Below are 288,358 nucleotides of genomic sequence, written 5' to 3'. Positions count from 1 at the left end.
AAGAATGATGACAGTTTCACTGAATTAAGGCAACAAAAACTGGAGTTCAGGGCCTGCTAAGGATGGTGAGCCTGATTAATCCCCCTCATTTGGGGTTAGGACCCCAATGGGTAACACCTTACCATTAAAAGTGAACCAGAGTTATGATGTGGTAGAAATAAACCCAGTTATATCAGTAACTAAATACAGAACAACCAAATTTTCCTATTTAAGGACAAAGACCAGGGGTGCCTAGGTGGCTTAGCCAGTTAAGCCTCCAACTCTTGGTTTCAGGTCAGGTCACAATCTCAGGGTCATGATCTCAGGGTCTTGAGATTTGAGCCCCATGTTGGGCTCTGTGCTCAGCAGGGAATCTGTTTGGGGTTCTCTTTTTCCCTCTCCCTCTGCCCCTCCTCCCACCTCCCCCACCCCCCCGCCATCTCTCTCTAAAATAAATAAATAAATCTTTTCCAAAAAAGACAAAGACCATCAAACTACATTAAAAAAAAAAAAGCCCTGGGGTGCCTCGGTGACTCAGTCGGCTAAGCGTCTACCTTCGGCTCAGGTCATGATCCCAGAGTCCTGGGATCGAGCCCCACATTGGGCTCCTTGCTCAGTGGGGAGTCTGCTTCTTCCTCTGCCCCCACCCTGCTCGTGCTCTCGCTCCCTCTCTCTCTCCCTCTCTCTCTCAAATAAATAAATAAAATTCTTAAAAAATAAATAAAAATAAAAAATAAATTTAAAAAAATGCCCAACTATATGCTACTTACAAGATACCCACATTAAATGTAAGAATACAGAAAGACAGCAAGTAAAACTATTTTTAAAAAGATATATTATGCAAACATTAAAAAATGAAGAAGTTAAGCATTCATTCCTAGAAATTAAAAAAAAAAAATACACATCAATTAAACCCAAGGAAAATTGAAAAAATAAAAAGTAAAGATAACAGAAATTAATAAAACAGGTAAAAAAGAGAGAGAACTAATAAAATCTTGACAAAACTAATAAAATTAATAAACTGGCAAGACTATGAAAAATGAGAAAGCACAGATAACAAATAGCAACAACAGAAATGGAGCCATCACTACAGATCCAACAGATCCTTTAAAAATCACAGGAGGAGATTGTGAATAATTTATGTCAATAAATTTGAAAAATGTAGGTGATTTGGATAAATTACTAGAAAAATCCATCAATTTGATATTTATGTAGGCTTTATCTTAACTGATTTCAGGAATCAATAGGCACTTCAGTTGTTTCTAACTTTTGGCTATTATGAATAATGCTGCTATGAACATGGGTGTCCTTTTATCTGTTCCAGTTCCTTGCTTTTACTTCTTTGGGGTATATACTCAGAAGTAGAATTGCTGCATTACATAGTAATTTTCTGTTTAATTTTCTGTTTAATTGCCATATCATTACCAGATACACCATTTTACATTCCTACCAGCAAAGTACAAGGGCTATAATTTCTCTGACACCTGCTATTTTGGATTTCTTATAACAAAATGTGAATTGGGATCTCACTGTGGTTTTGATTTGCATTTTTCCTAATGACTAGTGATGTTGAGCACCTTTTCATGTGCTTATTAGCCATTTGGATATCTTCTTTGGAGAAATGTCTATTTAAATCCTTTGCCCATTTTTTCATTTGGTTGTTTGCTTTTTTGTTGTGTTTTAGGAGTTCTTTACATATTCTGAATATCAGTCTCTTTTCAGATATATGATCTACAAATATTTCTCCTATTCCATGGGTTACCTTTTCACTTTGTTAATAGTATCCTTTGATGCACAAAGTTTTTAATTTTGATGAAGTCCAATTTACCTATTTTTTTCTTTTGTTTTCTATGCTTTTGGTGTCACATTTAAGAAATCACTGCCAAATCCAATGTCATGGAATTTTTCTTCTATGTTTTCTTCCAAGAATTTTATAGGCTTAGCTCTTACATTTATGTCTTTGATTCAGTTTGAGTTAATTTTTCTGTATGGTGTAAGGTAAGGGTCCAACTTCATTTTTTTTTTTTTTACAAATGGATATTTAGTTTGTCCAACACCATTCATTAAATCAATGTACTTTTGAACTAATTCCTAGTGTCAATTTGTCCTGGGCTCAAAACATGAAATATATTAAAGATCAGTGCCATAGTGGGAGTTCCAGTGGACTAGCTTTATAAAGAATATAAGCATGCCTACATTCTGCATGGAGCACTGGGTGTTATGCATAAACAATGAATCATGGAACACTACATCAAAAACTAATGATGTAATGTATGGTGATTAACATAACAATAAAAAATTTTTAAAAAAAAAAGAAGAATATAAGCATGCCTAGTCAGTCTGATGGGCTTCCCCATATGCTAAATCTCACAAAATAACTGAAAGCTGGGTAGTGGTAATCCTGCAAGTCTCCCAGTATACACACACACACACACACACACATAATTATTTTTATTTGAACACAAAAGGGTCAAAATCTAAGCTAGTTAAGAGACTGTGGCTGGCACCAAAGCAAAAGAAAAACTACAGCATGCTGGAGAAGAGCACAGATTGGGTTTATAGCCCAGCTTCTCCACTTACTGTGTGACTTTGGGCAAGTTACTTAACCTTTCTGTACTTCATTTTCATCTTCTGTAAAATTGGAGTAAGGTATGGAGATGATGTCAATAATAACAGTACTTACTTTCTTTGTGTGGTTAAAAAAGGTAACAGAAATTAGTATACATAAAGTGCTTAGAAAACTGCCTGGCACACTCTAAATATTAGCTATATTACTGTAATAATTTTAAGATTACTATGCACATCTAGCAGACTGATTTCTCTTTCTTTAAAAAGTCAGCTTCTGGATTCTCTATAGTAACTTAAGACTGTCAAAGCATGGGTCAAATTCCTCATTTTCTTGTAATAAACTTTTTTATTTTAAATAGTTTCATGTTTACAGAAAAGTTGTAAAAATACTACAGAGGGTTCCCATATACTCTACACCTTGTTTCCCTTATTAACATCTTACATTAGTATGGTACATTTGTCACAATTAATGAACGAATTTGACACATTATTATTGACTAAAGTCCATTCTTTATTCAAATTTCTTTGGTTTTTTCCTAATGTCCTTTTTCTGTTACAAGATCCCATATTACATGCAGCTATCACGGTTTCTCAGGTTCTTCTCGGCTTTGACAGTTTGTTTCTCAGGGTTTCCTTGTTTTTAATGACTCTGACAGTTTTGAGGAGAACTGGTCAGGAATTTTGTAGACTGTCCCTCAATTAGAATTTGTCTGCTGTCCTTCTCATAATTATATGGGTTATGAGTTTGAGGAAGGAAAACCACAGGAGCAAAGTGCCAGTTTCCTCAGATCATGTCAAGGGTACATACTATTAATATGATTTATCCTTGTTGATGTTAACCCTGATCCACTGGTTAAAGTAGTATTTATCTGGTTTCGTTACTGTAAGCTTGTCTTTTATTCTCCCTTTGCACACTGTATTCTTTGGGAGGATATCACCATGCACACTCCACAGTTAAGGAGTGGGAGTTAGGCTTCCCTCCTTGAAGAAAAAGTATATCCACAAATTACTTGGGATTCTTCTACACAGGTGAATTGTCTATTCTCCCCCATTGTTAATTGATTGGTTGATTTGAAGTCTTCATTTCTAGTCAGCCGTGTGACTTCCTCTCCCACAAAACAACCTCTCCATCCTAAAAAGTGGCCAAGCCAGAACCTTGGTCATCTGATTCTAAGTCTCATGTCTCCTACTATATCAATCACTGAACAGATTCCAATCCCTGGAATAGTCACCTTCACTTTAGAGAATGTTAACTGATGAGGGAACTTCAGCTGATTATCACCTGTGATCCTTTTATCAATTTATATGTCTGTAAAATCAAGATGAAAATGCATATCAGATAAACAATTCTGAACAACAGCTGAATGCCAGATATTAAGACACATATACATTTTCTAAAACGGTGCCATTGTGTGTACATGTGTGTGAAAGACAGAGACAAAGAAAGAGAGAAACAGATTATTTAGAGTCCTCCTAAAATGTATACTGGAATATTTTGCAACTACCTTAACCTGATATGCTTGCCAATATAAAATATCACCAATGAAAATGAGAAAAATAGATATCACTATAGGCAATGAAATTTATACACAGCCACCATAAGAAGTGCCCCACCAAGAAGTTCCAGTGAGATAGATCAATGGCTGCAAAGATGCAGACAGAGGAATTCATTTTTGGTGAAATTCCATTCAAATATGAATAGCCACTAAGAAAAAGGCAGTAGGGTATAATGGGAAATGGTTGACTTCATTCCCAATAGCGATTTTCCCTCATTTTAAGAATAGTATCCCAATTTCCTTAAGAAAAGACCTCCTTCCAATCTTGGTCCATGTGATTAACTGGGGCACATGACCCAGGCTTTTTGGCCAATCAGCAGAATCTAACCCCTTAGCCACAGTGATAGGTTTAGAGAGGAACACATGACCCAAGTCAGTCCAAAGAGAGCTAATCTCGGGACTTTTCAGAACAACTAAAGAATAGAGGCTTTCTGTTCCCTTAACATTGCTGATATTATGGATGGTGTGCACCTAGAGCTGCCAGGGGTCACTATCTGGAACTTCAGAATAAAGCCAATACAGAGGGAAGAGTACTAATTAATACAGACAGTGTGGAAAAACCTTGATCTGGCCTGGTCTTCAAACCTCTCTGGTCCTCATTTTTCTCATCCATAAGATGGGAAAATTAGACACCACTTAATCCCTCAAGTCTTTATAGGAGTGCTTAATGTATTTACATTTAAATAACTATATTTCTACTTAAAAACCAAAACAATTCATTGTATGTCTGGTCTGGGTTACAAACTTAGAAGTTTCTCGAGTGAAATCTGACACTGTCCTCCATGCTCAGAGGGCAGGGAGAGACTGAAGAAAGAGGCAGGCTACTCCAGATGGTTGGTAGCAGGATTGATTTGTAAGGGAACTTACATACAAGTCTTGTCTTGGGTTACAAGCAACAGAAAACTCAATTCAAATAGCTTATGCAAGAAGGAAGTTTGTACATTCATATGACTGAAAAGTAGAGGCACTGCAGTGTCAACTGATGTCACCTGGGCCATGAGTCCCTCCTCTTCTCAGTCCCACTTTCCTCTGTGTTGAGGGGATTGGACAGCCACAAGACAAGCGGATCACTGCACCCACCCACCAAATCTTACAAGTTTATACAGAGGCTTTACTTGGGTTCAGTCACTGTCCAGGTGGTCTCAACAACACCTTACTCTCTCAAGGCTGCATCCTTGAAAATGGTTCCCACTGTGGGAACGGTGGGCATGATGTAGATCCCCAGGATGGGGAGGGAATGAGGAGCCTCTGATTGCCGAGATTCAGCTTATCAGTCAACTCTCAGTCACATCCTCTTGATTATCTCCTCCAAAACTATTTTATTGGTTGCTCGGAAATTGCCAGTGGAATAGTGAGTTCCCTAGATTGTTAGCCTTGCATTGATAAGCAAAAAAGGCCAACTCCTCCCCGCTCCCAGTTTTCTACAAAAAAAGTACTTTTGTGTCAGGCTGTGAGTAGGACAGGCCTGGAAGACATGGGAACAGAGGGACTGGTGGTAAGGGACTAGATCTTAGGATTCAATTGTTTTATGAGCTTTTCTGGGTCACAAACTCTCCAGAGTTGCCAGAACTGCCAGCTCCCTGAAGGTGGCTTGTTTTTATTTGTTTTGTATTGGGGTAAGGGGGGTCCTGAGCCTACAAAACATCCCCTTCCCACTCCTTTCTCAATTGCACTGCCCAAATCCCAATCCCTGAGTACCTAAACCAGGTTCAGGTTGTAGGAATCCAGTTGCCTGGTGATGGCTGCTAAGCAACAAGGGATTGCCAGGCCAGCTGCCCTGCCTTGGCTCATCATTGAATGTAGCGGATCCCTCCCCACAGCCCACTTGAACTCATTTACACTGAATTCATTCAAACTAGCAATGTAAGTGGCTCTATATAAACCCACATGAACTAGTTCCTTAACAAACACGTTAGCTCAGATGGTATTATAACCCACAATGACTATTGGTGAGGCTCTGTTTCTCCTTGTGACATCCTGAATGTGCCCGATGGGTGCCAGGGCCTAGGAGAGGGTATCTGAAGGTCACCCAACCAGATGTTAAAGCTCTTTCTCAAGTTCCAACCAGCCATGAATGACCTGAATGGCCCTACACAATATATTCCAACTTTCTGGCCTCAGTTTCCTTCTCAGTGAAATGAGGCAATTGGACCAATGACATCTAGGGCCACTTACTCATTGTGGCTCAAGTGACCTGGCAAGCTATTTCTCCCAAAGGAGCTCAGCAGACAACAGGAACGAGAATGAGGCGTGAATCACTGGAATGGAGGGGCAGTGCTCAGGCTGAGCCAGAGAACAGAGCTCTCCACTGACAGGCCCTCCTGAGAGGGAGCCACAGGAGGCTGGGCTCTTCCACGGAATCACCACGGAGTTGGGCAAGCAGAGGCTCACAGGGAATTAGGGCCACAAACCAGGCCAGGAATGAATATCCTGGCTGCTGTGTGCCCAGGCAGGGACAGTAACAAGAAGACATGAGTCTGGCCTGTGAGTAGAGGCTGCAAGTAACCATCTCAGGGAGGAACCTGGGGCTCAGGTAGTCTAAGAAGATAACACAAATGGAAATCCATTTGGAAGTTCCTCAAAAAGTTAAAGAGAGAATTGCCATATGACCCAGCAATTCTATCCCTTATAATATACCCCAAAGATTTGAAAACAGGTACTCAAACAATTACTCACATAGGCATCTTCATAGCAGCATCAGTCACACTAGCCAAAAGTCTAACCCAAATATCTATCAACTGATGAATGGGTAAATAAATGTCATTTGTATGGGGTGCCTGGGTGGCTCAGTCAATTAAGCATCTGCCTTCAGCTCAGGTCATGATCTCAGAGTCCTGGGATTGAGCCCCACGTTAGGCTCCCTGCTCAGCGGGGAGTCTGCTTCTCCCTCTGCCCCTCCCCACCCCGCTCCGCCCATGCTCTGCTCTCTCTCTTTCTAATAAATGAATAAAATCTTAAAAAAAAAAAAAAAGGAAAAAAGAAATATCAAGAATAGGTAAATTCATAGAGATGGAATGCAGATTGGTGGTTGCCAGCCACTGGGGGGAGGGAAGAATGGGGAACAACCATTTAATAAGTATAGCATTTCCTTTTGGGATGATAAAAATATTTTCAAATTAGACAGAGATGTTGATTGCACAACATTGTGGATGTACTAAATGCCACTGAATTGTGTACCTTAAAATGATTACTTTTATATTATGTGAATTTACCTCAATAAAAAATTTTTCAAGATAACACAGATCCCATGGATATACCTGGGATGGTATATAATTCAGGCCATCTGGGATTATGAGAAACTATGGCATATTTCAAGACTTTCTGTCTCTCTACTGTAATACACACAACATCCATTGTTGTTCCTCTCTATGCATTAAGTTCCTTCCCAATGCACTGTGGTCAGAGCCCTAAGAACAGAATGCTAGAACCCTCCAGTAAGATGAGCTTTCCAGGTTTCTGATTTGGAGTTTATGTCAAGAGACAAGCACCCTTCATTTGGAGGACCCATGAAGGAAGGGGTCTGTTGGTGAGCTCTAACAAGAATAAAGACTCTCCATTTTGGGAAAGAAGACCCATCTTTACTGAGGAGGCTGTTTTTAAGGGAATCACAAACACACTAGTAGGAAAGTGGGCTCCCAACTTTCCCTAAATTCCCACAGGCTCTGCTTGAAAAAAACACTTCTAAGCATACAAAACATATTTAAGGACACTTGCAGGTAAGGGAAGCAAGGGAAACCTCACATAAAATCCAATTGTGATGTTTAAAAAGGGTCAGCATCATTTTTAGCACCATTTTTAACACTATTAAGGTCAAACATAATAATAACAATTGTTTTCCTTAGGAAACAACAAAAAAAGAGTGCTTCCGTTTCAGTCAGTATAGCCCCCAAGCCCCACCTCACCCCCTGTCCTACCCTCCCTTTGTAAAAGACAAAAATAACAACATTAAATGTACTTCTCTCCAGCTGAGAGTTTATTTTAGGCCTCACAGAAATGCTAATATTAGTTCTCATTTCTCTGTATCTCTTATTATTTTCTCATTATGAGGCTTTCTATAGAAACAAAATAATTCCCTTTTGCACAACCAAAAACACCAATGGCCAATTTTAAAGAGTGAAAATGAAGGTAAAGGACCATGAACATCCCTGGTCAGGAGAAATGAAGTTGTTCTCAGGGGGGAAATGTGAAAAACATGATATGGAGATTAAAGCAGAAGGGAAATTTGCATTTTGCTGAATATTAAGATGAGCCTTTTTCAGCCCAAGCATAGATGAACAACACTTTTTGAAATCAGACCATTACACCATCAAGAACTTTTAAGAAATACTCTATTATCCAATAATGCCATTAAAATTAACTTGGTAATTTTAACAAAATACTAAGGAACCCATGCCAATTATTAAAGGAAAAATGTGCTGAGTAGTTATTTAAAAAAAAAAAAAAAAGAGGGCACCTGTGTGGCTCAGTTGGTTAAGCGACTGCCTTCAGCTCAGGTCATGATCCTGGAGTCCCAGGATCAAGTCCCGCATCGGGCTCCCTGCTCAGCAGGGAGTCTGCGTCTCCCTCTGATCCTCCCCCCTCTCATGCTCTCTCTCTATCTCATTCTCTCTCAAATAAATAAATAAAATCTTTTAAAAAAATAAAAAAGAAATTAAAAAGAAGGAGAAGAAGGATCTTAATAAAATTGTTGCAGTGTTTCAGACTCAAAAAAAAAGTCAAGATAAATTACAAGTGTTTAAATATGATTTAGAAAATCCATGCCAACCCTTCTTAAAATAAGCATAAACTGGGGCTATATTTAATTGTAGATCCTAAAAAGACAATAGGATCAGTCCTATCAATATAAATCTAGGCCAAAATGGAATTCTTCAAAAGCAAACTCCTGGCTCAAATCAAGTAACTCTCAAAATATTGCATTATGTAATACTATGTAAAGCATAGTATTGGTATCAAACATTAGAGCTCTAATTAAAATTAATCAGCCACCCCATTGATGAGTTTGGCTAAATAAGAACCAAAAATTATAAGCTTCTAAAGAGCAAAACACTGAGCGTCAGCAGAACCAAAAGAAAAATAATAAACAGGGAAAAAAATATTTAAACAGAAAGGACAAAAGGCTAATTTCCTTTAATAACAAAGAGCTATTGCAAATCAGTAGGGGGAAAAAAAGACAACCCAAAAGAAAATTAGGCAAAAATAAGAACAGGCAATTCATAAGAAATGTTATCTCTCATTTGTAATTTTCATTTGTAATTTTTAAAATGCAAAGAGAACCAATGAGATGCCATATTTTATCAGTTAACACACAAAAATAAAAGAAAAATAGGAAAACCAGTAATGACAAAAATGTAGGTAAACAGGCATTCTCATACGCTGTTAGTAAATATACAAAACTGTCCAACCTTTTTGGATGGCAATTTAGCAATATTAGAATATTTAATATATGTATATATATATACACATATACGTCATTGTGTGTATAGCTACTGCAACATTTAACTGAAAAAATGGAAACAATGTACATCAGTAAAGACTAAAACAGTCATACAACCACACAAAGGAGTACGATTCAGCCATCAAAAAGGATGAGTTTGCTTTCTGTTTTAAGACATAGTAAGATGTTCAAAAGAGATGAAGAAAATGTTACAGAACAGTATGCATGGGATGCTTTTATTTTTATCTAAAATAGCTGCATGTATATTATGAGTATTTAGATTCATATATGCTTATATGTACAGAGAGGAAAATGTAAAACCACACACCAAAATGTAAACAATGATTAGTGCAGAAGTATGAGATTAGTAGAAGGGTTGGAAAGAGGGTAAGAAAAGTTTACCAATGGGCTCTTTTCACTACAGGTTCACAGATTTTTTTAATGCCCTAACATAGTTTGACAGTTGTTCTTAAAAGGGCCCATGAAGATGTAAAACTATGAGCTAAATTAATATTTTAAATGCAAGTTAATAAAAATTTGCCTTATTTAATTGTTTTGCAAGAATTTAAAGTGCCATTGATGTACTCTTCAGAAAATATCTGGGAACTGGAGTAAGGATTAGTAAAGCCTTTGAGGTGAGGTTGCCAGATTTAGCAAATTAAAAATACAGACTCCCAGTTAAATTTGATACCAGAAAAACAATGTGTAATATTTAAAAGAGTCCCACAACCTGATTTCAAGACTTACTATAAATTTAAAAGACTCCCACAACCTGATTTCAAGACTTACTATAAAACTACAGTAATCAAGACAATGTGGAATTGGCAAAAGGATAGATATATAAAGTCAATGGGATAGAATAGAGTCTAGAAGTAGACCCACATACTATGGTCAAATGACTTTTAACAAAGCTGCCAAGATAATTCAGTGGAGATAGTCTTGTCAACAAATGTTTCGGGGAACTAACCGGATATCCATATGCCAAAAGTGAATAAAAATTACCTATACATTGCACCACATACAAATATTACCTCAAAGTCTATCAGAGACTCAAATGTAAACTTCAAACGATACAATTCTGGAAGTAAACCGGAGGAAATTTTCATGACCTTAGATCAAAGATTTCTTAGGACACAAAAAAGCACAAACCACCAAAAGAAAAAAAAATAATAAATGAGACTTCAGCAATACTTAAAAACTGCCCTTTGAAAGACACTGTTAAGAAAATGAAAAGACGGGCGCCTGGGTGGCTCAGTTGGTTAAGCGACTGCCTTCGGCTCAGGTCATGATCCTGGAGTCCCTGGATCGAGTCCTGCATCGGGCTCCCTGCTCGGCAGGGAGTCTGCTTCTCCCTCTCCCGCTCCCCCCTCTTGTGCTCTCTCTCTCACTCTCTCTCTCAAATAAATAAATAAATAAATAAAAATCTTTAAAAAAAAAAAAAGAAAAGAAAATGAAAAGACAAGGGGCCCCTGGTGACTCAGTCAGTTGAGCATCTGACTCTTGGTTTCAGCTCAGGTCATGATGTCATGGGTCATGATCTCATGGGTTGGGAGATGGCCTCAGGCTCAGTGCCCAGCAGGAAGTCTCCTGGGGGGGGGGGATTCCCTCCCTCTGCCCTCCCCCTCATTCGCACTCGCTCTCTCACTAAAATAAATAAATCTTAAAAAAAAAAAAAAGTAAATGAAAAGACAAGCCACAGATTAGGAGAAAATATTTGCCAGTCATATATCAAATCAAGGATTTGCACCCAAAATATAGAAAGAACTCTCACAATTCATTTGAACAGACACTTCATCAAAGAAGACATATGCATAGCAACTAGTATATTTTAAAAAATATTATTTTTTAGTCATTAGGAAAATGCAAATTAAAACCACAATGTAATAACACTGCACGCCTATTAAAGCAGCTAAAATCTAAATCACCCACAAAACCACGAACTGATAAGGATGCAAGCGACTGAAACTCTCATTTGCTGCTGATGGGAATGCACAATGATATCGCCATCCTGGAAAGCAGTTTGCCAGCTTCTGATAAAGTTGAACTTGCACTTACATGACCCAGCAATCCCACTCCTGAGTATTTATTCAAGGAAATGAAAATCGTATGTCCACTTAAAGACCTCCACATGAACGTTTCTGGCAGCTTTATGCACAATCACCAAAAACTGGGAACAATCCAAATGCCATCCATTGGTGAGAGAAAAACCTGCAGTATATCCATACAATGGAATACTAGTCGGGAAGAGAAAAGAGACAAACTCTGGATACACACAACCACACGGATCAATCTCAAAAGCATGTTAGGTAGAAGCAGCAGACAGGTTGTGTGATTTTATCGATATGATATTATGGAAAAGGCAAAAGTATAAGGACAGAAATCAAACCAACAGTGGCCAAGGGCAGAGGCCAGAGATAGAGTTTACTACAAAGTGGGGCGAGGAAATGTATGGGGGGTGATGAGCCGTTCCTTTTCTTGATTATGGTGGTAGTTACAACTGTACAGCAAAAGTCATAGAACCGAATGCTTAAAAAGGTGAATTTCACTGTATGTAAGTTATAAGTCAATGAAAAAAAATGTCTGGAAATCCTCTGTATAAGGAACAATGGGGAGGTCGGTTTGCAGTTAGAGGTTTTGGTTTTCTTTGCATGGTTCCTATATAAAGTCTTCCCTTTCTAAGGTAATATATTGAGGACATATTTAACACTTCGCTTCTTCTAATACATTCCATGTTGCCTAAAAATTAAGCATGTGATTTTTCCTTAAATAACGTATTCCAGAATTCTGACCTTGAATGTGGGAGACTGGCCGTCCCCCTCCCTGGGCTGTCCTTCCACTGGCAGGTATCAGCCCATTTACTATAGACTCTGGTTCTGATTTCCTGTGAAAAACAGAACTAGGTCTTTTTCATCTCTTGTGATTGCTTCCACCACAGAATGCCTTCCATAAAGGAGTTTTAATTTGCCTCTGAAACCCAGGAGTCATTACGAATGTTTCTTTAAATTAACTACAAGCAGCAGATAAGTGCCAACCTTGAAATTCTGAAGGATGTGCTGGCTTTCAGGAACTGCTAGCAAAGAGAGCAGACATGTTTCTCTTCTCAAGAGCCTTTTCTTTCAAATACACTGATTTCATTTCTCCAATCCTTGCTCTTTTTCAAAAGCCTTCTGCCTTTTTTCTCTCTTTAAGAAAGAAAGACCTTAACATTGTACAAACCCAAAGCATCCTTACAGAAACTAAAACTGCCTGACCTGGAAGCTCTAGCCCTTCTTCCTCTCCCGGTCCCCTCGGGCACTCACGTTCAGAGTCATAAACATGGAACGGTGTGGGACAAGTACAGTACGGTAATAATAAAACACTGTACTCGAAGCCACAGTGCCAGGGCCCAGATCCCCCACTGTCACTGTGCCGTAGGACACCCACTCCACCCCCAGGTAGGTTTCCTTAGCCATGAACTGGACAATTGTGTCCACTTTTATAAAAATAATTTGTATGGTCAGAGGGCCCACTCTGTGCTGGGACTTCCCAAGCTACTCCCCTTAACCCTTACAACCACCCTCTTTATGAGTGAGGAATCAGGGTTAAGAAACCTAATAAGCTTGGCACTGGGCAGGGATTCTAAACCTCGAAATTCCCACTCCAAGCCCTGACAGCTAGTATTTCCTTTCCCTACTGCCTCCCTGGAAACAGACTGTAACCACCGTGTCCAAACACATTCAACCAAGGCCTGATGGGCAATGAAAAGTTAAATTCTGTCTAGAACGACTTCTGAGATGAAAGCAGTTCCAAGACAAGGGCTCTGTTTATCTGTCCGTGTGTCTCCCACGGCTCCCAGCCCTGGAACCTGGCTCTGGACACCCCTCAAGGAGAAGGGACCAGGAGGAAGAGAAAAGGGGGAGCAAGGGGGACCAGGCTTTAGCTAAGTCAAATAAAGGAAAACAGAAAGGTAAACTCTTTCCACCAACATTTACGGAAACATTCAGCGAGCTTCTTCCTTTGTCAAGGGCCAGATCAGTATCTTCAGCCTTGGGGGCCATACTGATCGGTCACAATGACTCAGCTTTGTCCCTGGAGCTCCGAAGCAGTCACAGACAATACTTAAATGCATGGGTGTGGCTGTGGTCAATAAAACCTTATTGATGGGCACTGAAATTTCAATTTCCTATAATTTCACACATCACAAAATATTATTCTCTTTTTGATTTTTGCCTCAAACCATTTAAAAATGTTAAAACTGGGGGGCGCCTGGGTGGCTCCGTTGGTTAAGCGACTGCCTTCGGCTCAGGTCATGATCCGGGAGTCCTGGGATCGAGTCCCGCATGGGGCTCCCTGCTTAGCGGGGAGTCTGCCTCTCCCTCTGACCCTCTTCCCTCTCGTGCTCTCTGTCTCTCATTCTCTCTCTCAAATAAATAAATAAAATCTTTAAAAAAAATTTAAAAAATTAAAAAAAATAAAAATGTTAAAACTGGACACCTGGGTGGCTGAGTTGGTTGTGCTTGACTCTTGATTTTGGCTCCGGTCACGATCTCAGGGTTGTGGGATTCTCTCTCTCCCTCTGCCCCTCTCCCACCTCTCACGCTCTCTCTAAATAAATAAATAATAACACTAAAAATGCTAAAACCGTTCTTAGCTCTTGGCATGGAGGGGAGGGAGAGACACGACGCAGGCTGTCCTTTGCCCTCCAAGGTATTATGAAAATAAAGCTTTATTAGAAGGATTAAAAGCCAATGCTACTGCAAAGAATTTACTGAAAACCATGGTGCGCTGCCCAGAACAGACCCAGCACCAGGGAAGCTATTAAACGGGTTAAATCTGTCTTCCTGTACCTTCCCTCTCCTAAACAGTACCCCTCCCCACGTGCCTAGATCCCCCCATGGTACCCAGTGCCCTCGTGGTGCCCAAAGCTACACCCCACTGAAGCCAGTTGTGTATTCAAGGATATTTATGGGGCACCTACTATGTGGGGCCCCTGCACTGGGGGTCTGTCTGCTGTCTGGGTGCCCGTCCCAGTCCTGGGTTCTGCTCTGCCCTCACTCACCCTGGAGAGCAGAGAGGAGCGATTCAGAGACACCACTCCCCTTGAAGACAACTATCTAAGACTCACATCATGAATGTTGACTGAAGATGGGTTAGTGTTCAAATAAAACAATGAATGATTCCATGAAAGCCTAGGCCATGAGCGCATGCTCCGTTCACATTGTTCTCTGTTCTTGGCTGCCACTTGGTAAGTGGGGTACAGAGGAGGATCCAACAGAAGCGAATGCTGTGGGGAGTCAGCCCCAGGATCCAAGTCTTCTAGCATCTGATCTGTCACAACCAAAGAAATGAATCTCTACTGGTGGAATTTGGGTCTCATTGGAAGTCAGGTAAGAAAGGATTTTTTTTTTTTTTTTTTTTTGGTCCAAGAGAAAGGGCTTTCTAGGCCCCCCACTTTTGTAAAGAAAGGTATAAAATAAATAAGATTCCTATTATAGGTATGCACAGCAGCTACCTTTTTATTGGGTGTCTCCCAGGCTAGTCACTGAGCTAGATACGTTTCCAAGCTACAATAGCCTGCAAGGCTGGCCTCAGGATCCCATTTTCACAGATGAGAAAACCAAACCACAGGACAACGAGTTCCTTATCCAACGCACTCAGAGCCGGATTCCAATGCACACTGGACTCTTTCCACCCATCCGGCTCCTTCGTGGAGACTTCAGGTCCACTTTGAGATGCAAACTCTGCCATTTGAGGAGGCTGTGGGCCAGGAATGTCAGGCCCTTCGAAACTAGACACTCTTCTGGTGAGAATGACCAAGAGCAGGTGTGACTGATTTGTTTTCTCTGCCACATGCTAGCTCCGTGCTGGGCAGGCGGTGGGGGCTGCAGGGCCACGACAGGGGTCTAGCGGGGGCTTCTCAATCCTGGTCATACAGTAGAATTACCTGGACAGCATTGAAAGAAATCACCAGCGCCCAGGCCCCACCCCAGACCAGTTCAGTCAGAATCTGGGGACAAGGGGACAGCAGGACAGAGGCACTCATCTTTGTAAAAGCTCCCAGGTGATTCTTCCCAGCCGTCAGGGCTGGGCAGCAGTTGTAGGTGAGGGGAGTGTCAGGAACGGAGGAAGGGATAAATCTAAAGAAATTCTGTCCACAAAACTTTGCTCTGTTATTGGATTTTCTCCTTGGGGGACAAGATTCTGTAGTCCCTGCGGCTGGGTTAAGCAGCTCGGACCACAGCTGCCTACTTGAATCTCTAAGGAGATCTAAAAATACAACTCGGGCATTCTGCTTTCTGACTCAAATACCCTTCAGCTGCAGATAGGTTTTCTTTCTTGTTTGATGTTTGTGAAATGTGGACACAAACAAAACCATTTTGGATGGTACCCTGTCACACGAGACGCTTAAGCAAAGAAGCTAACGACAGAATGCGTTTTTGTCAGGTGGCCAAGCTGAGAAAAGTGATGTTTCCTAAGAATGCACTAGATAAACAAAATAAGAAAATCACTTCAATTTAACAACACCAAGAAAAGCAACTGTTTCTTTCTTTTACTAAAATTGTTATAGGATTTTAACAAGCTTTTCTCATTCATTTCAAAGGAAAATGAAGTCACTGGGAATTTTCTGAGAAATTATTCATTTATTTCAGAATAAAAAAGAACTACACATTTATCAAAATTTTAATACAACAAATTGTTCCTTTTTTATACTTCTGTTGTAGCATAACTCATCCTAGTGGAGAGAAAAAGCTGAGTCTGTTCGTTGAAGAAAGACCATCTCAGACAGGAATAAAATGGCATAATCATATTCTATACGGAAATTTTATAGTCCTTTTCTTGGTATACCTTGTATTTGTGCAACTTTTACTTTTTTAAAAAATGTTTTAAAACTCCCATGCTTCTTTCTACTTACTGATAAAACTTTACTGTATTCCCATTTGTGAATTTCATCTTTTCTATGAAGAAAATAAGGCAAATCTATTTGTCCATTTTAGAGATATGAACACTGAGGTTCAAGGATGTTTAATCACTCTCCCAAGGTCACAAAAAGTTGACAGAAGAACCAGAGAAAGAAGCAGTCTCTTGATACTTCAGGTAATACTGGACGTTTTGCACAAGTCACCATGTGAGTTTGTGAGTGAGTAAATGTGTGCGTGAGTTTGTGTGTGTGTGTGTGTGTGAGCTTCTGTGTGCATATGTGTGCAAAAAGTCCACTGGACTGATGCTGTGCAAAGAACTAGAATTCTTTTTTGTTGTTTGTTAGCTACCTTCCATCAAAAATGGATTCAATCAGGGGTGCCTGGGCGGCACAGTCGGTTAAGCATCTGACTCTTGATTTCAGCTCAGGTCGTGATCTCAGGGTGGTGAGATGTGAGCCCTGCTTTGGGCTCCAGCACTCAGCGCAGAGTCTGCTTGAGATTCTCTCCCCCTCTCCCTCTGCCCCTCCCCACCACTCTCTAAATAAATAAATAAATAAAATCTTTTTTAAAAATGGATTCATCAGAAGCAGAACCATTGTTTCAAGTTAGCATGTTTAATCAGAAGAGAGGATTATAGAATCAGCTTAGCGAGTAAAATTAACTTACATAAAAAGTAGCCACACAAGCAACCCCTTCTTGCTCCAAGTGCAGAAATTGACACTTTGTCATTATAATCCCAAAGGATAAGATTCCTAGGGAACATGAGATGAAAAAAACAGGTATCTGACGGCTTGAATATCTGGCAAAGGATTATTTCATTACCACAAGAAAGTTTTACAAGTAAAATAACACAAATTAAAATAATTTAAATAATCGATACTTTGGCCCAAGAGAAGAGAGGAAAAGAAAAAGTGGCTCAGCAGCTGCCGCCTCTGATACCTGCCTAATTTCCCAAATGAACCCGAAAGGCAAGAAGAGCAGCCTCGATATTTCTGAAGTTGGGAGTTTTTTTTCAAACCCACCAGAAATATTTGTATTTCTTTTATTTAGTGCCCATTTGCTTGTCATCATGGGAAAAAGAACTTCAGCTAGGACCCAGAATTCTAACCCTGAGGTGAAAGCCCTGCTTGGGGGATGGCATAAGGAGAATTTGCTGTGTCTTTGTCATTCCTGCGGCCCTTTGCCCCAGCTAAGCAGAGCTGTTCAAGCTCCTTGTTTTAGAGCAAAACCAGACTCAGAAATCATTTCATCTCCTTTTTACTGATAACACTCAAAGAGATTATAGCCCTTGCTTAAGGTCACGCAGTGAATAAAGACAGGGCCAGGGCTGGACTTTAAACTCTACAGCTCTGCATCAAACCAGCTACTGGGTTCAAATGCCAGTTCTACCACCGATTGGTCGTGTGACCCTGGGCCAGTCATTTAACTTTTCTGCACTTCATCTATATAACAAGGACGGTTGCTGCACCCAGCAGCAACACTATGAAGCTCATCAGACACTATGAAGACTGGTGAATTATTTTGGTAAAGCCCCCAAAACAGTGCTGGTGCATGACAAGTGCTTGATCATCACCACCACCATCATCATCCTCACCACCATTAACACCACCGCCACCACCACCATCATCATTTCTCTGTAGGGTGGTTTCCATATACATTTTAGAATCCATTGAACCCTCGTGATTTATTCCTGTTTAAGTATGATAGAGGACTAAAAAAAAATGTATTTTAAGTGTTGTATGGTTTTCAGGGCAATCAAAATGTTAGATCTGAGATTAGTCATTCAGTCAAAATGAGTTTCAATTTCTACATTTGACAAAAGATGACACTTGTTCTAGCTACCTCATACAATTAGGTAATGAGCATATGAAATGTGTACAAAGGTGAAAAAAGAAAGAAAAGAGGTGGAATTTATGGAGGAACCACGGGTGCTCAGTGATTTACAACAATTAATTTAATCCTCCCAAAAACCCTGTTGTGGATATCCCACAGACAGGATGGTCAGCCACTCAAAATTTGGTTTGAATGTCAAGACTGAAAATGCCACACACACACCAGCAGGGGATGAACAGGTTTCTTGCTCACATAATGGGGCTCTCTGGGGAGATCAGGCAGCTCCCAAATAGATCCCCGGTGGCTTAAAACAGAAGGGAAAGGAACCGGCCTGGGGGCGTGAACAGGGAGCTGCAGGCGGGGGCGGAGCCAGTAGCGCATGGGCGGGGCTTACGGGGTTGGCGCCCCTCCCCAACACCCAGGCTTTCGGATCAGTTTGCCCGGATGTGGAGCAGAAGGCAAGAGGGAGAGGTGAGACTGAAAAGCTGTCAATGGTCACACATCAAAAACCCAATTCAGACCCTTTATTACAAACCCTAAGAGGTAGATCTCGTTCTCAAAGATGAGGAAACTGAGGCTCGGTCAGTTTAGATCACCTGTCAGAGCAGGTTTTAACTGTGGCAGCTCAACCTCAAAATCGCACATCCTGCCTCCACACCAGTTAGTTCCCAGAGCCTGTGAGTGCCTGTCACCGGGCGCCACCAGAAGTCAGTCAGCCGACCACAGAAAAGCTGAAAACAGCCTAAATCCATTTTAATCCTAACGAGTGGCTTATGAGTTTTTAATTTTCTCGAAAAAAAAAAAGACAAGGAAAGAGAAGAGAAGACAAGAGAAGAGAGGAAAGAGAAGAAATAGAAGAAAGAAAAGAAACAAAACTTCCGAGTTCGGTTCTATTGTTTCCATTGCTAACATTATTGTCTTTGCGATGGGGGGAGGGGTGACACTCTGTTTAAAGGCTTCTCTTCACATACAGGTAAAATTCCATTTCCAGTGTATCCAGTGAGCATTAGGTTCTATTTCAGTAAGCACCCGTCTGCAAAGGCCAACATCCATTCCCCTTATCTGTAACTGAGTGTGTGTAAGGGGTTTTTTTTCCCCCTCTGTTTATCTTCTCTATAGAGATTGCCTTCTTCCCCCCTCCCCCCCAGAAAACGAGAGTCTCGAGTACAACTGCAAGATCATACAAGATTAAACTGAAATTACCAGGATTCAATTTTTTAGGGGTTATAAGGCTCTGAATCATCTCAGTTCTTCTGGGTAACCAAGCCAGATCGGGTTCCAAATTTGCTAAGCTTTCCTGTTAGAATTAGACTTATTTCAGCTCTCTCTCCAACGGGGAGCTCAGAACACCCGGTATTGCTTCTCCTCAGGTGGGCAGCACTCCACAGCTAACACTGCTGGAACGGGAGCTAGACAAGAAACCTAAATCTGTTTTGAACCAGTTGGTTCTGCAATATTTAGGTTTTAGTTTGTGAGTCTTTTCTGGATGAATTTCATTACATATCAAGCCTACTACTTAGGACAAAAAAATATTTATGTTTCTCTGTTAGTCATCTAGGAAACACTACTGAGGTATTTCCATTTCTTGAAGATTCCTTATAATTTTTGAGTCACACACACACACACACACAAATCTCAGAGTTGGTTTAAATTCCCAATGTCCTGCTTTTCTTTCCCTTTACTTAAACTGAAGTACACACTAACCTACCTTCTCCTGTCCATCCCTACTATACTCTGAATCTGAACCAATTATTTCTTTCCAGGATGGAATTCAGACATGTAAATATAACAGCAGTTCGACAGAAGCCTTCAGGCAACTCATTTCTTCAGGAAAAGTCATATACATCATCAATCAATGGGGGAAATTAGTAAGCAAGATTTTGTCCTAATGGTTAGAGAGCCTCCAACAGCAAATTCCCCAAACAGTCATCATGCCCCAAATCCACCCGGATGGTCATATCACACACACTCATCATCATCATCATCATCATCATCATCATCCCTTTTGGAGGAAATTACAGCTTACTGGAACCAGTTAACAAAGAAGGGCACAATATTGAAAAGACAGATTCAGGTTGGTAATTTACTACTAAAGAAAACAAAATTCTAGGAAATAGCAAACATTCTGGCTGTCAAGGTCAAGCTTCTCAATCCCTTTTAGCTCTATTAAAAAAAAAAAATATTAAAGCTTAGCTCATCTCATGTCATATGTGGCCTTTCTTCCCCTACAGAAAGAAGAGTCCATTTGGGCATTCTCTAAGTAACTCTTGGGGCATTTTATAAAATGTTTATGAAACAAACTCCTCCACTCCAAATGCATGAAAGAAAGCATCTGATCCCAGATATGTTTCACATTCACCTGGTTTAACTGAATAATTCCAGAGAAGTTCATTATTTGCCCCTGCCCTGGAACAGAGACTTGGGGATTTTCTACCCGCACACACGCCGCTACCGACTCGCCTCTTTGAAAATGTTGATGTTACTAGGTTAATACGTTTCACTGAGCTTTAGCATACTTGTAATCCAGCCTCTTTTATTATGTTCTGCCAAATTCTCTTGTAAATCCCAAATCCACGCGCGGCCGCTGGCCATCTCCCATCCCTCGCGCCGCCCCACGCTTCCTCGAAGCTTCCCAGTGCCCTGCTCACGCCCTGAATGCCCGTCCCAAGCGTGCGCCTCGAGGAGCGGCCAGCCCGGAGCGAGACACACCGAGCCCCACGCACAATGTCCCCTCGAACATCTCTGACTGTTGCAACACCCCCTCCTAAGCCCAGAAAGGGCCGGTCGCAGGGCGCGGAAAGGCAGCTGCCCTCCCGGCCTCCAGCTGCCAGATCAGAGCCTTCAAGGCTGGAGGAAAGGAAAGAAAGTGTCCGACCACCTGGCACGGAGCCCGCCATCACCCGACTCCCATACCGCGCACCCTCGACACACGCAGGGGCCCGCGGGACTGGGAGCAGGGGCTGCTTGGACACTGAACACCTCGCCCGGGACGCTCGGAGCTGGCTCCCCTGAGCTGCCCCGGCGAGCACCGAGACCCCGCTCTAGCGCAGCGTGGCTTGGCCCGGGCCAGGAGGGGCGCGCCACTTGGGGGCCCATGGTCGCGCCAGGAGTAACGGGGTTACGGTGGCTGCCAGGCCCTGGAGCGGCGCGCCCCGAGAGCCCCGGGCTGGCACGGCAGGAGAACTGGGGTGGGTAGGGAAGAGGCACTTGCTAGGTCGGCCAGGGGTTCGCACCCACGCGGGCCAGGAGGCCAGATTCATCCCCTCCGCGAAGAAGGAGAAGCCGGTATCAAGCGTGCTGGAGCCCCGCGCCGGGCAGCGCGCAGCGTCGGGCGGAGAGAAGCTGCTGGTCCTGGGCCGGCGCCCCGCCCCACGCCCGCCGGCTCCACTCACCTGGCAGTTGGCGCCGGAGACCCCGGCGGGGCAGGTGCAGCTGTAGTCGGGCTCGCCGGCAGGGGCCGGGGACTGCGGGCCGGGCGCGGGGCGCGGGGTGCACACGCCCCCGTTCCGGCAGGGCTGCGCGGCGCACGGCCCGGGCGCGGGCAGGGGCGCGGCGGGCACCGGGCTGGCCAGGCAGCCGCCGCGGAACCCCGCGCCGAGCAGCAGGAGCAGCAGGGCCGACGTGGGCAGCAGTTGCGCACCGGGCGCCGGGGCGCGGCGGGGCGGCATGGCCGACCGAGTGGGCGCGGGAGCCGGAGCTGGGGTGCGGCGGCGGCGGCGGCGGCGGCGGCGGCGGGAGCGGCGGCGGTGGCGGCGAGGGCTGCTCCGCGGGGCCGGGCGCCTCCTGCAGCAGCTGGGATCCGCGGTTCCCGGGGCAACGGAGGGCGGGGCCTGAGGGGCGGGGCAAACGGGGGCGGGGCGCCGGGCGGGCGCGGGCGGCGGAGGAAAGGGGCGTGGGGACCCTTCCCCCGCGGAGAGTTGGGACGGGAGGAGCTCAAAGGTCGCCCCGGGCCCACCGGCCTGAGGGGTGCGGTAAGAGTCGCGGGTGTGTCCAAAAGAACCCCGAGGGGCAGCGGCGGCGGCGCGGGCCCGGCGGGGAGCTAGGCGGTGCTCGGGAAGGAGAGGGGGGTGAAGGGGTCAACGCCGGCGAGGGGAGGAGGGCGGGGCGGCTCCGGCTCGCAGCAGTGGCCGCGGCCTCTTGGCGCAGAATCGGTGGGACCGCGGCGGGGCCGGCCTTACCTCATTCCCCCGGCTACTCCCCCCCCCACGGCCCTCCACTGGCACACACAGCCCGCCCCGCGCCGCCACCGAACCCCGGAGTCCCGACACCCGTTCCTCCACGGGGCTTGCTGGGAAAGTCCCTGGCGTGGGCCCAGCCAGCCCCGGACCCTTGTCCTTGGTGCTGACCGAGAAGTCTCCTTTCTCTCGGGCTCTTTCCCGAGGGCGGAGTCAGAAACGGCTGACTGTGGCGTGTGAGAGCTGGAAGAGACCTCAGGATCAGTGTCCAACCCTGTCGTTGAGCCGACGAGGAAACTGAGGCCCAGACCGGCTGGACTGGAACCCAGTGGGTCACTTGACTCCCAGCCCAGAAGGCTGTCAGTCTTCTGCAAGAGCAGTTCAGAAGCACAGGTTCGCAAAGGCCCTGGCAGGATGTACTGTGGTGCTCTGTGTAAAAGGAACATCCACCGTGACCTGCTTGGGGAAAGGGAACTTTTCTAAACGTCCCGGTTAGGCTGGCTCGTGCTTTGACAGCCAAGGAGGTCAATTTCCGTTGCATAAACGCAACCGGCTTTGTGTCCACCACCCGACCTTTCACAACCTCTAGGTATAGACTCCCAGGTACTTGTTACCTTCTTTTTAAGGTGGCCTTGTGAGAAAAGAAAATGTGACTCTTGTGGTTTAACAGTTGGGCAATTTTTTTTTTTTTTTTTTTTTTTTTTTTTTTAGGGCTCACAAAAATAGTTTTGTAAAAGCTGGGCAAATAAGAAAGTAGAGAATCCACATGAACCCATGCAGGGAGGTGCCCCAGATGAGCAACCAGAAGCTGCTAAAAGTGTCCAGTGAACATAGGCAAACTGAAGAGCCTCTCCCAGTCCTGCACAGGGAGGAGCAAATGTCAGGCTTTTGTGCTTAGGAAGATGCCTAAAATTCATGTGGTCATTGCAGGAAATGGTTGAAACCCAGATGCAGCTGCATGCAGCAGGGGGAATTCAGACCTCCAAGTGGATCAAACAGTTACTACATATTCCCTCACACCCGCAGTCTTTTATCTGAGTCTTCTTTAAAAAAAAAAAAAAAAAAAAAAAAAAAAAAAAATCTTAATTTTATGCCACGCCAGCACCCTCTGCTGGTACTAGTCTCACCATTCAGGTGTTTATTCCACTTTCTGTGCCCCCGGATTATGTATTCTTTCCTGAAACTAACTTCTCTTACCTTAAATCCTGAAAAAAATGCACTGGTGCTGCTCACTCCCTTCCATCAACACACACACTCAAATGAAGTGTAAGGAAGTTTGTAAGCTAATTAAAAATCACACCTTGGTTTCCTACACTTTTACCTAAGCAACCTCTTTGTGTGTGAATTTGTATCACTTTGAAATATGGAAGAAAAAAAAAACTAACACTGGTTTTATTTTCTGGATGCTGATTCCTGAATTTTCTAGATAATGCTTAGGCTTTGTAAAAGTATTCTGTCTTTAAAAAGGTTATTACGGCAGAGACAATATAAGACCATTTCATTTTTCTCCAAACTGAAAAGAAAGACTAAATCTCCCAGCCCCCTTGGCTGATAGGTGGAGCCATGTGATTGGTTTTGGACAATAGAACATAATGCTTTGTGCTCTGGCCCCAAAACATCCACACACTAAATACCATATAAGTGTTTAATATTATTATTGCTGTTATCATTCTTGAAAAAGTGGGTCTTTTCTTTGGCTTTGAAGGCTGATTTGGTACTTGTTTGACAGTTTCCAACCATCTACAAGACCCCAAATACCAAACTACAAAGTCCAACTAATATATTACCTTGCCTTATTAACAGAAGTCATTGAAATACTGTTGGTTCTACATTTAAATACGAGCTAAAAAACCAAGCATCATTGGGTTCATATTATTCCAAACTTACAGAACATCAAGTCTTCACCCTAATCCATCTCATTTCCTTTCTTGATAGAGACCCTACATTAATAAGTTGAGGGCAAAATATAAAAATAATGTGTCTTGATTTCATAAGGAATGTGATAGAATTCTCATGATCACCTTAGGGAGAAAGTAGACTTGAAACCATTGAACAAGTATAGTCTGAACATTCTAGTCAGTAGATCTCTACCAGGCGAGAGGAGGTTTTTAGGGAAATGCCATAGAATCTCAAAATTCAACAGTTAATACAATTCATTCCAGAATCAGGATGTCAAATTATCTCAACCAGTAAAAATGCTGAGCTAAAATAAGTGAAATAGAGTATTAAGTCAATGATGGTGCATTTGACCTTACTGCCATTTGCCAATATTTCTGTCTCTCCTTCTTTTAAGAACTTCTCTTTAGGACTATATTTTCCTGTCCCCTTGAAGTTAGGTGTGGTCCTACGACTTGCCTTGATCAATGAAACATGAGGGGAAGTAGCATGTACCACTTACAGGTGGAAACCTTTAAAATCCAGGGCATGACTCATGTGACCAGGCTGACCAGCAAGACTCCAAGAGATGCAGGATCCTCCAGCCCATGTCCCTGAGGGAGGACAATGTGGTGAAGCAATGGAAACTTGCAATAGGCATATGGTGTAAGACATAAATCGTTGTAGTTTTAAGCCACTAGAATCAGCGATGTTAAATAACTCCAGGTCACACACTAGTAAGTGGCAAGGCAAGACTAATTATCCCCAATGAGCCATGTAGCAGGACCAGCTAGCTCAGATGGACTATTCCTGTGAGATAGAAGACTGGATATGTAATTGGGGATTCCAAGGTCTCTGGATTTAATGGAACAGAAAAATTTCAAGAAACAATGTGGTCCATTTTTTTCGTGGATCTACTCCAGAGTTATAACTCAACTGCATTATACTGTAGGATGTTATAAAAATGTTACAAACCAATGCAAATATAATTGTCTTTGTTTTTTGCATTTTGTCACAGGAGAAAAAATGCTCCCACACTAACACAAATTCTTGGGCATTTGGGGAACTGCTGGCCTCAGTGAGAGCAACACTCCTCTTCATGGGGAGGTTCTCATACCCTATGACCTCCAGAGCATCCTGTGGGAATGCTGGTATCAATGCCTAGTGTGATGCTCATACACTTAGAATCTCATAGAACAAATTGCAGAGGTTACCTGGTATGATCTCCCAGGGTCAGAACTAAGATCCAAACTGGAACATGTACATGGTGTGATAAATCACCTTCAGCTTACCTGGAGCTGCACAGGTACTAACATATGCATCTATCAAAGATTTAACACTCACTTTCTCCCCTAAAGCATTTAAGTTTTCTGCAGCCCTTGGCAGATGGACCCCTACCCCTCTCTCTGCACCAGAGTTGCCTGTAGACCGCAATGTCATTATTGTTGCCTCTTCTCACTTTCAGTTACTCTTTAAAGATAAAGGGGGACATTCCTGCCCCCCTGCAGAGGGTGGGCCTTGATGCTGGATTGAAGCTGGAGTCAGCTTGGAAAAAAGTCAGCCACACAACCTAGAGAGAAGGGACATTGTTACACTGCCTGACAATTTCCTGCCATGAGATCAGCACCAAATAGCCTACCATGACCAGTTGCATCAGGAGCCATGATGATGTTGGGCAAATTACTCAGTCTTTTTCACCTTCAGATGCCACATAATATAGAGATAGAAATCCCTAAGTTGGAGAAGGTCATCAAAGGAATGTGATGGCCGATCGACCTGCAAATTGGTTATCTGTGCAATTAGAGGCTCCTCACCCCTATCCTCACCCCACGTCCCGGGAATGTACATTCCATCCACCCTTCTTATAGCCAGAGCTATTCAAAGACATAGCCTTGAGAGAACAAGGTGCTGTTGAGACCATCTGGACTAAATATGTGACTGAACCCAGTTAAGGTCTAAGATTCTGGTGGGCAGGTGTAGAGATCTACTCATATTGCTGTCCCCCAAGACAAACCTCACATGTAAGTTCTCTTGCTTATTAAAATTGCCTCACCAATCTGGAGTGACCTGCCTCTCTCTTCAGTTTCTCCTTGTCTTCCATGTATGGGATCCAATTTCAGATTTCACCTGGTAAGCTCCCAAAGTTGTAAAACAAAACCCTACTTGATAGAGATCTTGGGAAAACTAAATGGGCTGATACCATGTGATAATGTGTGGAATATGTGCAAAGTTCCAGGCACTAATATACGTATATTTTTTTACATATTATCTCATTTAATCCTAACCCCGGACCATAAGGCAGAAACCCAATTAAAAGAAGACAAAATTGAGGTGCAATGAGGTTAAGTCAATGGTCTAAAGTCACCCAGTACACAAGTAGAGTGGCCAGAACTCGAGCATAGAGAGGAGTCTGGCTGATGAGTCTGTACTTTGAACCTCTTCTCTTCATCTGCTATGTGAATCTCCTATGGTGCGGAGTCTGATATTTAGTAGATAGTGCACATTATATATATGTAATACATGTATGGTATATGCATCATATCTAATGGATAGGTGCTGTATGTTTCATATCTGTGAAGTGTATCATCTATGTGATGTCTCGTGTGTATGCTGAATATGTTGTATGTGTATAACGTATGTTATCGTGTACACGCATGAATGAATACATGGTATGATGCCCAGTGCCTAGTGGATTTTGGTTTATTATCAGGGGAGGCACTAGAAGGTTTTATTTATTGTTTTATTTATTTATTTATTTATTTATTTATTTTATTTACTGCTCACTTGCTTACTTTGTAAGGTGCACCACTATGACTTGCAGAATTACAGGATGTGAAAATGGGATGGGACTCTGAGGATCTTTTCTTAGGGAAGAAGAGACATTGGAGAAGTTAATCACAACTCTCGGCTGGGCAGCAGTAGAACCAGAAGGAGACCCCCATCCTCCAAAGTCCACAGTTTATCTCCTTCCACTTTCCCACAATGCCCTTTCTCCACTCTCAGTATTTCCTACCTAAAGGGCAATCAAATCAAAATGCAACGTAAAAACACAAATTCTAAGTCATGGGAGTTTTATGTGTCTTTGAAGAGTCTTCACAAAAATAAATATGATTTGCATATGTTCTAGCCACAAGCACCAGAACTATTATCTTATTTCTTTAATTAGTAGCATCCTTTTTAAATTACTTATGTAAGTGTGTTAACATTTTTATCCAGGTTATTTGACTCTGGATCATCATTGAACAGTTCCTAAATGCTGTGTTTAAGGTAGGTTCACATTTACTTACTTCCCCCTAGACTTGCTCTGATTTGAATTAAACTACTGTCCTAGCAGCTGTTTAAAACAGTTCTAAATTCTTTTACAGCACCACTTAATATTGGTTTTATCTAGGACAAGTTTAAATGAGAAGTCTTGAATAAAAAGACAGAAAGGAAGAATACCTTCCCCACATAAATATTTCATAAAGCACTTGAACTACCACCAAATGGAAATCAGATATTTTCACAGAGACTCCTGAGAACATGAGAATTATGTTAAACTTAATAGTTGCTTTTATTTCCAACATTTTGTTATTATGAAGAATGTAGCATACTGGAATAGAGGAGTGTTTTCAAATATGAATCCACATCAACTGACTTAAAAATAAGGAGGTTCAATCCCATGCGTCTCTTTTGCTCTTGAATTCACACTGGGACCTTGAAAAAGAATAGCACAAAATAACTCTAGTCCTTGGATTTTCCAGTGGCAATGGAAATACTTGCATTGGCTTTTGCCAACATGAAAAATATGTCTAGTTTTTATTTCCGTTTGGAAGATTTTTCCATTAATGGCTTAAACAAATTAGGATTTTATTCTCCCACGTAAAAGAAGTCTGGAAGTTTTTGGTCCAGAGCTGATAAAAGTTCTCCCGATGACTCACACAATTACCAGCAGAGAAACTTCCTGTCTGCAGTTTGGAATATCCAAGCTGAATTATCATCAATTCTGCCTATGATGGGACATCTGTTGCTTTCTCCACTAGTATCTGTCCTTTCTTTAGGTAATGGGATCCAGATTTTGTTTGGAGGAACCAACTCTTAGCTCAACTTCCAGTGAAACTGACCCCGAGAAAACATAGGCAGAAAGTTTTTGATATCGATCTTGGCCATCACTTCTTGACATGACACCAAAAGCACAGGAAAAAATAATAAATAAACAGATGGAACGACATCAAACTGAAGAGCTTCTGCCCAGCAAAGGAAGCAATCAACAATGAAAGAGGAACTTAAGGAATGGGAGAAAATATTTGCAGGCCATATTATATCTGATAAATAGTTAATATCCAAAATACAACTAGGTAACAAAAAAATAAAATAACCCAATTAAAAAATGGGTGAAGGAACTGACTAGACAGTTCTCCAAAGAAGATATACGTATAGTCAACAGATACATGAAAAGGTGATCAACGTCACTAATCATCAGGAAAATGCAACTCAAAATACAATGAGATTAAGAAATAAAATGAATGAATGTGGGGGGTGGGGCGTGGGGGGAAGCAAACCATAAAACAGACTCCTAACTACAGAGAACAAACTGAGGGTTGCTGGAGGGGAGGTGCATGGGGAGAATGGGATAAATGGGTGATGGGGATTCAGGAGGCACTTGTGATGAGCACGGGGTGTTGTATGTAAGTGATGAAGCGCTAAATTCTACACCTGAAATTAATATTACACTGTATGTTAATTAACCGGAATTTAAATAAAACCTTGAACCTAAAAAAAAAAAAAAAAAACTACAATGGGATATCACACCATACCTGTTAGGATGTTTTGTTTTGTTTTGTTTTGTTTTTTATTTTAAAAACACCCAAGAAACCAAACAAACAAACAAAAAATAAAAGATAACAAGTGTTAGCAAGGATGTGGAGAAAAGGGAATCCTTGTGTACTATTGATGGGAATGCGAACTGGTGAACTGGTGCAGTCAGTTTGGAAAACGGTATGGAGTTTCCTCCAAAAATGAAAGTAGAACCACCATAGGATGCCGCAATCCCTTTTCTGGGTGTATATGCAAATTAATTGAAATCAAGATATTGAAGAGAGATTAGTGCTCCACTGTTCATTACAGCACCAGTCACAACAGCCAAGGTGGGGAAACAGACTACATGTCATCACTGAATGATGGATCAAGAAACTGTGGCATATACATACAATGGAGTATTATTCATTCTTTAAATGGAAGGAAATTTTGCCATTTGCAACAGTGTAGATGAAGCTGAAGGACGTTATACTCAGTGAAATAAGCCAGACACAGCAGGATAAATACCAGATGATATCATTTATATGAAGAATCTAAAACAGTCAAACTCATAGAAGCAGACAGTGGAATGGTGGTTGCCAGAGGCTGGGGGAAGGAGTATTTATCAAAGAGTACGAAGTATCGTTACAAAAAACGAACAAGTCCTAGAGATTAACTGTTCAGCATAGGGCCTATATTTAATAATACTGTATTGTATACTTAAAATTTGGCTAAGAAAGTAGATCTTATGTTAAGTGTTCTTATCACATGTATACACACACACAAATATAATAATAATAATAATAATAATAATAATAATAATAATAAAAACAGGGAGGGAGAAAACATTTGAAGATGATAGATATGTTTATGGTATAGATTGTGGGAATGGTTTCAGAGATGTATACTTATCTCCAAACTCATCACGTGGTATATATTAAATATGTCTGACTTTCTGGATGTCAATCATTTAAGTGGTTTAATAAGTAAATAAGAAACTAAGCCCACCCTCCAGGAGTGGTCATGTGACCTAAGCCTAATTGTTCCCCTGGTGACAGAGATCAGTTCAGAGATGGGCATATGACCCTAGTCACATTCTTGTTGTTGTTATAAAGCAGATAAACCACTGACACCAAAACTCAACAAAGCTAGCAGACACATACAAAAAAAAAAAAAAATTGATGTAAAGACCCTTTAAAAGTTAGCAAAATAATCCAGCAAATAATTTAAAAATTAATATATAATGACATGTAGGGTTTATTCCCAGAATAAGAACATGATTATCAGAAAATCTACTCACCTCTATTAACAAATTTAAGGAGGAAAAACCCTATGATCTTCTTCACAAATGTGAAAAAACATCTGATAAAATCCAACATACATCACATTTTTGGTGGCTGTAACTCCATGAATTGATGTTGGTAGGTTAAGGTTAAATAGAAGTCTTAAGTCTTTTTTTTTTTTTTTAAGATTTTATTTATTTATTTTAGAGAGAATGAGATAGAGAGAGAGAGCATGAGAAGGGGGAGGGTCAGAGGGAGAAGCAGACTCCCTGCTGAGCAAGGAGCCCGATGCAGGACTCGATCCCGGGACTCCAGGATCATGACCTGAGCCGAAGGCAGTCGCTTAACCAACTGAGCCACCCAGGCGCCCCTAGAAGTCTTAAGTCTTAATGGCAGTTGTTGGGTCAGTATTCCGGTAGGAGGCACACAGTGTCCCTTCAGACCCACTTGAGACGGGTGCTTTTGTGTGGGGGGGGCGGGTAGCAATTCTCACAACTTGGATGCTTCGTGGAAGCCCCAACATTTTTTTCTCGTCCTCAGCCACGATAGTAACCTCCCTGCCATCTGGTCTGTGTTCCCTCCACCCCCACGTCCTGGGCAGAGGACAAAAGACAGGGCTGGAGCCCGGAAAGGTTGCCTCTGCCGGGCACTGCAGGGGTGGGGGCAGGCCCCCGGTCCCCCAAATGTGTATTTGGTCCCCAGGAATGTGCCTTGGGACCCCAGATGACCTTGATAGACACGGAGGTGTTGGTATCTCAAACCTGTTAAGGCTTCAAGACCCAGGCTCACCTGGATGGTGACTCCCTCCCTGGGAGTGAGAAAAGATGGGTGCTTCCTTACCATGAAACACCATATCTATCTCACCCCAAAAGTTAGCATCGTGCTTAATGAAGGAACACTAGAAGCAATCTCATTAAAGTTGAAAATAAGACAATACTCCCCATCATCATTATCATTTAATACTGTGCTTGAAGTATTAGCCCAAGCAAGTAGTCAAAAGGAAATTTATATATAAAATTGGAAAGAAGGTGAAGTTATCATTATATGCAGACAATATGATTGCACACCTAGGGAACACCACTAAAATTATATTACAAACAGTAAGAGAATTCCAAACGATGTCTGGGTACAAAATAAATATACAGACTCAAAATGCTTCGCATCTACAAACAACAAGCAGTTAATAGATATGGACATAAGGAATTCCCATTTACATTAGGAACAAAGAAGAAGAAACTTAGTGATAAACATAACAAGCATGTGAAATAGCTATTGAAGAAAACATTACAGGGACACCTGGGTGGCTCAGCCGGTTAAGCGTCTGCCTTCGGCTCAGGTCATGATCCCAGGGTCCTGGGATCGAGTCCCGCATCAGGCTCCCTGCTCCGCGGGGAGCCTTTTTCTCCCTCTGCCCCTGTCTCTCTCTCTGTCTCTCATGAATAAATAAAAAAATAAAATCTTTAAAAAAAAAAAAAAGAAAACATTACAATATTATTGAAGGACACAAGACAAAATTGAACAAATATAAAGGCACACTATGAACTTGGATATGAAGACTTAACACCATAAAATATAAATGCCCCTAAGCTCATCCATAAATGTAACACAATGAATACATTCACCAATGAGATTTTAAATAATGGAATTAGGCAAGCTGGTTCTAAAGTTCACATGGGTTGGAGTGTCTGGGTGGCTCAGTTGGCATTGGACTCTTGGTTTTGGCTCAGGTCATGATCTCAGGGTTGTGGGATCCAGTCCTGCATTGGGATCCATGCTCAGTGGGGAGTCTGAGATTCTCTCTCTCCCTCTTCCTCTGCCCTTCCCCCACCCTTACACGCTCACACATGCACACAATCTCTCTCCTTAAAATAAATTAAGTAAATTTAATTAAATTAAAAAGTTCACATGGAAAATGAACAATCTAGGAGCAAGGAAACTTCTGAACAAGAAGGTAAAGAGGTACAATTAACTCTACTAGTATTCAAACCTAATACAAAACTTCAATAATTCAAAGAATGTGGTACATTAGATGGACAAAGTTATGGAACAGACTAGGGAGTCCAGAACAAAATATTTGTGAGAACTTAGTCTATGCTAAGAGCTGGACTCAATAAATTGTATTGAAACAACTGAGTCATCACAGGGAAAAAACAATAGCATTGAGTTATTATATGGATTATTGAAGCTGTACTCACAACTCACACCTAAATAAACTGGACCAGAAACTTAAATGTAACCCCAAAAATGAAGCCAAAAAACAAAAAAGAGAGAAACCAGGGCAGAATATTTTTATAATCTTGGAATATGACTCACATCCAGAAGCCATTAAAAAAAGATCAAAACATTTGTCAACATAAAATTACAAAATTTCACAGGGCAAAAATCACCATATGCAAAGTAAAACCTGAGAAAAACATTTGCAACTTTTATCAAAATCAAAGGGCTGATTTCTATCCCTTAAAGCAGCACCTCGCAAAATGTATCTTGGGACCAAAAAATAAAAAAAAATAAAGGATATTGGCTCTTTTGGATATTAGCAGAATGGTTGGATAAATATGTACAAGTGATCATTTTTATTCTGCACAGCAGGTATGTGCATTTATAATTTTAATAGATATTGTCAGACTGCCCTCCTTATAGATTCTACCAATTCACATTCCAACCAGGAATGTGTAAGATTCCCTGATTTCCTCTTTTTTTAAAAAAATATTTTATTTATTTATTTGAGAAAGAGAGCACAGGGTGGGGGGGAGGGGGGCAGAGGGAGAGGGAGAAGCGGACTCCCTGCTCAGGGCTAAGCAGGGAGCTGGAGGGGGTTGGGGGGGAGGGGCTCCATCCCAGGACCCCCGGATCATGACCTGAGCCCATGGCAGACGCTTCACCGACTGTGCCACCCAGGTGCCCCCCCATTTCCTCTTTATCATAAGGTTTTATCAAACTTTTGTTTTTAAGAAAGGCAGACTGCCACATGCAGGGCCTCATTTGGATGTGTCTGGAGTCTTGGAAGCTTGATTACCCTACGTTCTCCTTGTTTGGAGGTTCTAGCCGAGAAGCACAGCTACTCCTATCCCTTGACCTAAGAACGGTCCTCCTCTATCAGGGAAGGTCGTCCTCTTCTACCCGGTGCTCAGCTTCCACAGGGAAGCACCTGGAGCCCCGAGAGGACACCGGGTCGCCAGCCAGATCAGCCCAATCAACCCTGGCAATGGATGGGGTGACAGATGTCACCGCCAGATCGCCCTCACATCCTCAAACTTTTTGATCTCTGAAAATCTACTAGGTGAAAAAGTATCTCAGTATAGTTTTCAAGTATATTTCTCATCATGAGTCAAATTGAGCATTTTTCCATATACTCCAGAGACATTTGAATTTTCTTTTCTGTGAACTGATTGTTCTGAGAACCCAAGCCATCCACCTTCAGATGACAGCCCAGATCTGAGACAGAAACTATCCCCGCATGCACATGCATGCGTAGCCTACCCTCTACGGCATAGACTCTGTATTAACCGGACATCACTATTCCAGTGTCTTCACTCCCATCACTTTACTATTCCAGGACACTCTTGCTCAGGCACATAACTTGATTATTCATGAGAGAAACATTTTTTTAAAAAAATCTTATTTATTCATTTGAGAGAGAGATGAGAGAGCACACGCAGAGGGAGAAGCAGGCTGCGCACTGAGCAGGGAGCCCAACTTGGGGCTCGATCCCATGACCCCCGGATCAGGACTGAGCCGAAGGCAGATGCCTAACCGACTGAGCCCTGAGAGAAACCTTTTGTAAGACCCAACAACTCTTTTACACAAACTACCAACTGTGTAAGCCCTAAGCCCCTTTGCCTCAAAATACTCGTCTGGCTGTTTCCACCAGTCCAAATCCTTGCACCCAATCCACATCAAGCCCCTGCATTGGAAGACCTGCCTGAAACCAGACTTCAAATTCCCCTGGGGACCCAGGTCTGCCTTTCCCCCTCGGACACATTGCCAAGGCTCTGAGGAGCAATCAATTCAGTCTGGAAGCTACTGTCCTTTGTTCTATTGTGTTACTAGTTTCTTATTGATTTGTAGGAGCTCAGTCAGGAAACTGAAATAAAACTAACCCCAGGTGCAGCAACATACACAGGAGGAAGCTTTCCAGAAAGGAGCAGGGTTGCGGGTCACAGTGTGGAGCCTGAGGTTTTTTTCCTCCAGTGAGGAAGCTACGGAATGATAGGATTGAATTAACATTATTACATCACTGTGGCTCACTGGAAGGGATGGACTGATAAGGAGCATAGAGGAGAGAAGTGATGATGGGCAGCTTGAACTGGAGTGGCAGGGGGGTCGGCGTCTGGGTGGTTCAGTCGATTAAGCCACCGACTCTTGGTTTTGGCTCAGGTCGTGATTTCGGCGTCCTGAAATCAGGGCTCCCGTTGGGCTCAGCTCTCAGTGCAGAGTCTGCTTGTCCCTCTCCCTCTGCTCCTCCACTTGCTCACTCACTCTCCCTCTCTCATAAATAAATAAAAAGCTTCTAAAAATGGGAGGGGGTGATGCTGGAGGTGGAGAGAAGCAGTCACATTTGGGGTGTATTGAGGGATAGAAGCAACAATGGATGCACTGGCCATAGGCTATGATGGAGAGAGGGGAGGGCAGTCAAAGCTGACCCCTAAATGTGGATCCTGAACAACTGGATAAATGGAATTGCAGTTTCCTGAGAAGGTGAGGAATGGGGGAGCGGTGAATAGGGGGAAGATGCATTTGTGGTGGAGGTAGATGAGTTGCTCTGGTAGGCGGTAGGCAGATGGTGGGACCACCCTCACAGGCAGGGGTGAGTGACAGGTGAGAGCGGTGAGCAAAATAGCGGGGTGAGGGGGGAGAGCAATTTGAGAGAGATGAAGTGATGCTAAAGACTGATTTATATTTCAAATTCTAGACACACAAAGTGATTGTTAGCTACTTTGAATGATTTTATCAGTAAAGATAAGTTTGACACCCAAACTGTTATTTTAAACCCACAAAATCATTTGATTTGGTACATGTAGTACATTCCCATGAAACATTTCCAGAAATAGTGTCATGTTTGGGCTTGTGTCCTTGCATAGCCAGCCTTGTGCTCCTGCTGAAAAGACAGTGTGTCCCTTCACATACTTGCTATACATCTTTCCGGAGACACTAATGAAATAAGAGGATGCTGATTCCAAAGAGAAATCTAGAAAATGTTAGGCTTAACGGCTCTCCGCATGAAATCAGCCACCAGAAGAAGCATCAGTGCACAGTCTATTTTTGCTGACAACGCACAAAAGCAGCAGCTTGATTTTATGGAAAATGACTAAAACAAGGGGAAGCTAAGGAGTGGGTAACAGGAGGGAGTTCTCCCCGTGTCTCGAGCGTTGCAGCTCTCCTGGTCGGCCATGTCACCCTGCCTCGTGATCCACTGAAGCATTGGGTCCACGTCACCATCACATGTCATCACAGCCTCATGTGACCTTTTGTGCATCAGGGGGTCATGTGTAGTCCGAGCATCCCTCAAAGAATGGGCTGTGAATAGGAAAGGGCATCCGTGTATCTGAGCCATTCCTACTGCAATCGTTTATGTCAACATTAAGCCAATCCATTTAGATGCAGATGTCACAGGCTGATGAAAACTACTCAGTGGCAAATGCTGCATCTGCTGCTGAGATGAGAGTTAATAGACCCAAGGCAGACAACATTCCTGTACGCATGACAGCTCATTAGGGGAGCACAGCACGTGCTCGGTCATTTTTCTGAATGTACAAATTAGCCCAAGGTGAGCCTGCCCCTCTTCTACTGGAAAATGCTTAACTGAACGCGCAGACTCTGCCCCCTTTTCCTCCCCGGCATGATAAAGCTATCAGGGCTTTGTATCATTGTCCTGGTTATCAACTGTGATGAATTGTAGAAATAAAATATTTAGGAATGCTCACCACACAATCCAGGGACCACAGGATATTTTTTTAATTCCAGAAAGAATAATAGATTTTTTTGGATGCTGACTCATGCTTACATTCTGGGAAGAAATCTCAAAGGACCATGGATGGAACCAAATGCTTTGGAACTTCGGGGTCTGAGCGGGGCTTGGAAGTAGGGGAGGGGATACAGAGCCAGAAGCTAAAGGTGAACCAACAGGCAGCATCCAGGGACAAACAGTCCCACCAAGGGTCAGCTCAAAGGGAATGGGCAGGAGGCAGAGTCCAGGTGCAGGGAGTGGATGGGAACCAGGGATGCCAGATGGGACAAGACAAAGCACTTCTAAGCAGGCTGTTCATTGCCCAGGTCTAGCTCACTTCTGAATGTTCAAAAATCTGCACAGTATTTTGATTCTGTCTAGCAGAGTAATGCATAGAAAGGACAAATGGGAGCCCTGCTCTAGACTTGGGCCTTTGCTGGGCAGTAAAATGTAATTTTAATAAATAATAAATAATATTATACATCTGCTAGAATGACTAAAGTTAAAAAGACTGACAATGACCAGTGTTGATAAGGACACAGACCAGTGGGGACTTGCAGACAGGCTGGTGGGAATATAAATTGGTACAGCACTTTGGACAACTCTTTGATGGAATCTACTCATGTCAAACATAAACATACCCTCTAACTTGGCCATGTCACTCCAAGGTTTTACTCACATCCTGCAGAAAAGTGGGTCAAAAGCACCAAAAGACATGTACTAAGATGTTCATGACAATCTTATTAGTAATAGCCCAAAACTGGAAACAACCCAATGTCCATCAACAGGTGAATAGATGAACAAATTATGGTATATTCATATACTGGAATATGATACCTAATAAAAATGAACAAAATACAACTCCGTGCAGTGACACTGTGGAATCTCACAAAATATTGAAAAAAATTAATGTATAATGTTAGAAATCAGGATAAGGGGGATTCCTGGGAGGAGGAAGTAGCTGACAACAGGACAAGCCAATGACAGCATTGTAGCATGATTATAGCCTGCTGGTGTGGTCCCAACTTTTATGCGGGTCCTGGTTACACGGGTGTATGAAAATCCATGGAGCTGTATCCCCTTATGATTTGTGCACTTCTCTGTGTGTTTGTTTTACTTTAAAAAAGAAGGGTTTAGGGTGCCTGGGTGGCTCAGTTGGTTAAGCGACTGCCTTCAGCTCAGGTCATGATCCTGGAGTCCCAGGATCGAGTCCCGCATCGGGCTCCCTGCTTGGCAGGGAGTCTGCTTCTCCCTCTGACCCTCCCCCCTCTCATGCTCTCTCTCTCTATCTCATTCTCTCTCTCAAATAAATAAATAAAATCTTTAAAAAAAAAAAAAGAAGGGTTTATTTATTTATTTGAGAGAGAGAAGAAAGCATGGGGAGGAGGGGCAGAGGGAGAGAGAGTCTTAAGCAGACTCTGAGCTGAGCACCGAGTCCAGTATGGAGCTTGATCTCATGACCCTGAGATCACGACCTGAGTCAAAACCAAGAGCCGGGTGCTCAACCAGCTGCACCACCCAGGTGCAGCCATTTGTTTTACTTTAATAATAATTTTTAAGTTTAAAGAAGTAGGAGGAAATCCATAAAGGGTGATTTCAGGAGCCTGTAGGAAAGCCCCAGTGACCCGCACCCCCCCTCCCACCCAATTCTGCCCTCTTTGTCAAACTGAGTCCTCAAATCCAACCACTAGATTTATTCCTCTAACCTGTTTTTATAGGCAGCATATGTGCTTGAAAAAATACTTGTGAGGGCCTATTATGGACCAGGCACTGTCCTGGAATAGAAAGATGAATAAGACAGGTTGGTGAATTTGCACAGAATTTACAGCCTAGGGAAGCAGAACAGCTTTCTAATCCCACACTCTACTGAACACTCCACACACATCTTATTGAATTCACATATTCTCATTTAATTCCCCTAATAACTCAGTCCATGAGTCAGTGGCTGAGCTCATAATCAAACCCCGTTTAGATGAACTCAGAGCGAAGTCTTCCCTGTACACCAGGTTTGGCCATGTGTCATGTTTACCATGGTAACACCTGCTGACCCACAGCAGACATCACTAATCAGTCAGAAAACTCTTCTCTCCCTGATTTCGTAGGAGCCTCACAGTTCTTCCCTCACAGCACCTTTGGCAACCATGTTAGCACAGAAAGGATCAACCCGTGGGGTACCATATCACTGGGCCTCTTGAATCAGAGCTGCTCCCTTTGGCAACCTTTGTCCATTTGAAAACAACCTTGGGAAGAGTTGTAAGCTGTTATCAGTCATCTGCCTCTGGCTGTGAATGGGAATTAAAGAGTAAATTTGGAGTCGGGGCAGGTCAGGAAGTACACGATCAATGCAGGTCTAGAGCTTTAACGTAAAAACAGTTAAGGCACTGCAGGAAACTTGCTTATACCACTCTTTTGCCTCTAATAAACCCAGCTTTGGTGATAAAAGGTAAGCTGATAGGGACGCCTGGGTGGCTCAGTTGGTTGAGTGTCCAACTCTTGGTTTCAGCTCAGTTCATGATCTTAGGGTCCTGGGATCAAGACCCACATTGGGCTTGGTGCTCATCAGGGAGTCTGCTTCTCCCTCTCCCTCTGCCCCTCCACATGCAATCTAAATGCAAAGCAAGTAGAAGGAAGGAAACAGTAAAGCTTGGGATGGAAATAATAGTCTCTGTGTGTTATCTCTGAGAAAGCAAGCCCATGAGAGGAGACAACCGTCTTCATAGGCCATGTGTCAGGGCATTGATAGCTGATCTCTGAGCCAAGACTGTGGGGTGTTAATTTTCCACAGGGTATCATTGTGAAAGCACTTGGACAAGTGATGGGACAGACAGGTAATGTGAGATAAAGACCTACACTGTGCATTTCGTGTTCCCAGAGGCCAGGTCCAGAGCGCATGCTTTGATAGCTCTGTGAGGGTCACACCTCAGATTGCCCTGCCTGTCTTCTCCCCAACTCTGACTCTCAGCCACTTTCCCTTTGGGCCATTGTGAGAGATGCTTCCCATGCTCTGCAAGACTGTCGAGCAAACGGCTGAGTCAGCAGAGACAAGGAGACGAGACCCTTGAACAAGGAAAACTCTGGTTCTGGAGGGGGGACAGCAAAAGTTGGCAAGGAATCCACAGAGCAGCACATGTTGCAGATAAGAGGGAGGACTCTGGATGAGAAGAAGGGAGAGGCGAGTGGCTTAGAGCTTTTCTACCTAAAACCTCCTCCTCCTAAGAAAGCAATGTTTGCTATTCCCTTGGGTAATAGCTTAAGAGATTTCTGTGAAATTACTGATAATAAACTCAGGCAAAAACGGGAGAGGGAGGGGCACCTGGGTGGCTCAGTCAGTTAAGCATCTGCCTTCAGCTCAGGTAGTGATCCTGAAGTCCCAGGATTGAGTCCAGCATTGGGATCCCCGCTCAGTGGGGAGTCTGCCTCTCCCTCTCCATCTGCCCCTCCCCTAGCTCATGCTCTCTCTCGATCTCTCTCAAATAAATAAAATATTTTTTTAAAAAATGGGAGAAAGACTCATTTTCTATAAACCATCCATTTTTTCCAATGATAAAAAAAAATAAAAGCAAAGACTTCTATTAAATGTTTTTGCCACTGCATTCAAAAAATCAGCGATGGAAAATAAATACAAAATGCTTTTCCAGCAAAAGTTATTATGAGAATGGGAAAAATCTTTTAATAATTAGAGCTTTTAAAGAATGGACTGAAAAGCAGGAGGGGTCAATGGGTGGAGAGCAGGGTCTTGGTTGAGGACACAGGGAAATAGATTTCCCGTTGGGTGGGAGAGGTGGGGGTTAGCTCTAGCGTCCCCCAAACCTGAGCTTTCCAGGCACCCAGGTGTAGGAAAATCCAGCTTGAAGTCTTGGCTTGTCTTCAGCTCTACCACTGACCAGCTACGTGATCAAGTCTCCGGACCTTTCTTGACCTCTTTCTTCATCTGAAACACGAGAAATCTGGACCAGATGATCGTTAAATTTGCTGGCTGCAACTGGTAGAATTCAGACAGAGCTACCAACAGATGTCCACTCCATACACTTCAGCATCCATTTAACAATTAAGGTGGGCCAACGCTGAGACACGGGCCATCCCCTCGGTCATAGAAGTATTTGGAAAGAGCAGATAAACCAGGATAAAACAAAAGTCTATGTGGAAACGCTCATGCATATGTTCAAAATTGACGTCACCCTGGAAGGGAATAAGACGGAGCCAGCCAGTCCGTGACACCAACTGGAACCTGGAAAGGTCACCAAACCCTTTAACAGAATAACTTTTTTTTTTTTTTTGAGCTATGAGTGATTCACTGTATATCTTGGCAGCTGCACCTGGAGAAAAGAAATGCTTCTAAAATATTAAGCAGCTCCCACAGACAGTGCAATTGATCTATTTATCCGGTGTCATTGTCTCTCGCCCCGTCTACTCAGCTCCCGAGAACACGAGGTCAGTGTCCCTTCCACAGAAGGAGGGTCACAGGCCACAGCCCCCTCTCCCTTGCCCACAGTGCACAGTGGCTGGTGAGGCCCCCAGGCCACGAGGCCGGAGGCCCATGGCTTCCGGTTCCACGCAGCCACGGACGGAGGGACTGGGCCAGTGGCCCTGCCCTCTGCTGTCTCTCTTTAAGCTCCAAACATTAACTTCCTTTACCTCAATTTTCGATAAATCCCTAATGAATCTATCCCACCCCCTTCTGTTTGGTAGGAAAAAGTGTTCATTTGCAAACTTTGATGATGCCAAGCGTTTTGATTTGGGGTCTTTTTAAGTCAACAGAAGAGCCTCGGTGGCCCCGATGGCGCACTTGGCTTGGGTGGAGGCATCTGTCGCTTTGTCTTCCGCGGCTGTGAATGGATTTAGTTTCCCTTTTTGTTCTCTTACACACGTGTGCACAGGCATGCACACAGTAGAGGGCTGCCTGGGTGGCTCAGTCAGTTAAGCGTCCGACTCTTGACTTCGGCTCAGGTCCTGGGATCGAGCCCCGCATCAGGCTCTACGCTCGGTGGGGAATCTGCTTGAGAGTCTCTCTCTCCCTTTCCTCCTGCCCCTCCGTCTCTCGCTCTCTCTCAAATAAATAAATCTTAAAAAAAAAAAAAGAAAAAAGGACAGAGTACAGACAACTGCTTTTCACCTCAGGCTGTCCGATGCCACTTACTGGCTTGGGGACCTGGACAAATTAAGTCTTCAAACCTCAGTCTTCTTATCTATGAAATAGGAACAAAAAAGTCAGCCTTGCAGGTGTGTGTTGTAACCAAATGCCACCAGACAAGTTAAGGGCTCTGCCAAGGCTGACTCGGGGCCGTCCACGTTCCCCGACCTCATCACTGACTGGCGCTGGTGGCCGTGTGGTGTAGTGACTCCAACTCTCCTCCCTGGATCAGGCCTGGGTTTAGTTCCTGGGCAGCCCCTGAGTTTAGGACAGAACCAGGTATGTGGAAGGCGCTCAGGTGATCTAACCGTTAACTACGGTCACTACCAACAGCAAGATGAGACGCAATCCTTTATTGTAGGTGATTTAATGTTTATAAAATGAAAGGAAATTGAGACGTGGGCAGACAACCCACCTACATCAGCTATTTTTAGTTCTAAGTACAAGTTGCCCCAATAAATGAAGAGCATCCTCTCTTTACCGGTGAACTCTCCTCTTCATTGAGAAATGCTGTCAACTGCATGGAAACAAGGAGCTTAGTCAGAATCTCTTCCCACTGTTAAAATGCAAGAGGATGTAATTGTATTTGCCATATTATTTCTCACACTCATAAAGGTGGGTGTACATATCACTAGCTAGCCATGACCTTGGATGAAAACAGGCATTAAAATGAAAGCTCGGGATGCAGAGAGACGATTTATGCAAATAATATTTGAAAAGACCAGCAGGATTTGCTGAGTACTTGTAAGAGGCCACATGCTTCAAAGTGTTATCTTGTTTAATCCTTGCGACCTTAGGAGAGGGGCTCTATTACTAACTTATTTTACAGAGGAGACAGCTGAGGCTCCGTAAGGTTAACTAATATGCGTTAAGTCCATCCTTAGAAGGAATTGGGACCCACTATCCACTCAGACCTCTCCTACTCTAAGGTCGGCTCTCTCCTGTTGCTGTGTCCCTTCTGTGAAAGTACAAGGCACGAGCCCAAGGCCAAGTGCTCCTTCATCTTCAGTTAGAGGCTGTAAGTCTTTGTAAGTTTGGAGAGACTTGGGTTTTGTTTTTCCAGGTAATCGATAGGGCAATACTTCCCCTCATTTAATTATATAACTTCTCTCTCTTCTTTTCCCTAATTTCATTTATAGCGAATTTCATACATTTTTGAGACTCTTGACTCTTTTCTTAATAGAAATCATTTTGCTCCCTTTTCCCAGTAGGAGACAGTCATAAAACTAAGTGGTTGCCAGTCCTTTTAATTTTGCTCCTAAAATTTAATCTAAGGATTACAGTGGAAACATCATATGATGTCTTGGGGCCTTTGCAATAGACACAGACAGAAACTTTCATTCAGAATTTACTTTCCTGATGAATAGAAAAATGAAAGAAGGCAAAAGAAACAATATAAACAGCCCACAAACATTTGAAAAAAATACTCCGTCTTCTGCAATGCTAACAAAGACACAAATGGGAAAGTTTTTGTTTTCATTTTTGTTTTGTTGTTGATGATGTCAGCCGGTCTTGGAGAGAATGCGTGTAAAAGGCGCTCACACACCCACCAGGATGTCCATCACATAATTTTATGGGGTTTTGGGGGTTTTTTTTAAACATTTATTTATTTGAAAGAGAGAGAGAGAGACAGAGAGCAAGAGCTGAGGGGGAGGCAGGTGCAGAGGGAGAAGAAGACTCACTGCTGAGTGCAGAGCCCAACTCAGGGCTCAATCCCAGGACCCTGACATCATGACCTGAGCCGAAGGCAGACACTTCACTGACTTGAGCCACCCAGGTGTCCCCATCGCACAACCTCATGTGTAAGACAATGTGGCAAACCCTAGCAAAAACCTGACAGTGTCACACCCTCTTCTCAGTCTGAACTCTTCAGGCTGCAAGTAACAAATCCAAGTCCAAACAGCTTAGTAAAAACAAGAAATAGAAATCATAGGTCCTCTGAATGGAAAGCCCTCTAGACTTTGGGCACAGCAGGATCCCAGCAAACAATTTCACCAGGATCTGTTCTCTTTCCATTTCTCAGTCCTGCTTTCTTCTGTCTGGTTTGAGTCTCAGCACTTCCCAAGTGGTGGCAAGACAGCCCCTGCAACTCAAAGTTTGTGTCCTACTGGCCACAGGTCCGGCGGGAAGAGAGCTTCTCTTGCCTAGCAGTTGTAATAAAAGTAAGGTATTGAGTTCCTCGACCTCTGATGGTCTGTCCTCGGTCACATGCACACTCTAGAGCTAATCCTGGTGACACAGGAAATGCAATATTCTGATTTGCTTGGCTAGAACCAGATGCTCACACTTGGAGCTGGACTGGAAAACCGCTTGGACTGAGAGTGAGGGTAGATTGTTCTTGAAAGAAAATTGGGACAATACAACAGATAAACACAAACAAAATCATCCTAAAGCAAGGAAAACCAAGGTCTACCATATCCATTCACCCAACAATTCCTCTTGTAAGGAGATGGTTAAGGAAATGTGCAGCGTTAATTACAAAGTAATAAACCTGTGGGCTTACAATACTACAATACAGAAAAACCTGATTAAACTAAATGACCAGTAATAGTGTGTTAAATAAATCAGGATACAGTATGAAAATGCAATATTAAAAGAGTTTAGGAGACTATTTAATGCCATGGGTCAGTGGTGTTAACCTGTAAGTACTGCACCTTATATATCTGATTTTAAACTTTAAAAAGTCTAAAATAAGATATATGAGGTACTTCTGGTACTTCCAGCAACCACCCTCCCATGGATGGGGCTGAGTCACTCCTGTGCATCAAACTGTTCCAGCCTGGACCCCGGACCGACTTCAGAATCTCCAGCTCTCCATTTCCATTTTGCCACTGGGTGATTTGGAAATACAATTACCATGTTCAAGGCTGCCTAGCCAGGAATGCAGTAGCCCCTGGGATTCCGGTCCATTTGTGTCCAGATGTCAGGGCCTGCCTGCCCTCTTACACGTTACTACAGTTCATATTTTTTAGAAATTTGTAAAACAGGGGTGCCTGGGTGGCTCAGTCGGTTAAGTCAGGCTCCCTGCTCAGCGGGGAGTCTGCTTCTCCCTCTCCTCCTACCCCTCTCCCACTTGTGCTCTCTCTCTCAAAGTATGAATAAAATCTTAAAAAAAGAGAAATTCATAAAACAGTACATCTGTACGTCTACATTTTTATTTTTATTTATTTATTTTTTTAAGATTTTATTTATTTGACAGAGAGAGACACAGCGAGAGAGGGAACACAAGCAGGGGGAGTGGGAGAGGGAGAAGCAGGCTTCTTGCGGAGCAGGGAGCCCAATGCAGGGCTTGATCCCAGGACCCAGGCAACCCCCAATTAGGAGAGAGAAGAGAAGGAACCGGGATTGTTCTGTTGTTGTTGAGAAATAGGGAGAAATTTGACTGGAAGCCCATGGAGCAGGAAGGAGTAGAAAAATACAGAACGAAAGTTTTTTGGCAAACTCGGTCTACAAAACAAGCAGCTGTGCTCAAGGCGAGGCGTGTGATACCTGGAAGCGAAAACTCACCTCTGCAGCCGCCATCCTACTCATCCCATCCTTGCTGTGTGCACCCAAGAAAAGCAACTCTTCCCCCAAGTAGAATACCAAATTAAGTTGAATTCATTAAATTGCTTCCTTGTCCTGGCAAAGTGAAAAAACACACAATTAGAGGACTTTTCTGTGGTTTCCATGGAAAGCTGACAACCAGGCGCTAGAGGAGGGTGATTCTGTTACCAAATCCAGCAAAACAGACCATCATCTCCTCCACTGTTGGGGACTTAGTCTGGGCTGTGTGTCCTGGTGGCTTTGTGGGGACCCATTAGCATTTAATCCTCATCATTTCCTGCTCTTTCTCCCAGTTTGTCATCTGGTCAAGTTTTTACTTCCTTTTGCTGTAGCATACAACCGTTCTTATATAAGAACTCATACTTATATAAGGGGTTTGCTCTAAATCACTGAGGCTTGGGCCACTGATGTACAAAAGCCAAGCTCTTGGTATTCAAAAACCAAAATAAAAAACAGACGTAAGTGCACACACACACACACATTGCCAAAAAGCCTGGTGTTTTATTTTTGTTTTGTTTGAGAGGTGATGGGTGGCAATGAGAAGCTATTATTAGAAGACTGCTACCTGTGATAAATGCTCTACTCAGAAATCTGAAAGCCAACAATTCTCTTTACTTTCTGCACTGCCTTCCTACTCAAGACTAAGTGCACGTGGGAAGCTCTTACTAGGGCTGAATGGCAGGGAAAGAATGGGAGCCAGAAAGCAGGAATGGACGGAGTGGGAGGGCAAACCCTACTTTAATATTTCTGCATTATATCCTGGGAGAGCCCTGGCACCCCTTTCTTTGGGATGGGGGTCTTAATCACCAGGGCACTGCCCATATCCCTTCCCACAACCTCTGTGAACTATAATCTTCTCAGCTGGGAATGAAGAGGGTTGAGAAAGGGTACCTGGAGGATCTGTTGTGTAGACTATAAATCTCACTCTATTGCGTAAGTATGTGATCTTAGGTGAGATGTATCAACTCAATCATTTTTTAAATAGAAGTTGGTTTGCTGTTCCAATGACCCACTCAGCTGCAAGAATCTGCACCAATGGTAATAATTATTAACATCCCAGTCCTACCTCATCTCACTCCCTAACTTGACTAATAGTAACTGAGCAAACCAACAGAAACATCTAAGGTGGGCTTAAGTACGGAACAACAAGATGGACTTAGAAATCCAAGGCATAGAATCAAACAAATATCTATTCCCTGAGTCATTTTAATACCTGGTTACATGACCGAAAGCAGGTCAGAGTATTTCCAAAATAGACCTCCACTTCTCCTTTGGCAAATTAAAGTTACATAGCAAATAGTCACGTAATTTTGCTCAACCCAATTAGAAGAGGACCTATGTACACTCTTAAATCAACTGAGTTGATCTGAAAAAGACAGTCCATGGACTGTGATAGATGTTAGAAGTTTAGAGCAGGAAAGGGATTTAGAGCTCATTTCATCTGCTCCCATAATTGATAAGAAAATACTCAGTGAAAGTTATAGGACCTATCCGAAGTCAAATTCAAAAAAGAACCTAGCTCTCAAAATTCAGAACCCAGCCATCATTCTAAAATACCATGGCAGTTAAACAGAAATGTTCATAACAAGTTTTATAAAGTGGGAAGGGATTAAAAGTTGAAATTCCACAGCATTTTTTGAATATTTACAAAATTCTGAATTGAAGCAAACAGCAACTTTTAGTTTAAAAAAACTTTATCATCATGAAACAATATTACAGAAGTTAGAACCAGCCCCTATAAATGTATTGGCAACTATGAGAAGTCACTGTGTGTTGACTTTCCCTCTCTCCTGGGCTGTCTGTACTAAGAAATACATTACAGTTCTCTACTTGTCATCTTCAAATTGATTTTTAAAAATGAATTTTGCTTTCAAAATGGAGTTTTTGTCTTCCCTTAGCATATCTATTCTGGTGAGAGAAACATTAAGATCTTTTTTCATTCATTAGTTTTAACAATGCTTTTTTAATTGACCAACACTGATGTTCCTAATCCTTCCTACCTAGCTCATCCTCCTTGGTCATGAATCTAAGTTCCCTTCCTGAACAATCTCTGATTTTGTTTGTTTAGTCTATACTGGCCCAAGTGAACTATTTACCATAAAAATACAACTGGACTGTGCCAACAGCACATTTAGCGGAGAATACAGTATTGCCTGTGGTGGTGGACCTGGTCATTACTGCTCTTGGTGGTAGCGAGTGGTGACGTGAAGAGGTAGTTCTTCTGAGTAGGTGTAATTCTGACTGTTGATGACCCTAACTCTTCTTTGGATTGATTGGTTGGTTGATTGATTGATTTGAGAGAAAGATAGAGAGACAGAGATAGTAAGAGAGCACACGAGTCGGGAGGAGAGGGAGAAGCAGGCTTCCCATGGAGCAGGGAGCCCGATGAGGGGCTCGATCCCAGGACCCTGGGATCATGACCTGAGCCAAAGGCAAATGCTCAACCGACTGAGCCACCCAGGCACCCCTCTTCTTTGGCTTCTTACAAACGCACATAGTTCAGCAACTTAACTGTATAATAATTGTTTTGGTTCCATTTTACTTTCTACTTGGCCTTAAAGTCCTTGAAGTCAAAGAGCAAACACAGAGTAGGCAAACTAACTGGCAAAGAGGAAACAATGCAAATGTAGAACTCCTCTTTCCTTCAGTGACTACTTGCATGCCAGCCACCGAGCCAGCCACCGGAGATGGGAAGACTGGAGGTATGGCATCTCCTGCAGATGGTAAATTGCGAGCGCTGCACACATCACACGACAGTGTTTGTAGTACACTTCAGGGACCACGAGAGCCTACTGGAATCTCCCTGTGAAGAGAAAACAATGGTTTAAAACCTATCCACCTAGCTACCTATCATCTATCTATCCATCTATCTATCATTTATCTATCTATCCCTTTAAATTCATTTGCTTTGTGGGGAATGTCAAACTGATCAGTGATTGAAGAGTTTCCCCATCCCACTCCCGCCCATCTCCATGGCTATGGTGAGATGGGTAAGAAAAATGGTATGCTGGAAAGACCATCAAAGTCAGAAGTTTTACTTCTGTTTGCCAAAACACCATTTAATGTTTGGGGAGGAAATGGATTTCATCTTGTCTCCATCCACCTGGAATGTTATGCATCGGGACAATGGGAGCAAACGAATCAGTTACAGCACCAAATTGTCCACGGAGGAAAGCAAGCTTGTTTTGCCCATCCCATTAGCCCATAACACAGAGACCAACTTGTTCTGAGTAAGTAGTTCTAGTTGAAAACACTGGCATGGATATTTACTTATCATCCTCCAACATCAGTTGGAACTACTGAACTTTTCTCAACGGATTTAGTGAAGGCCGTTTTTAATTTGGAAAAGGGACAATTGTAATGACATTTCCAGAATTCTCTTAAGGTTAGTTGTTTTTTAAAGAAAAAAGAGGAAATCTTCTTTCCAGGAATGTGAAAATTCTCATTTAAGCTGAATGTCAGAACAGTAAGGAAGGTGATGTCCTCCCAAGAACGCAAGGTGGGGAAGAGATATGTAGTGTGTGTGCAGAAAGGGGGAGGACACAATTGTGGCTTTTTCTGACTAAATAATTTTTTTCCTCTTCGGATCCCTGTCTTATGCCTGCTTGGAAGTTCCACAAAGTTTTGATTTGTTAGTTACTACAATTAACCACTGAACATAAAATCTGAATGCTTCCCCAAAGCTGCCACACATGGTCACCGTTTCTCAGCTGGGAGAACCAGACCCCATTATTTGGGATCTCTGAAAGCGTGAGAGGGCATTCTGACTTGTGACAATGACTGGACAGCTACTGACATCTGGAGCCAGGGGCCAGGCTGAGCGCTCTGCAGTGGCCCCTCCCCTAGGGAGAGTCTTGCCAACCCAAATGCCTACAATGTCTTTGTCTTTGTCCAGAAGCTCTGGAAGACAATTCAAAGAATCCTACCCAAGACTGTGAGCATATTAACATTAAAACCGGCCTTGGATGACTCAACTGAGTGGAGCCCTGCTGAGACTAGGGTGTGGTTCTGGGTCCTGACTCTCCCCTGGAGGAGGGTTAGGGCTCTTTCTGGGCCGCAGCATCATTCTCACCAAGCCCTTTACACAGCCCTGGGCAGGGTATCGTGACGCCGGCAGCTGTGCGTGGATTCTAAGAGCTGTATGTTCTGTTCCACAGTGGTGTCAGGACTTGCTTTGGGAGTGAGAACTGGCTGGAAGAACTAGTCTCAACAAAAGGCCCCAATTCCTTCATATTAGGAAGTGAACACCCACCGGAGTGCGTTGAGCCTTCATCACGGTTCATCTCAGACAATCGTTTCAAAGCACCGCGTCCTTGTGGCGACTACCCATGGAACATTAAACTCCGTAAACGCTGAGCTCTCCCTTTAGCAACCTCGACTGTTTTCAGCCCACATAGTCCTTGGTATGAATTTTTTGGATAAAATAAAAATTCTTAATATAGTGTCCTAATGAAGGTTTCGATGTAGGATAGCATCTATTCCGGAAACGGAATTGCCAGGGAGGGAGCCACCATCCAGGTGAGCCTGGGTCTTGAAGCCTTAACAGGTTTGAGATACCAACACCTCCGTGTCTATCAAGGTCATCTGGGGCCCCAAGGCACATTCCTGGGGACCAAATACACATTTGGGGGGCCGGGGGCCTGCCCCCACCCCTGCAGTGCCCGGCAGAGGCAACCTTTCCGGGCTCCAGCCCTGTCTTTTGTCCTCTGCCCAGGACGTGGGGGTGGAGGGAACACAGACCAGATGGCGGGGAGGTTACTATCCTGGCTGAGGACGAGGAAAAAATGTTGGGGCTTCCACGAAGCATCCAAGGTGTGAGAATTGCTACCCGCCCCCCACACACAAAAGCACCCGTCTCAAGTGGGTCTGAAGGGACACTGTGTGCCTCCTACCGGAATACTGACCCAACAACTGCCATTAAGACTTAAGACTTCTATTTAACCCATTAACCTACCAACATCAATTCATGGAGTTACAGCCACCAAAAATGTGATGCTACCAGACGACGTTCCTTGCCCCCACCAGATTCTGTAACGGACAGCTTGGCATTGGTTACAAACTTCACCTACGTGCCAGTCTCGTGATAAGCTTGGACTCGGGAGCACTTTTCATCTGTGATTTAAAGTCATTTGATAGACCAAGAGATTCATCAAGGGAAAAATGGGGTTTTATCCTTAGGCAGGTAGACCAAGACAACAGAGAAGAATCTGGGTGTGTGTGCGTAAACAGGTGTGACAGGTCTGTTGTATATCAGTACATGGTATCTATATCCTTCACTCACTTGCTCTCTGGAGAATAGCAGCCCCAACCCCCAATTCAGGTATCGCTCTTAAAAAATATATCCAGCTCCTTTGCTACCCTAAATCAATTCTATTTTTCGGTTTCAGTGAGATAGACTGATCCGGACTTTTGTCAAGGGCGGGGCAACCGGTCATGAAAGCTGAAAACTGACACCGTGATGTTCCAACCAGGAGGCTCTGTTGTCTGTGCACATTGTCAGGAATCTCCCGATCCCAAAGGCACCGCTTCCCCACACATCTCACCACCAACGAGCATGCATTAGGGTCAGGTTTCTGAATATATCTGTCTTTCTGCACTATCTGCTTCCAAAGAAGGCTAAGATTACTGTGTTACTTACCACAACAGGAAGCTTGCCAAAAGCCACGCATACCAACAAACCACTTCTCAGAAGAACCCTCTGGTTGTGCATAATTTAATAAAACTGACCATGTAGGATAATGCTGTTTATTAAAAATATATTCAGGGAGAAGGAAGTCAGTGCATTTATGCAATTTTACATACACATCTGTAGTTTGAGGTTCCATTATTCCAACAGTTCATATAAATCACTGTTTCAGAGAAGAGAAAAAAATGCTTTACAGGAGATCAGCAATCGGTTATAGGTTTGGTAATATGAGTAGGCTTGTTGTAAAAATAAAACCACCTCTTCCTTTAGTAAAGAATGTCTCCTTTATGCAGGACAAGTCTTCAGAGTTAAGAACTTTTCTTGCATTAACTTGAAGTTCTTGGAAAACAACCAATCCTCCGTTTTCTATAAATATAAATGCTGTGTTTTGTCTGGATTTTTCTTTTGAGGTAACAGAGGAAGCATTTTCAGTGATTTGTCACTAGGTTATCCTTTACTGGGTATGTCAACTACTGCAACGTCAAACCTAAGACTCATACAAAGGCATTTCCGAGAATTAGAAATACAGAGCATGACATTTCCAAACAACGAACGTTCTCATTACAGTAGGGAAAATAAAATGGGTCAAAAAGCCAAAGCCTCAGATAAAGAAAAGTAAATCTTTGCTAATGGAGAAGGAACAATGGCACCCAGAATCCCACACGAGGATTTGGCTTCTGAGCGCATGGTTATGTCTTTCCCCTGCAAGTCTCCTTTCTCAAGTTACAGCTTTCCTGGAGTATCAGGGACATTCCCATTTCCTGAGTTCCTCAGCACTGACAGGAATCAGGAGCATAGCCTCAACAGCTGACGAACCAACCAGAGGGAAGACACACTTAGAATTTGCTGGCGAGAGAATCCTTACTGTGTTAAGTCAAGAGCTGGATCTACTTTCTGGGATGTGGACCCTGGGGCCTCTCCCTCAGCCTTATGGCCTTTCTGCACAGGACGCCCCAGGGCTGTAACTCCGGACCAGGCAGTGACTGGTCACAGTCAGCCAGCTGCCCCACCCCCTCTCATGCCCTGTCCCCGAGTCACGGCAACAGCCAAAGGCAGGTAAGAGGGCTTTAGGGATACTACCTTCTCCATAGAATGCTGAAGTCAAAGAAAGTTCTCGGTCACTACAAATGCAGAAACCACGGCCGAAGCACAGGAAGAGAGAAGTCTGTATCCTCACAATGAGCAGCTGTGTGAAAGTTTTCTGCTGGGTTGGGCTAAGGCATCTGGAACTCTCCCCGTGTCTGTTCCTGATTAGACTACCTAGAACTCACAATTCACTTTTTGGAGGGGCTGAGATGAGGGGATTTCATTTAATTACCTCTTCCTTCCCTCTTAAAGTGAAATAGTTAAAAATATGTTCTCATGTACAAAGCAGATCAGATCCGCTGACCGCCTAAACGACACCACCACACAGCTGGCGTTGGCTGTGATTAACATCGGACTCCATCTCGGCAAAAATTAAAGGAGAACAAAATCCCAGTCACTACCCGTCTAGGTGTACAAAGCATACCGAGAAATCAGTGCTTGTTGGCAGGATTACTAAGCAAATAAAGTTAAGGCAAAACTGGAGTAATAGCAAATGAAGTATATACTTTCTTCCCTACATTGCAAGATTAAGGCCTCTGCCAAGAGAGATTGCTTTAGAATGGGAAGAGTCTTCCTGCCCCTAATTAACAAGGGATCCCACACATAAAGGAGGAAGCTAAAGACTTTACAAGCATTTAAACAGGTGAACTACTGACTTGGAAACAACCAACCTCCAGAGGTTGGTTCAAAACCATCCAATGTATTGGTTGATGTGGAAAATCAATGAGGCCAAATATGCCAAGGGCCACATTACGGATAAAATGTCAGATACACATTATTTTAGTAGGAAACATTGCTTTGTTTATACAGGTCTAAATTTTAACAATAGAACCCTTAGAAAAAAAGAGGAACAAAATGCTATGTTCACACAATAATCTTTGTGCTTAGTTTGCAAAAAGGTATCAGAACAGTTCCAACAAATCGGTTCATTCGTTAACAAAAACTTCACTTGATCGCACTGCTCGGCTCCTAGGCTGTCAATGTCGGAACTGCAGAAACACAACTCCCTTCTTGGGCGTCACGGTGAAGCTGCTTGCTTGCCAGAGCCCCCCTGAGCTCCTGCGACAGCTCCATCACACTTAACGGGGGTCACCGCCCAAGTTCTCGGTGAGGAGGGGGATGCTCCATATAAGGCCATGTAAGTGTAAAAATGAAAAGGTCATCGAAATAAAACAAGCCACTGAAGTTTCTCTTCAGTGGAGGGATGGGCAACAAAGGGGTGTCTACACCAATTAAGTAAGACTTTGAAACAGTCTGTAAAACAAAAGAGAATTGATTTCTCAAAGTTCAATAAAAAACAAAAACAAAACAAGGAGCTCATCTCTCATTTTCAAAAAGATGAATTATGGAAATTCTCTCAAATTTATGCAACAGGCTTAATTTTGAATCTTAGGAAGGAATCTCCTCCCATTTTCTTTCCACGTTTTATGTTCTTCAAGTTGCTATTATAAATTCTTTGAATAGCGAAATCAGCCATGATGCAAATCAGGGAGACGTGACGATTTGCTTGCACTGAAATACATCTACACGATGGAAAGTTATGCATACAGCACAGAACTAAAAACAAAAAGGTGAAGCAAACTTTATTTATTTTCAGGTAAAAACATTAACCTGATGGATTCTTGCAGATTTGAGAAATCAGGACATGAAACAACTGGACAGAGCATTGCTTACAGGTGCTTTTATCGGTGCCGAGACAAAGGCTGAACTGTTTGTCCCAAGTCAGCACTGGGGGCAGGGGAAGGGGAGTGTGGAAGGAAGAAGACTCTGAACAAAAACTTAGAACATAAGGACAAGGGAGAAAAAAATTCTTTTACTCCAACGGAATGAAAACTGCGAATTTTGGTTAAAACGTTACATCAATTCAAAATGCTCTGGTCTTAGGATAATAAATCCCGGCCAGCCCGAGGTGCAGACTTTGTAACCTACAAAAGGAAATGAGCGAGCTTTCCCGGCCTCGGTCGAGAGGCTGCTGTGGTCGCCAGAATCACCGTGTCAACAGTCCTAAGGTGTCACTGGAAAAAGGCCAGCAATGCCCTACAGCTGGATTCAAACTAAGCTATGAGAGAAGTCTACCTAGCTACAAAGACTGAATTATACTGACAATATATTTCTGTTCAATGCGTTTTAAATTATATCTTAATTTGAGAGAGAACATGGCACAACAGAAGCCCATGGCTAACGAGAATGGAACCAGCGCGAGTGCTGTATACAAAAGAACCGTGTGGACTGCAGACAGTACAGGACTCAGGGAGGGCAATGGAGGGGGGTTGGTAGTGGAAAGCACAGAGAGCTAACCTACTAGACCGTATTTGTCAAATACACGTGAGCTTGAATTTCTGTACTTATGTACAAGAGTTGTCTTTGGAGGAAACAAAACTGCAGACTTAGCTCGATGGATACACACAGCCCAGAATTAAACTGCACAGCGACATTTATTGTTTCAGCCTGGAAAAACATCCCTTTTTTTAAATTTCACACAGCAAAGCAAGTTAAAAACTTCACTCATCAAATAAATGATAATTTAAACAAGAACTTGCTAAAGAAACCTCATCACAACAACGTTTTAGGGCCTGATCACTTTTAAGTCCATGGGGCCATTAATGAATATCAACCAAGTGTCTCTTGTATAATCTGCAAGCCGTTTTTCCTACAACAAGAAGGCGTAACATGTTTCCTTGACTCAGGTGATACATTTAGAAAAGAAATCATGATTTTTTTCTTTTGCTGTAACAGGCAGACGCTGCAATTCTCGTTGTGATCAGGAAAGATGGAATGACTGCTGCCCTTCTCTGGCTGCAATCAACAGTTTCTCACGCATTATCTCAATGCTCGAGTAGTCCGGCAACTTAAGATAGTTCACGCACGTCATGACAGAGGGCAAGAAGTCATCGGGGTTTTCTGTTGATTCGAATGTCTTCCGGACAATTGTCAAAGGTGGATTCAAACTCCGGAAGCCTGATGAAAGGGGAAGGAAGAGAGACCAAGGAACTTAGTAAGTTTGCAGGGTGCACACGGCCAACTCAGAGGAGAACATTTTCTTAGCTGGGAGAAGAGTCTGCCTGGAGTCCCAGACACACCCTTCTGCTACTCCTACCAGAAAACACCACACTGCCTCGCTGTATGTGGTTAGCACACACACAAGGTGCTCGTTCTTGCTTGCTTGGCAATTAAATCTACACATTCGATACATGTTTAGTGTATGGTGCCTAGTATCTGCTTTACCATAAAAAGCCCTCGCATAATATGGAGGCAAACAGGTCCTTAGGCTTTCTGAGGTTTAAAACAGAGTACCAATTCAACTCCTGTTAGGACTGACTCGCTGCTGGGAAAGTAGACTTTACAGTGCATTCTCATCCATTCTCATCTAAGAGTTTGTAATGTTCAAATGGCCTGAAGATCCGAATTTTATCTAGAAAGGTAGCATTATATGCTCATTAACAATCCTACTTCAGTGTGTTTAAGACAGTCCTTATGAATTTCCCTGCTGGCGATGGCTCTCATATACTGCAAACAAGGTGAACACTTAGAAGCATTATGATACTAGGGTAACTAAGAGGCCCTGTAAGTACAGAATATCCTGCTGTTAGTACTGACGTATCGCCTGTCTGCCTGTCCGACACACACACATACCCACAGAGCAAAGGCATACCCACCTCCAACAGGCAATCTTGGGCTACCTGTCACAAACTGGAGAAATAACCTCTGCTGCTCATTATCAAAACTACTGAGAATCTCAAACAAGAACTTCACAGCCCGACTACAACAGAAATAAATAACCACAATTATTTCATCATATTAAAATACAGTTTTGAATCACCCCACAATGCAGACTCTCACAATTAGCTACACACTGTAAAAATTTAACTATGAATATCTATGAATTCACATTACAGTGCACTCTGAAATCAAACTGGTTTCTGTTGTCACAGCTGGAATTCAAATGTTGTAACAAGTAAGACTGGTCGGGGATTGTACAGATGTCTCCGTATTACTACACAGAAAAGTGCGTAATGGGGTGAGACCTGTGTTCCCTCCTCTCCCCCTCCCTGTTCATTTCTGCAGAAGTGCTTGAAAAAGAAATCTTTGGGTCCTAAGGTCTTAACAGAAATGAGGCCAAAATATCAGAGTCTCTCCTTTAAAATAGGTAGACAAATTTAGGGAGCCTGGGTGGCTCCGTTGGTGAAGCATCTGCCTTCGGCTGAGGTCATGATCTTAGGGTCCTGGGATCGAGCCCCTCAAGCAGAGCAGGGATCCTGCTTCTCCCCCTGCCCCTCTCCCCGCTCATGCCTATGCTCTAATAAATAAGTTTTTTTAAAAAAAAAAAGAATGTTTAAAAAATTAAAAATATAATAAAATAGGTAGACAAATTTGAAAATGTTTATAATGTGTATACATACACACACACACACACACACACACACACACCACCAAATTCTTGACCGTAAGACAAAAAAACCAGAGGATCCCACTACTTACCTGTCATGAGTATAACCATGATCTGGCCTGCAGCATTCCATCAGCGTCTTTGCATCCCAAGTGTCTGCTTTACTGCCACACAAGAGCTGATCCAGCTGTGTGTTTACACAATGGTAACAAATTACTACAGACATAGCTGCATAACTGAGTGAAAACTCACAGGACATGTTGTTTTGCAGTATGCCAATATAATATAGGTCTACATGTGCCAAATAAAAATATCATTTTCAGCATCAGAAAGTTCTGTCTAGGACCTCTTTTTATACAATGTGCTCTTCTACTGTATTTATAAAATCCATCTCCTCTTCAGCTGCATTAACAGGTACCCTGCCCATCTGCAGGGACTGGGTCCTAGAGAAACCTTTTATCGCCAACAAAACTTACCTGAGACAAACCCTTGGTTTAAGTTTTCCTAACTCTTCTCATGCCTTTACAGGCTTTCACTTGATAATCTACTTCTAACCAGGCACAGATCATAAATCCTGTTTCCTAGAAACACAAGGGTATACAGTAACGGAAGCCAAGACCCACACTACTGAGCTGGAGAGAGAAGTGGGAGAAGCAAGCAGAAAGGAGATGCAGCAAATGGGCAGCTTGCTCACTTTGTAAAGCGAGGCAGAGGGTTGCCAGATGGTGGCAGGGGAGGCAAGGGGACCAAGCGAGCCATCACAGGGGGCACATTAGAAAGCAAAGAAGTGCTCGTGTCTCCTTGGAAAATCTAGCATCAGTTTCAAATTAAACCATCTTTTCTCTGGTTAACTGTCCATATGCGGAATGACTGCGTACCTTGAGAAAATCCAATTCAGGGCATATAAAATTTAGTATCTACTATATGTCACCGACTGTCAGGTACTTTATGCACCCTGTTCAGTAAGATGGAGGTTATCGCAATTTACGGATGAGGCAGGCAGATCAGATACGATGACCTAGATAAGGTCATACGGTTAAGCGGTGGGGACCAAAATTCAATTCCAGGAGCAACACTTGCTGCTTTCAATTCCAGGCAACACTCAGAGCCTCAAAGTGTCAGGTACACTACCTGCTTCAGTAAGTAGCAAATCAGAGTGGACATAAAAATCGTAAAGGAGATTACAATGCCAAGTCATTCAAAGATAGCTGGATTCAGCCGGTAACAGGGGTGTATTCTAAAGTTTCCACTCCAACAATAAACACAAGGGATTCCAAACTGTCGCTCCTTTCTATGCCATCTCATCACTAGCGAGTGGTTTTTCAGACTCTTGTTGCACTTAAGAAGGCTGGAAAACTGCACATATGCTCATGTCCTCCTTTCTCAACAGTACTTGCAACACTTCCTTAAAACTTCAAGGACTGACTCCAATCATAAAGCAATGTCTCACCTAATCCAGGAAGTTTAGATTAAAAAAAGAAAAAGTGCACCCTCCTCTGTGTCACTTTCACTACTGTGGACTCAGGGTCCTCCTGGCCAGCCACAGTCCCGCAGACACCTGCATCCCATTCCCCCCGCCCCGGGCAGCACCCAGGGTCAAGTGACAACGAGGCTATGTGCTCACCATTCACACACAGATGCCACTCCCTAATAGTTGTTATATTTAGTATTTACGTAATATAAAGTTTTACATTTATATTATACTATACTTTGTATTTAATACTCTTCTTTGTTCAGGAAATGATCTTTCCCAAATCTCCCACAACCCCCATCCCACCACCCCTACCACCCACCCCCCACTTGTTTTTTGTTGTCTGCAACAATCTTTAGCTAGATGGCAGAGAGACAGCTCACTAAGACAACTACAGATACACATGGAGCGATGCAGCAATGCGCATTTCCTTCTTTTAGACATAAGCTACTCACTTCTTCCGGGTAGAAGTACTGAAGATGACTAAGTGGGAAGACGGATTCAAATCCATCTCTGAAGGAATCGAATTGCCTGGAAACGCCTTCGTTTAGTGCCCAGAATATAACCAGCTGCAAAAAGAAAGGTCTTTTAGAAACTGTAACAAGATTTCATTTCTCTTTCCTATTCAGTATGTGGCAAAGTACAGTGAAATATACTTCCTGATCACTTAAAAGAATGAAAAAGAAAAAACAAAACACAAGTTATTAAGTCTCTAAAATACCTCTCAGAAAACTGCATAAAAGATCACTCCCATCAACTTCTACCTGGGGCCTGGCCAATAAGAAAATGTAAAACAACAACAAACAAAAAACAAAACAACCCATGAGCATTTATATTTAGTGTATTTTTAAAATTCATTTATGTAAAATCCCGATGGCACAGAATAGTACCTTACCAGATGAGAAGCAGATTAGAGTTTCCCAAGAGGACAAAATGTTAAGAAGTAAAGCTAATGTTTCAAGATTCACAATTACCAACTGTTAAGTGTTTTGAATTCTTAATGTGAAAATTTTAGATCTAAATCCTGAATAAGTTCTTAGAAGCCAACTCCTCTGCTGTGCACCTTCACTTAGAGAAAGGCCAACTGTGGAAATGCAGTCATGTGAAATTGAAAAGTAACAGAAAGCATCTGTTATTGGTCCAACATTATCTAGTCATCAGTGACTCTGGCTAACCCACTGGATTCAGGAAGTACAGGACATATTCAGATAGAAATGGAAACAAAAACACAAGCATTATTATAAATTATTTTCAGAGAACCTTAATGTGGATGTTAACTCATCATTTACCAGTAGGCTAAAATGTCAGCTTTCTCAAAGTGAGGAAAAGAAGCAGGTAGTATGAGCAGACATTCCTCTGAATATTAAAGGGAGTGGGTATCAGTCACAGAACTGTTGGTGACACTAAATTAATACCTGAAGACCTCTACTCTCTTTCTCTACCAGATGAGGAAACCAGAGCCAACATTTTTCAGAGGTTCTATCTAAAATCCCACTGTAGGTTGCTGGAAAACCCAAGTCTGGGTGTAGATGATATTCTATCTTGAGCCCAGTGCTCTTCCCACTTAGGTCAGGTCAGAAATAAACTAAAAGAAAACTTTTCAAAAAGTAGTAATAAAGTCTATATAGGTTATAACTTAAAATAGAATTTCTTTTCAATACAAAATAGTTTTCCCTAGCAAATATAGTCAAGAACCATGAATTATCTCAAAGTCTTTGCTACCCCCATAAACTTGTGTGTGAATTCTATCAAGTTAGCTACTTTGATAGAAAGACAAAATGCAGTTTAGCAAGAACACAAGTGATGGCTCCTTTTCACTGATTTCTTTTAAATGAAGACAGTGTGAGGTTATTAGTTATTCAAGCTTGAAGAGAGCAAATCTGAGGTCATGATGAGGCCTCCTGAACTCTCGGCCGCATTCTCTCAAGTGCAGACGGAAGCTAAGGCCTGAAGAAATGGATGTGATGAAGTGATTCTGGGTGCCAAGGGTCTCAGCTGGGTGGGAGAGACCGCTTCCCTGGACAGGCGCTCTCCCTCTCCCCCAGAACAGGGCCAACAGGAAGCCCCGCGGCCCCGCACTGGCCTTCTCCCCGAAGGGCGCCGCAATTACGTACTCTTAGATACTCCTCTAAATTGTGGATGGTGACTGGTATATCCTTTCCTCCTTTTTTCAGTTCGATGTTGGGAAACCCTGGCAGAGTGAAATCCAATCCTAGATCTTCAACTGAGCAGCCATTCATAGTCAGGGTTTCTAATGCATATTGTAGACTCTCTTTGGTCTAAAGGGGGGGGGGGGATGAGAGATGTCAAGCACAGTCATTCAGTTGGTTCTATGTTTATAAAACAAAAGATATGCTAATGCATGTTCAGGGTTCCTTCCACTCTTACAGTATTTCTTTTTGTGTCATCATCTACACATGAACAAGTCATAGATCACAAAGGAAATAACCTTAAGCACTTCAGAATCCAACTATTTTTATATGGGGAAAGATAAGATCACTTAAGTGTTCCTTCAAAATAAGATGTCTGTCAATGTGACCATATTTCAAATCAGATTTCACAGAAAGTCGTAATCACTTACGTGATGGTCAATTTAAGAATGGTTATAGAGCCAGACAAACTTTTCTTAAATTCTATATTAATCTTAATGAATCCAATTATATAGTTAATTACCATTCTTTAGACAGGAAACCATAAACACAAATAATGCATTATTACTTGAGTAAATACAAATAATGCACTAAGGAATGGTAATTAACTTTCTCCCCCCTGCAAAGGTCAAGTCTAAGGAACACCCTGGAGATTCCTCATCCAATGACTTCAGGACTAGCACAACAGCTCTGTATGCACACAATAATGTTTCAGTGAAGAAAGGTTCCAACAAAGCCCTCAAGTCATACTCTAAAGACAACTGTTAAAAGCAATTTGCATTATTCGGTTTTTTAAATGCTTAAGAATATTTAGGCTTATATAAAATATGTATTTTTTTTAGATTTGAAACCAAAGACCAAAAGCAAAACTGCAAATACTAGCTGAAAATGAAGGTATATGGCATAGGAGGAAGAAGCAAAATGGCTTTCCAAATTGGAAATACCTCCAAGTATGAAATTCCCAGGGGCTACACAGTCCAGGTGCAAGAAATTTGTCATTTACACACTAAAGCCAGAAGTCCTGATTTAAAATTAGTCATTTTTAAAAAGGAAATGAGGGGCGCCTGGGTGGCTTAGTCATTTAGCGTCTGCCTTTGGCTCAGGTCATGATCCCAGAGTCCTGGGACTGAGCCCCGCATCAGGCTCCCTGCTCAGCGGGAGGCCTGCTTCTCCCTCTCTCACTCCTCTTGCTTGTGTTCCTTCTCTCACTGTGTCTCCCTCTGTCAAATAAATAAATAAAATCTTTAAAAAAATAAAAATAAAGAATATAAAAAATAAAAAGGAAATGAAAGCCATTGAGGATTCCAGATTAATTCAGAATGCAGAAAAGGAGATAGCACTAAGATTAAGGTATAATCTTAATCTGTCCTTCTCTGCAAAAGCCTGTGTTTAGGTCTCTCCTCAGCTTCAGGTGAATCATTTGATCACATCAGAAGGGAGGCCTTTCATTTTACGTTTAAGATATTCTTCAGAAAGACTAGTAATCATCATCTCTTGAATGTTCTCTGCTGGAACTTTGAAGCTCTCAAAACTGCCCCCTCCCACCTCTCGCACAGATCAAGGTGGTCACTGCTATCCTAACAGAAAGTGTCTTCTCCCACAGCTACTTAAGAAACAGCTTATTTATAAAGGTTTGCATTATAAAATGCTATCATCGATAGGAATCTAGTATAGTGTCCCTGAGATATTTAAAAGGAATTCACTGTTCATTTCTTCAGACTTTACATTAAATCAAAAACTGGTAAGCTTTAGCCCATTTCCCATGTATCTTTTAAGAATTTATACTACCAAGTTTGTTCCATCTGTATACTTTATATGAAGTGAGGTGCTCCAGAATACCAAACACCACCATTCCTCATGCGCTGGATGAAAATTGGTTAAAACAACACAGCAGTGTCCATGAAATATGGTTTCTGTGCTATGCATTTTATACTTTTAAATTGACAACATCAAAAATAAAAATTAGATAAAGATTAGAAGAACAAATCTCAAAAAAGAGCTGAGGAAGAGAACAGGTGGCATACTGCAAAATGTGTAAGAGTGACAGCCCCAGAGCCAACAGCCGGCGTATGATTCTAGCTCTCCGCCCACGCTTTGGATCCGTGACCTTGGCCGCTTACTCGACCTATGGCCTTGGGTGTCTCACATACAAAAGAGGAATAACAGAAATACCTAAGTCTCCGAGGGGTGTTGTGGATTAAATGAGTTAATATACATGTGGAACAGCGCCTGAGTTTTACTTTCTTTCCCTCCTTTTTTGGGGCATTATTTATCTAAGAGATGATTCCTAATAAGATCGCATTCGTTTTTAAAATTTACAAAGTCAGTAAGCATAAAACTGATTCTAAAAATCCTAAGACAACAGATCTTCTATGGAAAAGACAGACTCGGCCTCTTTTAAGTGCCAATTTCTTTTAATAAACAAACTTATTCTCCAAAAATCACCACCAATTAATAAGGGAGCTAAAATTAATTCCCTTACAAATCACCTTCTTCTTTGATAATAAGGCATTCTAAAATCCCCATCTGCCGACAGCTCTTCTCCAGTTTATCAGGAGATGTGACACTTTACACAATTTATAAAATGGGAGTTGATTTAACACGGGGTCACGCTGCCTGCCCAAATATAGCTAATTGAATCTGTGCCACTGTTTCTTAAATATAACTTTGTCTTCTAATGTCTGATACAGAAAAACTATTAATCTCAGATTGGGCCAAATAATTTTTAATCTTATTAATATGTAAAGAATACACATTAATGATATAAAGCTCAAGATTACCCATTCTAATAGAGAAGCCTCAACAGATATTACTAAGAAATAGTGAACACCCACCATGACCTTTAAACTATTTTCCTGAGATCTTTCTAGAAACAAATGGACTGTTCCTAAATTAAGCTACCTTTCTGGAAAAACAATCTGTCCTGAGAATAGTTTTTATTGATTTAAATGCTTACTAAAAAAATTCAGTATGATACAGTATCTGACCAGATACATAATGCCCATCTAATATTTAATAAATAAGAGCCTTATGAGTTCAAGTCAGGAGTGTATTTCATTTGTCAGTCAAGAGGTTTATTTATCACCTGCTGTTTTTATAGGTCATCTTTCCCACTGTGAAATCATTTCAAGTATTCTAATAAAAAAATTAAACTCTTCTAAAATAATATAAGAAGTATATATAAGTAAAGTAATATAACATAATAACTGGGTCAAATATAACCACTTAACAAAAACCTCATCTTGCAACAGTAAGAAACTGATCCACTTGACCATTTCCTCATCTTTTTTTTTTTTTTTTTAAAGATTATTTGCCAGAGAGAGCACGCATGCATAAGCGGGGGGAAGGGAGCGACAGGCAGAGAGAGGGAGAAACAAGTTCCCCGTTGAGCAAGGAGCCCGATGTGGGACTCGATCCCAGGACTCTGGGATCATGACCTGAGCCGAAGGCAGACCCTTCAACTGACTGAGCCACCCAGGTGTCCCCATTTCCTCATCTTCTAAGCTTACCTGGGATTTATCTTGTTCAAGTCTTTTCTTCTGTCTGACAATGTCTTCTAGGTGATACACTGATCTGGCTACAACCGGGTCAATGTCAAACAAATCATGTGATGTCAGTGAAGTTTCCTGCCTCAGCATCCACTTATAAAAGGGTAAGCCAAGGGGAAGGTCCACCTGAAACGAAATATACAAAATATTCTAACAGTCACACTAAGCTTCTAGAATTGCCTCAGTTCTATAACTGACACTTTACGAGATTGTTCACAAAGGCTGAGTAATAATAACCACCCCTCCAAAAAAACATTTTAGAACTCTCTCATTATACACAATTGTTCCCATTTAAACCCAATTTGGGGCCCCAATATTGTGAAAAACTTAGTACACCAAAGAATCCTATTTAAACACTCACCCTGAAAAGCTTATCTATTCAATGATGGACATATATTCTCCATAAGGTCCTCCAAACTAAGACATGTTTATAGGAATCTTACTCTATTTGGGGCCGAGTAACTAAATTCCACTGTAGTTTGTATTACTGCACATTGGGGGGGGGGGGGGGGGGAAGAGGTTAAAAAGAACCAACTAATTAAAACTGAAAAAATGTAACTTCTAAAATAACTGATTAACAACCCATTCTGTGGGCACAGCAAAACTGTGAGCTTGGAAACTTGACACTAGATGAAAAAAAAGGTCTTCTACATACTGACCAGGTATCTCAGAAAACGTGAGAAGAGGAAATGAAGAAAAGCCTGGCAACACTCAGACCTCTGTTAATACTTAGTTCACAGGTTATTTTCCCTCTGGCACTCCAATGATGACTTACTGCAGTTCAGCTGCAGAAAGCTCAGGCTTTCCTAAATCAATTAAAAATCTAATAACAAATACTTTAAAACCACCCTTCACTCACGTTGCCTGATTCTCTGGACCCTTGCTACTGAAGAAATGGTTCATAACAGCACTTTGGCATCACCTGGGAGCTCATATGAAAATGTGGTATCTTTAATGAGAAAAGCAGCAAACAAAAAGAAAAAAGAAAAGAAAATGTGCAATCGTGGGCCTCACCCCTGAGCCATTGAACCCAAATTAGCATTTTAAATAGACTCTTCACGTAATTCATATGCACATTAAAGTCTGTGAAACACTGTTTTAAAATACAGCATGGAGTGCAGGGGATTAAGATACTTTCAGAGTACACAGATATAAAAAAATCGTAGACAAGCAAATAATCCTAAACTTACCAATCTGAAATCCATGATAGCCTTGGCCATTAATTTTCCTAAGAAGCGAAACTTCATCTTAACCTTTGCGATGTGAGCTGGTTTAGCCGTCCTACCAAAGGGAAGCGCAAACAGGCCCTGGAGGTTTTGAATATACTTGGTCCCTTCTTGGCTTCCTATAAAATGAGCAAGTCACAAAACTTTAGATGCTATTTCCCAAAACAAAACAAGACAAAACCTGGTAACTAAGAACATCTAAGAAATTCAGTATTCTCAAAAATCAGATCACGGAATGAAGTCCTTTAGAGCTGGAAGGCTCTCCCTAATTTGATAAAAGAGAAAACAAAGGCTAAAAGTTGAATTAAGGTCAGACACCATGGCCCTCTCCTAGAAATTCAATCTATTTAATGAATTATAAAGGCCCTTTTACCTGATCTGAAAAACACAAACTGACTGCCTCACAAATCAATCTTACCTTTTGGATTGCTAAGAGTCACTTCTTCACCTCTCCAGAGACCCAAGTCAGCTCTCTGTAGTTCCTGAGATACAAGTGCATAAAACTCCAGTGTAGGCCCAAGACCTGTACCAACCTACAGAAGAACAAAAGTAGAACAATTTCAAGTTTTCAGAGTTTACGCTGCCTTTTTCTTGGGCCAACCTTTTTGCAAAATGGGTACTAACAGCAACTGTGTATTTCACGCATCATTCCCCAAACTGTCCTGATGGTGCTCCTTCAGGCTTGGTCGCCTGGAACAAGAACGAGCCACCCTTTGTCACTGCCCAGGACCCTCACATTCCCATCATCTGCTTCAGGCTCATATACTGACGGTACCTGTGCAGCTCTCGCACCCCCGGCGAGTAAGATGGCTTTGTCTGAGGATGGAGCTCCTCCCAGAGCCCCCTTGGGTGAGCTCTTAGCCTGAAACCAGCTCAAATATCATCTCAGGAGAAGCTTCCTGTTTGCCCAGTGACTCTGCTCCTTTTTCTCTAGGACTTGTGGTTCAGCAACTTCTCACATCACATCACACTGCCACAATTTCGGTATGTGTTTGCCATTTCTCCCTCGAGGGCAATCTTAATTCACCTCTGTACCCTCGGGAGGGCCTGGACACACAGCAGCCGCTGAACAGTGGTTTGCTGAATAACACAGGGCTCAGAGAAGGCCAGACCCATGCCAGCACCCACCAGGCTCACTTAGCCTCAGAGCATATGTCGGGGCTTCTCAAGCCCCACGGTGCCCTGGAAACTCCTGAGAGCTTTATCAGTATGTACACATGGAGATGGTGAGCATGTCCTAAAGATTCTTGTTTGACAAGTCTGGTTTAGAGCCTGGGCATTGGTATTTTTAAAACCAGCCTTGACGTGTCTGTCCATCTTTGAATGAAAACAATTCCTCCATGATCACGGAGGCATCCCATGTCCACGTTCATAGCCTAGTTATTCCTTCATGTTCTATCAAGACCTACCAGCTCGGACCATAAATCAGATATCCAGCTAACGACAAGTTAATATCATCATTTATAGGCTACATCAAACCACCATCCTGGTCAAGAGAACTAGAGTTCACTTAGAGATTATTCGCAAATAATGGGTATTATTTTATCATTACCATAGTTACTTTTAAAAAGTATCCAAACTAGCTTAACAGATTAGATGCAATCCACCAAATATTTCACTCTAACTTTGCAAACAGTGACATATTAGGTTGGATGTGGTGACACCTTCTGGAACCACCCTCGTTCCCTTTGTTAGTATTCCACAGCAGTAAATGGAATGGCACCTGCATTTGCCCAGGGCTCCAACAAAACCTTGGCTTTTCTTTCTTTCTTTTTTTTTTTTTCTTACCCCGACATCCCAACCCATCATTCAACACTGTAAGCCCCGCTTTCAAAATATATTCCGAACTGGTCCCTTACCTCATCTACTGCTAGAGCCTCCTGCATGGTCTCTGCACCAATGCTCTCGGCATCTCCTAGTCTAGTCTCACAGTGCTGAGAGACCTCCCATCTCACTCAATGCAAAAGCTCAAGTTCTTCCACGGCCTGCACGACCTCGGTGACCCCTCCCACAGCTTGACTCCTACTCTAGCCAGTCATTGTGCAAAGGGCCAGGGGCTTTTGCTTCTCTGTTCTTTGCTAGAGACACCCTTCCCTAAATGCTAATGACTTGCCTCGGCTCAAACGTCCTCTTACACCACCCTATTCCTTCTTCATCGCAATCCATCTTGTTTTGCTTTATTTTTCTTCATCATGCGGCCTAACATATACATATGCGTAAGTATGTGAAAAAAAAAAAGTTCTGTGATGGTAGGAATTTTGTGGAGGAGAGGAAGAAAGGGAAAGAAGAGAGGCCAAGAGAAAAGAAAAAAACTGCAATAACATCTGATATCCACCAGATGGTGCTTTAGAAACAATTTTTTCCCCTCCCTTTAGCATAATTACTCTCAGCTAAATAGAAATCACAAATCAGATCAGTCTAATTCCTTCATCTAAGGAATGGGCTGTTATTTCTAAAGGTAAAACAGACTTAAAATATTAAATGGCATGAGTATCACTGTAAACATGTCATCACTGCAAATCTGTGAGGGTGGAAGGAGGTCAAAGCTGATCTGGAAATTCACCCCGTACCCTGGGATGGCCAGTGGCCCTGTCATAGATCAACCTGATCTTTTCAGGCATCTCTTCTACTCAGCCACTCCACTAGAAAGGTAGGTACTTTGGTTTTGCTTCGTTTGTTTTTAAAGGAAGGAAAAGTATAAAGCTCTAGAAGTAAAAACACAGAAAAATGGGTTTTGACAACTTGTCTGACTCAAAACTTTTGAGTCTTTGCCTTTCAAAAGCTAACACATACAAGCGCTTAACACATGATGAGAAAGGCCCATCTCTTCTGCCCCTGTTGAGGCATCACCAGGACTTTACAGAACCCCCTGGCATCAGGGTCAGTCAGTGCTGATGCCAGGCTCCACAGTCCACACTCTTAACACTTCACCCGCCCAAAGCTTGGTCACCCGTAGCCCCAGCCAATCCTGGGGCTTAAAGACTCTCTGAGCCCAAAGACTGGTTTACCAATCATTCCCTGTTCAAGATGGGGCCCATTTGGATTTTTTTTTTTTTTTAAGATTTTATTTATTTATTTGACAAGAGAGAGACAGTGAGAGAGGGAACACAAGAAGGGGCAGTGGGAGAGGGAGAAGCAGGCTTCCCGCTGAGCAGGGAGCCCCATGAGGGGCTCGATCCCAGGACCCTGGGATCATGACCTGAGCTGAAGGCAGACGCTTAACGACTGAGCCACCCAGGCGCCCCTGGATTTGATATTTTCTTTTTTGTTTTTTAAAGTTTTTTATTTATTTGACAGAGAGACACAGAGATAGAGGGAACACAAGCAGGGGGAGTAGGAGAGGGAGAAGCAGACCTCCCGCTGAGCAGGGAGCCTGATGCGGGGGCTCGATCCCAGGATCCTGAGATCATGACCTGAGCCGAAGGCAGACGCTTAACGACTGAGCCACCCAGGCGCCCCTGGATTTGATATTTTGAATCAGGATTCTTCTAGAGCTACTCTGAAGTCTTCCTAATGGCCACCTGCAGACTTGTATGGTTGAATCTGATTTACAACCTGAGGCTCTTTGTATATAAAAAGTCAGTACTCCTCCCAAGCCCTATTCCCCAATGATCCTCCTAGAATCTTTTCCATAATTAGTAGGTAGGATCCAGCAATGAAGATTATAAAATTATGATTTCTGTATCAGTAACTCAACCCTGATGACCTAAAAACGATCAATGTGATGCTATTCTGAACCTGTTTAGGTTCCATGTGAGATGCAATTTGAACAGAACCATGAAGGATGCGACAGGGAAGGAAAGACATTCCTGGCAACAAAAAAATATACTGGAGTAAAAAAGTAAATATCAAAGTTAAAATAAACTCAGGAAAAGAAGTCAGCTGGAGCAGAGGTCTTGCAGTTTTATGAAGAAGAAACCGGAGCATGTAAACATCTAAAAACCTGTATCCTCTGAGTAAGAAGCACAGTCCCAATCAGGGTGGATTCAAAAGACCATTCCAATTTCTTATCCCAGCAGTCAAGGCTTCCACTCCATCTCCCTCTGTCTCATCACTTCCAGAGCATTTACTCCTGCCCCTCACCACCAAGCCCAATCCTTTGCTAGAGCCACAACCTTTGGTCCCCTAATTCTCTCACTCACTTCCATTAAGGTCTAACTCTGTGACCCTGCCCACACACTCCTGGGACAGTAGGACTTGTCTGAAAGCCTCATCCACTTGATACCTACGCCTCTCATCAGCCATATGCACTGTAATCAACTACACTGTAATCCTTGGACTATAGGAACTCTGCCACAACCCGGATCCCTAGCATACTGTACACCTCCCAGGTCACAACTACTTCAAGTTTTCATTTTCATGACTAAGTAACACTCAAAATAACTTTTCAAAAGTCTTAATGAGATAAAAATGCCTAAGAAAAATCAAAATCATAATTAAAATTCCTTGGATAAGCACAGGTAATACCGCAGATTGTTAGAGGCTGTACTATAACTCACATTTTAAGACAAGAAAACTGAGGCATCTATAAAAGTTTTAAAAGTCAAACATTCTCAAGTTTTGTCTTAAAAATATTCAGGGGAAAGAGGGAGAAAAGTATCCCCAAGAGACTCAGTATTTCATAGTTAAAATATAGAGAAAACCATTATTTGAATCTTTTGATGGACTGTCCAGGCTGTTTAAAAAGAAGTAAATGACAAAGGTTAGAATAGAGAGGAAGTAAAATCGTATTTTTCACAGCCGACACAACTGTCCAACAACACAGCTTAGCAAACTGCAGCTCTGGCCCACTTCTTGTTTTTGTACCATCTGCAAATCTAAGGGTGGTTTTTACAATTTCAGTGGTTGAAAAAACGTGAATATTATCTCACCACATGTGAAAATTATATGAACTCCAAATTTCATTGACAATAAAATTTTGTTGGAACACGGCCAGGCTCATTTGTGTAAGTACTGTCTACGGCCATTTTCCTGCTTGTACAACAAAGGCAAAATGGAGTAGTTGCAAGGGAGACTGTAGGGCCCACAACCCCTGAATATTTACTATCCAGCCCTTTCCAGAAGTTTCCCAAACCTGGGATTCTGCAATAATCCTAAATGATCTATTAAAAAGTTATTAGAACCAGTCATTATCAAGGTCACATAAAATAAAGATTAAAAAAACCAACTGTATTTCTACAAACTAAAATAAGGAGAGTATCCTTTTCAACATCATCACAAAACATGAAATTTTGGGTAGAAATTTAATAAAATATGCACATGGAAGACCTCTCTATAAGTGAAAACTGCGAGAGATAAAAAGGCCTAAACAAATGGAAGTCTACATGGTGCTCAAGAACTACAATATATGTCAATTTTCTCCCAAACTGAACAAAATTCAACACAATCCCAATCAATATCCTGTGAGACCTTTTGTAGACACTGACAAGCTGATTTTAAAATTTACATGGAAATACTGGGGAATGGGAAATAACCAAAACTTTGACGAAGAAGTTGGAGGACTCACACTACCTGCCTTCAAGACTAACTATAAAGATATAGTAATCAATGGGCGCCTGGGTGGCTTAGTTGGTTAAGCGACTGCCTTCGGCTCAGGTCATGAACCTGGAGTCTCAGGATCGAGTCCCGCATCCGGCTTCCTGCTCAGCAGGGAGTCTGCTTCTCCTTCTGACCCTCCCCCCTCTCATGTGCTCTCTTTCTCATTCTCTCTCTCAAATAAATAAATAAAATCTTAAAAAAAAAAAAAGATATAGTAATCAAGACAGTATAGATTAATAAAAAACAACACAAAATCGAGAAATAGATCCAAATATTCACAATAGACTCATTTTCAAAAAGGGTGCCAAGGTCATTCAATATGGGAGAAGTATGCCTTTTCAAACAAATGGTGCTGGAAAAATGAAACAGTCCATATTTAGAAAAAAGCAAAAATATCCTTAACTCCTTACTTTATGCTATATATAACTAAAAATGGATTATAGGCCTCAGTATGAGAGCCAAACTATAAAACTTCTAAAAACACATGGGGGAAAAAAATCTCTGAAAACCAAGGGTGAGGGGAAAATTTCCTGGGATAAAAAAAGCACAAACCAGAAAAAAAAATTTTTTTTGATAAATTGGATTTCAACAAAATTAAAAACTTCTGCTCTTCCAAAGACATTTCATGAGGAAACTGAAAGATAAACTACAGACTGGAAGAAAACATTTGCAAACACTTATTTCAAAAAGAACCTGTATCCAGAGTAATAAAGAACTCTTAACAACTTAATCATAAAACACGATGATGGAAACATGGATGGACATTTCTCCAGAGAAGATATATGAATGGTTAGTAAAACAATCAGAAAAATGCAAACAGAACACAATGACCTACCACTGTAAACCCCCTGGAATACCCCAAATTAAAAAGATAAGACCTGAGGGCTGGTGAGCATGGCAAGCAACTGAAACTCCCAAGCTCCATCGCTGGTGGGAATGGGAAATGACAAAGCTACTTGGAAAACAGTTTGGTGTTTCTCATGAAGTAAAAACATATCTTACTAAGTAACTTAGCAATTCATCCCTGAAGAATTTACCTAAGAGAAATAAAAACATATGTCTATACAAAGACTTGTACCCAAATGTTCACAGCAGCATTATTCACATAAGTGTCAAAAACTGGAAACTACAATGTGCATCACCTGGTGATGAAACATTTCCTGAAGTATCCATACAACAGACTCTTATTATATGTGATAAAAGGAAACAAACGATACCTGCAACAGCATGGATGAATCTCAAAAGCATTATACTAAGTGCTAGAAGAGTAACACCAATGGCTACATACTGTAGGATTCCACCTCCTATGGCATTTGTAAGAAAGACAAAACTACAAGACAGAAAATAGACGCCAGCTGTCTGGGGGTCAGGGGGAGGGTGCGAACCACAAAGTGGTCTAAGAGAGCAGTTTGTGGTGATGGGATTTTTTTCTTGATCTTGATGTGGTAGTGATTCCAGACCGAATACATCAGGACATCAGAATTTGTACAACTAGAACTGTACATGTTTTAAGTGTGCATTTATTATACAGGTTATATCTGTGATTTTTTTTAAAAGCAGTTCAAACATTTTGAAAGGTATGCTTAAAACACCCTTTCACTTTATCAACCTAACAATTATACAAACGTTTGCTCTTATGCAAGAAAAAACCCCGTCTTTTCCTATACAACTTAATCTTGGAAACTGGAGAGCTTCGACCTTCCAAGATCATCCAAAACAGAGCAAATCTCCAGTTTTAGATAAATTTCCAATTGTCTTTTAGAATTTCAGGGGACCAACGACGTCTTATTGAAGGCACAAATTAAGTCGAAAACCATCCACGCTCATGAGCTCACCTCATTTTCATACTGGATTTCTAACATGGCCCGGGAGCTACCCAGATCTTGCATCACAGACTCCGCTTGCTTCAGCAGCTCCTCTCTGTTCACAGTACGCTAAAAAAACAAAGTACAAATGTGAGGAAATGATGCTCATATTACACTTTAATAATAAACAGGTGGCATTTCTCGCAGTGCAAGAAAAAAAACCAAAAATCAACTGTTAAAAGACTATTTTTTTTTAAATTTATTTATTTGAGAGAGCGCGCACAAGAGACAGTGCGCATGTGTATGCTCGAGTGCGGGAAGGGGCAGACGGAGAGGGAGAGAGAGAATCTCAAGCAGACTCCAAGCCCAGCATGGAGCTCGCCAAAACCAAGAGTCGGACGCTGAACTGGCTGAGCCACCCACACTTCCCAAGACTATTTCTATAAAAGCACACCTCAGAAAAGGTTAAGAAGTAGCTGCATTGCTACAAACATGGACAGCAAAACTAGAAGTTAAGTGTAAATATTATCGAGTCCATGGCAGGTTCACAAAGTTCAAGGTGGATAAGAAAGGCTCTCTGTAACCTTGCCAGACAGCAGTGCAAGTCAGAGCTCCAGCTGCACGGCATCTCCCTGGGCACATTTACAGTTACATATGGAGAGATCGGTATGGGGATGGCAGGTGAGACAGGTGAGCTGAAACCTCCTGGCCCCGACCTGCAGAGATCCTACAAGCACAACTATAAACATCTACTACTGAGATTCCTGGGGACGAGACAGGTTCTGCTAGATTTCCAAACTCCACCAACACCACCACTGACACAATCCTAATGATACAAATCTAGAAAGAGCAAGGCTTTGCAGAACAGACAAAAAGTGTTAAGGTTTTTTTTGTTTTGCTTCTCATTCCTTCTAACCCCTCTTTTAATGTCATTACTAATGGCTCTCAGGAGTCTTAGAGTTACAGGTTTTGGAAAGACAGACTTGAGTAAGAATCCTCAGCACAAAAGAGGAAGACGAACAGAGACATCAGAAGTAAAAGGTGGTGCAGTTGCAGAAATGGAGGATGGGGTCCCCGCTGGAATGGCTCAGAGTGGGGCGGTCATAGCTCTGAATGTGGAGCCAAGATGAGAAGCCCAGGAAGCTAAGATCAGCAACACAGGGGCTGACTAGGCTCCAGCCAGGAATCCCATCAAGAATCTCGTTTCGGTCATCTCTGATCAGAGTGATGTGTGAAGGGAAGAAAGTGGATCTGGTTAATTCTACCTATTGCATAAAGGATCAATTATAAAAGGGAGGCTACAGTGTGAGTTCCTAATTAAAAAAAAAAAAGAACTCTTGCTGAGAGAAGACAGGATTCTTTCTTGGCACAAGAGTTAACGGCAACCAAGAAAAAAAGAACTGTAGAAATTATTTCAGAAACGGGGGAAAAAAGGACTCTTAACTTCAGGATGAAGAATCACAGACAGCCTGGTTCCAAGAGCTTGACAGGAAAGCCCCACTGCTCCAGGGGAGCAGACAGACAAGCAGAGAGACGGCTGTGACTGAGGGACGGCTCTGCGCCACCAGGCACTGCTCCCATGCATCACATCTCTAGTGTTCCCGTTATTGTCAAAAGCTCGGTGCAATTTACCTTTACATATTTTGGGGGAGGAACTTACTTTTTTTCTATCCAATCTAGGTGCAACTCTGCTATCTTGAGAATCAGACTGGTTGATTTCTGGGTTGGTATCAAGTAATCTTTGCATTGCTCGGTCCCGATCAAATGCAGTTACGTAAAAAAGCATTTGCCGGGTATCAAAAGGGAAGAAAAATGGGCTGTAAAAAGATGCAACACAGATTATCTGAATTAGAATCAGAAACCATACAAACCCCTACATTAGAAACAACTTTTGATATGATACAGAAATAAGAATTATAAATAGAACCAATAAAAACGGTCTAGGCAAACTAATTTTGAAGAAATTTCGTAATTCTTGATGAAATCTCTAAGTGATCAAGTAATAATGCATTAAGCAGCTTTTCTCTGTGAAATATGAAATTCAACTATTAAAAATCCTATACTTTAAACAGGTCTATTTAAGATCTTTAATCTACCCAAAGACCTTCAGGAAGTATAACCTGTCTAGCAAACCCTGTTTTTAAAATATGATCACCGCTTCATGACACTGCCAAGCCATCCCTGTACCACATACACAGAAATAATAATAATGGCTTTACTAGCTCATGATTTTCCTCCCAGCCCCGGCATTGCTAAGTCACTCAAACCAGCCCAACAGCCATGCTGATTTCCAAAGAAGGAACCCCACAGTAGTATTAGGTTCTACTGCCTCTTGATGTAGGATTTTGGAAGTTCTTGACACGGAACTGCTAAAAACATTTCCTGTGGTGATGCCAATATTTACCATCTGTTCTGTTGCACATGGGGAGCCACATAAGGATGTGGCTAATGTGACTAAAAATTAATTTCTAATTTACTTAATTTTCTTTGATCTAAATATAAAAAGATGTATGTGGCTACTGACTACTATATTGATCCGTACAGTTCTATGGTCTCTGAGAATTTAAGTCTGGACCCAAACAGGCTCAGAAAATCAAGCAACTATACCTTTGGAGTCCAACTTTATGAAGACAGAGGACTTTAAGCTCTTTAAATATCTTTGCATACTTTCCTGTTTCATACATACAGACACATACTGTCACAAGTAGATCTTATATTAACCCCAGCTAGAGGCGCCTCCTCTAGATAGATAGCTACACTAAATATTAAGCAAGCTGTGATCAAATATGATGTTACTTAAACACATTCAAATAGGTTCAGTGAAGACTGTTTTTGAAACAAAATATATTAAGACCAACACAACAATAACATACTCCCAAGCCACTATTTCAGAAATGATCATCTTACCAGGTTTTTCCTAGTTCAGTAAGCCACGTTGGGATGTTTCCTGTCATGATTACTAAAGGATCTTGAAGCTGCCTATTTGCTTTTGCTGTCAACTTACTGTTAATAAATTCACTAGTTGGAATAATCTCCTTGCACATTGCATTCTGTAAAACGTTAAAAAAAAAAAAAAAAGGTCTACATGTAGTAAAACATTAGGATTATATTCACTAACTCTTTATCTCCAAAAATGTATGCAGAGTGCCTAGATTTCACCTGGTTCCCAATATACAGTATCTAGCTTCTCACTCGGGTGTCTCGAGCTAAATGACAATTTCTACAATGCACAGCTCAAATACCACAACCCCTACAGGCCACTAATACTGACCCAATCAAGGATGTGACAGCTCATGTTCTGTGCAAGGTCAATTCTGTCATTCTTCCCTATATTATATAAATGTCAAAAGTAGCACTCAACTTCCACTTGACTTTTTACTTAATATATATTTCAACTCAGACAAATGAACTTTTGCTTAAATGTACTGAAAGAATTCTAACTATGAATTCACACTCGTTCTTCATGTTGTAGCCTAACTTGATACAAGTCACAGCTAGGAAGAACACTAATCCAAGAATGTAGGCCAGCAACAGAAAGTGGGGGAGAAGCTCCAACTGGTAAGTACGCTGTATTTCACTGGACTATGATCCCTACATTTAACTGAATCATTTGGTCTGTTTCTAGTACAACAAAAATTCATCAACCACTGACAGGAACTACAGGTAACGTGCCATGCACAACATATAATGGGAAACTCCATAAGCAGGCCACATTACTCACATCATACAAGTAATACCAGTATCGACTGATGGCATGTAAAACTCTTAAAAGAAGAATCACATCTAATGACGGGTCTTCAAAAGTTATATTTTCAGGTGGTGTGGATATGAGGTAAACTTCTAAAGGATTTGATACCGATGGGCACACTCCATCTAGAGGGCAAAAGATCAAAGGTAAGGTGTGATCAAAGTTAGAAAGGCTGTGCCAAGGAGCTGGTGTCATCTATCACCCCGAAAATAGTAACCACAAGCTGCGAGGCTCTAATGTTTGGTATCCCTTTTGAGTATTGATAGCTTGAACATTTTTCCCTTTATCTTACACATAAATCATACAGGCTTATGCAAATTTTGCTTTCCTCCCATATCCAAATAAACTGTAAAGGAGAAAAACTGACTCATTTCCCATTTCTTCTTTTCAACAGAAGCAACGGCTAAGAATAAAACGGCCAGAGAAGAATAAAGACAAAATGTTTAAATTTAAGTTCAGTTTTATATAAATTCCCTGGATTTTTAATTTTTATATCCAGCTTAAAATGGCCACGTAAAATAGACAAATATTCCCAACTGTAAATCTTAGAGGAGATTTGGTTATCTAATCCAAGGCTTAGGATAGGAGAGATTGTGATAGTTTCCAAGGGGATCTATGATTCTTCTCTTCTCAGATTTCACTAAGTAATAGCTTGGGCAGGGGGTCAGGGGTTGAAACTGTTGCCATTTACTTTTAGGAATTAAAAATCACAACACTATCACTACCATAAAAGAAAGGGCAATTTTTAACATCAAAAACATAGACATAAAAACCTCATAATAAAAACCCTTTATAATAGAACTTAGTTTTATGAAAAACAAAACACAACACTATTATAATGTCCTTATTTCTGTGGAGCAGAAAAAATCCCAGCAATTGACACCATTTTGTTTGGAACTCCCGGATAGGGATGGTCTCCAAGAATGACCCTGAGCCAAAGCTAAAGCATTGCTACCATCATATAAATGGCGGAGGGGGTGGCTGGGGGAGCACACTTGGACTGGAAGGAAATACTACAAAAGAAAAGAAATCAACTGGGACATGCTACTCCGTTCTGTACTCATTATACTACCTGGCAAAACTTTTCATTCCCCCTATAATTGTTAGATTATTATAAATGACAAAAGTGAAGGGCCTGCCTGACCATGATCAGTCTTTTTAGTAAATGTGTTCTACTAATGAAATTTGTTTTAGCCTTCATGAAAACATAAATTTTTCATGGAACGAGTATGAGTTTTTCCCAATTTTCTTCCCAAATTTAATTTTGCAGGTACTAAATTTTTCATTTGTGGTAATCTCATCTTTTCTACATTATATCCAAGGGTTTCACTGCTGGATATAAATCACTCCTTTAAAACTTCCACGACAAGAAGGCTACTGCCCCACGGCAATTTGTTTTCCCTCCCATGTACCAACTTACCATGCCATAACTCATCGTGCTTTTTTGCATTTCTAGGGGATGTTTTTGTTGGAGCTGTTTGGGCTCTTCCTCTTTTACCACCAACACAATCTTTATTACTTTCTTCATCCTCTCTCACGGGTTTGTACCTAAATTGATTGGAGAGTATATAAACTAAATGTAGATTTTAAAAATAAAAACTATTCTACAGGGGCCAAAGTGTGACCCACAGACACCAGAGTTACCAGAACTCTGAGATCTATCCTGTTTCTCCCTACTTATGGATTTGGAGAATTACCAATGGCACTGTTTCGAGAAGAGACCACAAAGAGTCCACTATCCCAGGAGGGGCCATCTGAGGAACTCTGCAGGTGGTTCACAGAAGAATGGCTCTCTTTATTTATTTTTTATGTGGGGCCCAATGTAGGGCTTGAACTAACAACCCTGAGATCAAGACCTGAGCAGAGATCAAGAGTCGGCCGCTCAACCGACTGAGCTACCCAGGCGACCCGAAGACTGGCTCTCTTTAAATCTAAGTAGCAGACATTAACAAACAATGCAGAAAGCTGCATCCAAATGCCTCTAAGGGCACAGAGATGCCAAGCTTCTTATTACCTAAAGGAATGTAATCTTCTGGAGACGTTTTTCTCTTGTTTAAGACCTGAAACGAATCTAAAGAGCTGACTTAAACTATGATTATTGCCCACGAGCACATGTTTTTTCGGAGACATAATGAAGGCAAATACACACGTACACATGTGCACATGCATGCATTCACGTACACAGATAAAATATTTGAAGTGGCTTTTAATAATAAAATGTAGGATTTGGGTCTCCTTTCCTTACGTAAGCCAGCCATTAATATGAATTCCAAAACACACAAACAATATATCGAAGCTGATGACAAAGCAAACGAAGTCAGTTTCAGACTTGCCATATTGTATGAGTCTTTGTCCAAATACCAGCTCTCCCCAGAGGGTTGCTCTCATCGTCCGTGGATTCCCGCTCGTCCTCGGCCTGGATACTGAACTGCCGGACTGCCTGATACACGGTCATATTATACGGTAGCAAATGCTCTCCAATGTAGAACTGTAGCCTGTGCCTTACATTGCCGGAATTTAAGAACTGAGCGGCCTGAATGAAGCAAAAGAAAACCCATTTAAGCTCCAGGCACTGAACTGTGTGCATGACAACATGGTGAGAATAGCACCTTACCAGAGACTCGTCTATTTCCTCGTCAGAGCCATCATCGTCACTGTCTTCATCATCTTCTCGTACTCTTCCATACCCTGAGGACCCAAGAAGGCTGTTAAACTCCTAGCAATTGTCCATGGCAAAGAAAAGCCCACGCGTATTGGTTAAACTAACATACTCTTAGAAAAACGTGCATATTAAACTGTGACCGATGAAGCAGAAAGAGCTAAGAAAATTGTCACCTACAAAGCACCATTTCTACTACATTAGGTTCCAACAAGATAAATGAACTCATCACTGAAGTACGCCATCAACCTGTCCCAAGTGTTACCACGTTTCCACAGGCTATGTAGAATATGAATGACGGGAACCCAAGTTCCCAATGCTAGGTTTTAACAGAAGCAGCAATAGACAGGGAAATCGTTTCCACATTCCCTAATATTCCCAGCCCAATGTACATATAAACACAAAACACACATCTAGGGAAAGTACCTCTAACTACAAGGTATCTCTCGATAGCTTGTACCAAAGCCAGGGGATCAATCTTGACCGGCCCGCCTTTCCACTGCTTCACGTTTGCACAGTCTGGATGTCTTTGTAACTGGCATTTTAACTGATGTGTGTTGAAAAATTTTAAAGCCTGTGATCCTCTGTTGAGAGAAAAGCTCAAGATAATTTGTGAAAAAAAGTTATTCTATTATTTTCAAAATCAACATAATTTATTCAAACAAAAGCAAGACAATACAAACTGCATTTTCTTAAGGCACAAAATAAGCACTTACCTAGCAGTTATGTAAATAGTCAAGCCAGCAATTCAAGTTATTTAGTGAAAGTTGTTATAAAGTTAAAAATAAAAGAGGGTGTGTATGCATGCATATGAAAACATGAAATCATCATTCTATCTCGGTCATACGGGGAAACCCATGTGAGCAGAAATCCTCACCACTGAGATTTAACTATTTCTCTAGACTAAAAATTCCTCAACCATCTGAGCACGCTCACTTCTGCAGTATTTTGCCACTGCCTAACTAAATTCTATGGTATTAAAAACAAAGGAAAAAGCCCTCTTTTTTGCTTTCAAACATTTCTGCCTCAAAATTACTTTAAAAAGTAACCTTTAAAATTTACTTTGCTACATTCATTTGAATGAAGCAGTTTCATAGCTACGCCAGTCTAACCCTGGTAATAATCTTTAATGTAATTGCTCATTTCTGGAGAGGGCTGACAACAGTGAGACACAGGCTTAAAATGCAGTTATCTGTAAGATTCCGTAAGGCATGCAAATAGGAGTATAGGAAAGAATATTCCATTAGACAGGATACATACATATGTAAACATACATATTTTATACAAATCTGCGTTAAAATGAAAAACTTCATGGTTTTCTCAGCCATAGATGAAAATGCTCCTGTATTTCATAAAATTTTCCAGGACAGGATAATGATCAAAACTGATTATCACATTCTGTATTAATTTTCAAAGCCAGAAAAAACCCTAGCACAACAGATCCCTTCAGATCCCTTCATCTGTCCAATACTGCATAGTTTTTAATTCAATAAAAAATTTATATGTTTTCAAAACACATCAGACTGTGTATTTTAAAACGAAACTAATTTCTTATTTTGTAGGCTTCTAGTCATAATATTCCAGAAACCTTGTAACATCCCGTAAAATACAATAATGAACTTTTACAGTGCATTCTTTCTGTAGCATTTCATGAGTCCAGTAAAACTACTTTATTACGGGAAAAAATAAAAGTTTCAATGAAACAAGAAAACTTCAAAATATACACTTATTTGTTAAAACCCACCAAAGGTATAACCACTTACATCACATAGGAAATCACATTATTGCACAGAATGCAAATATTTGATTATGCATATTTATAAAATTCACAGGGAGAAGCAATATATATTAAAGTTTATCAATTTAAGGAACACTAAGCCTATTACAGCTTGCCAACACAGTCACTGGCTTATATATTTCCAAAACATCACGTTTAAAACACATGGGGGGATTTTAAAGATAAAAAGTGCTTTTCCTCCGTCATTATAGCCAAACGGTCTTCGGGCAGCTTAAGAGGTTACCAGACCTCTTGCCGCTTTCCCTCAACAAAATGCAGCGGAGGGTCCAACGGCAAGGGTATGCGCAGGCAATGATCCTTACCTGCCTCCGGTCCCATTTCCACTGGGGAAGTCATGTACTTTGACTGGAAACTGCTCCATCTGGCTGAGGCAGTTGTTCATCTTGTGAACTAATGCCAACAAAGGAGCATTACCCACTGGTTCTACTCTTCCAATGGGCTCTTCTCCAGGAAGCTAAAGTTATAAATAAACCAACAGGTTAAACAAGGCCTCTTGAAAATGGAACACTCCTCAACAAGAAAATTTAACAAGCAGTTTTACAAAAGAGAGCCATTCATCTATTCTCTTTTATCTCTTTTGACAGATCTGTTTGGAATGATTATTTCCATATAAATTATTGCAAAGAGAGACCGACCCCTTTTTGTAATAGGCTCACAATCCCTTATTCATAATTCCTAAGTCCAAAAGGCTTGACAACACAAGTAATTGGTGGTGAGATCTGACTCAGATAGACACGAGGCCATCTGCAGTCTTTACTTACCTGTACCGAGTAGGAATATCCATATGCTTTCCTGCAAAAATATTTAGTGTGTATGGAGTGCTATTTAGAATCCACTGAGAATATTATCAGGTAATATATTTGTACTATATTGTAGAACTCTTGAAACCCCTTCAGCCCCAAGGAGTTTCAGGTAAGAGATTACAGATCTGTACGTAATCTTAAGCATGGCATAAAACTACTTCCTGTATTACTACACATCTAATGTATCTCAAACAAATAACTGCTTTATATAGCCCAAGTTATAACAATATAGCAGGCGCTCAAATGCCTACCAACACTGAAAGCAAGGCATGGTGAAGTAGTTTCACCAACACACAGGAGAAATACCCTTAGTCCTACTACCCAAATGATCCAGAGGATGCCTTCTCTCAAGTAGTTTTGAAACAACTAGAATGATGTTAAGTCATTAGTGTCCAAGAGTAGTTACATTCTTGCTCTCACCCACTGAGGCTGAAGGAAGGGGAGCCTCCCTGAGCCTTCTGGTCTTGCAATCCAGATTATAAGTGGTGACTGAGACTCTCAAATAGAACTGTTAATACTGTACTTTATATTCAAAATGGAAACATATATGCTCACTCTCTTTTATATCTACAGCTATTTTATCATATTTCCCTATATGTATATATTGTAAACTACAACATGTTTAAAAACAAATATTGAGAATAAAATACATTCACAAGAGACTACGATTAATGGCTGGTCTTGCAGAAAAAAACAGACTCAAGATACATTGACCATAGAAACTGTGTGTGGCACCTGAGCCATCAAATCATCCTTCTGTTGCTTTTCTAGTATATTTGATATAAAAAAGACCAAGGAAGGGCACCTGGGTGGCTCAGTCGTTAAAGCGTCTGCCTTCGGCTCAGGTCATGATCCCAGGGTCCTGGGATCGAGCCCTGCATCGGGCTCCCTGCTCCGCGGGAAGCCTGCTTCTCCCTCTCCCACTCCCCCTGCTTGTGTTCCCTCTCTCGCTGTGTCTCTCTGTCAAATAAATAAAATCTTAAAAAAAAAAAAAGACCAAGGAATCCAAATCCAACTGTGTATCAGAAGCTAGAAACTTGACCTCAATATCTTGATCAGCATCTAATGGAAATTACTGAGATAAAAACATACATATCAGTGACCAGTGATTCCTATAAGATGACAGAGAAGCATTAAGAGACAACTTACTGGGGAAGAAAAGAATACATGAAGGAATCTCTTTAATCTGATCTCTCTGCTCACAGCATCCTTTTCACTTTTAGATGTCAAATAAAGCAACAGCTGCTTCACGAATCCACTATGTTGGATTTCAAACGATGAAACATCGGACTCTGAGACTATGCTACGGATTTCTACAAGGCACTCAGCTCCACCATCCACCTGGAAAGAGTTGGGAACAGTATTTCTATATTGACTTAAACAGTAATTACTAAATGCACAGTTCACATTTCCCCAACAGGAATTGAATATATTCTCAACATCTTTAAAAAAGAAGGCGGGGGGAGTGATACATTCTTGGTAGAAACTTGGAAACTATGATCTTACACGCATAGTCAAAAATGTTAGTATTCATGGAAGAAAACCAGCATCCATACTACTAACATAAAAAAGAAAAGTCTCACAACCAACGTTGAATAAAGAAATAAAGAAATAATAAATAAAAGAGGATAAATAAATAAAGAGACAATGAACTGAGAATACAAATTGAGGGGTAAAGAGCTAGAATACCAGAATGAGAAGATAAAACAAGAATATAAAGTGTGGCTTTAAATTAATACATTTAAAACCTGGATGAAATGGACAATTTCCTGGAAAACATGTACTACTCGAATTGCTCAAAGTGCATTAAAAATGTAAAAAGGCTAAGAATCAGATGAAATATAAAGGACTTATTCAATCTCCCTCTCCAAGCACTATCAGATCCACGCGGTGAGGGGTTAGGGAGGGTCCGTCACATCAGCTCCAATACCCATGTTGAAAGGTACTTGGGGGACATTTCTCAAGTCTCTTTTTTTGTCAAGAAATATGGGATGTGACAGATCGCCTGGGTGGCTCACTCAGCTGAGCGTCCAACTCCTGATGTGGGCTCACAGTATGATCTCGGGGTCGTGAGGTCGAGCGGAGTCGGCTTGAGATTCTCTCCCTCCTGCTCTGCCCCTTCCGCCACTCACATGCATGCACTCTCTAAATAAACTCTTTTAAAAATATATATATATATGGGATGAGAAGAGAAGAAAGTCAAAGCTGAGATTCCCAGTATAGTTAATGATAAAATAATGAAGCACGAAAGTCAAGGGACAAGTTACAGAAATGTCAGTGTTAAAGGCACACGTCTGGCGAGAAAGTTGATCTAGGACAGCAAGTCATGGAAAGTCAGAGTCATCAAGGGAAGGACAGCAAGACAGGAGAGATGCTGGAAGAGATGACGAAGGACCAACACGGTGCAGCCCACATGGTACCTGGAGGTTGAGTTGTTCAGTTGCAGCACAAAGTCTCTGAAGGACATTCAGTGCAGGGTTGCTTCCATCCATGTTCTCAGAACTGAAGTAACGCTCTACAAACTTATGCGCCTGTTCCTTAATCCAACCTTTAATTTTTTCTCTGCAAGAAGGAAAACCAAGATATTAAATTTAGTCTTCGTGTATAGAAAGGATTTCAATTATAACTGCACATCAAAGGCAAATAGCTGCTACATTTAAAACCCTTTTTCACCTATGCTTCTAGATTAATAAATTCAGATGAACCAAATTAAGTGTCATTTTGAAAATGGGCTAAGGTGCAGTAGAGAAATGCACATGTACTTAAAATATAATTCAGATCATTACATGAAGAATATACAAAATGTTCTAACTTCTTGGAACTCTACCAGGCAATCGTTTCTTCCCTAAGTATTTGCCTGAAAGCAACTTTACATAGCTGCTTCATTAGGTACAGACATATCTGCTTTGTCCTTTATTGTGTTCCTCGGAGAGCTGAAGCAAAAACTATAGACCAGAAACACGCACCTGTTAGATGCGCGATTAACTGAAACCTGGCTATTTAAATTACAAACTCTGATGGCTTTAGATATATATTTGCTTAATTATTTTTTATTAACCAAAATTCGGAAAAACAACCAACCAACCAAACCAATCCACTAAAAAAAGGAGCCTGTTTCTTTACCCAGTGGCATTTGATTTTTAAACATTTATTTGCAGAGAAGTATTCCTTGTTGGTATGTTATATCCAGAGTCAAAAAAACTAAATAAAACAACTCGGAAGGGTTTTAAAGAAACAATTTTTTAAAGCCAGAGACTTGGGGGGGGGAAGCCAGACTAGTATGTGGAAAAGTTTAGCTGATACAGTTCTAAATATCTGAGAACAAACAAACAAGCGTCTACTCTAGGATCCTTAAGTTCCACTGTAAAGAGTAGAGGAAGGAAAGGTATCTTTATAAAAGTGGGTGAATGTCTGTGTGTGCGCACAGAAAATGTCAGCTTTCGCTTGTCTAGAACAAAACTAAGGAACAGGTTCCACAGGGAACATAATTTATTTGGTTTTAAACATTTGTTAACTCCCAACCAGAAATGTTGAAATAGATTTTAAGATGTTAAGACTGGAATTTAGGACAAAGCCAGGCAGAGTTCAAGAAATGAGAATCTGCTCCATCCTTGAGCAATGCCACTTCTCAGCATAAATTAAAAGGTCTGGGTCCATGTTTCATCTCCACAAAGTAAATGTGCTGACGGCAATAATGTAGAGTTTTGCTCATCTGAGAACGAAAGTAATAGAGAATTCCCCCACTTCACCTATTATTGGATATGGTGTCCTTTGAGGCGGCCCTGGCAAGACCACTAACTCCCGCAGTTCGTGCTGGTTCAATGTTGTTGCTGTTGGACTGTGCACTTAACCGTCCCCACGTTTTTGGGTTCAAGCTTGCCAGGAAAGAAGACTTAGGTGACTGAGTAGTGGTAGGGCTTTTAGCTATGAAAAGAAACGGGAATGACAGTTAAGTCATCTTAGCGTAATTGACGAAAATCAACCGAATTTTAACGTTGCTGTTGACATTACTAGATGAATTTGCTGAAACAACTAAGAACACTGAGTGTTCAGGAAACTAAGGTGTGCTTAAAGCTGTCAACCATTTTCAGAAGTACATGCCTCTCACTGCTACCGTCTTTCCCTCTGCACCCCACCGCATCACCAAAGCAATTACCTTGATTGTCTACTTTGTCATCATCTCTTGGAGGTGAATACTTTGGCCTTCTTGGACCTCGTTTTGGCAGCCGTTTTCTCTTTAGAACATCACTTAATCGACTATCACATGGGAAAAGATGGGATAAATTTAGCAATTACCACGATTTATTAGCATCGTTCACTGAAAAGCAAGCTAAAACGGCAGAAACAAGGACTTGTAAAATATAGCCATAAAAGGGTATTCTTCATTTTGTGATTACTTATTTAATGCAGACTCTGCACCAATCATGTTCTAGAGGTCTAGAGACACAGAAAATGATTAATCCAGAAAACACCTTATTAACACTACACTGAACTACTAAAAGTAAAACCAAATAGAGTATCTGATTAATCCTGTGTTAAAACTCTTATATTATAAAATGTACACATACAGAAAAGTACATACAACAAATCTTTGATGCGAAGAAGCAATATTAAAAAGAACTGTGCTATCTAACTAGAAAAAGAATGTTAAATCTGATTACCGTATTTCTTCCCTAGCTTAAATGACAAAAAGTAAAATATACAGGACATCGAGCGTTAAGAAGATACTTTCCCAATACTACCCAAAGTACTTTCACGGTATGTAATTACAATAACATCCTAACTAAATGTATTTATAAATAGTTTAGTGATTTTTTTTTTAAACTCAAAATTACCTATAAACAAATCTATCAACTCATAGTATGAATAACCTATTTTGAGTTACAATACCTAAAATAGAACATACACAGACTTTGTATCTTATTTTCAATATTCTTAACAACAGTAGAAATAGTTTGAAATATCAGGAGATTCTTAGAATAACAAAACTACTTAAGATGGAAATGATGGGAAAAAAGTTCGGGCTCCTGGGTGGCACAGTCAGTTGAGTGTCCAACTCTTGGGTTTCGGCTTAGGTCGTGATCTTGAGCCCTGCGTTGGGCTCCACGCTCAGCATGGAGTCGGCTTGAGTTTCTCTCTCCCTCTCCCTCTGCTCCAATCCCCCCTCCCACGTTAGCACACTCTCTCTAAAATAAATCAGTCTTTAAAAACAAAAAGTTCTGTTTCAACTGGTCTGCAAACCAAATAAAATTAGAACCCCCCCCCCAAAAAAAACACTCAACAACTTTTAAAGTCTTCCAAAAGCTGGTATGTCTATTAAAAACACTTAGTACTATGTTTAAATATGCTTCACAATTAAGACAAGTGAACTTTTTTCTTTCAACACTTATTTACCTTAAAGAGAATAAAAGTAGGGGGGAGGGGCAGGGTAGAGGGAGAGAGAGAAAATATTCAAGCAGATTCTGCGCTGAGCTTGGAACCTGACATGGGGTTCCATCTCGTGGCCCTGAGAACATGACCTGAGGCAAAACCAAGAGTTGGACGCTTGAACAAATAAGTCACCCAGGCGCCCCATGGACAAATGAACTTTCAAACATGACTGAACAATTCCCCCTTCACAAATTTATATGAACTTTTATTTGAAACCATACTGGAAAGGAATGGAACCACTTAAATCTCTGAAAGTTTCTTTCCTCATCTTTTAGAATTTCTAACTGTTAGAAACTATAAATCAAGTCTAATTCCTTTAAGTGGCTCAGAAATACTGCATGTCTGAGCTGCATCACATTTCACCAAGCACCTGATGTCTCGGGCACCATGCCTCTGCTAGACAGTGAAACCCTGCAGTAATTTAAGTTGCTACAACAGCCAAGGGGAAGGATTAGGGCTGGAGAGGAAGGAAGAAGAGAGGCAGGCAAGGCTGTGAGGGAAAACTGGCCAACAAATCCAACCTGAGAAGAGAGAAGGTCAAGGGTCCCCCATTATATTCTCCAGGCTCAATCCCACTGGACTGGGCCCATGATACAGGTACCACCCAAACTAAGCACCTTCCTAAAATAAAAGCCACTGTGACAGAAGTCCCAATCCGTAGCCCAAGTCCCAGAATTGCCAAAATTCATATTTAAGCTAGAATGGACAACTGCCAGCAGGTGGCACGAAAAGGAGCTGGGACCCTGAGCGAGATCAATTCTTAGGACAATGACACCTTGTGGTTTACAGGATTAAATGTTTGGACCTCACTTATTCGTAAGTATAGTATGTTTTATCAAAATCATATTATAGCTTAAAAGGAGCAGGAAGGAGTATTATACTAAGTACACTTTGAATTTCAGAACTGAATCTGTTGATCACGCACCAGTCATACAGCAGTATTAAGTTTCTAATGTCAAAGAAACAAAAACACCTCGAGTGAGCGTAATTTGTTTCAACACAACAAAATGAAACCTAATATGAGGGTTTGGTAATGTTCTCAGAAGCACAGTACAACAAAGGGATTAGAACAGATAAGGAGGTGGAAGCAGACATATTTAAGAACTCCCACTTTCTTTTATTGAGAGCAAAGTTCCCATCTGCCAAGTAAGAATTAATGGGAAATCAGGTTTTTTCCTGTACATTCCAAAAATTCTAGTGTTTAATATTTCTCACTATGTCACGATCTGGATGTCTTGAAGCTGGTATGTATGCAACAGTGCAGTAAATAATCACAAAACTATGGAATTAGAAATGAGGGTTCAAATCCTACATCTGTAAAATAAGTGTGTGACCCTGTGCTCATCATTAACTTAATTAGTTCACTCAGAAAGTTCACTGAGCCTCAGTTCCCTGAGAGGACACTGGAAATACTTCGTGTCTCTTGTGGTTCCTAAACACGGCTCAATCCAGTGGCTTTCCAATAAATGTCAGTCTCTTCCCATTCCCATTAAACATCGAACAAAACAGAGATGGGGAAAAAAACAAAGGGTCCTCTCTTAATATTTGACCACTTTACATTTTATTCCCTGTGTGAATCTCAGGTACCAGGACACAGGTAAAGGCAAAGAGCATGAAAATCAGCACAAAACTCTGACTTACCCTTGAGGGCTCAGATCTAAAGAATCATCTCTGCTGTGCTGCAAGCTGGGGGACCCCAAGTCAGCCGCAGCGTTAGTGGCGGCCGTGGCTGTTCCGCTGCTGACTGACGTCGTGGACCCCAAGGATCCCGACCCATTCGTACATGCCTTTGGTGGACTTGTCAACAAAGACTCTGATTCTGCTAAGTGTTTTACTTGATGCATTACACCTATATAGTAACAGATTTAAGAGTCAGTTTTAACCAAGACCACCTCCCCAGGATTACAGAATCTCTAAACGCTAACACTGATTGACAGGGAATGAATTAAAAGTATCTGGCAAATGGGGGTTGGGAGGGGAGGGGGGGGAGGGGAGGGATGGAGCATGATGACTTAGGTGCCAGGGTTTTCGACTTGACTCCATTCTGGAAGGTAGGAGGCAAATTCAACATTAAAGAAAGAGGTTTATATTGAATGTCTTCAGATATTCAAAACCTGATAACAGGAAATTTAACAGGGTCACACGTAAAGTTCTACTGGAAATTCGAAATACCATTATAAAAACAATGAACTACAAAAACGCAGTAGCGCACCTGTGGCTTGATAGCCAGGAAAGAAAGACTCGCCACAGTTATTAGCTAACTTCAAATGCTACAATGAGTAAGATCACAATAACACCACTGCCAAAAGAGAACACCAGCAATCCAAGGATGGTGATTTTTCACGTCCTTGGAGGTGTATAAAGAGAGCTAAATAGTAGCTTACAAGGCAGGGGTTCATATCTGGGCTAGAATCACAGGAGAATGTACATGGCGGGGGGTGGTGGTGGGGAGTGTGGGGTAGTTGTAGGCCGAGGTCTGTGCCCAAATGTATGAATCCATGTTCACACATTCACATTTTTTTCTGGGAAACAGTCCAGAGCTTTCCATCAGAATTCTTAAAACAAACTAACAAACACAAAAACACACAAAAAAACCCACAAGATGTTTGAATGAACTCAAAGTTGAGGCACTGACATTCCACAAATATTATCTGCAGCAATCACATGCCAGACTGTGTGTTAGGTACTAATAATATGGCCATGGATGAGAAAAATGGACTCAGGGCAGTTACTGGGGAGAAAAAAAAATTATAAGAAATTACAAACAAAAGAGTAAACTGCTCCTTACAGAGAAAATAAGTTCTGATAGAACACACAGCAATTAGGACCTAACAGATTCTAGAAGGAAGGCAAGGTCCTCAGGAGTAAATGACATTTAACTGGAACATGAAAGAACAGTATACCTAGCCAGATGCAAAGTAGTAGAACTAATCAAAACTCCTCCATAAACTTCATACTGTATATACTATATAAATTTTGGGGGCTGGAAAATTCAATCTGATGGCATAGTGATACTATCAATGTAAAAAGAAAAAAAAAAAATCACTTTGAGAAAAAGACATTCTGATACACTTCCAAATCAGAAAGGTGAAATAGATCAGAAGGGCAGAACAACTAAAGGCAAACAACTAAAACAGAACATCAAAACCAAAACACAGAATGCAAGTTACAAAATAATCCAAGGCTAAAAAGAACACATACCAAATACTTATGTGATCACAGAAGTATCTATTCATAAATGCACCCCATTTGTTAACCATAGTTATAAAGTTTGCCTTCTATTTCATATAAATATGTAGTGTTGGGGTTAAAAAAAACCTGTTATTTAAATAGAACTAGTAAGAAATAGTGAAAACCTCTTCCCATTTGATTTAATACTCTTACACTAGCATGACTACAGCACTCTCAAGATGTGAAGAGAGGCAGATCCAGCATAAGGCGATGAAAGAAGGGGAAATAGATCATATACAGAAAGAACTAGGATTGTTGATAAGATGGAAGATGAAGCTAAGGATTACTTGAGGATAAAATACCATTATTTCCTGTGCCCTCACACAAGACCAAAGTATCCTCAAAGACCAAAAGAGCCATAAAGAGATTTGTTGATGAGAAAGAACTCCTTTAATATCTTGGCATGTTTGAAAAGGATAAAACATCCGAATGAGCAATACGGTTTCATCTTTGTGATCTTCAAAAAGAGAATGGAAAAGTACTGTGTCTCCTAGACTGATTTCCATGTTTAAATTCCTCAAATTAGGGGACTAAACCCAATGAAGTAAGTAATAATTCCTTTTACAAGTGTTCTGATCTACTAATGGGATTCATTGGGAAAGAAAGTGAACTCTGACTTTTTCAAGACATCTTTATGGGCAGTTGCACATTATCTATATGAAAAGGAACGTCAGTGCTTGCTTCTGGCCCATAAACACTCAGATAACCGAAATGTAACTAAGTTTTTATCACCTGACCGTGAATCTCACACAACCCATATTAACAGATCTTACGAAAGACATACTCTATATGTACGTGAGTTATAAGCATGAAAATTCCTTATATAAAAGTTTAATTTTTGTTCTAAATTAAAGCTATATGGCTACTGAAATACTATGTAGACTAAAAGATTAACCATTAATTAATTATCGTGAATGACATTACCTTCTCTTCTGAAGTAAACACTAAAAATATCAGGTAACTTCTGCATTAAGATTTCTGCCATCTGAAGTGCTCCAACTACTATCTTCAGGTCTTGGCTGGACAGCATGGAAGCAATGTGACTAAAAAAAGAAAGCATTCGTATATAAAACACCTGTCTGAATTTGAGAATTATTTTTGGCCATACTACTTTAATTTTGAGAGCAAAATATTCTAAATGTGAAAACAACCGAAAATTTTCTTAAATGCTTAACTTTTGCATTTGTCTTTCTCAAAGGTGTGTATGACTATAAAGAGACAACAAAGGCCTCGAGACATTACAAATAAACTGTTCTATGCACTTTTCCTGTATTATTACTTTAAAGACTGCTGAGATTACTTGCAGAGACTTGAATTTCTAAAATGTTTTCACTATTTTCATGAACACACCTTGAAACAGCATGATTTTTCAGGACATCCTTCAGAAGTTCAGCATCCGCAAAATAAATTATCCTAAGAATTGCTCTAAGGCACTTATGTCTGACCGCAGGTCCTGCTGAGGAACTATACACTTCATAAAGAACACCAAATAATGTCTTAATAAAAGACTTAGCCAGTTCCGGATCCTCTTTCATAAGCTGTGCTCGAGCATCATCCTTCTTTAACTCTGAATATCCACCTGTTATTTAAAAAAAAAAAAAAAAAAAGTACAATCCTAAACTTACAGACTTCACAAATAAAAGTAAACAACAAAGCATTCAAGTTGCTGTAATTATTTGAAATGTTATGAGAAAAATCTGGTTATATGACAAATTAACTTATCTAATGTGATCAACTGGGGTCTACAAAGATACCAAAGACAGCATTAAGACAAAACTGAGCCGGCTAGAAAGAACAAGGTATCATATCAGCACACTGTACCTTTTACTTTAATAATATATGTTCAACAAAATACCAAGGATACTTCAGTGTCAGCCAGCTAAACGACTGGTAAGAAATAAACAGAGCTCAAGAAATGGATAGTGGGTATGTGACCAGAAGCTATGGAAAAATAAGATGATCTGTTGCTTTTCTTCAAGGGAATAAGGTAGAGGGAAAAGGAAACTGATGAGGAAGTAAGCTCTAGACCAGGGGTTAGCAAAGTACAGTTGAAAGGCCCAATCTGGGCCAGCGCCTGTATTTGTAAAAATCTTACTGGAACATGACCACATACAATTCTTTTTTTTTTTTTATTCTTATGTTAATCCCCATACATTACATCATTAGTTCTAGATGAAGTGTTCCATGATTCATTGTTTGTGCACAACACCCAGTGCTCCATGCAGAACGTGCCCTCCTCAGTACCCACCACCAGGCTAACCCATCCTCCCACCCCCCTCCCCTCCAGAACCCTGTTTGTTTTTCAGAGTCCGTCGTCTCTCATCGTTCGTCCACCCCTCCGATTTCCCCCCCTTCATTCTTCCCCTCCCGCTACCACAATTCTTTATATTTTTTATATGGCTGTTTTGGAGCTACAATAGCGGTGTGGAGTACGGGCACTGTACAATCCATAAAGCTTAAAATATTTACTATCTGGCCCTTCTCAGAAGAAGTTTGCTGACCCCTGCACTCTACACTAGAGGTGCCAAAGCAACAGACTGAAACCCCAAGGACAGAGACAAATGTCAGAAACCTGAACCAAAAAAAAAAAAAAAATCTATTCTTCATTAGTGAAGAAGAGAATTTTCATAGGAATATAGAACATAAAAGGTCGCAAAGAACTCAGCTGATAGGTGTGGGTGGATCTAAAGGTGTAAGAGGAATAACAGGATCAGATAAAAAACTGCATGGGCCAATTCTGGCTGGAGTCCGGGACACTGCAAATCACATAGCAGGAAAATAATGCGGAGGGTACCATTTCAGCAATGCTGGCTCATTCATCAATTAAAACGTGACAGAAACAACAACAATAAATTAATTACTACTATGCAATGGTCTCTTAAGCTTCATGAAGACACTCAATGAAATAATTACTTTTTATCACAAATATTACTCACATGACAATACAGTACTACTATTAACTCAAAAAGTACTTACTAGTGTTAGTATTGGCTAAGGGGTTAGGTTTTCTCTGAATGGCACGTGCTGTTCCCGTGTCCTCATTGATTTGCTGCATAGAATTAAAATCAATAGTATAAACTCGTCCCAGAGTGGACAAGCTTATCTCATCCTCACCGACCTGATGGGCTGCCTGAGAGCAAAGAGAGAGAAACCTTGAATATAAACATGGAGAAATTTATTAACTTAAGACACAGTGGGACCCTCCATAAATGCTAACTTACATATTTATTTCATCAGGTTTCACATGGTGAAGTAAAAGAGTATGGAAAATTTAATAGTGTGGAAATGACAAAACCCATTCATTCAATAAATCATTTTTAATTAAACACAATTATACACGACAGGCCCTACAAAGTCCCCAGAGACATAAATACAGATAAATTCCTGATGAAAGATCCAGTCATGTAGAATCACTGACATGAGGAAGACACCGTTTGTATTAAAAAGGCTTTTAAGACACTGCTGATAGGAAAAATAAGTTATCTATAAAATCATAGTATCTAATTCTTAGGTTAAAATAGTATTTACTTCATGGATTTTTAGCAGCCCACAAAATCTTGTTTAATCAAAATGATCCTACAAAATTATCCTTAGGTAAAAAGACTTTCCATTTAAATGACACACCTGGACCTAAGAGAGTAACCCCTAGGGTGTGCATGCGTGCACAGTACATAAATAAAATGACACACTTTGATTAACACTATTTGCTTGAGATAAGACAGCCAAAAGATGTGCTAGAATATAATAGTCCAGTCTGTGGAATTCCTACGTTAAATGAAAGACAGGACTCCTCAAGTGTTAGAGAGTAAGCTAACAGGGAAAATGCAATTAATAAGACAATGCTAAAAAGAAGGCAGCTTAATGTTAGAAACCATGGCCTGCTTACACACTAAGGTGAACACCACACATTAGACCCATCACACCTCACTTCCTCCTAAAAGCTGGCTCGGAATGTGGATACTTTTATAAGAACTTCTGATTTTATAATGTACGTCAATGGTTTCAAAGTTGTTTTTCAAATATTCATTTTTAAAAACTAAGTGGTAAAAGACATCTTTAAAGAAGAATGTCTCTTCAAGTGTGATGCTCTAAAAAAAATTCAAGTATCACAGATTGGAAAATATAGAAAGACTTAAAGCTATCTCCTACATTGAAAATGTTAGTAAATGATACATGGTATTCCAAATAATGCAGTGACCTGCACTTCCTAATACAAGGCAATTTTCCTGACTTGAAATATTTCAAGGCATACTTAATATGGAAGTTAACAAAACCAATACAACCACACATAAAACCTTCACAGAAAAACACTAAATATTTTGGTGCATCTCCTTCCTTTTTACTATTGCTCTTTCTCTTATTTTGCTGAGTGCCCCAAAGAGTCATAGAACTCTGAATATTGTGTTCGTTTTTCATATCCCACTTTATGTCATTAAAATTTATCCCATTAACATCTGGACTACATATGAGGCTAGCTGGTATCAAAACTTACTTAACCATTTCACCTAGACTTCGATACTAAAATTGTTCCCATGTTTTTGTTCGTAAAAGTGTGCTGAAAAACAGCTATTTGTATGTAAGTCTTTGCTTATGGGAGGCATCTTCTGGGTAGGAAACAGAAGGGACTTTGAAAACATATAGCCTGACTCCTCCAATGTTTCCTTTTAGAAATGAGGAAACTATGGAACAAAGAACTTAAATTACTTGCTCCAAGTCAATCGGGTAGTTAGCAGCAGAAGCAGGACTAGAACATCATGTTTTCTGACCTGAACAGAAATGAGGACCTTGTTCTCAGGAGACAAAATGAGAGAATCTTGAGTTAATTCAAAATTGAGCACATTTAAGTACACATATCCACCTCCCCACTCCATCCCTACGCCCACTCTCCGCCAAAATAGACATATTTAAACGGTACGATGAAACTACTACCTCAATGATCCGGCTGTCAATCCTGTTATAGGGATGCCAAAGGCCTCGGTCGTCACGCCACTGCCATATCGCGCCATCTGTGTTCTGCGCATTTCCCTTCTTCAGCATGGTATCAACTGCAAAAATGCCTTCTTTTGGTAAACATGGCATAAGTTCGCTGAAAACAAAAGTGCAATTATTTCATTAAGTAGCTTCCTGAACTATTAGTAAATGAAAGAGCTCTAAAGTAAAATACCCGCGAATAAGCCACTGTTGTTATTATTAGCCCAATCTTTACCAAATCAGAGATGTCAGTTCATATAGTTCTTGAGGACTTCGTGGAACAAGATCAATCTGTTCTTGACAGCTTCCATTAGCGGCACCGCACAGGAGAAAGTGAAGTGTCTCTGCAATGTCTGCAGAACCAATAACAGAAACCACAAACCCATGAAACTAGTTATATTACCTAATTTAAAAGACAATCATTCCCATGGGGGGAAAAAGAATCAGAAGTATTTTCTTACAGTCAACTATACATGAATAAAAAGTAAAAAAATTTATTTTCTTATAAAGCAATATACTATAGGAATTAAAAAGCCAAATGAGCTCTAATGAAAACCTAAAAAGAAATTTATGAAAATTTTAAGAACTTCTTTCTTTAGGCTTCAGTCTGAGTCCTAGTTGGACATTTAAACAAAAATCCATGCCAGAGTATTCAGGAATTTTTTTATTTTGTTTTTGGTTTTATTTGTGTTTGAAGAACACAGTGCTTTGTTCAAAAGCGCAGTCAACATACTTTTTTTTTGCATTTAAAAAAAATTTTATTGTTATGTTAATCACCATACATTACATCATTAGTTTTTGATGTAGTGATCCATGATTCATTGTTTGCGTATAACACCCAGTGCTCCATGTAGAACGTGCCCTCTTTAATACCCATCACCAGGCTAACCTATCCTCCCACCCCCCTCCCCTCTAGAACCCTCAGTTTGTTTCTCAGAGTCCATAGTCTCTCATGGTTCATCTTTCCCTCCGATTTCCAGCCCCATCATTTTTACTTCCTACTATTTTTTTTTTTTTAACATGTATTATTTGTTTCAGAGGTACAGGTCTGTGATTCAAAAGTCTTACACAATTCACAGTGCTCACCATAGCACATACCCTCCCCAATGTCTATCACCCAGCCACCCCATCCCTTCCACCCCCCACCACTCCAGCAATCCTCAGTTTGTTTCCTGAGATTTAAGTCAACATACATTTTAATCCCCGATTCAAATATATTTGTCTTTAATTTAAATATACTGAAAACAGTTGGTCAACACAATAAAATGTAGAAATTACAAGCATCTGAAAATTACCATACTGTGGTCAGGAAGTAATTACCTTAAACACAAGCACACCAACTTAATACAAAGGTCATTAACATATTCTCTACCCTAAGTTTCTAATGCCAGAAGACATCAGTTTATAGAGGAATCTGTATGAAAACCAGCCTGATGCAAGAACACTGTGACATGAGGAAGTTCCCATTATCCACAGGTTTAGTCATTCAAATAACTAAAAGTATAGATGGGGCTGGGTCTTTGTTGTGGCTGGGTTCCTGCAAATACTGTACATTTGCAAAATATAAACATTTTGTTGAAGTGTTTTGATAATAATCATTAAGTTCTGTTATCGAGGAAAGTATTAACTATTGATTTGGGCAAAAGTGTGGACAGTTAATTTACTGCCCCACATAAATTTCACTGACAGTAATTAAAAATATTTTAAATTTCTTGAAAAAGTACAGTTTTGCCAACTTTCTTAAGAAATGTGAATACATGGCAATGTTACATTATAAGGATTCTAAGTTTTTTTTTTTTTTTAAAGAGATCAGAGGGTGACAACATGTTTCCTTTGTGTTACTGCTGAACAAAGAAAATCTAAGTCTAGTGGCCTCCAAGTGACAAATGTATGGCAAACTTCATGGAGTAAGCAAAGGGGAAAATAGTCATCATAAGGAAAAAAAGAAAAAGAAAAGGAAAAAAATCCAAAATAATAAAGCAAAACAAAAGTCAGTGAACAATTTCCCGGACTCTTTTTTAGAGAAATGCTGTGCCAGGCGGTAAAAAGAAAAAATCTGTACTCAACCTTCGGGAGATGGTCGGCATGGCAAAATTCAAAGGGCTCCTAGGGATTTTAATAAGCAACATGCACTGCGACTACTCAAGACACAAAGTTAAACCTTTCCCCAACTTCTCACTTTGTTCATGACATAAGCTGTGCAATTTTCTCTGGAATACCAAGTTTAGGAGTGATTCAGTGCTTTAAGAGGTAGCTTTTCAATAAAACATCTCAACAACACGACTTTCCTGCAAAATGTTGGGCCAATGTTGTAATTCACAAGAAACGTGACTAAATATAAAGAATGTAACATTCTATGAAATATTTTATTCTGAGACAGTGATAGCAGAGGCTGTTTTGTCACTGAATACCATCACTAACGCCCCCATGGTGATATCCCCAGAGATAAGAATGAAAAATACAAAATTACCCATGCGTTCCTATATGCATTCCATATAAATGTGATCAACACTCTAGCTGCAATAATCCTAACATACAGGTGTGTTTTATGAAGCCCGCTGTCTTCTGACATTACCTTGCAAAAGCTACGGTTTATGAGAGAACTGCAACAGCAGTGGAGCAGTGCCGTGAAACCGTATGGATGGTAAGGGTGAGAAGGGCTTGGGAAATACAAAGGCAGCAAAGATGAGAGAAATTCATCCGTGCAAATAAGTTTCAAACTTCTGAGGGATGAAAAGCACTGTGGAATCAGATAAACTGCTGGAAAAATTCTAGAACGGGCAGAACGGACTACCGAGGAGCAGAAGGCAGGCCGCTACTGGTAACACAGAACTCCGAATTCTCCTGATGAAGCATCACTACGTAACTGCTATTGGAGAGAAGGCAATATCTTGCATTTTTAGCCCTAGAACCACCAAGGATAAAATTTTAATATACTAGAGACGTTATGAATTGCACAGAAAGCACTACCATGCTGTCCCCACACAAATTTGTCATACAGCAACAGTTTTCTTCCTCTACTCTCCAGCATCTATGCTATTAGCAAGCTCCTCTACTTGCCTATGTTGATTTTATTTATCAATAAACACTTCTGAAAAACCCACTTCTCTTGCCTGAAGTAGGATAACAAGTGGCACTTACTTTGCTTCATAAGTTGGACAGCTAAAGTTGGGCAGTTGGAACACATCAGAGAAAACATGCGAACCACCATAATGAACATCCCAGAACTTAAAATGGGTGGAGTCACTACCAATAGCTGTTGAACATTTGTAAGCAGATCTTTAGAGGCAACCTGCTGGAGTAAATTCTTCACAAACAGAATAGAAAAGATACTGTTATATCGTGATTCAACAATTTAACAATTTCATGAAAATACCACCAAAGATTAAATGTTTACCTCCTCATGTTGGAAGTTGTCCACTAGACGTGCAAAACAAAGGCAAGTGCTTTCGACTGACTTTTTGTCCTATTTTTTATAGAAGGAATAAAGTTTATTAATATAAAATATATCACTGTCTTACATCACTACCTAATTTTCTTCCTAACCCCAAACTGCTCAAGGCCGGCTCAGTTACATGTGAGCCTTGAAAATATCCAGTGAGCCTAAGCAAGGTACAATCAGTAACCATCATGATTTCAAAGCAAACAAAATCATACTGAGAGGGCGCCTGGGTGGCTCAGTTGGTTAAGCGACTGCCTTCGGCTCAGGTCATGATCCTGGAGTCCCTGGATCGAGTCCCGCATCGGGCTCCCTGCTCGGCAGGGAGTCTGCTTCTCCTTCTGACCCTCCCCCCTCTCATGTGCTCTCTCTCTTTCTCTCTCTCAAATAAATAAATAAAATCTTAAAAAAAAAAAAAAAGAAACAAAATCATACTGAGAGAACTTCTCTCCTCTGTTAAGACCCCAATAAATAAGAGTAAATATACAGAAAAGAAACAACTTTTATGCTTCTGTAATTTCAATACTTAACCACAAATTAAAATAAACATCATTCTAAAAGAGCATTCCCATTTTTAAAACATACATACACTAAAAAGTTGGAAACAGTTCAGTATATATATGTGTGTGAACCAGAGGCTTACTGATGTGAGAAACTAGGTGTCAATTTGCTAAATTCACTATGAAAACAATGTAGAAATACTATTACAGTGGCCTCGTTGAGAAAACATATGAAATATCCTTATAAAAATGGAAAGAACAATTTAACGGCTTAGTAAGTCTTTTCATAGTGTTCTTTTTTTCCTAATTGATAAATGGGTTTCTGATATAAAAACCAGACTGGCTTATACAAAGTTGAGAATAATTCTGGTATCATAAAAGCCCTATACCTTCACTATCAGTACTTAAGTCTAGAAAGGGTGCTACAAATAATAACATGCCCAACAATTTAACTTTGCTGATTCTCATGTTTTTTTCCAAAATAAGGTACTGAAATCACACCTAAATAGAGAATGTATTTCTAACCCCGATAAGCACAGGTTATCTCAGCCTACCAAGTTTTTTTTATTTAAAAGAGTGCACGTGCACATGAGAGGAGGGAAGAGCAGAGGGAGAGGCAGAAGCAGACTCCACTGAGCAGGGAGCCCAACACAGGACCCTGAGATCATGACCCAAGCCAAAAGGCAGACACTTAACCAACTAAGCCACCCAGGCACCCCTCAGCCCACTAAGTTTTTAAAATTAAATAAGCAAACAGGGGCGCCTGGGTGGCTCAGTCGGTTAAGCGTCTGCCTTCAGCTCGGGTCATGATCCTAAGGTCCTGGGATCCAACCTCGCATCGGGGTCCCTGCTCAGCGGGAAGCCTGCTTCTCCCTCTCCCACTCCCCCTGCTTGTGTTCCTTCTCTCACTTTGTCTCTATCAAATAAATCTTTAAAAAAAATTGTTTTTTAAATAAGCAAACAATGAATGGCACAACTTGTATCTTGATCATCTTAGAAGCAAAACATTTCAGAGTGATTCAATCTTTTTTATAGCTCTCTTACGTAAATCTCTATATAACGTATTCTCTGTACCAAATTTTCTGAAGTCCAATTTCTAGGGATGCCTGGGGGGCTCAGGTGGTTAAGCACCCAACTCTTGATTTCAGCTCTGGTCACAATCTCAGGGTCATGAGATGGAGCCCCGCACTGGGCTCCGTGCTCAGCTTGGAGTCCACCGGAGATTCTCTCTCTCTCCCTCTGCCTCTATCCCTCCCCCCACTCGCTTGTGCACTCTCTCTCTCTCTCAAAATAAAATCTTCAAGAGTCCGATTTCTAAAAATCTTTTTTAGCAATAACATTTTAAGACATTAATTTATATTAAAAGAAAATTCAATTTCTCTACAATGAGGCTTAAGCTTAACTCACTGTCCTCCACGCCAGATTCTGTAAGCCCTGCTTCTCGTCCTCCATCACCTGGTGTGCCAATTCCATCTCCTAAATAACTGCTCCTATCTTCTCCAACTTCAGACAGTCAGTTTGCAGTGTCATCTTGCCTCTGATCTTAGCCCACATCCTCCTAGTCTTTCCTGCAGAACCCAATACCTTAGAGGAGAGATGATCGCCCCAAAAGGAAACTCTGATCAAATCACATAGTAAACACTCAATGTTTGCTGAAATAACAAACTCATCCCTTAACGTCAAAATACATGAAGATATCAAACATATGACATGCTGTCAATTGGATAAATCCATCAAATTGTATAAAATAACCTAGTATGGTACATGACTGGAAAACACGGGGAAAAAAAAACCAAACCAAAACATGAATCCGAATATTTCCAATTTATATATCCAGTTGGAAGATTTAAAACCCTAGATGAAACTGGCATTTAAAAAAACACAGTAAAAATGTTTTACGGCACATAAAATAGGTTCATGTTTTACCTGATGGGTTAGCCTTTGGGTAAGCAATGGGAGGGAATCTGCCACAAAATGAAATTCATCTGGCGTGATACTCTGGCAGCAATTGGCTGCAATTGCTAGTGCATTTCTTTGGGCATTTATGCTGAAGAATTCTAGATACAGCAAGCAGTCTGCCAAACCACCCTAAAATATAGAAAACTGTTAAAGTGAAGAAATACCCTCTAACAGCAATTAAAAAAAAAACAAACAGTATTAAACAGTCTAGCGCCATCACTTTGGAAACAGCACGTGTACCTTACAGATACTGCAGGTGAGGGGCTAGCACAAATGTGGATCTAAAATCCAACCTGAAATGAAACCGAGTCCTGCAGCAGCAGCACTTACCGCCTGTAGAATGGCTTTACTGTGTCTTCGGGACAACATCTCCAAGGCAGTCAGGGCCTGCTCCGCCACATCGATACACTGAATAACCTGCAGCTGAGGACAGAGAAATAGGTAACTTAAGGCCATCATTCAAGTGCCTTTCCAGGCGCTTACCTTCTACATGAATAAACAGTATTTTCTCTCATTTCCATCAATCTATACACTGCCTCTAACATGAAACCCACCATAGGAAAGCAGTGATTTAGGAGCTTAAGCTGTAACAGTCAATATAGTTTCCTTCCAACTACTTTGTTCTGTTTTAAGATAGAAAAATAGATTTTATATAAAGAATAAACTAAATCCAATTAGGTAACTTTCAATCTTTCTATTCATAATAAATGGGTTGTTTTATATAACAAATTTTAAAAGTTCAAGTTTTACACTTACACCATATTCCAAGGTTATCGGATAAGGCCAATTTTATTATACATTAAAAAGAAAAAGGCCCTTAAAACAGACCAAAAACAACCTACCACAGACCATATGAAAAAATTTTCTTTCTCCACTGACTCACTTTATGACCTTGAACAAGGCACTTTGTCTCAGCCTTCTCAGCTGTAAAATGAGGGTATAAATAGCTATCAACTTCACTGGGATATTTTCTAGAAATAATGAGATTATTTTAATCAAGTGCTTTAAGTTCTTCTCTGAAAGATTTTATATTCATGTGGTAAATGTCATCATTAAAAATCATAAAACTGAAATGATTCTATAAATGCTTTATTAGCATCAACTTTAAACTACTGGTCTGCTAAACACAAAGTATTTTTCTGGAATCTTGGCTAAAAAATATACTTTGACTAGATAATGAATAAAAAGTCTTTTAAGGTGGCCTTACAATTCGATGTACTACTTTAGAATTCAGAAGTCCAGAGTCTTCAACTTGATTCCCCTAGGCCTGCTTTCGAACAAGCTGAGCAAAAGCAGGATTACCTTTTCTAAAAAGACGGGAATTGCATCTACTACAACAGCAGATGATCGAGGAAGTGCTTCCATCATGTATGTTAAGGCTCGACAAGCATGGTTCATCTAGAAAACAAGGCAGCACTTTTACTCAATAGGAACTCAAAATTTAAGTTAAAAAAAAAAAATACACCACATACTTACAATATCGAAATTATGCTCCATCTGAAGTAATGTTATCTGTTAAAAAAAAAAAGATAACTATTAGAAGCTATCTCTACCCTTAGAGAAGTCCTAGAGGAACGGTTTCTTCCTCTGTGTCAACTGAAATGGAAAGTATTAGTCAAGACCTTATTGTTACAAAAATAGTATCAAGTTAAAACCTAGCACACATACAAAAGAAACGATTATATTAAGGATGGCATGATGCTCTGTCTTGGGAACTTTACTAGATAATCATCACCTCTCAACATCCAGGTCAGAAACAAAGCCTTCCTGTTGCTTACAAACAACTGTTCTGGTGCCTGTGGCCCTCTCTCAGATGCCCGTTTAACAGACATCAATAAATACTTCATACCTGAAGAAACAGACCAGCAATGCCCTGGCATTTGTTAACAACTGTCCGGACAGACTCAAGACCACTGCTTCAACTCCTGTGAATAAGCTTCTCTACAAGTTGAGCGAAACACCATTTAACACAGCTGTAAACTTCAAACACATTATTGATCACATCAGAAACTAATTATGCACTAATTAAAACTCAAATTATTATTGTGCAAATGCATGAGTGAGTCTAAATATTGGATTTATTTTAGTTTCTCTTGTGGACAAGACCTTAAGCAGATTTCAGCCATGTTTTTCAAAGGCAGAAATTCAAAACTGCTAGGGATATATATGTACTCCATCCTCCTGAAGCAGTCAAAGCTACCAAAGAAATTTCCTATTTGGGGAAGCAATCATTCACTGTCTTCTAGTTCAATGGCAAATTTTAAATGCACTGAATTTAAGCTATAAAGTACCCTTCAAATAAATGTATTTAACAACGAACATCAGATATTCTAATACAATATTCACTTAATAGGAGTGCCTTCCTGGGATGCCTGGGTGGCTCAGTCATTAAGTGTCTGCCTTCGGCTCAGGTCATGATCCCAGGTCCTGGGATCGAGCCATGCATCGGGCTCCTTGCTCAGACGGGAGCCTGCTTCTCCCTCTCCCACTCCCCCTGCTTGTGTTCCCTCTCTTGCTGTGTCTGTCAAATAAATGAATAAAATCTTTAAAAAAAAAAAAAAAAAAATAGAGGAGTGCCTTCTCAGCTCTGAATTATGCTGGTTAAAGTATATCTACATACTCAAGGTCCTGATTACCTTTTTTTGTTAGAACACACACACACTCCCCATTTTGGGGTTCAATGGAATTCAAATCACCTACAACCAGTCATTTGACACCCACTGTAGATTGAAAGGGGTTGTCACGTTAACAGGAAAAGTAACAAGTTCTCCAATTCTGAAGATGGAATGAACATTATAAGACCATGTTTGGGAAGAACTGCTTTAACTGATTCCTTTTCAACAAAAATTACTATGGTCACACAAGTGAATGGTGACGGATGGATATATATTCACAATATTCAATTTTGATAGAAGATAAATCTGGCCAATTCATTAACAACAGTCAGTATTAACAGCAGGAGCTGACTTCCAGAAGGTCTATTAAGCACTTAAATCTAATAAACATCCAGCAAATTAAGTAAATTAGATTATGTGTCAACATTTGTGCTTAGATTTAACAGCATCTTTATTCAACTAATAAAAACCGCATTTTATATAGTATAAACCTAGTTCTTTTTATTTTTTTAAAGATTTTATTTACTTATTTGGCAGAGAGAGACACAGCAAGAGAGGGAACACAAGCAAGGGAAGTGGGAGAGTTGGAGAAGCAGGCTTCCCGCTGAGCAGGGAGCCCGATGTGGGGCTCAATCCCAGGGCCCTGGGATCATGACCTGAGCTGAAGGCAGACGCTTAACGACTGAGCCACCCAGGCACCCCCCTTTGTTATTATTTTTTAATAAACAATAACATCAACAAAACAGTTTAATTCAGGAAACAAAACCAGCTCCTGGGGAAATGGGGAGGGGGAGCATGAATATTGATACAGGCAAAATATAAAAACACAAAAACAAATACTACTTTCATTAAACATTCAGAAATCAACATGCCAGCCCTCATTAGAGTGGAACTGGTAATAGTTAAATGCCAGTTCTCACTATCCAGGTCTGCATGGCAGAAAGTGAAGAAAGTGGTCCATCCTTCTCATCCCTTGCCAGAGCTGAGCTATCCAACAAGAACAGACAAAATAAAGACTATGTCACCTTGTGTTTCAATGACCTTCATTCAACCGTCTCCACAATTTGATAGATCAACTGAGACAATCTGATAAATCAACCGTATTTGTCAACTTTATTTGCTATGTAAACAAAGACTTAACATGATACTCGGTTTTAATTTCCAATATACTCATACGCTCTGAGTATATTCATGATGTTTATGTTAGTCTTTTGTTAGTGTTTCACTCAGACTTAACTTTAATTTTCAATTATAGCCGATCTCTTTCATCTTGAACTAAGACAACTACCAAGTGTTATTTAAGACTCACTGTGCTCAGGGGCCTACATTTGGTAGTGGCAATTTCTGTTCCCGTTGTTTTCCCATTAAAAAGCTTAAGCAATTAAGATGTAAGTTCTAAACATCAAGTCCCGACTGTGTTGAAAACTCACTAAAAGGTTTTGTTTCTTTTTATTTTTACTGAACATAAAACCTAAGCTGGACGGATCCACGTGCTATTCTCACTCGAAGGTGCTGCTGTTGCACCCAATTACCAAACACAAAACCTTTGTGGCCCACAAAGACAACCCACAAGTGAGCTGCTTATTACTGGCCATGTACCACCAGTTTAAAAGAGAAAGCATCGAAGTTTAGGTATCACCTGATGGGGCAAACAACTTAAAGTTTAGAACCAGTCATTTTAAGTATCAAGAAATAGTAGTTTTAGAAGTCGTTTAGAAAATTTACGAATGCATCATTAGCAATCACTGACAAGATCTAGAAGCATGAAGTAAAAGCACGAAGCCACACTCTACTATCTTTTAGTTCAAACCGTGTAAATAATAATCATCCTTTGGCAGCATTCATAGAACGGAGGTAAAATGAGGGGCAAACTCTCTTACCAAAGCTGGAACGACACTCTTGACAGGAAACCCTCCCAGCGTCTCCTCATTTCCCATAACCAATAACTGACACATTTCAATAACTGCCTGGAGTTGCTGGCTTTCATCACTTGCTTGTAGTCCTTGCAGAAGCTGCTGGGCCTTGGAGCCTTCAGAGGGAGGGAAAAAAATCATTACTTTTAAACATTTAAGGAAATTAGTAGTAGGTCTAAGCTGTGAGACTCTACCTGGTAGCTGGTTGCTCATCTTTCCATCCCAGCGAAAGGCTAGGTCTGTATCAGGGTTAAGACAGGCTGCTGATAATTGAAGACACAATTAAATCGGTTGAATTTATCCTACCTTACAGTGACCTCACAGTATTTATAGATTTTTGTCTTTTAATTTTTTAAAATGATACAACTGATTGGCTCTTACTAGCAAAAAGAAAAAAATATCCGTAAGACTAATATGAATTTTTACCTCTGACAGAACTACTTTTACATACAGACTGAGCAAAAGCTTTCCGCAGGAATAACAACCTGTTAAACAGTGATGCCCAGTCTTCAGTGAAAATCCACATCCTCCTGAAGTCCTGCTCAGAATAAATGGAATCCTGGTAACAGTGGGAGGGCAAGAAAATAAAGGCACACAGAGCAATGTACCTAACAGAAGAGAATGAAGTATTTTCTAAAAACCGCAAAAGACTGGCCTTTTCACCTCCTCTCATTCCCTGTGCAGATGACTTCCACTTTTAAGGCTCAAATCCAATGCCCAAAGAGCTGAAAAACGCTAAGACTCAACTCCCACAGGGAAAGACTGTGGCCAGTGAGCTGGGTGACGTACTCAAGAATAAACTCCACAAAGGAGCTCCAAATTTCCATGAACACCTTCCTACGAGAAACCATGATTAACTCAATTCACACTTACCGAACCACAGCCAATGCCACTTTTAAGCCCTTCCTCTTCCTACACCTTCTCAGATTCCTGTCTGCGTATGGGATTTGTCCACTTCCATGTCATTAGTGAAACAGCTTAGAAATGCCAAATATTTAGAAACTGTCAATGAATGTGGAATTCATATGAAAACCAAGGTGTTTCTATTTCAATTAAGTTACAGTGATCTTCCTGGAAGGCATAGCCTTTCAAAAGGGACACACGGTGATCCTTGCATTACAAGATCTATTTTTTCTCTGCTATGTAAGACTGGCTAATGAATTGCATATAACTATTACTGCCTACCTACCTTTACCGTAACTAAGAGTAAACTCAAAAATATATTGCAAAAAGTCAAGTGTTCAGATGGCTGCCGTCTTTATAATTTTCAAGCTAAACAGGAGTTCCACTTAGAGGAGGCCTATCATTTTTGCGTTGAAATGTGAAAGGCAAAACAAATGAAGGGAAAGTAAACTCTTGAAAACAGAAGAATCCTCGGTTGCTTCTAGATTTGCTCTTAAATGATGAAACAGTTCATGTATTCAACTAGCACAACCACCCAAAATAGGAAAAACTAACACATCCACGGGATGTTTTATAAACATGGAAGCTGGCAATTAAAGGACAGAGATCATGTTAGCATGATCAAAAGATACCACTGAACCTTAAACCAAACTGAAAATGACAATAACAAGCAAAAGCCATAATTTATGCTCTGATCAGTCAATTTTGGTTTTAGAGTCACTTATACTCTTAAAAATTACTAAGGAGCCCCAAAGCACCTTTGTCTATGTGACTTATATCTAACTTATATTTATAAATGCATCTGGGATTAAGAGAGAAAAACTAAATACTCGTTGATTAATTCATTACATATTAATATAAACAAAGTTTTGTGAAAACCACCATATTTTCTAAAACAAAAAAATTCACGTGATGAGCACCGTTGTAACTTTTTTGTTGCAAATCGTTTAAATGTCAGGCTTTATTAAAGAAAAACAGCAGTATGACCACCTCTGCATCTATTCTCAATTTGTGGCAACATTATTTGAGATGAAGAATGCGGAAAACATGGGCCTAGCTTTTTCACAAAAACTATTAAGAAGACATACACTTACTGGTAAAGACAGTAAAATTAATAACTTTGTTTAACAAGGGCATCCTTACATAAAAATGGAATTTTTTTTTTTAAGATTTTATTTATTTATTTGACAGAGAGAGACCCAGTGAAAGAGGGAACACAAGCAGGGGGAGTGAGAGAGGAAGCAGGCTTCCTGCCGAGCAGGGAGCCTGACGCAGGGCTCGATCCCAGCACCCTGGGATCATGACCTGAGCCGAAGGCAGATGCTTAACGACTGAGCCACAGTGGAATTATTTTTAGTAGGAGCATTTGGCATTTAAGAATACAATGACTGCTAGTGCTGTTTGGAACCACTGCTTTGATTCTTTCAATAACGTAACAACAGTTTTTACCCACCACAGCTTTTGCAACATCAACAAAATTCAAACAACAATGTAGAAAAGGAAAAACTTTACCAATCATTTAGAGTTTTGACCAATGGATTCAATGTTAGGGTCTCAGGAACCCCAAGCAAGCCACAGACCACACTTTGAGAAGCACTATCACAGATCAAGGGTTGGAAGGCAAACATTTGCTATAAAGAACCAGACAGTAACTATTTTGGGCTTTGCAAGCCATAGGGTCTCTGTTGCAACTATTCAACCCTAGCACAAAAGCAGAACAGACACTACATAACAGATAAGCATGGCTGTGTACCAATAAAACTTTATTTATGAACACAATTTGAATTTCATTTAATTTTCACATCTCACAAAATACTATTTTTAAATTTTTTTCAGCCATTTAAAAATATAAAAATCATGCTTAGTTCACAGGCTCTATAAAACTGAGCAGGAGGCTGAATTTGGCCCTTGGGCAGGAGTTTGCCAACTGCTGATACGAACGGGAGAGAGAACCCATAGCACTTCAGAAGGAGTCACAGGAAGATGATGTTTCTGACTGAATTGGTCCCAACGGACATCCGCCCAGTTCTGGAGCTGTGAAGAGGGCTGGAGCTGAATCAGAAGTTTTGGTAAGACAGAACAAAAGCTTATGAAGTCTCATGGTGCTCAGAAGACAAAGGCCCTACAGAGGGAGGAGGCCTGCCTCAAACACACACAGCTAGTCGGTTCTACCCCCAGGACATCTGTGACATTTTGGGAACTGCATAATGAATGAAGTCCAAGTAGACAAAGACTTGCAAGGTTCTCAATCAAAACCCTAGGAGGATCACAACATACAAACAGGGATGAGCCACAGGTGAAAGGAGTCACACAAAAACAGCAATTCTGGTCAAAACAAGCTAAAGCCCCGACTAACACAGAATGATCAGCTTCTAACCCTTTATATGTCAATACAGAAAAGGGAGAAACAATGTTACGGTACATAACATTATTGAGTCTCTTCAGTTCTTTTATACAAAATGTCCAGCACAGAAACAACTACTAGATATATGAAGAAACAGGAAAATGTGACTAATAATCAAGAGAGAGGGGCGCCTGGGTGGCTCAGTCAGTTAAGTATCTGTCTCTTGGTTTCGGCTCAGGTCATAATCTCAGGGTTGTGAGATCAAGGCCCGCATGGCTACACACTCAGCGTGGAGTCTGCTTGAGGATTTCCTTCCCTCTCCCTCTGCCCCTGGCCCGCTTGCATGCTCTGTCTCTAAAATAAATAAATCTTTAAAAAAAAAAAAAATAAGAGGGGGGGGGAGAAGGGAGGGGGGAATAGAAGCAGACCACCACCATTAGAATTATAAGACTATTTTATAACAATGATTAATAAACAGTGAATATAACCTAAGATGGACAAAATAGGTAAGTATGTAAAGAAATTCAACAGAAAACTGGAATCTACAAAACAAAACCAAGTAACTGTCCAGAACTGGAAAACATAATATCTGAAATGGTGGGTTTATGAAGAGATTAAAGATGACAGTGGAAAAAAAGAATTAGTGAATCTGAAAACTGTCCAACAGAAAGCTTTCAAACTAGACAAAGAGAAAAAAATAAAATAGAGCCAGAGAAATATGCTGGATGAAGCCCAAAGTTTGAAGACGTATGATCTTGATACTCCTGGAAGGAAAAGAAGAATACCTGAAGAAATAAGGAGAAAAGAGTAGTATTTCATGAGATAATGGCAAAGTATTTTCCAAAGCTGATGAAAGGTATCAAACTCAAAGATTCAAATGGTCAGTGAAACCTAAGCAAATGAAAAATAAGGCCTAATTAGGCCTAATATATAAATTAAAAATATTTTGAAAAAGCAAATCTTTTTTTTGACAGAGACTGAGTCTCCATGCTGAGCACAAAGCAGAGCCCAATGAAGGCCTCGTTCTCATGACCCTGATATCATGACCTGCGGGTCGAAATTAAGAGTCGGATGCTTAGCCCATTGAGCCAGCCAGGTGCCCCCAAAAAGCAAATCTTGTAAGAAGCCAGAGGAAAAAAGACATTGCCTTGAAAGGGTACCAGTAAGACTTTTAAACAGAAGACATGCAAAGTGCTAAAATGAGAATTTTATAGCTGGGGAAAATAGCATCTCAAAATTAAGGCAAATCAAGGACTTCTCAAAAGCAGAGAAAAATCATTACTAGCACCACTCATTCACCACATGGAAAAAAAAAAAAGTTCTTCTAAAGAGAAGTGAAACAACTCTGATTAGAAGAGAGAAACTGCAGGAAGGAATTAAGAGCACTGAAAACAGGATGTGTATGTGGACAAAGGAATATGGATAATCTAAAACAACAATTAGGTCCTATTGTGTTTATAACACATGTATACGTAAAACAAATTAAAACAATAGTATAAAGGATGGCAGAAGGTAAAAAGAGTGAAACTATTATACAGTTCTTATACTGATCAGGATGTGATAAAGTATTAATATAAGGTAAGCTATAATAAACCAAGGACATGCATTAAAATCTCTACAGTAACCACTAACAGACATCTTACAGGGGTATAGAACTAAAAAGTTAGAAGACAAAAATGGGTAAAAAAGGGCCCCTGGGTGGCTCAGACAGTTAAACATCTGCCTTGGGCTTGGGTCCTGATCCCAGGATCCTGGGATCGAGCCCCACATCGGGGTCCCTGCTTGGTGAGAAGCCTGCTTCTCCCTCTCCCTCTCCCTCTCCCCCTGCTTGTGCTTCCTCTCCCTCTCCCTGTCTGTCAAATAAATAAATAAATAAATCTTTAAAAAGAAGGAGGGAAAAAAAGGCACCATTCTGTTTGTTATACATGACTGGAAGAAATGCAAAATGGTACAGCTCCAAAGAGCTGATTTACAACAATTTATACCAAAGATAACGCAGGAAAAAATAAGAAAGCTGTGTTTTACTGCAACACAACCAAGACTGGAAATAACCTGAATGTCCAATAGGGGCACGCTAAATAAACCCTGCATCCCCGCAGGGGAACACTAGGACTGCTCTGCAAAAGGAATACGGAATCTCCTCTCTCTCTCTCTCTCCAGCAGCTATAGGAAGTGATCACCAAAATACTGTTAAAGGCAACCTAAAGCATATAAAGTTTACTACTCTTATCTCAAAAAGGCAGCATGTGTGGAGCAGATAATATGAATTTGTTGTTTTCTTAAGTAAATAACAGAGGGGCAAGCCATGAAAGTAACAAAGGCTATTTGTCTGGGAGGAGGAAGCAGGGTAAAGGGAATAGCAAAAGAAGGTAAGACTTCCCTAAATATACCTTATTTTGTAGATTAGACTTTCTAAACTGTGTAAACATCCCATAAGGATAAAATCGAAGTTAAAATTTAAAAGCAATCTCGAGAAATTAGAAGCAAATCAAGCAAATGAACCAAACCAACTTGGTGGCCTGAATAAAGAGAAGAAATCATTTCAAATGACTTTAAAATACAGAAACTTGACCACAAAATGAGCCCCCAAGAACACCAACAACAAAGACTGTTGAAAAATTAAAACTCTCAATAATATTACTTTTGGTGTTAAGGTGGAATTTTGTATTGTAGGAGAATGCAAATTAAGTGACTATGTTACTATCATTGGGAACTGGAACTTTTGGCTTGGGAGAAAGAAGATACAAGATAAAGGCAGATAAAAACCTCGCAGCCCTAAATTTGAATTCGCATTAAAAGCAAAAACTCATGATTTTATTTTAAAAGATAAAATACAATTATTTCCTAGGTTTGTTCATTACACGTGTCAAATAACAATGATCACCCCAGGGGTACCTGGGCGGCTCAGTCAGTTATGGGGTTATGTTTCCGGACTCTTGGTTTTGACTCAGGTTTTGATCTTAAGCCCAGCATCAGTGCCTCAGGTCGGAGTAGGCTTCAAATTCTTTCTCCCTGCCCCCTCCCCGCTCACACACTCATGCTCTTCACCCCCCTCAAATAAATAAAATCTTTAAAAAAAAAAAAAATCACCCCAGTAGCAATGAGTAGACCTAGACCCTAGACTATGAACTCTATAAATACTATTTCATATAAAAGAGACCAGGGTGTTCTCTGAGAAAACCCCTAATTTCAGGTATCTGGGGTGGGGGTTTTGACCCTGACATATCAGAAAGAAAGTTATCAAAAACTACTGGTGACATTATCAAAAAGATTCAGAAGCCAACCCCCGAAAGATGCCATCATCCAATGATAGGACAATTTAATAATCAAATAATCTCTGAAATGTCTCCACTTGACAGTGATATTTAAAAAGAACAATAATGGCATTTTGGAGGATGCAAAAACCAACTATTTTCCAAACTCGTAAATAATGGGGAGAAATCCGTTTTTCCTATACCAGTTATTCTCCTGTGTAACAAAACAGAAGAGAGATACTAATATATTTCTACTACATTATCTCTTTTACTTCTAATAAATGAAGTCTGGTCATTAGATGTGAAGTGCTATCATTTATAATCCCTGTCATGCAGGCACCCAGTTTTGATGGCTTAAGAGACAGTCAGACTTCATGTGCCTCCTAGGATCAGCACACACTACCACCTTTGCTTAGTCTTTCCCCACCAAGAAAATAATCAAACCTGAATCTGAAAAAGCCTCTAGGTCCAAACACCAGTTTATAAAGAAGTACACTTATGACACTTGAGAGAAGGAAACTTGACACTCATTGGACAGCTATTATTAAAGAAAGTATGAGTTTATTTTTCAGGTATGATAATGGTAATCGGGGGGGGGGTCTGTTTTAATGGGCATTATCTCGAGCTACATGTTTGCAGATAATTTTATATATAATGTCTGGGATTTGTTTCCAACAATGTGGGAGGAAGGCTGTGGGTAAGGGTGAAGCCAAAGACTGGCCATACAGTAGGCATCGCTGAACTGGATCCTGGGCGGGGGAGACGACACCCGACAGACACTGTTGTCTACTCTGGTTCTATCTTATTACATTAATTTCATGTGCAATGGTCAACCCTTAATACGAATTTTGAGATGATTTAATGTTAATACTCTTAACAGCCTTCTCCCAAGAAATAAATGAAGTAGTGAAATCAAACTTCTCTCAAGAAAAAAAAAAAAAAGAACAATGTATTAACCGATGGCTATATATATTTTGATCCTGATTCAAATAAACAAAAATTGTAAATGGATTTATGAGAGGCCTAGAACATTTGCACTCTAAACAGGCACCTAGTAAAAGTAAGGATTCCTCTTAACATAACCACAATACTAAAATTTTTTTGTCCTTATAGTTACAAATTAAATGACATGCAAATGAAATGATGTGTAGGACTGCCTTAAAATTAATCGTGGGGATGGGGAGAATGAGAACATTAACTGAAACAATAGTTGCTGGGGACTGGTAATTGTTGATGGGTTCATGGAGGTTATTCTACTACTATATTCTCAAATTTGCATATATTTATCTTTTTTATAACACATATCATGTCATTGCCCTTTCTAAATCCTTCAATGGTTCCCGAGTACAGTTATTAGGTTAAATCCCATATTTGCCACCGGCCTGCCAAGCCCTACATGACCTAGTGAGTATCTATCCCTCTCAGATTTCATCTTCTACCACTTCACTCTTTCCACAGGCCCTCCTGCTTTTTCTCAACATGCCAAGCTAAGTCCCACCTCTGGGGGTGCACTTCATCTTCCCTCAGACCTGTGCAGGGCTGGTTTCCTCACTTCATTTAGGTATCCACGAATTCACCCTGCCTCAGAGAAGGTTTCTCTAATCAGGCTAAGTATATCCCCTCACCAGCCAACCTACATCCTTACTTTGTTTTGTTTTCCTCCATAGCATTAACACTACCTGAAATTTTTTCTATTATAAAACTGTCTGCTTTATCGCCAGGGTCACCCTCTAGAGTGGAAGCTCCATGTGGGAAACAACTCTGTACTACCCTGTTCATGACTCAGGACAATCCCAGTACCTAATAAATGACACTAAATAAGAATCCTCCTTCAAGGGTTCATGAGAACTTTGCAAAAGGGTATGTTATCTGAGAGCTGAGTGTCACGGCAGCAAAAGCAAAACCAAACCAAACCAAACCAAAAATACCAGCTGCTTCTTAAATTTCTGTCAAATGCTAAGGCCAGAAACTTGAGAAGGACTTAAGTATAAATACACATATGTGAGCTTATGTCCACACATTTAAAAAAAACCAACCCAACAACTTGGAATATTTGATGGAAAATTGTATGAGCACATATTAGTAAGGTAAGAGTTAATAGACTTCAGTTAACACTTTAGAAATGTTGAAATTAATAAAGACTGAAATCTAAAAATACCTGCTGATTCTTTGAAAACATTATCAATGGAGTTATTAAAAAAATGCTTAAATGTAAATTTTGTTTAAGGAAGCTAAAGATAGTATTCTATACCAGGAAGAATTTAACTGGATTTGTAATTATGCAAAAGTTATTCTTGTTACTGAGTCACTGTTTTGTCTACCATATATGACAAGATCTCTGAATTATAATATGTTAATTTGATTAAATGAGTCTAGCGACTGGTAATTCTGCTAAGAAATCTTTTCTCTCCGGCTCACTCTACAATTGACTGTCTTACATACGGATTGAATATTATGCCACAAAAAATTCAAAGATTCAAATCTATGCAAATCATGCAATCAGATGCTACAATATAATCAATGTAATCATCTGAGATTCTTTACTATGCTAGAGTTAAACAAAGATTTAATCTTGCTGAAACTCTGGATGATTTTCTAATGACTCCAATCCAGTAATCAAAAATAAAAGTAGAGAAGAACCTAGAGTTGCTGGGTTTAAAGGCAAGAATGTGCACAAGCCCTATTTTTTAAAACAGGTTGAAGTTAATGAAAACCTCCTTATATGAAAGCCTCTTTACAGCTATAGATAAAACAGTAAAAACAGCACTCGCCTAATTATTAAAGGTTTTTGCGGGGGGGGGGGGCTTTAAGAGTATTCACTTACTAGCTCCGCTTCCAATTGTTCTATGGAAAAGTTGTGACATCCGAGGACCGAGCGGGCCAAACAGATGAGGAGGAAGACCCCTGGCCTCTAACAAAGCTGAAGAAAAAAGAAAGGCATGAGGAATAGTTGAATTGTAAATGCAGTTGATCTTATATAAAAATTTCAAGTACTGATTCATCTCACGATTTAGACAATGTTACTTTCCATTTTTATCTTTAGAAGAAACTAAACTTTCAAGACCACTCTTAAGATATTAATTAATATAAGTTACAACACCCATGTGCTAGTTTCAAGGCATCTTAGGTTCTATGGTGATACTAAATATCAGTGCCAGAGGGGACTGTATGAAATGATCCAAGAATAACCCAGAGTAAGTATTTACTTTGAAGAAATTATAGGTTAAGCACCCTTGTGTTGCTTTCTCTCTGATATTGGTCATGAGATCTTCTAAAAAACATATGGAAAAATTATTTTTATCAGGTCCAATAGGTGAAAAAAAATGTGTTCACGAGACTTCTAGTGGAAAAGAGACTGCTGTAAATTACTTTAGGAACTTAAAAGCAATCTGAAAGTGCTTTATAAATAATGTTTCTCGTAAGCCTCACACTGCGGATCTATCATGTAAACCAACTGTCTGAAGACAACAAAAATACATACTCACCCATTTGTAAAGAGCATATACATAATATAAGGCTGCTTTTTTAAAAGCACAACATTAAAATACCTGGTGTTTAGGTATACACTTTACATTCATTTTAAAATAGGTGACCAAGAACACAGCAAAAGCATCCCGCTGGGATGCATTACGTTTGCAGGTACCAGAGAACATCATATTAAGATCTTCCTTAATTCATGTCCAGCTATACAAGCAACCATAATAGAGAACATTTTAAAAACAAAGAATACATGCATAACATTTTGTCTAAACAGTAAAAATAGAGAGCCAGACAGTTCATCTTCCAAATCCAAATCATCACAAAGAAGAAGTTTTTATGAGTACAGGCATTGCTAGAGTATGTTTAAATGAGCTTATCCGAATTAATTTCAACAAAGAACAGAAGTCACAGGCAGCCTCTGATAATGGTTTCTGGTTTCTTGTAAGCTCCTTAACTGTCTTTACCTTGTAATCGTCCCATCTCGGAATCATCGGATTCACTTTCCCCAGAGGTGGTCATGCCCACAGCCCCTGCAACAGAACTAGAGGCTTCAAAGGGGGAGGGGAGGGGGGAGAAAAGAAGGTGAGGGTTAGGAGAGGAACATTCAATATTATGTCTGGTTTATCTTGAAAAAAAAAAAAAAAAAAGAGCAGAGTTTTACAGACTACCGCGAATAAAGGCAATTAAATGTGTCCGCCCGTTGCACACTCAGCTGTTCTAGATTTCATCCTGTAGCTTCTATGAACAATAGGATGGTTCAACTATCTCAGTGTTCAACAAGCTTAAAAATAACAACCTTTACATTTCTTCCATACATGGCTTTGACAGATTCCTCATGCCTCTGAAACTGTTCCTAAATTAAATCTTGTCCTGAAGTCATCTACCAAAAGTCCATGAAGATCACACTGCCAAAACCGCCATGAGGTTTACTAGACGGGCAGTCAGCCACAAACAGGACAGAAAGCAAAGCTGACATCTGGGGGAAAAGCTCCATGCCAACGTGTGCCTTCTTCAGTCGGCCTTACTCCTGGGCTGCAGTCTTGACACAATCACTTAGACGTTTTCTCTAAGAGCACGCAGATAATACCCTTCTTATTTCCAGGGCAAAATACTGAAGATACACGTTACAACCAACAGCAAAGCACTGAAGTACAAAATAGCGGATAACTAGGATGTCAAAACAAGTGCAGAAAAAAAGAGTTCAGATTTAGAAGGATTCTACTGTCCAAAAAGCTAACCTGAGCAATAATTCAGTCTAAGCAAAGAGAGGCTGATTCTATTATGAATCTGACCAGACAAAACTATATTCCTTTAAAACCAGCAGTTTTACTGTTCCTCCTCTCAGTGTCTCTTGAGTCTTTAAGCATTTTTTCTATACAATTAACCTGTGTATGACCATATTATCCATAATACCCTAAACCCTTACACTCTCCAGATAACGACAAAAGATCAGCCCAGAACGTTTTTTATTGTTAAAAGCACATGGATAAAATGTGAATTTACAGAGCTTTCCTGAAGAGATGCTAATAAACAAGCCACCAACTGTATTATTTTCTTAATAGTTTTCTTCACACCTCATTAAGTATCTTCTATGATTTCACTGGGATTTTTAAAAATTCATACAAAAATGTATAGCTTAAGAACAGGAGTCAGCAAACTGTGGCCCACAGGCCAAATTCAATCCAGCACATCATTTTGTAAATAACATTTTATTAAAACACAGCCAAACTCATTGTTTTACACACTGTGGCTGCTTTCCTGCTACAACCCCAGAGCTGGGTAGTTAGTTCCAACAGAGCCTTCATGAAGCCTAAAACATCAACTATCTGGCCCTTCAGAGGCAAGGTTAGCCCCTGGCTTATACTTACAGGTTAGCCAGAAATGCTAGTATTAAAGTGTATCAGTTTAACAAAATCCACACTTCTGGGGAAGAAAAAAGAATAACTACACTCGAGGATGCTGCTTACACGTGGCATTTATGAAACGCTTACCATCTACAGACTGGGTCTGTTTCCTTACGAGGCACTGTAAGCTTTTTCACACTCGTGAGGTAACTGAGGCCTTGTGACTTTGAGTGTACTTGCCCAAGGTCAGACAGCTACCCACAGATCAGAGATCTGAGCTCAGGTGGTCTGAGGCTGTACTCAAATACTGTACTCTATTGGCCCCTTAAATATATTCTTCAGTTCTAATTTTTCATTCTAGTACAGCTGCTTCTTCACATTAAACAGAAATCTGGTTAACAAATACTGTTATTAAGGTTCCAATTATGGCTGAATTTGTTCCAAGTGACTCTTAAACTTGCTTTTAAGCTGTTCTAATTATGTGCAGAGCAAATACAAAGTCTTAAATGAAGTTGTTGGTTTTTTTTAAAGCACCCCCTGGCACCACATCTTTTTTAAGAAAAAAAAAAAACAAAAAAACAAAAAACCCAAAAATTCACTTGGGAAGGTAATGCTGGCTTTGTTAGTTTATGTATTAGAGGGTCACCATAAGGAAAGGCAAGAATATTCTGATTTTTCATGGAGGTGGAGGGCCTGTTTTGACAGAAATCAGTCACTGAACCCAAAGAAGAAAAGATTCTTTGCCAGCCCAATGATGGCAAATATTAATCATTTGTCTACTATAGTTCCATGTAGGTATTACAGAATGAGATAAACCAAACTAGCCTGGCTTGTGAGTGGCTGTCTGTAAAGTCACCCAGGTAAGGAAATGTCATCAGCGGACAGCAGTCAATGACAAAATTCTTTAGTCAAGGTGTCAAACCTCCTTGGGCTACATGCACAAGATCTGTCCCAACACAAATATAAACATAAGATTATCAAGCAGAGAAAATGTGATGCCAGATTTTATGAAGTGTCAATCTTTTTTTGTTGTTTTATCTCCCCCATCTACTCTTTAGCATATCTTCACAGCACCATGTAAGATAGTTTCATTCAATACACAGTTCAATTAAAACTATGGAAAAATATTTAAATCAGAACACAAGAAATTTATCACAGAACCCCAAGTCTTTATACCTTAACCGATAAAGGCCTCTTATGCAGAAAGACAATAAAATATTAGAATGCTGATAGAATTAAATTTTACTTGACAGGAACCTTAAGGGTTTACCAGATCCCTAACTATAAGACGCATCAGGAAGACATTTTTATGAGTGTAATGAAAACCTCTGAGCAAGGCCAAAAGAATAACTGTTAGTAATGTAATTATGCCTTAGATGGGCCCTGGTATCAGGTGATATGCAAGCATCTAATTTTTAGGGATTCCAAACTAAAGTAGTTAGGGAGATTAAAAAAACTTAACAAAACTGGGGTTGCTTTCTTTTTACAAACTGACCCTACTCATTTCTCGTGAAATTAAGATTCTCAATGCAAAATCAGGTGCCAGAACATGGGCTATTCTTCCTTGCCATTTGACTGTTTTGCAGGTGTAAGGAAGAATACTTACTTCTCACTTTAGTGTCTCTAGTATCTGAAAGACTTTATCAGCACTATGAAAAGTTACAAAGTTCTGATAAAGCCAAAACTACACCCCCCATCTCATGGGAAAATGTGGGCAACACTTAACTTTCAACGCCAAGAGCTAGCATCTCTTCTATGAAGAGCCAGAGAAGTTGGGCTCCATATATAAGTATATTTCAAGGTGACCGAGCAGGCACACCATTATCAACAAATTTTCCTGAGTGTCAACAATACTGGCAAAGTCAGGGTGATATGAGCAGATCTGCCGAAGACAGAGCAATGCTTTAATCACTACATGGATAAAAAGCAGTAAGGCAATAAGTTTATTTCAATGATTTCACTGGAATAGGTCAGGAAGATGGGATCTCCAAAAATAAATAATGCTGGGGGTGGGGGGAACCCAGAAAAACACTGAAGAGATTCAATCAATCTCTTTAAATTAATAAAAACATTATTTTAAAATAAATGTTTCCAATAGAGTCTTATACCAACTGTCTAAGAGCTGTCTGTGAACAGATGCTTGCCAAAGATGCTCTAAGTTATTAACACCATCGATTTATACTCCACACTGACTTAGAGGGTTGTATTTCTCTTTAAATTCCAGTTGTACATATGGAGAAACTAAAGCACATCACATTGAAGAACTTAACGTAAAGTTCGTAAGGAATCTGCTTGCTTCCCGCAGCACTACTTCAGTGAGCTGGCAGAGAATCAGTCCTGCAGCACCTAGAAGGCACCGAAGTGAAATGAAGTCGTGCTGTGGTCCCCGGGTTATCTTTCCCTTGAACGTGGAAAATACTGAGATCACACTGTGATTTCCGGCAGTCTTATGAACCTAATCCCCTGAAGCCTTTATCCTCTTAAGTAAATACACCAGGGATCAACACCTTACACACCACCCCCTCATTCTGGCCGCCAGTGGTAGCCATATGAAATTAACTCTTGTGACTGTCGGGGAAGCGGAAGGACACAGCCTTTAGAAATGTGCCCTTCTTTTTGAAAACCTGGATTTCAGAGTCCCACGACCCTGGGCAACCTTAACCATTATGTGCCTCAGTTTTCCCTCATTTCTAAAATGGGGAGAACAGCACTCACACCTCAGCACACTGTTCTGCACATTAAATGAGAATATATGTAAAGTGCTTAATACCGTGTCTGCAACGTGTGCACTCTCTACAAACGTCAGCTACGAGAATTACTGTAGTGAGTCGGCTTTCACACAGTCCACAGCTCCATTTCTGTCATCCACGTGGGAACTGCCCCACTTCCATATGCAGACTTGAAATAAACATTTAAAACACTGGGAAGCATCGCCTGTGTGTCATCAAGAGCTTCAATAATTTGTATGTGCAATGGACTGTACTTTCCCTCATATTTAACCCTTGGGAAAAACTCTTTTTAATAAAAAGGGGGGGGGTACATGAAAAAGGTCCCCTCCCACCAGAAGAGACAGTTCAAGTTCGCCATGCCACTTATTAAACAAAACCAGGCAGGACAGTGGTAAAAATGTTAAGCTGGACCGAAAGCTGAGAGCAGCATAAAACACGAACAGTGGAGGGCAAACTAGGACACAGGCTCCACCACAGGCATGAAAGAAAACCAGCACACATGTGAATGTTACGTGAAAGAGCGTTGTTATTAAAGAACACACCTAACACCTAAGCCCATGTGTATCATTCTGACAGAAGAGACTCATCATACCCATGTTCATAATGATGAACTGCAACATTTTCCTATCTGTTCTTAATGTTAGATAGAAATGCTCACGACAAGCTACATTTTAAAACCTGTTGGCCACAATTAGCCTCTGAAGTATTAGTCTTCTTTTCCTCTTGGTGATCAGTACATACTTAAAGCTGAAAAGGGGGGGGGGCAGCCTAATCTTTGTTGTGCTAAGATATCAAGAAGCATAAAAATAAGCCCATAAAAACATACACAGCATTCTTAAAGTTCCTTTCAAGAGGAATACGTATTACTCTTTAGGGGCTACAACATTCTCCATTAAAATTTACACATGTATGAAGAAGTAATTTAAGCCATATCCTTACTTTGTTATTATGAACTTAAATTTTCAATCACTGGGCAACTACTGTTATGTCCTCATTGCTACAGAAGAACCTTCACAGAAAGTGACTATTTCCTAAAAGCTCTTTGAATGTAATGAATACAAACTTGGATTTGGAAAAGAATTAAAAAACAAAAACAAATAAATCCAACTCATCAAAAACCCAAACCTATAAAGTGAAACAAAGGAGAACAAGTTTATCTGATGATAACATTGAGTGTATCTCTGTCCCCTCGCTTGCCTTATACCTGGTATGCCTACAAGGTAATTTATCTCTAAACAAATCAGTAAGGTTCATAAATGCATTTTAGAGCTAAGACGGGTCGCCAATCTACCTGCAGCTCCTTGGGGAGTTTCGTCTGTCCGAGCAGCGGAAGAATTCACTGTCTCCTGGCTGCTTTCAGGGTCCGCCATTTTCTCCTGTCGACGAGCTTCAGCTGCTCCTCTCTTGCCCAGGCCAGAGCCTCGCCGGCTACAACAGAAAGATGCCATCACAGGCAGCCCTACCAGTGACCAGGAGCAATGTCCACGCAGCACAAAGCTCTAATGCATGGAGCACAAAGCCAGTTTCTTCTTTTTTTCCATAGAAATTGTTGCAGAAAATCATTATGGGTAACAACCAAGACTTTGTATATTTAAAATTCTTCCAAGTTACACTGCAGTCACAATACATGCTTTTGTGGTGCTATGAGCTGTTGTCATCCTTACAGACAGAAATGATTTTTAAACACTTCAACTAAATGGAAAAGTGACCCCTGCTTAGAGAATTCAACTCACTTAAATTAGATCCCTACTTCCAGGGTAAACAGTCAATATATAGACTTTACACTAACAAAGGGCAGGGGGGAGAGAAGAAGAGGAGAAGATGTGGGAAATTCCTATCACCTAAGTTCCAGATAACTTAAACCACCAAAAAAAGAACTACCCTAATAATGAACAAGAGATCCATCCTTTAAAATAAAGAATTAAAGATTTAACATTTATAAATACATACAGATGATACTGAGGAAGACACTGGTTTAGGATTGAGGCACAGCGTAATATGGAAAGAATAATGATCAGTCATTTCTCACAAAGCAAATTACATTTTATTGATGATGATTTTTTCTATTTTAATAGAGAAATCAGTAAGCAAATCAGGTAAAAAAAAAAAAAGATTTCCCCAAATTATTATAACTTGGTATTGTTTAAATAGCAGCCCTCTAAATTAGGAAATGAAGAAACATACTACTAAGGATATGTTTTAGAACCAAGTCAAACTGCGGTGGAATTAGATGCTGGCCAGTAAACAACCAGGAAGCAGCAGGCATTAAGTGACATGTAAATGAAGGCTCTGAATTACCAGAAAGTACTAGAAGAGTTTGTTCTTCCAAGTAGTAAAAAATCCTCCATAAACAGGGATTTGCTTAGCCAATCTTTTCTTGCAGAGAAACAGCTCACTCCAGACCCAATTTACCAAGCTACAAAGTAGTGGGATTCAAATTAATTCATCTATTTAACATTCAATTTACACGAGCCATGTGACACACACTGTGCTCAACACTTGGCTTGATGTCCTCAAGGAGTATTAGGCTAAACAGAGATGAAGACACGGCTACAGCAGGCTGTAAAAGCAGTAAATCTAAAGAGGAACTGCCACTAATTCAGAAAAAGTTTGAGATGAAGAGCTTTCCAGGCAGGTGGCTAGATAGCTTGTGTAGAGAATAACCATGTAAATTCTAAGTAATTTCACATGCGCTACGGAAGTGGTCATGAGTAGAAGGCAGGCAGGCAACAGAGCTGGGACACTAGACTACCTGACATCACACCAACTTAAAATTAATTTTCAACCACAGTGAATTTGGTTTATATCTCAGATTATAAACTCTGGGTAAAGAGATTCAAAATCTAGCCCAAAATTTTTAGACAAAAGCTTTGAAGAACTAAGAAAATTCTCAGGGTTCTCGTAAAACTATTGCCAAGAAACCAAAAAAGCAAACAGGTACACTAACTCCAGATATTTTAATAGCATTTTAAACAATACAGACAGAACCAGAAAATAGGTGGAAAAGTAGATTTAAGTGGCTCGAGTCCTTTTCTTATGACTTGCAACTAGTCATATTCTTTATGTCACTATTGTACCCACCACCAAGAGTAGTCATTGTCACTTATCTTAGAGGACAAACAACAGAAGGGCTAAAACCTTTCAGCTCACCTGAGTGAGAGTAGGGAAAAGGCAAACTGAAATCATTTGCCCCCATCACTGTTTTTGGCACATTTAGAAGAACAAACTACATATAAAAGAGTAAAAGTCCTACACAGCTGTGAATAATTAGCTGCACAAGGGCATTTGAGCAACTGACCACACATGAAAAGGTGAGGAAATTGTTAAGGAAAAAAAAAAAAAGTTTAACTTTAACCTAAGTTCTCAAATCAGTTAATATAAGAATGTGAAATAACACACTGTATCATATCAAAGGTAGCTGATTTTCTGAAAAGGAGATCCAAAACAGGAACTGGAGACATGAAAGCAGACACAAGACACCCACATTCCTCTGTGAGGGGTAGGTGTTGTAATATAAAATGAAAATGAAGTACATCTCTCTCCCCCTTATCCATTAAACTCAAGTGGTGCCAACACATTGAGAAACTAATTAGGCAATATTACAGCCACTAAAATAGGCATCCCTTTTGATCCATTAATCACACTACTAGGAAATTTAGCTACTTTTTAAAAAAATAACCCAAATCTGCATAAAGATGCTCATTAGAGATTTACTGGCCAACTAGAACTCTGAAAACAACAAATGTCCAACTGCTGGCAGTAAGTCTGTGAAAATAATGTAGCAACAGAGGAAAAGATAGAGGGTGAGAGTGCTGTCAAAAATAGCATGATTAATACTTAGCAAAAACATGTAAATCAACACTGGGGAAGAATTCCTTTATATTGGGTAAGTTTCTTTACTACTCAGTATTCAAGTGAAAACTTCAATCATTTTTGAAAACCGGGAGAGAGAAGGATCCTAACAGAGGTGGAGAAGACAACGAACCGGATCATAAACTGGACAACGCCCATGTGTTACCTGGCGCTAGCACAGGAGCCCGTGGTCTTTTGGCGAGTGCTCCGCCTCAAACTGGGGAGCTCAGCAGGTGGGGATTCACTGCGCTTCTTGGTAGATTTTCTTAAACCTATACATGTGAAATGCAAAAGGGAATTTTTTTAAAAAAGAAGTTATCAGAAATTAAAAACTACACAGTTCTTCAGGTCAAAAGCCCAATGCATCTTCCATGGGCTCTCCAGCACTCTGCGAGGCTCCCGTCACAGTTTGCCTTTACTTACCCAGTCCACCCTGGCAAGGTTAATATGGTACCTGGCATTCCCCGTCAGGACAAGTCCCACTTGGCCCCAACCTTGACTCGAGCTATCCCACACCATGAATGACGGTCTTTCTCCTCTCATACCATCCCCGTTAACCATTCCTATCATCTCTACTCCTCCACTGACTAAGGCCAAGAGAGATTTTTTTTTTTTTTTGCATTTACTATATATTTCAGGATTTTACTAAATTTAAAAATTTTTCTATTTTTCATTTTCATTCATTAGCACATTACACTGTCTTTAAGCTGTCCCTTTCATCTAGTTTATATAAAGTTCATCAATTAAGACTATGAGAGAACAAAATGCTTTCTTTTCTTTACACAACCCCATCAGCAAGGAAAATATACTTGAGGTGAAGGTTATTAGAATGTCCAATGTACAGATAACTGGATAATTAAGGAGGAAAGTCAAACGAGCACACTTTACATGTTATTCTGGAAGCTAACTGAAAACCTTCATAGGCTTAACAGATTCTAAAAAGGTACAGCAATTAAATGAAATCTATTACTATTTCATAAACAATGGGGAGGCCATCGAGCACTGGTTCTCCCTCCCTCTCCCCCAGACAACGTTACTGTCCTGGGCATCATACTGGGTGGTGCTCTATCTAACAAAGACCTCCAACCGTGAAAGGTCTCCAAGTGAAAAAGCTTATTTCCAGAACTACAACGTCACCTTAAAGAGCGTTTCCTTTTTCAGAGACTAATTAGACAGTAATAACAATTCTCCAGGTCACTTATTTCCCCCCCCCGCCAGAACCTTTTTTTTGAGACAGAGAAAGCACAAATGGGAGGGCAGGGTGCAGCAGCAGGAGGGGGAGAAACAGACAACCGATGAGCAGGGAGCCCAACTCGTGGCTGGATCCCAGCACCCTGAAATCATGACCTGAGCCAAAGGCAGACGCTTAACCAACGAAGCCACCCAGGCGCCGGATCCCCAGGAACTTTTAATTTTTGACCATTTTGCTGCTGCAAAGTGGAGTAACAGAAACTCCTTCCTCTTGATTTTCTTAAAAACACCAGTAAAGGATATGGGTAATAGGTGATAAAAAAGATTCTAGACATCTTTCCGACCCTTCGACGCTTACAGTTCATTCAACCTGGGATAGTCCCTATACTAAATACACACACACAGTGAAAATTGCTAAGTGAAAAGCACACTATTAAGGAATCTTTAAATACCAAACAGAAGCTATAAAGACAAAAATCTACATTCAGACAGGTATTACCATTTAGAAATCTGAACCACACCTTTTGGCCCATTTTTTTTTTCCAAAGTAAATTTTGTGAAAGGTTATCTAGACTCCTCAAACTGGCATAAAAGGACTAAAAATGAAACTTTTAAGTAGGGAAAGAAGATTGGCCTAAGGGTTTCTTAAATTTCAATTTTGTTTTTGGATTGGTTTACTACATAGCATATTACCAGAATTACTTAATGCGATCACAAATCAATGTCTGATACCCCACACTATTTTATCTTTGTTTGGACACGCATCCTGTCACCTGAAAGATGAACATGGCATGTGGACAGATTATGGGACTAACTTAATATATTCAACTAATTAGCATCACTATTCTTTAATATTTAAAAAATTCAGAAATTGTTTTTTTTTAAGATTTTACTTATTTGACAGGGAGAGACACAGCAAGAGAGGGAACACAAGCAAGGGGAGTGGGAGAAGCAGGCTTCCTGCCAAGCAGGGAGCCTGATGCGGGGCTCGATCCCAGGACCCTGGGATCATGACCTGAGCCGAAGGCAGACGCTTAAGGACTGAGCCACCCAGGTGCCCCCAGAAATTATTTTTAAATATCGTTCCAGGGCGCCTGGGTGGCTCAGTTGGTAAAGCGACTGCCTTCGGCTCAGGTCATGGTCCTGGAGTCCCGGGATCGAGTCCCGCATCGGGCTCCCTGCTCGGCGGGGAGTCTGCTTCTCCCTCTGACCCTCCTCCCTCTCATGCTCTCCGTCTCTCATTCTCTCTGTCTCAAATAAATAAATAAAAAATCTTAAAAAATAAAATAAAATAACGTTCCAGAAAACATCAAATTATACTTATCTTTCTATTTGAATTGCGCAACTAAGTTAGAATAGACTTAAAAACGCACAAATCATAGAAAAAAAACCATGAGTATATGTTATAGTAAAACACTCCACAATGTTTTCACCTCTAACGTACTTTAAAAACCCCTGTATTGTTGTCACTAATATTAGTTTATGTGACGCTTAACTAAATATCATCACACATACCATGACACAGTAATGGACGCTAGCAATGACACTGTTCAGTGCTGCTATACTGCTTATGAGATGACAGTATATGTTCTGACCAAAACTTTTATACTTTCACTACTCATGTCCTATTTTACAGTTAGATGTTTAACTTTCTTTTAAACAATTTCATTCAAATGCCATTTCCTTATGATAAAATATACTCACTTTAAATATGGAGCTGAACAAATGTATTGACCCATATAACCAACACCACAATCGGATCAGGACAGAACACTGCCATTACTCTTAGAAGTCTCTTTGGGCCCCTTACAGTTAATCCACACTTCAGGCCTCTGGCAACCACTGATCTGTCCTTACTGCCTATTCTAGAATTTCATAAAAATGGAGTCATACAGTGTTTTTGGAGATTTCATGTTGCTGAGATTTACAGTCCATTCCTTTCTACTGTGGAGAGGCATTCCTTGAATGGATATGCCACAATCTCTTTATCCATTGTTGGTGTGAAATTTAAGAGAAATGTACTAAATTACAGAAAAGTAGAGGGCACCTGGGTGGCACAGTCACATGTGCGCCCAACTCTTGGTTTCAGCTCAGGTGGTGATCTCAGGGTCCTGAGACTGAGCCCCGCACTGGGCTCTGCACTCAATGCGGAGTCTGCTTGAGACTCTCTCCCCCTCTCTCCCTCTGCCCCTCCCCCACTGCACTCTCTCTCTGGAATAAATAAATAAATCTTTAAAAAGGAAAGAAAGAAAAGAAAGGAAGGATGGTTGGAAGGACGGACAGAGGAGAACCAAAACAAGAGAGTAGATAGAAAAATATTTTGAACTGCTGTTATAATCATGCTGCAACGTAAAATGACTGTCAGACTATTTGACATGACTCCAATTAGCCTGATAAAGTAGGAGAGATAAGCCCAAACATTCTGTTTTCTGAAAGGCAATCCCATGATAAAGGAGCTGCTTACATATAAAGCTCTATAGTGGAAAAGAAGTTTCCCCATTTGTAACATTACCTGAGGCCAGGATGGGAGACAAAAAGAGCTTTCACATGGGTATCTGCTCCAAAAATTGGAACAGGGAAACACCTCACAGGTGGTAAAGACTGATAATTACTAACTTAACAGTATTTTTAAGCAAATCAAGTCAAACATTGGAAGAACTCTATAAATTCTTTCAATCTAAAACATTCTTTAGAAGATTACAAATGTTGGGCGCCTGGGTGGCTCAGCTGGTTAAGCAACTGCCTTCGGCTCAGGTCACGATCCTGGAGTCCCGGGATCGAGTCCCGCATCGGGCTCCCTGCTCAGCGGGGAGTCTGCTTCTCCCTCTGACCCTCCCCACTCTCATGTGCTCTCTCTCATTCTCTCTCTCTCAAATAAATAAATAAAGTCTTAAAAAAAAAAAAAAGAAGAAGATTACAAATGTCGAACTTTCTGGGAAAAAGGAAAGCGGAAGTCATTTACAGAGTAAGCTCTGCCCAGAGAATGGGGATAGTTTAACCTTCTTCTGGCCAGTCAGCTGACAATGCCAGAACATACCGTGCCGACAGTTTTAGATTGGCTATAGTTTTCAAAAGCACTTTGAGATACAAAGTTATGATAATTCTTACTCTTCAGACATAAAACTATTAACTGACTTGCTTAAAGGCATAACCCAGACAGACTACACAATTCTTATGTTTATTTTGAAGCAGAACAGAGGCTACTACATCTTCAATACACTTAGGGCCAAAGTTAAAAGTTGTGCCTTACAGGTTCACTTAGGACATGTTAAAACACTTCATATAAAAACACTGTAGTTTTGTAGAATCAAAATGTGTTTCCTTCCATTCTACTGGTCAAGTAAGGGTTATTTCAATAAAAGAGGAAACAATGTAAGTGTAAACCAACAACCCAGTGAGAATGAATTAAAATTCATGTGCACGGGAACACAGGCACACGCGTGCACACACACAAACATACACAGAGGCTGTAATGCAGCAACACTAAGTTTATCACTTATTTTTATGAGGCCACTCAGAGAAGCATCCAGAATACCTACTGGCCAAATTAATATATTAATGTCTACGAAGCCTTCGTGTAATGAATTTAGGTATAAATGTAGACATACTTTCATCAAAGCTTTTGACATTATTTTGGTATAAGAATATACACTGTTGTTCCTACAAATATATTCTGTTACTCTTTATTCCTGTGGTAAAAGTGAAACTGGAAGTTAGTATTATTCTCTTAAAAGTCCTAATTGCTTTGTTTCTCTACAGCATATGTATGTCTTACCTTTTTTGGGGGGGAGGGGGGAGACAAGTATTCCTAACCCCCAGCTAATTTGCATGCAGTTCAGGGCTTCATCTTTTGTTAAAACATTAGTTTTTTTTGCAAAGTCAGGACATACAAAATGCGAAATAACTAAATCCCTCATGTATCCAGTTGTAAACTTGGATTTCTCAAATATAATATCTTAAAAGAATGAACAGATTGAGGGCCTTAGAAATTTTATTTTCTGGACCCTCAACTAAAATAAACATAGGTATGATCTTGGTGCTTTCTACTCATAGTGATTTTTCTTCTCTACTTCAAACTTTCAAAAGTACTACTCCTTGCATTACAATATGCTGAAATGATTTCAACTGTGTCATTTTGGCAGGAGGAATGAGCACTCGTCACAGGATCTGCCTACTTCAGGACAAGAATAACCAGAGGTAAAACAAAATTCATCCTAGAAAGGTATGGTTTTCACTAGTAATTCCATTAAGTTTCTTTAAAAGTAAGCGTAATTAGATAATACATATTCACGGTCATGCTTTTATTCCATTTTTAATTCTTTCATGAATTAAATGAGGATGCTAATCTTTGACCATACACATATGGTCCCACAATAAAAATATAGTCCCCATGATAAAATAATCTAACAATGCAATAATTAAACGTTCCAGTTTCCTAAAGATTCCTTCTGTTGTATAGTGAAAATAAACCTAAATGTCAATGTATTGCTAAGGTTGTTTGAAAATCAAGTGAGATGGGGGAGAGATTGACCTAACACCTTTATTCAGTGAATAATGACTGAATTCAACTGCATTAACGTTTTTATTCTCCAACTTACATATTCATTTCAAAGTGACCTTTAAAAAATGATCAAGTAGGGGACCTGGGTGGCTCAGGTCATGATCCCAGGGTCCTGGGATCAAGCCCCATGTCAGGGAGCCTGCTTCTCCCTCTCTCCTCCCCTTTCATACTCTCTTGCTATCTCTGTCTCTCTCAAATAAATAAAATCTTTTAAAATAAACAAATAAATAAAATCAAGTAGACATCTCTTGTATAAGACCCAGAAACCCTTGTTCTGAACACCGTTGTTTTTTTTTAATTCTTTTGAGAACTTTATCCTACCCCTTCTCCATGTGATACTGATGGAAGTACCATTCACAGTACATTCCCACTATATGAATAGGACTCAAATTGGCCAGACTATTTCCATCATAGTCAAATACAACCCTGCATCCAAAATAGTGATTCGTTCAAGGATAGGCATATGATCCAAGGAAATCAGGGACTTTCTTATAATTTAATACATAAATGATTGGACAGCATCTCTGGGGAGGAGAGGGGAAGGTGTGAGAGTCATAACATAGGTTTGGGCCTGACAGGGTCATCTTTTTGGGCTCCTGGACCCAGTCAAGCCTGAAGCTAGCCAATCTATTGGCTTTACAGTCATATGAACTGACCAGTGTTTATGTGTGTATATGCCACACATCATATAATATATACCATGTTTTTATATACATACCTCATATAATATACAATTATATTAAAATTTTGGGGCTAAGGGGCGCCTGGGTGGCTCAGTTGGTTAAGCGACTGCCTTCGGCTCAGGTCATGATCCTGGAGTCCCAGGATCGAGTCCCGGATCGGGCTCCCTGCTCAGCAGCGAGTCTGCTTCTCCCTCTGACCCTCCTCCCTCTCATGCTCTATCTCATTCTCTCTCTCAAATAAATAAATAAAATCTTAAAAAAAAAAAAAATTGGGGGCTAAGGTAGATGTTGACAAACTGCAGCTTGTGGGCCAAATTCCAACTGGCAACCTGTTTTTGTAACTCCCACTAGCTAAGAATGATTTTTACATTTTAGGGAGTTGTTAAAAAGAAGAATATGTAATAAAATCTGTAGGTGGTAGTAAAACCTAAAATATTTACTATATGGACCTTAAAAAAATAATAATAATTACTGACTTGGACTTTGAAAAGAAAAAGGAAGAACAGTATATGGACTCACCTAAGTTTCAAGAATCAGATAAAAATTTAAAAAACAAAAACTTGTCCAAAACAAAATACAAACAAAAGAAAATCCCTTGTATTTTAAGAAAAAGAAGACCTGAGCTAAACAATATCTCATTTTCAAGTAATTTTTCTAGAATTAGTTAACTTGATTTTTTTACTTAAAATTTTTGCAATACTCCCACAGATAACAAATACATCTCCTTTTTTAAATGGTACAGTAGACAAACCAATGAATAAGATACACCAGTTATTTTAAACAAGGGTATTCAAAACTGCTACAATTCATTTACATTTCAAGGTATCAAAGGATGATTAGGATTGGTTTTTTGGGAGAGGTGCGGGGAGGATTGGGTTTTGAAATGCAAATCCCCAATTTGTTTATATATTTTAGAAAGCTATCAAATGGAGCACCTGGGTGGCTCAGTTGGTTAAGCACCTGCCTTTAGCTCTCAGGTCATGATCCCAGAGTCCAGGGGTTGGACTCTCTGCTCAGCAGGAGTTGGCTTGTCCCTCGCCCTCTGCCTCTGACCACCACCACCACCACCCCACCCCGCTTGTGCTCTGTCTCACTCACTCTCTCAATAAATAAAATCTTTAAAATAAATAAGATAAAAAGCTATCAATTATCCATTTATTTACATGTTGTATGTTTCAAAAGGTATTCAGAATGACTTGTTTTTTCTTCATAAAAGGAAAAAAAATGCACCAAATAACATGAGTACTATCGCACATGAAGAGTTCAATTTAGAATCATGCAATGGGGCCATTTAGCTACTGGAAAAAGTAGGCCCAATAAAGAGAACTAACAGTGGGAATATTTTCAGTAACTTGATCTTGATTCCTTCAGCCAAAACAGAATCACGAGAACCTGGTATAACCTGGTGTTGCTTTCAGTATATGCATCCTTACTAATGGTTACTTTGCCAAAATAAATTCACAAAATGTAAAGTAACCTAGCATATAAGGGATCATAGATGTTTATTTTAAAATCATTCAGTAACAATAAAAGATGAGTTTTGCAGATGGCAGTAAGGTAAATACCAAATGGAATTTTCTAAGCCAAGTTTTTATTTTCTAGCCAATGCAGAGCAATTTCATGCATTGATTTGGCAATACAAATTAAACACATTAGAAATGTACAAAAGATATTCATCTAACCATTATTTTAATAATGAGATACTGGAAAAGAGCTAAATGTCCAATAATAGGGAATGGTTAAGTAAACACCAGTAATAAAAACTGCAGGAATACTGTCTTAGCTAGTAAGTATATGAACAGATTGGCATTTTACACTACTAGTGGGAATGTAAATTCATTTATTTCTACAGGCAATTTCAAAATATACATTAATATTTAAAAAGAACATAATCAGAAACCTAACAAGGAGATAATGCTGTAAATTACAAAGCTCTAGTCAATTTAAAAATTTTAGGAAAATGTAAATGCCCATTAATTGAGAATGAGCTAAATTAGGATACGTCCATTTACAGCCATTCAAATGATGTAACTTATAGTTCTTTTGAAAGGAAAAAGGTCTAGTGTTTAGGCAAATAAAGCACTTCAGTTTCTTCATACCTAAAACACAGATACTACCTCATTCTGTTGTCATGAGGATAAAATTTAATGTGTTACATGTCTAGCATGGAGTGTGGCTTATAATGGGCACTCTACTGCCATGCAGAGCAAGCGCCAAGTTTTGATGAAATATGTGCATATACATGACAAAGTGTGTGCATTCTGTTAAAGACAGATACCTGGACACACATACATTCACTTCTGTCCTCTCCAGAAACTCCACTAAACTAGCATTAAAAGAATCTGAGGCATAAATCCACAAGGATGAGATGAATGGAAGAGATTACTATCACAATTTTACAAGATGAAAAGCAGAAATCCCAGCACTAGAAATTCCAGAAAACTTAAAGCAGAAAACTGAGATAAATTACCAATGAGAATGACACTCAGAATCCCACAAAGTTCAGGAATTGATGGTACCAGGTACCTCTGGGATGACTCTGGAATTAAAACTGAGGATTGGTTGATAGGTTGTTTATGAAGCAGTCAGATCCCCAGCTCCCCTCCCCCACTTGCACAGCTGGATAACTGTCTCTGCTGACCCAGCAAAACACAAGACCTCTATTCTTTAGAAAGTATAAAATAAAGAAATTCTCAATTAAAGTACACAGCTGTATCTAGGTGCACCGCACCAAAATGAGAGGGGGTGGGGGGATCAAGTGTAAACAGATTAGATGACAGATGGCCTCTTTCCTAGGCCTCTTTTCCTGCTCAACCCCCAGCCCTCGGTCAGTTCAGCTTTTACCTCTAGGCAGGAGTGTGAAGGAATCCTCTCTGTGGAATTTCACCAAAGAAAAAGATCTAAAAATAATGATAGGTTTCGTAATGACTAGCCCAAACAGATCACTAGAGAATGGATTTCAGTGAAATCTTTTCTATGTGCTCAGAGTTTACAAATTAAGTGTTGGTGGACCAAAAACCTGAGTATGAGGAAACAACCAGGAATTACCAAAACCTGTGGAAAATTCCCAATAGGAAAAATCAAAACCAAACCAACCTCCCTCCCCCCCCAAAAACTTCATGAGAGCTGTGTAAGGAAAACTCACCATCAATGTCCTCAAAAAAAGAAATGCATCCATAATAAAAAGGAAATGAGAACAAAATAACCTCTTGAAAATAAAAACAAGAGAACAAACAGGAAGAAAACAAAAATCAATAGAAAGGCTGGAAGAAGTTGAAGAAATCTATCAGAAAGTAGAAGAAAAAAGCAAAGCCAGAATGAAAACATCAGAAATTTCCAAGAGGACAATCATCCAAAATAATAGGAGATCTAGAAAGAGAAAAGAAACAAGGATACAGTGAACAACCATCCTGTTTGTTTGGCTATAACCCTGGTTTTAAGGCTGAGTCCTGAGAGATCCAAGGGAAACCAGGACTGCTGGTCACCCTAACAAAAAATGAGACCAAACCCACAGCTGTGGCAATACCATGACATGTCTAAATAATGGAGGTAAAGATCTGCAAGCTTGTAGAATGGGTTACATATACAACAGATCAGGAATCAGAATGTTTCCAGTAAAGAAAGCTTAAAAATAATGTGATTCTTCAAAATTTTTAAGAATCATTTCTAACCCAGCACTCTATATCCAATCAAACTAGTACCAAGGTTGTGTATTTTCAGCCAATATTTGAAGACAATAAAGACAATTTTTAAAAATCCTTTTAAAAATCTCATAGCTTTTTTTCTTAGAAATCAAGTGGAAGAAGATACATTCCATCGTAAAAAAATAGTGAACCGGGAAAGACGATGTGGGATCTGGAAACAGAAAGCTAAACGAAAGACTGAAGAAAATGCCCAGGCTAAATAAATAAAAGCTGTGAAGCAGGCATAAAAGAGCAGCCATCCAGAGGCCTTATTTCTTCAGGACAATTTAACAAAACCAAGCAGACAGCTTGATAAAAGATTTAAACAATTAGTAAATTGTTTGGAATAATGGGTTCACAGAAAAGGAAAACAACATCAACAAAATAATTATTTAAATCAAGAAAAACAAAAATGTGTAAGAAAGGAACCCTTCTGACGGACTCGTAAACGGCATTTATGCACTTACGTATCCATATAAACATCGGGCAGGCACTGATCACACCTGGGCAAAGGGGAAGTGTACACAGTACAAGGTTGATGGGTATAGAGGTGCGGTAACTCTCATAAAGGGCAGGCAATAGTGCTCAAACTGAAAAAAAACCCAACCAATAAACATACGAGCACATATTCTATATAGATGGAAATAAATACCAAAATAATCAGCACTGGGGAAGGGCAATGTGGCAGGAAGACTGCTCTTTTTTAAAACTTTTATGTAACTTTAGTAAAATGTAATTTGGCTAAATTAATTCTTATTCTGACCCGGTATACAAAAATACATACCATGATTATTTAAAATTTGCAATGTAAAATAAAAGCCTTCCTTGGGGTGCCTGCGTAGCTCTGCTGGTTGAGCACTGGACTTGATTTCAGCTCAGGTCATTGAGATCAAGCCCCACATCTGGCTCTGTGCTCAGTGAGGTCTGCTTCTCCCTCTCTCTCCCTCTCTCTCTCTCTCTCTCTCTCTCTCTCTCGTCCCCCCTTCCCTCTGCCCCTCCCCCATTCATGTTCGTGCACGTACTCTCTCTAAAATAAATAAATCTTTAAAAAATAATAAAAATTTTAAAAGTAAAACAAAGCCTTCTTAACAAAGAGGCTGATTCTTGTTTCCATTCAGTGTTCTTTTTTAATTTGGCAACTCATTTTTCTAATTTTAATGTATTTTTAAAAGCCTCAAAATTATTAGAAATCAGTAATTTTTCAAAGCACTTACATATTAAAATTATTAGAGCTTTAAGTTGCTAAATTATTTTACTAGCTGTCTTGTAATACAGAAAACTCTCAACACTCAATCCTTTTCCCTTTAAGCTCCTCAGCCAACACCTCATGAGGTGAAAAGATAATTTAATTATTTAGACTCGGTATGGATGACCCTTTAAGACTCAAGGTGAAACCAAGATTTTAACTCTTAAATTCTCTCCTGTTCAACACATTCTTATTTCTTCCCTCCATGCTAGGGATGTGAAGAACCAGGTCTCAGTCTCAGACTGATGATAGAGTCCTAATTTCAGCAGAATTACCTTCCCAGAATTCTGCATCTGCCTGGTTCTTGTCTAGTTCTAATAATGGCCACAGGCTGCATGCAAGTCACCAGAAGAGCATGAAATTCAAGATGGAAATAAGCTGGTAACTATTGCTGACTAGGTTATTAATAATGTGCACATGATGTCCACTTAAATAATGAGAGGAAACCAGATCTACAAATAGACACATTAGACTAGAAATAGAGTATCTTTAAATTTTGCTATAAATAAGTTCCATAACAGCCCAGATTTTGATCACAAACTTTGTTGTATTTCTACGCCATCCATCACCTTCTACTAGTCAGACACTATATACTCGGAAAGTTGTATTACTTCAAGATTAGCTTTCTTTTAAAAGAAGTCAGATTAGCAAAATAGATCTTGAAGCCTTACTAATTTTTAAAAGTTTTAAATATATTAAAATATAAAAATATTTTCAAAAATCACTTGTATCGTTACAGTTCCGAACTGGTTTTACATTTATGCTATACAAATTTCTGAGAATGTCTGTTTACTTATGCTAAACAACACAAAGCAAGAATAATTCCTTAATGCATATTAAAAATTGTCACATAACATTGTCCCTTCTGGGGTATTCTCAAGACTTCTATCAACTGATACAGTGTGACCTTTGTCACAGAGCTATTTTGATCAGCTGCAGCTGGCAAGCCACAAGGCTTTAGGAAGCCCATCACAAAAGTAGCTGTTTCCCTAGTTCTCCCGCCAGCCCTAATTCCTGACCAGGAACTCGTTCATCGGTCTGTTAACAGTTGCTGAAACAACACACTGGGAAAGGTTTTCTTGCTCAAGTATCCCGACTAAATGTATTATATCATTTCCCAAAGGTTCCTCGGACCACTGCCATCTTCCCTAGGTCAAGCAAATCTATAAAATACGCAGAAGTTGCGTAAGATTTCTCACAGCCTTCAATGTGTTAATGTAACCCCAAATCTCCTCCAGTAGTATTCAACCATGGGAAATGAGTTTTCATAAAGTATCATGTAAGTACCATTACTCCTACAATTTGTTAACAATTTTTTTCCCATGAAGCTTTACTGACCAACCGTATCAGTGATTCTTTACCTGAGAAAACCTATCATATTCTAATTAATAGGTTCACAAAAGTTGAAGAAACAAATAATCTACCCAATTTGGAATGCTTTCTATCTCACGAAGTGGCCAAATCCATTTTTTGGATAACATACAGATTCTGGTTCCACGAGATACGGTAATCAGAAACTTGCCTCTCAAACTCTACCCACTGAATTAACGCCCCATGTCTTGATGTTTGGGCGGGGGGGGGGGGGGGAATCTCCTCATGCGTAAAGAGCCCTTCAAATATATGGCAATATCTCTCAAGTCACCATTATATGTTAGTACAGTACTTTAATTATACAAAGTTATTTTCACATGCATTCATTTATTTAAGCTTCACAAGAATGAGTATCATTATCATTTTGCAAGTAAGATCAGGAATTAGGCTGCATGATTTGCCCAACCTCACAAAACTAAGAGATAACTTCAAATCAAGATCTTCCAAATCTGAAAACGGTTATACCTTAAACTTGATCAGTGGCTGGGATTTATCAATCCTTCACTCTCAAAAGGTTGCTGAATATGGTTTCTGTCTTAACATACTCAATTTCTGTTCTAAATTCTACAATGCATCTCATGTACTAATTACTATGCTTAGTGTTGTCATATAATCATTTATTCCTCAAATAAGCTATTATGCCCATTTAGAAGGAAAAGGCTACAAACTTTCCCATAGTTGCCAGTTGACAGAATGGCAGAACTAGGATTCAAACCCAGGATTTTCACCTCTTTAATAAGAGTTTTCTATCCCCAACATGCCATTACTTGAAACTCAAGAGATTCCCATAAAATACCTAGTTTTGCCCCATATTCTTAAGTAAAATTACCAAGTACTGTCAGTTCTATTGCGGTATTGCTTCCTATGTAAACTCTTTTCCCCAAGTGACATATGTAATCATGCCTAAAATCCACCCTGTCCTGTCTGACCTCAAGAAGCCTTCCTAGATTTAGCTCACCCAATCTACTCAATCCTATGCATCCTCGTCTCACGACTGATTTCTGGAACCAGATGGTCTGGGTTTGACTCTGGCTCTATAGTGCTCACTTCGGCAAAACATATACTAAAATTGGAAGGACTCTTGGCTCTATGGCTTCTTGGTTCTGTGACCTTAGGGAGGCAAACTGACCACTGACCCTGAGTTTCCTTACTTCTAAGATGGAAATAACAGTATCTGCCACACAGGGCTGATGAGGAGTAAATGACATGGTCCGTGTAAAGGATTTACAAGTTATCAGGCACTTGTAAGAATGTTACATAGAAATATTCCCTAATATTTTGTTTGAAATGTTTTTCACTTATTTGAAAATAGGCGAATAGGTAGTGAATGGAATGGTATAAATCCTTGGGTTCACACAATATTCATCCCTAAAAATGAATCAATAACGGGGCGCCTGGGTGGCTCAGTCGGTTAAGCGTCTGCCTTCGGCTCAGGTCATGATCCCAGGGTCCTGGGATCGAGCCCCGCATCGGGCTCCCTGCTCCGCGGGAAGCCTGCTTCTCCCTCTCCCACTCCCCCTGCTTGTGTTCCCTCTCTCACTGTGTCTCTCTCTGTCAAATAAATAAAATCTTAAAAAAGAATTAAAAAAAAAAAATGAATCAATAACAGTAAAGAAGGATTGAATTGATTTCATCTCCTCCAGGGTCTTACCATCTCCTAATGACCCACATATAGCGTGACAGCACAACACAGAAAACTAACAGGAGTGAAATGTGGTGAAAAGAAGGAAGCTGTGGGGCTTCAAGTTACACAAAGCCTCCATCTTCCAATTCTGGTTCTGCCATTTGTGAGACAGGTCACCAGGCAGCTGATTCCACCTCCTTGAAATAAATTTTCTTAATAACTATCATTAAACACCATTTTATAAAAAAGTTAAATGGACTGCATATGTAAAATACCTGGCATTTATTAGATGCAAAATAAATGCTGGTTCCCTTCTCCTATTTCAACAGCTTGGGCTATAACTAGAGCTGAGAACTAGGGTCGTGATAGTGAAAATGGAAAAGCGGTATTCGTGAACATACGACACACGCAGATTTTGTGAACGTGAGGAGGACAATACAAGCTGAGTTTTACTCCATTTGTCACCATGTGCAGAGTGAGCTTCACAGACCGTCTGGTTTTATTATGGCCCAGGGGTCACATCAGAACTCATGGCACTTTCTCATGTAGAGAAACCAAAGAAACTGCACTGGGGGTCAGGTTTTCTCCTCAAAAATTATACGAACAGACTCCAAAGAAAAGAAAACTAGTTGTCTAAGAAGAGTCGAGGACTCAAGAACAATCTGCTCTGGCCCTGCCCTGGAACCTCTGAGAAATCAGAGCTGCAGGAGATGAGCTCTGCAAGTAAAGCATACTGGAAGGCAGAAAACGGAGGAGTGAATCCCACCAAACCAGCTACAAAACTCACCCTGGCCCAACGGCTGTGGAGGTCGCACAGCTACTACACTGGAGACAAATGTGCATGCGTGCTTCTACTTCACTTCAAAACAAAAAGGAAGAGGTATAAAAGCAGATAACCCTATGGTATAGGTTAAACACAAGATTTTACGTAGTGTCTACTAGTATTCTTTTCTAAGTTTAGCAAATATTGAATCAAGTGGAAGCACCGATAATAGGGTTAAAGGAAACAGAACTAACAACTGTCTCTGATCCAACAGTAGGTTAGGCTGATCCACTATTAGCTAAACTTTGACAAGAATACTATAACACTATGCAAAATTTTCAATAACCAAGAAAAGGTTCTAGCCCTATCAAAATATAAATCTAAAAATGTTCTATGGGGGGGGGATGGTGAAAAGCGAGCTTCCTGGATAAATATTACAAAAATTAAATGCTGAAACTGGACGTAAATGCTGTATTATTCTATTTGTGTTTTTTAGATTTCTCAAAACAGAAAAAAGAATAGCCTTCAGCATTACAGCAATCACGTAACAGAAGAAGGCCACCACCAGCTCTAATCAGTTCTAATGACATGAAGAGTCGGTTTCCCTGAAGAAGTCTTTTGAACAAAAGAGAAAAAGACAAGTGCCTCAAGATCCCTATCTCTCACCTAGTTTGTTTCTTTGCTTGAAAAGTATTATTCTGAAATGTTGGTTCCACTCCACTGTTCAAGAGGGCAACATTCTTTCCCATTTACGTGGGACTAGAGCCCAGTGTATGGAACGTAAAAGGTATTCATCTTCAGACTAAGCTCTTTAAAGGCCATTAAGTAGGACATGTGAATAAGATTTCATTTATACTAGGCTACATTTATTCTGAAAATTTAGCTCAGTATCTCATGAATACTGAATATATAATGGTATAAATGGTATATATGGTATAAATCCTTGGGTTCACACAACATTCATCCCTAAAAATGAATCAATACCAGTAAAGAAGGATCGAATTGATTTCATCTCCTCCAGGGTCTTAACATCTCCTAATGACCCAAATATGGTGTGACAGTACAATACAGAAAACTAACAGGGGTTAGTTTTCTATATCATGAATGTATCATACCAACCCCCCCCCCCAAAAAAAACACCCCACCATTTGACTTTTGAACATAGTCAAAAGCAACTCATAACTGAAATAATTTTGCTGTCTGGTTATAAAAGATCCAACTTGACGTCCCACCCTGATAATAGGAAATAACTTAGTAGCAGGGGCTACAAGGATAAAGATACAGGCACTACAGTGTGACCATTTAGAGATAAGAAGGCAGCATTCCTGACAGGTCTCCTTAAAACTAAACGCAGTATCAAGTATTATGTATTGTTACGAACGGATACAGTAAAAACCTAAGACTGCCTCAAGCTGCAAAAACAAAACAAAACAAACAAATCTGACTACCTTGAAAGCATAATCACTTCTGACAAACCAAGAAAAATGTCCACGGGAAAAAAAGGAAGAAGAAGAAGAAAAGAAGGTATTTCCATACACTTACTTGCTAATTTGGCCTGTAATCCAGAAGGTCCAGGTTTTGAGGTCTCTGACTTAGAAGACCCTGGAAGAGACAGTTTGGTTTTAGGAAGGCTAACTTTAGGGCTGAAACGAGCAGCCCAATCGAATTTTGAAGAGCCACCAGTTTTACTCTGTTCCTTCTCCCTGCTACTTCTTCTGGGACTGGGACTGGATGCTGAACGGGAACGCCTGGCCTTGTTCTGGTCTTTTCCTTGTTTCACCCTGGCCCCTGGTGGTACAGTGGAGGAGGCCGAGGCAACGGCAGAAGAGGAGGAGGAAGTAGAGGCCGCGGAGGAAGAATCAGTGATGGCGCTGCACCCAGCCTTGGCCGAGGCGGCGGATTTTGAAGCCAGCTTGGTGGGTTTTGCAGATCTCTCTTCGGCACCAGTTGACTCAGACACAGAACCACTTCTTATACAAGAACTCTCTGTCCTCTTTCTTTTCTGACTCCGTGAACTGCCAGCGGCCCCACTCTTTCTGGTATGAGCCTTACTTGTTGAGGGCGATGGTGCAGATTTCAGTTGTTGCTCCTGGTCTAAATGTCTCTTCTTTGACTTACTATGTGGCTTATTTGTTTCAGAGGGAGATTCAGTATGCTGAAGTGCTTTTGGTTTTTTGGCAGAGCTAGGAGAATTGGTCCTGTTGTAGTCTGGACTAGCACTGCGTTTCACTCCTCGAGAATTGTCTTTCTTAGGCACCTGCCCCGTTTTTTGCCTTTCTGAAGTATTGGCTCTGTCTGGATCCTCTGGTTGTGGAACTATGACAGCAGATGATGAACTGCAGCTTCTGAGAGGTCAGATAAGAAGAGAGTTAATATCAGTCTGCCATCATTGTACCTGTCGTACAATACTTATTAACTTCTCAAATCTGGGCAAATAATACTTAAAAAAAAAAAAAGATGCAAAGGTTTCCTGATTAAGTCCAGGGCTAAATAAACACTGGTTTTCAAATGGTTCAAAAAAAAAAAAAAAAAAAAAGGCAGGTGTGACTTTGGATGGTTAAATATTTGATTAGAAGATCAAATATTTGAATAGATCAGAGTAATTCTTTAGCCCAAAGATTACTTACACTAACCCTCCTAATCACAAAACAAGAATTAAGAAAAAGAATACTTAGCAGTTCAGAACTAGTTGATACTAGAATACTGATGCTCTATTCACAAATACAACTTCTTTGTCAAAGCTTGAAATAAATAACCACTTATTAGGAACTTTCAAAATGAAGGTAAGAAAATTATATAGTATATTATCATTCCTTTCTAAAAGACTCCTGCCAATTAGATCTTAAGAAATCACTGACCTTAGGCTCTACCAATAAAAACAAAAAAAAGTAAAATGGCATTTCAGATGCCTATAAAGGTTTGTTAATCAAAAGGGGAACCTCACGGCTCTCTAACCAAGGGGAAAAAATGCGTTGTCTAGAGCTTACTGCATTGACATCACTGCAAAGTAAACCATTAATCCTTAAAGTTACATTCAGGGAATAATGAAAACACACATCACAACATCTTGGGATAACCTGCTAAATTTTAATATTATGCAATGATTCAAATGCAAATAATTCTGCCTTGAAAATGTACAAGCAATGTGAAGATTTACCTTTTAGAAAGGTGTCCCCTTGACAGTTCAGAAGTATTAGACTGCACTTTGGGTGCCTTAGAATTAGATTTTCTACTCTCAGGAGGGCTATATCCCTTATGTTTTGCCTGCCCTAAATGTGACCTGTCAGCAGAAAATCAAAACAGAAATCTATCAGGAAACTGAGATGCAAATACAGTACTGAAAAGTGAATTATGTTTTCATTTTTTTTTTAAAGTCTCCCAATTCATTATTGATCCTACCCTTTCCCCAATTATTTCCATAATTAAATTATTGTTCTACCAAATAATCTTGCCAAAAAATTTGCCTTAGAACCAATACCTCAATACCCAAGAGTGCAGGTCTTTAATACCAAGTTTCATGACTGAATAGCAATATTATAGTTACTTAAACAATGAAGAATTTTTCAACAATTGTACTGCAAACCCATATATGCTAAATGTTTGCAAAAAGCAAATCTGGCCTTTAGAAATCTAAACACTACTTTTAATAGATAATGTGAGTGTAACAGCTTAAAAGCTTTATGGAAGAGGCAGTCTGTGATCTCACAATGATACTGATTCCCAATTTGTAGATTTTAATTCAGGTTAGCACAGTAAATGCAGAGGCAGATGAAATCAATTCCCAAACTGATTTTACATAGAAAATCATTAGAGCCCTAAACAGTAAATAAACTTACATGAAATCAACGGAATGATATTTGCTAAGAATGTAACGCACTAATATAATGTACACCAAAAACGAAGTGCTAGAGAAAGAGATAAAGAACTGACCACAAAATATTACAAAACATTCAAGAGAGTCCATCATTGATATACGGTTGGGTTATATTTGTAATAAAACAAATGCTGTGCCACCATTGTTCTAAGAGCAAGTCTGCAGGACACGAATAAACTGTTTTTCAGTTGTTAGATTTTTTTTTAACCTCAATGATTACATTAGAGTTACATAAGCAATAATAAAAGAGCATGCATTAATATATACCCAGAAAAGCTGGTGTTACAGTGGTGAGATATTAACGTTAACAGATGCAACTCTTTTAATTCACAGACAACATCCATCCTTCATGTAAGTAACATTAAAAGAGCATATTCTGGTAAGAATAACAAAGTTTCATTAATACCAAAGTTGTTTACTTTGTTAAAAAAAATTTCTTTAAAGGATTTCATTCTGAACATCATCTCAAAGGAACTTAGAAATAAGTCACTGAAACCTCACATGACGATTCTAATTGAATCTGTAAGGATGCCACACAGTTCTTAACATATCATACAAGTTCCACCATTTCTTCAAAAAGATGCTCTAAGGTTTCTCGTCTCTTATTTTTTTTTCTTCCATTTTTCCAGAAGAGTTCATTACTGGATTCTTGAAAGAAGATATGAAATTAGCTTCTCAATAAAAAGAAATATTTTTGGATCCGTAATATCATTTTCATTTTTAAGATTTTAATATATGACAGGCTAGGACTTTCTAAAGACTTACTAGTGTAGATCAACTACTTAAAAACTCTACATTAGTCTTTTCAAGTCTTAGTCTTGACTGTAGTAATGAATATAAGCATTTTTCAAGATACATGGTTTTTCTGAGTGTCTCCAAGCTGAACCTTGTAAGATTTATCCACTGTGATTTAGTTTGCATTTTTCCAGACTGAAATTACGTTAACCCATGAGTTTCCTATTAGAGATTTAATTTCTAGAAGTTGCTTTTTTGTTACATTTTTACTAACAGATCTGAGAGTTCTATTTAAAAAAAGAAAAGAAATTGAGTATATTTTCAAGTCATCCTAATTACTTTTTAAAAGGTATAATGTTCTGTTTTCAGGGTATACAATTTAATATCCATAGATCAATATCTATAAATTATGTCATTCAGATTCTCTATATTCTTATTTTAGTCAAGTTTGCTAAGGATTAATTTTTAATTGAATCACAATTTCTACTTCATTATAAAATTTAAAATATCCCTTGCTGTATTCCTTGATTGTAATTTTAAAATCATTTTAAAAGAAAACTTTATCCAGAGTTAGACTACTTTGCGGTAACGTTCAATTAAATATTCAAATGGCAATCTTAAAAAATGTTTATCGTAATATATTCCTAGTTAATAACTAGGGGATGGGAGAGGGAATTCATTCTCTTTGTCAACAGAATCTGACCAACATCAACGCAATGCTGACAGCGCTGTAGAGGCAGAAGCCCTTCTCTTTTTACCCCAAACAAACTGTTCCTGGCTCTTCAACACATCTAACTTTATAGCCACTTAAATCAACTCCTGAATTTCTATTGTTCTTACACCTTCAATGACCTAAAGGATTTAGCAGGTAAATACTCTAAATACTCAATATTTGATTATGAAAGAAAAAAAAAATCCACCCATCTTGGAAACTGAAACTCACAAAACTAGCTTAAAACCAACAATGTCGGGCGCCTGGGTGGCTCAGTTGGTTAAGCGACTGCCTTCGGCTCAGGTTATGATCCTGGAGTCCCTGGATTGAGTCCCGCATCCGGCTCTTTGCTCGGCAGGGAGCCTGCTTCTCCCTCTGACCCTCCCCCCTCTCATGTGCTCTCTATCTCATTCTCTCTCAAATAAATAAATAAATAAAATCTTTATTAAAAAAAACCAACAATGTCCACATTGACCTGACTGCACCTTTCCTAAAATTAAGTGTAACATTCTCACTGAACACTGGTTAAAAACATTTCAAAATATTAAATACTGATCATGGGGTGCCTGGGTGGCTCAGCTGTTGGGCATCTGCCTTCGGCTCAGGTCATGATCTCAGGGTCCTGGGATCGAGCCCCGCACCGGGCTCCCTGCTCCTCCCTCTCCCTCTCCCACTCCCTCCCTCTCTCGCTATGTCTCTGTCAAATAAATAAAATCTTTTAAAAACACATAAATAAATAGATAAATAGATAGATAGATACTGATCATTACTGTCCTTCCACCTATTGTATATATTTTCTGTCAAGGGTAGTAAGTACTTTTGGCTTTGTGGGCAATACTAGGTGTCACATAAGCAGGTATAAAATATGTAAACATATGGGTATGGCTATGTTCCAATTTACAAAAACAGGCGGGAACTGGATCTATCCCATGGGTCATACACTAGTTTTCTAACCCTTGGCTTACCACAAGACAGTAGGCATCCAGATGGTACCCTAAAGAAAAAATATGGGGCCTCCCAAAGTGGGGCTCTGTTTTATTATGCCCATTTATAAATTATTAATGCTTAGAATACTGTAAATCTCCATAAAATAATAGCACCCAATCTAGAATAGCCAATTAGAGTATCACAGGATTCAACACTTAACAAGCCTTGTTGCCTTTTAGATCATTTCACCAATTCCCTCATTTATCAGACCTTAATGCTCAATATTAATTTTTATTAAAAATTTTTTAAAAAGCATGAATCTAAGATCCAGTAAAATTTATAGCCACTACAAATCAAATTTGCAAAAATAACACAGTAAAATTCATGACAAACTCTTTTAGACAGCACCAGAATGAGCCCATTTAGTAAATTATAGCCCAAGGATAGGTGGATAAGTGGGTGGGTGTGTATCCAGGAGCTTTTATATCATCCTATGTATATTCCTGGGGGGAAAAAATCTCACTTTCTGCAAAATCACTAAAAATAACCAGGTGAAAATGAGAATGGGCACAGAGCACTCGAACCTATGTTATTTTATAATCACGTTCTTAACAAAAACATCACCAATTTTGAAGATTAAATCTCCAATAACGTTTGCACCAATAATCACAGTTGGCCCACTCTTTGGAACCTTATTTTTGTACTTTCTCCTTTTAAGTGTGAATTTTTAAAGACATTTAAGACCAGCTTCAACAAAATTAAAAATACAATTCTGGGGGATGCTTTCCTTTTTCTCATTTTTGTTATAAATACAGAAGTAAATGGTTTTGAGCTTCCTTTGATGTTCAACAGTGCAAAGTGTAGTGGTTCTGAAGTCACTGAACTAGCTACTTCTTACACTAAGTGATTTCTGTAAATCATTTCTGTAAGATTTTCAAGCTTTTTCGTAAGATCTTCATAGCTTACCAAATCTTCCATGCTAACTGAACATCTATTCAATTTCAGTTCATATATTAACACTGTAGGAAATACTGCCTATGAGCCAACACTACTTCCATGTTATACTGACATCATTTCCCTATTTAGCAAGTGTATGTGGGCCAACTCATATTAAAGAAACCCAAGTTACAACAGAACAGACTAATAAACTCTGGGTTATGTGCTTATTTTAAGACTCACATGCTTCTTGTTGACTTTTAGGCAAATCATAGTTGACTGCCCCTTTATTTAATAAAATACTTGGTAGTCCAAAGGGTTAAAAACCATCTTTAATCCAGGGGACATCTAAGACAGGATAAAATCTTGTATCAAAGAACTCATTCTTGTCTTAATGGTAGGAAAAATGGCTAGTTATAAGTAACCAGTTAATACTTTACATCACCGGTCTTGAATTTTGTTTGAAACTAATTTTCTTGCCAGACATATTCACAGTTCAAATACATGTACATACTACCAAACATAAATGACTTGGGGCTTAATTAAATCTCCAAATTTTTTTTTGTATGTGTATACAGATGTGCATGCATTTTTATGCTTTTATATTTTATATACAAAATTAACAGTATAATTTTGTCTTCTAAAAACTAAATGCTTTGTTTATAAGGTTCATAAATAAAATGCATGTTTTAAATTGATTTTTAAATACTGATTTTCAATAATCAGGGTGGAAAGTTCATTTAAATTACTTTAAACAAAAAACTCACTAATGTTCTCAGCAAAATGTACTGTTTTCCTATTTTCAATCACAAAACAAAAACTGATTAGTCTGACCAATGTTCCTATGTTTAGTCATGGCGAAATGCTAGCCCAATGGATTCTGTAATTTACAGTAAAAAACTCCTTTTTTACAAAGCAATGTTTTAAGTATCAACTTAAATGGCTCTCCCTCTAGGGAACATTTTGAAAACATGTTAGGGAACTGGGTGCTACTGCCATTTAGCAGATGTGGACTAGAGATAAAAAATGTCAGACAAAATGAAAAATTGTCCCATGACCCATAGATTTCAAGTAGCCTTGGTAATATATGAAAACCTTATGAAAAAAACTTGAAATCTGGCCATGATAATAGGTAAAAAGACATGCTCATAATTTCTCAGCTTGTATTTGTTTTGCGTGGTTTTTATATACATTAATTTCTCCAGCACTCCATGGGAACCAACAAAAGATGACATTTTTTGCAGCTTTACCAAGGGTCATGTATCATTCTGGAAAAGTCTACAATGAAAATGCTGCTTTTGGCATTTAAGTATGTTGCTGTAGCTGCCACATTCAGTAAGTTCAAATATAGATACAAGCATATAAATACACTGTCATCTTGTGTCAATGCACCCAAGCATTTACCTACTGAAATAATCTTATTTTGTTACTGACTGTTTTCCTTTTACTTATTTTTACCCTTATAAAATGCTTGTACAAAATTATATATATTTAGAAACACTTTGTTTCTAAACTGTTTAGAAACTGTTGTATTTCTTAATTCATTTCAAGCTAACAAAGGGGCATCATAATAAAGATGTTTACATTATATGATACACATTATAGAGTGGGAGAATTAGATCAATAGAACAGAGTTGAGAACTACTGTAACAAGCTACTCATTTCAACAGATTTGTTAGGTTTGCCAACTCAAATATACGCAAGTCATGACAAGGCATATAAATATGGATAACACAGCTGAAGTTCCTGTCCTCAAACAGGTCAGTGCCTCATAAAACAAAGTGATCTACCAGGTGCTATAAAGTTCCCAACAAAGGAAGAAATTACTACTAGCAGGAGAATATAGGCTTTATAGACTACATGGATTTAAACCACACCCTGAAGAATGAAAAGCTGAAGAAAAAGAACATTCGAGTCAAAAGCAGAGTATAGGCAAAGGCAGTGGCAGGAAAATATGAAACCCACATGGCACCTGGCAAATGATGTGAATTTCCCTGAGCACAGAGCTACATTAGGAAACAAGGTTGAAAGGACAGGCTAGGGCTTAAATGCCTTGTCAAAGGATCTAGATTTTGTCCTTTGATAACAGGCTGCAGTAGGAGATTGACAGCGTTACAAACAGTAAGGCAAAAGCAAAAAATTCTGTATGTTCAACAACCCAAGTAATACTGAGGATGAATAAACTACAGTACATACTTTACTGTGTAACGGAAAACAAGGCAGAGGGATTGAATAGAATCAAATCTGTAGAAAAAGATGGCCCCAAAAGGGAACCATACAGCTCAATATACTTTCACCTCCCACATTTCACAAAGGAGTTGGGTAAGGAGTATAAACACCAAGGTAATCCAAAGTAAATTAGTGATTAGTGATAGGTTAGTGATGCAGTGTTAAAAGTATTTCATAGGGTAGATTGGCTTTTGTAACTACCTGAGTAAAAACTTACTAAGAGGACCGCAGAACACATACTTTTAAAGGTGTGATTATGTGATAACATTACATTTATTTTTTAGATGCATTATCCAACTTAATCCTCAAAAGACACCCAAGGCAGGTCTATTTCCATTTTAAAGATGCAGGGAATGAGGCTGGCACAAAATCACCCGGCCCCTAGGCAGGAAAGGTAAGACTGAGTCCAGGCATTCTGACTCTGTAAATCTGAAACCCCACAGCTATACCTAGGGACTCGGGGTCAAAGAAAAAGGCCTGCATTTACAGTTATGAAATTTTTCCTATCCATTTTGGTATTTCTGTCCCTAATTGTATACATGTCAAATTAAATGGCTTAAGGCTCTGCAAATGATAATACGAGAAAAATGGAAGAAAGTATGTCAAAAAAGGAGCCCTCCTGCTTTCTTTTGCTTTCCACATTACCAAGAAACAGCCTTCCATGTGTGATGCTAAACTTGGTGTTCAACTATGGAAGGAGCATTTGTATATATTCCTTTTTTCATTCACACCCATACTCCTCTAGGAAAACATTCTGATACTGAGAAAGCACTTGTAAAAACTGGTGTGTGAAACATCAGATTCCCTCAATATGGAGGGACAGAAGAATCAAAGCAAAGCCTCAGTTAAGGATATGAAATAATCTATGGCAGCTGACATCTTACAGGTTTCCAATCTGTGTATCGTGTGACTTTTAAACACAATCTCACACTTAGTGATTAAAGCAAGAAATCTATACTGTGAAGGGCGCCTGGGTGGCTCAGTTGGTTAAGCGACTGCCTTCGGCTCAGGTCATGATCCTGGAGTCCCAGGATCGAGTCCCGCATCGGGCTCCCTGCTCGGCAGGGAGTCTGCTTCTCCCTCTGACCCTCCTCCCTCTCATGCTCTCTGTCTCTCATTCTCTCTCTCTCAAATAAATAAATAAAATCTTTAAAAAAAAAAAAAAAAGAAATCTATACTGTGAAGAAATTTACAAAACACGTTAAGATATTATTTTGTTGGTACAACAAAGAACTTCACACGGTTAACTATGAAGAATCCTATCTGCGAAACCTCCAACTACAAAACAGCAGACTCTGTCCTTAGACCAAGTGCAACCATGCCACTGTTAAACACAACATTGTAAATCTCGCCTCCCAGCCCTGGTGGGACAAACCAGCCTTCTCAGTATTACCGAAACAATGCTAGAAGTGGAAGAGTATGTGCGTACACGGTTGGGTGGCTAAAACTCAGAGTACCTAATTAGAGCAATAAGATTCACCATTACTGAACCAGTTACCTGGCTAACTCTAGTATACAATTTTATAAAAGTGGTTTCAATTTAGTCCTAAGAAACAATGAGGTCATTTTCACACCACACAAACCGTGTCTCCCATTAACATTCTTGTCCTCCCCAAAGAGGATAAAGCTTGAACTTCCACCTGCAAAGGTCAGGATAAAAAAAGAGACAGAAGGTACACACAAAAAAAGAATATAAAAAAGGTATCCATACTGGTGAATTAAGTAGGAGATTGAAGAAAATACACTGTACACATGGCTATGCTGCACCAAGTAGAATTTTGGGAAGGAAACAAATGGTCTGTTGTAGACATGGGAGTAAGAATAAAAAAATGTTTCAATGGCCTTTAAGAGTTATAACGTTCAGTTTACAAATATTCTATTTCTCCTCTGACCAGAACACACGGTAGGGTGGCACTTGCCAAAGTATCTGGAAGTTATGTGCAGCCACCTTGTTCTGTCAAGGGAATGCGAGCGGAAATGAATCCCTTCTCAGGGAAGCCTTGGAAAGCCAGAGGGCAATTCCCCACACTCTCTTGCCAGAGCAATCTACGTGAATCCCTGAATGTGCAGACAGAGAGCAGAGCCAGCAGTGGACCCAGGATGGACACGTGTTCTGGTGGCTAGATTGTCAAATACAAGAATGATTTAGTTGTTTGTTCCTGCATCATACTCACCCACCCTGTTATGCAGCCCACTTCAACCCTGCCCGATTTTTTTTTTTTAAAGATTTTATTTATTTATTTGACAGAGAGAGACATAGTGAGAGACATAGTGAGAGAGGGAACACAAGCAGGGGGAGGGGGAGAGGGAGAAGCAGGCTTCCCGCCGAGCAGGGAGCCCGATGCGGGGCTTGATCCCAGGACCCTGGGATCACGACCTGAGCCGAAGGCAGATGCCTAACGACTGAGCCACCCAGGCGCCCCAACCCTGCCCTATTTCAACTCTGCCTTCACTTCAATCATCTTTTCATGACCATTTCCATAAAAGATGGTCACATTTCTGTGCCTAGAAATGCCAAGGTAGTCAACCTTCTTATTTCGAGCCCACACTAGTATCTGTTGAACACCTACCACTTTAGGGCAAAGTAGCAAGTGGCACAAAAAATTAGAAATAAAATCTGCACTCTCTAACTAATGACACCACATGTCAAGTAGAGACAAATAATAGCTGACATGTACCACCTGCTTTGCAACTGCTTCTTCAGCCTTCAGAGCCCAAATCAATGAGGTCATCGCTAGAAATGTTTCTCACCTGACTCTAATAATCACCTACATGCCCATTTCCCCTACTGAGTTGGAACAGCTTGTAATAAAGGCTTTCTACTCTCATTTTTATAACTACCCTCTAGCATGGTGCTTACTAGCATGGTGTCCTACAAATGGATGAATACAATCTTATACGGAGTTCGGATTACAAGTACGTTAAGATAGGACAGGGCTCTTTAAAGCCAAAAGAAGCTTTATTAAAATAATATACATGTGGGGCGCCTGGGCGGCTCAGTTTGTTGGGCATCTGACTCTTGATTTCAGCTCAGGTGGTAATCTCAGGGCCGTCGGATTGAGCCCCACGTTGGGCTCCAAGCCCAGGGCAGAGTCCACTTGCGGTTCTCTCTCCCTCTGCCCCTCCCCATGCTTGCGCACACTCTCTCTCTCAAATAAGTAAATAAAATCTTTAAAATAATACACACATATCTCCAGATTCAAAACAGCTAAACAACCAAACCTAGAGAAGACAAGAGTCAACACAGTTCTAAAGAACTAAGAACTCAAACTAGCCAGAACTGATGTATCTGCTTTTCTCTGCCTATCCATCTGTTTCCCTAAGGCAGGAGATGTGCAGTTGGCAACTTCAGATTCACATCTTCTCTTTGCTACCAGAAGGAGAAAGTTTCCAGTTTGAATCATGTGACCACCCCATTCCCACCAATGAGCTCAGAAAAATGGAAGACTGCATATTCTCCCAGCTTTGGCAAAAGACTAGGCAATGGGCAGCCAAGAGCAGAGTATGATCATGTTGGAAAAGAATAACTACCATTCAAACCGCAGAGGTGAAGAACTGAGTGAGATAATTCAACAAAAGAGGATTACTGTTACAAGAGGGGCTCACATCAGCTGAGTGACTTTAAAGGTCAGTTCTACTGTACAGTGGTATGAAGAGAGACTCACAATATATACAGACTTACTGGTATGCTTATGTAGAAAAATATTCTCAGATCTCATTCTTTAAACCTATTTTTTCCAATGTTTAACCTCATTACTATAGAAACACCAATAAAAAAAAGTTTGTGATTTTTTTTCCCTATCAAATTAACAATAACAAGGTGAAAATAACATGAACAGAATGATGAGACAAAAAACACTCTTTTTCCTAATGGTGACAAATAAGTAAATGGGTGAAAATAACAATAACAAGGTGAAAATAACATGAACAGAATGATGAGACAAAAAACACTCTTTTTCCTAATGGTGACAAATAAGTAAATGGGTGAAAAAAGTTGACCGTATGTGAAACAAGTTGACCATAAAAAGAACTCCCTTTGACCAAGTGATTTCACTTCCAGGAACCTATCCTTAAGAGACACCTGAAATACAAACATTTATGCATGAGCAACAACTTTCCCATTACAACCATTTAACTATCCAAAAACTAAAAAGTAATTTTGGAAAATGTTATATATTGATTCAGTAAGTCAAGTGGCCATTTGTAAACAATTACAAAAAAAAAAAAAAGTTAGGATGCTGAGTTTAAAAAAAAAAAAAAAAACAGGATCCAGGGGCACCTGGGTGGCTCAGTCATTAAGCGTCTGCCTTCGGCTCAGGTCATGGTCCCAGGGTCCTGGGATTGAGCCCCACATCGGGCTCCCTGCTCGGCGGGAAGCCTGCTTCTCCCTCTCCCACTCCACCTGCTCGTGTTTCTGCTCTAGCTATCTCTCTCTCTGTCAAATAAATAAAATCTTTAAAAATAAATAAAACAAGATCCAAAACTGTATTTACAATGTAATCAGCTACATGCTAAATTGTACTTTCAAGACAGATAAAAATAAAAATGTTAACACAAACTTTATCTCTGGATATTCGTGTTCTTTTTGTACTTTTCTGTATCCCGTCCAACTGAAACAGATTTTAAAGCAAAACCCCAATCTATTTACTTTCTGTACAATTAACACTGGCTAAAAAATATTAAAAAGTCCCTATTCTGACAATGTTAACAAAAAGTTTTACCTATAGGTCTCATAACTGAGTTTTTACTTCATAGTAAGTAATTTAAACTTTGCATACAAATTTTTTTTAATGGGGCTGGGGAGGAGGAGTGGACTGGATTCAAGCATTTCCTCACTCCATCAAAAAATCTGACAGAGGGGGCGGTGGCTCAGTCGGGTTAAGCATCTGACTCTCGATTTCAGCTCAGGTCGTGATCGCAGGGTACTGAGAGGACTGTGTCCAGCTCCACGATGGATGTGGAGCCTGCTTAAGATTCTCTCTCCCCCTCTCCCTGCCCTGCCCCCAGCTCTCTCTCTCTTCAAAAAAATCTGACAGACACCAGAAAAGAGAAGAACAGATCAGCTACAACCCAAAAAACTACAGAAGGGAAAGAGAGAAATCAAAGAAGAAATCTAGTTCATTTATGGATAGAGAACAAGGATTGGGGAAAACAGAGAAGAGAAAATAATGAGGGGAGATTCAATATATACCAAAGATCCTAATTTCTATTAGCTTAAGGATGAATGAAAACTATTCTTCTAAAAAGAAAAGGTAAGTGACCTTGATTTGGGGGAAGGGAAGGAATGGTCACAGGAAGAAAGCTATGCAAAGACAGCCTGATGCAAGTTTAAAAAACAAAAAAGTGAAAAAAATTCTAGGAGGGAAAAACTGCTACTTAAGTCCTCAACTGAATGAGCTAATATTCTTCCATTATACATACTTATACTCTCTTCCAAGTCCTTTATCATATGGATTAAGTGGTTTGTGCAGTAAAAACAGTTGAGCATAATGAAAATAATCACCGACTTTAGAGTCAAGTGGTTGGAAATCAGGTCCTGACTCTACACACTAGCTGTATAATGTTGAACAAACTACCACATTCGGAGAACAGGAGTTACATACTTATTAGCACACAGAGTTTCTGTGAGTCTTTACTGGAAGAACATGTATAAAAAAAAATTTAACTTAAAACACGCCAACAGTGCACTGTTGTTGTTGTGTATGTTGTTATTACCATGAGTTGCATCATTGTATCACTACGAGAACGTTTTCTTCTTTTTTAAGATTTTATTTATTTATTTGACAGAGAGAGCACAAGCAGGGGGAATGGCAGGCAGAGGGAGAAGCAGGCTCCCCGCTGAGCAGAGGAGGATGAACACGGGGCTCCATCCCAGACCCTGAGATCATGACCTGAGCCGAAGGCAGATGCTTAACCACCCCACTATGAGTACATTTTCAGGATCAGGTCTACTTCTGAATCAAAAGCTGACAATAACAGCATTTTACTTAGGAAAGCTAATCAACAGGAATCAGATAAAGAGAACAAAAACACAGTTGTAACTGCGCCCTCCCCACTTACCCAGTCCTCTCTCTCTTACCCCCAAAATCACCAGAAAGGTTTCTATAGGTTAGATCACTTCTAGTATAGCACACTCTACAGGGGGTTTCAATGTCAGCCTGGGCTCTGATAAAAAGGTCCTTACCAGGTTCGAGATTCTATCATGAGCAAAAAAATCCAGCTAAGAAGAGAAAATAAAATTCGAACGAACTAATAACTCCTAATTTGCATTCTTAGTCAAACTGGTAAATTTTTTTGGCTAATATTCTAAATTTGAATGTCCTGATCATAATTATACTTATCCACATAAAAGGAGGAAAAATATATATATTCAGAGTTATTACTAAATTATGGTACAGTCACACACTGGACCATAAAAGATTTTAAAAGTCATGTCTTTTAAACAATTTTAGGGACATAGGAAATGACACAAATGATACTGGGATTAAAGGGAGGGGAGGGGTAGGACGTGGCCCTCTTGTGTGTGCTGGTTTTGCCAGGAAATGTTTTTTGAAAACATGCAGAAGTTGAAACTGTAAGAAATGAAATAGGCTACCTTACTGAAAGGGAGAAGGGATTAAAGTACAAAAACCCTCATTATACTCTGCTTTATATTCTTTTGGCATATTTTCTGCCATTCCAAACACATTTTTAAATTTTATACTTATCCTTCACAAATGAGCGTACAATTTTTTTTTCAAATTGTTATTATTGAAGTATGGTTGGCAATGTCCTAGTAGTTTCAGGTGAACAACATAGTGATCTAACTAGTCTATACATTACTCAGTGCTCACCACAATAAGTGTAGTCACCATCTGTCAATATACATTATTGCAACATTATTGATTATATTCCCTAGGCTGTACTTTTCACATCTGTGACTTATTTTAATACCGAAAGTTTGAACTTTTAATGCCTTTCAACTACTTCACCCATCCTGCCACCCACCCCTCTCCCCTCCGGCAACTACCAATTTGCTCTCTGTATGAATCTGTTTCTGTTTTCAGTTTGTTCATTTTCTTTTTAGATTACATATATAATTGAAATTATCCGGTATTCGTCTTTCTCTGACTGACTTAATTCAATTAGCACAACTCCCTCCAGCTCCATCCATGTTGTTGCAAATGGCAAGATTTCATTCTTTTTTAAATGGCTCAGTAATATTCCATTATACACATATACCACACATCTTTTTGCTCCATCATTCTAACGATGGATGCTTAGGTTGCTTGCATAACTTGGCTATTATAAATAATGCTGAAATGAACAGAGGAGTGCATATATCTTTTGGAATTAGTGTTCTTGTTTTCTTTGGGTAAATACCCAGCAGAATTACTGAATTGCATGGTATTTCTATTTTTAATTTTTTGAGGAACCTACATACTGTTTTCCACAGTCACCGCACCAACTGAACATATGACTGACAGACTTAAAGCAAATAAACTATGGCAAAAGTGTGCCAATCTACAAATGACAGTTCCATCTTGATTACAACTTTATTAGTTATTTAAACTAATGCATCTTAATAACTAATATTAACCACTCCCATTTCTATTTCCCTCTCATATTTTTAAAATGCATAATACGATAAAATATTTACACCAACATATAGAAAAAGACAATGCTGCTGAAACATCACTGTGGATTTCAGAACCAGGGTACTGTATGAAGATCAAAATGTTTGTCAGTCGTGTGCAAGAGTTCAAATAGAACCTGAGTATTACTATGGAATACTGCAGTTGTGCCAAAGGTTCAAATTATTTACTGATTTTTTAAAGTTTTTTTAAAGTAATCTCTATGCCCAACATGGGGCTCGAACTCATGCCGCTGAGATCAAGAGTCATATGCTCTACTGGCTAAGCCAGCCAGGTGCCCCCAAAATGGTACATGTATTTTTGTGTAAACACATGCACATATAGGCACACATATTCATGTGATAAAGACAACTAAGGAAACTATGCAAATGTTAACAGTGGTAATATCTGAATTGTTTGGATGTTCTCCTTTACACTCTTCTGTGTTCTCCAAATTCTCTAAAATAAACATGGATTGTTTTTATAATGGAAGAGGGGTATTTTTTAATCAACAGATAAAGTGCGGCTGCTACGAAGAATAATCTGAATGTAAAAAAGCAAAAAACAAGTTCAGAACAGAACTCTGTACTAAGCACTGGGCTACCAGGGTAGCACACATTGCTGAAGTTAACTGACAGCCTTATGACACAGATATCCCCCCACTGTGTGGACTAAGAACTTGAGGTTTCCAAAAGATAGAACAAAGGACACACAGCTATTTAACAGCAGTGACAGTCATTGCACAGAACCCTGTCCTAGTCCAAAGTCCATACGCTCAACTACCAAAATAGCCTGACATCAATAGAGGGGGTTGATATATTCTTTACATTTGACATTTAGTATTTTTTATGTAATTTACTAGACAATATATACACGGTAATGCCTCCCAATCTTGTATCAGGTAATCGTATTAGGATCTTGCCATTATTGACTGCAAGCTAAACACGGGTCGGAGAATGAGGCCTTGCAAGTAAAGTTCGGAGTATTTTATGCATAAAATGACAGTCCTTGGCTAAATAAGACAAGGAATTTTCCATTCCAGAGAATGCATCTGACTCTTCACAGTGCCTCCTATACAAGTAGTCCGACTAAAAACCTGCTAAACAGACCACTGAGAAAATGATGAGGAAGTGATATGCCCACAAAGTCAGACTGCCTCACCAGCCTGTCAGCATCCCTACACTGTCAAACAATAAGATGGGGAAAAAAACTCAAAAGCTAGACATCAGAACTCAAGATCTTAAAAAAAATGAAGCTTCCTTTCAGTAAAATAAAGACACACATAAAGAAAGGCACCACAAACCGTCAATCGAAAGCCGTGCTACAGCACGTGTGTGAGAGAGTGAAGAGAAAGGGCAAACCAAACAGGACGTATCACATGTTCATGACCCTTAAATTAGATTTCTGATAATGTCAATGACTGACAACTATTTTTTGAGCCTAGCACATTTGGGAAATGATGAAAGAACTGCTTTGAATTCCAGTTTTATTTGTGTTACTTGGCTCAAAAGTAAGGAAAAAATTACCCACATTTGTGGTGAACCATTTAAGTTTTTGTCCTCATAATGAGGTTTATAAAAACGCTTTTATTCACTCATTACTTTTCAAATTACCATCAAATACATACCTTCCTCCTATCGAGTCGTCTTGTGGTTGGGCCCCGGCAGTGTTCCTCTGTGAACGTCGCAGTGACCCCCCTGGATTGTTATTAGGCCGGTTGGACATTGGCACCTCTCTCTTGAAGGGACATACCCTTTCTAGACACTACCATTCACTAAAAGGGAAAAAAATGAGAAAAAAACATCAGCTATATGTGGTACAACACAGAAACCAAATAAAGGGAACCAAAGATGAAGGGGAAATTTTATGTAAATAATCTGTACAGCCTTCACCGATGCTACACGGTCTTATTTGAAATCTGATTAGTATATTGCAAGATGTCAGGAATATACCAAATTCAAGGCACGTGGTCCAAAACCCAGCACATAAAATTAACATAGATTTCGCACGGAACACCCAGGAAGTTCTCAAAGAAAACAGAGCACAAGCAGAAATTTATCTTTGCTTCTCCATTTCCTGTGGTGTGCAGCAAAGAGCACGACGCCCAACCTCAGAATACCTTGGCTCAAGTCCTGTGATAGGACAGGTATTAAAGGAGTCTGCCTTTGTACAAACCAGAGCCTCTAGCCTCCAACTCCTCAGCCAAAGAATAAAAAACAACACGTCATGCCTACTTCACAGTATTGCTGTGAATAACAAATGCCATCACAAATACAAAAGAAACCGTCAAACTATGGAGAAATGAGGAGAGAGCGGCTCAAGTACAGTGAACTGAGAAATGGTCCCAGATATCCTAGATTTCAACATCAGCTATGCTGGCTGTGACCTTGGACAAGACACTTAATCTCCAGATTTCATTTACCTCTTCTGTGAAATCAGTGTATCACCTATTTCAAAGAATTGCTAGAAATTGTGAGAATAATTCCTAAGTATAACAATTTAGCTCAAAACACGGTTCTTAATCATAAATGTGAACTTTCTGTAAGAAATTTAATTATTATGCAGAAAAAATGCTGATACTCAAAGAAAATCGGTTCAACTGATAAAGAGGCCACTATAACTATCAGAGAAAGAATCACAATTTGTATAAGTCAAATCTTCACAATTTTTCTTAAGCCTCGAGTCAAACTCCAAGTAGAGTTCTTTAATTCTATTTACTGGGAGGCAAGAGAACGAATGTGACATTACAGGAACTGATGCTAAAGAGAATGCAAATTAATCATGACTAAATCTATTCCTAGATTTTGTTTTAAGAGATTCCATGGCCTGCCTGTAACAGGAAGCATGTTTTCTTTTGAGTTACAGGTTGACCCAAATCAGTAGAAAAGGACTGTTTCTGTCACATGTGCCCACATCATCAATTAATATACTAAACAAACTCTGGTGAGAAAGTTCATACTAATGTAATTACCATCAATTTTAGAAAGAAAAAACAGGAAATAGCATGAAAACACTGAGAAAGAGAAAAATTAAATTTACATGTACCGATATGGAAAGATCTCCCCCAAGATATGTTAGAGGGTAAACAGTATAAAACTCCCAGCTGTGTGTACGTATATTTAAAAGGTCAAGTATGTATCCTTATATATTGTCTACACATTGTAAACTGATGGAAGGAATCATAAAACACTCTGTTAATACTGCCTGCCATTGAGGGCGCCTGGATGGCTCAGTCAGTTAAGCATCTGCCTTCGGCTCAGGTCATGATCTCGGTCCTGGGATGGAGTCCCATAGTGGGCTTCCTGCTCAGCAGGGAGCCTGCTTCTCCCTCTCCCTCTGCCTGCTGCTCCCCCCCATCCATCCCCCGCTTGTACTCTCTCTGTCAAATAAATAAATAAATAAAATCTTAAAAAAAAAACAAAACGAAACACTGCCTGCTGTTGGGAAATAGGACCTAGGGTCTGAAGTCTGCGATGAAAGGAGTTATTTTTATTATTTACCTTTTGTAAGCCATAAGGTAGGTCACTCTAGCAGTGGAGTTAGAAATGCAGGGCTCTGGAGTTACACTGCCTCTGGCTGAGTTTGAATTCTGACTCCACACAACTTGTTCTCTGTGCTTCTGTCTACCAAATGTGGATAAAGAACTTACCTCCTAGAGCAGTTGGAAGGATTAAATGAGAAATCCATGCAAACCACGTAACAGAGTGCCTCTGGTATTGCAAAGGTGCGGTACATGTTAATTATTTCTGTTATTACTATCAACGCTTATTCAGAATAAAAGAATACTGGTGGCAAAACAACATACTGAGGGAGACTTCACCATAAAAACCACTGTCCAGTTGAGTCTTACATTTCTGGCAATATAGATTCAAAGTGAATTTTGCTATAAACACAATAAATAGTGTTTTTAATTAAGGATGAACTTCACAATATAACCTGGGAAGCTTTGTCAAAATATGAATGCCTGGCTTCTGCCCTCAGAGATTCCGATTCTGGGGGGGCAGAAACTGGAGACATTTTACAAGAGCTCTCCTACTGCACTGCACCCGAGAACAACTGCTCCCTATTAGAGAATTAAATAAAAGCCGTTCTATCTCAGAATCACCCAAAAAGCTTTACCAATTCAAACATCACAATGCCATTTCACTTGGACCCTAAACAGCATGGATACACAGGAGAGCAGCGTGATACTGCTGCTTTCACTCTGAAACGCAAAGACTTATTAAACAAGTTTGGTAGATCTCACCTGCCTATTTCCTGTTACTAAATGCATACTGCCTGTCATGGGGTGTTAAGTCATTCAAAGGAGTCTAAGTCACACTGGTTATTCTGACCTATAGTTACCAAAGTAATCTAAATAACACCCCCAACATCTTCAGAGCTTGTCCACCAGTACCATTATCAGCCCACGGCCTGCTCATGGGTAATTCTTGAGATTTACGAGAGAAAGGGTGGCAAGTAAGACGACACTTATTTACCAAAGTGCTACTTGTTTTTAAAGCATAAGTTGATTTTTTTTTTTTTTTTAAAGATTTTATTTTTAAGTAATCTCTACACCCAACATGGGACTTGAACTCACAACCACAAGATCAGGAGTTGCATGCTCCACCAACTGAGCTAGCCAGGTACGGCCTAAATTGATCTTTAAGGAAGGAGGCCAGGCTCTATTAAACTTTGTGGAGTTTAAACCCCAAAAAGTAAATATAAGATTAACATAGGATACATACAGGACCGCCCCCTCTGCCAAGTTACCAATAAATCCAAAGCTGGAAGGGACCCTCCAGGAAGACCAAGTTCAACTCTTTACATTACAGACAAAACCAAAAAAGTTCAAGTCTCTGAATCCTGATACTGAGATCTAACCCTTCTGGAGATCACCACCACCTCAACTTCAACCAAATTTAACTCCTCTCTGGCTCCAGGTAAGAGCCCAAAAGTTTTCACCGAGCAACGATTTTTTCTTATTATATGAATATTCAGTACTGTCTTAACCAATTACTTATGCCTAATGTATTTTACTAATTAAATTTTAAAACACACACGAGTTACACCAATATAAAAATTATATTGCTAACCCACAGAATGGGAGAAGATATTTGCAAATGACACTACAGATAAAGGGCTGGTATCCAAGATCTATAAAGAACTTCTCAAACTCAACACCCAAAAAACAAATAATCAAGTTAAAAAGTGGGCAGAAGATATGAAAAGACACTTCTCTGAAGAAGACATACAAATGGCTAACAGACACATGAAAAAATGTTCATCATCATTAGCCATCAGGGAAATCCAAATCAAAACCACATTGAGATACCACCTTACACCAGTTAGAATGGCAAAAATGGACAGGGAAAGAAACAACACATGTTGGAGAGGTTGTGGAGAAAGGGGAACCCTCTTACACTGTTGGTGGGAATGCAAGTTGGTACAGCCACTTTGGAAAACAGTGTGGAGGTTCCTCAAAAATTTAAAAAGAGCTACCCTATGACCCAGCAATTGCACAAAGACCCAAAGACACAGATGTAGTGAAAAGAAGGGCCATATGCACCCCAATGTTCACAGCAGCAATGTCCGCAATAGCCAAACTGTGGGAAGAGCTGAGATGCCCTTCAACAGATGAATGGATAAAGAAGATGTGGTCCATATATACAATGGAATATTACTCAGCCATCAGAAAGGATGAATACCCAACTTTTACATCAACATGGATGGGACTGGAGGAGATTATGCTAAGTGAAGTAAGTCAAGCAGAGAAAGTCAATTATCATATGGTTTCACTTACTTGTGGAACATAAGGAATAGCATGGAGGACATTAGGAGAAGGAAGGGGAAAATGGGGGGGCAGAATTGGAGGGAGAGATGAACCATGAGAGACTATGGACTCTGAGAAACAAACAGGGTTTTAGAGGGGAGGGGGCAGGGGGCATTGGTTAGCCCGGTGACGGGTTTTAAGGAGGGCACGTACTGCATGGAGCACTGGGTATTATACGAAAACAATGGATTGTGGATCACCACATCAAAAACCAATGATGTATTGTATGGTGACTAACATAATAAAATTTTTTAAAAAATTATATTGCTAGAATTTGTTTTAATAACCTGAAATGAATATGAACTCAAAAGATTCCATCTTCATGTTGAAACCAGAAGTTTTAAGTCCAGCCTATTAGTAACCCTATCAAGTCCTGAAACATACTACTCTTCTATCACCTTCATTTCTGTGAAAATAATCACCAAGCCTTTTTCACAGAAAACTTCTGATATTAATTTCTAAAGAACTAAAATAAAATAGATGGCATATAGGACTTTGAACTCAATAGGAGAAGCATAAAAACACTAATGGGTATGTTGAAGACTAAATCTCGTGACTGTGTTCACAGCTAAGTGTCCAACAAACTTACTCACTGTTCAGGTGAAACAGCATTTGAATTTTATGTGAAAAAGTATTTAGTTCTGGGACACCTGGGTGGCTCAGTCGGTTAAGTGTCTGCCTTCGGCTCAAGTCATGATCCCAAGGTCCTGGCCGGCACCGAGCTCCCTGCTCAGCAGGGAGCCTATTACTAGCTCTGCCTGCCACTCTCCCTGCTTGTGCTTTCTTAGATAGATAGATGATAGATAGATAGATAGATAGATAGATAGATAGATAGATAGATAGATAGATAGATAGATAAAACAAATAAGTGCTTAGTTTTCAGGCAAACAGAACCTTTTCAAGAAAAACAGAACTGCATATTAACCTACATTTAAAAATTCATCCTTAAAATTTTATAAAAAGGATATTCTTTCAAAGAAACTTCAACTGCAGTCATTTTGGAAACTGATTTTGCTTCTAATTTTGTATTTCAAAAATCACAGAAGAGAGGTTAAGGTTAGGGAAAAAAAACTTAAAAAAAATTCAACCATTCATTTAGTGTAAAACTCACAACACCAAGAGAAACAGATGGCAAAAATTAACTTTAGGATGTGGTAGTTCTTCCTAATCAAATGGTCAAGTATGAAAGGAATACCACAGAGGTTAGTATTTATGCAGAATTTTTATCACATGAAGGGCATTTGATAGACTGGAAAGCAAATCTCAAATTTAGTAATGCAAAATGGAGTCATGAATAGCCCCAAAGTGAACCTAATGTGTTTATTCATGTAATCACTATTACCTATTTGAGAGACAACACTGAAAACCGAAAAAAAACTGCAGTATTTCACAGTAAAGATGGTAACATTAAAAAAGCTAACACTTATATCCACACACGGTGTCTGCAGAAAGGTTTTCAGCTTCCAGAACTGACACTGAAAGTGAATTTATCCACTGTCTCCGCCACCCCCATTTCTTATGCCCTCTATTTAGATATGATCCTCCAAAGGAGACTTGCTTTGGCTTCAGATTCTGAAACTGGAGTTTAATCACAACAGTAATAAACACAACTGCATAACACGTTTACTCCTCCGATTCTATTAAGCAAAATATAAAGGTGCCAATGAGCCTTATAAACCATTTTACTATTCCTACTTTATAAATAAGATAAGGGAAGTATTACAAAATTAAGTAGCCTGCATGCAACAAGATACGGCATATGGACTTTCAGACTGCAAGCAATGGCATCCAGAACTGCAAATGTGAACAACTCCATATCCTAGATCCAAAAAAAGTCTAGACTTAGGAGCAAGTATGGTAAGTTAAACACCCCAGTGGTAGTATTAAACAATGCCACAATAAAATAGCATAGAAGTCACCCTTGTTTACATAAGAAGTCATTTTTGCATAAATAAGAATGCCAAGGACTTCAAACAAGTCCTTGGCATTCTTATTCTTCAAACAAGACTACCTTTAAAACAGGAATGAAAGACCTTCCAGCAGCTTCCCTAAGAGCAAGGGGCTGAGAGGTGCTGAGAGACAGGAAACAATGTCAGCTAGGCGTTTATTTCAATTTAGGGGCATCAAAACCAATCCAACGTCATGATGGAATACTGAATGTTGTACAACACATAAAAGTAGTATTTTCAAATTATGTATTTTAACACTAGAAAACAGTATTTAGTAGAAAGATGCAGGGTTTAAAGGGAAAACTAAAATAAAAACTATGGGTAATGTTTACTCTGTGCTTACCATGTACCAGGCTAAGTACCTTTTCATCTAATTTCTACAACAACCTTACAAAAAATAGGTACTGGAAATGACCTTCCTTCAGAGAAACGGTGGAACTTAGTTAAATTCTAACACCAAGAGACCAACAAGTAACCAGGCCACATTCAAACACAGACTTGACCTAAAGTCCATGCCCTTTAGGACTATGTTAATATGGCTGAACAAACAAAAATGAATTATACATTTACCTTTTTTAAAGAGTCAAACATTAGAGAACCATGACATTCCAAGCCTGGAGCATATCCTGAAGATTCTAATCCTTTCACAGTTCTTTGAAAAAAAATCAGTTTAACTGACCATTCCGTAAATGAATTGTCAGAAACTGCACTAAATGATCTGAGAAGCAGTATCAAAAGTGATACTGTAAACAGAGAAGAAAAGGTGACTTAACTTTGCCCTCACCAGGTTGAGGGGCCAGCTTAAAAAGACAGAGACATGAGAAGGGCAGAGGAATGAGGAAGTCACAATGGAGGAACACTGAGTAGGTTAATAGCGCTCAAACATGAGATCTGGGAAGAACTTGGACCTGGAAACAAGTCCAATCTGTATCATGAAGGGCCTAAAACTCAAAATTTTGCATTTGAGATCTACAGATATGGAGGCAGATCAACTATTAAGCTACCACATAAATCTAAGGATAAATGAGGGTCTGATAATGGAAGATGGAATGAAGAGATAGCAGTCAAACACTGAAACTATAAAATCTACACAATCAAAAACAGAAAAGGAAGAATCCAGTTGAGCAGAATCAAAGACTCATCTGAAGTATGAGGAATAAACACTGAAGGTATAAAACAAAACAAAAAGTATGGTGGAAAAATCAGGAAGGTGGTATTGCAGACACTGAGAGGAATAAGACAGGCAGAGTTCAAAGGTCACAGAAAGGACAGACACACAAGACTGAGAAGTGTCCATCAGATTTGAGGAGGAGAACGTTATGGTTAAGTTCAATGGACAGTAAATACTAAATGCTGGACTATAAAGAGGACAGAGAATAGACAGCCAACGAAGTAGGGGCAGGCAGGTTTGACAAAGCCCACATGGGCAGGAATGTGTGTGATTTTCCTTTCTAAAAAAATAAGTCTTGAACATGTTTATGTATTTAAGGGAAAATCTTACTGAAAAGGCTGGAAGTGGGGTATAGTTTGCTATAGGAAGAAAAAGAGAATTAAGAGTATAAGCCTCAGTGGTGCCTGGGTGGCTCAGTCGTTAAGCATCTGCCTTTGGCTCAGGTCATGATCCCGGGGTCCTGGGATCGAGCCCCACATCAGGCTCCCTGCTCAGCGGGAAGCCTGCTTCTCCCTCTCCCACTCCCCCTGCTTGTGTTCCCTCTCTCGCTGTCTCTCTCTCTGTCAAATAAATAAAATCTTTAAAAAAGAGTATAAGCCTCAGACGATTAGAAAGGTACATCAATCTCCAAGGCAAGAGAAGATAAATGAAAGCAAGGACGCACATGCCTAGCTGGACTGAATCTGTGACTAACATGTATGAGAAAAATAAGAGAAATGGAAATTTCAACGAGTTTCCCTAATGGGAGAACAGGAAATTGAACAGACTATGAGCAAGGAAGACTGCCCAGCAGCACTAAGAACCTACATAAGAAGAATCCATAAACTTAAGTGTCAATCCACACCTGATGTGATTATCTCATTTATGCAAGAGGAAATCCTCATCCAAAGAGTCAACCGCTCAAAAGCATACATCTATTTAGGGACATATCTAACAGTGGAATCCAGCTCTCCAGAATGCCAGTGGAAAGTACATTTTCCGTTATGCCGTTCTACTCCAAAACACCAATTCAACCACTTTGTTTATTGATTTGTTGACAGCTGACCCATTTACAGAGGGGCAAACAGAATACACCTGACCCACCAGCGTCTGAATAATTTCTATACTATATTTTCATTTACAAAGTACAAATTAGAAACTAAAGTGCCTACAACAAACACTTAATCTTGGGGCGCCTGGATGGTTCAGCTGGTTAAGCGGCTGCCTTCGGCTCAGGTCATGATCCCAGGGCCCTGGGATGGAGCCCCACGTCGGGCTCCCTGCTCGGCGGGAAGCCTGCTTCTCCCTCTCCCACTCCCCCTGCTTGTGCTCCTGCTCTCGCTCTCTGTCAAATAAATAAATAAAATCTTAAAAAAAAAAAAAATGCATAAGAAAATCCCATTTGTAATGAAACTAGAGGAAAAATGGACTACACCCTAAATCATGGAAGACCATTTGCCAGATACAATAAAATCTGTAATAAAAAAAAAAAAAAAAACCTATACCAAAAACAGGAGAGGTAAAGATCCCAGAGTTTTTGTTTTGCTTTTTTAAGAAAAAAAAAAAAGGTAAGAAGAATATCTTAAGGGTTCCTATCAATGACCCTTTCCTTGAAAAAACTAAGAACTATAGATAGAGCAAGGGCAACAAACGATCAAAGTACCTCCTCCTTAGGGGCCAGTTTCACAACCCAGAATAGCAAGGAAGGCGTGGCTACTAAAAAGGAGGCAGGCGCACCATTTGTATTTAACAGCACCCTGATTAACCAAGACAAAACACAGGCTAGAACCGGGAGAGAAGCAGATAAGGGAAACAGCAACTCCAAAATTAAGATCAGCTGGGCAAACAATCACTAAACCACCAAGCCAAAGGTAGCACAACGGCTTTGCACCGAGATGATCCACTCTGCTCAAAGGGAGAATAACCAAAAGCAAAACTGAAAATTAACAGCAGGGCAAAGGAAGAAATTCGAATTGGTGAAACAAATGAAGGAGACAAAAAGGGAGGACATGATTAATAAAAGAAACAGAAGGAAAAAATAATACTATTGCACCATTTTTAAAAATTGATTATCAAACAGGAAGACAACCTTAAGATTTTGAGACGGAAAATGCTCTATGCATTACAAATGGAACTACTGTCAAGATTTTAAGCAAAAAAGCATGTACAGAATGCTGCGCACAGAATACATCTACATATATAATTTTGTATAAGTAAGTAATCACTGGCTTAAATATTACCTACAGAGAATACATTAAAAAAAAAAACTTTAAATCATCTACCTTTTTAGGACAGGACCCTCTGAGGCCTTTTACATTTTGAATCATGTACCTATTTCCCTACTCAAAAAATTCTTCACACAATTATGTATGTTGTAATTTTAACTCTACAGAAGATGACAGTGGGTAAAAATAACAACAACAAAAAAAATACATGAAAACACTACCCATTTTTAGCAGATTATTTTCTCATTTTCTTTTTTTAAATCATGTGGTCTCTTTACTAGAAACTGCAGAAAAATTCAAAAACTGATTATTTTCAAAGGTTTCTATACCCCAGATATATGTTTATTAAAAAAATAATAATAATTTCATAATCCAAATCCTGTTTCCAAGAAAATGGAGTTTTTACTGCCTAAAACACAGACCACAGAGAATGACACAATGAAAGAGCCAGAGATCTCGTATCCATCACTGCACCAAAAGTCTGTTTTGTGGAACACTGTACTATGATCAATTTATCAGAAACAAATACAATCTAGCCCAGCTACTTCTAAAATAGCACCTCATTCCCTAATATGAATCCTGTCCTAGCTCCTATCACTTGCATAATCCTTCAAAATACTAACCGCATTTAATAGAGTGTTTCCTTCTAGTTGTTAAGGTCTCAAGGATTACAGACTAGAGTCAGCAAGTTTAAGCCCATGTGCCAAAGATGGCTCATAGACCCAGTTTTAAGAGGTCTCAATCCTGCTGGCTAGTACATCCTCTTAAAGATGTCCTTTTCCACCTACCCAGGAACGAAGAGACAAAAGGAAAGGTTACGTACTAGATAGTCTCTAAAATCTGATTCTGCTCTAAATGTTGTAACACGCTAACCTAACATTTATTTTAGCTTTTCTTAAATGGAGTATATTGTGTAAATTCTTCCTTATAAAGACCTAGTAACACCACGATCACACAGAGGGAAAATCAAAACAGAAGAGCTACTGAGAGAGGGAGGAAGGAATAATTGGTAAAATGCCTCTCTCCACCCAGGGACAGAAAGATGCCTGCTGTGTAAGAATCAGTTATTGAAAGCAAAACACAAAGTATCCTGTAGTTTACAGCAAGGTGCTCCCAGTGGACAAAAATAATTTTATGTTTGGTAAATGACCGTTAGAGCACAGGGACACACATAATAAGGCAATTACTCTCAATTTTTTTTTTCAATACATGTTGTCACTGCTGCGAACTCCACCATCATAATGAAATCAAAGAGGTTAATTTCTTTAACACTGCTTGTATTAGAAAGTCTTCCTAGCCTTCCCTGCAACAACAAAAACTATTTCAACACAGTGATAATCATGGACTGGTACCAACTTCTTGAAGCAAGGGTATGTAACCTGTAATCAACAGTGTTAGATCCTGGAGAATTTTCAGGAACAAGTATTACTAAATTTGTGGTTAGGCTCAAGAAAAAGTAAACTAAAAAATGTAACTCAAAGTTGAAGAGACAAGATACAGACTATAACCTTAATACAAGGTAGAACAATGCATAGTGCCAAGTTTTTGTTTAAAATCATGTCACAGGAAATGCATCTAAATTTGGAAATAGTCTCAGAAAATATTTTTCAAAAGTTAAAAAAAAAAACCCCTCATATTTAGAATGTTATATACTCTACAGACCAGTGCCCCACATTTCTACAAATAGTAGCATTTTTACCAAAAATAAGTATAATGACTATATCTACAATGAGCCAGAACGAAGGAAGATATTAAAGCTATTGCTCCCAAACCTAAGGGGTTTTTTTTTCCATATTGATTCCTGGGCCCTATCAGAATGGGGGTAAAGGGAAATCAAGCTGATTTTTTTTTTTTTTTTAAAGCTCCTTACATTAGGGCGCCTGGGTGGCTCAGTTGGTTAAGCGACTGCCTTCAGCTCAGGTCATGATCCTGGAGTCCCGGGATTGAGTCCCGCATCGGGCTCCCTGCTCGGCGGGGAGCCTGCTTCTCCCTCTGCCCCTCCCCCCTCTCATGTGCTCTCTCTCTCTCTCATTCTCTCTGTCTCAAATAAATAAATAAAATCTTTAAAAAAAAAAAAAAGCTCCTTACATTATTCTAGTATTAGCTAGGTTTCAGAATTGACACAGGTTACACCATTTTTTTTGCTATCATTACGTATCACCTAATCCTCTGCAACCTTTACAGGAATCTCCTCCTTTCCATAATTAAAAACTGCCACTCATCTTCTTAGAATCCAGCAATTCCACTTCTAGGAATCTTCTGGGAATCTAACCTAAAGAAACACTTGCACAAGTATGCAAGGATATATGTAATCAAGATGCTAGCTGCTGTACATCAGAGAGGATAACTGGAGAAAATCCAAATGTTCTCAGTAGGGAATGGTTAAATAAGCACACTGTAGCAAGTCTATGGCATGCTTAGAGGTCCTAAAAACAAAGAGGTAGATTTGTACATACTGCACTCCTATGAAGGGCAGAACTTACTTAATTCCCGCAACAAATATTTGCGAGCCTTGACAGGCATCAACAGACATAATCTTTGCCTGGATGGAGCTCATGCTCAATTGGGAAGACAAAAATAATCAAGTTATTTGCACATTGTGCTAAGTACCATGGAAGATGGAATAGGAGAAAAAGAGGACAAAGCAAAGAATAACAGGAAGTGGGAAGGAAAAAGCTACTTTAGGTTGACTCATCAGGTAATACCTCTCTGAAGAGATATTTTTAAGCTGAGACCAGAGGACAAGAATGAAACAGGGGGAAAGAGTCTATATATTTGTCTGTACATATATTAGGGGAAAAAGATCCAGAAAAATATACCTAAATGTCAACAGTAAAGAAGAGAGGGAAGCTTGTAAAAAGCACCTATTTCTTTAATCAGTTCGAATTCTGGCTCTACCATAAACCATGTTACCTGGGAGAAATTTATTACTTATCAAAGGCTTAGTTTCCTCATCTATAAAATGAAGATAAGTAGATCTCATTAGGTTAATAAAAATAACCGAAAGTATAACATTTAGAAGATACAGTAAGCAGGGGCACCTGGGTGGCTCAGTCAGTTAAGCATCTGACTCTTGACTTTGGCACAGGTCATGATCTCAGGGTCATGAGACCAAGCCCTGCATTGGGCTATGCACTGAGCAAGGAGCCTACTTAAGACCAGCTCCCGGGCACCTGGGTGGTTCAGTCGTTAAGCGTTGCCTTCGGCTCAGGTCATGATCCCAGGGTGCTGGGATCGAGCCCCGCATCGGGCTCCCTGCTCCGCGAGAAGCCTGCTTCTCCCTCTCCCACTCCTCCTGCTTGTGTTCCCTCTCTCGCTGTGTCTCTGTCAAATAAATAAATAAAATCTTAAACAAACAAACAAACAAAAAGACCAGCTCCCTCCTCCGCACCCCCTCCAGTCTCACACACGTGTGCTCTCTTGCGCTCTCAAAAAAAAAAAAAGGCAAGCAAACTGCAAAGGAGGGGGAAGAAGAGAGCACGTACATATTAAGTTTTAAGAGACACAGCAACAAAATGCGGTATACAAACTGTGAACACTGACTGGATATTTACAGATTTAAGGAACTATTTTTTATTGTACAGTCATGGGATTAAGCTTATGTCTTTAAAAAGAGTTCTCATCTTTCAAAGAAACGGACTGAAATATTGACACATCAAGTAACAACCAAAATTTGCTTCAGAATAATTGAGGGGAGGCTAAGAGTATGGGTGTAAAAGTGGCCAGGAGTTGACAGTGTAGGATCTGGGTCTTGGGCACACAGAGGTTCATGAGACAGTTCTGTTTCTGTGTATGTTAGAAATCCTCCAGAATAAATCTCTCATAGAAAGAGTAAGCACCCAAATATATGTTGTTATGAACTTTGGAAGGGAAAGGAGACTTGCTTTTGTTTTCAGAGTCATTACCACTTGCTTTTTTAAAAAAATATGTCCATAGAGATTTCACTTTTATCAGAAATGAGAAAAATTAAGCTTCTGGATATAGAACAAATCATCCCTGACCTAAATGTGTCAACCTACATTTCATTCATTCATCCTTTAAATCCTTGCCTCCCAACTCTTAACACACTGTTAAGATTATCAAAGAAGACATGCCTTTCAGAGGTAAAGACACAAAAGAAAACAAACCCTGTCCCCCATCATTTGAGAAATGGCCACAATGACCCTATACATCGTCCTACAGTCCTGTTTTCCATAGTTTCTAAGTGCAGAAGTACTCCTTCCTTATAGAAGCTGAGCACAAGTCTTCTGATGCTGTAAGATCCAACTGCCTAACAGCAAACGCCAGAGGATGTAGAATCAGTTCAACTCTTCACCCAATTATTTGCAGTGGAGCTAAACAGCTATCCATATGAAAGAGAAACACCTCCACTTCAGGCAGTCTGCACGTCAGAGTTCCTGCTAAATCTCAAGTACTGACTAACAGCGCCTTTAGCAAGAACATGTAAATACCATGTAAACATGGAATACAATGAAAACAAAGTAAACTGGCCCATGTGAACCAATAAAGTATATTAACAACAGCCCTTCTCAACTGAGCACTGGATCTTTTACATATATGTAAGTGGATACAGACAGCAATGATGGTGAGTTCCAAGAGTCTTTGGCACATTGAAGTAGTTATGGACCAGTGGATCTCATTTCTAGCCTAAACAAAATTTTCTCAGCTGAAATAAAATGATCAAAAAATTAAAAGCCATTTTTAAATCAAAAGAATATTTACCACTCTTAAAATAGCACAAATACAAATTGAACAAAATGTGTGAAAACAGGCTAGTTGTACAAATCCAATTCCCTTCCCGAACTCTTTGTAATCTTTTTTACTTCTCATTCACTACACCTTCTCCCCAACAATTATGAAAATTTTCAAAATACAAAAACTTGAGAATTGTTCCATAAATACCCATAATTCCATCACCTAAGCTTTTACAAGTAGCAGTATGTTAATCTCCTTTATCACAGATGTATCCCTATCTATTTACCTATGCATCCCTGTCTGTCTGGCCAAATACCCATTTCAAATTAAGCTGCAGACATCATTATACTTTGTATCATTAACTAGGGCGCAAATTTTGTTTCGTTTTCAGTTAAATTTACATACAGTGAAATGCACAAATCTTAAGTATAAAACTTAATGAATTTTGTCAAGCTTATACACCTAAATCCTAAATAAATATGTAACCTAAACCCTTATCAAGCTAGAGTATCACCCAAGAGTTTTTTTGTGCTCCTAGCCAGTCAATCCTGCATTTCTCCCAACTCTAAAAACCATCATGCTAATTTTTCTCACCAGAGATTAGTCTTACCTCTTCCACGACTTCCTGTAAATTGAACCAAAGAATGTGTACTCTTTTGCACAAAGCTTCTTTAACTCAGTATATTCTGAGATTCATTCATGTGGCTGAGTGCATGAGTATGTACTGCTGAGTAGTATTCCACTGTGTGATTATTATCATTTTGTTTATCCATTCTTCTGTTGACGGGCACATGGACTATTTCTAGATTTGGGCCATTAAGAATAAGCTGCTACAAACATTCTTCTACAAGTCTTTCAAAGGACATATGCTTTCATTTCTCTTAAGTAAATACTAAGAGTAGAATTCCTAGATCATCGTGAAGATTATGATTAACTTCTAAAGGAACCATGAGACCTTTCCCAAAACAGCTACATTTTACACTCCTACCAATAAGAATGTAATTTCCAGTTGCTCCACGACCTTGTCAACATATGGTGTTATCAGTCTTTTAGAAAGTTAGCCATTCTCATGGAGGGGTAGTGGTATCTCACTGTTCAAATTTATACTTCCTTACTAATGATGTTGATCACTTCCTTATAAAGATTTTCCCACTTGACTCTCCAAACCCAAACTTCAAGAACCTAATCTTATTTCAAATTTTAGTCTTTATCATTAAAACAAAACAAAACAAAACAACAAACTACCACTCTGGGCTATACTTTGAGGACTGAGATGACCAGATATATGCCTAATCCCCAACGCACCCAACTGCTAAATCACCTTGCTGCTAAGCGGTGAAGACAGAGGGACTCATCGAGGGAGAGAAAGAGAGAATAAAAAAACCTGTATCTGGAAATCTCTACATGCATGGCCAAGATTTCTAGTCATAATCTGAAATTTCAATAATCTTAATAATCCAAGAAACTTTAAACCAGAGTTTTCCAAATCTTGTCAATTTTTTAGTGCAGGGCTGCTCAATATTTAGCCTGCCTGAGAATGCCCTGGGGATCTCATTAAAATGCAGGTATGGGCCTGAAATGATGTATTTCTAACAAGCTCCCTTGCCAGCCCAAGGGCTACACTTTGGGTAGCAAAGTCTTGGTGCACCTACATACCTGACAGAAGCAAAGCACATCTTCTCTATTCCAGGCTTCAGGAAACATCTACAAATAAACTATAGACAGTGAACACCACAAAGAGTACACATAAATAAACAAGGCACCGTGAACAAGGATTTGCGAAAACAAACAACAGAAACAATCACACAGATTTCAGATATGAGTTATCAGACAAATCTTAAGCAAAGCGGTCTCTATGTTTAAAATACACAGGCCAAAACTGAAAAAACTAATAAAGGTAACAAAAAAACTATTCAAAGGGACAGATTTGAAAGGGAGCCAAAAAGAATTTCTAATATGTGAATAAAAATAAAACTCAATAGACAGGTCTGGCAGCATATTAGACAAAGTTAGGCAAAGCATTAAGATACAAATTGCACGGAATGCAGCATAGAAGCCAAAAGATTAAAAATAAGAAATAATGAGGATAAAAGACGTTCAAACATATGTTTAGTCACAATTTCAGAAGTACAAGGACGAAGACATGGTGAGGCATATCTAAACATTTATTGGCTTGGAATTTTCTGGCACTGGTGAAAGATACCAACCCTTAAATTCAAGAAGCCCAAATGATTATTTCAACAAGATAAATAAAAAGATACTTACCTAGACATGTCATAATGAAACCATGTAATGAAACTAAGTACCAAAGACAGAAAATCTTCAACACAAGGGAAAGGAGAGAATTTTTTACAGACTATCAGCTGATTTCTTGAAAGCAACAATGGAAGCCAGAAGACAATAGAATTTTTATCTTCTTCAGGACACTTAAGATACATGCCAATTAAGAATTCTATACCAAATGAGATTATCTTTAAAGAATTAAGCTTTTGGGGCTCCAGGGTGGCTCAGTTAAGCATACAATTCTTCGTTTCCACTCAGGTCATGATTTCAGGGTCATTGATCAAGCCCCACGTTGGACTCCACCCTGGGCGTGGAGCCTGCTTATGATTCTCTTTCTCCCTCTGCCCCTCTTCCCCCACTCCTCTCAAATAAAGTGTTAAAAAAAAAAAAATTAAGCTTTTGTCAGATTAAAAACTGAGTTTTTTTCACCAGCAATACAAAAAAAATGACCTTGATATAGGACTGAGATTCAAGAATAAATAAGGGTGACAAACAGATAAATGTAAATGAACATTAATGCTATGAAATTATACTATCTACCTAAGGTTTTAAAAACCGATTAAAGTAAAATGACAATATCTTAAAGCCAAGAGGAGCTTGGTAAACTGAGTTACTATTCTAAGGTCTTTGTGTTTTCTGCAAGTAAAGGTACCAATTAATTACAGACCTTGTTAGATATACTATTTTAGTTTCTAAAGTAACCGAAGACTAGAATCATACACCTATGAAAAACAATAAATTCAAATGAGGGCACCAAATTAGAAAATAAAATGGTAAAGCTCAATGTCTAGTTGGATTTTCAAAACATTTCAACTAGAAGCAACAGATCTAAGTTAGAAAAATACCATGCAAACACTGGACAAAAAAAGCTGGTGTAGTTTATTAGCATTAAAAAACTGACATTACAAGTTTTTATTTTTTTTTTAAAGATTTTATTTATTTATTTGAGAGAGAGAGAAAGAGAATGAGAGAGAGCATGAGAGGGGGAGGGTCAGAGGGAGAAGCAGACTCCCCGCCGAGCAGGGAGCCTGATGTGGGACTCGATCCCGGGACTCCAGGATCATGCACCTGAGCCGAAGGCAGTCGCCTAACCACTGAGCCACCCAGGCGCCCACAAGTTTTTAAAAAGACATTACTAGAGATAAAAATGGTTTCTTCAGGGGCGCCTGGCTGGCTCAATCAGTGCATGCGACTCTTGATCTCATGAGTTCAAGCCCCACACTGGACATAGAGCTTACTTTAAAAAAATTTAAAAATTAAAAGTAAATAACTTTTAAAAAATAGTTCCTTCATCATAATAAAAGATTCAATTCAGGAAGATAGCAATTCCCTTTTTTTAAAAAAGAATTTTTTTATATATTTATTTATCTGAGAGAGAGGGGGAGAGAATGAGCAGGGGAGGGGCAGAGGGAGAGGAGAGAATCTCAAGCAGACTCCCTGCTGAGCACAGAGCCCAACTCGGGGCTCGATCCCAAGACCCGAGATCATGACCTGAGCAAAACAAGAGTCAGATGCTCAACCAACTGAACCACCCAGGCACCCCGAGGAAGACAGCAATTCTTCATCAGCTTTAAAACCTTAAAACAAAAACTGAAAAATACACAAATCCAGAATTTAAAAACTCCTCTCTTGGTAACTGATATTAACAAGACAACCAAAAAATAAATTAGTTTGGATACAGATGTGAACAACATTATCAATAGACCTAATGGGGACAAATATAACACTGCAAATACACATTCTTTCCAAGCACACATAGAATGTTGTCAGAAACTATCCATACACTAGGCCTCATAAAGTAAACCAACAAATTCAAAGAAATGAAATCACACAGAGCATATTCTCTGACCACAATGAATACAAATGAATAGAAATCAATAGCAAAAATAGGACTAGAATATCCCACAGTGGGAAAGTAAGCACACTTCCAGAGCAGTATCTAAATACTTTTACCAGAGCGCCTGGGTGGCTCAGGTCATGATCCCAGGGTCCTGGGATCGAGCCCCACATCGGCTCCCTGCTCCGCGGGAAGCCTGCTTCTCCCTCTCCCTCTGCCACGGCTTGTGTTCCCTTTCTCACTGTGTCTTTCTCTTTGTCAAATACATAAATAAAATCTTAAATACATACATACATACATACATACTTTTACCCGTCGAATGGCAAAGTTTTTAAAAATCTTGCATTAAATCTCTCAGTGTTTCTGCATATTACAACTCTGAAGAGCTCCACAGCATTTCGCAAATTTAGTTATGTCATTAAATACTACAAGGGGACACATGTACTAGACAACCATGTTTCATCTATTTCTCTCTATTCAATACAGTCTCACAGATTCTTATAGAAGCTGTAACATACTACATGACAAGTCTCTATCCCACAACACCCACCACAAGTTAACTAGGGTTCAGTACTCTGTAAATGACCTATGCTGGATCACTCAGAGTCCTTCCCAAAGGTACTTTAGATAGGGTACCTAGAGTGTTAAGTGCGAAGTCTGGCATTATGTTTAAGACAGGCACATTAGGAAGCAGTCTTGAGAGAGAGAGATAAAGCAGACACACACAGTAGAGACAACAGGTTAAGAATATCTGAACTGTTGGCTTCAGTTAATTGCTCCTGAGGCTCAGCTTCCTAATTCCATCCTTAAAAGATTTCATTAGACAAACATGAGTAGTTGATCTCAAGTAATAACTCTAGGTGACCCAGTATACAATTAACGCTTGAATGTTTTTTTAAGTCCTAGTTTACTTTTAAAATAAAATCTTAAAAGGAGGGGAGGGGACACCTGGGTGGCTCAGTGGTTAAGCGTCTGCCTTCGGCTTAGGTCGTGATCACAGGGTCCTGGGATCGAGCCTTGCATCAGGCTCCCTGCTGAGCAGGGAGCCTGTTTCTCCCTCTGCCTGCTCTGCCACTCTCCCTGCTTGTGCTCGCTCTTGCTCTCTCTCTCTCTCGCTCTCTCTCTGACAAATCTTTACTTTAAGTCCTAGTTTACTTTTTATGCCTCCAAATTCAGATGTTCTTTCAAGTCGGATTCATTCATGGAGATTCACTGTTTTCTCCAATAGCAGTAACAAGGACAAAACTATAAAGTTTTTGTGTACTGTGGTTCTATATGAATACCCTGTATACTTGTAACATAGGTCTCTCACTTTAATCCTAACAATCCCAGAGTTGTAGCAAGAACAAATATTACTCATATCTAACAGAAGAGATTCAAAGGAAATTCATCTATGCTCAAGTATCTAAAATTGAAATCAGATTAGAATTCCAGTCTCCTGACTCTCAGACCAATAATCTTATACGATGCCTTTTAAAAGTATAATTTCAGGGGCGCCTGGATGGCTCAATCAGTTGAGCAGCTGACTCTTGATTCTTGGCTTGGGTCGTGGGATCAAGCCCCACGTTGGGCTCCACGCTCCGCAGGGAGTCTGCTTGGGATTTTTTCCCTCTACCCCACCCCACCCCCGCTTTCTTGATCACTCTCTAAGATAAAAACATAAATCTTTTTTAAAAAAAAGTATAAATTCAGGGGCGCCTGGGTGGCTCAGTCGGTTAAGTGTCTGCCTTAGACTCAGGTCGTGATCCCAGGGTCCTGGGATCGATCCCACATCAGGCTCCTTGCTAGGCAAGGGAGCCTGCTTCTCCCTCTGCCTGCCGCTCCCCCTGCTTGTGCTCTTTCACTCTCTCTCTGACAAATAAATAAATCTTAAAAAAATAATAATAATAAAAATAAAACTAAAAAAGTATAAATTCATATGCATCAAATCCAGTTTGTAACTTCCGATTTCTAATATGCCTAAGTGAAAAAAATTCAACATTAAATGATAACACATACAGTTCCACTAAAATACCACTCTAAAAACTGTACCAATAGCATTGCTGAATACACTAAAATCAGTATCAAGAAATCCTAAAATTTAGTACATTCTTTTCCCATCCTTCATTAAAATTTAAGAGAGAAAAATACTAAGATGAAATACATCTAACACAAGTACCAACTTGTAGTAGCAGTAAAAGCAAGAGAAAGAGAACTGAATGAAACCACAGCCACCAAATTTCTATGTGCAGTTCATTTCTCACCCACAAATAATAAAAAAATAGCCAAAACAAACTAGGAGAGGTAGAAAGAGGAAGCAGTGCCAAAACATAAAAGAGGACAGTTGCGTCTGTTCTGGAAAAAGAGTCACCAGTAAGCATAAACCAGAAGTGACAAAAGGGTTAAGGATGATTTCGCTTTGTGCTGAGACATCAGCTAGCCCTGGCCCTCTTTTAAAGTGAGGTGAGCAGACAGTGATGACGTTAGAATCTCTGGTAGGATGCAGGCAAGACTCAAAGGAACTCTGGGAAGCTCAGACCAATGAAAGAGCAAACTGTGGAGTGAAAACCGATGGACTCTACTGGAAGCACTTATTTCAGAAGAACAATCCAAGCCTTCCTTAGGGGAGGCGATACACCTCTCAGGGTGTGGAAATATGAAAACTCTTCCCATATCTGCCCAGAAGAGAGGGGTGGGAAAGCAAAGAAAGAGGGCATTTCAGACAGACAGACAGCTTCAGAAAGGCCTGGGGGAGAGGGGGGGAGGCCTTGGGAGGTAGATGAATGAATGAATGAATCAAGAGGAAATAGCCAGAGGGGAGTCTCAGAGGAAAGTCTGAAAGCACCTCAAAAACTGAAATGACAAAAGAAACTCCAAAGAAGTAATGCACACCTAAACTCTGCCAACCTAACTGCATATCAAAGACAATAATGTAGAAAGTGCTAATATGTCTTTCAAAACAAAACATTCTGTATAAACTTCTAAAAAATAAGAAAATGAATGGAAGTCTGTAGAAGCCAATCAAAAATTCAATTTTTACCTGTTGAACTTCTACCTTGAAATATCAAAAAGAACTGGCAAACTGCTCCCTACCAGGTAGAACCAGAACTCTTGAGTTTGGTTCTGAAGTAAATTTGGCATCTTCCAAGAATAGTTTCCTATCCAGCCTTGTCCAAGTGACAGTTACAGCCAACAAATAAGCATAGTTTCTAGTTAACAGGCTGTTTACATTCAAATAATAATTTCAAGTAGAAAAATTATCAAAACGGATGAACCCTCCTTGGAGGATAAATCCAAGTACCAAGTAGTTTCCATCTGTAGTCCCATACTACAAAATGGGCAAGGCTAGTTTTTTTTAAAAAATTGGTATGATTTTAACTAACAGAAGGACAGTATATCACATCTGAATCATCAATTCTAAAACTTAACCTAAAAGTTTACAGAAAATCCAATGAGTACAGGGTTTATTTTGGAGCAATGAAATGTTCTGAAATTAGACGGTGGCGATGGTTGCACAACTCTGTGAATATATTAAAAACACTGTAGATTTTAAATGGGTGAATTGTATGACATAAGAATTATGTATCTGGATAGAGCTGCTTAAAAAAATTCTGTTTTGCTTTGAAAGTGTTTCCTGCCTTCCAAAGTACTGCATAAAAAGGAAAATTCTAAAGCTGTTGCTTTTAGATCTTCAAATATGTCAACAAACAAAATGTTAACATGCCAGGCTCTTCCCAACAGGTACTGAAAGGTACTATAAACCAACTGACATTTTAAAGACAAATAATCATCATTTGTTAAGAATGAAAAGACTCCTACGTAGAATGGAATACATTTTTTAATGCATTTACTAAACATGACTGATAATCCAATTTCTTCACTACTTATACATCTTCCTATTCTCTATTCTAATAAAGTAATGATGCCTTTTCTACTTCATAGTCTTTACACTGGTTAGAAAGTCAGTAAGTTTTTCTTGTTTTCCAACAATGTTATTAAATATAAAAATAAAATGAAAACCAGAAGTATTTACATAGGAACTAACAACTATATTCCACAATACCTAATATTGGATCAATTTAAGCATTTATTAACTTTTTCTAAAGCAAACAAAACAAGAATAATCAAATCCAACATGGATACTATCACTTACCTGTTCCAAAAGAAGTTCTTCTAGGACTCAAAAAGTCCAGTGATCCAAATGGAAGTACTAGTTTACTTTCTATCAAAACTTTAACAAAACCTAAAGACTGAGGGACAGATATTCTAGATACGTAGACTCGTAAAAATGTATTCAATCAACAGATGTTTGCAGTCCAACTGTGCAAAAGGCACTGATGTGTCTTTTAAGTCAGAAATAATTGCTTTAAGGAAACTTTAAAATGCACTGTAGTTAACCACCCAAGTTAAAACAAAAAATCCAGAACTATCGCAACCAGTTCTTCAAGAATTTTCATTAATCAGGTTTGGTGCAACCCACTTTAAAAAGGAAAAGAAAGAATGCCTGCTGAAGGAAAGGCAGATTGCCCTGAAGTGAAAAAAACAATTTAAAAATGAAGGCAGGGTGGGGGAAGAGGGGAGGGCATACTATCAACTCCAGGGAGGTTTACATTAATGTCCTTAGACTAGAATTCTTTACTGAGTAATTTTTTTATTCCTCATATACAAATTAAAAAAATAATAGCTCTGCTCCTGGTTTGTTAACTATATGAGATATACCCACACATCTAAAAATCAAGGGCGGGGAACCACATGAACACAAGTCATTTTACACCTGTCCACCAGGAGAATCACCTCCTCTACGTAGAGCACTTCGGAGCAGTGCCTTTACCTACATTTCCTCACATTTCAGCCTTTACAATGGTCACATCAGTTTTTTGGAGGGGAGGGAAGAATGAGGGGACACCAAGGCCAAGACTTACTAGTTGGGATATGGGAGTGCCAGGTCTTACTCAGCTGCTCAATTACTTAAAGGGGTAGTCTCTCCCCAATGGTATTTACCTACCATTGGGGAAGCAGACAACAGTAACAGTGGATAGTACTGGGAGGAAAATTAAGCAATCAGTAGAGAGAATAAAGGAGGGGGGACTACACACAGGAGAAGGCAGAAGGTAACATTCCCTACCCAAATTCCATCTATCCCACACTCTTCCCTGCTAAAAGAATCCTGCCTTATAGCGAGTAAAAATCCCTTCACCTCTAAGGAAGGAGGCTACTCCCTGTCCCTCAGGGATGAGTCATGATTGGGCCAAAGCCAGTATTTTTTCTCAAATTCTAAGATTAGAGCCTTGAAATCGATTTAGACCAGGGGTTCATAATCAGGAGTTCATGAACTTGGATTGAAAAAAATAATTTCACTAACCTCTAATTGAAATTTAACATTTCCTTCTATCCTGAATAGGCAACAAACCACAGCATCATTGGCAGTACCGCTGGCTTTGCACCAAGAGAAATCACAGATATTATCCTATCACATTACAATTGTTGCAGATACCTCAAAATATCATTTACACCCATCACTGCTTTCAACAGCTGCTAGATCATGTTATTGAAAATGCTAATAAAGGAATGTATTACTATTTTACAGCATACTAATTTAGCAGTTTAAGAACTAGATTTCAACATTTGATATACTGGGGGTTTGTCTTATGCAATTATTTTAGGAATTTAAAATTATTTTGAGGAGTCCACAGCTTAAGACTGTGAAATGGTCCACACCACAGAAAAGGTTAAGAATTCTCGGACTTAGGGGCGCCTGGGTGGCTCAGTTGTTAAGCGTCTGCCTTCAGCTCAGGTCGTGATCCCAGAGTCCTGGGATCGAGCCCCGCACTGGGCTCCCTGCTCTGTGGGAAGCCTGCTTCTCCCTCTCCCACTTCCCCTGCTTGTGTTCCCTCTCTCGCTGTGTCTCTGTCTGTCAAATAAATAAATAAAATCTTTAAAAAAAAAAAAAAAAAGAAAAAGAATTCTCGGACTTAAAAGGTCGTAACCAGAAGTTTTAAATTAAATAGAGAATAGCAGCATGCCAAATGCTTAAGTACTGTTTGACATTTACTTCAGTTACACACACATTTCTATACATACACTGGTGAAGCAAAGTAGGGCATTTCTTATCATGGACTGAAGATCAAAAGAATTTAAAAGCCAGTGGTTTAAACCTATATTCATACAATTACACCATTACTCTTATTTTTGCCAGAGGTATGCCCTAGCTCTCCCCAAATAAAAGGTATGGTGAAGTATGCTAAGCATCCTTCAGGAATACTTTTGCTTTCTCTCCAACAAATAAATAAAAGTCTTCAAAAATTAAAAAAATATATATTAAAGTGTTTTAATTGTCTATTAAATTTACTAACACCTAAATTATGACATCTGAAAAATAACAAATTCACACACTGTTGACTGTAATTTCATACATTTATAGCAACTGTGAAAATAAGTCATTTAAAAAGAACTATTATATGGTTCTTTTATATAGAATAAAAGCTATTAAACTCCTTCTAGGAGCCAATACCCTAATCAAAAAAACTGTAATTTAGCAACTATCATTTGATCACCTCATTGGGAACAAGGCACTGTGCTAAGCACTTCTCTCCCACTAAAAACTCAAAAGAATCCTATAAAGTACGATTTTCCTATACTTTATACCTTAATAACTTGCCCAAGATCAAACAACCAGGAAACCAGAACCCAAATTCACTCTCCTGATGAGTCCATACTGTCAAATGATCTCCTTCAACCTTACAACTCTAACACTCAGGGAATTCCAAGATGTTATCAGAGAAATCCATCTTCTCAAACCTGTCTTTTTAGATAGTCTATCAACAAAGGAAAGAAAAGCTTCCTCTCAAAAAGAATGGTTATTAACAATAATAACACATGGAGCACTTATCCTTTACCAGCCACTGTTTCAAAGTTTTACATAGTAACCAATTTAATCCTCACAACGAACCTAAAATAGGTATTACTATCATTCCCAGCAAAACTGAAGCAAAAAAAAGTGACTGACCTAAGGTCACAAAGTTAATTGTATCAGAGCCAGGGTTTAAGTTAAATTCCAGTCTTTGCTCTTAGCCACTTACACCAAATTCCTTTATCACTTACACATTATTACATTACCTTTTAAGACATATGTCATTTCCAAATCCTGTGAACCAAGTAAAGGCAGCAGGGGGTTGGCAAACTATGGCACACAGGCCAAATCTGGACCACTGCTTCCTTTTGTAAATAAAGTTTTATTTAAACAAAGGCAACGGCTGCTTTTGCCCCACAACAGCTGAGTAATTACAACAGAGAAGACATGACCCACAAAGACAAAAATATTTGCTGTCTGGCACCTTATAAAAAAAAGTTTGCTGACCCCGGTTCTGGAAGACAGTGTAAAAGCCTTCCTCTAAACCATCCAAATTAATATACATTTTTTTCTTCATCATTATAAATAAAAACAGCAGCAGCTACCACTGTACTTATGCAAGATCCTAACAGCAACCCATTTTATACAAAAGAAAACTAAGCCTCAGAGGGTTTAAATGACTTATCCAAGATCACATAGCTAGCATAAGGAGGATCTTGTTTAAATCAGAGTTTCTTGCATCAAGGCCCATATGCTTTGTATAGGGAGGGCACTGCCTTCAAAATATGTAAATGTGTATAGCCACGAAAAATTGTTTATGAAAACTGACTAAAGTTTCACGATAAAAACACCAACTTTAAAAAATGTTCATGTAAATGTATGCACTAATATTAATTGGCTCATACTTTCATCTTATTTTCCATTATACCATATTTATATATTTCCTGTTATTCCAATTGGGTTTATGAATAACCCAGGGATACTCAAAACACAGGAAGAATATATGGTACATTCTCCCTATGTAAAGTTATGGGGCAAAAAACTCACTTAAATAAACACAGAAAATAAACACAGCATGTAGACTGTATTTACTCAGTACAATTAACTCTCCTTGGCCACTGAAAAATTCTACCCTCTTCTGAAGCAGACTCTCATCCACCCTCATTACACTTCTTGTGCAGAATGTCCAACTCTCTTCTATTTACCCCCTTACCTATCCATCCCCAGCCCACCTACCTCCCCATTTCCCATCCCTCCTCTGGTGGAGACTAACCTATGTACCAGTAAGCCAAGGGAAGGATTCAATAGAGGTTGGCTGCTGTTGCTATTATTCATAGAGCCTTTTCTTATTATTCTTATCCCATTCATCTCCCACACCACTAGACTGGTCTACATCACTGTTAAGACTGTATTATACAAAAAAGACTATATTATACATATTTATAGTGAAAACCACATCAGAAAGATAACAAGGAACTGAATTTGGAATTAAATGTGATCAAGTATACATGGATGAAGATAACTATTCTGGGAAATATTTGAGTAATATTTTTACCATATTCTCTGTTCCTAACAGCTAGTCACCTGATAAGACATCTGAATAATGTCTTAAAATTCAGTTTAAGAGTTTTTATAGTTACTTTTATTCCCAACTTTATCTCCTTCCCTAATGAGACTATAAACTCAAGGCCAAGGACCACATCTTACATGTCTTCCTAATCCTAAATCTTGATTTAGGACTTTAAATAAGTATTCAAAAATATCTATAATAATACATACCATTTGCTTATTATTCATATAAATTCTATGTCCACCGCTAACTTCAGACTACCTACGCTGAGAGCAGACATCTTACGTGAGTATTTTTCTAGGTCTGAGTATTGCTAATGCAATTTAAGCAACACCTCTAAAAGATAAATGCAGCAGTTGCTGAAACCAGCCTAATTCCTTGCACTGGACCATGACTCTAATACTGGACCGTAAGACAGACCTAATTGCAGAATGTTTTTTTAGAACCACTGTTTTACTAAGTCTCTGACTGTATGTTCCTTAAAAGATTAAGCCATTCCTAACTTTAAAACTCTTAATTAATATGGAAACTTCCCAAATCCTTTACTATCGCATTAAAAATTTAAATAAACTCAGCAGGCATCCTGTAAAAAGTTCTAAGTATCTCTAAATATGGTAAACCCTGAAAAGTTAATTGTGCATTATGAATCATCTTATTTTTCTTTTTTAGTAACAAGGAAGAATTAACGCATGCTGAATGGAAGTAAACGCAGGAGTTAAGCTGAAGGTCCATCCGACAGAAAAGAAAACGCTGGTATTCCAGCAAACATGAAGTTTACCGATTCTTTAGCTGAATCAAGAACTAGGAGCTGAGTGTCATTTAACACCAGTGCCACAACGGAGATCCCCCAAATGATGGTTTACTATCTCTTCCATAATTCCTTTCAGAATCCTTAGTTTGTATAATGAGAAGATACCTGGAGAATAAATGGCATGGCCTAATACACAGGCAGCTGAAAAGTAATACTAGATGGTTCAAAGAGGCAGAAGCGGATTATTTTACAGTGCCACACCAAAGGCTGAAATTCCCCAAGTCTTACCTCATAGCAGCAACTGGAAGGGCAAACTTTTCAAAAGACTGGGTGAAGAGTAAAGTAAAAAAAGAATAAACTCTGCAATTAACAGTCTAGTTTTCTGACAAAAGTATTTTGAGGTCAAGATGTGTAAATTAACACTGAAGTTCCTAATGACAGTTGAGAAATAATTAGGAAACTAGTCTGATTACATACAAAGCTACAAACTACTGAAATCTTCTAAAAAATCAGCCTAATTGTTGCCATCTACTGGGAGAAAGGCAGAAATGCTTGTGGGTCTGGGATGGAGGGGTAGACTTCAAGTCTAATTCCCTCGAGACTAGGCCGCTTTCCCTAGGTGGATATAAGGAAATGTGTTTAATAAAGGAAAAATTAGGAAGCTGCATGAATGCCTTGAATTAAAAGACACTCTTGTCTCTTGTATTAGTAAAATACACAGCCTTCACAAACGTTTTTATTCCAAAGTCCACAAACCCCCCCCAAATTGTGCTATACAGCTTTAACAGGTGTAAGTCATGAACTTGCACTAACTGCTAACATCTCTCCTATTTCCACACAAGAATAAAATGAATTCAAACTGCAATCAGCAAAGTCTACAAGAATACTCTAGGAACAAAAGCTGCTGTAAGAAAACTAAATATTATTGCTACCAGACCCCTGAAGTATTATTCTCTGTATCTTTAGTTTCTCTTTAGCCACCAGCTAACCTCATTTCCTAATTTTGAAATCCTGTTTTGTGTACTTTTATAAAAGTAACAGGGATAACAAATAGTCTACTATGACATCAACCAAAGTGCTAGGCAAATATTTTACTAAGATATTTAACTTGATTAAACAGGTAATATTGGGGTGCCTGGGTGACTCAGTTGGTTAAGCGACCAACTCTTGATTTTGGCTCAGGTCATGATCCCCACATCAGGCTCCTTGCTGAGCATGGAGCCTGCTTGAGATTCTCCTTCTCCCTCTACCCCCGCAGTCCCCCGCCTTGGGAAAAACAAACGAAAGATCCCAAAAGAACAGGTAATATTAACTTGCACTTTTTTTAAAGTACATAAATACTGGGACGCCTGCGTGGCTCATTCAGTTAAGCATCTGACTTCAGCTCAGGTCATGATCTTGGGGTGTGGGATCAAGCCCCACATTGAGCTCCCCACTCTTGGGGCTCCAGAATCTGCTGAAGATTCTGCACTCATGAGCTCTCTCTCAAAAGAAGTAACTACATCTTTTTTTTTTTTTTTTAAAGTATGTAGCGGTGCCTGGGTGGCTCAGTTGGTTAAGTGTCTGCCTTTGGCTCAGGTCACCATCCCAGAGTGCTGGGATGGAGTCCCACGTCAGGCTCCCTGCTCAATGGGGAGTCTGCTTCTCCCTCTCCCTCTGCCCCCCCCCACCCCACTCGTGCTCTCACTCACACTCTCTCAAATAATAAAATTTTTTTTTTAAATTATGTAAACACTGAAGCCACATTTGCTTTTCTTAAAACATCGTGTTTTTTACTGCATTACATGTTTAGCAGAAGTTTCTCTTATAAAGAGGGCTGACATTACTGAGGAACTCAAAAAATCACGTATTAATTTTCAAACAGTACTCTGAATTAAAAAAAAACTGAATATAAACAATAGATGAATGTGTTAAGACAAAATGACTGCCACCTTCCACTAACAGGGACGAACTCTATGACTGAACAGAGGAGTAACAGGAGTCATCAGACAGCTCCTGCTTACTGAACAGAGGTACTCTAACTACTAAGTAGGGAAACTAAGCAAAAAGTTTTACCTCCACACTGCTTTTTTCACCCCAAAACTTAAAATAACCCCTACAGTGTACAGTCCTAGAAAGGGAATCCATTTCATAGAAAGGTAAGATCCAAATAAGATCTGAAAGCACTTTTTCTCTGTAGATCATTTACAAATTAAATATTTCTGTACACTTTTTTCATGTCACCGCCTATTCAGGGATCAACAACAAACTCAACATGTCTATTTGTTAAATCTAATTGTAATTTCTCCCATTTAAGAACCTCAACCATCTCAGCCTGACTTCCTATTTCATAAATGTGAACTCTCTACTCCAAAGGGCCAGTTTATCTGACCATTAGATCCTCACCTCAACTTCACCTTTTTAAGCTCCCCATTCTTCTCTACCTACCCAAACAACTGAGGCCAATTCAAGTCCCTCATCTCTCCATAAAGTCTTCCTCAACCTAGTCAACTTCAACCTAGGACTGAATCTCCCTCCAAGCTTCTGAGTACCCACTCTGTAAAACTCAACTTTGTACTTAACAATATGCACAATGGTCGATGTTGTGTTCTGTCGTCAGAGTTTGAACTCATCTACAATAAAGTACCACATCTCTTCAACATAAGAGATCCCATTTTATAAATCTATTCCTCCTCAGCATTTTTCAAGAGGGTTTGGAACCAGAAATGCACATGCATTACTTGCTGAGGAAGTATTTTCACAATGAAGGCACTTTCACCCATTTATTCAGTAAAGCCAAATTTCGTGCCCTAATTTATCAGTTTCTTAATTTAGATTCTCATATTCTACATTTAGAAAACCTGCATTTAGAGTATCTACAGGAGGGACACCTGGGTGGCTCAGTCAGTTAAGCGCCTGCCTTCGGCTCGGGTCATGATCCCAGGGTCCTGGGATCGAGTCCCACATAGGGATCCTCGCTCAGAGGGGAGCCTGCTTCTCCCTCTGCCTGCCGCTCTCCCTGCTTGTGCGTTCTCTCTCTCTCGCTCTGGCAAATAAATAAATAAAATCTTAAAAAAAAAAACAACAACCAGAATATCTACAGGATACTTCTCTATGCTAAACACTATACTATATATAGTTATCAAGTAAATTCAACCAGGTTAAGTGATTTTCAACTAAATGAAACCACGGAACTCAGGACAAGAACCTTCTGTATTCCTCCCAGCAGAGACCTGGCACGCAGTAAGCACTAGATAAATATGTATTGATAAACACGTTTTTACCTGGTAGTAAACATAATTCCCAAATGCTAAACCTAAGGTAACAAAGTTAGTAAAATAGTCTAGTGCCTTAACAATCCCTTAAAATGGGGATTTTCATGAGCCCTAATTCTGAAAAATTTATATTTTAGCATCCTACACACAGCTACCAAATCCTGAGAAATGAAAATAAGCAAGCTGACAGAAACTATGGCAAATGGTGCTACTATTATTTCACAATATAATTCCTCAATGTGTCACCAAAACAAACTATCACTGCCATGTACATTGCAGGTCAGGAGCCTTGTGCCAGCCACCATGGTGATGGCAGAATGAGAGCTTTATCACAAGAAGCCAAAGATCTAGTTAAGAAGAAGTGACTAATTATAATAAGAGAGATGGTGAAAGCAGTAACTAAAAACTAACAAAATGCTATGGAAGGGAGAAGTAAGGAGCAAACTCTTACAGGAGGTACTGGAAGAAAGTGAAGTGTGTACCTGTAGCTACGAGAGACCCAAGATGAGGGAAGGGTGTCGATCCAGGGAGACTTAACAGTCAAAGTCCATCAAGAAAGCTGAAGTTCCTGGAGGGTGTTCAGAGAGGAACAAGCAGCTCAATCTGACTGCATGCAGCCAAGGGTGCAAAACAGACAAGATTACAAAACACCGGGGCCATAGCAGAAGTTACAGCATGTTCATGTATTTACTATTTACAAGGCTACTACAAGCACTTGGTTTTCAGGAAGATTAAAAAAAAGGGGGGGGAGGGAGAGGCCCTCCATATGATCTCCATGAACCTACTCTCTAAGGACACAAAGCAGCTTAAATTACAACTCAACAGTGAATTTCAGACGGGCTATCTGTAAAAACCCATTCTGGGTTTCCAGGGCATCACACGTTTACCAGTATAAGGACTTCCAATTGAGTTAATCTGACCTTAAGAAGATATAGCACAAGGTACATCTATTTATTCAGAATGCTGCCCACGGGTGGAATGAGTAGGAGTTTTGAAGTCAGGGCAGAACTCATTGGTTATGACAGCCAACAAGTTGATTAAAATACACATTGAAATGCTGTAACTTCAAGTCTTGAAGACTTGCTGATAGACACTTCAGCTTATAAATAGCCTTCAAAATCCACATATAGGTAATTACATATTTATAGAATATATCCTTTCTAAAAGAGAAACAAAGAAACTAAACAAAAATGATGTATAAAACTCAACTGCATACTTAAATACATATGCATCATATCAAAATATATTTAGGGCCTCAGTGTAGAATTTAAATGACCAACTATTATATGTAAATAAGGGATTATTAAAGACTATGAAATGGCTTGTCCTCACTTTTTTAATACATGACAAAGTAACTTGTAGTCTCTAAAACACATATCCAATAGATTAAAAAGAAAACTTCCAAAATCTTTTTTAGCATCAACTATGATTCAAAAAGTTTGTCAAGGGGCGCCTGGGTGGCTCAGTCGTTAAGCGTCTGCCTTCGGCTCAGGTCACGGTCACGGTCCCAGGGTCCTGGGATCAGGGTCCTGGGATCGAGCCCCTCATTCGGCTCCCTGCTCAGCGGGAAGCCTACTTCCCTCTCTCCCACTCCCCCTGCTTGTGTTCCCTCTCTCGCTGTATCGCTCTCTGTCAAATAAATAATACCTTAAAAAAAAAGTTTGTCTAAACAAATAAGACGCTAAACCGTTACAAATTATTTTCACTTACAGCAATATTTTATTCTCACAAACCTTGTTCCTTTAATAAGGATTCAAAGATTCCTTAATACAGGCCAGACACTGTGCTAGAGGGATAAAAAAAAGGGGGAAGATGGACTTGAAGGAATTCATAATCAACTAAAGAACACTATCATATCTTCACAAATTCTCTAGTCTACATATATAACAGAAATATGTTCTAGGTAGAAGGGTGTTAACAAATAAGGCAATGGCAATGAACCAGTGAGGAAGGGCCCTGTGTTCCAATCTAGCTTTAGCTTCGTAGCCTAACCTCCTCAACAGTGTCTAGCATACAAATGACAATTAAATCTAGGTTAGGTGGCAATAACCACACTCCAGATTAGGCACTTGAAACTCACAAAGGTTAAACTATTTGCTCAAGGTCACAAAGACAGAAAAGGCAGTCAAGACCACTACCCAATTCTTCTACCTTCAAATCAGATGTTCACTTGAACAATAAATGCTGTTCTCTAATGAAAAGGACAGAGTGGCAAGCAGTTTTTTTCACTCTAGACCACTAAAATGACTTTTTAAATCAAGCAGAGCTGCAAAATTACTAATAGCTTCTGCACACTCAAGTCAAAACAGGTAGGTCTGAATAATGGACAAGTTCCTTTTTCTTCTGGCCAACCCAGTTTAATGAAACTAGAAGAATCACAACCAAACTCTGAAAGGCCTCAGAGAAGAACTGTGAAGCAGACTTATCTCAGCCTAGGAAACAATTTCTCTTGCCCATCACCTAAAATCAGTAAGTCAGGGTATTAGATTTAAAGAACTGCATTGTTAAAAATCCAGAACACTCACCAAGTTAAATTTTACTTAAAAAAAAATCAAGAGACTGGTTCAGCATCACTCTATTTACCTATTTACTCTTAACAGTGAGCACCCACTGTGTGTCAGAGTAACCTAGCAGACCAGGTAGCGATTATAGAGAATAACTGCTAGGGGTTTAGGCCTTCAAGAATCTGTATGAACTATACAGAGGCACTGAAAGAAAACACACAAATGTAAAGTTAACATTACATGTTAAGAACTACAAGCACCAGGATTATATAACAATCTATAGATTCTATCTATCTATGGTGTAATATCCATCAACTTCTTTCTTACTCTTCCACCCTTTCCCAGCACTCGATGGTACAGCAGTCAGGAAGACATGAAGAGGCTGTGATCACAAAACCAAATAGCATCTTGAGGAATCTGTCGAGGCTAAGAAACTTCCCAAGCAGGAAGACTGGTTGCACAGTCAGCAAGACTAGGCTAACATTACTGGTTTGGAGTGGGAAGGAAAATGGGTATTATTTTCAATCAGGCATATGAGTGCACCTTCATGCAAAACAGTGATACAAGATAATCCTTGACTTCGGAAAGGCTATAATCCAGTTAGGGAAACAAAAGGAACACATGTCAACAAATTCAGCACTATAATCCCCAAATGGAGCTTATTTAGATAACCAAGAAATAAAAAGGAAAAGCTCATGGGGTAGAAGTTTTTGAGGAAGTGATATGAAGGGTTGAGTTGAAGTGAACCTAAAATGGTTTAAATAAAGGAAAAGTGCGTGTCAGGCTGGCAGTAGCAAGAACATGAATGAAGAGGAAAAGCAACAAACAGGTTGCTTTTTCAACTTGAGTCCATTCAATTACCTCAGCAAACAGAAAGATAAAGGGTGAACTGGTATCCTATTTGCTCAGAAAGATCCTCACCCACCCACTTAAAAGAACTAAAAAAAGAAAACAAAACCCTAAATCCTGTAAAGAAAACAGATCAAGATTTGGCAATATTTTCCCTTAACTGTAGTCTCTGACATTAGAAAGCAATTTCTTAAGAGCCACAGACCTGAACACATACAGGTTATCAATAATAAAAATGTAAAGAAATTTCTCTAAGGATGATTAACAAATTTATTCAGTAGGAGGTATGGTGAAAAAGTATCTACCATGCTGATGCAAATAATAATAATAAAAAATAACAGAAATTGGGCCCAAGTTCCACTACCAATTTAGCAGCAGTTTCAAAATGTAAGTTGCTGTAATTTCATATCTGCAACCTACCTTACATCAAGGTCACCCCCCTATCACCATCACTGGTGAGAAGCTCTTGTTTTTAATGACCTCAAAATAGCTACTGTAATTTTCTAAAACTAATGATAATATATTACACTTATTTAGCAGTCTGTAGTTTTTCACAGCCATTATATCCACTGGGTCTCAAAATTACCCAGTGAGGTAAAACAGTGATTACCCATCCCTATTTTACAGATAAAATTACTGGAGACCAGGGGCACCTGGGTGGCTCAGTCAGTTAAGCGTCTGTCTTCAGCTCAGGTCTTGTTCCTGAGGTCCTGGGATGGAGCCACACATGGGGTTCCTTGCTCAGCCGGGAGTCTGTTTCTCCCTCTGACCCTGGTCATGCTCGCTGGCTCTCTCTCTCTCAAATGAATAAAAAATCTTAAAAAAAAAAACAAAAAAAAAACAGGTAACTGGAGACCAGATAGGGTAAATGAATAGTTCAAGGTCACACAGCTACTAAATGGCAGTGTGTGAATTCCCAAGCCATTGTTTGTCTCTTTGCTGGGATGATGTGCTTAAGTAAGATCATAAAATCTTATCTAGATAACATAAATCCAGTAATCTTAAAAGTTAGAATGGAAAGGTAAATATTCAAATTTACTTTGCTAGGTGAAAACACTGATTTTACACTGGCTTAGCATCCCCTCAATTTTTAAAATATTTTAGCTTAGCAGCTTCTGGAACTCTAACTGCCAAAAGTATTCTAAAACTTTTAGAAAGTAAATGAAAAACTAAAAAAAAAAAACAAACCTGTTCACTCACACAAACTAAACAGTAACCATCAGCTCAGCAGACTTAAAAACCACTCAAACTCCTTAAAAACTGGGAATCGAACAGAAACAATAACATTAATTGCATTCTACATTAATTACATGGCAATTCTTAAATCCTTATGGATACCAGCACATTCATAGAAAAGCAGATGTGGAAAAAGCCCACAAACTCAAACCACGTTAATATGTTCTCTTAAGCGTAAAGTAAATGAAATAAAAACTCCCCAAACAATCTCACAAAGATGATGTAAAAGCCACACTAATAAATTAATATTTCTGGGCCTGAAAATGGGAGCAGGGTTATTTCAAAAGAAATTTTGTTTACTTTAAAATTCACACTTAGTATTGATCTCCTTGCATAATGAAAATAAACCTCAATAAAACCATCTGCCAACTGATTGTCTCTAAACCTGATAATGCCATTCCTCAACCTTAACCGCCCCCCCCACTCCCCTCCACCCCGAGTACATGCGACACACACACAGGCCTCACATATAGGCCTCTTGCCTTTTTCCCCAGTAACTAGGACCTTTGTTCCAAGCGTCGGTTTTTTGCCCCACTCAATAGCTCTTTCAACTTTCTACCCTATATTTTTTGTTTTGTTTTGTTTTTAGAGAGAAGACCCTCAGCCTCAACTTTCTGGGTCTTTAAAAAATGAAATGCCAAAAATATCTACAGAGAGACTGGAGAGGAATAGAAAGTTGAACACAGCACTAAAGGGCCTACAAAACGGAGTAAAGCCCGGGGATCGGGTGATTTGGCAGCCCAGGCAAGATCCGGGGAAGGCCGACCAGGAAAGGAGACAGCAGGGGAGCAGTCAGACGTCCACTCAGAACACATTCACTGCGCTATTAAACGTACCCCCGCACCCCTCACACACGAACGTTTACTCACCGACACAGTCCCTCCTTCAATTAACTAACGAAGCAATTAAACTCTACCCACCGCCAGACACGATGCTCAAGCTAAACGTCCCCAAAGTAAAACGGCGTTATCAAAAACCAACCAACCTGTCTTAAGGGTTTAGGGGCAGCCCCTTCCGTTCTCTCCTTACCACACAAGGGTAACCAATTCCCTCCCGTCCCCCCAGCAGTTCAAATGTGTTAAGTTATTTCCTCCCGATGTGCATGGGTTTTTAAATCTTTATTAATCTTCTTCCCTGTAGCAAATTAAGGACTCCTGTTACTCTGAGGAAGGAAGCGCCACCAAGGACAGGATTTGGGATTTTCCAACCTTCGTTATTTGAACTCCCCTGTAACTTGTTTCTGAACTAGAAACCCACTCACCATGGAGGAGGATGCAGAAGAGGGGGAACTGAATGGACAAACGATGTAATAGGTTTTATGTAACCCACATATAAATAAATTAATCGCCTGATTCGCTTTGAATGCTAATACGATTGGAGTGACAATTGGTCCACCTCCCTCCCAAGTCCTGGACCCCCACCCCCGATTTCCATTCTGATCTATTAAGAAGCATGCTCTGCTCTTCTCAGCCAAGTTTCTCGGCCTCTTTTCCAGCCCCCCTGCATGCCCGTCTCTTCGTCATCCTCACTCAGCCTCAACTTCCCACGGCTAAAGAAACTGCCCAGCGCAGACCCCGTCTCCGGCCTCGCCCGCCCACAACCCTCCCCCCTTGGCAGGAAACCCCTTACTGCGGTCTAAAGTCACTCCGGCCTCTTCCCTCCTCTGACCCTCGCTTCCCACAACTGTTGTCACTCGAGCTGCTCCCTAGTTTCCATTTCCGGGCCGTCCCCGGCCCTGGAGCCTCCTCTCTCCCGGTTTCCGGGCCCCCCATCCCATTTCCGGGGAACCCTTGCCGTCTTCACACCCCCCACCTGCACTTCCGGCCCCCCACTTTCTCGCTTCCTAGACGCCCCCCAAGCTCCAAAGCCCACTTCCGGCCCCCCCGGCCACCACCGGGCTCCCCAAGACCCGCACGCCTTACCCCGGTTCCGTGAAGGGCCCTCCTCATCGCGGGGGGCCGGAGGAGGGACCCAGCTAACCCCCCCCGCTCCCGCCCGGCCCCGGTCTCCCTCGAGCGCCTCGCCCGTCAACCCCCAGCCCGGTCCTTCCGCGGCCCCGCCGCCGCCGCCGCCGCCGCCGCCGGGAGCAGGCCGAGCGGGGGCCGAATCGCGGCGATGACACAACCGGGCTTCCTGGGACTTTCTGTTCCAGCTCCTCCCCACCCCCCCCTCGACCGCCCCCCCAACCCCTCGGCACAGCCCCCTCCCCCAAGCCTGGCCCGGCCGCTCGGAACTGCGCCCCAATTACCTAGTTGGGCCCCAAAGTCTCCGGTCCGGACTCGGTGGCGCGGCAGTAACTTCCACTCGCTCCCCCCCCCCCCCCCCCCCGGCGGCGGCGGCGGCGGCGGCGGCGGCGGCGGCTCCTCGGGTCCCTTCAATTATCAGCTGAGCCGCAGCACCGCGGCCGGCGTGCGCCTCCGCCCGCGACGCCTCCCTCCCCGCCCGTTCCAACACCCTCCGGGAACTATTTTGCCCGCCGGCTCGGGCTGACGAGCTCGTCCGCGGGAAAGGCCCCGCTGCCTACTCGCGGCCCATCACATCGCCCCTCCCTCCCCCACCGCCCCAAGCGACTCTCTCCCAGCGGCCTGAGGTCTCCTCCCGATCCCTTCGAGGGACCAGGAAGGGGAATGTAGGGCTGTGCTTGGTATCCCTCCGCCGGGGTCACCCCCTCCCCTCCATGGTAGCAGGAACTAATTCCCTTTCGGGTCACCGGGGACCGGAGGGTTGAAATTTCACGGGCCAGAGTTCCCTCTGACTCTTGGGAAAGAGGTCGATCACCCCAAGGCAGAAACCCCCTGCTAGCCCAAAAGCGGGGTTCGATTGAAACTAGGGCTTTGGCCCCATGACCCCAATCAAGCCCCGCCCCTTCCTGGTTGTCTTAGCGACGGCGGTGGCGTCCCAAGATGGCGTCGTGGCTGCCGGAGACTCTGTTCGAAATTGTAGGACAAGGCCCAGCGCCGAGCAAAGACTATTACCAGTTATTGGTCACCCGCTCCCAGGCAAGTGCGAGGCGCGGTTTACCCTCTCTAACTCCCTGCCGCTCCGGTGGAGCGCGGAACGCGAGCCGCGCTAGGCCGAGAGCGACTGTGGCCCGCCGGAAGCGTCCGGTCCCAGCTCCGAGCCGGGAGATTTCCCTCGTCACCTCGGCCTCCTCGGCCGGCTCCTCGGGGGCCGGCGTGTCTTTTCCCAACCCCAGCCCGGCTCGACCCTGGCGAGCTTCTTTTGCCTTCCCACATCGCCGCCCGCTCCCTTCCGGCCGCCCGGGGTTCCTACCCGCAGAGTTCCCTCCGCGCGAAGAGAAAAACAGGCGTCCCTGGCTTGCGTGCAGCCTCACCTCCGCGTGGGAAGGAGAGAAAGAAAGACTCAGCCAAGTGTCCCAAGGAGGAGTCGGCAGGGGAGGGGAGAAAGGGACGATCTCTTTTCCAGGGTAGGAGTTAATCATGGGGGGTTTTTTAAATCTCATTGTGGTCTTCACGCGTACCACGACCACATCAAAACTTCCTTATCTCTAGTAGGAATTAATTGTTGAGAGCTTTCCCCTTACCTTCCTGGAGCCCCTTCTATCCCATTGAAAGTGTGCGGGGGGTGGTACAAAAATGTTTCAGCTGCTCTGCGCGTCAGCCCCACCCATGATGACATCTGCTCCACAACAATAAGACCGAGGATTATGGTATCGCTGGAGTAAAGTAACCATCAGCCTATTTTTACGACTACTTTAGCTATTTAAGGTGGGCTTTTGGATGATTTCTTGTGCTCATGAAATGATCAAGTTGAACTGGGCCTTCACTCGGAACGCGTTTTCTGATTCCTGGCTGAGCTTAAGCCTGTCACTGAGATAAACCACCTTGTACTTTAATAGATGGTGTTTCTATAAAATGAAATTTAGAACTTTGTATATATTTGTTTTGGTGTAGATATTGAATATTGCATGAATTTTCCCGTGAGCCCTTAAGTGGGCAGAGAATGCTTTTTTTTTTTTAGCTTTAAAAGCATCTTTTAAAAATAATAAATATTTTATTTTTTTAACCTGAGATTTATAAATATTGCAAGTATATCAATAATAAAACATGATAGCCTGTCATACTTAAATATTTAATTGAACATTTTTGGAAGGGGAATTTTTACACATTAATTGGAATTTTCTTAAACGCTAAAATCCATTTTTTGTACATTTTTAGGACCATTTTCCATTGTCTTAAGATGTATGATCCTAACAATTTTTCACTTTCTAACATTAATGATTGAAAGCAGTAACATCTTACCATATTCATACTTCGTTTTCTATTTTCATCTACCTCACCGAAGTTAAAATGTTCTAATGTTTACAGTTTTTTTCCATAATTTGTCTTTTAAAAATTTTTTTTTGAGGATTTCTTTTTCTTGAAGGTCCGGTATTACAAGTGTACTGTTTGTGTACTGTCATGTCCTGAGCTTCAACAAATGAATACTTGTTTACCTTTTTATTTTAGTAAATTAACCATAAGAGTGCTCCTGGCATTAGTTTTCCCCAAGAATGCTTCTGTTGTTGATGTTCAGACTTTGCTCTGTAGTCTAACTTGGGCACACGCCTTCTTCTAACTACTGTGTTTTATGAAGCCCCCCCTCCCCCACCCAAGGATTCTTAAAGCTTTCCCTCTTTTCTTCTTCATTTTCTTTTCCTTTCCTTTCTTTCTTTCGCAGATCAAAAACTGGCTTTCATTTCAGGCCCTATTCTTCATGTCAATTGCTTCTATATAAAATCCTTTTCAGGCTGATTCATTTTCTTTTTTAAGCAGACAGATTATATCCACTACAGTTCTCAAATCTGATTAATTCACTCTCTTTTTAAAGTAAAATTTGTTGTAAAAAATAGTAAGCCAAAAAAACAGTCTTTTCAGTCAACCGACTTGAGAATATGCTATTTTCTGACCACAAGATAATTTTTCTAAGGCTCAGCACAGGAAACCAAACATCCACTATGAGGTGGTCTGACATAAATAAGTACTAAAAGACTAGAATTAAAATGAGTTTTATAAGATGGACTTTTTCTGGAGTGACTTTCTAAAATTTTTCCTCTCTCTTTCTTCCTTTATTTCCAAAAATGTTGTATATTATTCGAAATATGCCCCAGATTTAGATGGATCTTTCTGTCCCTCTGATTCTCTTTTTTATTCTTTCTCACTGCTTTTACTTTTATTGGCTTTAAATTCAGATAACTAAACATTTGACATGGATATGAAGGCAGCTATCTCTCTCATTAGGGTCATACCACCATTCTTATAGTCCAGAATATAAATGTTGTACATAAATATTTTCTTTGCCTTCTTGCTTATACAGTAACATTAAATACATATTTTTATGCTTATAGAGGCATTCCCAGTTAACAACTCGATGCCATGATTTTTTGTTTTTTCCCAAAAAGGCACTTATAGAATATAGTTTGTAATCAATATAGTTTCTCACATTTGATCTTTATAATGATCTGAAGGCTTAGGAGAATCACTGCACTGCTTTCTAAATCAAAGATTTACCCAGTTATATTCACTCTAGTTTTAGTAGTATATATATTTTCTTATATTGGATTCTAATTCTTTGAAAACTACTAGATTCATAGTAAGTTAGAGCTGGAAAGAACCTTGAATATTATTTAGGCAAGGGATACTCCACACTTTGCTTCTAAGAAAGTCTTAAATTGTGTTCCTGAGTGAAGATCCTTTCCTTAATTTAATCAGCAAGTTGGCATTTACTATGGAGATGCAAAATATAAGATTTCTGCCTTCAAAGAATTCATCTTTCATTCCACAAATATGTATTAAGCAACTTTTATGTGCAGGTACTGTTCTGGATGCTGGGGAAACATCAGTGAACCAAACAAAATCCCTCCTCTTGTGGAGCATATAATCTAGGTGAGAGAATATAGTTAGTGATTTGATTCATATAAACACTGAAATGGCTTTTTAAGAACAAAGGAAGTTCATCGCCTAGTTAATGAATAGGACAGATGATTTAAAATCTGAGTCCAGAGGAAGCAAAAATCACTTTAGAGTAGGAGGCTTGGGACGGTACTATTACCAGGCTTTTACTGTTGAAATTCTGTCATCTTCGTTCTCTTGAAGTGGAAGTATTGCTTAAGATAGTCACCCATGGTGACTTAAGCTTAATGTGACAAATACTGGAAAACTGCTAGAAACAGTAACTGTATGCGAAGTAGATGAGAATTGGCAGATTCTTGGACTTGTGTTAAGCAGTCGTCCCAAGAGCACCGATATGTGATGTCACTCCAGCGAATGAAAGGAGGAAGAATGAGTGATAGATTACCTTAATTTGCCTGTCTTACTTAAGCTACTAAAAACTCCAGAAAGATACCTAAAGCTAATGTCATCTGAAAAAAAAAAAAAATTCCAAAAGCTCACCCCTCAAAAATAACAAATATTTTTAACGTGCATTAGAGTTGTAGCACTGACAGAAAACACATGAGGTTCCATGCCAGCCTGTGATAGGAAACTGTCCTCTCCAAAGACTTCTGAAAAAGGAATTAAAACTAGATTTAGTGGCTGATGTTTTAGACTTTGCAACAAAGAATCAGGCCGGTACTGTTTCAAACTGCACAGCAATTTTAAAGATTTAAGATTCAAGCACAGCCTAATAAAAATGTTAATACATGCACCCTTTGACCCTGCAAATCCATTTCTAGGATTTTAAACGCAAGAATGCTTTCACCTATGTACTAGGTGAGCAAGAAGTCCACCAGAGTGAAATAATTGTAAAAACATTTTTCCATTAGTGGAAATCTGGTTAAACTGAATCATTCATACCAGAGAATACTATGCAACCTTTTAACAACAATATGATGGATCTCTTTAGTAGACCAGATCTTAAGCAAGAAAAATAAGTTGCTGAGTTAAACATTACCATGATCCCGCTTGAAAAAAGGACCACCGCAATAGTTTTATTTTGTTTTAAATAAATGTCAATGAAATTTAAATAAATGTTAGAGGAAACAGTTGAAGCGCTTCACTCTGAGGGATGGAATTTTGATTGCTTTCACTTTCTGCATTACATATTTTTGAAAGATCTGAGTTTTTCTACAATGACCATTTATTTTTATAATCCGAGAAAAGCAATAAAAATTGAAAATGAAAATGTGAGTGGATAGCGCATTCTCTGAGAAATTGTCCTGCTCTGTACTTGAACTTGCATCTGTTGCACGGGTACCACCTCTGAGCCACCTCCCACATTACATGATGGGCAGCATTAGTAACTGTGTCACCAGAGTCTACTGACTGCGGGGGGCGGGTGGGGAGCGGTTCTGATTCAACAAATTTAGAGGGTGCAAGCGGGCTGATGGTTACTTAGGAAATTTTAATGTCCAGAAACTCCTGATTTTACGTGTTTTTGCTTTTTAGTTTTTAATGTAGGTAATAATTACTTTTTTTTTTAAAGATTTTTATTTATTTATTTGAGACAGAGAGAATGAGAGAGAGAGCACATGAGAGAGGGAAGGGTCAGAGGGAGAAGCAGGCTCCCTGCCGAGCAGGGAGCCCGATGCGGGACTCGATCCAGGGACTCCAGGATCATGACCTGAGCCGAAGGCAGTCGCTTAACCAACTGAGCCACCCAGGCGCCCCGGTAATAATTACTTTTGAGAAAGTAAAGGATTATCTTCTCTTGTTTTGTTGGGGGTGAGATAGTACTAATGAACTATTAAAGAACAGAACTTGTCAAGTAAATTAAAATTATATTAACTAGACACCAGGTTGCACATTTTGGAAGGAGGATGAGGTGCAGTCAAATTGATATCGTGATGGTATTTCCCCAGGGGACCCAGGAACTCCTAAATCATCCTCTGCTCTAGCCCCGCTCCCCACATAAGGTCCCCAAGAGTAACATACATGGAGAAGATAAAGCAAAGGAGCATAAAACATACATTCCTTTTTTGTTTCTGGTTACTCTTTCCTTATCCCTAAGGGAATGTCTCCCACTGATAGACTGAATGTTTCTGCAGATGTCAAGCTATTTCGCCCATTCAGCCACAGCCAAAACGTTGCTACACACAACGACTGCTGCTCCTTTTAAAGTCCAGAATTCAGTGGAATGCTTGCATTTGCTTATTTTCCTCTTCCCTGTTACTTAAGATCGACTTCTCCCCTTTTGGGGGGCTGGCTCTTTGTCTCCCAAAGTTCCTCATTTTTCCCTCTGCTGTTAAATAGAGGCTTTTCCCTTCCTCACTCTTAGAACTTTCAGCCCAGCCCTGCTCGAGGCCCTCCTCAAGAGTGTTTTGGTTTTCCCTCCTGCTCTTTCCGACAGCAGCACCTGCAGTGAACACCCTTCCCTGCCCTACAGGTTTGGCCAGGTGTTCATGCCTACTGCATTATCCTTCTAGTCCTCAGATCTGACACATTTCAGAAAAATGATTCCCAACCTGTGACACTCCAGGATGTACCCAATTACAGCTGTGAAATTGCTTTTGATCAGAAATTTAAATTCCTTTTAGTTTTTCAAAGTGACGTGCACCTTTTGGGAGAGAGGGATAAAATAATACAAATAAGGGGTTAAATTCTTAAAAATGACAATATTCAGTGCTCTACCATATTATAACCCAGTTGTCAAGTGGCTCCTAAACCCTCATTTCAAAATTACATGACAGCCTGACAGAGCTCCAGTATCTTCTTTTCTCAGGTAAATCGTTCATTCAGCATCTGTGAGCACCTGCTCCATCTGGGCAGTTAATTTGGTCTCACCCTACATTGACACATATTTGTCTCCTAATTATATGGGGCAGTAGAGCACTTAATTGGGAGTCACTGAGTCATGGATTCTTTTATTCCTCCTGCTGTCTGTAAGCTCTTGACCTGGGGCAAGGCACTTAATTTGTCTGGGCCCCAGTTGTCTCATCAACATTATAAGGTTACCACTCCAAGAGATCACAAAGGTTTATTCCATTTCTAAAATGCTATTTTGCATATAAGTAGTGTTTCACCCTGGAAAAAGTACTAGATTTTTTTTTATATATATAGATTTGCATTGAAGATTCTGTATTAGTAGCTATGTGACCTATATAAGTCTTTAGCTGCCTGAGGTTCCATTTCTTCATCCATAAAATGAACAATTCAGCTCTTGGCTATTTCACAGATGTGGTAAGAACAGATACATATAAAAAGCACTCCAGGCCAGTGTTTCTCAAAGAGAGCTTGTATGATCAAATAAGATTGGAAAATCCTGGGTTAAACAATCTATTTTCTTCTCTTCTCCGGAATTTGTCAGAGCCTTAAAATCCTGCTGTCCACCATGAATCTCTCAAGAGGAGACTGTACCATGGAGCTTTTCCTATAGGCTTGTGACTGTGGAACCCTTTTATCTCTGAGCAACTCAGGAGCTGAGGTTTTGGGGAATGCTAACTGGAAAATAGCCAGCAGTGTGCCTGGTACAAGAGCAGCAAATACTGAAGAAATGTTTAAATATTTACATTGTATTGTCTTCTTCCAATGCCAAATCAGCCATATTTCACCTTTTTTTTTTTTTAAGATTTTATTTATTTATCTGAGAGAGAGAGAAAATGCGAGCGGGGGGAGGGGCAGAGGGAGAAGCAGGCTCCCCCCCTGAGCAATGACCCCGGATGTGGGACCCGATCCCAGGATTCTGGGATCATGACCCGGGCTGAAGGCAGACACTTAACTGACTGAGCCACCCAGACACCCCTAAATTTCACCTTTTCCATGAAAATGATTATAGAAACTCTTGACTCCTATTTTATTTCTATTTTTTTTATTTTTAAACTTAGCTTGTATTTCCACAAAAATACCTCTTGGTGTTTTGACTGGGATTGCAATGGATATATAGCTCCATTTATGGTGAATTGACATCTTTACAATATCAAGTTTCCAATCCACAAATATAGTATATCCTTCTTTTTAGAAGTTTTTTTTTAAGTATTCCTTAATTTTGGTTAGGGATTTCTTATAGAAATCTTACATATATTTTGTTAGATTTTTAGCTGTTTGACTAAAGTTATATTGCTTCTTAAAATTGTGTTTTCTATTTGTAGCTACTAATAAAAACAGTTGATTTTTGCTTCTAGTAAATATCCTTATATCTGGTGATCTTACCAAGCCACTTACTAATTTTAATCATATTTTTTTAGATTTTCTGACACATTCATGTCCTCTGTGAATAGTGACATATTTCTTCCTTTCTAATCCTCATATCTTATTTGTCCTTGCCTTATGACATTGGCTAAGACTTCCACTAAAATGTTGAAGAAAGAAGATGACACCAGGCATTCTTGTCTTGTTCCTAGACTTATGGGGAAGGCTTTCGGTATTTTGCCATAGAGTATGATGTGTGCTGTAGGTTTTTTCAAATCAGGTTTAAGGTATTTCCTTTTATTTCAAGGTTGTAGAAAGTTTCTATTCTGAATGGATAATTTTTAAAAAATTAAAAAAAAAAACAAAAAAGGTCTTAGCTATATACTAAAATTCAAGGTTGCTGTTTTTCTTTAAATTATTATTGAGGTTATTATAAACTGAGCGCTTCCTGGCTCCAGGACCACCATACTCAGCATTCCTTAAAGAACATCCATCATTTTCTCATGTTGTCCCTGTGAATTTGGCCCCAGTCATGTGAGTCACTTCCTGTCAGACCCCCACATCCAAATTCTCCCCCTCCTTTGAGTCTCATCTAAAATGCCTGCTTACGGGCGCCTGGGTGGCTCAGATGGTTGAGCGTCTGCCTTCGGCTCAGGTCATGATCTCAGGGTCCTGGGATTGAGGCCCGCATCGGGCTCCCTGCTCCTTCGGAGCCTGCTTCTCCCTCTGCCTCTCTCTCTCTCTCTGTCTCTAATGAATAAATAAATAAAAATCTTAAAAAAAAATAATAATAAAAAATAAAATAAAATGCCTGCTTAAGGGGCAACTGGGTGGCTCATCAGCTAAGCGTCTGACTCTTAATTTCCCTTCAGGTCATGATTTCAGGGTTGTGAGATCGAGCCCCATGTCCAGCCCTGCGCTGTGCTTGGAGCCTGCTTAAGATTTTCTCTCTCTCTCTTCCTCTGCCCCTCCTTTCCCAATCCCTCCAATAAAAATAAATAAATAAAAAATAAAATGCCCACTTAACATTTGAAATCAGTGGGGAAATGAAGAACCATTGAATAATTACTGTAACAACTGGCTATCAAAAAAGCCACAAAATAGAAAAAATTAACTAAATCCCTATCTCATACTATTAAAAATATTTTATATGGATTGAAGAAGTATATGTTATACACACAAACATACACTAGGAAAGTACCATAAGAAAATAAGGGAGAATATTATTTGAGTCTGGAAGTAGAGTCTACATAAAACTCAAATCTGGAACCCATAAAGGAAAAGAATGGCAGACCAAGTACACTTAAAATAAAGTTTGGGGATGCCTGGGTGGCTCAGTCGGTTAAGTGTCTGCCTTCGGCTCAGGTCATTATCCCAGGGTCCTGGGATCAAGTCCCACTTCGGGCTCCTTGCTCACCAGGGAGCCTGCTTCTCCCTCTGCCTGCCACTCCCAAATTAAGAAAACAATTCCATTTATAATTATGTCAAAAAGATTTAAAGTACCAATAAATAAATTTAACCAAGGAGGTGAAAGACCTGTACATTGAAAACTACAAGACATTAGTGAAAGAAATTGAAGAAGACACAAATAAATGGAAAGATATTCCATATTCATGGATTGGAAGAATTAATACTGTTAAAATATACGTGTTACTCAAAGCAATATACGTACTCAGTGCAATCCCTATTGAAATTCTAATGGCATTTTTCACAGAAATAGAACAAACAGTCCTAAAATTTGTATGAATTCATAAAAGACCCTGAATGGCCAAACCAATCTTGATTTAGAAAAACAAAGCTGGAAGTGTCATACTCCCTGATTTCAAACTGTATTGTAAAGCTATAGTAATTAAAACAGTGTGGTATTGGCACAAAAATAGGCAGATCAATGGATGAGAATAGAGAGCCCAGAAATAAACCCACACATGTATGGTCATTTAATTTATGACAAAGGAGACAAGAATATACACTGGGGAAAGGACAGTTTCTTCAATAAATGATGTTAGGAAAATTAGTCACATGCAAAAGAATGAAAATAGACCACTCTCTTATACCATACACAAACTCAAAATGGACTAAAGACAAATGTAAGACCTGCAACCATAAAAATCCTGAGAGAAAACAGAGGCAGTAAGCTTCTTGACATAAGTCTTGGTGATGACTTTTTCAATCTGACACCCAAAGCAAAAGCAAAAATGTAAACAAGTGGGACTACATCAAACTTAAAAGCTTCAACATAGCAAAGGAAGCCATCAACAAAATGAAAGGGAAATGTACTGAACGAGAGAAGACATTTGCAAATGATATATCTGATAAGGGACTAATATCCACAATATATAAAGAACTCATACAACTCAATAGCAAAAAACAAAAACAAATCCAATTTTTCAGTGGGCAGAAGATATGGATAGACATTTTTCCGAGGAAGACATACCAATGGCCAAGAGGTACACAAAAAGATGCTCTACATTTAATCATCAGGGAAATACAGATCAAAACAACAATGAAATACTGCCTCATTCCTGTCTGAATGGCTAGTTTCAAAAAGACAATAAGTGTTGCTGAAAATGTGGAGAAAAGGAAGCCCTTGTGTGCTGTTGGTGAGAAACAGTATGGAGATTCTTCAAAAAATTAAAAATAGAACTACCATATGAGCAATTCGACTTCTGGGTGTTTATCCAAGGAAAACAAAAATACTAATTCAAAAGACATGCACCCCCATGTTCATTGCAGCATTATTTATAATAGCCAAGATATGGAAACAACTTAAGTGTCTACCATTGGACAAGTGGACAAAGATGTTGTAGTATACACACACACACACACACACACCCCAGAATATTATTCAGCCATAAAAAAGAAGAAATCTTGCTATTTGTAACAACATAGATGGACCCAGAGGGTATTATGCTAAATGAAATAAGGCAGACAGAAAAAGACAAATACTATATGATCTCTCTTATATGTGAAATTTAATATATATATTTATATAAATATATATAAATATCAAAGTACACACACACACACATATATATATACCAAGCTCACAGATATAACAGATTGGTAGTTGCCAGAGGCAGGGGTTTGGAATTGGGAGAAATGGGTGATTTTTTGTTTTTTTTAGTTTAAATAAATTGATTTTTTTTTTTTTAATAAATAACCTATGCTAGTATTCTAACATCTACGTAATATTTAGAATTTCTAGGGGCACCCAGGTGGCTCAGTCGGTTGGGCATCTGCCTTCAGCTCAGGTCATGATATCAGGATCCTGAGATTGAGTCCCGTGTCAGGCTCCTCCCTAGCAGGGGAGTCTGCTGCTCCCTCTGCTCCTCTCCCCCACTCATGCTCTCTCTCTCAAAAATAAATAAAATCTTAAAAATGTATGTTTAGAAGTTCTAAATGGCTTATAGAATTATTTAGGGATTTGGAGAGATTGGTTGACAGTCTTCACTTTCAAAAATCTTCACTGTGGGGGCGCCTGGGTGGCTCAGTCAGTTAAGCATCTGCCTTCGGCTCAGGTCATGATCCCAGGGTCCTGGGATGGAACCCCGTGTCAGGCTCCCTGCTCAGTGGGGAGTGCTTCTCCTCCCTCTGCCCCTCCCCCTGGCTGTGCTCTCTCTCCCTCTCTTTGTCAAATAAATAAAATATTTTAAAAAGAAAAATCTTCACTGTGGGGTTAAAGTATGATTTAGCATTGAAATAGACCTGATTACTTAAGTAAAAAATCAGTTTGTTGTTTTGCTTTGTTTTGTTTTACTGAAGGTCTCAATGAACAGTTATTCACCTAAGAACCATATTAAAATCCACAATCAAATAGAATTTGCTTGATCCCTCTAAAGCCACCTCTTAATAACAAACCTAATCATTATAATAATATTCAACATTATTGAGTGCTTGTAACAGGTGAGGCATTTAATTCTTGCAACAAGCTTATAAAATGGGTACCATTGTTATATAGATGAGAAACTGGGATTTAGAGAGTTTAAAGTAAATTGCCTGGGATCTGTACATTATGGTCAAGCAGAGAATAACCTTTGGCTGGCCTTACTCTGTCTGGGCTTTTCCCAAATGCTACAGCTACATCTCAGCTTCGTTTCCATTTTAAAAAAAGAAAAAGAATTTTTCAATGAAAACAATGAATGACTCAGAATGATTCAGAGATTAATATCCAATAAATTACTCTTGAAGTACTCTTTCTCTTCAAGTTGCCACCTTAAAAAAAAAAAAAAAAAAATCACATCCTTGACCCTACATCCCTTTCTGTTCTTACTCTTTTCCTTCACAAAGTACTCACTGCTTCCATGGCCCTTTCTCTCATTCATTCCTTAAGACAACTCTTACCTCCCCCTCTTACTCCTGTTATGTTACTTAATAACTCTATAATTGCCAAATCTAAAGGATATCTTACAACCGTTCATGCTGTTAATCAGTCTTGTCTTTTTTTTTTAAAGATTTTATTTATTTATTTGACAGAGAGAGACACAGAGAGAGAGGCAACACAAGCAGGAGGAGTGGGAGAGGGAGAAGCAGGCTTCCCGCTGAGCAGGGAGCCCGATGCGGGGCTCGATCCCAGGACCCTGGGATCATGACCTGAGCCGAAGGCAGACGCTTAACGACTGAGCCACCCAGGCGCCCCTAATCAGCCTTTTCTTGAAATGCTTCCCTTCTTTATATAGCCCATGGATTCTTATTTCCAGGTTCTTCTGGGTTTATGGCAACTCAAATGCTGCTTGCCTTTATGCCCACATTAATGTTGCTGTTTCTCAGTCTATATTTGTGCCTTAGTTTTTTTCAATCTATTAAAAAAAAAGGTCATTGGGGTAGGCCCTAATCCAATATGGTGTCCTTATAAGAAGAGATTAGGACACAGATATGCACAGACAGAAGACCATGTAAAGACACAGAGAAAAGATAGCCATTTATAAGCCATGGAGAAAGGATTCAGAAGCAGCCAACCTGCCAGCACCTTGACTTCTATGTTACAGAACTATGAGAAAATAAATTTATGTTTAAGCCATCCAGTCTGTGGTACTGTGTTAGAACAACTCTAGCAGAATAATACAATTTCTAAAGTTAAAGGATGACCTGAATTAAAGCTTAAAAAAAAAAAAAAAAAAAAACCAACTTGGACACAGATACGTGAATACTCATGGAGAGAAAAGCCTTGTCAGACTCATTCTTTATGACATTGAAAGGGGGATTTGGAAGACTTGATGCAGTCTATTTTGATTTTTAACGTGTTTAAAATTATAATCCATAGAAAACACTCACCCATGTATTAGGGAATCAGATTACAACCATCCTACAAAGGCTCACTGGACAGAGGACCAAACTCAGAGCATGGTTATGAAAATACATGCTAACTTGGAGAATGGGGTTGAGGACAAAGTGGCCAGTAATCTAGGAAAGAAAAAGAAGAAACATAGCCATTAAATTTGTTTTAAAACCCATCTGCTAAAATGGTGTCAATTTTAGAGAATAGGATTGGCATTATTAATGTAGAATCCTTACTAATGTGGACAAATTGTAAGAGAGTCACAGAATTTTGATTAAGAGTGTCAAGTACTTGGGGCAGAGCAATAATTACTAAAAGGGAGTCCTTGCTCTGTAATCTTCCTCAGTCTGGCTGATAGGTATTTTAGGAGTGATTATCAAGCAATGAAATAAGAAAATAGCCCTGCAAGGAGTAGAGGCACCATAATGGGAGACAGGAATAGAAGTACAGACATCAGGAACCATAAGGTCATCTTCCAGTTATGCCTACAACTAGCCAGTCCCTGGGCCCCATTTTTAAGCTCTAGATTCTAGACTAAAGAATGTAGAGTTTAGTGATGCCTGGGTGGCTCAGTTGGTTAAGCGTCTGCCTTTGGCTCAGGGTCATGATCCTGGGGTCCTGGGATCGAGCCCCACATTGGGCTCCATGCTCGGCAGGGGGCCTGCTTCTCCCTCTGCCTGCCACTGCCCTTGCTTATGCTTGCTCACTCACTTTCTCTCTGACAAATAAATAAAATACTAAAAAAAGAAAAAAAATGTAGAGTTTAGGGGCAGCTGGGTGGCTCAGTCGGTTAAGGGTCTACCACCTTCGACTCGGGTCATGATCTCAGGGTCCTGGGATGGAGCCCCACACTGGGCTCCCTGCTCAGCAGGGAGCCTGCTTCTCCCTCTCCCTTTGCTTACAGCTCCCCTGCTGTGCTCTCTCTCTGTCAAATAAATAAAATCTTAAAAAAATAATGTAGAGTTTAGTAATAAAGAGAAAAATAATTAGGAAATAAGATCTATGAGTATAGGTTAAAATAATTATGATTAATTAAATAAGAGAGGCCTGGGTTATTTAATACTTTTTTTTTTAAGAATGATTTCACCATAATTGATGATAATCAGCTAGTCTCCATTTACACAGCAGGGGTCAAAACAAGAGGAAATGAGTGCCCACTGCAGTGTGTGGGATTTAGGTTTAAACACAACAGGATGAAGGACTACAAAAGGTTATGGAATTTCCTACTTGGGAGATCTTTTAAAATAGTCTTGCAAGTGTCAGGTCGCCTGGGTGCTTCAGTTGGTGAAGCATCTGCCTTCAGCTCAGGTCATGATCTCAGGGTCCTGGGATGGAGCCTTACATCGGGCTCCCTGCTCAGCCGGCAGTCTGCTTCTCCCTCTGCTCCTCCCACCCACTCGTGCTCTCCCTCTCTCTCTCTCACTCTCCCTCAAATAAATAAGATCTTTAAAAAACAATAGTTTGCAAGTGTCAAGGCAAATTAGTAAGATAAATAGCCTCATGGAAAAATGGGCAAGGAACATGAAGAAAGTTACCTAAGGGGGCGCCTGGGTGGCTCGGTGTGTTAAGCGTCCGACCTTTGATTCTAGCTCATGTCATGATCTCAAGGTTGTGAGATCCAGCCCCAGGTCAGACTGCAAGCTGGGCATGAAGTCTGCTTAAGATTCTCTCTCTCCCTCTGTGCCTCCCAACCACCCCCCCTTGTGCACGGTCTCTCTGTCTAAAAAATAAATTAATAAAAACATGAAAAGATGCTTACTCTTACTAGTGATCAGGGAAATACAATTTAAAACCACAAGATAGGAATTTTTCTACTGGCAAAAAATTGAAACTATGCAGACTGGCAAGGCTCTGAAAAGCCTTCTTTCAGTGTTTGCTGCACACCTCGTCCTGGACCATGCCAACAATGCAAAGATGAGTTCCCCTCCCTCAGGAAGCGTGCAGTCTAGTGGGGAGACAGACAAACAGACTATAGTAAGGTCACATACAGCAGAGATCCAAGCTGTCTGGTTAGAGCACTGGAAGGAATTCTGAGCTGGCAGCATGTCAGGGAAGATTCACAAAGACTAGAGCCGAGACCAAAATAGAAAAACTAGGGACAGTCCTTTGGGCCGAAGGTACGTGAGGGCAGAGCTCATTCCAAGGGCGACTCCTAAGTATTGTACAATTGCAAAATGTGAAGCTGGGTGCTGGGCCCACTGAGGAGCAGCCAGGGAACAGATCAGGAAGTCCCTGGTAAATCACGCATTAAGACTTGATACAGCCAGGGGTGCCTGGCTGGCTCAGTTGGTAGAGCATACGACTCTTGATCTGGGGGTCATGAGTTCAGGTCCCACAGAGTTTGCTTTAAAAAATAAAATATTAAAAAAAGAAGAAGAAAGAAAAAAGACTCAATAGAACCAGTCAGTGGTTTTCACATACCCTTTGGTTTTGCAAATAAATGTTCCTCTGAGGTTCTGCAAGCATTTTATTCAAATATCCTTTTTCGGAATATTTTTCACTAACTTAAAACTTGTTATGCAAAAGAAATATGTACACCCTTAGATGTTTTATGTACCAAATATTAAAGCCTTAACTTGTGCTCCCATAATCTAGATGAACTAAATCTAGAAGATCTCCAGGCAGATGCAGGAGAGCATCTGTCATCACTGTGAACACAGGAGAATTTCTTACAAATGTGTCATTGTTTCAGAAGGCTGAGCTCTGACCAGCCCTCTCTTTGGGTTCGTGCCTGTACAAGGCAGGTATAATCAGAGCGGAGAGGGAGCCTGAGAATTAGGAGAAGCTCAGACATACCAGCTCAGCACAGAATCTTGGAACTGAGAGTTTACAAAAACACACTGACCACCTTGTGATAAAAACATTGAGCTAGGGGGAGTTTTAACATATAGTAAGTAATTTTCAATGCTTTTTGTCTAAATGTGGGATCTGTGAGAAGAAGACAAGAATTTGGTAGATACTGTTAATGATTCAACTGTGAAACAGAAGTCTTACTACTCACATTCATGGATCTTCGAGATCCTCTGACCTGAAGAGTATCCTAAAATCCGCAACATGAGTTTTTAAAATTTTTATTTCAGTTCATTTATTCAACAAATGTTTGAGTGCTTTCTGTGTATCAGACCCTAGCAGTTGCTGTGCCAAGCACTAGGGTTACAGTGGGGAGCAGAACTTCATTTTCTCTGCCCTCACCGAGCTAGATGCTGATCACATAAACACGTAAGCCAAACTAAGACGGGAACCAAAGAAGATGTCAACCATGGGGAGTGCGGTCAAGGAGAGACGCCCAAGTGCTCAAGGATGTGGCCTGATCAGGGAGGTCAGGGAAGGCTCTCCAGAGGAAGTGAAGCTTGATCTGCCACCTGGAAGACTGGGTGCATGGAAAGAAGGCCAGTGCAGCTCGAATGCAGAGAACACAATGGCGAAACCATGGAGGTTTCCTAGAAAGTCAGGAGCAGTGTCCTGATCCTGAGAGAACCAGACGCCACGGATTTTCTTTAAGAGGCTGAAGGGGCTGGCATACCACATTCCAATGATTATGAGACACACTTTTCTTTTTTAAGATTTTATTTATTTATTTGACAGAGAGAGAGAGAGAACAAGTAGGCAGAGAGACAGGCAGAGGGAGAGGGAGAAGCAGGCTCCCCGCCGAGCAGGGAGCCCGATGTGGGGCTCAATCCCAGGACCCTGGGATCATGACCTGAGCTGAAGGCAGCTGCTTAACCAACTGAGCCACCCAGGCGCCCCGAGACACACTTTTCTTAACATCTTAACAAATCTCCCAAATCAACACTTAATTAGCATTTTTTTCTTTCTGGATTATACATAAAATAATGATGCAACTTACAATCGATGGCATTTTAATGAGTTGATGAAATATGTTAATCGGGTTTGCGTTTCTTTTTTTTTTAAGATACTATTTATTTATTTGACAGAGACACAGCGAGAGAGGGAACACAAGCAGGGAGAGTGGGAGAGGGAGAAGCAGGCTTCCCACGGAGCAGGGAGCCCGATGTGGGGCTTGATCCCAGGGCCCTGGGATCATGACCTGAGCTGAAGGCAGACGCTTAACAACTAAGCCACCCAGGCACCCCTTGGGTTTGCGTTTTTAAAAGATCACTAGGATATAATGTGGAGAACAGATTTATGATGTCTGCATGGATTAGGGTTTTCTTTTTATTTTATCACGAAATGCTGAAATTAACTGACTACTGGTGCTGAGTAACACTAATATTCATCTTCATCTGTGTTTCACTGCCTAATTTCAAAGTGCTGTTTTTATAAGAATAGTTTCTTTGTTCTTGTTAACTTCATAATACTATTAATCTAAACTTTTAAAAATCTTCATACAATACCCCTTTTGTTTATTTGATAAACATAAATTGATATAAATCACATAAGTCAATATAAATAACGTCTGTACAGAGTTTCCCTTAACAAAAGGGTTCTGCTATGAAAAGTCTGTTCTAGGTAATAGGGATGCAGCGAGGCTTCTTGCTGAGGAGAATGGCATGAATGCAGCTGTGTGGATGACACGAGGGAGAGGGAGGAAGGTTCTGTGAGAATGGGAGAAGAGAGATGGGCAGTCAGACTCGTGAAATGGTCTCATTTTCTTATCAAAAAAAAAAGAATGCTTCCTACTGCATAGGAATGTTTTAAGGATTTTACGTATACAAATTATTGACACAATTCCCTTCCTACCTTACATTATTATTCTGGCACATTTCCTTTATTTATTTATTTTTTTAAAAAAGATTTTATTTATTTATTTGACAGAGAGAGAGAACAAGTAGGCAGAGAGGCAGGCAGAGGGAGAGGGAGAAGCAGGCTCCCCACTGAGCAGGGAACCCGATGCGGGGCTCGATCCCAGGACCCTGGGATCATGACCTGAGCCGAAGGCAGCCGCTTAACCCACTGAGCCACCCAGGCGCCCCCTGGCACATTTCCTTTAGTTCCAGGATGAGTTTTTCTCTTCTCTAAAACTATTAAAATGTCTCTTTGGCATTTTTTTTTTTAAAGGGAGAGGTTGGCATTCCACAGGAAAAAGTTATTTATACATTCATACCCTTTTATGCCAAACTGCATTTCAGTGTCTGCCTCTAGCTTCTCCATTACTCTCTTCGACATGGTCATGACTTCTTGCAGTTACTCAAGGTTCTCTCCTCCTTGAAGACAGCAGCCATCTTGGCCTTTATGAAGGCTCCACATAAGACACTATAGGAGCTAAGAGGCAGTTTGATGCATTTTTAGTGCTTTTGTATTTTGTCTACTGGATAAATTTATTTTTTCCAATTAATAGGCTTTAAGCAGTGACTTATATTTTATATGTTTATAAAGTAAATAAAAGTTACTCCTCGATGTTACCTTTGAATACTGATTTTCTTTTTACCTTTTTTCTTTTCTGGAGGGAGGTTACTAACACCAAGACCACTTATTAATAGCATAACTAAGAACATTTGATGAATACAGAAAGACACAGTAAAAACATCTTTATCATAGTACTTGCTGCAGTGTCATATGCCTTTTGAGTAAGGATTGTACTTCTGGTAGTAAGTCTGCTATAAGGGTTAGATGTCTGCCTGATTTGTGGAGAAATTGATTGTGCAACCAAGTAGGTATGTATTAGGGTTGAATTGTGTCCTCCCCAAAAAAAGATGTTGAAGTCCTGACCCCCATTACCTCAGATAGTGACCTTATTTAGAAATAGGATTGTTGCAGATATTATTAGTTAAGATGAGGTCATACTGGAGTAGGGTAGACACTACTCCAGTACAACCGATGTCTTTAAGAAGACAACCACGTGATGACCAAAGATTGTGAGCAAACCACAGGAGCTAGAAGAGAAGAGGCGAGGCAGGGTGCAGAGGGAGCATGGCTCTGCCAACACCGTGATTTCAGGCTTCCAGCCTCCAGAACTTTGAGGCAATAAATTTCTATTGTTTTAAGCCAGTTTGTGGTACTTTGTTAAAACAATACTAGGAAACTAATACATTATGTGAGGACATCTGTTGCCCACCTACTTGATTCACCTGAATATGTCAGGGGAAAACAGTTGTCTGGATATGTCAGTCATTACATACCTTGTCTCAACCCCATCTGAGATAAGTCACCATCTGAAATGTACAGTCCCCCAGTTCCTCCCCTTGCCAGTTAATTGGACCAAGATGGGTACCTGTCTTTAGGCCAGTGAATCCATTGGCTGACCAGCAATTGTATAACTTGTAGGGCCTGGTGTGAAAAGGTGATCCTTCATTTGAAAATTTGGAAAAGAAGGGATATAGCCAATTAGCTGCAGGGAACTAAAATGGAAAAGTAAAAAGGAAGTTTAAGGTGGCCATTCTGAACCATATGGAAGCTACTGGACAAGAGAAGCAGAAAAAACACCACAAGAAGGGACATGACCATGGGTGGCTGTGGTGGCAGAGGAGGAGGAACTTGGATTTGGGGATGTGGCTGAGATGGCAAGTCGCCTCTCTATGGCCATTGTCATTGTGCTTAAAGCTGCCTAGCTGAAAGATTGCACATCCTACCTCCCTGGTAGCCAGGTGTGACCTTGAAGCTAAGTATTCAAGACTTCCAGGACATTTCCATAAGGGTGGGGTCGGGGTTAGGGGCCTCTCCAGCTGGCTGCTTAGAAATAAACCTTGGGGGCAAGGAAGGGGGGGTAGAAAGGATAATGGGAGACAACTTACCCGCCCCCCCCCCATATCCTGGCCCAGCACAAAGCACAGGAAGTAGTGCTCTCTGCCACTCCCCCATATACCACATTCTGACCCTTTATCTCTTTTCCTTCTTGTTTGTCTTTACCTTTCCTGAATTAAATGTTGGTGAAGTCCTTGGAATTCTTCATCCCATTCACTTAATCTAGTGGGTCCTCATCTTGAGGCAATATCTGGAGATAGTGATAGTAGGAATTCTTGGCAGCTCAGCTGTGCTACAGAGACGTGAGGATGTTGCAGGTCCCACGTGCCTCAGGACTAGCCTGGTTTCACTCAGCGAAGCTCACTGGGGCTTAGTTGCTGCCCTACCACAGGACTCGGACCCTCCATCTCCCTCCCTGTCTCTGGTCTCTGTTTCCTGCTTATGATGCCCCTACCCGCTACTCAGTTCTGGACTTCTAGTTCCCTTTTCTCCAAAGAGGATCTCGTGTTTTTATTCAGCCACTTGTCCCTGTTGGGGAGTTTTTCCCAACAGGCCTCCTCCTTGGCCACAGTCGAGCCTCTATTTTGCCTGTCCTTGGGTCATGTGTGAAGAGCTGATTTTCTTGCCACCAGTATCTGTCTCCCTTCTTGTGGTAATAGTGCCCTGATTTTCCTCGAAGAAATCACCCCTACCTTGTGTTCATGGTATATGGTCCAAATAGCTGAACCTGACCTCGAGTGGCGATGATTATTGGGAAATGGGCTGACAACCCAGCCGAAGCCAATCTGATGTTAAAACTGTTGAGAAAGGAGCATTCCCTTTACCCCTAGACTCGAAGCTGAAGTGATACGAGCCTAGAGCTACAAGCAGCCATCTTATCCTCACCAAGGAACTGCTAGCTTATCACCACCAGGGACAACCTGCCTGCAAATGCAGCCAACACAGAGGAAGAAGCCAAGAGGTAACGAGAGAGCGGGTCTTTGTGGCCTCCTTTGCAGCTTCTGGAGCCAGCGGGCCTATGGCTGTGTAAGCCAATCAGCTTCTCTTTTTCACCCAAACCAGGTTGACAGGGTTTTCCATCACCTAAAACTGAAAACGTCCTCACTGGTCCAGGTCAGATGGTCACCCTGGTCCAATCTGCCATGGCTGGGGTAGCAGGCCAAATGTCACCTGCAGAACAAAGTGTGCTCAAGGAATTTCAGCCCAGAGATGGGAGATGTGAGTGAGACAGGCAGTGTGATGCTCAGCTTCTCCAAATATAAATAAGAAGGGTATGCAAGGCAAGGTTAAAAGTTTTGGGTTCTTAAAGTATGATGGCTGTTGTTATAAGACAAAAAAACAAAGACATAAAACAGTAGCCTCGAAAAGCACTTAAGTATGTGAAGCATTCAGGAGCCTTGGCCCATTGGCAGCTTTGCCGGCATACCGTGGCTGTGTACTTGAACCTAGACAGACTGCTGTTGTGGACATCTCCCGAGATCTTTTCATGAAAACTGCCTGAGGTTGTGTGTGCTGAATAAAGGGGCTGCCACAGAGTAGTATGTGTTTGCTGAATTAAATACTTCCCACCTTTCTTGAACAAGACCTCTCCCTCATTCTCCACACCTAAAAACCAGCTATGTTTGAGGAATCAAAGCAAAATAAAAACTAAAATCTGGCAAACAAAAGAGATGTTTGTGTAGATGTTCTAAGCAAATCCACATTAAAACACTTGCATTTATTTAAAAGTTCCATTTATTACTTTCCAGAATTTTTTTTGTTTTTGTTTTATTAAAAGTAGGCTCCATGCCCAGCGTGGAGCCCAATGCAGGGCTTGAACTCACAACCCTGAGATCAAGACCTGCGCTGAGATCAAGAGTCAGACGCTTAACTGACTGAGCCACCCAGGTGCCCCAACTTTCCAGTTGTTTTGTAAATACTAATTATTAGAGTATTCCAATGAGAACTACTTTATTTATTTTCTTTCAATTTAAATTCAAGTTAACATATAGTGTAGTATTGGTTTCAGGAGTAGAATTTAGCGATTCATCACTTTCACATAACACCCAGTGCTGATCACAAGTGCCTTCCTTAATGCCTGTCACCCATCTAGTCCATCCCCTACCCAGCTCCCTCCAGCAACCCTCAGTTTGTTCTCTGTGGTTAAGAGTTACGTATGGGTTGCCAGTATTACTTCTTTAAACATGAGGATGTCAAATGAGTTGCTTAAGGCAAAAAGAATTCTTTGATTAGTACCTAAAAAGTCTAGATTATTACTTTTTTTTTTATAAGATTTTATTTATTTGTCAGAACAAGCAGGGAGAGAAGCAGGCTCCTTGTTCAGTACTCCCGATGCGGGGTTGGATTCCAGGACCCTGGGATCACAACCTGAGCCAAAGGCAGACGCTTAACTAATGGAGGCAGCCAGGTGTCCCTATTACTACTTTAAATATAAAAGAAAAAGTGGGGCGCCTGGGTGGCTCAGTTGGTTGGGTGACTGCCTTCGGCTCAGGTCATGATCCTGGAGTCCCAGGATCGAGTCCCACATCGGGCTCCCTGCTTGGCAGTGAGCCTGCTTCTCCCTCTGACCCTCCTTTCTCTCATGCTCTCTGTCTCTCATTCTCTCTCTCTCAAATAAATAAAATATTAAAAAAATAAAATAAAATAAAAAAAAGAAAAAGTGGGGCACCCAGCTGGTTCAGTCAGTGGGCCATAGGACTCTTGATCTCGGGGTCGTGGGTTCGAGTTCCACATTGGGGGTAGAGATTACTTAAAAAAATAAAAGAGAAAAAACAACTGCTGATAGAGGCTAGCAACCTGGTATTGTTTAAGTATAAGAAAATGAAGAGTTTAGGCTTATTCAGAAAAGAAACGTGATACACAGGGATTTGTGAGCTATAGTTTGACATAGGTTTAGATAGCTAAAGATCATAGTTGGGGTTTTTTAGGAGAAAAATGAAGAAGAAAGAAATTAGGGTGAACGTGGTTTATTACTCTTCTATTTTTTTTTTTAAGATTTTATTTATTTATCTGACACAGACACAGCGAGAGAGAGAACATAAGCGGAGGGGAGTGGGAGAGGGAGAAGCAGGCTTCCCACGGAGCAGGGAGCCTGATGCGGGTCTCGATCCCAGGACCCCGGGATCATGACCTGAGCCGAAGGCAGATGCTTAATGACTGAGCCACCAGGCGCCCCCATTTTAGATGAGAAATAGTAAGCAACATTGACAAAGCCATACATTGGATGGAAGGGGAGTGGGGGGGAATTGGCACAGGCAGTAGGGAGGCAGGGAGACAGCGGTGTGGTACAAGAGAGTTCATAAGAAAACCATAACTGCTGGGGCGCCTGGGTGGCTCAGTCGGTTAAGCGGCTGCCTTCAGCTCAGGTCACAATCCCAGGGTCCTGGGATGGAGCCCCACATCCGGCTCCTTGCTCAGCGGGGAGGCTGTCTCTCCCTCTGCCTGACGCTCCCCCTGCTCATGTTCTCTCTGTCAAATAAATAAATAAAATCTTTAAAAACAAAAAAAGGAAACCATAACTGATACTGCCAATATAACATGGTAGTTAGACACACAGATTCTATAAGCAGATTCCACCATTTACTCACTGTTGGATTGCAGGCAAGTTACTACCCTCCACCTCAGTTTGTTCATCTAAAAATGAGGCATCTGATAATGATGCCTCATAGTCTCTGAGAAATAAATGGGCTAATAAATATAAAGAGCCTAGAACAATGCCTGGCATATAGTAAGTGCTGTGTGTGTTTTTTATTACTATTATTATTAGTGAGGTTAGTTAATTAGTTGATTGAAAGTGGAGACATGTAATACTAGAACAGTACTTGTTCCCTATTTTTAAGTCAGTTGAAGTACAGCTTTTTTAAAAATCTTGGAGCAAGGAACACAAAAGCGTCTGACAGGACCAACGAATGGCTCATTACAGAGCTGAAGTCGGGCGCCTGACTGGCTCAATGGGAAGAGTGTGTGACTTAATCTCAGGGTTCATGAGTTCAAGCCCCAGATGGGGCATGAAGTCTACTTTAAAATAAATAAGTTAAAAAACAAACAAACAACTGAAGTCAGATTCTGCCCCTTGAAGTCAGATTCTGTTCCAGACTTGGTTCTTCGTTCTACACTCAAGCTGCTGACTCCTCCCTCCTCCTTGTAGTGGCCCTCCCCCGCCCTTTATGTCTGGTTGGGAATCAAGTCTGTCCTCCCTTCCTCTCCTGTTCATCCCTCACTGCCTCCACATTGCTCCCTCAGGGCCTCCCACCAGCACTGCTGCTTCTCCACTTGATCTCTGCATCCAACGTCATCCTCCTTCCTGCCCACCACTGCCAAGGGAATCTTCCCAAATACTGAGGGGGGAAATAAAGTCCATCCTCATTATTCATAGATTCCATCTTTGTGAATTTGCCTGCTTGCTAAAATTTGTATAACCCCCAAAACTGATATTCTCCTGACACTTCTGCAGTCATTCTTGGACCTCTGCAGAGCAGAGAGAGAAACCGAGTCCATCCCCTGGCATGACCCCAACTGAGGCGGAACAGGGCAACACCTGCCTTCATCGGTCAGCTCTCATTCTGTAAACAAGCCAGTGTCCATTTCCTGGTCCATTCAGTGCCATGGTTTTCTTATTTTTGTGCTTTTTGTTGGTGATTTCACTACTTAAAATGGCCCCAAGCGTCGTGCTGTGGAGCTGTCCAGTGTTCCTAAGTGCAAGAAGGCCTCCATGTGCCTGATGCAGAAAACACATGTGTTAGATAAGCGCCCTTCAGACGTGAGTGATAGTGCTTTTGGCTGTGAGGCCCGTGTTAATGAATCAACAGTATATATTAAATAAAGTATCTTTAAGCAGAAACACACAAAACAAGGTTATGAATTGATCAGTTGATGAAAATGTGACCAGAGGCTCACAGGAACCTATCCTTGTGTTTCCCGTAGGGCAATGATTAACTAATTCAGCAGCAGCAGTGACTTTCTAGAACCTAAGTACTGTGCATAATGAGAATCAGCTGTACATGTGTATGTACATACACATACACAGACTTTTTGGAGTACTTGGTGCTCCGTCTCAGTTACGGGATATTGATCTACACAATCTGGCCCCATTTCCCACTCCTAACGCATCTCCTGATGATCTTTGCCACAAAGTCTCTGTTCCAACCAAATTACATTATTTTTTGTCTGCCCAGAATTCATTTCAGCCACTGCTCCTCCCCCCTACCTCCACCTCCACACCTGTGAGGAATCCACTGAGGTGCCAGCAGATGGATGGGCACATGACCCAGGCGTGGCCCATCATGAACCCTCCCACCCCCCATCCCCACCTCCAGGACACCTGTGGGTACTTGACAGACAGGCCCATGCAATTATTCCCTGGGATTTTTTACCCTCAATTAGAAAGAGTTAGTTTCTCGTTTCTTTGGGGATCCTCCAACTGGGTGATGTAGGCTTGGAGTTTCTAGTTGCCAGGCTCCCCACTTGCATGAGTGACACACATTTGCAATAGAAGTTAATGAGGCCAACAACAGAGAGGGACAGAAACAGAAGGAAAGAGAGAGAGTTGATCATCTGAGGCTGTCATTTTGCACCCCTGGATCCCTTCATGCCTGAGGCTAGCCACACCACTGTCTTTCCAAGTTATATAACCCGACACGGCTGCTTTCTTATTTAAAATTCTCCAGATTGAATTTCTGCCTCTTGAGACCAGGCAGTCCTGAGTAATACACCCAGATATTTTTGATCTATCCGGAATGCATTCTAGTACTCAACACTAAATCACGAGTTTCTCCCTAACTGGGATTTCTTTTCTGTGCAAAATTTAGTGTACCTGGATTTCCTTCTGTAAATCTTCTCTGCAAGATTTTTTTGGTTCAAGTCTATTCCTATTTTGGATAGACGGTAAAAGAGGAAACCAGGAATTGGGAAGATTTGGAAGGGAAGGAAGGAACACAGGAGTAGCAAGTTTGCGGTACAGCCCTGGGAAAGAGCAAGGAAGCAGAGGCAGGTGATGCAGGCCTTAGAATTGCACTTCCGTGGGTCATATATGACCCACGTGGGTGCAGCCGAGTCTCAGTGCTCTGCAGCCACCTCACACCATGCAGAAGAATGCAAGTTCTGAGGATGATGGAGTACCCTATGCAGTTAAGAGAAAAGTCTAAGGTGTGCTGTGAGCTAACCCTATGCAGTCTGTTTAGGGGGTGCCTATCCGCTGAAAGACATCATCTCCTCACTTCTGTCCTTCAGCCTTTGCTTACACTGCCTCCCCCAACCTGGACCACCCTTTACCCCAATCTTTGCTTAGTTATTCATCCTGTTCTTAGGTCTACCTTCATCTCTGCCAGGAATCCCCTTAACTGGGCCTTTGTCAGGTGTAAGTTTGAGGAAAGAGCTTGAGAAATAATAGATCAAATAAGGTTCCCCCCAATTTGTCCTTCTTAAACATCCAAGTGGCTCTGGATAGTGGCAGCCAACAGCGTGAAGTCATAAAAGCACAAATAAATGAATATTTGAATAAGCAACAAGACACTAAAGAAAATATCTCTTGACATGATCAGCAACAGGGCAACATCAGTTTCTTAGTCTCTCATGGAGATTAATGGGAGAGAGAAGTAATTTCTTTTCTAGCAAACCAAGATGATGAATGGAAATTAGCTTTACTAATGTAAGCTGTATAGACTAAAAGTTGCAAGTACCTAAGGTCTATGTTCAGCTTACACATGGTCCTGAATCCAGGGCTTAGCTTAATGCTGAGCGCACAGTGGGAATTCAGTAAATATTTGTTGGATTAATAAATATTAACCCCATTTACATAATATTTTAGAAGGAAGTATGGAATACAAAAATGGCACAAAACAAAGGAGTGGCCACAAGGTGGGGAGTCCAATCAGGACGGGTTTTATTGATGTGTCCACAAGATCTGAATCTCAAAAAAAAAAAAAAAAAAGGAGAGAGAAAGGAATAGATCTTCTCCAGGAATTCTAGGCAGGAGGGATCCACTTTAGCAAAGTCACTGAATTGTGGAACTGCAAGTAATGTATTGAAATATGGGGCACAGTCAGGGGGTTAACGCAAGATGATGCTGATGAAGGTCACTGGCTGGGGGACCTCACATGCCATAGCAAGAATTTTGACTATGGAGAGCCTTTAAAGGATGGGGGGGGGTGGGGACGGGGAGTGAGAGAGAGCCATCACATTCACCTTGCATTTTATTTTATTTATTTATTTATTTATTTTTAGATTTTTTGTTTATTTTTTAACAGAGAGAGACAGCGAGAGAGGGAACACAAGCAGGGAGGGAGAGGGAGAAGCAGGCTTCCCGCCGAACAGGGAGCCCAATGTGGGGCTCGATCCCAGGACTCTGGGATCATGACCTGAGCCGAAGGCAGACGCTTAACGACTGAGCCACCCAGGCACCCCACCTTGCATTTTAGTAAGAAGCCTTTGGCTGCTGTGTTAAGGGTAGCCTGGATTGGTTCAAGCATGGAGGCAGAGTCATGAGATTTTATCTTGATCCTCAAGAGCACACTGGAGATGAAGGGACTGTCGAAAGTTATCATGGAAGTGAAATCAATAGAATTTGGCCGTGAAGACAGTGCTTTGATGAGAGAAAGGTAAGAGTCTAAAATGGCTCAACTGGTGCCACCAAAGTAAGGAATGCAGGAAGAAGTGTTTCTAAGACAAGATGATGGGACCAATTTCTTTATAGTTGATTGTAACATGCTAGTGGATTACCCAGATGAGTATACGCAGTAATCAACTGGCTAATTTACTAAGTCTCTGGAGATCAGGAATGAAAATACAGATTTTGACTCAACAGCATTAAAGCTACGGATGAGATTACCTGGAGGGAGGAGAGAAGTTAACTAAGGACAGAGCTTTAACATTGAAGCACAAATCAGAGTAACACACATGTCCCCACATTTGGATTCTTTGTACTTTTGCCGGGGGGCCAAGGGGCGGGGGCGGTATACATCACTGATGTTGGTGGCATGAACTACACAGGCTATTTGAGAATAGGCTAAATATTTGTCCTTGTAAGTAATAAAATGCAATGGCAGTGGGAACCGTTGGGTAACAGGGTTGGTAGAGACGGGAAATGGCGCCTCTTGTGTGATATTCACAGGGGTATACATTGGTACATCCTGCCCATGGCAGAAACTGTTGGTGGTCCCCAGTATCTGTTTTCCCTTATCCTCAGTAAAAGAATACCTGACTTTTAACTGAACATAAGGGCATCCCAGAAAAAAAGGCTATGTTCCCAGTCTGCCCTGTAGCTAGATGTAGCCACATGACCAATAAATAGATGTTACCAGAAGTGGTGAGTTTAAGCAGCCACCTCACACCATGCAGAAGAAGCCAAGTTCTGAAGATGATGGAGTACCAAAATGGAAGGTGCCTGGTCCCCTGGGTCATAAACTGCCCCATCTTCTATATAACCCTCTGTCTTGTGTAAGCCATCTTATTGGGTATTCTCTTGAAGTCAACTGAACCTAATCCTTACCGATCTGCTTCCCAAAGGCAGTTTGGCAATATTTAGTCAAGTAGTGTGTGTATCCTTAACCCTACCACCCCACCTCAGGGAATGTACCTTCAGGAGTTAATTACCCACATTTGAAATGACACATAAACTGGATATTCATCACAGCATTGTTTATAATAACCAAAAAGTAAGATGGGGCAAACTGAAAGTCCTTCAGTAGAAAATTGGTTAAATAAATTATGTATACTTCTGTATAAGAGAACACCGTGAAGCCACTAGATGAAGCTATATTTAGACATTGCATGAATAGATGTCTGTGACATAGAATAAAAGAAGAGTTCACAAATGAGCATGTTTACTATTATCCCATTCATGTAAAACTGATATATATACACACACATGCACACACACACACAAATTAATCTGTAAGTGTTTGTAGAGTCTGAGGAATGTTTGGAGAATGTAAAATACGCTTAATACCTGGGAATGGGATTTTAGATTTTGGTTTCTTTTTAATTTACCCGCCGTGCTTTGTATTGTTATTTGAACTATTTGCAATCAGCTTTATTGCTGTTATAAAAACTATCAGGGCTTTTTGATGTTTTAAAATGTTCTCTTTAAACAATTAATATCATTAAGAAAGTAATGTGGGGAGTTGTTGCCAACAAACTGTTCAGGAAGAGGTGCGGCCATTGTTGCTAAAAGCCGAATAAATGAAAACACACTCCAGGAAAACTGACTCAGCTTTTGGTGGGTCGTCTATAGTAGGTGGGGACATCCTAATTGGCAGATTTTTAAGCTTTCTACTGAAAAAATAATTGGAACTTAGTTGATTACCTCCTTAACAGAGAATATATTTCAATTCTTCCATTTTACTTTTTATAGATCTGGGGAGTTGGGGCGGGGGAAGGAAATATATTTATGGTTTCAGCTTAAACTTCATTTAGGACTCCTCGTTTTTATTTTTTCTTTAGAAATGTATCCACAGTAATTTTTAGTACATCTAGGAAGATATTTATTTACGCACACAGTATAAGAACACGCAACGTCATGGGAGTTTTGGGTTTTAAAGATGGGTTCCTACCCCAGAGTAACTCTATACAGTTTATCTCCCCACCCCAATCTCGGGTTATTTATTATATTTTATGTTTTATGTCATTTTATTTTTTGGTATGAAAAGCTTATTTACAAAGAAATGTGATGCACTTATGCAATTCATAGCAGTTAAATGCAAATAAAATAGTGGAGCTCCCTAAAGAGGTAAGGCTAATTTTAATGTATTTATTATAGACCTGTTCACGGTAGTACCTTCTAATTTTACAATTCTAAAACATATCACCTCTTTTTTTTGTTTGTGTCTTTGAGGGATTGCCTACCACTTTGACTGGAAATAGGCTGCAGCCCAATCTGCAAAAGTTTTAGCCCTTTTGTGGAGTTTAATCTTTTTCTCTTTTATGGCCATTTGAGTGACCCTGCAGGAGAATCCCTTCTTCATTTTCCTCACGTTGATTTCCCCAGCACTTGGCCTTACTTAGCATTTCAAAAAAGAAGAAAAGCAGCAGGCAGTCATTAGTTGACACCCCCTCCCCCCCCAATTCTCATTAGCTCCCTGGGCTATAAAATCAGAAGATGTGGCTGAATTGCTGTTTTAATTTTTGAATTATTTAATATGCTTAAATATGATTAAAGTACTTAATTTTTCTTAACAGAAAATAGTCTGCTCACTCACAGAAAAGTGCTTTTCTGGTATTTTCGTTAACAGTAAGAATGTCTCAGTTGCTTAGATTTCCATTGCTTGGTATCCCTAGTTTATTCTTTTTGACTTTTAAATGAAATACCGTAGATGCTTAATGAGTGTACATCCTAAGCTTTGTTTAAATAGAAGTAAATTAATGCAAAGTAAATCTAAATGTTTGTGAATATAAATCTATAAATAGAAATGTTACTTGAATTTTGTATCATCCAAAGTATAACTTCATGCAGTTTATATCCCACCCATACTGATGACTTCTAAAACCTAAAAAACTTACTGTCATTTTCAACAGTATCGTCTCCTGGAAAATCTCTGACCTCTCTTGATTTGATTTCTGCCATTTTCTGGCTATGCGCTGTTGGATAAGTCAGTGTGTTCATTTATTCAATAATTCATTCAGCAAGCACTTACTGATATCAACTCTGTCTTTCACCATGGCGCTCTGTAAGCTACAAAAAAGTCTCCAACTAAGACTTAGAGATTGTCTTGGAGGGCAGTAATAGTCACAAAAGATAAACAGATAGTTACAGTTTGATGGGCCATATACAGAGCCAGTAGGTAACATGAAGCTTGGGTGGAATTGGGGCCATAGGAGATGACGGGATTCTAGGCCATCCTGTGCAAAGACAGAGAGACATTACAAACCAAGGAATCCTTAGAGAACTTAACCTTAGAAATCAGGGAGGATTCTGGAAAGAGGAGGGATGAAGGGAAGGAGTCAAATGCTGCATAGTATAGAAAAAAAAGATGGGGAGCTGCCTTTGATACAGAGCTGGGAGGATCCTGGTAACATGTGCAAGATGGATTCAGTGACATATGGTGTGAATGAAAAAGGAGGAAATAAAGACAAGGCAAGTGGACATTTTTCCAAGAAACTTGTTTATAAAGGGAAGGATCAGAGAAGGCTCAAATTGTAGGGAAAGCATGGCCAAAGGGATTGTTAGGAAGGAGAGGTTTGAGCGTGTTTAAGGCTAAGAAGAAGGAGCCAATGGAAAAGGAGAAGATGACAAAACAGGAGGAAGGGGAGTGTGGTATATAATTCAAGATGAGCTTCCAGGTTAGACAGACCTAAAGTAAACCTCGGTAGCTGTGTGACCTTGGCCCTCTGAAACTCACTTTCCTCTACTATAAAATGATAACCTGGTATGTGCTTGAAGTTTCTTCATTCATTCATATAATTCACTAGGATGGCAGATGCTGGACATGCAGAGAAGACACTTGTCCTCACTTTCTAGGATGTTACAGACTGGTGGACGTAGTTGTGAAGAATAGAAATAAATTCAAGAGATATTTAGGAGGCTAAAAAATTGTTTTGAAGGCTTGGTTACTATTTGGATCTGGGGTAAGAGAGAAGGTTATACAGTAGATGGGGCAGGGGGGTGGGGCATGTTGTCCTGTTTGGCTCAGTCCTACAGAAGTCCTCCTATTCCATGGTTGAGGAGTCTCTCCCTCTCTCAGCAGATGTTCGTGAGAACACATGTAGCCCCAGTTGCCACTGACAGCCAAGTCCATGACCATACGGGAACCAGACTTTAGCTGCAGCCAATACTGCCTGAGCTCCAGAAAGCAGAACAATGGAAAAACCTAGGTCCCTGATGGCATAATTGAACCACTGATCACACTGTGCCTGAGCCTTCCCTTTCTCTAGACTCCCATTTCAGCCTGCTAGTCAGGGTTTCCGGTTAAATGTAGCCAAAAGCACCCTAACAGTTAGAGGTTGATAGGAGAATAAAGTGAAATATGTACAACACCCAGTGTTTCAATAGGGTAAACTCAATTTCTGCTAATTATTACTATTGATTAATTAATACTATTATTGATACCCAGGTTCTTTGGCAAATGGTAGTACCCATGAGTTGGCAAACTGTATATAGGGCCAGATAGGAAATATTTTAGGCATTGTGGGCCACATACAGTCTGTATTGTATATTCTTTTTTTGTGTTTTGTTTTTTCTTTTTTAAAAATGTAGGAACCATTCTTGCCTAAGCTGTGGGCATAGCTGGCCTATTGGCTGGAGTTTGCTGACTCCTTGTAATGCCATTCACTAACACAAGAACCCAGGAAGAGGAGGCTTGGAGAAGATAATTGAACTCTGTTTTAAATATATGAAGGCAGCATATCCAGGTAGAGATGCTAATTAAGCCAAGAGATCGGGGCTGGTGATATAAATGGCGAATCATTAACACACAGATGGTAGAAAGCCAAGGAAGTCAGGGATGGATTAGATCACCCAGAAAGACTATGTAGTCTACGAGTAAGATAAGGAAAAAGCTAAGGAAGAACCTACAAAAAGTCCTTTCATCCAGGATTGGAGTGAGGGTCACAGTCCCACACAGGTTAACCAAGAACTCGACAAGAAGGAAACCAGACTCAGTGCAGTGGGTTATGTGCTGCGATGGACTTGTGTAAGGATCCTGTAAGTGCACACAGACAGGCATCTAACCAGCATGAGCTTGAAAGGGGAACTCAGTATGTCATGCCTGTTAAAACAGTCTTGTGGGCGCCTGGGTGGCTCAGTTGGTTAAATGACTGCCTTCGGCTCAGGTCACGATCCTGGAGTCCCGGGATCGAGTTCCGCATCGGGCTCCCTGCTTAGCGGGGAGTCTGCCTCTCCCTCTGACCCTCCCCCTTCTCATGTGCTCTCTCTCTCTCTCTCAAATAAATAAATAAAATCTTAAAAAAAAAAAAAAAAACAGTCTTGTGAGATGCCCGGGAATTAGCCATGTATCCCAGGCAGACAGAACAGCCTATGCAAAAGCCAGAGGAGAGGGAGACAAATACAAGTGCAGGTATGTAAGTAGGGACGCCAGGGTGGCTCAGTTGATTATGCAGCCGCCTTCAGCTCAGGTCATGATCCCAGGGTCCTGGGATCGAGTTCCACATCAGCCTCCTTGCTCAGCAGGGAGCCTGCTTCTCCTTCTACCTGCCGCCCCTCCTGCTTATGCTCTCTCTCTGACAAATAAATAAATAAAATCTTACCAAAAAAAAAAGTGCTGGTATGTAGGTGGACCAAAATGTAACATCAGACGTAGGCTGGAGAGATAAGAAGGGCCAGATCAGGAATGTTTTATATGCAATGTCAACGCTTTGAAAGGGATGGGGATCTCTGAAAGAGTTTCGGGCAGAGGATTGACACAATCATGGTGACGTCTTAGAAGCCTAGAAGCAGCATCCTAGCAGCAGATGTGTGAAGGTTGACTTCCAGGAGGGTAGCATGGGGAAGAAGGGGTGGAGAACAGAAAACCTCTGTACTTGATCAAGGGGAAAACATTTAATGTGCCTAATCAGTAATATGCTGGGAGATGCTTTGCAACTGACTCTCCGGGGGCGGAAAAAACCTGATTTGTGGCAATTGCCAATTTTTGTGTGTAAATATTTCTGTCATGCCCAAACTAAGGCAAGTAGTAGCAATACAGAGAAAGAGTGGATTAAGAGAAAGATTTAGGAGTCTCATTGAGACTTGATGACCAGTTGAATAGAGGGTGAAGTACAGGCTCTTTTAGATTTCCATTTTATGAGATGGTGACTGGTATGTCACTGAAATGGGGACAGTAAAGAAATAAGCAAGTCTATATGGTCCCTCTCCCCCTGCTAGAATGTTCCATGGACGCAGAGACTTTTCATCATTTCCATACACTGCTGTATCCCCAGCACCCAGAACAGTGCGTGGCACATGGTTGACACTCAATAAATGTTTGTTGAATGAATGAGTGAGTGTTTCCCCATTAAACCATTAGAGATCACTGCTGGTTTAAGCCATGCCCCCAAAGCAGTGAAGAGCCCCTTTATAGTGGGCTGAAAAGTGATGGGATGAGGAATTTGAGACGATGCCTAGGCTACACTTGGAAAAGCCTCCTTGGAAGAACAGGAGATACGTTGGACAGCAGCCAACTGGAGGAAATTGTACTTTGTCTTGGGAAGAAAGAATCTAAGCATGTAGCTTGAGGGCTGGCCCCAGGGGAGTGGATGAGAGCTGTGGGACCAAGACCTTGCATTAAAATCACGGCCCAAATAAAAAGTCAAGAGCTGAGCCTGTAGGAGAGGGAAGGTGGGGGAGGAGGTATGGAGTGTTAAATATAAAAAATTCTACTGAGTCAATTTTAAGGATCTAATAGACTTTATTAATCAATTCATGCATCAGGCCGCATCCCATCTAGCAAATAGGAGATCCAAGGAGCTATACAAAATGGAAGGATTTTACAGGCAGAAAAGGGACGAGACAATAAAATGCCTGACTGGTTAAGACCGTGTATGTTGGGGAGGATGAAACTGCAATTGAGTTAAGTAGTAAGCTCTGGTTTGGGGACATGACCTGGCCTAAGTGACTCCATTTTGGACTTGTGGTTTTCTTTTTCACAGGAGATAAGGTGGGTTCTGCCCAAGGTCAGAAGTCAGGGGCTGGAACCAGAAAAATCTAGATTGTGTAGCTTGTCAGATGCTTACAAATGGTTTTTGCTGATTCCAGTGTAGCTTAAACAGAAAGACCATGGGATGCTTGGCCAGCTGTTAAACTTAAACCCGAAAATGGAACCTCATCTATATAGACAAGAAAACTTCCCAAGTTTTGCACTGTGGCCATTAATGTAACTTGAGAAAGAACTTATTTTGGGGGGTGGAGGGAAAACTTTTTGAATCAAGTGTGTTTCATTTAAACTTTCTCAAGAAAATGTTTTTCTGCCCAAGAGAACATTTCATAAATCATTTTAATTACTGTACCTAATATAAATATTTTTAGGCATTACTTTATTTTAAATTGTGCATTTGGAAGGTTACACTATCACACCAGACTATAGGCCACACAAAACCTTAAATTTGATTGAGGGCTTCTTGAATTTTCTTACCTTGTTTTCCCATCCATCAAGATCTGCTTTCCTCCCTCAAATCAGCTTCATGCATTGCCTTCGGGGAGTTTCCTAAGATCAGGCTTTGAGATGCAAGGCCCTAGGATTTTAAATTTCAAAAGCCCAAGCTGGGTGGGGGATGGGTGCCTAAAGGCTTTGGCACAGACAACAGTTAGAATGTAAGTGCTCCTCTCCCGAATCTCCAACCGAGAAAACCTTCCAGATTGCAGGCAGGACTCAGAGAGGAGGGAAAGAGGAGTTAGATGCTGCTGGTTCACCTGAAGAGCCCTTGGCCATTTCCTTCCAAGCTGGTTTGGGGGTGAAGGTCAAAAACCCAGTGGACTCCCCAGGTAGACTGAAGTTCCAAGAGCTGAGCAGACCTTTGCCCTCCCCCTCCGCACCAGGTGAGGAATAGGAGAGGCAGGTGAATAGGAGAGCCTGCTGAGAGGTCTCAAGTGCCTCCCACCCCCAGCAGGTGGCCAGAGAAGGTGCTGTCCGGACTGGCTGACAGCCTCCCAGCCACCTTGGTCATAGGGCACCTCCTTCTGCAGGCCACCATTGGGGGGGAAATGTTGCCACAAGGGGACCAGGAGGAGACTGCTACAGCCCTTAGCTGTTTCCTGCACCACGAAAAACCAAGAACAGATGGGATGGAGGCCATCTCACCTGTTGCTGGCTTGAAGATAGTGAGTGGCACAGAGGCCTCACCGCTCCCCAGGAACTTGGACTCAGCCTCAGTAGAGAGGAGGGAGGTGCCAAAGGGACCGAAATTAGGTCTAGGAAACACGTTCCCTTGGGGCCGGGATGGAGAGAGATGCTTTTCCCTGTTTACCCTGCTCATTTTACCATGTGCATTTATAACCTATTCAAAAATAAAATACTCACTTATAGAAAAAATTTTATTTCTTGCACGTGTGTTAAGCAAGTGAGTGTCCTATTTACTACGTTGTTATAACAATATAGATTCTAAGCAATTAAAACCAGATATTAGTTTTACAAGCCAACATAAATAATTGTTTTATATTACTTTGTATTCATGTTCTGGCTCTACAGATAGGATCTTCTTAAACAAGATTTATTCATTTTTTACACTACCCTCTTGCCATACACAGTTGGCTGGCTCACTGCTTTGCAAGTAGTAGGGACACAGAAAATATTTATCTGATTGATAAATATATTGATAAAGTAAATGGATATGTGACCATCACTACAGACCCTTTGAAGATTTGATTCAAATCATTTTGGAAGTTTGACCATATATTGAGGGCTCATTGTTTTCCGGAGAGAATAGAGAACATTTCTCCGTCCAGCAAGTCGTTTGAATAGCAGACAAATAAGACCTTTTATGGACTGTGATGACACAAAGAGAGTGACTCAAACTAAGTCTGAAGAATGAGTTTTTTCAGGAGGACAAGGAAGGGGAGGTCACTGTAGGCATTGAGCATGCGTGTGCAAATGCATGGCGGTATAATCCAAACATGGCGCACACAGCTCGCTGGGGTGATGATGAGAAATGATACTGGACAGGGAGATAGGATGCTGATCATCCAAAGGCCAATTTCTCATTGCGTTTGCTAGCATCTTAGGCGTGGAAAATGCATTGGGCTCCAGACAAGATCTCCCAAGGGGCTGGCTCTTACAGAGCATACAGACATGAAAACAAATGCATGAGTGAATATCAAAGCATTTGATGAAAGTGTTAGAAATTGCTTTTTTGCTCTTCTTCTCCCTTACAGTCTTCAGTTTAGCAGGAAAACCTGTTAGATGTAATCCTGGGGTTACGAGATACGATACAGTTACCATTTGTCTCCAGTGAGCAACTCAGCTTTAGGGTCGGTTGCTAGAAAGGGATTTTGCTTACCACCTGCATGTTTGGAAGGGTTACATGGGGCATGCTGGGTGAGAAGCAAAGCAGTTTACTGGCTCCTCTCACCATCTGGCTTTGGAAGGGTTCAAATGACACCTGCTCCAAAACCCTGTTTGATATGGAACCCCCAGCCTAGGCTCAGGACTCCCTGTCTGGCTTTCCTAGTTTGTTTTTCTTCGCAGCATTTTTTAAAAAAGATTTTAGTTAGTTATTAGAGGGAGTGCACGCACGAGAGAGGGAGAGAGAGCAGGGGGAAAGGGAGAAGCAGACTCCCTGCTGAGCAGGGAGCCCGATGCGGGGCTCGATCCCAGAACCCTGGGATCATGACCTGAGCCGAAGGCAGACGCTTAACCCACTTGAGCCACCCAGGCGCCCCTCTTCACAGCATTTATCTCACATTCTAACACACTATGAAATATATTTACTTGTTTTGTGTACTGTCCATCTCCCCCCCACACACCCCCATGGAATGCAAGCTCCATGGGCACAGGGCTTTGTCAGTTTTGCTAGAACAATGCGATACCCGATGTGCTTGTGGAATGGGGAGGGAGTGCATGAGATGCTGTGACTTCTCAGCGCATCAGTCACACTCCCACCAAAATTAAGTGAAAAACCCATCCAATGTCAAGTCTTCATGATTTAAGGATTAACACCATTAGGTTTGTAAACACCACGGCTTCCCTGCACATTGTGGACACAGAGAAGTTAAGGCCTTTCGTCATTCCAGTGAGGCAACATGTTGAACAGGTGTAGAAGCTTTGGGGTCAGGTAGACCTGGATTCAAAATCCTCTGAGCACTGAAGGAGTTCGGGCCAGTTCTTCATCTGTAAAATGTACAGTGATGCTCACCTCCCAGGGTTGTTGTAAAGATTAAATGGGAAAAAAAGTCCAAAGCACACTGCCTGCCCATGGCACGTGGTAGGCACTTGAAAACATGTTATTATCTTATCATTTTGGGAGCCATATTAGTCTGCTAGGGCTGCCATAACAAAATACCACAGACTGGGGCAGGCTTAAAAAAACAGGAATTTATTTTCCCATAGTTTTGAAGGCTAGAAGTCCAAGATCAAGGTGTTGGCAGGTTTGATGTCTCGTGAGGCCTCTCTCCTGGCCTTGCAGGTGGCCACCTTCTCAAGGGGGCCTCACGTGGTCTTTCCTCTGAAAATGTGCATCCCCGTTGTCTCTTCCTCTTCTTTTTTTTTTTTTTAAAGATTTTTATTTATTTGACAGACAGAGACACAGTGAGAGAGGGAACACAAGCAGAGGGAGTGGGAGAGGGAGAAGCAGGCTCCCCGCCCGGCAGGGAGCCCGATGCAGGGCTCGATCCCAGGGCCCTGGGATCATGACCTGAGCCGAAGGCAGACGCTTAACGACTGAGCCACCCAGGCGCCCCCTCTTCCTCTTCTTATTAAGGACGTCAGTCACACTGGATTAGGACCCACCTTTATGACCTCATTTACCTGTTCAACCTTTACCTGTTCAAAGACCCTGTCCCCAGGTGAGGGCTTTAGCGTAGGAATTTTGGAGGGACACAGTTTGGTCTGTAACAGAAGGTGAGGAAGGTTTTGACAAAGTAACTCCAATTTTGATATATTGGATAATTAAATTATCTTTAACTCCCAGAAACAAAGGGACTTTGGTGGCTGTGTTTTGACTAGCAGGTAGGCACTGAGAAGGAAAGAGATCGAAGTATTCAGTAGCAGGCGTTCATTTTACAAACAAGAAGGAAGGAAACCATCGGGAAGAGGGAAACATTACGTGTGCAGAGAGCCCGGAAGGCTCGTTCCTGAGTGGTTGGACTCCACCTGAGGATTCATTTGAAGGAGCAGTAATACAGAATGGGTAAGTCACCAGAGGGTTTAGGGCTAGCAACGGCTGTTGAGAGAGAGAGAGAGAGAAAGAAGGCAACCGTATTTCTGATAGCAAATATTTGCCTCATCGAGAGACACTGTCCATTTCTCCACCATTTGGGTCTACATTCCCTCATTCCCTGCCAAGGAATTAAGCATAAGCAGAGCTACTTCTAACTAGACCCCCGAGAAAGTTGGGGAAAATTTTTAAAATTTATTTTCTACCAGCAAATTACTCTTTTGTTACCGGAAGCAAAAGCAAAGACACCTTCGAGCTGTAAATAGTAATTTTCTCAAGAAGGCAGGTTGCAAGCTTTAGGCACGTACACCCCGAGATGGGGTCTGTGAAGTGGGGCCATAGACACCTGGGCCTTCCACCTGCTTGGTCACTTTTCCTGCCCTTATCTGGGAAGGTTTTGGAGAAAGGAATCCAGATTGTATTATTTTTTTCTGGGCATTGTTCCAGAAGATAATATTGTACTAATACAAAAAAAAATAATTTAAAAAAGCAATTGCATCTGTGTTTAGAGGGTTTTGTTTTTTGTTTTGGTTTGAGCTTATTGAGTAATTTGAATTTATTTATTTTTTAAAGATTTTATTTATTTGTCAGAGAGAGGGAGAGAAAGAGCACAAGCAGGGGGAGTAGCAGAGGGAGAGGGAGAAGCAGACTCCAGGGCTGAACAGGGAGCCCTATGCGGGACTTGATCCCAGGACCCTGGGATCATGACCTGAGCCAAAGGCAGATGCTTCACCGACTGAGCCACCCAGGCGTCCTGAGTACTTTGAATTTCTTTTGAGATTTTCTGCACACCCATCTGGCAGACACAGTGTTTTGGGGTCAGGCCTCTGCAGCATGTGTGTTAGAACTGACTGATGTAGCCCTGACTCACACTGTCTCTCTGCACTTGGGAAGGAGCCCGCCGTCTCCAGCCTGAGGAAATTGTGGCTTTCATAAGGTTCTCCAACTACAGCTGTAAGAGTGGATCTGTGCTTCTTCTATGCTTCTTCTAAACCTAGGGAACTGCATCTATATTTGTGACCTCTTACGTAAACAAATTCCAGTGGTAATTTGATAGAATAGGAAAATAAAAACCTATCTGGTGCTCTGCTAAGCTCATTTATATGAATCATTTCATTTTTATCCTCCCCGAAGATGTGACTGATACAGGCAAGCAGGCAGAGATTATGAGACAGGCCCAAGGTCACCCTGATACTAAGTCCTAACACTGGAATGTCCCTCTGGGTCCAAAACAACTGCTTGGACACCCTTGACATTGTGCCTTCGCATCGTAGGAACACAGTGACTTCCCACCGCTTTGGTGTGACATATGTTTAATCCTCTTATTGCTTATATGACTTTTTTCTCCTGAATCGTAAGGACTTGTGGGATTTTGCCCGTTTTCTTTTCTTTTCTTTTTTTTTTTTTTTTAACAATTTATTCTTTTTTTCTTTTTTGGGGCTGGGAGGGGCAGAGGGAAAGGGAGACAGAATCTTAAGCAGGCTCCACGGCCAGCATGGAGCCCGGCAAAGGGCTTAGTCCCACAACACTGAGATTATGACCTGAGCCAAAATTCAGAGTCGGATGCTGAACCGACTGAGGCAGCCCGGCGTCCTGCCCATTTTCTTTAGCAAAAAGATTTTTTTTTTTAAGATTTTATTTATTTATTTGACAGAAAGAGACACACACACAGAGAGAGAAAACAAGTAGGCAGAGCAGTGGTCAGAGGGAGAGGGAGAAGCAGGCTTCCCACTGAGCAAGGAGCCTGATGTGGGACTCGATCCCAGGACCCTGGGATCATGACCTGAGCTGAAGGCAGACACTTAACCGACTGAGCCACCCAGGCACCCCTCTTTTGCAAAGATTCTTATCATTAGTATGTGTGGTTTTCTTACATATCCTCCTTTGTGAAAAATCTTGTGCACATTTTGCTTTCAGAAAATCTTCATAATGTGATATTGTGTCTGGTGTATAAACACCCAGGTCTTTATGCACGGTAAGGAGAAAATTACAGTCATTGTGAATTGTGTAGGACCTCCAGTTTGCTCTATTGTAGTAGACTGTTTTTCTATAAAGAATACTGCTTAAAGTTGCACTTCTGGATCTCTGAACGAGTTGCGGAAGCAAAACCAAAAGCTACAACCTCTGTAGTGAATTACCAAGTTAAAATAACAGCTTCTAATCAGTCAGAATCTGGAGTTCTGATTCCGAGATTTCAGCGAGAGAATAGGATGATATTAAAAGCATGTATAATTAAAAAACAAACTCTCGAACTCAGAGAACATACGGGTGGTGGCCAGAGGGGAGGAAGGTGGAGTGGTGGGTGAAATAGGTGAAGGAGATTAAGAGGTACAAACTTCCAGTATTAAAATAAATGAATCACGGGGGCGCCTGGGTGGCTCAGTCATTAAGCATCTGCCTTTGGCTCAGGTCATGATCCAGGGTCCTGGGATTGAGCCCCGCATCGGGCTCCCTGCTCAGCGGGGAGCCTACTTCTCCCTCTCCCACTCCCCCTGCTTGTGTTCCCTCTTCCGCTGTCTCTCTCTTTCTCTGTCAAATAAATAAATAAAATCTTTAAAAAAAATAAAATAAATGAATCACAGAGATGAAAAAGTACAGCATAGGGTATATAGTCAATTAATATTGTAATAACGTTATATGGTCACAGATGGTAACTACATTTGGTGAGCATTGCATAACGTTTAAAATTGCACTATTGTGCACCTGAAACTAATAAAATATTTTATGTCATCTACACTTCAAAAATAAATATAAAAAAAGTATACGTAATCATGCTCAGTGTGATATTATCCCTGGTTCCTGCACCATTTCCTAAAATGAAAATGCTATTTTTTTATTATTCTTGAAGTAATACATTTTACATTATTACTTTCTGCATTTATTATATTAGTTTATCTAGATTTTATTTTTGAATGTAGTTGGAGGTAGGGCTTTACATTTTATTTCTTTTAGATGGATGGCTTATCATGTCCACACCTTTTTTTTTAGAGAGTGCATGCACTCTGGGGAGGGAGGGTGCAAGGGCAGAAGGAGAGGCGGAGAGAATCTTAAGCAAGCTCCACGCCCAGCACAGAGTCGGATACAGCTAGATTTCAACCCTCCTAACTCTGAGATCATGACCTGAGCCTAAATCAAGAGGCAGATACTTAACCAACTGAACCACCCAGGCGCCCCATGTCAACATTATTTATTAAATAAATCATTCTGGGGTGCCTGGGTGGCTCAGTTGTTAAGCGTCTGCCTTCAGCTCAGGTCGTGATCCCAGGGCCCTGGGATCCAGCCCCACATCAGGCTCCCTGATCAGTGGGGAGCCTGCTTCTCCCTCTCCCTTGGCTGCTCCCCCTGCTTGTGCTTGCTCGCTCTCTCTCTCTCTCTCTCAAATAAATAAATAAAATTCTTTAATTAATCAATCAATCATCCATCTCTTACTCTCTGTAATTTTATTAGATCATGCTTGATTTCCCTCCATAGCTTTTGTACCACATTGAGAGTACCAGTTTCCCCACATTCTTGCTAACAGAGGGCATTTTCAGTCTTTTGGATGTTGCCAGTCTGGATAGATGAGAAATGAAATCACATTGAGATGTGATTTTAATATGCTTTTCTATTATTATGAGTGAAACGGAGCATCTTTTCATATGTTTCTGAGCTGTGTAAATATTTTTTCCTGTGAACTTTGTTTTCATGTCTTTTGCTCATTTTAAAAATGAATTTGTTGGCCTTTTCTCTATTTCTACAAACTCTTTAGGGAGATTAGCCTGTTGTCATGATCTTAATTGCAGATGTTCTTACCAGAGTATCATTTTTCTTTTATTTATTTTTTTTTTTTAAAAAAAGATTTTATTTATTTATTTGACAGAGAGAGAGAGACAGTGAGAGAGGGAATACAAGCAGGGGAAGTGGAAGAGGGAGAAGCAGGCTTCCCTTGGAGCAGGGAGTCTGATGCGGGACTCGATCCCAGGACCCTGGGATCATGACCTGAGCTGAAGGCAGATGCTTAATGACTGAGCCACCCAGGTGCCCCAGAGTATCATTTTTCTTTTGACTTTGATATGTTTTTTTTAAAAAGCAGGCTTATTATGGGGCGCCTGGTTGGCTCAATCGGAAGAACATTGACTCTTGATCTTGGGGTTGGGAGTTCGAGCCTCATGTTTGGTGTAGAGATTACTAAAAAAATAAATAAATGAACTTTAAGAAAATCAGGATTCTCAAGGTATGCTTTCAGTATAGTAAAAATCACCCTTTTCAGGTGAATTTTGACAAATGAAATACCAGCACCATAGTAGAGAGAGAGACCATTTCTATCGACCCAAGATTTCCCTCATGTCCCTTTGTGGTCATTCCCCTCTCTCACCCTCATCCCTTTGGTACCACTCACCTGATTTCTGTTTTGCCTTTTCCAATGAATACTAAATGGGATCATAGAGTCTGTAAACCTTTTATATCCAGCTTCTTCCACTTAGCATAATTCTTTTGAGATTCAACCATGTGATTGCATGTATCAGCAGGTCCTTTTATTGCTGAGTAATATTTTGTCATATGGATCTATTTATCTATTTACCAGTTGATGGATATTTTGGTTGTTTTCAACCCAGAGGTGTTACAAATAAAGTTGCTTTAAACCTTATCATGTTTCCAAGTTTTTTATGTTTATATAGTCAAATTTATCAATCCTCTCTTTTATGGCTTTTAGATTTTGAGACATAGAAAGATAATAAAGGAATTCACCATTTTTTCCTTTTAGCTCCTGTATGGTCTCATTTTTTACATGCAGATCTTTGATCTGTTTGGAGTTTATCTTGGTGTTAGGCATAAATCAATTTTTTTTTTTTCCAAATGGCTAAGTTGTCCCCAAATACCTAAATCAAACTTTTTAATCTGATGTAGGAAACTATTTTACAATTATTTGTAATTATTTATAATTTATAATTTAATACAAATATTTTGATTTATTACAGTTATTTGTGTTTATCATTGCTATTCAATTAAAGTTAAAAATTAAAAACCTAGGGGCGCCTAGGTGGCTCAGTTGGTTAAGCAACTGCCTTCGGCTCAGGTCATGATCCTGGAGTCCTGGGATCAAGTCCCACATGGGGCTCCCTGCTCAGCAGGGAGTCTGCTTCTCCCTCTGACCCTCCCCCTTCTCATGCTCTCTCTCTCTATCTCATTCTTTCTCTCAAATAAATAAATAAAATCTTTAAAAAAATTAAAAACCTATTTTTCTTTAAAGCTTATTTATTTATAATCCCTATACCTAACATGGTGCTTGAACTCAGAATCCTGAGATCAAGAGTCCCAAGCTCCACTGCTCCACCGACTGAGCCAGCCAGGCGCCCCCCTAAAACCTATTTTTCTTTAAACATTCAAATACAAACCTAGTAAATTCAATTGTAAATCAAGTAATTCTGAATGACAATTCAAAACACTCAGTTTCATTATCCTTTTTTGAACGTTTAATGAACTTACTACAGTTAGCAAATTATAATCCTTTAAACTTTAAAGCACTGTTTACAAACTTAATTAGATTATCTTAGAAATTATTAATTAAAGCTATGGAACTTATAGATTTAACAAATTAAATTCTCTTAAATGTAAGTACTATTTACAAACTTAATTAAATCGTCTTAAATGCTTCAATCTATACCACAAAGTTAATGTATTTGATTTTCTCAAGCATTTCTAAAACCTAAAGAGACATAATTACAAATCTAACAAAATCAAGCCAAGTGTGTGCAAAGCTGTAATGAAACAAATGTAAAAATGTAGATCAAATTCTTTTAAATATCTTAAAATCATTATAAATGTAACAGATACTCGTAAGTTTAAGTATTGACTACCAACTCAATCATTTACATTATCCTATGTATTTATATTAAATTGAGAAATACAATATCTCAGATTCTCTATGGTGGCATTTTAAACATCTTAAGAATACACAAAGTACAGCTTCTAGTTAAAGAACTGTTATATACCTTCCCTCCCTCTGGCAACACCACTAAAATGACAATTACAGGGTTTTTCTAAAGCATAACCCACAAAGACAAAGGGAATAGGAAAGGCAACAATTTTGCGAGCTAGAAGGCAGATGACCTACTGGTAGCAGATTCAACAGCCCCGGAAAAGCTGAAATCTAAGCCAGTGTTGGGCAAGTCAAGAAACAATCAGATTTGTGCCCCAGAAACTCAGAGCAGGGAGGCTCAGGAATGGGTAGAAATGGGTTCTTTTGAAAGCAAGGATAAAGAAGGACCTGAAAACAATAGGAATGATTAAAATTCTGTTTGAGATGTGGTTAGAACCACCTTCCTCATCTCCTCCCCTCCTCTGCACAACCAGCAATAGTTTTGCTTCACCCTCCAGAAGACTGGAAGTTTGGTCTCTGGAGGCTTAAGGAAGGATACTATAGCCTCAAGACCCCAGGTCACTGGGACAGAGGGACTCAGTGTTGAATATGGCAAGAGATGAAAGGAAAATCCACATACTGATTTAGGAGACTCACTCTGACTTTCCCAAGGCTCACAGGATGCTGTAGGCAGCCAGCCTCATGCCCTCTAGGCAGAAAGCTTGAAGATTCTTCTCTGGAGAATCAGACCAAGCCAAATGAAGAGATCAGAAGATATTCATACTCAGGATCCTCCAACCAAAGAGCCCCAGCAGATCACCCTATAATGAGGTCCTCCTCTGGACAAGCCCTGCTCAAATGCCAGAACTTACAGTCAGTTTCCTAGCACCCCACTCCTGAATACACATGGACAGCTAAGAGTTATCAGGCTTTTGAGGAAACGCAAAACAAATCATCAGTGCCACCATCACCAACAAAATCCAGGAAATATGATTTTGGAGAATAATAAAGACAATGCACACAGACAGAACAAAATACTCATCAGTAATAGCCTCAGCAGGGTAAGAAGAGGTATTGTAGCCATGAAACAAGAACAGCACACCATTTAAAAAAGTCAGAAAATTAACAAGAGCTTTTAGAAAATAAAAAGCATGATAGGAAAAATGAAAAACTCAACAGAAGGGTTGGAAGATAAAATTGAAGAACTCTCCTAGAAAAAAAAAAGAACCAAAGGCAAGAGATGGAAAATAGGGAAAAAATAAAAGAATTAGACCAGGACATCCAAAGGCTGGGAAAAAAAAGGGGGTGGGGGATTTCCAGAAAAAAAAATTATACGAGAAAATGTCCTAGACGTGAAGTATCCCTAAATTAAAAACTCTTACCAAGTGTCCTACATAATGAATTACGGAAGATTCATATCAGGTCCACTGAGGAGGCAGAAACCATATTGCTATTTTACCAGGGACAGTTTATTATAAAGAGTTGTTAACGAATAGAACTTGAAAGGAGTCAAAGAGGGCAAAAACCAGTACACAAACGTTTATGGAAACTTTATTCATAATAGCCAGAAACTGAAAACAACTCAGAAGCCCAGGCATCAAAGCAGCAGCTTGGAAGAAAATCCAGAAGCTATGAGAGAGCAGGGGTGAATCTGAGATATTTACCTCATTCCCAAAGTAGAGATCAAAAGGAGGCTAGCTCTACATAACCCCAAAGCCAGCTTAAGAGTTCAGTACTTTAGGGGCGCCTGGGTGGCTCAGTCTGTTAAGCATCTGCCTTCAGCTCAGGTCATGATCTCAGGGTCCTGGGATTGAGCCCCGCGTCCCCCGATTATGTTCTCTAGCTTGCAGTCTCTCTCTCTCTCTCCAATAAATAAATAAAATCTTAAAAAAAAAAGTTCAGTACTTTATTGTGGTTATCATCATGTTATTGATGTCATAGAGGACAATATTCTGAGGAAAATGATGAAGACTCTCATCCACAATGTGATCCAGAAGACTCAGACTCTGAATCTGGGGGAGTTTCAGGAATACCTTCATCTAATTATTCCACTTATATTTTCCTTTTTTAGATATACACAAGGACAGTATAAATTTATTATATCGAAATTAACAAAATACATATATTGTGTCAATATAATTTATAAAATTAATGAAGTAATACAAATGCTAAAAATAACATAATAAAATACGTGTCTAGTGATGAATAAAATAGCCTTTCAATAAATATAAAATAAGTGATTAAAAAAACATGCTGGGGCATCTGGGTGGCTCAATCTGTTAAGCATCTACCTTCAGCTCAGGTCATATTCCCAGGGTCCTGCGATGGAGCCCTCATCATGCTCCCTGCTCAGCGGGGAGAGCATACTTCTCTCTTTCCCTCTGCTGCTCCCCATGCTTGTGCTCCCCCTCTCTCTCTGTCAAATAACTAAATAAAATCTTAAAAAAATTTGCGTGCTCGCTTCGGCAGCACATATACTAAAATTGGAATGATACAGAGAAGATTAGCATGGCCCCTGCGCAAGGATGACACGCAAATTCGTGAAGCGTTCCATGTAAAAAAAAAAAAAATGTGCATCAGTTTTTTTGCCAGTGTTATTTCTTTCTACATGGCACATAAATAATGCTGTGACATGACGTACAATGGATAGTGTATTAGATCTGATGAAATATGGTATTATTTCACATGAACACATCCAAAGAAAAAGAAGTTCCCAGCACAGTGATGTGCTCAAGCTCCTCTTCCTCCACAACTTACTGCTTCTGTCTCCTCCAGGTGAGTGCTGTCATCTCAACCTGGCTCCCCTCATAGTCACAAAGTGGCTGCAGCAACTCCATTAATCACATCAAAGCACAATGGTCAGTGCCCAAAAAGAGGCTCTGTTTCTCCTTGTAAGTAATAAATCTTCCCAAAGCTTCTGCAGCCTTTTCCTGGTGTCTCTTTGGCCAAAATGTTATCGCATGCCCATGCCCATACCAATCTCTGGCAGAGGGGAAAAACTACCAAGAATGACTTAGACCCATCATGTCCTGCCTCCTAGGACTAGAGATGAGGCCTGCACTCTGTGCATAAGCTATGCAGAAAAGAGAGACTGCTGGACAAATCGGGCTCTACTAGGAAAGGCAGGTGGGTGGCAACCAGCAATGTCTGCTATCAATTCCTAATCATATCCATTGTGTTTGAAATTTACTAATTTGACTCTCCAAGGGCAACTGCATTTCTGAATTCTTGAAGAAATATTTCAATGCAGTCAGCTCTTCCTTATTATAAATTTCAGTTTATTCCATTCTCATCTTAGCCTCAGACTCATCTTGTCCATTATTAATAATGTTGCTTTTGGGGCGCCTGAGTGGCTCAGTCAGTTAAGTGTCCAACTCTCGATTTCACCTCAGGGTTGTGAGATCGAGCTCCATGTTGGGCTCTGTGCTGGGCATGGAGCCTGCTTAAGATTTTCTCTCTCCCTCTCCCTCTGCCCCTTCCTCCCTCTCTCTCTAAATACTACTACTACTACTAATATTAATAATAATGTTGCTTTTATTCCTAATGTATAAAAATTACTACCATTCCAGAATGAAATTTTGGATATTTAAAAATCTAAGTTTTGCTGTATTTAGACAAATTGAACCAAACACAGACACACAGAGGGGAGCACATATTTGATGTTGTAAATTTGCACTGAAACCATCATAATTGTTGTCTAGTTTAAATAAGGTGAAATAAAATCAATTATCTTCATAATTCACTTAAAAAATAACATCTTTCTGCCTTTCAGAAAACCAGTGCTTTGTGAGCTTTTGAGTAATATCGAAAGGTAAAGTTACACAGGGTTTACCTTGCAGTCCTCACTTCTCCATTTCTCAGTGTGCTGTTCAGATAACAAAATCCTTCTTCCCCTAATAAAAGATCTGATTGGGCGCCTGGGTGGCTCAGTTGGTTGAGCGACTGCCTTCGGCTCAGGTCATGATCCTGGAGTCCCGGGATCGAGTCCCGCATCGGGCTCCCTGCTCAGCGAGGAGCCTGCTTCTCCCTCTAACCCTCCCCCCTCTCATGTACTCTCGCTCTCTCAAATAAATAAATAAATCTTTAAAATAAATAAATAAATAAAAAATAAAAGATCTGATTCCACAAACTCTCCATGACACAGTATCTCAACCCCCACTCTGTGAAATCCCCTAATTATATATGATTTCCAAAGCAGGGAGCAATTTGATCTGATAGAATAACAGTAGTTTGCAAGAGAAAGTGAAAACAGCCGTGTGCTAACTTACAAACCTATTTCCTAGACAGACGCTTAGAAAGATTTGGAATCCCCCACTGAGTGTGTGGTATCTGGCAAGTCATTCCAACCCTTCATGAGAAACTTCGTTTTTTAACTGGATAGATGGTAGATGATAATCATGCTGTAGAGGAAATACAGCAAAGAGCATGCGATTCTTTTTTTTTAAATTTTTTATTGTTATGTTAATCACTATACATTACATCATTAGTTTCTGATGTAGTGTTCCATGATTCATTGTTTGCGTATAACACCCAGTGCTCCATGTAATACGTGCCCACTTTAATACCCATCACCGGGCTAACCCATCCCCCCACCCCCCTCCCCTCTAGAACCCTCAGTTTGTTTCTCAGAGTCCATCGTCTCTCATGGTTCGTCTCCCCCAAAGAGCATGTGTTTCTTAATGATTATTGATGATTAAAAAATCAAACACCATGTCAGAGTGAAAAGCTGAAATAAATGTCTTTGAAGAATACAATCAAGAATATGGTCAAGAACCAAATATTGTTAGATAGTTGATGAGGAAAGAGATATTTGTATTTGGGGCTGAGTTGGCTCTTAGGGATGTGATGGACTGGTCAGCAGGTGAACAAGAGGGGAAGGGAGAAAGAAAGAGGCAAGGACCTCCCTCTTTGGGGTGCACTCCATATCTGGCATTGGGCTGGGTGCTTTGGATTTATCTCATGTCATCCATCCACGAGTCGGCGAGGGGGGCATGATCATTATTTCCATTTTGGAGATGAAACTGAGGCCAAAAGAGATGAAGACATTTGCCCAAGGTAAAAGAGAACAGGTTTTAAACCCAGACCTGTCTAATCACAGACTCTCTGCTTTTGGTCCCAGTGGCAGGGTTTGTCAGTTAGGGCAGTAGTGGGATTAGCAAAATCTCAACCAGGGGGTGAGGACAGGGTTGTGCATTGTCCAAATATTCTCACATGCTGAGATGCCCCGGTGGGCCCATTTCTTTCCCAGTGTCCCCTCAAGGGCTGCCTAGTGAGTTGCTGGCCCAATGGGGGAAAGGACCTAACGTTTAGGGACCTTTGCCAGGTGAACAAGAAATGCCTCATCATCTTGCCTTTATAAATTATGAAGAAGAGGTGCCTGGGGATTAATGAGAAACCTTTGACCTCTCTTTAAAAGTAAACTCAATTTCCAAGTTTATTACAACGATTTACTGGAAATATATAAGAAATCTAAAAATACGCTAAATATAAATAAAAATTTTAAAGAAGTCTACCAATAGTCACGTGATTTCTACTAAGCTACCAAATAACGATATGTACCTTCTAACGAGGTTCACTGTCCATCCTTCCCGGAGCAGGTATGAAGCAATGCATGAGAACTAGACTGGGGAAGGTCAGCAGATGCCACCGCGGCCAGAGCAGACGCAAGGTCTCTAAGCTGTCTAGGGGCAGTTTCTCCTTTCATAAAAAGAGTCATGTACTGCTCACAGGCGTTTGGGAGATTCAGGAGACCTGGGGCCAGCAGGGCAAAGCCCACGTTCCAGCCAAATTTCAACAGTCTTGCAAAAACGGTGCCAGCTCTTCTGTAGCTTTTCTTGTAGGCATGTTCATTAACAAAACATTCACAGTTAATAAGAACAACATGTTTGGAGCGCCTGGGTGGTTCAGTCTGTTGAGCCTCCGACTCTTGATTTCAGCTCAGGTCATGATCTCAGGGTCCTGGGATGAGCCCTGCGTGGGCTCAGTGCTCAGTGGGGAGTCTGCTTGAGATTCTTTCCCTCTGCACCTCCCCCCAACTTGCGCCTGAGTGCACCCTCTGTCTCAAAAGAAATAAGAACGATGTTTAAAACAGTATTTATCGACTTCAAGGTTTTCAAAATAGAGATAAATATGTAACAATAACTCTATATGAATAACTATATATGAATATATGACTTGATTTAAGATGAGATAATACCAAAATAGTTGCAACCACTTCACAAATATTTGGGGGATACCTCTTAGCTCAGCTTCCTTCAAGCTATTTCTGTCATGTGAAACAATTGTATTTACTGCTACACTGATGCTCCTTCCCTCTGCATATATATTTTCCTTTCAATATTTGGATTAGTGGTGTATATACTTTTGAGCCTTTTCACAAATGATCATTAACATTGTTCTATGTTATTTTTTCACATATTCTTTTATTGGCTGCAAAGTATTCCATCATCTAAATGTGCCATAATTATTTAATTAGTCCCAACTTTCAAACCCTTAGGTCAGTTCTGATTTTTCATTGTCATAATTAACCTATGACATTCTTATATCAAAATGTTACAGGATTTCTTCTCCTTTACTGCCCACGGTTCTTGGTCATGCTGCTTAGAAGAATGAAGAGGTAGACCAGACAGACGAACAGTGGTGGGCAGCAAAGCAAAGCTTATTGAGCAATAGTACAAAACTCCTGAAGAGGGAGGGGACCTGAGAGGGTTGCCGATTTGGCATTTAGATCTAGGTATTTTTGTTTTTGTTTTTGTTTAATGATTTTATTTATTTATTTGACAGAGAGAGAGCGAGTGCGAGCACAAGCAAGGGGAGCTGCAGAGGGAGAGGGAGAAGCGGGCTCCCTGCTGAGCAAGGAACCCAATGCGGGGCTCGATCCCAGGACCCTGGGATCATGACCCGAGCTGAAGGCAGATGCTTAATGGACTGAGCCACCCAGGTGCCCCAAGATCTAGGGGGTTTTTGTTTTGTTTTTTTTTAAAGATGTTTATTTATTTATTTGACAGAGAGAGAGATAGCGAGAGCAGGAACACAAGCAGGGGGAGTGGGAGAGGGAGAAGCAGGCTTCCTGCGGAGCAGGGAGCCCGATGTGGGACTCGATCCCAGGACCCTGGGATCATGACCTGAGCCCGCTTAACGACTGAGCCACCCAGGCGCCTGATCTAGGGGTTTTTATGGGCTCTTTGTTGTAGGCTGTTTTAATCTGATTAACCCTCTGTGTGCCAGTCATCCAATCAGGTTTTTGTCATCTACCTATCATGTGGGAAAGGGTAGAGGGCTCCTTCCGGGGTGGTGTAAAATCCTTTTAAGGGTGGTTTCCTCTTGGGGGGGGGGGGGCTTTTCCCTGCCTGCCTGTCTTTCAACTATCCTTCATGTTATAAGCATTTCTAATAAATTCCTGAGGATAAATTCTTAACAAGTAGAATGTTTGGATCAAAAAGTAGGAATGAACTTAAGGTTTTTGATGAGTATTGCCAAACCAGTGCATGCCCTTCTCAGTGATTATTAAGGGCTTTTATTTTTCCTTGTCCGTACCAATACTAGGCTTTGTCACTTAAAAAACAAAACAAAAACACAAAAACACAACATTACCACTCTGAGAGACGGTAGGTGGTAGAGAATATCTAATATAATTTTCTATTTTATTTAGTATATGGAGCATAATTGCGTCTTGACGAGGCTAAGCCCTGATTCTGACTTCTGTGCTCTGCTCTGTAGAGGTGATCTGCTGACCTGTAGCATCAAAGTCATACTTGAAGAAAGCTTTGTGCCTCAGAACAAACCCTGTGTTTCTGAGTTAGAAGTAAGGAGGCTTGGGTTCCGGTTCTAACCAGTCATCTTTCCTTAGGCAAGTGTTATATTCTCAGTAATTTACTTTAAATACCTCAGAGAGCCAGTAGGATGCTTATCTGTGTGCAAGTTACCTTGAGTCTTTGCCCTGAGGATCCTTCCTCTAGAGGCCACTGTTGCAAGCCCTTCACATATTGCCTACTAAATCTGTACCGGAGGGTTAATTAATTAGTCTAATGAATGTCGGAAGTAATTTTTCACTGATGAAATGAGTAACGTGCAAGATATGAGACAATAAGATTGTAGATGTGTTTCCCTGCCTTTTAAAAAATATATTTTATTTTATTTTAATTCCAGTATAGTTCGTGCACAGTGTTATATTAGTTTCAGGAATACGATATCAATATCATGATTCGACAGTTGTGTACATCTCTCTGACTTTTTTTGAACAACGTAAGAAATCAGCTCAGTAACAACATTGCTGGAGTAGTGCCCGGTCTAGAACTCCGTTTGTTCCGGAATCCTCCACTAGCCCAAGGATTTTGTGGCTTGATCTGGCTAGAAGAGTAGCTGATTACGTCATTGTAATATAGGCGCACCTGCCCCAGAGAGAAACTTTCCAGTGAAGGTTCCCGCAGTGTGCCCAAGTGCGTGGCGAGGAGGGGACTCCATTGAGCTTCCAGAAATGTAGGATGGGCTCTTGTGGTGCCTGCTTGCTGTGCCTTTCTTGAGGCAGAATTCAACCCAAGACTTGCTTTCATTGTAACATACCTCTGGTGGTTTGGTCGTAGCGAGAGACAACCCACCACTTCTAACTTAACCTCTTGGAAACTTTTTGCTCTTCTGTATGAGTTGCAAGAGGCGGACTAAATTATTTCTGACTTTCCAATTAGTTCTAAAAGTTCTAGATCATGTGATATAAAGAACATAGCATTAGATTCAGATTGCCTGGCATCTTTATTCAAAAGAAAAGAAATATTTATCATATTTAATGTTAATTTCAATGATGTCTAATAGAAAGGGAAGAAAAAGGGAAATTGAAGTATACAGCAATTAAATAACAAAGTTCTGCCTCTCTCCAGAATTCGTGCTCTTTCTACTGATGCCCCTGTGTATCATATAGATACAGTAACAGATAATTCTGCTAGGGACTAAATTGTGTCCCCCTAAGATTCCTATGTCGAAGCACTAGCCCCCAGGGTGACTATATTTGGAGATAAGGGCTTTGAATAGGACATTAAGGTTAAATGAGGTCATAAAGGTGGGGCCCTAATTCAATATGACCAGTGTCCTTATAAGAAGAGACAGACATCAGGGGTGCACACGCACAGAGGAAAACCCATGTGAGAGGCTTCAGTGAGAAGGTGGCCATCTGCCAGCCCAGGAGAGAGGCCTCCTGGACACCAAACCTGTCGACAGCTTGATCTTGAACTTCCAGCTTCCAGAACTGTGAATAAATAAATTCTGTTGTTTCAGCCCTTAGTCTTTTGTTATGGCAGCCCTAGGGACTAAAATGCCCTCACCTCTGTGGAGATGGGGTAGAAAGATGTTTGAGAGGACAATTTTGGTGAGGCTCCTGCTCAGGAAAATCAAAAGTGGCAGGTTAACGGATTTGCTGAAAGGAATCAGCTACCATAATTTTGAGACTTGAGGGTTTTGTAACTTACATATTCTATAGCGATCAGCACAAAACCTATATGAAAAGTAACCCTTTATAGGACCTACCTTCTGTTGGGCAGGGTGCTAGGTAGGATGGTATAAAAAGTCTCCACGGCCCTGAGAGTTCAGTTATCTTTCAGATATCAGGGAAGGGGAGAAGGGTGGGAGAAGGGCCTCAGGAGACGACAGGACACAGGGAGGCATCTCTACAAGGAGAGGAACGCTGGCTGAAGCCCAGGCCTGCAAGCAGGGAGAAAGGAGTGAGGAGCCATGAGGTGGTCTGGCAGTTCAAAGCCTGTGGGGGAGGGGTTCCAGAACAACACCAAGAAGGGCCTAGGGGGTGCCTGGGTGTCTCAGTTGGTTAAGCGTCTGCCTTCGGCTTGGGTCATGATCCCGGGATCCTGGGATCGAGCCCCGAGTCGGGCTCCCTGCTCAGCGGGAAGCCTGCTTCTCCCTCTCCCTTTCCCTGCTACTCCGCCTGCTTGTGCTTTCTCTGTCAAATAAATAAATAAATAAATAATCTTAAAAAAAAAAAAAGGAAGGGTCTAGGGACAGGGGCAAAGAGCTGGTAGGTAACAGGGCAGTGGCCCAAAAAGGCATACCCAGGACCTGTGAGGACCCCAGGGAGCGATGGGTGGGTGGGGACGGGGGAGAGGAAACTGTAAACAAGGGGAGGGCCCACAGCAAGTTTCACTTGCTTAACAATGTTGCCTTGGGCGGAGCCTTCCTGACCATAATTGTAACCTTACAAGGTGATGCTAGCGAGAATGGAAGCCAACCAGTTTCTCTGCACTGTCCCCTTACCCATCTCTTCCCCTGTAGCCCTCATCTAAGTGTGGAAAGAATCTGGTTTGCTTGTCAAGTTGGTGGAGGCTTTGTCATCTCAGTTAACTACGCAGTTCCATGACAGGTTGAAGAGCGTGAGATAAATTGGATAAGCTTCAGGGGGCTCCTCAGCCTGGCCAGGAGCTGACACTGCTGTGAAATCAACATAAAACTTACATGCAGTCCATAACCATGGAAATGAGGTTTGCTCCTGATAAACCAACAGGCTCATAGAAGTCAAACGGACTAGCGGCAGATCCATGACCAAGAAGTGTCCTGTGTAATGACGCTGACATGCATCAGACAAAGCGTAATGGTGCTTTCCCTGGTCCTGGCCATGTAACTGTCTTTCTCTGTGAGGAAAGTATCCACGCATCGTGTCTGCCCTGTAGGCAGGAACAAAGGCAGAGAGTGGAGCGAGTTAGAGCATGCCTATGCTCAGAGACCCTCAAGAGACAGATAGCCATTTGGGTCTGTGTGATTTTAACATCAATTGACTTGATAGATTTTTAAGATTCCTTCCAGCACTTTGGTTTTGTGACCCTAATCTCTGAGGAGAATGTTCACTGATGCACAGACCTCATTTCTAACGTGATGTGACACCAGATTGCAAAGTTACATATGATGTTGGACGCATAGCCTTATGTGCCTACTGCAGTGATCTTTCAAAATCCCAGACCAAACTGTAGCTGTTGGTATTGGAATCAGTTTTAATTCCTATCCCCTTCTATTCAATCACAGGTAATCTTTAGATGGTGGAAGATCTCTCTGAGGAGTGAGTATCGATCAACAAAACCTGGAGAAGCCAAAGAGTCTCATGAAGAGTTCCTTGAGAACTCCCATCTTCAAGGTAAGGAAGGGAGCACGTTATGTACTTACTGCTCAGTTCCCTTTAATTAGTGATAGATTTTGTCGCAGAAATATCCAGCATATCATCATTTGAAATATTGATATGTTATTATGTACTTCAAGACAGAAAATTGTTAACATATCCCAAAATTTCTCTTGGGAAAGATCTCCAAGTGTTTAAGATTCCAGGTTGATGTGTCGATTCCATTAATAATCTTAAATTGCATAAATTTAATTTTTTCTTATAACATTTAATTAAAATGACTTTCCTTTAGTTAAAAATAAATTAAAAGGTTATTTGAAAACATAATCAAATTGTCAAATCCGTGAACTCTCATGCATTTGGGCAAAATTGCTACCTTTTCTTTTTCTATTTTTTTTTTTAAGGATTTTATTTATTCATTTGTCAGAGAGAGAGAGAGAGCACAAGCAGGGGCAGTGGCAGGCAGAGGGAGGAGAAGCAGGCTCCCTGCTGAGCAAGGAGCCCGATCCGGGACTCTATCCCAGGACCCTGGGATCATGACCTGAGCCAAAGGCAGATGCTCAACTGACTGAGCCACCCAGGCGCCCCCATTTCTTTTTAATATCAAGGTTTGCTCAGAAGTAGCCTTAATCAGGTAGTACATGGGCTAAATACAAATTGCCCTCCAGTTTCCCCTGTGCTTTTTGCTTTCACAATACCAAAATTTCAAATAAAAAGCAGGGGTGCCTGGGTGACTCAGTCGGTGAAGTAGCTGCTGTTGGGGGGGGGGCCCGCTTCTCCCTCTGCCTGTCGCTCCCCCAGCTTGTGCTCTCTCTCTCTGACAAATAAATAAATAAAATCTTTAAAAATAAAAAATAAGTGATGCCGGGTGGCTCAGTCGTTAAGCGTCTGCCTTCGGCTCAGGTCATGATCCCAGGGTCCTGGGATCGAGTCCCACATCGGGCGCCCTGCTCCGCGGGAAGCCTGCTTCTCCCTCTTCTACTCCCCCGCTTGTGTTCCCTCTCTCGCTGTGTCTCTCTCTGTCAAATACATAAATAAAATCTTTAATAAATAAATAAATAAATAAAATTTAAAAAGAATAAAAAGCAAACAATGGTTTTTAACAAACTCCCATGTACCTATCACATGGCTTCAATGAGACTCAAAATGTGGCCAAAATCTCTACACCAAGCCACGGTTCCCACTGGATTAGTTGGAAGCAAATCTCAGTTGTTACATTGCTTCATGCTAAACTACTTCAGTATGTGTCTCTTAAAAGGATTCCCTCTAACTAAACTCCTTAATAATTATTTACCTTGAGTATAAAAATTGAAAACTAGAAGCTATGTTAGAAATTTTTATTTTATTAGGAGTTAATAGCAAATACTTTTATATATGCGTTCTCATTTTATTGTTACAATATCCTTCTGAAATAACCAATATTATCCCCACTTAACAAGTGAGGTTCAGGATGGATGTGACTTTCCAGGGTTCCACAGCTAATTACGGACATTGCCAGGACTAAGCACTGAGAGTGGAAAAATCAAGTACATTAATCTTATTCTCAAAGACACATTCTGGGTGGATCTTTGATAATCAACACTCTTAAAAGACATTGTGTTGTTTAAATTATAGCATGTAATAGTTTTTTTAAGGCAGAGAGTAGGTTTGGTTTGGTTGTGCTTCCTTAAACAGTTGGAAGTCTAGACTGATTGCCTTCAATTCCTGATATTGCATACATCTTATTTCGTTAACCTCTTTCTAGCAAGTACTTATAAAATGCATTAGTGGTTTAAAAACAACCATGTTGGGGAAAGACTGTCCACTTTTCATTGAATAAAAATCAGTCCAGGCACTCCTTACTTATTTAATTGTAAAATAGACATGTTTCTGCACAGTTATGAAGTAAACTGCTGTAGGGGAGCCTGGCTGGCTCAGTCAGTGGAGCAGGTGACTCTTGATCTTGGGGTGACTCTATATCACGTTGGGTATTGAGATTACTTACAAATAAAATCTTAAAAATAAAGTAAACTGCTATATAACACATTTCATTTTCATGTCAGGATCCATTTTACTTTCTAAGCATTGTAGTAACTACCACAAAGCTTATGTCTAAGTGATAAATATTCATTGACAGACCATGTGATTTTCTAATTGACTTCCATAAAACCTGGCAAGGAACATTGGCCTTGCTTGTGTTCTGAGTACAGTTTCTTACTTGCCCCAGACACCTCCCACACCCCTGCCCCCTGCTAGGATATAGGGGTGGGGGTGGGGCAACAGTGGCTTGGGGATAACACTTGTGGGAGTCCTGATCCTGGGAAAATAGGCAATAAAGTGGGACTTGTAAAATTGTAGTTTGAGGGGCACCTGGGTGGCTCAGTCATTTAAGCGTCTACCTTCCGTTCAGGTCATAATCTCTGAGTCCTGGGATCGAGCCCCACGTGGGGCTCTCTGCTCAGCAGGGAGTCTGCTTCTCCCTCTCCCCCTGTGCTCTCTCTCTTTTTTTTAAGATTTTATTTATTTATTTGAGAGAGAGAATGAGAGAGAGAGAGCATGAGAGGGGGGAGGGTCAGAGGGAGAAGCAGACTCCCTGCTGAGCAGGGAGCCCAATGTGGGACTCGATCCCAGGACTCCAGGATCATGACCTGAGCCGAAGGCAATCGCTTAACCAACTGAGCCACCCAGGTGCCCCAGCCGTGCTCTCTTTCACTCTTGCTCTCTCTCACGTAAACAAATAAAATCTTTAAAAAATAAAATAAAATAAAATAAAAATAAAAATTGCAGTGTGAGAGCTGCAATCTCAAGACTGGCTGGTGGCCTCTAGCCAGGAGTAGCACTGATATACTGAATGAAATCACCTGGCAAGTTCAAATGCTCCTGTGTTTCACTTTTTAGATTTCCTACAGCATCCAGGTCTCTGGCAGAGGAGAAAACTCCAGACAACGATATTGTTTGGCCCCCTTCTCCTCCTTGGTCCTTAAGGGATCCCTCAGAAGGCGTCTCTACAGCAGAACAGGGGTGCCCTGGGCCGAGAGAGGGGCTCAGGGGTCAGGGGTCAGTGGCCAGGATTTGAATCCCTGCTGCCTCTACCCAGCTGTGTGACCACAGGCTGACCCTGACTCCCTCTGTGAGCCCACTTCCTCCTCATACCTGGGGGAAAAAACGGTTATTCCACGTGGTCACTTGGGCATTCAGTGCCCTGACACATGAACAGTATTTAGCGCCGCACATAATACATAATCAACTCGTAATCACTATTTGCTTTTGTTAAGTATTGATGTTTGACTGGGTTTGATTTTTTTCCCATTCCTCCTTATCGTATTCCCAAGATCCCCCCAAAGTTTTTCTCATCTGAAGGTCCTCTCCTACTCATATGGTGCACACTGGCGGTAGGTCTCTAGAATCTGGGTCACCCTTGGCAGTCCTGGCAGAGGACCAGAACTGTGTTACTCTTGTTTCCTTGACCTCTCAGCAGCACTGAACTTGGAGGGGACATTTTCTTCCCCTGGCTTTCAGGAGCACCGAGCTCTTGGTTCTCCTCCTGCCTCACTGGCTCCTTCTGGGCCTCCTTGCTGGCTCCTCCGCTTCTCTCCAAATCTAAATGTTGGGGGCCAGGGGTTATCTCTAGTGCCTGTTCTCTTGTCTGTCTGTGCTTAACTCCTGGGGGATTGGATCCGGGCTCCGGCTTTAAATGCCACCATACACTGCAGTCCCAAATTGATATCTTCAGCTGGCCCATCTCCCCAGAAACCCCACACTCAGATATTTATCTGGCTGTTCCCTTGACATCTCCACTTGAGTTATTTCTAATAGGCTCTCAAATGTAGCATGTCCAAAAATAGCTCCTGATCTTCCCTCCTGCAAAAAAAAAACACAAAAAAACGGCCTAAATCCCACAGATAGCCTTGCTCCCTTTCTTTCTCGAACACGCTAGATATAATCCATCAACAAAACCAGAATCTGAACGGTGGTTCGCAGCCTCCAAGATGGTTCCTAAAGATGCCCACCTCCCAATATTCACGCTCTTGTGTAATCCCCTGTCAGGTGTATGACCAGTGCAATCTGGCAGGAGTGATGGTGTGTTACTTTTGAGGTAAGGTCATAAATGACACTATGACGTCTGACTTTTCTCCTTTCCCCCTTTCTCTCATCACTTGCTCTGGGGGAAGCCGCTGCTGTGCCTCGAGCAGTCCTGTGGAGAGGCCCGTGTGATGAGGAACTGAGGCCTTCCATAAGCTGCCATATGCATGAGCTTTCTTGAATGTGGGCCCTAGAGCCTCTGTCAAGGCCTCAGACGTTGCAGACCCACATAACGTCTTGACTGAACCTCAGGAGAGACAGACTCTGAGCCAGAACCACCCACTCCCACATTCCTGAACCTCAGAAACTGTGTGAGACAATAAATGTTTGTTGTTTTAAGCTAGTAAATTTGGGGATCATTTGTTATGCAACAGTAGATAACTAATACAGAACGCTTCTCACCAATTCCAACTCTGGTCCAACCAACAACAACCTCTCACCAGATTATTGAATTAGCCTTCTAACTGGTCTCACTTTTTCTGCCCTTGCCCCACAATAGTGTGTTCTCATCACAGTAGCCAGAATCAGCCCTTCAAGACATATATCAGGTCACATTGTTTGCTTTAAGCCCTTCACTGGCTTCCTATCTCATGTAGAGTAAAAATCCAAGTCTTGTAGTGATCTTCAGCCACTTTCCCCTCTTGCCTACTCTACTTCAGGCAGACTGGCCTCCTTGGTGTTTCTTGAACAAACCAAGCATGCTTCCACCTCAGGGCCTTTGCACTTGCTATTCCCTTTGTTAAGAATGTATTTTCCCAGATGTCTCCATGATTTGCTTTTCATTCAGGTCTCTGCTGAAACTGCCTTATTAGAGAGTGTTTCTCTGACCATCATATAAAAAAATCACCCCCTCCTCCCTTACCCTGGAAGACCGGATCTCCCATAATGCTTTTCACCACATGATATAGTCTATGTTAATTGTTCACTTATTGTCTATCTCCATCACTAGAATGTAAGCTCCATTATGGTAACGACTTTGCTTTGCTTACCAGTGGGTCTTTGGCACCCACCTAGAGCAATGCCTGGTACATAGCTCCGTAAATAGTTTTATGAATTATTTGAGAAAACTCTTAGGGAGTGGGACAAGGTAAATTCTAAAACAGATCCTTCTAAATTATAAGTCTGGTCCTAACAGAGTTCAGGTTTCTGATCAATGGTTTATTCCAGAGGCGGAAAAAACCTTACACCAAGTCTGGTCACACTACCAGACTGATACTTTGAAGATGGTTTTTCAAACACAGGGACCACTTCTTATTAATCCTTCCATTTTCAAGATCAGATACCTGGTAGGCACTTAGTATGTTTGTTAAAATGAATGAAAATACATTTTCTGACACGGGAATATTGTTTAAAATAACAAATAAAATCACTGTACTCAAATTATATTTTCATGGCTCTAAATTCATATAAGAGCACAGGGAATAAATTCTAGAACTTCCTAGTATTTTTATACTTAGGGTAGTTATAAGCAGCTCTAGAGGAATACGTCATATAAATCTCCACGAGTGTGCTAGGTCTGCCATAACAGAATACTACAGACTGGACGACTGAAACACCAGGAATGGACCTTCTCACAGTACTGGAGGCTAGTTCAGGTTCAAGGTGCTGACAAGGTTGGTTTCTTTTGAGGCCTCTCCCCTTGGCTTGCAGATGGCCACCCCACTCTGTCCTCACAGGACCTGTCCTCTGGTGTCTCTCCAGGTGTCCAAATTTCCTCCTCTTCTAAGAATACCAGTCAGAGGGCACCTGGGTGGCTCAGTTGGTTGGGCAACTGCCTTCGGCTCAGGTCATGATCCTGGAGTCCCGGGATCGAGTCCCGCATCGGGCTCCCTGCTCGGCAGGGAGTCTGCTTCTCCCTCTGACCCTTCCCCCTCTAATGCTCTCTCTCTCTTTCATTCTCTCTCAAATAAATAAATAAAATCTTAAAAAAAAAAAAGAATACCAGTCAGAATGGATTAGCGCCCACCCATATGACCAATTTAACCTAATCACCCCTTTAAAGGTCCTTTCTCCATGGGGGGGCCTGGCTGGCTCTGTTGGTAGAGCATGTGACTCTTGATCTCAGGTTCATGAGTTCAAGCCCCACATTGGGCATGGGGCCTACCTTCAAAAATAAATATATAAAGGTCCTTTCTCCCAGTGCAGTCACACTCAGAGGTTCTGGGGTTTAGGACTTCAGCATATGGATTTGGGGGAGGTCGGGAGGGCATAGTTCAGCCCATAGCAAAATACAAACTTTCCATGTAGGGGAATCCCTGTAATCTTAGAAACAGAGTGTATCATTACTACATTAGTAATTAATGATTGTAGTGGTTTCCTAATGCTCCTGTAACAAACTACCACAAATGTAGCAGCTTAAATAATAACAATTTATTGTCTTATATTTCTTTTTTTTTTCTGTTGTCATGAATAAATAGGTACTTTTATTATTTATAGTAATTGTAAAGCTGCATAGATCAGTGCCTTGACTATTGTCTTATATTTCTGGAGTTCAGAAGTCTCATCTGGCTAAATTCAAGATGTGGGTAGGACTGCCTTCGTTCTGGATGCTCTAGGGGACACTCTGTTTCCTTGCCCCTTCCAGCTTCTAGAGGCGCCTGCATCCCTTGGCTTCTGGCCTCTTCCTCCATCTTCCAAACCTGTGATGATGGCATGTCCAACCTTTCTTGCTCTGATACGGTTTCTGTAGTCACATCTTCTCTGACTCTGCCCCTCTTGCCTCCTCCTTTCCTTCCCAAGGACCCTTGTGATTACATTGGGCCCACCCAGTTAATCTGATCATCTCCCTATTTCAAGATCTTTAATCACACCTGCAAAGGCCCTTTTCCTATGTAAGGTCACATACTCTGGAGATTAGATATGGGGCATCTTTGGCAGGGGCATTATCCTGCCTACCACAGTGATAGGTGTCAAAATCAAAAACGTGGCTGAATTTTTCCCCCCAGATTTGCTTTTTTTTTTTTTTTTTTTTTTTTTTTAAGTATTCTCTATACCCAACATGGGGCTGAAAATCACGACCCGGAGATCAAGTCAGGCACTCCACTGACTGAACCAGCCAGGTGCCTGTAGATTTGTATTTTTAAAAGACAAAATTCATATGTTTATTTAAAAAGCCATTCATACTTACATACATGGGAAACTATTAGCAGGCAGTTGAGTGTTGCTTAATACAGATTATTTCTATTCAAATCTTGGCTTCAAATGCACTACGTATGTGACCTTGGGCAAATGATTTAGTCTTTTTTTTTAAGTAATCTCTACACCCAATGTGGGGCTTGAACTCACAACCTCGAGATCAAGAGCCGCATGCTCCACCGACTGAGCCAACCAGGAGGCCCTAATTTTGTCTCTTTGGATATGTTTCCTCAACTGTTGATAATGGGAATAATAACAGCATTTAGCTTATAGGGTCCTTAGGAAGAGTAATTGAATGAAGTGCTTAGAATTTGCCTAACGCCTACAAACTAGCTAGTATAGTTTTTAAAATTTTTAAAGTGAAAATTCCCTCTCTCTTCCTCCAACCTCTACTCCCCAGAGATAACCACTATAAATAGCTTCCTTTGCATTTGAATTCTTTCTGTTTGGGACTGTGCATGTTTGTTTACAAAAATAGAATCTTTAATTCTTTAATTTTTTTTGCACTTACTATATTGTGAACATTTTTTTCTGTTAGCATACCTAAAGAAGTACCTTGTCCTTTTCCAAGACTGTGTGGTGTTTCATGGTAGAAATATACAATCCTCCATTGATGGGCATTTTCAGAAGGCTTTGGGCACATTCTGGGGCATATTTATCTTTGCACACTTATGTGAGAATATTAGTAACATAGATTCCTAGTCATGGAATTACTAGGACCAAAGAAATGTACATTATAAATTTTTGATAGAGTATTTTAAGTATCTTACTTTATTATTGAATCTGTAGTTCAAGGCTCACTTGACCAGCAATGGTATTTCTGTTAGCTAGCTTGAGTAGCCCTGCCATGGGACGGATGCAGTGCAAATGCCATCTATAATTTATTTGACCTTTATGATTATGCTATTTTGAAAGAATTTTAAATCGGGCAATTTACATTATTTCAACGTTTCTTCATAAAATGAGACTTCATTAATATTTTGAAGTCACCGTATTTTAATTTTGAGTAATCCAAAATTTACATAAAATGCCAATTACTTCAATGTCCTTACAAACTGCCCTCCAAAAAACTGCTGTATTAATTATATTCCATCCGACAGGATATGGTTTTCTTGCAACTTTGCCATCACTAATTAGATATTACTATTCTTTTTCATCTTTTCCAGTCAGATGGTGAAAATAGAGTCATATTTAATTAGCATTTTCCTGATAACTAGTAAGTTGAGCATCCTGTCATGTTTAATTACCATTTATATCCTTTCTGTAATTTGCCTGTTTGTATTCTTTGTCCACTTGTCTAGGAAGTTTAATTTTTTTTTTTCCTCTGAGACCTTTAAAAATCTGAGGAAACATCTATGGATTTTTTCCCCTAAGTTAAAGAAATAGGAATTACCAAAAAATTAGCTATTGGAAATATTTGTTAAAATTGAGTTTAAAGCAAAACTGTGCCTATATAAACTCAGTTGAAAGTGCTGATTCATGAGTTGAGGTTGAATCCAACCTAAAAATAAGTTGTTTTCCAACTTAAGTCCACTTTAAAGTTGATTGCTTTGATCTTTGAATGAGTTATAAGTGGTGGCTAAGGATTTAGGCCAATCCACAAAAATCCCTGTGATAAAACCAAATGACTTCAACAACCATATCTTCTGAACCAAATGACAAAGGTTTTTTTTATTTCTGCTACTGCTTGTAAAAGGAAGCATGGGTGATATAATTTAGATGTCAAAGAATTGAAATTTTCTTGACATTTAGATGATTTTTTTTTTTAAGATTTTATTTATTTATTTGAGACAGAGAATGAGAGACAGAGAGCATGAGAGGGAAGAGGGCAGAGGGAGAAGCAGACCCCCTGCCGAGCAGGGAGCCCGATGCGGGACTCGATCCCGGGACTCCAGGATCATGACCTGAGCCGAAGGCAGTCGCTTAACCAACTGAGCCACCCAGGCGCCCGACATTTAGATGATTTATGAGGAAAACGGGACTGCATGTTTGAAATGGGGGACTATAAGGGAAAATTGATAATACCAATCAATACTAATAATCTTGAAATACTGGCCTGAGTTCTAGATCCTAGGGATATTGGTACACGAGAAATAAGAGAGTGGGAAACAACTGGGGCGCCTGGGTGGCTCAGTCGTTAAGCATCTGCCTTCGGCTCAGGCCATGATCTCAGGGTCCTGGAATTGAGCCCCGCATTGGGCTCCCTGCTTAGCAGGGAGCCTGCTTCTCCCACTCCCCCTGCTTGTGTTCCCTCTCTCGTGGTGCCTCTCTCTGTCAAATAAATAAATAAAATCTTAAAAAAAAAATGAGAGTGGGAAACAACTGGCTTTTCCTTGTTCCCAAATCTGCATCAGCCTCATGCCATGGATCCATGATCCATTTTCTCTGGGTCCCTTCTTCACTTGGCCTGTATCTCAGCCTTTGACCTACGACTTTATTTTCTTAGGCCTGCCCACCACCTCTTAGTCTACTTCCCTCCTTCTCTCTGCCCTCTTGAATCAGCTGCTCCTTGACTTCAGCCTGGATTTCTAGTTTCTGCCCACCTGTGGTAGGGACCTGTGGGTGAAGGAAGGGTGGGAGAAAGTTGGAGACAGCACTTCACGGAAGTGTGGGAGCCTGGCTCTGGGCTACAGAGCAGGGAAGGCAGATCTCAGCAAAACTCTTCTTGTATTTTATCATTTTCTTATTAACTAATTTTCTGAGATTAAAAAAAATTAATACACACACATAGTAAATACAAAAATTAAATCAGTTTAAAGAGGTTTTAGAAAAAAAGTAAGTCTCCTTCTGGCCCCATGTTCCCAGTTCCTGTGACAACCATCATGAACAGTTTTCTTGTATATCCTTCCAGAAATGGTCTATGCATTTATACAAAATATGTTAACAAACAAAAAAGAATCTTATACATTGTGTCCTATACCTTGCTCTTTAAAAGCTTTAAAATTTGGGGTGCCTGGGTGGCTCAGTCGGTTAAGCAGCTGCCTTCGGCTCAGGCCATGATCCCAGGGTCCTGGGATCAAGCCCCACATTGGGTTCCTTGCTCAGCGGGGAGTCTGCTTGATTTTGTTTAATTTCCAGGTAGTTGGGGATTTTTTGGTTACTTTTTTTTCTTGATTTCTAGCTGATATCATGTGATCATGTTATCTAAATGGTTTTAATTTTGTTGTCATTCTTTCTCAGGGCCATATTAATCTCCCCTTTATCATCCCAGTTTCATTATACATGCTGCTGAAGTGAGCACCATATTTACTTAATACCTTTTTTTTTCAAGATTTTATTTATTTATTTGAGAGAGAGAGAGAGAGAGAGATTGAGAGAATGAGTGGGAAGAGGAGCAAATGGAGAAGCAGACTCCTGTGGAGCAAGGAGCCTAATGTGGGACTGGATCCCAGGACTCTGGGATCATGACCTGAGCTGAAGGCAGACACTTAACAGACTGAGCCACCCATGTGCCCCCCTGTTGAGATTTTAATTGGAATTGGACTCAATTTCTAGGTTTTTGAGGTGAGAATTGTCATCCTTTGGTCTTCTCAAAATCAGCATGGTGTATCTCCCCATCAATTTAGGTCTTCTTTTATGTGTTCCAATAAAGTCTTAATGTTTTCTTCATATAGGTTTTATTTGACCTTTCAACATTTTTTACTCAAATTCTTCCCAGGTACTTTATGATTATTTTGTAGCTAAGAATAGAATCATGTAAAAAAAATAATTTTAATGCTAAGTTGCTTTTTTTAAGATCTTATTTATTTAGAGAGAGAGAGCGAGCAGGGGAGGGGCAGAGGGAGAGAGAGAATCTCAAGCAGACTCTGCACCGAGTATAGAGCCCAGCACAGGGCTCAATCTCCTGACCCTGAGATCATGACCTGAGCCGAAATCAAGAGTTGAATGCTTAAGCGACTGAGCCACCTGGTGCCTCTAAGTTATAAAGAGTAAAATTTAAAAAGATTAAAATTCAATTTTAAGATTATATAAAAGTTGCGTGTTTCCAAATTCAAAACTGTAAAACAATATACATTCAGAGGCTTGGTTTCATCCCAGTCTGCTCCACCCTTTCCTTCCCTTGCCCTGGGCTAAGCACTTGTATTTGTTATGTGCCCTTTCAGTGATTCTCTCTGCCATATAAACAAACTCGTATATATATATTTGTATTCCCTCACCCCTTATACAAATGGTAGAGTTCTATCCTGACTGTTCACAGCTTACTTTTCCACCAGTAGATCCTGGAGATCACTTCATGTCTTTAAAGATCTTTCTTTTCCTCTTCTTCTTCCTCCCCCTCCTCCTACTCCTCTTCCTCCTCCTCCTTCTTTTTTTTTTTTTTTTTCAGAAGTGCATAGTATTTCTTTGTGTGAATGCACCAGAAAATCACAGTGGTGAAAATCTGGGGTCTTTGCAATTTTGTGGCAATACAAATAATGCCAAAATGAATAACGTTGTGCATGGGTCATTTCATATTTAGTCAATATATGTTTGTGAGATTACTGGGTCAAAAGACAAATGCCTATTAAGTCATCACTTTGAATTGTTGCTGGTGTATAGAGAAGTGATGCTGATCATTTTTCAGTAGAATTTCTTGACTCATATGTTGATATTTAGATCATCTGCAATATTGACAGTTTGTCCTTGCTTTCTAACCCCAATGTATTTTTATGTCTTTTACTTACTTTTTTTTTTTAAAGATTTTATTTATTTATTTGACAGAGAGAAACAGAGAGAGAGAGGGAACACAAGCATGGGGAATGGGGGAGGGAGAAGCAGGCTTCCCGCCGAGCAGGGAGCCCGATGCGGGGCTCGATCCCAGGACCCCGGGATCATGACCTGAGCCGAAGGCAGATGCTTAACGACTGAGCCACCCAGGTGCCCCTACTTATTTATTTTTTGATCTCTAAAACAATGCTGAATAGAAACGGTGATGAGAGTGGGCATTCTAATCATGCCTGACATGAAAGGTCATACACCATCATGGTTAGGAGGGGCACAGTGGAGCATACTGCTTGGTTCAATCTTGGTTCTCACTGTGTGACTTCGGGCAAGCCACTTACCCTATTTCTCATCTTTCTCTCTTTAAGAGGGGAATAATAATAGTACCCATCTCATAGAGTTATTGTGAGAACCAAATGATTATATATATGATTTATATGCACTATATGTGTGTGTGTCTATACATATATATTAGAGGTATACCTGGCAAATATTGGCTACTGTTGTTATTATTATTATTATTATTATTATTATTATTAAGTAAGCTCTACACCCAACATGGGGCTTGAACTCATGACCCTGAGACCTGGAGTCACATGCTCTACTGACTGAGACAGCTGGGTGCCTTGTTATTGTTATTATTACTGCTACTGTTATTAGGATTCTGGTAACTAGCCTATATCAGATAATCAGCTTAAAAAAGTTCCCTTTTATTATCAATTTTCTGAGTTTTTATTCATAAATAGGTGTTAGAACTTTATGAAATAATTTTCCTATATTTTTGAGATGATCATTTTTCCCCCCTATTTGTTAATATGGCAAACTTTATTAAATAGTCTTCCAAAGTTATTCCATCCTTGGATTATCTCAGGATTAACTGTAGTGGTCACAATTTATCTGTTTTTGATATGTTGATTGATTCAATTTCCTAACATTGTATTTAGAATTTGTGCCATATACATTCCTTTTTTTTTTTTTTTTTAAGATTTTATTTATTTGACAGAGAGAGACACAGCGGGAGAGGGAACACAAGCAGGGGGAGTGGGAGAGGGAGAAGCAGGCTTCCCGCGGAGCAGGGAGCCCGATGCGGGGCTCGATCCCAGGACCCTGGGATCATGACCTGAGCCGAAGGCAGACGCTTAACGACTAAGCCACCACCCGGGCGCCCCAGCCATGTACATTTCTAAGTGATTTTTCACATGCAACTTTGCTTTTGTCTACCGCCATTACTAGTTTGAGCAGCCTCATAATTTAATTTGGAGTTTCCTTCTGTTTCTATTTTTTGGAAAAAATTGTGTAAAATATGGCTTGTCTGTTCTCTAAGAGTTTATAAAGTTCACCTGTAAAGCAGTGTAAATCTGAAGCTTTACCTGACGTTTTCCTTTTTAATCCGATCAGTGGATTCAATTTATTTACTGGTTATAGTCTCTCAGGTTTTCTTTTTCTTCTTGAGTCAGAACTAGTAAGTTCTATATTTCTGAAGGATTGTCCAATAGGTCTAATTGTAAGTTAGTTAGTGTAACAATTTTTTTTAAAAGATTTTATGTATTTGAGAGAGAGAGAGAACATGAGCAAGGTGAGGGGCAGAGGGAGAAGCAGACTCACCACCGAGCAGGGCATGACCTGAGCCGAAGGCAGACGCTTAACTGACTGAGCCACCCAGGCATCCCAGTGTAACAATTTTTGTCAGTCCCTGTTGTAGTTAGTTATATTCTTTTTTTATTCCTTATAGGACTGAGTTATGCTTTCGTCCTTTTTTTCTTATTTGTTCTTGGAAGTTTATCTATTTTATTAATCTTTTTAAAAATCAACGCTTCTGTTTCCCTGATCACCTCCATTGTTTCTTTTCTATTTTATTAATATTTGCTCTTATCTTTACATTTTCTTCTAATTGAGGGAGGTAACCATTTTTTTTTTTAATTTGGATACATAACTCACTAATATTTGATCCTTGTCTTTCTACAACAATGTCCATTGAATAACTTTTTTTTTTAATAACTCTTTTTAATAGTGTTACTCAAATATTCTATAATTTCACTTCTGTGTGATGTAACGAGTATTGATAGAAGGGTTATAAAATCTCCCACTGCAGTGGAGGGTTATCATTTTTTCTTCATAATTCTGTCAGTGTTTGCTCTGTGTGTTTTGTTTGGGATATAGTAGTTTATTTATTTATTTATATTTATTTATTTATTATTATTTTTTACTTTTTAAAGATTTTATTTATTTATTTGACAGAGAGAGAGACACAGCGAGAGAGGGGACACAAGCAGGGGGAGTGGGAAAGGGAGAAGCAGGCTTCCCGCTGAGCAGGGAGCCTGATGCGGGGCTCGATCCCAGGACCCTGGGATCATGCCCTGAGCCGAAGGCAGAGGCTTAACGACTGAGCCACCCAGGTGCCCCTATTTATTTGTTTTTAAAGATTTATTTATTTATTTTAGATAGCGAGAGAGTGCACGGGGAGGGGCAGAGGGAGAGGAAGAAACTTTCTTTTTTTTTTTTTTTTAAAGATTTTATTTATTTAACAGAGAAAGACACAGCGAGAGAGAGGGAACACAAGCAGGGGCAGTGGGAGAGGGAGAACCAGGCTTCCTGCAGAGCAGGGAGCCCGATGCAGGGCTTGACCCCAGGACCCTGGCCTGAGCCAAAGGCAGAGGCTTAACGACTGAGCCACCCAGGCGCCCGAGAGGACGAAACTTTAGCAGACTCCTCGCTGCTCTCAGAGAATGATACGATAGTGGACTTGATCTTAAGACCTTGAGATCATGACCTGAGCCAAAACAAAGAGTCGGAGGCTTAAGGGACTTCGCCATCCAGAGGCCCCAGGGGTATAGTAGTTTAGAAGTAGTAAATCATCCCGGTGAATTATTCCTTAGTGGTTCTTCCTTACCTCCATTGGAGAGTTTTACTTTAACGTATGCTTTGTCTGGTAATATAACTGTAGCAGCTTTCTTTTGGTTTGAATTGGTCCATGTTTCTCCGTTCTATTACTTTTGCTTCTCCATGTCATTACTTTTAAGTATGTCTCTTATAAATAATACAGGCACTGGGAGTTATACGGAAACAATGGATCATGGATCACCACATCAAAAACCAGTGATGTATTGTATGGTGACTAACATAACACAATAAAATTTTAAAAAAGTAGTATAGGCAGAATTATGTATTATTTATCTAGAGTCTTCTAACTGGCATGATTATGACGCCTAGGGGACAGAGACCATCTTAGAGTGACCCTGAGGGTGATAGCCACATCCTAAGAATGTGGAACAGAAAGATAAAAAGACCAGGGTTCATTAATGACATAATGGAGCTTCTGCACCAGCCTTTACTGCCCATCTCCACACACAAACTGAGGAAAAATGAACCCCTATTTGTTTAAGTCACCTTAAAATGAGTTTTCTGTTTCATTCAGCTGTGAACCAATCTCCAACTGATTATAGAGCAACCATTTTTGAAGTTATCCTTATATTTCTTTTTCTTCCTTTCTCTTTCTCTTCCTTCCTCCCCTGTCCCTCCCTCCCTTCCTTCCTTTGTGCTGTCCCTTAAAATTTTAGTAAGTTTAGTTTAACTTGACTTATAAAAATCTAATATTTATTAGTATTTCTATCTGCCTCTTGAATATCAAGGACTTTAGAATATTTACATTCTAAACCTCTGCCTTAAATTGTGATTGTGGAATGGTGTTTTGATTTGCCTTGTTTGACAACTCTGCCAGTTTGTTCTTTTGAACATGTTTACTACAGTAGTAGTTGTTTAGATTTGCCCTGGGTTTACTGCCATTTCTGTCTTCATCATTGCTTCTGAAATTCTATTCCTTCCTTCTATGTAAGTTTCTTTTTTTTTCTTTTTTAAGATTTTGTTTATTTATTTGCCAGAGAGAGCACAAGCAGGGGAAGAGGCGAAGAGAGGGAGAGGCAGGCTCCCTGCCGAGCGGGGAACCCGATTCAAGACTCCATCCCAGGGCCCTGGGATCATGACCTGAGCCGAAGGCAGATGCTTAACCGACTGAGCCACCCAGGAGTCCCATATGTAAATTTCTTTCTTCTTGCAGTATATCTTTAGTTGTTCAAAATCTCATCACATAGATCAAGTCCATAGGTAGATGGGGCACCTCAGGCGTATAATGCCTTAAGTGCAGCTCCTCAGGCATAGCTCCTCTGTATCTGAAGCCTGTGAATTAGACAAGTTTTCTGTCCCTCTCTACCCAACATGTAATGGTGGATCAGGCATGAGACAACCACTGTATACACTCGTCCACAGAAATTCTGAAATCCAGTAAGGCATAGGTTATCAGTTTATTTTTTTAATGAAATTCAATTAATTAACATATAGTGTATTATTAGTTTCAGAGGTAGAGTTCAGTGAGATTATCAGTTCTTTTTTTTTTTACTGTATGATTATTTTATTTTTTTTTAATAAAAGTTTATTCTTCTTCTTCTTTTTTTTAAAGATTTTATTTATTTATTTGAGAGAGAATGAGAGAGAGCACATGAGAGGGGGGAGGGTCAGAGGGAGAAACAGACTCCCTGCCGAGCAGGGAGCCCGATGCGGGACTCGATCCCGGGACTCCAGGATCATGACCTGAGCCGAAGGCAGTCGCTTAACCAACTGAGCCACCCAGGAGCCCCTATAAAAGTTTATTCTTAAATGTACAGCAGGATCTAAGACAACACTTCATTCCAGCTATAGTAGCAACAGATGCTATGACAGGGAATCCAGATGTTTAAACAGGAATGGAATTAAGGATCATCATTGCCTTGGGCACAAGGAACAGCTTACTTTTTGCCAGATTTCTTAATTCCACCCAGGGGTCCCTTCCCCGCGGCCTTCGCTTTTAGCTCCTTGAGTTTCTTCTGCTTCTCTTTCTGTTTCTGCTTGAATGCCTTATCTACCTCGTCCATCCCCTTGGCCTGCTTCTTGGGCTGCTTCAGGGGCTTCTTCTTGCCACCTTCGCGGCCGGACATGGCGCCTGCCGCCCCTTCTCCAGACCCTGCCGTCGGAAGCGCGAGGTTATCAGTTCTTGATGAGAGCTCAAGATCTGGTACTAATTCTTCATGGCTCTTGGTTTTACTTCCTGGACTCTTGGATCCATCCTGAGTCATCCTCCTTGTCCACAAAAGGAAACCCATCTTTGCAGGTTTAGTTTTCTCAGCCTATTTCCTGCCTGTAGGAGTTTGAGTGTCTGGAGTCTTTTTCCTTTTGCACTGCCTCTGACCCTTTCAGTTCTAGTTGGCAGGCAGTGTTTCTACCTATAGAATTCTCTTAAAAACTTCATATGTTGTCTATAACTTTTTTGGGGTTCACTTCATCAAGCAAAACCACACCTATACACCTTTTTGAAATAAGCCCTTCTCTAACTTGGTTTCTGCTCTTGACTCCTGAGTGACAATACCCTTCAGCTTCTTGGAAGCTCTAAAATTTGACTGAATGGTTCTTAACAAAGCATTTTCCAGCTGTGCCCTCAGCTTCATCTTCATACCATGTTTTCCTGAGATTGTTCCGGATTTGATCTTTGCCTGGGAGCCATTTCTTAATTTTAGCATTGTTTGCCATCTGAGGAGGCAGAGAATATCCAGAACCAGCAAATCCTGGCAGCTTTTTAAGAAATTTTCTTTAACTTCTCTCTTTGCTCTCACATTTTACTTTAAGCAGCAAGAAGTCAGATAGCATGTTCAACACCTCACTTGGAAATCTACGTAGCTGAATCACATCCCTTTGAGTCTATTTCTTACTTCGCATATCTCAGTAGGCAATAATGTTTCTGCCACTACCTGACAAGGATCGCCCATCCTCCAGTTTTTAATAATATTTTCTTCACTTTCCTTTAAGCCCTTGCCTGTGAAGCCTCCTCAGAGTCCACCAAGCTTCTATTACCAGCTATTTATTTACTTATTATACTGTTTATTGAAAGCTCTTCAGCCTTGCCCTTAGCACCCTCCTCAAACTCATTCAAATTTTCCATACATTTTCCAATTTCAAAGATACTCCCACATCTTGGGTTTCCATTATGGCACCACAACACTTGCAAGTACTCAAATCCTTATTGTCTATTGTTGTGTAACGAATTACCCAGAAATTTAATGGCTTAAAACACTAGTAAATGTTTATTAATTCAAATGGTTTCTGTGGGTCTGGAATTCGGGAGCAGCTTAGCTCGGTAGTTGGGTCTTGTATGGTGCTGCATGGAGCCTCAGTCATCTGGAGACTCCAATTTCATGATGACTCACACACAGGGATGACAAGCAAGTGGCAGTTGTAGCCGGGAAGGAGGCTTCAACCTCTCCCCCCACGAACCTCTCCGGAGTGCTGCCACGTTGTCAGCGTATGGCGGTTGACTTCTCCCAGGGCGAGTGGTCCAAGAGGCAGCAGCAAGGCAGAACCCCCACCGCCTTTTATGACCAAGACTGGAATGTCATTCACACAATGTCCTATCGGTTACATAGATCAGGCCTAACTCAGTGTGGGATGGAAACACAGAAAAATAAATCCAGGAGAAGAGAATCTGTGGAGCCATCTTGGAGGGTGGTGGCACATAGTCCGCCACGAAGGCAGGGATTTTACTTTTCAGAATGGCTTTTGTTTTAACTTCTTTGTTTCTTATCTCAAAAGAAATACATGTTGGTTACATAAAAAATACAAATAAGCAAAAATATTTTTCTAAATACCCCAGTGCCCATACACTTTGAAACTGTCGCCTTACCTCCCTAGGTGTGTTTGTCCTTTTATAATTTTTACACTTTAAGGACTTTACTGGTAGAGGCTTCATAACGTACATCTGAGGATTCATTGAGCATGTTTTCCTGGCATTTAAAAATGAACAAACATCTCCAATTATATTAAGGGATGTTTTATTATACGAAGGGCTTTTTTTCTCCCTCCATTAACTAAGTATTGCTTTTTCTTCTTATTCTGCTGGTAGGCTGGGCATTCTCCACGAAACCTTTATTTATTTATTTATATTTTTAAAAGATTTTATTTATTTATTTGTCAGAGAGAGAGACAGTGAGAGAGGGAATACAAGCAGGGGGAGTGGGAGAGGGAGAAGCAGGCTCCCCGCTGAGGAAGGAACCCAGTGTAGGCATGACCTGAGCCGAAGGCAGACGCTTAACCAACTGAGCCACCCAGGCGTCCCTCCACCAAACCTATCCTTTAGAGTTAAACTTTTGACAAGGGTATTTTTCCCTCTGGAAAGCCCTTGGACTTTAAAAGTGCTTTGAATTGGAAGCTCTTGGAATTCAGAAGCCACTAAAACCCTTAATGCCTTTGGAATGCTGGACTAACCCATTCTGGAGACCAATCTTATATACCTGGCTCTTCTACATTGCATAGTTAGAGGTTGACATAAAGATGGCCCTCACCTTACATCCATTCTGAAATCAGAGACCCATCAACCAGTCAATTCTCGGTTCTACTGACTTCTGCATGGAGCCCAGGGTTCCTGACAGTTCCATCCTACTTGCTCCAGAAGGAATGCTCAGGCTGAGGAAGGAAGGTGGTCCCCAAATCTTGGGTATTTAGTCCCTGTAGAGTAGAGAGCTCTCTCTTGTCTAAGAACAGGCCTCTAGAAAGACTAGTTATAGTGGTGCTTTCAGAATCAGAAGGGAAAAAAAAATGAGCTTCAAGAAACCAAGAAAGTGGGGCGCCTGGGTGGCTCAGTTGGTTAAGCGACTGCCTTCGGCTCAGGTCATGATCCTGGAGTCCCGGGATCGAGTCCCGCATCGGGCTCCCAGCTCGGCAGGGAGTCTGCTTCTCCCTCTGATCCTCCTCCCTCTCATGCTCTCTCTCATTCTCTCTCTCACAAATAAATAAAATCTTAAAAAAAAAAAAATTAAAAAAAAAAAAAGAAAAAGAAACCAAGAAAGTCCCCAGCTTTGGGATCACTGGAATCCACATGCTTACTCCATCATTACCCTGTCTTCCTCTCTTGTATGAGGAGGTAGCAGGCTTCCCTTCCTTCTTTCGACCCTCCCTCGCTCCCTCCATTCCCCTTTTCCTCCCTCCCTCCCTCCCTCCCTCCCTCCTTCCCTCCCTTCCTTCCTTTCCTCCTTCCTTCCTAGATTTAAAAAAATTACACTGGTAATATAGGTATATTGTAGAAAAATGAGAAAATACAGATGAACAAAAGGAAGAAAATGAAAGTCACTGCCCAGATTTAACCACTGTTAAAATTTGAATATGTATCCTTCCACACATGTTTTCCTACTTATTAGCCATTTCTTGTTTTTTTTTTAGGAAACTGGGTTAAAAAAAGAAATAAGCTATTACTTTCTTGCATTGCACATGTTTAGATAGACCATTATAATTGGTTGATTCTTTTTGAACTATTTTCTAATTTGGAAATGCTGAAAAATTGTACAAAATATTAGGCAAAAAGTTAACACGATTCTCATGAAATATCCACTTGTTTTCCTCTTTGCCTCTTTCTATTTTTTTTCCCATTATGTAAAGATAGGGATGAAAGAAGGTAAAGAGGGGCGCCTGGGTGGCTCAGTTGGTTAAGCAACTGCCTTCGGCTCAGGTCATGATCCCGGGGTCCTGGGATCGAGCCCTGCATCGGGCTCCCTGCTCAGCAGGGGACCTGCTTCTCCCTCTGCCTCTGCCAGCCCTCCCCCTGCTTGTGCTCTATCAAATAAATCAATAAAATCTTTAAAAAAGAAAGAAAGAAGGTAAAGAGGAAAGAAGAAAGTTTGGTGGAGAAAACGTATAACAAAGAAAAAAAAAACAACTAAAATTAAGAGATATTAATATGTTTCAGACTAATCTGGGGAGAGGAAGGATAGTAGAAAACCCACATGGACTAGCATCTTTGCCCATTCAGGGGTGACGGTGAGGATGGAGCTGAGAACTAGTCAAGTCAGTTGTCTGGACTGGGATTTGGTGCTGATGAGATCAAGGGGATGTAGTTCATTACTGCGTTAAACAGTGAGTGTCCCTCAAAGGTGCCGATCTCATGGCAGTGACAGCACTTGGAAACAAATGTCTCACAAATGTATGTCACTGGTCCCAAAGGCAGCTTGGTGAAGGTGGGAATAACTCAGCAGAATCCAACATTACTCCCCGGGGAAGAATGCCCTATAGCACGTCTTACTGATAAAGATCATGGTTTTTACCTGACTGCACATGATAACCTTGTTGGTTTGTTGGTTTCTTTGAATTACAGTTCAAATTGCCTTAATATTTGGTGCAAGAATATTAGACTATGTCTTCAATTTATGTGAAGGTAAATTTGACTTCCTTGAACGGCTCTCAGACAATTTGCTCCTGAATATCATTTCTTATCTGGATCTTGAAGATATTGCCAGGCTTTCTCAAACATCACGCAGATTTGCACAGGTAACAGATAATTATTTTATGTCTATGCAGGTTTTTTCTTGTGCTTCCTCAAAGTCTTTTCTTTCTTGCTTGCTTGCTTTCTTGCTTTCTTTCACATAGTGGTTTATTGTTTGCATTCATTTCAGCAAGCATTTGTTGAATACTTACTTTATCATGAGCCCTGTTTTAGGCACAGAGGTAGCAGACATGAAAAGACATTATTCCTGCCCTCAAGAAACTTACAGTCTAATAGGAGAGACCCTAACAGATACAGATTATTACAATATAATGTGAGCAGTTCAACAAGGGATGTGTTATGAGGTACAAAGACAGTACAAAGTGATTTCCTCCGCCAGGCTTCACAGAAGGGATTACTTTATCTGGGATTTCAAGGGAAAATAAGAGCTCACCAGGTGGTCTGGAAGACTAGGGGCATTTCAGGTCAAGGGGCATTCTAAGTCCAGGCAACAGTTCGGGCAGAGGCATGGCCACATGAAAGAAGACAGTGAGTCGTGAGTCTTCAATCCATCTCTCTTTCTTCCGTTAACAGCCCTTTGCAGAATTATCTATTCACAATGTGGGTGGTTTTGGGGAATTGTTCATCTTAGTGCCCTGCCATGCCCCAGGCTGACGAAATGGACTCTCTCTCACTACTTTGAATCCTCAGTTGAATGATGCCATCGGAAGACACACTTGGTGCTGATTTCACCCAATGTCAGGGTCTTGGGGCAACCATTATTGGTTCCTCTCCCTGCATCCTGGAAGATGCCTTGGTTCCTGCCCCTTTAGTTATTCCTAAACACACTTGCATTAAATCCTTTTTTGGCTTAAGTTAATCAGAGTTAGAGTTTGTTTGAAACAGAAGAAACCTAACCCGGTATTTAGTTGTAATATACTGGGGCAATGTCCATTTATAAAAGAGCATGAAATATTTCCCAAGATGATTTTAATCATAATCTTTTTTTTTCTTTAAAGACAGTATTCATGAGGCCCCTGGGTGGCACAGTCAGTTAAGCATCTGACTCTTGGTTTTAGCACAGGTCATGATCCTCGGGGTCATGAGATTCAGCCCCGCACTGGGCTCTGCCCTCAGTGCAAAGTCTGCTTGAGGTTCTCTCTCTCCCTCTCCCTCTGCTGCTCCCCCAACACACGTGAGACCTATCTCTCTCTAAAAATAAATAAATGAATCTTTAAAGAAAAGAAGACAGTATTCACCCATTTCTTTTTATTTATATTTATTTATTTATTTATTTTTAAGTAGGCTCCACACCCATTGTGGGCCTTGAACTCCGGACCCCTGAGATCAAGAGTCACATGCTCTACTGACTGAGCCAGCCAGGTACCCCAATTCATAATCTTATTATCTAAAAAGTCAACATTTTTTTCACAATAATGCCATCATATTTCTTGATATATATTAATTTTAAATAATATAATCTATATTATTTCATATCTTTGAGGATAAAACCATATGTTTTTACTTGGTCTTCCCCCTAAAAATGGAGAGCCAGAAGCAAGTATTATGAGTAATCACTGTACATTTTTTTGCCATTAAAATATGTATTAAAGTTAAGATTTGCTGCTGATAAGAAGCTGATTATTCATACTTTCAATGAAAAAGAATTTTAAATACATGAATATACTAGTGGGGATCTATTGAAAGCTTCTGCTAGGGCCTGTGTTTGTTCCCGAAATGAAATGGAAGGATTTGACAGAGACTGGCAGCAACTGCAGTGTCTTGTGCAATTTATTCCTTACACTGAGCAACTGTCTTCTCTCCAGGTGTTGCTCCCTTCCCTCTTGATGACTCCCTCTTAGCGTCCTGCCATTATTTCAGTGCTGTCTTGGAAATATATCCTCCGTACTTTACCTGCTGTTCTAAAGTAAGCCTTTTCTAGGTTGCTGATTTCAGCTCTCAGTATCCTTGCAGAGCAGAATTTTTTGAAGATGGAGAATGGTGTCCAGGGCTGCTGCCTTTTTCTCTCCACGTAATAGTAACCACTCATTTCTGTCTTCAGTCTACATTTTATCTGCATACCATATACTTAGTTTTCACCTGCATTGATACATTATTTTCTGCTTTGTCCTGCTATTTACTACCTTATTAATGAAAAGAAAAAAGCTTCCATTTCAAATTTCTGCAGGCAAATTTATTAGCAAATTATTTGTGTCCATCTCTAATCCCTTCCTCTGACCTCAGGGAGGGAGGTGTTCCTCTCCTCTGCAGGCCAGCGCCGCCTGCCACCTGGATCCAAGGTCTGACCCAAGGGACTTTAGTCTGCCACTTATCTCCTTTCCCCTCTGTGTTGTTATTTTTTTTCTTTTTTTTAAATTTATTTTTTTTTATTATTATGTTATGTTAATCACCATACATTACATCATTAGTTTTTGATGTCGTGTTCCATGATTCTTTGTTTGCGTATAACACCCAGTGCTCCATTCAGTATGTGCCCTCTTTAATACCCATCACCAGGGTAACCCACCCCCCCAGCCCCCTCCCCTCTAGAACCTTCAGTTTGTTTCTCAGAGTCCATAGTCTCTCATGGTTCGTCTCCCCCTCCGATTTCCCCCCCTTCATTCTTCCCTTCCTGCTATCTTCTTCTTCTTCTTCTTCTTTTTTTTTAACAATGTATTATTTGTTTCAGAGGTACAGGTCTGTGATTCAACAGCCTTACATAATTCACAGCGCTCACCATAACACATACCCTCCCCAATGTCTATCACCGACAGAATGGGAGAAGATATGTGTTGTTATTGTTTTTAAAAAACTTTTTTTTTTTTTTTTAGTAGGCTCCACATCCTGTGTGGAGCCCAACTCGAGGCTTGAACTCACGACCCTGAGATCAAGACCTGAGCTGAGATCAAGAGTCAGAGCCACCCAAGGGGCCCTAAAAACCTTTTCGTTTATAAATAATTTTATTTTATTTTTTAAAAAAGATTTTACTTATTTATTTGAGAGAGAGAGAGAACAAGGGGATGGGGTAACGGCAGAGGCAGAGGGAGAAGCAACTCCCCACTGAGCCCAATGAGGGGCTCGAACCCAAGGACCTGAGATCATGAGCCGAAGGCAGATGCTTCACTGACTGAGCCATCCAGGTGCCCCTACAAATAATTTTAGATTTGTAAGTGTTGCAAAGATAATACAGTTTGTATATACCCTTCATAAGCTTTCCCTAACACCAACATCTTAAATAACTGGGACATTTATCAAAACTCAGCAATTAATACTGATATAATACTATTAACTAAGCCACAGACTTTATTCATAGTTCATCAGTTTTTCCACTAATGTCCTTTTGCTGTTTCATGATCCAGTCTGGGATACTATATTGCATTTAGTTACTATTTTTAAATCTTTCTTTCATTTGTTTTCTCCTCTCGGAAATTTTCTCAAATCAGCCTCATCCTCAAGAACCCAAAAACTCTTAACTCTATTTGCAGCCAATCTCTTTCCTTTTCTCCTTGGGAAAACAAAACAAAACAAAACAAAAGTTTACAGGGCAGTTCACCCTCTAGCATCATCAATGGGAGCAAGATTTTATAATCCATGATGAAATGAGAACAGTAAGTAAATGAGATATAAGGAGTTTGTTATCAAGCCAAATTTATTCCATTTAAATGATCATCTTTTTTTTTTTTTTAATAGTAGGCTCCACTTCCACTGTGGGGCTTGAACTCACGACCCTGTGATCGAGGGTCTCATGCTCTACCGACTGAGCCAGCCTAAATGATCATCCTTTATTGGAGGTTAGGCCTTCCTGTTTTGGAGATTTAAAATGTCCTTTTTTTTTTTTTAAGATTTTATTTATTTATTAGAGAGCGAGAGAGTGAGAGAGAGCACGAGAGCAGGGTGAGGGGCAGAGGGAGAAGCAGACTCTCTGATGAGCAGGGAGCCTGATGCAGGACTTAATCTGAACTCCAGGATCATGACCTGAGCCGAAGGCAGATGCTTAACTGACTGAGCCATCCAGGCACCCCAAAATGTCCCTTCTTTTATGAAATAATGGCCTGAAAACATGATCATTTTAACAAGTTATCCTTACTTGGAAAAATTAAAAAGTTAGTAACCTTATTTTGGTTCTTAATTTTTGTTCTGTTGGATTTCTAAAAATTTCACTGGTCTTTTGGCATCCTAAATTCCCAAAGCCACTAGTCTACTCTCAGCCTACCTCATCTCCCTTTTCCCCCTCTCTGTCCATGCCTCAGAAATATAACTAAATATCCCTGGCCTCATTCACAGTAACCCCTTCATTGTCACATCTAAAGAGCCTGTTTCAGGCCTTTCACTTCCTGACCCATCTTTGTTTCTAGTATTTTCTGCTGGCTTTTCTCCTGGACATCTCTCATGTGCTGGGTAGGCTCTCTTGGGCCTTTGGCATTTACTTATATTCTTACCTTCCCCAGGAATGTCCTGCTTCTGACCCACCTCTTTTTTTTTTTTTTTTTTTAAGATTTTATTTATTTATTTGGGGGAGAGAAAGAGTACACAGGCAGGGGGAGGGGCAGAAGGAGAGGGAGAAGCAGACTCCCTGTGGAGCAGGGAGCCTGACATGGGGCTCAATTCCAGGGAGCCCGACATGGGGCTTGATTCCAGGACCCTGGGATCATGACCTGAGCTGAACGCAGACGCTTAATTGACTGAGCCACCCAGGCGCCCTCGACCCACTTCTTTTAACTCCCACCATCTGCTCTTGCTCTGATTCCATGTTGACCCAGTCATAGAGCCTCCATGGATGAGCACCTGAAAACCTGGTTGCTGGGTGGTTGTATTTCTCAGGGTGAACAACAAAGAGACATCCTCTGGGAGCTGGGCTAATATGAGCACACCCCTGAAAGGTGAATCCCATGTCATGGTATACGAAAAAGGCAGCCTGAGGGCCCGCCCTGGGATTGCTGCAAACTCCTGCCTGGTAATGCTGCTAGGAGGGAACCTGCTTGGGGGCCCGCCGGCTTGGCCCAGGTGGCACCAGGCCTTGATGCTAACCTTCTTCAGCAAACTACAGCCGAGTAGACCCGAAGAACCTCTGCAGCTAGTCGAAAGGCTGAAGCCCAGACAGGGCAAGACTATGGTGACTGGTATATAAACATATTCATCTTGGTCGTGACTCAGGAACAGCTACAAACTCCCTATGACCATGATTCCCAAGACTGGCCAAGTAGGAGAAGCACCTGGGGAACAGGTGAAAATAGAGATTCGAGGCCCACACCCTGGTAGGTGGGCAGGTCTGAGGTGGATGGATCCAGCATCTCTGATCTTGATGTGTTTGCTTGTATTTACAGCAACCCAATTCTGATTGCTGCCCAAGAATTTGATATTAAAATGGTACAAATAAAAGGTCTCAAGAGATTCTAAAAGGCTGGAAGCTTGGGGGGGGTGGTGGTGGGGGGGTGTTTTTCTACCTTTACTGTGTACAGGTATTGGGAGGTGTTTAAATCAGACGAAGACAGAGTTCTGTTCTTCGATCAGCCACTACCCACTAGGAGCCTTGGGCAGCACTCATATTCTTTTTTTTTTTTTTTTTTTTTAAGATTTTTTAATTTATTTGAGAGACAGAGTGAGAGAGAGCACAGAAGAAGAGGGAGAGGGAGAAGCAGACTCCCCACTGAGCCGGGAGTCTGACAAGGGGCTCGATCCCAGGACCCCGAGATCATGACCCGAACTGAAAGCATATGCCCAACCGACTGAGCCACCCAGGCGCCCCACCCATATTCTTTCAGACCCTTAATTTCCCCATTCGTAAAAGGAGAGGTCTTTTTTTTTTTTTTAAAGATTTATTTATTTATTTGAGAGAGCGAGAATGAGAGAGAGTACATGAGAGGGGTTAGGGTCAGAGAGAGAAGCAGACTCCCCGCCGAGCAGGGAGCCCGATGCAGGACTCGATCCAGGGACTCCAGGATCATAACCTGAGCCGAAGGCAGTTGCTTAACCAACTGAGCCACCCAGGCGCCCAAAAGGAGAGGTCTTTGGTGGATAAGCCCTAGCATCCCTTTAAACTTTTAAATAGCATCATGTGTGTTAAGTTCATGCACCACCACGAGAGGGAGCTAAATCCACGATTAGCTGTGCCTTGGATCAAATAACTGGAACCATAGTCAGGATGCACACCTTCTGTTTCTCAGCCTGGCATCTGCCAAGCAAAGAGCCCCAGGGTTTGGGCATCTTAAGTGGGGGTATTATGTAGACCAATTTATAATATAAAACAAACTGTAAATATTTCCAGTATAAAATATGAGTCACAAATGAAGTTACACTGATGGAAATTTCAGCTCTCTTTTGAGAATTTTTTTCTTTCCCCCTAAATCTCAGTTTTCTTCAGTCATCTTCATTATATGAGACACACTGATATCCTGAAATGTATCGTGCCGGCAATGGGGTAGCCATCTACTCTGGTGTTAGAGTTCAAATCTTTTAAAGGAGGATCAGAAGATCCATTTAATTTTTCAATATTAAGACATTTTCAAAGAGTTTCCCTTTGTTGCTTATATTTAGAATATGTTGTGATCCGAGCAGAGAAATTAGACCTTGAAGGACTGTTGAAGATAACAAGTGATTTGATTGATATCAGGATGTTTGGTGGGCTGTCAATATCGGAAGATTCAGTGTTGCTGTGTCATAGTATCCATGATGTGAATGTGTAATACTTTTTGCTTTGATATTTCTGCAGAAAGGATCTTAAGTGATTATGCCTTCTTAGACTATTCATTTCTATTTGTAATTCCTTCTTTTCCCTTATTAGAGTACTTTTAGAGTAACATAAAAATATAGGAAAGTGCAAAAGTAAAAAGTCCTGGCTGCTTTCTGCTCAAAATTGAATGTAATGGTGTCCTGAAATAGAGATGATGCTGACATGTTTCCCCCCTCCCCAGAAGGAAGTTAGGATGCAGGGGAGCAAGGCAGGACAGAGCCAAGGCCAGGCCCCGGGGCTGGGGGGTGCTAATGGGAATGCTTGGCTGCCTGGGGCTGGGGGCAGGGAGGGAAGTAGGTGGCGGGCTGTGGGCCAGGTGGGCTGAAATGGTGGCCCACGGTCGGTGGACAGAAATCAGGGGCACCCGTGCTTCCCCTTCAGACAGCTGTTGAATGCTGGGTTGGATTCCAATCCTGGTACTCAGGGTGGGGTGCAGCTTGTGCGGGACAGGTAGAGATGGCCATGGCAACAGGCAGAGCAGGACTGTGTCCAGGGCCGGAGCGGACACCAGCTCCGGTTACACACACATGACATTGTGTGTGTTGGGGGAGGGGGCTTCGTGGTAATCGCTTAGGCCTTCCTCCCAGAGACAAGGGAGGCCACTGGGCTTCCCCACTCACCATGCTCTCTGAAACGTTCGGGACATCAACCCTTCAATGTGGTGCTATTCATACTATGTCTAAGCCCACAGGTTAGGGGGTGAAGGCTACTGCTCTCCTGACCTCTCGCTGGCCAGGGCTGGATGCTCAGGGGACCATCTGGGACTGGAGATGCCGCCGTCTTGTACTGCACCATCTGGAATGCGTGGTCTCCTCAGACACTGTGGCAGGGAAGAGACAGCTGGAGGTTCACGTCCTGGGTTTGGATATAGCACTTCTACTCCTAGCCCTTCGACCAGAACTACTTTGCAGCCCCCTGACTGCAGAGGGCCGGGAAATGGCATGGGGAGGGGAACAGATGCAATATTTGCTGCGTACCTCTGGCCCTGCGACAAACCAGATATCCAGAATGGAGCAGGGCACACATCAAGCTCCATATATCCGTAGGCAGGACCGTAATAGTGTGCCGTCTCGAACACAGTGCCCTGCTTTCACATCTTCAACATTAGAAACAAGAGAGCTTCATCCTTTCACTTCTCCTCTTTCTCCGTGTTTCTTGGGACCATATTTTTTGAACATGTGTCTGGCATTAAGAACTGACTCAGAACCAAAGACAGCATTATACATAAAATACCTTTTGTCTTAGAAACAGAGTTTCTTACTCTCTTTTGCCTTCCAAGCTGTCCATGTTACACTCTCTTCTCTCTCCTGAAGTCTCCTTCTTCCTCACTCTTAGTTGATGTTGTGGCCTCATTTCACGGAGGATTCCGAAGCAGTCACCAGAGGACTGCCCCATCGTCCCTTCCCCTCTTCTACCGGCACCTCATCCCTCTGCCCATCGACCCTGTGAACTTCCTGTCCCAGTAAGAAGTTCTCCTCATTATCCGCGGTCACACTTCCACCTGTGCATTTCAGTGCCTCTGTTCCGCTACTTTGCTCATGCAGCTGTCCCTGTCACTAGTTTTACCCTCTCTACTGGATCATTTCCATCAGCACATAAATTAAAAAAAAAAAAAAAAAAGCCTTGACCTGATTCCCCATTCTGCTCTCCAAGCAAAATTCCCTCAAAAGAGTGACTGTACTTGCTATATCCACTTCCTCTTCTCCTGTCCTTTCCTGGACTCAACGCTGCCAGGCATTCAGTCCCCACTGTGCCATCCAAACCTCTTGTTAAGGTTGCCATTTGCACACCATCTTGCGAAAACAACAGTTTTACATTCCTGTCTTTTCAGCAGCCTTTGAGACCTTGGATTTCCCTCTGGGTTTTCTTCCTTATTCTCAGTCTCCCTTGCTGGAAACTTTTTTTATTTTCTGACTGCTTTCTTTCTCTCTTTTTTTTTTTTTTAAATTTTATTTTATTATGTTATATTAGTCACCATACAATACATCATTAGTTTTTGATGTAATGATCCACTGTTCATTGTTTTTGTATAACACCCAGTGCTCCATGCAGTATGTTCTGACTGCTTTCTTGTTGGAATGTCCTAGAGCTCTTCCCTGGGCCTTTTCTCTCTCTACAGTCACACCTACGTGATAGCATCTAATCCCAGAGCTTTAAACAGTATTTACACACTGATAATTTTCAAACATATGTTTCCAGGCCAGGTTGCCCCCTTGAACTCCTTACTTTTAAGTCTAATTGCATGCTCAACACTTCCACCTACATGTAGTATAGACATCGCAGATTTAATATGTCAAAACCAGACCTCTTGATATTCCCCCCGCTCCCCCGGCCACATACCTATTGACCAATTCTGCTTCTCCCACAGTCTTATTTTCTCAGTCATTGGCAACACCATTCACCCAGCTGCTCAAGCCAAAAAGCTCATCATTAATTCTTCCCTTTCTTCTTACTTCTCATCTAATTCATTCACAAGTCTTAGGAGAACCGCCTTCAAAATACACCTACAGTCTGGCCATCTCTCACCTCCTCCCTTGCCACCACCCTGTCACGCACCATCCTCGTGTCTTCCTGGACTTTCCACTAAGAGCACCACAATAGATTTGCTTTCCCCTGATGGGGATGACAGTATACCTTCTTCATTTTGCATCAGGATGATGTTGGTTCTCTGGCTGTGGGTCATATATCACAGATCTATTGATCCTGTCACCTTCCTATGTGCTGCTCAATGTTGATGACATCATGCTGAAGAGCAGGAGGTAGCAGATACCTTGGATGGTCGGGCAAGATATGTGTATGCCAAGGAGGTGGAGACGAACTGCACAAAAATTGAGAGGCCTGCCATCTCAATAAATTACCTAAGATCCCGCGCCTTAGATTTACTTCTTACCGTAAGAAAGCGGCCATGGATCTTTGTGGGTCTTTTTTAGTTTTCAAGGTACATACACAATTTGAGTGTGCTTCTCCACGTAGCCCTAAAGCCGCCAGGGATAAGTGGGGTGCAGCCGCTGGTCCGGATTGTGTTGTAAGCAGCCGTGCCACTGGCTTCTCATGAGCCAGCAGATTCGATGATGCTCTAAATGTCTGCAGCCTACATGGCGGGGGTGGGAGGGGTGGGGGGCCTGTCTGGGTCCTTGCTGAGACCTGCAGCACGCCTCCCAAGGAAAAGTACAGCTTGTCCCCCAGGGCCTTAGGGTAAAGACAAGAATTTGTTTGTAGGAAAACTGTTCTGCTTTTGGATTTCTCCTGGGCAAAGGCTACTGTTTGGGCTAGATGGTCAAAGTCTTGAAAAGAACCAGATTTGGAGATTAGTGATGATTCCTAGGGAAGAGGTATTTGGATGGACTTCTCAGCATAAGCCAGAGGATAACAATATTTGTGTCCCATGTGACTGCTCAGCAAAAGGCACTTAATGCAGAGGAGGTTTTCAGTAATTAGATGGGTAAAATGCTCTGCTCTGTGAATGTCAGTCAGCATGTTTCCCCAGCCACCCTCCTGTTTGCTGGGCTCATAAACAAAATGGCCCGTGGCAAAGATGGGGCCTGTGTGTAGCCTCAACAGTAGCCTCCTCCTATCAAGATAAATCCGGCTACTGCCACAGGAGAGGGTAATACTGAGCCCCCAATAAAGGCTGTACTCCAGGGGGGTCCAGTCAGTAACTTGGTGGCAGGTGAGTAACCCCAGACTTTTCATCATGGAGGAAGCAGCAATTTGTCCTTCCCAGATTCTGGCCCTATTCTAGACATGGATCTGCCTTCCTTGCACACCATGGTTCTTCAGCAACATTGTGTGTAAATTGACTGAATGCCTTCCCTTCCATCATTGTATCCCATATGAGATTCCTTCGGATTATTTGACTGTAATAAATAATTTATGAAATAAATAGACATACATAAATAAATGCGGTCCTGAACACAAAATTTCTTGTCCTTAGCCGTTGCTCCATGAGTTATTGATCTTTGAGGGGTCCACAGGCTTCTTGCTTTTCTTCGCCTCATTGTAAGAGAAGATGTTGTGGAGGTTCAGACAGCTGGGGCATGTCTGAGAGGGGCTCGAGCAGAAGGGAGGAGCCAGGCCAGCATGCTCGGGCACTAGGGGTTTAAAGGGACTCTGGGCTCCTTCTTGCTTGCCCAAAATGCCTACGTCTTTCCACTTCTGGATTTTCACGAATAATGGCAACTGAATGGAACTGATGAAAGGGAAGTCAGAGGGCGCCTGGGTGGTGCAGTCAGTTAAGTGACCGACTCTTGGTTTCAGCTCAGGTCCTGATCGCAGGGTTGAGAGTTCAAGCCCCACGTGGAGCCCACTTTAAAAAAAATAGTAATAATAAAATAAAATAAAATAAAATGGAGGCAAGCCTAGCAGGAGTTAGCAACGCTCCCACCTGAGAAGCTACTGCAGCACTGGATGCAAGGTAGGTCGACCGCACTGTCGTCAGCCTCTGTTAGGTGGTTCATTGGAAATGAACAATATAATGCATATATAAATTAACCGTATAATGTTGTATATGGGGCATCTGGGTGGCTCAGTCGGTTAAACGTCTGCCTTTGGCTCAGGGCATGATCCCGGGGTCCTGGGATCGAGTCCCGCCTCGGGCTCCCTGCTCCGGGGGAAGCCTGCTTCTCCCTCTGCCTGCAGCTTCCCCTGCTTGTGCGCTCTCTCTCTCTCTGACAAATAAATAAAATCTTAAAAACAAAAACAAAAACAAAAAACAACCAACCCAATGTTGTATATGTACTATTTACAGCTCTCTTGCCTTTTTCGCCTTCAGTGAGATCGGGCCTTGGTTTATGCCCTGAATCCAGGATTGCTTTGCCCTCCAGCCGCTCGTGCCCGCGTCTCTCCCCCACGAAGAGAGGGTCGTGGTGCACATGTGCACATCGCGCCTCCCCCGCTGCCTACAGGCCCCAGGAACTGGGCGGTGATGTTGCGAGTGAGTAGATGCCTTGTACTTGTGTCTGACGTAACGACCCCTGGCTCTTCCCGCCCGTAGCTGTGCATGTCTGACGAGCTGTGGGAGAAGGTAGTCCAGTCGGCCTGCGACACCATCACGCCGGACATGCGGGCCCTGGCCGAGGACATAGGCTGGAGGCAGATGTTCTTCACCAACAAGCTGCAGCTTCAGCGGCAGCTCCGCAAGAGGAAACAGAGACAAGGGAGCCAGATAAACAGTAAATTTTAGGGACACGTTTTCTCACCTGCAGGGGGGTCGAGGCCTGGGTGTAGTTCCCTTCCGTGTCCAAATCTCTCCCGTTTCCTTCGACTACGAGCTCAGATTTGAACTTGCTGATTCAAGGAGCCATCGGAAAAGCACACCGGGTTTGCACACCCTGCAGCCCAACCCGACTAGGCGGGGCCTCGCTTGAACCACGACGGTCCCCCTGTTGGAGGGTCCAGTTCGTGGCCCCAGCAAAGGGCTGCGGGACAGAAAGCCCGTGACACCCGTAAGAAAAAGAGGCTTCTGCTGTACAGAAACAAAAAATAAATGGTTATCCGCAGGTTTTTACTCCTTACCTGTTTTGCTCTAGGCATTTGAAAGGATTACTTGCGCTTCTGAATTTTGGCCTGATAGAGGGGGCTCCGCGTCCCCACGGGAAACAGCGGGGGGCAGGGGCCACGGGAGGCAGCCTGGTGGGCACGGCCGCCTTCCCAGTGCTCTTCCCCTACATTTGGACTCAGGGCCCTGTCATGTGGCCCCTGGATGCCAGGCTCCGTCCCTGCACGTGGACCGCCTCCGATCTGGCCCTGGGGTGTGGCTGGAGCCAAGTCCACTGTTGCGCTCACAGAGCCTCTCCAGAGTCCAGCTTCCCCGGACTTCACATTGCCGAATAAGCCTATAAACTTTCCTTAGGGGGATGCTGCCCCAATTTCCAGTCCCCCCAGGAATGTGGAAAGCTACCCCTTCTACCCCAGGGATTTTTAAGATCTCAGGCTGTGGGTTAACTGAGTGAAAACCCAAGTGCGGTTTGTAGTCTATTAACTTGGAAGAGGGGTAAAAACAGTACAGCTTGAGGGTAGGAAACTCCGGCTCCCTGAATGGGTAATTTACAAATTGTTTTCTTCCCAAGCTTTCCTGAGGATAAAGTACTCCCCCCACCCATGACACTCAAAGCAGCAAATCATCTGGTGACTCCTTTTAGGCTACAGAAAAAAGTAGCTGTCAACCTCCCATCACCTTATGCCATTTCTTCTTTCCCGGCAACCTGCACTTCAGTGCCCGGAAGAAATAACATATGCCCCACCTGCTCCCCGTGCAGGGAATTTCCTGTGTTATCTTGAGGCCTCCAACATGGGCTGATCTCCCCACTCAAGTCCTGCTGAGTGGCTTGGAGCCTCGACTTCAGGGATCTTTTTTACTAAACCTGTGTTCGTATCAAACCAGATTTCAACCCCCATCCCTTAAAACTCACCCCCTTAAAACTCAGTCATATATTTCCAGCGACATCTGTGAAATCGAGCGCAGTCGGCTTCCAGGCAGATGAGGAGCCTGTCAGAGTTGTCTCTGGATGTAGTCCAAGCAAAGAGCAAAGGTTTAACTGGTGAGAGAGCCGGGCTGCCTTCGCCACCCAGGAGGGCTTCCAGCAGGGTGATGCAGGCCGGGGGGGCACGCACTTCTGCGCAGATCCTGCAGCCTTGTTTCTCCCCAAAGTCCCCAACTTCACTCAGGGCCAGAACATCGATTAATACCTTGTGTGCACAACGACCGTGTGTATGCACGGTTTGGTATGCAACATAACTGAATAAATATGAAGTCACAGCTCCTTCGTAACATCGATGCAAATATGTCAACAGCTTAAGCATTTCATATGTCCTGTTTGATCAACTAACCGAGACTCCGAAAGCTTATGGGCAGACAAGACGTTCTTGTCTTGAACATGAATCAGTAAGAACACAAACATGGCCATTTGAAAACTCTTACTATCTACGGAAAATATTATAAATATAGATGCTAATGGTAAATAACAATGAAAAATGAGTTATTGATACGTTGGCTATTGCTGATAATAATTAAAACAGCACAGGTTATTATTATTCCAGTGATTATTAGCCCTAATAATTTGGATGCCTTATTACCTGATTATAATTTTTTTTGGTCCAAAAGAAAAAGAAAAACAAACGAATACCACCAACCTAAAATCCTGTGGGGGACTGGTATCCTCAGCGGTTGAAACATTTTTGCCCCTCTTCTTCAGCCTCATTTTCCATGTTAGATTCCACGTGGCGATCCCATCGGATGAAGGTAGCAGTACCTCTCTGCCTCCACAGACAGCTTTCATGTGGACGAATTACTCTGCTCTGTGTGTGACATACCATTTCAGAGTGAAATGCCACAGCATTTATAATCTTATCCTTTCCCATCTTTTAAGTCAAAAGTGTTTCTACTCTGTTCTCATTTACCCTTGTAATAGTAAAAGCAAAATGCTGATATTTTCTGATGATTTATATGTTTAGTTTTGTAAGAACAACCACTGAACAACAGCAAATGTGAAAATTTATAAAATAAAAAAGTAAATATATTTTACTTACTATCAAGTTCCGTTACTGCTTTTTTTTTCCTGAACAAGTTAGCATAGTACATGCATTCAACCCCAGTTATAATGGAATCCAAACTATTGTGCACTGGGTAGACTCAAGAACTGAGACTGAGATTATGAATTTTTAAAAAGATTTTATTTATTTATTTATTTATTTATTTATTTATTTATTTATTTGAGGGAGAGAGAGAGAGCAGGGGGAGAAGAGGGAGAGAGAGAAGCACACTCTGTGCTGAGCATGGAGCCCAATATGGGGCTTGATCCCCTGACCCTGAGAACATGATCCGAGCTGTAATCAAGAGTCGGATGCTGAAGGGACTGAGCCACCCAGGCGCCCCAGACAGAGATTATGATTGGAGTGAAGGATGGGAAGCAGGGGTAGGGACAACTCGCTAGCCACCACTTATCATTATTTTCCCAGCGGCTTGTCACCAGCCCTCATTAATTACCCCAACCTGACTCCCAAGATGCCAAAGACTAATATAGAACAACCTTACGAAAAACATAAACATGTGCATGGCATAGTTTTTTTACTCTGATATTTAGTTCGATGACATTTATCTTCAGTTTGTGTTAAGATAATATACCGTGGGACAATATCCAAGCTTTTCAACTTTGAACAGTTGTTTTCAAATGACGATGAATGTCTTCAATTGGGTGTTAAAAACGCTAAGTAGACAAGCTACCACCACATGAAAGAAGAAGGTGCCCTGGCAGTTAGGAGCATAATGCCATGTATCGGGTCATTTTACAAAGGAAAATTGCTATCTTAGCTTTACGCATTTATTATTTTGAAACAAGATCATCCACACACTGGGATAGCAGTGGTTTGTCCTCGTAATGTGGAGTCCTCAGGGCCGGGAGCCACAGAGAACTCCCACGTTTCCTGTTTATTACGTTCCCAGATCTGTGTTCCTTCCACAGAGATCTCCATTCAGAAAAGTAATTTTCAGTTGTGAAATTTGTTCTGCACATCCAGAAAGTTTTACAGCCATAGATCCATGGTCACAGACTGAGTTGGAATAACCTTAGAAATAGTAAAAAGAAGAAGAGGGAGAAGGAGAAGGAGAAGAAGGAGAAGGAGAAGGAGGAGAAGGAGAAGGAGGAAGGAGGAGAAGGAGGAGGAGGAGGAGAAGGAGGAGAAGGAGAAGGAGAAGAAGAAGAAGAAGAGCAGCTTCCATTTGTTGAGTGTCTATTGGGTGCCCAAAAACAGGTAGTAACCAACTTAATTCTTACAGCAACCCTTGAAGGTAAGTGATTATTTATTATTTCTGTCTCATAGATCAGAGATCTTTAAGCTACGGTATAGGCCTAATTTGACCAGCCACTTGTGTCTGTGGAATAAAGTTTTATTAGAGCACAGTCTATGTATTATCTCTGGCCACCTTCACATGACAATAGCAGTGTTAGGTATGGCCTAACAATAGACTATATGGCCTGCAAGGCTGAAATTAGTCTCAAAGAGGACAATTTTCCCAAGGTTTCATGACTAATAAGTGGTAAAGCTGAGATTTAAATCTATACTGAAAGTCTATGGGGGGTTTTTTGTTTGTTTTAAAGATTTTATTTATTTATTTGACGGAGAGAGACACAGCGAGAGAGGGAACACAAGCAGGGGGAGTGGGAGAGGGAGAAGCAGGCTTCCTGCGGAGCAGGGAGCCCGATGTGGGGCTCGATCCCAGGACCCCGGGATCATGACCTGAGCAGAAGGCAGACGCTCAATGACTGAGCCACCCAGGCACCCCCTGAAAGTCTATGTTCTTAATCACAAGTGCAACATATCACTTCTCCTTTCGGAGCCAACACTGCATTTGACCAATGGAATTTGAAAAGGTGATAGGATTTACCCAAGGTCATTTGAATTAATTAGGCCCTGAGCACAATATAAGAGACCATTCTAATTTATTCCAAGCTTTTGATGAACTAAATTATTCATTTTTTATTATTTATTTATTTTTATTAAAAAATATTTTATTTGTTTATCTGAGAGAGAGAGTGAGAGAGAGAGAGATCATGAGCAGGGGGGAGGGGTAGAGGAAGAAGCAGACTCCCCGCTGAGCAGGGAGCCTGACATGGGACTCAATCCCAGGACTCTGGGATCATGACCTCAGCCAAAGGCAGACACCTAACTGACTGAGCCACCCAGGTGCCCTTTATTTTATATTTTTTATTTTTAAAATTTTAATTCCTGTGCAGTTAACATACAGTGTTATATTAGTTTCAGGTGTACAGTATAGTGATTCAACAATTCTATATATTACTCAGTGCTCATCAAGGTAAGTGTCTTCTTAATCCCCTTCACCTATTTCTCCCATCTCCCCCTCCACCTCCTCTCTGGTGACCATCTGATTGTTCTCCATAGTTAAGAGTCTGTTTTTTGGTTTGTCTTTCTTTTTTCCCCTTTGATTGCTATTTTGTTTGCTATTTTGTTTCTTAAATTCCACATATGAGTGAAATCATATGGTATTTGTCTCTCTCTGATTGGCTTATTTTGCTTAGCATTGTACTCTCTAGATCTGTCCATGTTGTTGCAAATGGCAGGATTTCATTCTTTCTTATGGCTGAATAATATTCCATTTTATATATATATATATATATATAAAATATACCACATCTTCTTTATCTATTCATCTATTGATGGACACTTGGGCTGCTTCCATAATCTGACTATTGTAAATAATGTTACAATAAACATGGGGGGCATGAACACCTTTGAGTTAGTATTTTCATACTCTTTGG

General features: G+C 40.6%; 2 protein-coding genes and 1 non-coding gene across 18 annotated transcripts; 2 read left to right on the top strand and 1 right to left on the bottom strand.

Moving 5' to 3' along the window:
- Positions 1-54,190: 54,190 nt before the first annotated feature.
- On the bottom strand, positions 54,191-194,814 carry TRIP12 (thyroid hormone receptor interactor 12). Of its 16 annotated transcripts, XM_035006930.1 has the most exons (43): positions 194,712-194,814; positions 157,147-157,293; positions 141,651-141,773; positions 140,183-140,838; positions 140,036-140,095; positions 123,538-123,643; positions 120,811-120,947; positions 115,411-115,494; positions 114,291-114,386; positions 104,933-105,081; positions 101,914-101,949; positions 101,740-101,835; positions 100,768-100,860; positions 100,405-100,566; positions 97,937-98,005; positions 97,681-97,846; positions 94,775-94,892; positions 94,495-94,654; positions 92,545-92,698; positions 90,919-91,147; positions 90,493-90,611; positions 87,979-88,186; positions 85,064-85,164; positions 84,657-84,831; positions 83,328-83,469; positions 82,057-82,248; positions 80,407-80,558; positions 78,733-78,905; positions 78,262-78,335; positions 77,981-78,180; positions 77,068-77,195; positions 75,621-75,772; positions 74,807-74,949; positions 73,560-73,716; positions 71,930-72,028; positions 64,975-65,089; positions 64,521-64,675; positions 63,292-63,456; positions 59,747-59,911; positions 58,088-58,201; positions 56,254-56,348; positions 55,431-55,534; positions 54,191-54,732 (listed from the first exon to the last, which is right to left on the bottom strand). In XM_035006930.1, the coding sequence occupies exons 2-43, from the start codon at positions 157,242-157,244 to the stop codon at positions 54,536-54,538; spliced, it is 6,117 nt and encodes a 2,038-aa protein (XP_034862821.1). In that variant the 5' UTR covers positions 157,245-157,293; positions 194,712-194,814; the 3' UTR covers positions 54,191-54,535. The 16 variants fall into 16 exon arrangements, with proteins under 16 accessions (XP_034862821.1, XP_034862814.1, XP_034862817.1 ...); XM_035006923.1 differs by having other exon boundaries at positions 140,036-140,838; XM_035006926.1 differs by having other exon boundaries at positions 78,733-78,890; positions 140,036-140,838.
- Positions 194,815-195,011: 197 nt separating this feature from the next.
- On the top strand, positions 195,012-285,732 carry FBXO36 (F-box protein 36). The gene is made up of 4 exons (XM_035006940.1): positions 195,012-195,462; positions 250,095-250,203; positions 271,247-271,419; positions 283,078-285,732. Exons 1-4 carry the CDS (start codon positions 195,367-195,369, stop codon positions 283,264-283,266), a joined length of 567 nt encoding a protein of 188 aa, XP_034862831.1. The 5' UTR covers positions 195,012-195,366; the 3' UTR covers positions 283,267-285,732.
- LOC118012697 lies at positions 241,532-241,638 on the top strand. The gene has a single exon (XR_004679769.1). It is a non-coding gene; the product is annotated as a U6 spliceosomal RNA (small nuclear RNA).
- Positions 285,733-288,358: the final 2,626 nt, after the last annotated feature.

The sequence above is a fragment of the Mirounga leonina genome, unplaced genomic scaffold, assembly GCF_011800145.1.
Source record: "Mirounga leonina isolate KUSES-001 unplaced genomic scaffold, KU_Mleo_1.0 Mir_151, whole genome shotgun sequence".
In the NCBI taxonomy this organism is placed as follows: domain Eukaryota; kingdom Metazoa; phylum Chordata; class Mammalia; order Carnivora; family Phocidae; genus Mirounga; species Mirounga leonina.
This window is presented reverse-complemented; position numbering and strand designations above follow the sequence as displayed.

What these genes read in the sequence shown, in the direction of transcription:
- TRIP12 (XM_035006923.1), bottom strand. Translation starts at nt 157,244, where the DNA reads ATGTCCAACCGGCCTAATAACAATCCAGGGGGGTCACTGCGACGTTCA. An exon ending in AGGGGACACCTTTCTAAAAG is followed by an intron (nt 140,839 to 141,650) that starts GTAAATCTTCAC and finishes CTGACCTCTCAG; the next exon opens with AAGCTGCAGTTCATCATCTG. An exon ending in GGAAATGGGACCGGAGGCAG is followed by an intron (nt 78,906 to 80,406) that starts GTAAGGATCATT and finishes AATTATCTTGAG; the next exon opens with CTTTTCTCTCAACAGAGGAT.
- FBXO36 (XM_035006940.1), top strand. Translation starts at nt 195,367, where the DNA reads ATGGCGTCGTGGCTGCCGGAGACTCTGTTCGAAATTGTAGGACAAGGC. An exon ending in TATTGGTCACCCGCTCCCAG is followed by an intron (nt 195,463 to 250,094) that starts GCAAGTGCGAGG and finishes ATTCAATCACAG; the next exon opens with GTAATCTTTAGATGGTGGAA. An exon ending in CATCACGCAGATTTGCACAG is followed by an intron (nt 271,420 to 283,077) that starts GTAACAGATAAT and finishes TCCCGCCCGTAG; the next exon opens with CTGTGCATGTCTGACGAGCT.